Below are 288358 nucleotides of genomic sequence, written 5' to 3' on the forward strand. Positions count from 1 at the left end.
TTAAAAAAAAAAAAAAGGACAAGTGCTGGTGAGGATGTGGAGAAACTGGACCCCCACTGCTGATGGGGATATAAAATAGTACAACTGTTTGAAAAACAGATTGGAGATTCCTAAAGATATTACTGTATGATCCAGAAAGTTCACTCCTAGATACATTTAGAGAACATATGTCTGGGTGGCTGAGTCAGTTAAGCATTTGCCCTCAGCTTGGATCATGATCCTAAGCTCCTGGGATCAAGCCCCAGGTCAGGCTCCCTGCTTAATGAACAGCCTGCTTCTCCCTCTCCTGCTGCTCCCCCTGCTTGTGCTCTCCCTCTTGGTAAAATAAATAAATAAAATATTAAAAAAATAGAAAATATATGTCCACACAAAGACTTGTACATGAATCGTTATTCATAATAGCTAAAAGGTGGATACAATCCAAATGTTCATTAACTCCTGAATGGATTAATAAGATACAGTATATTCATACAATGCAATACAATTTAGCAATAAAAATGAATGGAGTGCCAATATCTGTTATAATATAGAAAGTCCTTGAAAACATTATGCTATGTGAGAGAAGCCAGTCACAAAACACCATATGTCATATGGTTCCTTTTATGTGAAATATCCAGAATAGGCAAATAAGAGAAACAGCAAGATGCTTAGCTGTTGTCTAAGGTTGAGTGTATGGAGGGGAATAGGGAGTGAGTGATTGTTAATGGGTATGGTGTTTGTTTTGGGATGAAAGAAAATATTCTAAAATTAGAATGTGATGATGATTGCATCACTCTTGTGAATATACCAAAAATCATTGAGATACATACTTTAAACAGGTGAGTTATATGGTATGTGAATTATATCTAAAAAGGTCATTGAAAGGAAGAACAGGGCAAGTGGAAGAACTGCAGTTCTGACTCAGAGGAAATGTTTTTAGGGACACAAACAAAGTATATCTTCTCAGTCCCAGAGAACATCACAAATAAGCCCTGATATATACAAATAAGAGAACACTTATTAAGCAAATGAAGATAGTTAGAGTGCTATAGGGGTACAAAAGGTACCCCTTAAATGTGTTGCACTTTATTTCTCTAGGACATTAGAACAATGGAGTTTGTTTTAGAAAACTAGTTTTGGCATATTGATAAAGTTGGTTATCTAGTTCCAAAATTTAGAGAGCTGAAACTGCACCTGTTAATCATCCTAGCATTCATTAAATAACTACTTACATTTTCAGCATGGTGAGACAATGAAAAGCTTAAACAATGGGTCCAAGTATATCTGATAAAACAAAGCAAAATACAAATGAAGTGGGGACATAGTTAAATATACTTTCATCTGTTCAACATATATTTAAATACAACCTGTCATGTATGAAGAACTGCTTTGAATAGGAGAAGGCTTGGGATAAAGATATAAATTCTTTCACCTCAAAATATTCAAAGCCTATTAGAAAATGGAAACATAAGACAAATAGATGTAATACAAGGCAATTACATGATACATGCCTAAAAGTGTTAAGCATTTTAAACATTTATTTATTTATTTATTTATTTATTTATTTACTTGACAGAGAGAGAGAGAGAGAGAGATCGATCACAAGTAGGCAGAGAGGCAAGCAGAGAGAGAGGAGGAAGCAGGTTCCCCACTGAGCAGAGAGCCTGATGTGGGGCTCGATCCTAGGACCCTGAGATCATGACCTGAGCTGAATGCAGAGGCTTTAACCCACTGAGCCACCTAGGCACCCAAGGGTTAAGCATTTTAATAGGAGGTCAGAGAAGCGTAAAATAATTTAGAGCTGATGAGTTTAGAGAGTTTCAAATCCTTCTAGCTATTGACCTATCTCTCATCTTCTCTCTTAAAACAAAAGAATATAAAAAAGTTAATATTTATGCATTTTTTATTTTATTTTAATTAGTATTATAAAAGATTCAAATAGTTCTTCAAGGTAAGACAACAGTATTCAGCCAGACATATTCTCACTTCTGCATTCCTCTCTCCCAAAGGCAATCATTTTTACCTCTTTAGTTGATTGTTTAGGTATCCTTGTCTCTAAACAACATACTTATATTGTTATTTCTTGATTTTTCCATTTTTAGGTATTATCTATTGACATCCCACTATGAAAGAAGAAAATTTAGCTTTAGTTCCTTCCCAGGCTTTTATCACACATTGCTTCTTTCCCCTTCCTTCATCCTCTTGTTACTTTAATAATTTTGCTGAGATTTATATTTGGCATTCACATTATTATGACTATGAAGTACTATTTACAACTGAAGCCATCTGATAAACCATGGTTAATCTTTCTTTTTCTGAACTACCTTCTGTTTTCCCTATCTTGTTTTACATTTGTTTGATCTCCCATCCTATACCTGCCGAGGACTACCAAATCTTTTTCTCCAGCCACATTTTCCCTAAGTCTCAAACATATAGATTTCTTCATCAATTCAACACATGATTAAAAACATCTACTGACCATCTACTATATTGTCTGACATTGTATTGAGACTAAACACTCTAGGTATATTATTATCTCAATTAATCCACATATTATTTTGAGTCGGGCACTATTATAGACACATCTTTTACAAATAAGGAAAATAAAGTTTAGAAAGTTTAACTTAATCAAGTACATTGCTAGTAAGTGAAGACACAAAGACAAGCAGTATGACTCTAGAAACTATGATTTTAACCATCTTTATTATATATTCTTTCAAGGACTATGTATCAACTGAAAGCCACCATAATTCTAGCATAGTCTCTACATGATAAAAAAAATCAGACTATTCTCCCTGCCTTCATGGAGCTCACAGCCTTTCAGCTATGGCATAGAAACAAGACCACATGGTAAGAACGCAATGGAGCACAAAGGATAAGTAAAATTAAGAACAAATAGAAGAATACATAGAACATAGAAATCTAGTTAGACTTTCATTTTTTATTTTTTAAAATATTTTATTTATTTATTTGAAAGACAGAGATCACAGTAGGCAGAGAGAGAGGCAGAAAGAGAGAGAGAGGGGAAAGCAGGCTCCCCACTGAGCAGAGAGCCTGATGCAGGGCTTGATCCCAGGACCCTGGGATAATGACCTGAGTGGAAGGCAGAGGCTTTAATCCACTGAGCCACCCAGGTACCCTAGACTTTCATTTTTTTAAAGGAAATATTCGTTGAGCACATACTATGTGCCAGGCACCATGAGAGGGGCTGAGGACACCGTGTTAAGCCAAACAAGAATTTTGCAGGCTGGGAGGGGAAATGGGAGAGGAAAAAATGAGTGACCCTGGCAGAAGAAAGAGAATGTGCAAAGGCCAAGAGATTAAAGAGCATAAGCTGTTCCAAATGCTGAAAGTAATTCAGAATAACTATAATATATAATTGTAATCTAGGTGGGATGAGTTATGATACTCAAGAGATGAAAAAAAGAAGCAGCAAATCAGAGAGGTCTGTGAGGACAATGTTAAAGAGCTTAGGCTTAGCATAATGCCAAATTTGGTACTCACAGGGTATGTGTGTGGGGAGAGATGTGATTGTACTTGTGTTTTAAAACTATTTCTTTGATTACAGTGTAAAGAATGGATTAAATGGAAGTATGACTGGAAGAAGAGAGAGCAAATAGGAGGCTGTTGCATTATTCTAGATTAAGAGGTTATTACAGTCTGGATTACAGTGAGAAGAGAAAAAAGTAGATTCATTCCAAAGATATTTATGAGATAGACTTGTCAGGAATTAGGGATAATTCATTTCTTTATTTGTTCCAGAAGAGTTTAGAATACCTAATATGTGTCAAGCACTGTGCTACACTCTAGTAGCAGATACAATGGTGAAGGTAGATATCATCCCCTGCCATGATATGTATTACAGTAAAGAAGGCAGATATGCAGCAAATGTGCAAATATTATATGTGCAAATATTACACAAATAATTAATTATAACTGTCCTCTAAAGGAGAAATACTGGGTGTTTTAGAATCTGACCCTATTAGATCAATGTTAGGAGTCAGAGAAAACTTGAGAAAATGACTTTTTTTATTGTGGTAAATATACATAATATTTACCACTTTAACCACTTACAATTGTACAATTCAGTGGCATTAAGTGTATTTGTAATGTTGTATAACCATTACCATTATCTTGTTCTAAAAGTTGTCTATCACCCTAAACAGAAACCCTGTTCCCACTAGGCAGTCTCTCTCCATTGCCCTCTGGCAGCCACTAATTGGCACTGTTTCTATGGATTTGCCTATTGTGGATATTGCATATGAATGGAATATTAAAATATGTGGTTTTATGTCTAGATTATTTTACTTCGTTTTCAAGGGCAATCCATGTAACAGTAACTCATTCCTATTTATGACTAATATTGGACTGTAGGGATATATCACATTCTGTTTATTCTTTCATCAGTTGTTGGACATTTGTTTCTATCTTTTGCTTATTTTGAATTAGAGCTGCTGTGAATATTCATGTACAAATATTTGTTGAATACTTTTGCCATTCTTTTGGATATATACTTAGGAGTCGAATTGCTGGGTCATATGATAGTTCTATGTTTAATTTATTGAAGCACTGACAGACTGTTTCCCACAGTGCCTGTACCATTTTATAGTTCCACCAGCAATGGGTTCCAATTTCTCCACATCCTCATCAATATTTGTAATTTTCTATCTTTCCTATGATAGCCATCTTAGTGCACGTGAAGTGATGTTATTGTAGTTTGATTCCCATTTTTCTAATAACTAACGAGAATTTAGTATTTTGTATTTATTGACTATTGGTATACATTCTTTGGAGAACTGCCTATTCAAGTCTTTTGTGCATTTTTTAAATTGGGTTGTTTTTTGTTGTCAGTTTGTAAAAATTCTTTTTTTTCTGGATATTAACACCCTTATTAGATACATGATTTAAAAATATTTTCTCCTATTATTTGGGTTATCTTTCACTTTCTTCATAGTGCCTTTTGATGCACAAAGATTTTAATTTTGCTAAAATCCACCTTATCTATTCAATTGCTTGTCATTTAAGTCATAATATGTAAGAAACCATTGTGAAATCCAAGGCTATGAAGATTTGCCTCTATGTTTTCTTCAAAGAGTTTTATAGTTTAGCACATAAATTTAGGCTATGATCCATTTTGAGTTGATTTTTGTATGTGGTGTGTAAGGGTCCAGCTAGACTCTTTTGCGTGTGGTTATCCAAGTGTCCCAGCATCACTGCTGAAGAGACTACTCTTTTCCCATTGCATGGTCTTGGCACCTTTGTCAAAAATCAAATGACCATAGATGTATGGGTTTATTTCTGGACTTTCAGTTCTATTCCTTTCATTCATATGTCTATCCTTATGCCAGTACCACACTATTTTGATTACTTCAGCTTTGTATTAACTTTTGAAATTGGGAAATATGGATCCTTCAACTTTGTTCTTCTATTTCAAGACTTTTTAGCCTATTCTGGGTCCCTTGCAATTCCACATAAATTTTCTGATTGGCTTTTCCATTTCTACAGCAAACAAACAAACAAACAAACAAAAAACACAAAACAACAACAACAAAACTCCACTGGTATTTTGATAAGGATTATATTTAAACTGGAGATGGTTTGGGGGAATACTGCCATCTTAACAATATTAAGCCTTGTAATCCATGAATGTGGGAAGCCTTTTCACTTAATTAGGTCTTTCAGCAATTAATTTCTTTCAGCAATATTGTGTAGTAAGAAATGACATTTAAAGTTGACTGAGTGTGTGGAGTGAGAGGGGAATGGAGTGACCTGAGATGGCATGTGGGCAAGGGCTCAGGCTTCTGACGTGGTAGCTGATGACACTCTACTGTGGGAAACAAAGGCAGAGAATGCAAGGGGGAGACATTGTTGAATTTAGTTGAGGTCTACTGAAACACAACACCCATGAGATATTTAACTTGGAGGGTTAACAATCTTTTTCTAAAACACCCTTACTTCAGTAAGAGTGGAAGCTTTGTATTGAACATGACATTTCAAAGCTGAGAGCTCTTTTTCAGATTTTTTTGTCATCAAGAAAAGAATATGTCTCATATAGTTTCTGCATTATGTATTTTACAGTCTCTACCATATCGATGGGCTATTACATATTTATCTGAAGTGATTAGAATCTTGTTTAAAATGATATGTGTTCTTAAATACTACCATAGAAAAAAATCCTTTCTTTGAGTTTTAACATAGAATACAGTTGCAGTTTCCCAACCTTTGGATAAATTGACCCCTTCATACTTAACATACAATTTTCCTTTAAATATTCTGTAATTAACAGCACAAATACAGTATACTTTGAATCAAATACGGAAATATTTTCTCATGTAGTTCATTCCTATTCTCTCACGCTCCTTTTCCCACATACTGCCCTCCACATATAATATATGTTAAATGCAAATGACAGGTGACACTCAGCTCCTTGTCAGCTCTTCTAGGAGGTAGATAGACTAAAATTAATGCTGTGGTGATCTAGTGCTTAGGCCACTGTATCACCTATCGAAGGTTAATTTTTCATATTTATCAGTATATTACTTAATATTAGCAAGAACAATTTTTTGTATATTATTCTCTAAAATGTTTATTAAAAGGATGTCTTATTTTAAATTATTCAATTTTTTAAAAGATTTTATTTATTATTTATTTGACAGACAAAAATCACAAGTAGGCGGAGAGGCAGGCAGAGAGAAAAAGAAGCAAGCTCCCCACTGAGCAGAGAGCCCAATGCGGGGCTCGATCCCCGGATCCTGGGATCATGAACTGAGTCGAAGGCAGAGGCTTTAACCCACTAAGCCACCCAGGTGCCCCTAAATTATTCAGTTTTTAAAACCAAGCTGTAATGACTGTCTTGAACTAGATGAGTAAAACTCAAGGTTTTTAAAACTCAAACTAAAGTCAATATATAGCATGAATTTATAGTAAAATATTAGAATGCTAGTGATTAAACAAGACCTAAATCATTGCACTGTTCTATTGTAGTGATACTGTATAGTAACTACATAAAATGAGAAATTGTCTACTTCATATGAATATTATTAATGACAGGACTTTTTTTTTATTAAAATGGAAAGAATACAAATAGCTCATATCAATCAGTAAAATACAGTAGTGTTCAGGCTTTAATATCAACATTAAATCAAAGCCTATGGATAGAAAAGGGAAGAGATTTAAGAAATTTTAGGAGAAATAAGAAAACATCACTAAACTTGTTACTCTAAGTTACAGACACCTGCCACAGGCAAAAAAGTTAAATGAATAAAATGGCAATTAAGTTGATTGCAGTACTTTAATATGGTAAAGAAAACTTATTAAAATACAGATTTTTAAAAAATCTTACATTCTTGACAATATAGCATCACCTACCTTTCTAAAAATAGTATGGGTAAACACAATTGCAGAAAATGTATGTTAATTAGTGGTACAATACTATGGATTTAAAAACTCTGAAACACTCCTACTATCTGCTGCTTTGAAATCAGATTATGGCCTGGAAATTATGTCAGGTTGGTTCCCAAATGGAATATTGGGTTCCAGGCCAGTATTAGTAAACTTTGCCTATTTTGACACAACTTCTCCATCAATGAAAGCACAAATCACAAAGAAAAAATTTAACCAGCCAATTATTTGAGATATCAAGAAAGGAAAGCAAATCAGTTTTGTAAAAACACTTTTCCCTCTTTTTATAAGCTTCTTTATTTACTCCGGATAGTTAACATAACAGTGTTCAATAGTGAAGTAAGCAGATTTTACACTCACTATTACTGCACGGATAGAAAGCCATATGCATTTTTGTTTTTATAAGTCATCTCAGATCACTGCAATATGGCACATGAGAACAGAGATTCAGAGGCACAAAGTTAATAAATACATTTAACATTGTCAAGCATTCAAAAGATAAATGCAATCATGTAGCAAAAAAAAAAAAAAATCAGTTTGTAACTTTGACCTTTCCCAAGGATGTGAAGAATCTTTTCCTGTGTCAGAAATCTCTATAGCAAAGATTCCTATGAGAGAGAAAAAAATTGCAGATTAATAAATTTAATAAATTTAAGATTTCACTGATGTACAACATGTATTCTGACATTACTTTATTAATACTTAAAAATATTTTCCCAGCCTCTGTGAAGGAAAACATAGACAATGTATTTTTTTATTCAGCTTTCATAAACTGTGATATATCCATAACATGGAATAATATTCAACAATAAAAAGAAATGAACTATCTTTTTCAAATTTAAATTCAATTTAGTTAACATATAGTATATTATTAGTTTCAGGGGTAGAGTTTAGTGATTGATCAGCTGCATATAGCATCCACTACTCATTGCATCAAGTGCCCTCCTTAATGTCCTTCATCCACTTAACCCATCCCCCTACCCAGAGCCCCTCCAGCGACCCTCAGTTTGTTCCCTATAGTTAAGAGTCTTTTATGGTTGTAAATACAACTTGGATGGATCTCATGGGCATTGTGCTAAATGAAAAAATCCAATCTCAAAATGTTATACACTGTGTGTGATTTCATTTATATCACATTCTCAAAATGACAGAATTAAAGATATGAAGAACATATTAGTGTTTTCCAGGGAGGAGGAGGGGAGGGCTGTGGCTTATAAAAAGGTTATCACAAGAGGGAGCAAATTCCTTGGTTCTGATGGACAATATAGTATGGTACTCCACTTGTAACTGTGGTAGATGAGTCTTATTTAAAAACAAACAAACAAACAAACAAACAAACAAAACAAAACCGGGACGCCTGGGTGGCTCAGTTGGTTAAGCCGCTGCCTTCAGCTCAGGTCATGATCCCAGGGTCCTGGGATCAAATCCCACATCAGGCTCCTTGCTCAGCAGGGAGCTTGCTTCTCTCACTGCCTCTGCCTGCCTCTCTGCCTGCTTGTGTGTACTCTCCCTCTGTCTCTGGCAAATAAATAAAAAATCTTAAAAAAAAAAAAAAACCAACTGCACCCACACACATACATATGAGTGTATGTAAAAATGAAATCTGAATAAGGCCTATGGCCTAGTTAATCATTTTGTACCAAAATCAATTTCCCAGTTTATAAGATATTGCCATTGGGGAAGTTGGGGTAAGGATATGTAAGATTATCTTTTTTTAAAAAATGTAGTTACATAAAATTTTATTATACATTTATCATATATATATATGTGGGATTATCTGTATTATTTTTGCAACTACTTGTGAGAATGTAGTCATTTCAAAATAAAAGTATAACAAAGCAAACAAAGCTGTGGTGTGGACATACAAGGAAATACTGCTCAGCAGTTAAAAGGAACATGCAACAAAATCTGATCCATTTAACAACCTGGATATATCTCAAATATATTATGCTGCATGAAAGTCAGCCACTAGAGGATATATATGTGATTCCATTTATCAGACAACTTTGAAGAGTTAAAAATATAGGGGTAGTTAACATATCAGCGGTTGGGGAAAGTAAATTAAATACATTGACTGTTGTCTAGGTAATAGGTGGCAGTCAAAATATACCATTTAAAACTAACAGCAAAAGGCTAAGTAATAAAAAGGAGAATTAATGGCATTCTTTAAATTATTAAGAGGAAGGTTGACTACTATAATAAAATACAAGCCTTGAATATCAAAAGAAATGACCAAAAGCAAAGAATAACCAAATTGAGAAATGCAGTAAATGTCACACAATAAACACAGTTATCATATGATAATATGACAGAGTTGAGACCAAATTTTAAAGTCATATCAATAATGTGAAGAAGCTTACCTCATCCGCTATTTTAAAATGGCTCATAAAGCAAAACTTAAATCCATACTATAAATAAGAGAGACTCTTAAAATTCAGTGACTCAGAAGAGCTAAAAATAAAGAGATGGACAAAGATTTGCAAGGCAGATGGAGACATTAAGTACCTGTAACTCTAATACTAGATAAGTAGACACCAAGCCCCTCCCAACTCCAAAAAATTAAATGTATTGGAAAGGCACACTTCATAAAATCCACATTCCACAATGAAGATACGGCAGTTCTGAATATCCATGCAGCAAACAAAACAGCAAACTTACATAAAACAAAATTTATAGGAGATAGATAAAGAAATAAAAACAATACTAACAGGAGATTTTAGAGCACCATTCTTAGTAAAACAGGTCAAGTGAATAAAAATTAAGAAATGACATAAAAGAACTAAATAAAATTAAAAAGGTAAATCTTTTATATGTATATACACACACTAGAAATATATATCTTGATAAGAAAGAATACATTTTTTCAGGGGCACATGAACTATCCACACAAATTCATCATGTAGTAAAGTACAAAGAAAACATCAGTAGTCTCCACAATAGAAACATTATAAACAAGACTCTCTAATCACAATGCAATAACACTAGAAATTTAAAAATGAAATGGGAACACAAAAAGCTCTTCTAACTGGAAATTATAAGATTTTCTATCAAATAACTCTTGGGTAAAATTGAAAACACAAACAGAAATTACAGAACTTCTAAAAAAATGATAATAAAAACAACATATCAGAATCTATGGGATACATTTAAAGCAATGATCACTGGAAAATTCATAGTATTTATATAAATAAGAATGAAAGAATGGTAATAAATGAATTAAATTCCTAACTTAAAATACTGAGGGAACAAAACCAACCAAGTAAATAAAAAGATAGCAGAGGAAAGAAATAAGATAAATGAAACCATAAATTAGTAAGATAAAATAAATCAATAAATCAAAAAGCTATTCTTTGAGGCAATAAACAAAGTAAACAAGTCACTGGCTAAGGTAACAAAGAAATAGAAGAGGAAAGCACATATCTATAATTAAGAAATGCCAATGGGATATAGCTATTTATAAAAAGGAAATTTAAAAATTCATAAGATAGAGCTTTGGTTTCGTCTGTGCAAATAAATTCAAAAACTGAGAGGCACATCATGGCTGAGTTGGTTAAGTATCTGCCTCCAGCTCAGGTCATGATCCCAGGGTCTCGGGATGAGTTCCATCTTGAGACTCCAGTGGGGAGTCTGCTTCTCCGTCTCCCTCTATCCCTCCCCCACTCATGTATACATTCATGCTCTCTTTCTTTCAGTCTCTCAAATAAATAAAATCTTTTTAAAAAATTGATCCTATGGGACGCCTGGGTGGCTCAGCTGGTTAAGCAGCTGCCTTCGGCTCAGGTCATGATCCCAGCGTCCTGGGATCGAGTCCCACATCGGGCTCCTTGCTCGGCAGGGGGCCTGCTTCTCCCTCTGCTTCTGCCTGCCATTCTGTCTGCCTGTGCTCGCTCTCTCTCTCCCTCTCTCTGACAAATAAATAAAATCTTAAAAAAAATTGTTTAATAAATAAATAAATAAATAAATAAATAAATAAATGATCCTAGAGAAAATAGATTATTTTTAGACAAAAAGAGATTAAAAGCTTAAAACAACCCCCCCAAACAGAAAAATTTATCAAGGAAATATCACAAAAAAGAAAGAACCAAGACTGTGTGGTTTCAAAGGTGAACCCAAACAAATCCTTAGAGATGATCACAAACTACATAAATTGTTTCAAAGCACAGTAAGTGAAAACTCGCAAATTCCTTTTTTGCAGCAAATATAACACTGATATCTAAACTTGCTAAGAGAGTAGAAAGAAAAAAATTATAGACCAATATCACAAATATTGATACACAAATCTACAATAAAATATGAGTGAACATTAAGAATAGAATACATTAAGACCAAGTAAGGTTTATACCATAAATTCAAAGATGGTTCAATATCTGAAAATCTTTTCAAATAATTCACAAAGTTATAGTTCTAAAGAGAAAAACCATATCTCTACAGATGCTGAAAAAGCCCTTGAAAAAATTAAATACCCATTCCTAATAAAATAGAAAATATTGAGAAAATAAAAATGGGCAGATATCATAAAACATTTACACCTCAGTCCTAAAGCCAGCATCTTACATTTACTTGACAAACCCTAGAGGCATTTCCACTTAAGGCCAGAATCAAAACAAGGGTGCCCATTTTCTCCACTACTGTTTATCACTATTCTGAGGATACTAGCTATTGCAATTAATTAGAGAATACAATTCAAGAGATAAAAATAGGGAAAGAAGAAATAAAATGATCTCTTTTTTGCAGATGACTTGCTAACATATCTGGACTCCTCTAATGAATCAATAATAAAACTCAATGAAACAATAAAAAAATCTAGCACAATAATGTGATGATAAATTAACATGCAAAAATAGCATTTTTTGAAGAGAAAATGAATGGGGAGAAAAAACTAAAGATAAACTATTTAGGAATAAACTTAAGAAATGTTCAAAACCTATATAAAGAAAACTGCAACTCATTTTTAATTAAAAAAAGCTTTTGATTTTATTTATTTATTTATTTAATTATTCTTTTTTTTATTAAGATTTTATTTATTTGACAGAGATCATAAGTAGACAGAGAGAGAGGAGGAAGCAGGCTCCCTGCTGAGCAGGGAGCCTGATGCGGGGCTTGATCCCAGGACCCTGAGATCGTGACCTGAGCTGAAGGCAGAGGCTTTAACCCACTGAGCCACCCAGGTGCCCCTATTTTTTATTATTCTTGAATGACACATGTGAGTTTGAAAAAATGGAAGGAAATCCTTATTTTTTGGTTAGGACAGCTCAACATTACCAAGATGTCAGTTCTCCCCAAGTTAATTTATAAATTTCATGTGATTCTAATAAAAATTCCAATGGGTTTTTTAAATTGGAGCTAGATAAGCTAATGCTACTTTCAGATGCAACATTCTAAGTTTTTGTTGTAGTGTTCAACGATTCATTAGTTGTGTAACATACCAAACAAACTCACATGAAAATATAGGCAAATACTTAAAAGGAAGTGCTCCTATAGGCGCTAGATTATCAGTATGCTGGAGCTGGCTCACAGCTGATTGTAAATATTCAGAAATTTTGTGAGCTGGTGGTTAAACTAGCTTGGTAGCTTGAAACTGTACAATATATTTATAGAATATGTAGAATTGTGTAATCACTATATTGTACACCTGAGACTAAGATAACACTGTATATCAACTACACATTAACATAAAGAAAGAGAAAGAAAAAAAGAGAAAACAAGAAAGAAAGAGGAAACAAACAAAGTGGCTTCCTGGCCACAGTGGACATATTTACACCACTGAAATTGGCAAATGCTACAAATCAGGACTTCTCCCTTCCCTTCTTTGGAGAGCCAGTTTACCAGCAAACCATCAAACTAGTCCTAAAAAATGAAAAATATTACAAAGGCTCTATAATTAAAATAGTGTGGGATTTGAACATACATAAACCCAAAGGAACAGAAGAGAAAGTCCAGAGAGAGACTTGAATCACTTGGACAAAATATTTTTACTAAATTATCTTTGAAAAACTGGTTAGTCATTTGGAAAAAAGTAAAATTAGACCCATTTTTCATACCATATACAAAATTAACTTTAAATGAAGCAGAAATCTAAATGTAATAAGTGTTATATATATATAATACTTATTTAAGTACTAAAACATTGACACTAAAAACACTGATTTTCTCTGTTATCTATCTGGGTATAAGAAAAGATTTTTCTAACTATAAACAGAAATTGGATGTTTAAAATATATTTAAAAATTTGACTACATAAAAACAGAAACTTTTCCATGTAAAAAATAGTTTAAGTAAATTCAAAAGAAAAGTGACAAAATGGAAGAAAATATTTGCAACATATATCAGTAATAAAAAGTTAATTTCCCATTATTCTTTTATAATGTGAAATAAATCTATTGTTGCTCATTAAATATGTTAGCAGAAAGCAATGTGATTCATTTCTCAGCAAAGTCAATGGGGGGTGGGGGTGGGAGGATAAAGATAATAGTTTACTTTTTGATAACATTGAAAAATTCATGTACTAAAAGTAAAAGTGAGAAATAAAAACTGCTTTGTAAATAAAAAAAGTTAATTTCCCACATTTGGAAAATGGACACATTTGGAAAGAGAACATTCCATTAGAAAAATGGGCAAAAGAAATGGCTAATTTTAAAAAAAGATATAAAACAGCCCTTAAACATATGAAAAGATATTAAAATTCACTCATAAAAAGAGAAATAAATGCAAATTACAACTACACTGAAATACCATTTCTTACCCACCATACTCACAAAAACTCAAGAACTTGACAGTATACTCTGCTGATGATGCTGTAGAGAAACAGGCACTTTAAACCATAGTTGGTGGGAATGAAAAATACTACAACCCTGGCAGAGGGGGATTTTGGCATTATTTAACCAAACTATATACATACACATTTACCCTTTGACCCAGAAACCCTGCTTCTAGGAATTTATCCTGAAGATACACCTCCACCAATATGAAAATACATTCATTGTAGTCTTATTTGTAATTGCAAATTGTTGAAAACTACCTAAATGTCCAAATATAGGAGGTCAGTTGCATAACTATGGTATGGAATACTATGCAACTATAAAAAGGAACAAGGGGAAACTGTATGAATATAAAGTGACTTTTAAAAGAAGTGAGAAAAGAAAAGTGTAAAGAAACATATATAGTATGCCACCTTTTGCATATGAAAAGAAAAATATACCTGAATGTCATTATATAAACCATAAAGCAATATGGGGGACACGGGATGGAGGGTATATAAGAGAAAGTAATACTTCTCTGGTTATTACTTTTTGCAGAGTTTTGACTTTTAAAAGCATATTAATCTACATATTCAAAAATAAAACTAAATCAAGGAAAAAACTAGAAAGGGGAAAAATGAAAAGTGAAAGCAAATTGAAGTAAATGAAACTAGTGTTATTTTAAATGCATATCATAATCACAACAAAAGGGGAAAAAAGGAATTAATCTCAGTAATTTATAAACTCAGTATTTGACTGTATGCCCTCAAGATTTGTGCAGAGTAGTATATGGAGACAGGAATTACAGATAGATCATAAACTTTAATGTTGGTCTATTTAATGTAGTGATATAGGTGAAGAAATTTCGAACCTATTTTAGATGCACTCTGGGATTGAGCAAAAGACTAACTACGTACATATTGTTGATAAACACAATGTTGAGCCAGGGTTCTCACTGTAGAAGAAAGGACATACAAATACAAAATGGAAAAAAGAAAGGAAGATACCTGGGGAGGTACTGGAACTGGAGGTATTTCAGGTTTTTAAAATGTGTGCGTGTGCATGTGCGTGTGTGCACCCATGCATGCATGGAAAGAAAACATGTAGAAGTGTGAGTAAATAAGACAACAAATGTGTTGTCTCAAACATAGAGAAAGCAAATGGAGTAAAATTTTAATGATGAGCATGGGTAAAAGGTATATAGCTGTTCTGTGCATTACTTTATTATTTTTTTTAATTTTTTATTTTTTTATAAACATATATTTTTATCCCCAGGAGTACAGGTCTGTGAATCACCAGTTTACACACTTCACAGCACTCACCAAAGCACATACCCTCCCCAATGAACATAATCCCACCCCCTTCTCCCAAACCCCCTCCCCCCAGCAACCCTCAGTTTGTTTTGTGAGATTAAGAGTCACTTATGGTTTGTCTCCCTCCCAATTCCATCTTGTTTCATTGATTCTTCTTCTACCCACTTAAGCCCCCATGTTGCATCACCACTTCCTCATATCAGGGAGATCATATGATAGTTGTCTTTCTCTGCTTGACTTATTTCGCTAAGCATGATACGCTCTAGTTCCATCCGTGTTGTCGCAAATGGCAAGATTTCATTTCTTTTGATGGCTGCATAGTATTCCATTGTGTATATATACCACATCTTCTTGATCCATTCATCTGTTGATGGACATCTAGGTTCTTTCCATAGTTTGGCTATTGTGGACATTGCTGCTATAAACATTCGGGTGCACGTGCCCCTTCGGATCACTACGTTTTTATCTTTAGGGTAAATACCCAATAGTGCAATTGCTGGGTCATAGGGCAGTTCTATTTTCAACATTTTGAGGAACCTCCATGCTGTTTTCCAGAGTGGCTGCACCAGCTTGCATTCCCACCAACAGTGGAGGAGGGTTCCCCTTTCTCCGCATCCTCGCCAGCATCTGTCATTTCCTGACTTGTTGATTTTAGCCATTCTGACTGGTGTGAGGTGATATCTCATTGTGGTTTTGATTTGTATTTCCCTGATGCCGAGTGATATGGAGCACTTTTTCATGTGTCTGTTGGCCATCTGGATGTCTTCTTTGCAGAAATGTCTGTTCATGTCCTCTGCCCATTTCTTGATTGGATTATTTGTTCTTTGGGTGTTGAGTTTGCTAAGTTCTTTATAGATTCTGGACACTAGTCCTTTATCTGATATGTCGTTTGCAAATACCTTCTCCCATTCTGTCAGTTGTCTTTTGATTTTGTTAACTGTTTCCTTTGCTGTGCAAAAGCTTTTGATCTTGATGAAATCCCAATAGTTCATTTTTGCCCTTGCTTCCCTTGCCTTTGGCGTTGTTCCTAGGAAGATGTTGCTGCGGCTGAGTCGAAGAGGTTGCTGCCTGTGTTCTCCTCAAGGATTTTGATGGATTCCTTTCGCACATTGAGGTCCTTCATCCATTTTGAGTCTATTTTCGTGTGTGGTGTAAGGAAATGGTCCAATTTCATTTTTCTGCATGTGGCTGTCCAATTTTCCCAGCACCATTTATTGAAGAGGCTGTCTTTTTTCCATTGGACATTCTTTCCTGCTTTGTCGAAGATTAGTTGACCGTAGAGTTGAGGGTCTATTTCTGGGCTCTCTATTCTGTTCCATTGATCTATGTCTGTTTTTGTGCCAGTACCATGCTGTCTTGATGATGACAGCTTTGTAATAGAGCTTGAAGTCCGGAATTGTGATGCCACCAACGTTGGCTTTCTTTTTCAATATCCCTTTGGCTATTCGAGGTCTTTTGTGGTGCCATATAAATTTTAGAATTATTTGTTCCATTTCTTTGAAAAAGATGGATGGTACTTTGATAGGAATTGCATTAAATGTGTAGATTGCTTTAGGTAGCATAGACATTTTCACAATATTTATTCTTCCAATCCAGGAGCATGGGACATTTTTATATTTCTTGTGTCTTCCTCATTTCTTTCATGAGTACTTTATAGTTTTCTGAGTATAGATTCTGTGCCTCTTTGGTTAGGTTTATTCCTAGGTATCTTATGGTTTGGGGTGCAATTGTAAATGGGATTGACTCCTTAATTTCTCTTTCTTCTGTCTTGTTGTTGGTGTAGAAAAATGCAACTGATTTCTGTGCATTGATTTTATATCCTGACACTTTACTGAATTCCTGTCTAAGTTCTAGCAGTTTTGGAGTGGAGTCTTTTGGGTTTTCCACATATAGTATCATATCATCTGCGAAGAGTGATAATTTGACTTCTTCTTTGCCGATTTGGATGCCTTTAATTTCCTTTTGTTGTCTGATTGCTGAGGCTAGGACTTCTAGTACTATGTTGAATAGCAGTGGTGATAATGGACATCCCTGCCATGTTCCTGATCTTAGCGGAAAAGCTTTCAGTTTTTCTCCATTGAGAATGATATTTGCGGTGGGTTTTTCATAGATGGCTTTGATGATATTGAGGTATGTGCCCTCTATCCCTACACTTTGAAGAGTCTGGATCAGGAAGGGGTGCTGTACTTTGTCAAATGCTTTTTCAGCATCTATTGAGAGTATCATATGGTTTTTGTTCTTTCTTTTATTGATTTGTTGTATCACATTGACTGATATGCAGATGTTGAACCAACCTTGCAGCCCTGGAATAAATCCCACTTGGTCGTGGTGAATAATCCTTTTAATGTACTGTTGAATCCTATTGGCTAGTATTTTGGTGAGAATTTTCGCATCTGTGTTCATCAAGGATATTGGTCTGTAGTTCTCTTTTTTGATGGGATCCTTGTCTGGTTTTGGGATCAAGGTGATGCTGGCCTCATAAAATGAGTTTGGAAGTTTTCCTTCCATTTCTATTTTTTGGAACAGTTTCAGGAGAATAGGAATTAGTTCTTCTTTAAATGTTTGGTAGAATTCCTCCGGGAAGCCGTCTGGCCCTGGGCTTTTGTTTGTTTGGAGATTTTTAATGACTGTTTCAATCTCCTTACTGGTTATGGGTCTGTTCAGGCTTTCTATTTCTTCCTGGTTCAGTTGTGGTAGTTTATATGTTTCTAGGAATGCATCCATTTCTTCCAGATTTTCAAATTTGTTGGCGTAGAGTTGCTCATAGTATGTTCTTATAATAGTTTGTAATTTTTTGGTGTTAGTTGTGATCTCTCCTCTTTCATTCATGATTTTATTTATTTGTGTCCTTTATCTTTTCTTTTTGATAAGTCTGGCCAGGGCTTTATCAATTTTATTAATTCTTTCAAAGAACCAGCTCCTAGTTTCGTTGATTTGCTCTATTGTATTTTTGGTTTCTATTTCATTGATTTCTGCTCTGATCTTTATGATTTCTCTTCTCCTGCTGGGCTTAGGGTTTCTTTCTTGTTCTTTCTCCAGCTCCTTTAGGTGTACGGTTAGGTTGTGTACCTGAGACCTTTCTTGTTTCTTGAGAAAGGCTTGTACCGCTATATATTTTCCTCTCAGGACTGCCTTTGTTGTGTCCCACAGATTTTGGACCGTTGTATTTTCATTATCATTTGTTTCCATGATTTTTTTCAATTCTTCTTTAATTTCCCGGTTGACCCATTCATTCTTTAGAACGATGCTGTTTAGTCTCCATGTATTTGGGTTCTTTCCAAACTTCCTTTTGTGGTTGAGTTCTAGCTTTAGAGCATTGTGGTCTGAAAATATGCAGGGAATGATCCCAATCTTTTGATACCGGTTGAGTCCTGATTTAGGACCGAGGATGTGATCTATTCTGGAGAATGTTCCATGTGCACTAGAGAAGAATGTGTATTCTGTTGCTTTGGGATGAAATGTTCTGAATATATCTGTGATGTCTATCTGGTCCAGTGTGTCGTTTAAGGCCTTTATTTCCTTGCTGATCTTTTGCTTGGATGATCTGTCCATTTCAGTGAGGGGAGTGTTAAAGTCCCCTACTATTATTGTATTATTGTTGATGTGTTTCTTTGTTTTGTTATTAATTGGTTTATATAGTTGGCTGCTCCCACGTTGGGGGCATAGATATTTTAAATTGTTAGGTCTTCTTGTTGGACAGACCCTTTGAGTATGATATAGTGTCCTTCCTCATCTCTTATTATAGTCTTTGGCTTAAAATCTAATTGATCTGATATAAGGATTGCCACTCCTGCTTTCTTCTGATGTCCATTAGCATGGTAAATTCTTTTCCACCCCCTCACTTTAAATCTGGAGGTGTCTTCGGGCTTAAAATGAGTTTCTTGGAGGCAACATATTGATGGGTTTTGTTTTTTTATCCATTCTGATACCCTGTGTCTTTTGATTGGGGCATTTAGCCCATTAACATTTAGGGTAACTATTGAGAGATATTAATTTAGTGCCATTGTATTGCCTGTAAGGTCACTGTTACTGTATATTGTCTCTGTTCCTTTCTGATCTACCACTTGTAGGCTCTCTCTTTGCTTAGAGGACCCCTTTCAATATTTCCTGTAGAGCTGGTTTGGTGTTTGCAAGTTCTTTCAGTTTTTGTTTGTCCTGGAAGCTTTTAATCTCTCCTTCTATTTTCAATGATAGCCTAGCTGGATATAGTATTCTTGGCTGCATGTTTTTCTCGTTTAGTGCTCTGAAAATATCATGCCAGCTCTTTCTGGCCTGCCAGGTCTCTGTGGATAAGTCAGCTGCCAATCTAATATTTTTACCATTGTATGTTACAGACTTCTTTTCCCGGGCTGCTTTCAGGATTTTCTCTTTGTCACTGTGACTTGTAAATTTTACTATTAGGTGACGGGGTGTGGGCCTATTCTTATTGATTTTGAGGGGCGTTCTCTGAACCTCCTGAATTTTGATGCTCGTTCCCTTTGCCATATTGGGGAAATTCTCCCCAATAATTCTCTCCAGTATACCTTCTGCTCCCCTCTCTCTTTCTTCTTCTTCTGGAATCCCAATTATTCTAATGTTGTTTCGTCTTATGGTGTCACTTATCTCTCGAATTCTCCCCTCGTGGTCCAGTAGCTGTTTGTCCTTCTTTTGCTCAGCTTCTTTATTCTCTGTCATTTGGTCTTCTAGATCACTAATTCTTTCTTCTGCCTCATTTATCCTAGCAGTGAGAGCCTCCATTTTTGATTGCACCTCATTAATAGCTTTTTTGATTTCAACTTGGTTAGATTTTAGTTCTTTTATTTCTCCAGAAAGGGCTTTTATATTTCCTGAGAGGGTTTCTCTAATATCTTCCATGCCTTTTTCGAGCCCGGCTAGAGCCTTGAGAATTGTCATTCTGAACTCTAGATCTGACATATTATCAATGTCTGTATTGATTAGATCCCTAGCCTTCGGTACTGCCTCTTGTTCTTTTTTTTTTTTTTTTTTTTTTTTTTTTTTTTTTTTTTTTAAAGATTTTATTTATTTATTTGAGAGAGAAACAGTGAGAGAGAACATGAGCGAGGAGAAGGTCAGAGAGCGAAGCAGACTCCCCATAGAGCTGGGAGCCTGATGCGGGACTCGATCCCGGGACTCCGGGATCATGACCTGAGCCGAAGGCAGTCGTCCAACCAACTGAGCCACCCAGGCGTCCCATCTTGTTCTTTTTTTTGTGTTGAATTTTTCCGTCTTGTCATTTTGTCCAGATAAGAGTATATGAAGGAGCAAGTAAAATACTAAAAGGGTGGCAACAACCCCAGGAAAATATGCCTTAACCAAATCAGAAGAGATCCCAAATCGTGAGGGGGGAGAAAGGGGATAAAAAGAGGTTCCAAAAGGAAGAAAGAAAAAAAAGAAAAAGAAAAGAAAAGAAAAGAATTAAAAAAAAACCGAATAAAGAAAAATATAAGAAAGAAAAAATATATATATTAGATAAACTAGTTTAAAAAACGTTAAAAAAGAAAAGGGTAAAAGTTAAAAAAAAATTTACCAGAAGGCGAGAAAAAAGAAATGAAAAAGAAAAAAATTAAATTAACTGCAAGATTAAAAATATTACAGGGAGAAAGCCATGAGTTCCGTGCTTTGTTTTCTCCTCCTCTGGAATTCTGCTGCTCTCCTTGGTATTGAAACCGCACTCCTTGGTAGGTCAACTTGGTCTTGGCTGGATTTCTTGTTGATCTTCTGGGGGAGGGGCCTGGTGTAGTGATTCTCAAGTGTCTTTGCCCCAGGCGGAATTGCACCGCCCTTATCAGGGGCCGGGCTGAGTAATCCGCTCAGGTTTGCTTTCAGGAGCTTTTGTTCCCTGAGCGCTTTCCGTAGAGTTCTGGAGGACGGGAATATAAATGGCGGCCTCCTGGTCTCCGGCCGGAGGAGCCGAGAGCCCCGGGCCCCACTCCTCAGTGCGCCCTCAGAGAACAGTGCCCAGTTACTCCCGTCTGCCTGACCTCCGGCCGCGCTCCGAGCTCACCGAGCCTGTGGCTGGTTCAAGGTAACACTGAGCTGAGCTTACTGTCGGCTCTGTCTCTGTAGCCAGTTTTCCCGTTCCAATACCCGCAAGCTTTGCAACACTCAGACACCCCCGATCCTTCTGTGACCCTGCGGGACCTGAGGCCACGCTGACCCCGCATGGGCCTCGCCCCGGTTTAGCCTCTGGAGTGATGTCCCTCAGTGGAACAGACTTTTAAATGTCCTGATTTTGTGCTCCATTGCTCCGCCGCTTGCCGGGAGCCAGCCCCTCCCCCCGGGGCCTATCTTCCCGTTGCTTTGGATTCACTCTTCCGCCAGTCCTACCTTTCAGAAAGTGGTTGTTTTTCTGTTTCCAGAATTGCTGTTCTTCTTCTCTCGATCTGCCGATGCATTTGCAGGTGTTTGCAATCTTTAGATAAGCTATCTAGCTGATCTCCTGCTAGCTGAAGTAGTCTCAGCCTGCTACTTCTCCGCCATCTTGACTCCTCCCCCACATTACTTTATTTTTATAACTTTTTATAAGTTTGAATTTATTTCGAAATTCAAGCATTTGTACAAAATTTGTGACACATCAGAATATATCTAAAATATTTTCCTCTGAAAAATAAACTGCTTTCCTAAAGCATAAGCATTTTATAGTGCTGTAATTAACTAATATTTTGTTAATGTGAGCATATGGAAAATTTTAAGTTTTAGAATAAGAAGAAAATTACATTTTAAATATATAACTTATATAAACATTAGATAAAGATCTTTTATTTTAGTAAATTTACATAAAACTAATCATCAAATTATTTCAGTTTTATGTCTATGTACTTAATGATGTAATTGTGTTTAAATAGCACTATTAATGATAGACTGATTTGAACTTCCTTACTTCCTCAAATTTTATATATGGTCTCCAGAGAATGGATCCTTGAACTACTTACTCTTCTAATGATCGATCTAGGCCTCGGTCAGGAGATCGATGGTGAGCACGTTCTGGTGAATGACATTTTGTATTTGGCTTTATTGTAGAACTCATATGATAAGCATTACTTGAGTAATTCTGGCGGCGAAGTTCTTGTACAGCCCTTTCCCTGAAGCAAAATAGTGAGGCTTTTAAATTTTATATCCAGTGATGTTACTAATACCATCATAAAACTGTAGTTCAGTTCATACTTTAACAGCTGTCATGAAATTATCAAAATCTGTTGTTATGTAAAAACAACAACAACAACAATGCTTTCCAGACTGAACACTGCATAGAGACGAACTTACCTTTCAAAGCGCTCCGTCCCTAGTTGTCGTTTGGTAATGTCTAAATCAGCTTCCAACTGTGTTACAACATTTCTGAACTGGGCCACATCTCTACTCTGGATGGCCCTGTGTTAAAAAAAAGTAAGAGTGACAGCTGATTAAATTTAAAATATGGCTAGGACTTACCACATTAAACCATGTTGGCAATGGTTGCTCAGTAGGAACCATGCCAGACTGTGATTTTTATGGATGTATTAGTACATCTAAAATATGCCAATTTTAGAAGTAGTGAATATGAATATAGCCTACTTGAAAAGGCTAAGCTCTCTCAGTCCCATTCAAATAGTTTTTTCAAATTTTTTATTTCTTTTCAGCATAACAGTATTCATTGTTTTTGCACCACATGCAGTGCTCTGTGCAATCCGTGCCCCCTCTAATAGTCACCACCTGGTTCCCCCAACCTCCCACCCCACGCCCCTTCAAAACCCTCAGATTGTCTTTCAGAGTCCATAGTCTCTCATTGTTCACCTCCCCTTCCAATTTCCCTCAACTCCCTTCTCCTCTCCATCTCTCCTTGTCCTCCATGTTATTTGTTATGCTCCACAAATAAGTGAAACCATATGATAATTGACTCTCTCTGCTTGACTTATTTCACTCAGCATATTCTCTTCCAGTCCCGTCCATGTTGCTACAAAAGTGGGTATTCATCCTTTCTGATGGAGGCATAATACTCCATAGTGTATATGGACCACATCTTCCTTACCCATTTGTCCGTTGAAGGGGATCTTGGTTCTTTCTACAGTTTAGCGACTGTGGCCATTGCTGCTATAAACATTGGGGTACAGATAGCCCTTCTTTTCACTACATCTGTATCTTTGGGGTAAATACCCAGGAGTGCAATTGCAGGGTCATAGGGAAGCTCTATTTTTAATTTCTTGAGGAATCTCCACACTTTTCTCTCAAGTGGCTGCACCAACTTGCATTCCCCCCAACAGTGTAAGAGGATTCCCCTTTCTCCACATCCTCTCCAACACATGTTGTTTCCTGTCTTGCTAATTTTAGCCATTCTAACTGGTGTAAGGTGGTATCTCAATGTGGTTAATTTGAATCTCCCTGATGGCTAGTGATGATGAAGAACATTTTTTCATGTGTCTGATAGCCATTTGTATGTCTTTATTGGAGAAGTGTCTGTTCATATCTTCTGCCCCCCCCCTTTTTTTTAAATATGATTGTCTCTTTTGTGTGTTTTGAGTTTTAGGAGTTCTTTATAGATTCTGGATATCAACCTTTTGTCTGTACTGTCATTTGCAAATATCTTCTCCCATTCCATGGGTTCCCTCTTTGTTTTGTTAACTGTTTCCTTGGCTGCGCAGAAGCTTTTGATCTTGATGAAGTCCCAAAAGTTCATTTTCGCTTTTCCTTTGCCTTTGGAGACATATCTTGAAAGAAGTTGCTGTGGCTGATATCGAAGAAGTTACTGCCTATGTTCTCCTCTAGGATTCTGATGGATTCCTATCTCACGTTGAGGTCTTTTATCCATTTTGAGTTTATCTATGTGTACGATGTAAGAAAATGGTCGAGTTTCATTCTTCTACATATAGCTGCCCAGTTTTCCCAGTACCATTTATTGAAGAGACTGTCTTTTTTCCACTGTATATTTTTTCCTGTTTTGTCAAGGATTATTTGCCCATAGAGTTGAGGGTTCATATCTGGGCTCTCTACTCTGTTCCACTGGTCTATGTGTCTGTTTTTACGCCAGTACCATGCTGTCTTGGTGATCACAGCTTTGTAGTAAAGCTTGAAATCAGGTAACATGATGTCCCCAGTTTTATTTTTGTTTTTCAACATTTCCTTAGCTATTCGTGGTCTCTTCTGATTCCATACAAATTTTAGGATTATTTGTTCCAGCTCTTTGAAAAATACTGGTGGAATTTTGATCAGAATGGCATTAAAAGTATAGACATTTTAACAATGTTTATTCTTCCGATCCAAGAGCATGGAATGGTCTTCCATCTTTTTGTGTCTTCTTCAATTTCTTTCATGAGTGTTCTGTAGTTCCTCGAGTACAGTTCCTTTACCTCTTTGGTAAGGTTTATTCCCAGGTATCTTATGGTTCTTGGTGCTATAGTAAATGGAATCGATTCTCTAATTTCCCTTTCTGTATTTTCATTGTTAGTGTATAAGAAAGCCACTGGTTTCTGTACATTGACTTTGTATCCTGCAACATTGCTGAATTTCTGTATGAGTTCTAGTAGTTTGGGGGTGGAGTCTTTTGGGTTTTCCATATAAAGAATCATGTCGGGCACCTGGGTGGCTCAGTGGGTTAAGCTGCTGCCTTCGGCTCAGGTCATGATCTCAGGGTCCTGGGATCGAGTCCCACATCGGGCTCTCTGCTCAGCGGGGAGCCTGCTTCCCTCTCTCACTCTCTGCCTGCCTCTCTGCCTACTTGTGATCTCTCTGTGTCAAATAAATAAATAAATAAATCTTTAAAAAAAAAGAAAGAATCATGTCATCTGCGAAGAAAGAGAGTTTGACTTCTTCATTGCCAATTTGGATACCTTTTATTTCTCTTTGTTGTCTGACTGCTGTTGCCAGGACTGCTAATACTATGTTGAACAAGAGTGGTGAGAGTGGGCATCATTGTCATGTTCCTGATCTCAACAGGAAGGCTGCAAGCTTTTTCCCATTGAGGATGATATTTGCTGTGAGTCTTTCATAGATAGATTTTATGAAATTCAGGAATGTTCCCTCTATCCCTATACTTTGAAGCGTTTTAATCAGGAATGGATGCTGGATTTTGTCAAATGCTTTTTCTGCATCAATTGAGAGGACTATGTGGTTCTTCTCTCTTCTCTTATTATTCACATCGATTGATTTGCAAAAGTTGAACCATCTTTGTAGCCTAGGGATGAATCCCACCTGGTCATGGTGGATAATCTTTTTGATGTGCTGTTGGATCCTGTTTGCTAGGATCTTGTTGAGAATCTTAGCATCCATATTCATCAGTGATATTGGTCTGAAATTCTCCATTTTGGTAGGGTCTTTGCCTGGTTTGGGGATCAGGGAAAAGCTGGCTTCATAGAAAGAGTCTGGAAGTTTTCCTTCTGCTTCAATTTTTTGAAACAGCTTCAGAAGAATAGGTGTTATTTCTTCTTCGAAAGTTTGGTAGAATTCCCCAGGGAATCCACCAGATTCTGGGCTCTAGTTTTTTGGAGGTTTTTGATCACTGCTTCAATCTCGTTACTAAATATTGGTCTATTCAGGTTTTCAATTTCTTCCTGCTTCAATTTTGGGAGTTTATAGTTTTTCAGGAATGCATCCATTTCATCTAGGTTGCTTAGCTTATTGGCATATAACTGTTGATAATAACTTCTGATGATTGTTTCTACTTCCTTGGTGTTAGTTGTGATCTCTCCCTTTTCATTTATAATTTTATGAATTTGGGCTTTCTCTCTTTTCTTTTGGATTAGTGTTGCCAATGGTTTATCGATCTTATTGATTCTTTCAAAAAAACCAGCTTTTAGTTTCATTGATACGTTCTACTGTATCTCTGGTTTCTACCTCATTGATCTCTGCTCTAATCTTGATTATTTCCCTTCTTATGTATGGAGTTGGTTTGATTTGTTGTTGATTCTCCAGTTCTTTAAGGTGTAGAGACAGCTGCTGTGTTCTGGATTTTTGAATGTTTTTGAGGGAGGCTTGGATGGCTATGTATTTCCCCCTTAGGACTGCCTTTGCTGTATCCCATAGGTTTTGGACTGAAGTGTCTTCATTGTCATTGGTTTCCATGAATTGTTTCAGTTCTTCTTTGATCTCCTGGTTGATCCAAGCATTCTTAAGCAAGGTGGTCTTTAGCTTCCAGGTGTTTGAGTTCCTTCTGAACTTTTCCTTGTAATTGAGCTCCAGTTTCAAAGCACTGTGATCTGAGAATATGCAGGGAATAATCTCAGTCTTTTGGTATCGGTTGAGTCCTGATTTGTGACCCAGTATGTGGTCTATTCTTGAGAAGGTTGCATGTGCACTTGAGAAGAATGAGTATTCTGTTCTTTTAGGGTGGAATGTTCTGTATATATGAGATCCATCTGGTCCAATGTGTCATTCAATGCTCTTGTTTCTTTATCCCATTCAATTAGTTAAACCTTCTCTCTCTGTTAACCCTATGTTTATATGGGTAATATTATTATTATCTATCTATATTATCTATTTTTTAAAGTACTTAAGGTATTATATACAAAGTAGTATTATAACCAAATAATCAATACCATTATTATTCCTACTATGTATATTTATTAAATCAAGTGTCTTGTATATACTTATAATGAAATTTGATTCATGCAATTTATATTTGCATATACAAACTGTATACATATACAAACTGTAAAAAACAAAATCTCTTCAATTTAACAGGATCCTCCTTAGAGCCAAACAATGCCTCAAAAACTCTGTGATAAGGCACACTATCATAAGGAAGATGGTGAAAGCAATGAATGCTGCTTGCACAGAACATTCTATCCTCTTTGCCTGCTGGACAGCACTGTTGACTGCTGAAATCTAAACTTTAGAGATTAATAACATAAGAGTTTATTATGCTTACCAGTTCTAAGTGATTATACATTCTAAAACAAAATGCATCCCTAAAGGTGAGGGGGTTGGGCATATTTCACCAAGGTGGATTTCCAAGTACCAGCTTGAGAAAGTGATCCTGCAGAACCAGTTGAACATATTACAAAAGCCCAGCTACTGTGACTGAAAAGAATGACTCACAGCTGCCATAACCTGAAAATAGTTTCTCAAGGAAACTGGCCCTGGCTTTGCAACCCTTCCTCAGTCAGGGGGTCCTAGGAGTGACTGATTCCTAAGACCATGATTCCTATCCTCCCCCCGGGTCCCATTCTAGGATGGGAGGACAGAGTTGAGGGGATGAAAAAGTGTTATAGATGGGACAGAAAACAATAGAGGCTAAGGGTCCCCATCGGTTTTTGTGAGAGGTCACCAGGTTTAATAATAAAACATTCACTGTCCAGGCAGGCATTTCTACTACCTCCTAGCCAAGGGTCTTGTAATAAGATGGTAATAGAGCTAGGGATGCTTAAAAAAACAAAAAACCCAAAGTCAGTGCTCTAAGGGAAGTCTTCAGTATTCTGTAAATATAAGAGTTCTTCCAGGTACCCAATACTAAGGAAATACCAAGTGACAAGTCTAAATACTCGGCAGCAATCCAGGTGCATCCATAAACAGAAAAATTCCTCTGGTTTCAGCAGTGCTCATTTTTTTTCCCTAAAAATTTGTTGTAATATTTCTAAAAGGTAATGTTTTAGGTCAGGCATTTTATTATATCCAAAGCTCTGTTGGAAATAATCAACAAAGATGGTTCAATTTAAATTTAGATAAACATATAATAGAAACAAGTACTAAATCTTAAGCAAATCACAGTATTTCTGATTCTCAGTTTAATTAATGGCAAAAGATGGGCACTAAATTGTCTAAATTCCAGCTTTTAAATTCTACCAACCTATAAAGTATAAAAAAATTTAAAATACGAATTCATGCTACTGTATTGCTAACCAACTCACATTTTATTTTCTGCCAAACAAAGGTGTTCTTTAAGAAGCTGAATTTCAGATTCTTTTTCTTGAAGCGCTATCTGAGACTGATATTCTTTGTCTCGATTGGCCACCAGCAAAGCTTCTAGATTCTGCATGGAGATTCTCTCATTTGTCATCTGACTCCTGAGGAGTTCTATTTCAGAGCGAGCAGAATCTAACTCATTCTCCATCTGTATGATAATAGGAAGATATCTATACTTATTCCCATTCATTTAACTGATCTATTATGAGACTCATAAAATTTCTATATAATGCTATAAATTGACAACTTCTTTTTATAAAGATTTTGTTTATTTATTTGACAGACAGAGGTCATAAGCAGGCAGAGATGCAGGCTGGGGGTAAAGGGAGCAGGCTTCCCGCTGAGCAGAGAGCCTGATGCGGGGCTCAGTCCTAGAACCCTGAGATCATGACCCAAGCAGAAGGCAGAGGTTTAACCCAACTGAGCCACCTGGGGGCCCCCTGAAAACTGCTTTTAATTTCTTAATTAGAAATTATGTCTTCCTTCCTACCAAACACACACACACACACACACACACACAGTATCATTTTCTTCAATTCTCTGATCATATAAAGAATTCATTAATTTAACACTTACTAATAATCCCAAACTGCAAAGGATTTCCATTCCCAGAATTTTTTTTTAAATATATTTCTGCAAGACTGACATGGTGCTATACATGACTACTGTTTTGTCCTAAGTTAGGTGAGTTACTAATGGCTAACTACCTTGTAGAATATTATTGTCCCTCATAGTTAAGGAAGATAAGGAGTTGCACATTCTCTCTCTTGCATAAAGCTGTGAAAAGCTTAGTTTTTTTTAAGATTTTCTTGAGTCTCAAAAATGCTCTGTAAGCCAAATGTTTCTTCAAAAGGAGGAAAACCAGATATTTTTTTTAGAAAAAAAAGTGTTCTTTATCTCATAATACACATTATAATAAATTATAGATGTATTTAAAAAGTTAAATGTGGAAAAAATAGAACCTTAAGAAAAAAGAATTTAATAAAGATGAAATTATGAGGGAGGAGTGAGCAGATAGGGGAAGGACTGTCTATACTAGATACAATTAAGAATGATGTATAACCATATAAAAAATAAACATAGCAATAGTCAATATAAACCTAACCAAAATTTGGAAGGAAACAACTGGAAGAATATAAACTCAGTTTGTATGGTGACAAATGGTAGCTGCAATTGTGGTAAGCACAGCATTTGTATAATCTTATTGAATCATTGCGTTGTACACCTGAAACTAATTAAAATTTTGTGTCATCTATACTCAAGGTTTTTTCATTATGTTCAATTAGCCAATATATAGTACATCATAAGTTTTTGCTGTAGTGTTCAATGATTCATGAGTTGCATATAACACCCAGTGCTCATCCCAACACATGTTCATATTTTAAAAAATTTATTTTAAAGAAACTCAATAAGTAAAATGGTTAAATCTTATACAAAAAGGAACTCATGTGAATTGATGAGAAATATGAACAAATCATACAAACAGAAGATTTACAAAATACAACTCATTAGAAAACATATGGGGAAAAACTACCCTTACTAATAATCTAATAAATACAAAATGAAACAAGATGCTATTTCTAGTCCACGGTTTCATAATCTTAACACTACTGACCTCTTGGGTTGGAAAATTATTTGGTGTAGGGAGGTGTCTTATGTGCTGTAGGATATTTAGCAGCATACCTGGTCTCAACTCATTAGAGGCCAATAGCATCCTCCTACCCCACTTGTGACAATCAAAACTAACTCCAGGGGCACCTTAGTAGCTCAGTCAGTTAAGTGCCTGAATTAGGATCTGGCCATGATCTTAGGTCTGGGATTGAGCTGTGTTGGGCTCGATGCTCAACAGGGAAACTGCTTCTCTCTCTCCCTCTTCCCTTTCTCCCACTTGTGCTCTCTCTCTCTCTCTTTATCTTTCTGTCTTTCTCTCAAATAAATAATAAAATATCTTTTAAAAAAACATCTCCAGACATTGTGGAATGGCCACAGGGGAGCAAAATCTCTTTCAGTTGAACCATTGTCCTAGTTTATCAAATTGGCAAATTTCTTAGTGTGTATCGATTAACATTAAAGTGGGCAATGGCAATTTCATACACTCTGCCAGGAGGAATACAAATTTTTTTTTTTAAAGATTTTATTTATTTATTTGACAGAGAGAGAAATCACAAGTAGGCGGAGAGTCAGGCAGAGAGAGAGAGAGAAGCAGGCTCCCGCTGAGCAAAGAGCCCGATGCGGGGCTCGATCCCAGGACACTGAGATCATGACCTGAGCCGAAGGCAGCGGCCTAATCCACTGAGCCACCCAGGCGCCCCACAAATTTTTTTTTTGAATCACTTCTTTTGGCAATAGCTTTATTGGATTATAATTCACATACAACTCATACAACTCACCCAATTTCCATTTACTTACAATTCAACTGTTTTTTTTTTTCATTTGTTTGTTTTTATTTAAATTCCAGTTAGTTAAGACATAGTGTAATATTAGTTTCAGGAATAGAATTTAGTGATTCATCACTTATATATAACACCCAGTGGTCATCACAACAAGTGCCCTCCTTTATGCCCATCACCCATTTATCCTATCCCCCACCTACCTGCCCCTTAGCAACCCTCAAGTTTGTTTTCTGTAATTAAGAGTCTCTTCTATGCTTTGCCTCTCTCTCTTTTTTTCTTTCCCCATATTAATCTGTTATGTTTCTTAAATTCTTCATATGAGTGAAATAATAACATATTTGTCTTTCTCTAACTGACTTACTTCATTTAGTATAATACATTCTAGCTCCACCCACGTCATTGCAAGTAGCAAGATTTCATTCTCTTTTATGGCTAAGTAATAACGATGCAGAAAAAAGCATTTGACAAAACACAGCATCCTTTCTTGATAAAAACCCTCCATAAAGTAGGGATAGAGGGAACATACATCAACATCATAAAGGCCATATATGAAAGACCCACAGCTAATACATCCTCCATGGGTAAAAACAGAGCTTTTCCTCTAAGGTCAGGAATATGACAGGGATGTCCACTCTCACCACTGTTATTCAACATGGTAGTAGAAGTCCTAGCCTCAGCTATCAGACAACAAAAAGAAATACAGTGCACCCAAATTGGCAAAGAAGAACTCAAACTTTCACTCTTTGCAGATGACATGATACCTGTAGAAAACCCAAAAGACTCCACCAAAAAATTGCTAGAACTGATGCAGGAGTTCATCGAAGTTGTAGGATATAAAATCAAAGCACAGAAATCTGCTGCATTTCTATACACCAACAATGAAGCAACAGAAAGAGAAATCAAGGAATTGGTCCCATTTACAATTGCACCAAACCCCGTAAGATACATAGGAATAAAACTAACCAAAGAAGTAAAAGATCTGCAATCTGAAAACTATGGAACACTTATGAGAGAAATTGAGGAAGACACAAATAGAACACTCTGCTCATGTATCAGAAGAGCAAACACTGTTATAATGCCTATAACTACCCAAAGCAATCTATACATTTAATGCAATCCCTATCAAAACACTACCAGCATTTTTCAGAGAGCTAGAACAAATAATCCTAAAATTTGTATGGAACCACAAAAGACCGCAAAGAGCCAAAGAAATCTTGAAAAAGAAAACCAAAGCTGGAGGCATCAAAATTCCAGACTTTAAGCTCTATTACAAAGCTGTCACTGGCACAAAGACAGACAGATCAATAGGATGGAATAGAAAACCCAGAAATGGACACTCAACTAATCTTTGACAAAGCAGGAAAGAATATACAATGGAAAAAAAGACAGTCTTTTCAACATATGATGCTGGGAAACTTGAGGAAATCCTTTTAATCTATTTTTTTCTGTTGTGGCTTGTGCTTTTGATGTGGATCTAAGAAAGCATTACCTAACCCAAGGTCACAAAGATTTACTTAATGTTTTCTCATTAAGAGTTTTATAATTTTAGCTCTTACATTCAGGCCTATAATCTATTTTAAGTTAATTTTTGCATATGGTATGTGGTAAGAATCCAGCATTATTCTTTTCCATGTGGATGTTCAATTGTCCCAGAACCATTCACTGAAGAGACTATTCTTCCCTCATTAAGTTGTATTGGCATCAATTTTCTGAAAATAATTTGAGCACAAACTTAACACTATTTCTGGATTCTCAATTCTGTTCCACTGGCCTGTATGTCTTTCTTCATGCTGGTATTACACTACCTCGATTACTGTACTTCCATAGCCAGTTTTGAAATTGGGAAGTGTTAGTTCTCTGATTTTATTCTTTTTCTTCTCACTCTACCTCTTTTTAAAAAGATTTTATTTGAGAAAGAGAGAATGAGCAAGGGGGAGGTGGAGAGGGAAAAGCAGACTCCCTGCTGAGCAGGGAGCCCAATGTGGGGCTTGATTCCAGGACCCTGAGATCATAACCTGAGCCAAAGGCAGATGCTCAACCAACTGAGCCACCCAGGTACCCCAGATTTGTTCTTTTTCAGGATTGTTTTGGCTACTCTGGGGCACTTGAACTTCATAGCACCTTGCCAATTTCTATAAAGAAACCAGCTGGGATTCTGATAGGCATTGTATTGAATCTATAGATCAATTTGGGGGTAGTACTGCCTTTTTAACAATGTTTAATCTTCTAATCCATGAATACAGAATGTCTTTCCATTTACTTAGGTCCTCTTTAAATTTTTTTTAGCAATGTTTTGTAAAGTACAAATTTTGCACTTCTTTTGTTAAAATTACACCTAAGCATTTTATCTCCTCTTGGTGCAATCCCTTTTGATGCAATCTCATCTGATGGAATTGTTTTATTTTCATTTTTTTGGATTGTACCTTGTATATAGAGATGTAATTGATTATTGTATATTGATATACAATATACTTGGCCTGCCAAGTTTCTGTTGACAGATCTGCTGTAAACCTAATTTGTCTTCCCTTATAGGCTAAGGACTTTTTTCCATTGCTGCTTTCAGGATTCTTTCCTTGTCTGTGTATTTGGTGAATTTGAATATGAAATGTCTTAGTGGAGGTCAGCTTTTGTTGAATTTGATCAGAGCTCTCTGTGCCTCTTAGATTTTGATGTCTGTTTTCTTCCCCCAATTAGAGAAGTTTTCAGCTCTAATTTTCTCAAATAATCTTCCTGCCCACTTTTCCCTCTCTTCTTCTTCTGAGACTCCCGATACAAATGTTATTATGCTTTAAGGAGTTACTGAGTTCCCTAAGGCTACATTCATGATTCAATACTTTTCCTTCCCTCTTCTTTTCAGCTTTATTATTTTCCATAATTTCATCTTTTATATCACTGATTTATTCCTCTGCTTCAGCCATTCTCATCCTCATTGCATCCAGTCAGTTTTGCATCTCAGTTATAGCACTTTTTTTTTTTATTTTGGACTGACCATTTTTTAGTTCTTTTATCTCCACAGTAAAGGATTCTCTCGTGGCTTTGACACTTTTCTCAAGCCCAGCTAGTATCCTTATGATTGTTGTTTTAAACTCTGGTTCAAGAATCTCACTTATATCTGTTTTGATTAAATCCCTGGCCATTACTTCTTATTCCTTCTTTTGGGGTGAATTCCTCAAACTTGTCATTTTGCTTAGGTCACTTTTTTGTGTGTGATTTTTAAGAAAGACTGTTACATTCCTGCTCCTGAGAGTAATGGCTATGTTAAGAAGAGGTCCTATATGTGCTGGGCCTGGTGCTTCAGGAAGTGTTTCAAAGTGTGCACTCTGCTGTTTTATATTGGCTGCTCTTTCCCTCAGGTCAGTCCTCTGCAGAGCTTCTTCTTGCCTGCACTGGGGGAGTGTCTGGACCTTGTCCACTCTGCCAAGTTTTAACTGGGTGTGTTTTGGTCTACTTGTTAAAAGAAGATGGATTCTATTTTCCTTAGACCTGAAGCTTTGCAACACTCTATGACTTGGTGTGTGCAAGGGGTTTGTGCTGGTCTTTTGGGGGAAAGGCCTGCTGTGCTGATTTTCAAGCAGACTTGCCCTATGGAGATGCACCTGCAGGGCACAAAGGGGTGGGTCTTATTTTAAGTAGGGCCAGCATCCACTGGGGGGGTGTTCTGTTGCTGTCAAGTTGGTCAGTGCTGATGGGTTTGGCAGGGGGTGATGCCACTCTCTCTTGACCCCAGACCAGGGAGTTTGCTCCCACCACTCTTCAAGAAGCCCTCACAGAAGAACAATCTCTCCCCTTGTGTCCCCAGCTTTCATCAGATTGCTGCCTGTCTGTGTCTGATCTGTCTGCCTGCCAGAGTACTCATGTGTTTTATCTCAGACATGCAGCTAGGTTCAAAACTCCAAATTTTAGGGACCCACACTGATCTGCTGGGGGAGGGTCTTGCCATGCTGTTGCTGGTGCTGGCTTGTCCCTGAAAAGCAGTTGCATGACCACGCAGTGGTTCAGAGTTTATGTTAAAGCACAGTAAAAAGCTAGCACCCAGGTTTGCTGCCCTTAACCAGTTTCTTTGTTCCTATGCCAGTAAGCAGGGCAGCACATTAGTGCCTGCCAGCTCTTTTGTTCCCAGAGAGGCCATGCCACCCTTCCCAAATGCACTCCAAGAAGGGCAAATGTTTCTCCCTGTGGGACCAAGGGGATCCTCAAACCATACTGTCTGCTCCTGATCTCTAGCCTCCTTCCTCACTGGAGCACTGCTAAGCCCACCAGTCATTACTGTGACAATGGCACAGGCTTCTAAAGCTTCAGACTTTGAGCACCACTACTTGTGTAGGCAGCCCCTCTCCTTTTCCCAATCAATAGTTTTGAGGAATAGTTTTTCTTGTGCAATCCCTTGTGTGTTGCTTTAACTCTTTCTCTCTCATCCTTCTCTCTGTGATCAGGGCTCCCACTTCCCTGCAGCACCTACAGTTCTTTTCTCCCTCAAATCAACTCTCTGTAACTCCTATTTTCTACCTCTACATGTGCAGTTTGTTTTACCAGTATTCAGGTCAATTTCTTGGGTATTTGGAGTGATTTGATAGTTATCTAGCTGTGTTCGAGAGATGAGACAAACTTATGGCTTCCCTATTCCTCTACCTTAACTCTACAGGAAACCATGTTTAAAGAAGTAAAGGAATGTATGATGACAATGTGTCAGCAGTAGAGATTAATAATAATGATATGGGAATTATGAACTGTTCTCAAAGGCAGTTTCTTTTGCTTGCTTTATTTACCTGTAGATGAGTCACACTTTCTTATTTCTTTGAAAGTCAAATTCTTGTCATTGATGAACACTGGGCATTTAAGATTCTATATTATAACAACTCTGAATACTGATCCTCTCCATGTCAGGACTTATTGTAGTCCTTCATTGCTTTCCTTCCTTCCCTATCTTCCTTTCCTTCCTTCTTTCCTTCTTTCCTTCCTTCCTCCCTGCCTCCTTCCCTCCCTTCCTTTCCCTGGACAGTTCCCATGAAGTCTATTTCCCTTGCAGTGTACAACTTCTGGTGTTATTCCTCAGGGTATATCCATAATCACTCTGACTCATTTACCATCAGCATGTTTACAGTCTCTCTAAAGCTTTCTATTGAGATGACAGTGGATTTAGTCAGGCTATCTTTGATTGTTTCTCTCCTTGATCTTCCTGTTAAGTTTCTAGCTGGTCTGTTTCTATTGCTATCATCTAAATGCTAGTCTCCATTAATTGTTGACTAACTGCTCTATTGATTTCACAATGGCCTATGGGTATAAATTGCTTTACAGTCTGATCCAATTAAATTTGGACTCCTTTGCCAGACGTTAGGGATAAGTCTTTAAGGCTTGCTCTAACTCTAAAGGGGGACTCTTAGCTATCACTTTCCATGGTTCTTTATTAAGCTTCTAAGTAGCATATTGTTTTGCTTCTTATTATCATGAAGTTACTAGTTTTCTTTAAAAAAAAAAGTTTTATTGCATGACTAATTGCTGAAATCCTTAGGATGAACTGGATAATGCAACAGCTGCCCTTCTGCGTTTAGGTGTTGCTTCTTCATGGAATCCATGGAATCCATGCCTGAATCTCTGATATACAACTTTTACATGCCTCATTGAACTGGTCCCAGTGGTATTTCACCTTTTAGACTTTGCACTCAAGTTATACTTTCTCTTCTACTTGGCAGGGCAACAATAATTTGCCACATTGACTTCTAAAAGTGGTAGGCCTTAGAGCCACAGCAGCAGCACATGTGCGTCCCCTTGCTATGATTTCCACATGATGACATTCACTTCATCATCTCAGTTCTATGGCTGATATCAAAGAGAAGACATTTCTGCTACATCATGCTCAGAACATCTGCCCATGAGAGCACCACTAGTTTCTTTTTAATTGTGTTTCATAACTTTCTGAGAGCTTTCTGACTATATATGCCCAAATTCCCACTTCTGGGAATGCATCTTAAGAATATAAAGCAAAATATCTGTGAATTGCCAAAATATCTGTGAATTACACACTTCACAGCACTCACCATAGCATATACCCTCCCCAATGTCACAGACCTGTACCCCGGGGGATAAAAATATATTACATGTTTATAAAAAATAAAAAATTTAAAAAAGAATATAATGCAAAATGTGATAAAAGTTTTATGTAGCAAAATAATACCATGTTGTTTTATACACACAAAAAATCTGAAAAACCCACCACAAATATCATTCTCAATGGAGAAAAACTGAAGGCTTTTCCGCTAAGGTCAGGAACACGGCAGGGATGTCCATTATCACCACTGCTATTCAACATAGTACTAGAGGTCCTAGCCTCAGCAATCAGACAACAAAAGGAAATTAAAGGCATCCAAATTGGCAAAGAAAAAGTCAAATTATCACTCTTCGCAGATGATATGATACTATATGTGGAAAAGACCCAAAAGACTCCACTCCAAAACTGCTAGAACTTAGACAGGAATTCAGTAAAGTGTCAGGATATAAAATCAATGCACAGAAATCAGTTGCATTTCTCTACACCAACAGCAAGACAGAAGAAAGAGAAATTAAGGAGTCAATCCCATTTACAATTGCACCCCAAACCATAAGATACCTAGGAATAAACCTAACCAAAGAGGCACAGAATCTATACTCAGAAAACTATAAAGTACTCATGAAAGAAATTGAGGAAGACACAAAGAAATGGGAAAATGTTCCATGCTCCTGGATTGGAAGAATAAATATTGTGAAAATGTCTATGCTACCTAAAGCAATCTACACATTTAATGCAATTCCTATCAAAGTACCATCCATCTTTTTCAAAGAAATGGAACAAATAATTCTAAAATTTATATGGCACCACAAAAGACCTCGAATAGCCAAAGGGATATTGAAAAAGAAAGCCAACGTTGGTGGCATCACAATTCCGGACTTCCAGCTCTATTACAAAGCTGTCATCATCAAGACAGCATGGTACTGGCACAAAAACAGACACATAGATCAATGGAACAGAATAGAGAGCCCAGAAATAGACCCTCAACTCTACGGTCAACTAATCTTCGACAAAGCAGGAAAGAATGTCCAATGGAAAAAAGACAGCCTCTTCAATAAATGGTGCTGGGAAAATTGGACAGCCACATGCAGAAAAATGAAATTGGACCATTTCCTTACACCACACACGAAAATAGACTCAAAATGGATGAAGGACCTCAATGTGCGAAAGGAATCCATCAAAATCCTTGAGGAGAACACAGGCAGCAACCTCTTCGACTCAGCCGCAGCAACATCTTCCTAGGAACAACGCCAAAGGCAAGGGAAGCAAGGGCAAAAATGAACTATTGGGAATTTCATCAAGATCAAAAGCTTTTGCACAGCAAAGGAAACAGTTAACAAAATCAAAAGACAACTGACAGAATGGGAGAAGATATTTGCAAACGACATATCAGATAAAGGACTAGTGTCCAGAATCTATAAAGAACTTAGCAAACTCAACACCCAAAGAACAAATAATCCAATCAAGAAATGGGCAGAGGACATGAACAGACATTTCTGCAAAGAAGACATCCAGATGGCCAGCAGACACATGAAAAAGTGCTCCATATCACTCGGCATCAGGGAAATACAAATCAAAACCACAATGAGGTATCACCTCACACCAGTCAGAATGGCTAAAATCAACAAGTCAGGAAATGACAGATGCTGGCGAGGATGTGGAGAAAGGGGAACCCTCCTCCACTGTTGGTGGGGATGTAAGCTGGTGCAGCCACTCTGGAAAATAGCATGGAGGTTCCTCAAAATATTGAAAATAGAACTGCCCTATGACCCAGCAATTGCACTATTGGGTATTTACCCTAAAGATAAAAACGTAGTGATCCGAAGGGGCACGTGCACCCGAATGTTTATAGCAGCAATGTCCACAATAGCCAAACTATGGAAAGAACCTAGATGTCCATCAACAGATGAATGGATCAAGAAGATGTGGTATATATACACAATGGAATACTATGCAGCCATCAAAAGAAATGAAATCTTGCCATTTGCGACAACACGGATGGAACTAGAGCGTATCATGCTTAGCAAAATAAGTCAAGCAGAGAAAGACAACTATCATATGATCTCCCTGATATGAGGAAGTGGTGATGCAACATGGGGGCTTAAGTGGGTAGAAGAAGAATCAATGAAACAAGATGGAATTGGGAGGGAGACAAACCATAAGTGACTCTTAATCTCACAAAACAAACTGAGGGTTGCTGGGGGGAGGGGGTTTGGGAGAAGGGGGTGGGATTATGGACATTGGGGAGGGTATGTGCTTTGGTGAGTGCTGTGAAGTTTGTAAACCTGGTGATTCACAGAGCTGTACCCCTGGGGATAAAAATATATGTTTATAAAAAAAAATTAAAAAAAATCTGAAAAATTCTTACTGCCCAGCAATAGGGAAGTAGTGAAAAGTAGAATACTAAATTTAATATGCTACTATTGCAAATATGTAAATGAACACAAAAATCTGGTTAGGAAAAGAAAAGAGCTTGAAGAAAATATAGCAAAACATTTATAATAAGAGAATAGTTCTCATTCTAGTTTTAGTTTCTGAGATTCACTGTAGTCTAAGAAGATTATTATACTTTTAAAAATCTTTTGTTTCATTAAAAATTATATGAGATTCTCCAAAGCACATTTCATATTATTCTTTTTTTTTAAGATTTTATTTATTTGGTAACAGACAGAGATCACAGACAGAGAGGCAGGCAGTGAGAGGAGGAAGCAGGCTCCCTGCTGAGCAGAGAGCCCGATGTGGGGCTCGATCCCAGGACCCTGGGATCATGACCTGAGCCAAAGGCAGACGCTTTAACCCACTGAGCCACCCAGGCGCCCCATATTATTCCTAAGAAAATCATCTACAATACAAGTATTAATTAAAGAGCATTAAAGGATGTAAATTTGGAATTCATATTCTTGACATTCCTCTTAAGAAGAGTTAGATAAGAGACAGATATACTGTATTTATTTGAAAAATAGAAAACCAAGACCTGGGTGAATTGGTATGGTTATACATATCTCAGTGTTGGGGAACATCCTCATAAATATGTGACTACCAATTGACCTATGAACTGGACCTAGATACTCAAAGACTCCCTACCCTCTCCCCTATACCTAAAATGTGGGTTCTATTTGTCTTTCCCATTCCCAGAGGCTGCTCCAAAGACACAGAGGTGGTATATTGATACAATGTTGAAAATACCCACACAGTATATGACTGAATTCAGTTAGGACCTCTTTATAAATGCTTAAGATTTGGTAGGTTAGTGCAAGGATCCATTCATCCTTCTTCTGTCCAAGACAAGCCTCATATGTAAGTTTCCTTTGCTTAATAAAACTGCCACCTATCAGTCTGGAGCAGCTTGTCTCTTTTTGTGATCTATCTATCTGCTCTGAGTACAGGGACTATTTTCAAATTACACCTAGAAAGCTTCTAGGTGGGTTACAAACCAAAATGATTTTTTTTTAAGAAGAAAAGTAAACTAAGACTGTAAAAGATTCTAAAACCCTTATTCTAGTGCTTTAAATAATTTCACTGGAGAATGAAGATAGATATATAGATCTTTTCCCCTTAACCTCTACTTCCTTGTTTAAAATCATCTGAGTGATTCCAGGAATGCAAGGCTGGCTCAATTTTCAAACATTAATCAGTATAATCTATCATAACAAGAGGCTAAAGAAAAAAATGAGTATATTAATTGATGTAGAAAAAGCATTTAACAAAAATTCAATACTCATTCATGATAAAAACTCTCAGAAATACAGACATAGACAGAAATATCCCCAACTTAATAAAAAGCATCTACAAAATTTGACAGGTAACAGTATGCTTAATGGTAAAAAACTGACTCCTTTTTTACCCTAAGACTGGAATAAAGCAAGAACTTTCACCTCTCTTATTCAACATAGCATTAAAGTACTAACCAGTATAATAAGGCAAGAAATAGCATAAAGATTGAACATGAAGAAATAAAATTCTTATCTTCAGATAACATGCTCATCTATATAGAAAATTGCAAAGAATCTACAGAAAAACCACTAGAACTAGTAAGTGAATTCAGTAAGGTCACAGAATATAAGATAAACATTCAAAAATCAATACTTACATATACTTGCAATGAACATATTCCTAGCAAAATTAAAACTACAATACCATTTATGGTAACTCAAATAAAAAAGAAGTATTCTACATTTTGTAGTTGTAAATCTCACAAAACAGATACAGAACTTACATGCTGACTACACCAATCTGATAAAAGAAATCAAAGAAGATCTAAATAAAACATGCCATATTCATGGATTGGAAGTCTCAATACAGTAAAGATGTCATTTCTTCCCCAGTTTAATGTGATTCCTATCAAAATCTCAACAAGATTTTTTATGAAAATATATACAATATCCTAATATTTATATGGAAAGGCAAGGAAACTAGAATAGTTAAGAAAATTTTGAAAAAGCAGAGTAAAGTGGACAAAATCAGTCTACTTGAAAAAAATATCAGTCTACTTGATTTAAAGACATTATATAGCTACAGTAATAAAAATTGTGTGGTATTAGGGAAGAGACAGACACATAGATAAATGTAAAAGAACAGAAAAACAAGAAATAGGCCCACTCTGTATGTCCAATGATTTTTCACAAATGTAAAGAATCAATTTAATGGAGGGAGTAATTTTTAGAAAAAATACTATGACAATAGTAAGCTACAAACAAATGGTACTGAAACAATTGGACACCCATAGGCAAAAAAGTGAAGCTTGATGTAAAACTCACACCCTTATGTAGAAACTGACTCAAAATGGATCATGGCATTAAATGTGAAACATAAAACTATAACATTTTTAGAATAAAACCTAGGAAAAACCTTTAGGATTGAGAGCTATGCAAAGAATTTTTAGACTTAAAACCAAAAGCACAACCCATAAAAGGAAACTGATAAACTGCACATTCCCCAAACTTAAACTTTGCTCTTAGAAAGATGCTGATAAGAAGATGAAAACACAAGCTACATACTGGGAGAAAATATCTAAAAACCACATATCTGATAAAGGACCAGTATCTAAGATGTATAAAGAATGCTTAATATTCAACATTAAAAAAGTAAATAATTCATTGAAAACATGGGCAAAAGATAGAGAGAGCTGTTTCACCAAAGAAGATATATAAATGGCAAATTATCATATAAAAATATGGTCTGCTTCATTAATTTAGGAAAATGCAACTGGACGATGTTATAGCACTATACCTATATCAGGATGGTCAAAATAAAAAATAGCGACACCACCAACTATGGACAAAGATGTGGAAAAACTGATCACTCACATATTGTTGGTGGGAATGCAAAACGGTATAGACTGGGGGAAAAAAGTTTGGCACTTTTTAAAAAAATGAATTATGCAACTACCATATAATCCAAAAGCTGCATTTCTGGGCATTTAATGAGAAATGAAGACAAGTTTCACACAAAAACATGTAGACAATGTTTACAATGGTTTTATTTGTATGATCTAAAAACTAGAAATAACCCAGGTATTCAATGCATGAATGGTTAAACAAACTGTGTTATACCCAAAGCACATAATACTGCTTAATAATGAAAAGGAATGAACTACTAATACATGCAATAACCTAGATGACTCTCCAGAGAATTATGCTGAGTGAAAAAATCCAAGCCCAAAAAGTTACATACCATATGATTCCATTTATGTAACATTCTTGAAGTGATAAAATTAGAGAAAGGAAGACTAGATTAGTGGTTGCTATGGGTTAAGGGGGTGGGTAGGGATAGAAGGGAAGAAGACAGGGCTACAAAAGTGCAACATGATATATCCTTGATGGAAATGTTCCATATCTTGCCTGATTCAATGTCAACATCCTGGTTGTGATATTATACAATAATTTTACAAGAGGTTATAATTGGGGAGACCAGGTAAATGATACTTTGTATCATTTCTTACAATTGCATGTGAATCTATAATTATCTCAAAATCAAAATTTAATTTACAAAATTATTTGATTATAGCCTATACACATAGCTGAGGAAATACAAATGTAAATAAGATGGTCCCTGCACTTGAAACTATAGCCTAAAATGGGGGTAAACATATATACATAAGTAACTAACTTTTAAGGCAAAAAATTTATGTCAGGAGTATTTTAAAATACAGTTAGACTTAGCCTGACCATTTCACAACCACTAGGATAGCTATTATCAAGAACAGGGGAAAAAAGATATAAAATAGGGGTAGGCAGGGGGAGACAAGATGGCGGGGAAATAGGAGGAGGCGCCTGTTCAACCTGCACCCTAAAGTGAGCTGATTACCTTCCAAAGATCTCCAATCACCCACAAAATCAGCCTGAGATCAGAATTATACATGTCTGGATCTCTACTGGAGCAGAAGACGCCAGTGGGCAGGTAAAGCAGAGTGGGAAAGTCGGGAAAGACTGATATCGGAAGATAAACAAAAGGGAGAGGGAGCCACCAGAGGTGACCCGTTGGAAAGTAATACCCCAATACGAGAGTGCCCTGCGCCTGGGGACTAGCATTAACTCGGGAGTCTGGTAGAAAGCACTCAAAAAGAGCAAAGGATCACCTGGGGGAAATTTCAGGAATAGGGTTGTTAGGGTTGGGGCTTAAGTCCCCAGACCCAGGACAGCCACCCCTGGTGCAGAGCCAGAGAGAGTGCGGCAGAGAAACCAGGTCTCGGTCCCTGAACCACCAGCGCACCTGAGAGTGCATGGCGCCCGGCTCCCCTGAGAGGCTGGGAGCCTCCCCAGCCAACAGAAGCACAGCCTTTTTGCAGTCCCCACGCAAGTGTCCTGCTGTGCCATCAGAGTCCAAGTCCTGCCCAGCGCCCTCCCCTGAGAGAGGTGCACACAAATGCCAGCCCGGTGCTCTCAGACCTGGAAAGACCAGGCACTCTTAGCCCGGGCCAGCGGGAAAATCTCAGTGTGTGATCCCTGCTTGGAACTTCTCTGGCAGTCTGGAGCTGCCCAGACAGGCGCCGCTGCTGTGGTTTTGGGTACAAGCAAAAAATCCTGAGTCCCCAGGGACCGTGACTGGGAACCTGCTCTGCCAGCGGCCAAGGGGGGATTTATATGGGCTCTGCAGCCAGACTGAGGCTTCTCTCTGAGAGGGAGGTCAGGTGCAGTTTGCTTTCCTCTAAACCTACAAAAACCATCAAAAGCGGTCAAGGTGAGAAAGAAAAACAAAAGTGAACAAATATAAAAACCTCCAGAGAACAAAAGCCTGAAAAAACCAGTTTCCTCAGAGCCCACCCCCTTGAGGGGGGCGGGAGGACTTAGCTGAGAGAACATCAGGGACTGAAAACCCACATGGCAGTCCCCTTCCCCAGAAAACCAATGAGGAAAGGAAAAAAAGAAAAAAAAAAAGACAACAAGAGAACAACCACCACTACTTCATAGGACAATTTTTATTATTAATTCGATCCCACTATTCTGGCTCATTTTTTTATATAGTTAATTTTTTATTATTATATAGATAATTTTTTAACCTATTTACCATCACAGTGAGATGTCTAGTACATCAAATTCCATAATAACCTTCTAACCTGAACTTTTTGATACATACACTGTGTTTTCCTTTTGCATTTCTATTTTTTAAATTTCTTTTTTTTTAATTTTAGTTTACTTTAGTTTATTCCTTTTTTAATTTTTATTTTCTAATATTCATATAGAGTTAAACTTCAAGGTAATCCCCTTTCCCCAATCATTGCCACCCCTATAGGTAAATCAATTCCTAATCCCCTCTTATCTTAGGAAAGTTGAGTCCTTTAACAAAGATACCAAGATACATCCAGGAAGAAGCAAAATAACCTTCCTCACCCACACTGAGAATTTACAAGCACTCTCCCATCTTTTTCTTCCACCAGTATTTCTGTGTTTTTGTGTTTGTCCTGATAGTATATAAATCTTACACTCAGGGTTCTTTTTGACGAGGTTCTTCCTTTATTTGCATATATATATATATATATGCAAATATATATATATATTTTTTTCTCTTGTCATACACTTTTATCAGTCTTTTTGTTTGTCTGTGTCTGTTTGTATACTTCATAAATCTTACCGTGGGGCCCATTTGGACACCTTTCTTTCCTGTCTCTCTCCCTCTATCTTTTTTTTTCTTTTTCCTCTCATTTGGGTGGGGAACCCTGATTGCTCAGAAGCATTCCAGGGTGCACCTTGACTGCACCACAGTCGATACACCCAGCTACACCCGTTAAGCCATCTCTCACCAAAATGACTAGGAGGAGGAATGCCTAACAGAAGAAAAATACAGAGGATGGACCTTCTGCACCAGAGCTAATGGCTATCAACATAGACAATATGTTGGAAAAAGAATTCAGGCTAACAATTATCCAAGCAATAGCTAGGTTGGAGAAAGCCATGGGTGACCAAACGGAATTGATTAGGGCCAAACTGAAAACGACCAGAGATCATGTTTTCAATATTACGGAAGAGCTGAAAGCTACCAGGGATGAGCTTCACAATGCTCTCAATGAGTTCCAAACTAATCTAAATTCTCTCAACGCTAGAGTAACTGAGACAGAAGATAGAATTAGTGATCTGGAGGACAAACAGATAGAGAGAAAGGATCAGGAAAAAGCCTGGAACAAACAGCTAAGAAGCCACGAAAACAGAATCAGGGAAATAAATGATGCCATGAAAGGTTCTAACGTCAGAATTATTGGAATCCCTGAAGGGGAGGAGAAAGAAAGAAATCTAGAAGATATAGTGGAACAAGTTCTTCATGAAAATTTTCCAAATCTCTTGAATGGAACCAGCGTTTATGTACTAGAGGCCGAAAGGTTCCCCCCCAGGATTACAGATTCTCGAAAGTCCTCGAGACACCTAATAGTAAGAATGAAGAATTATAATTGTAGGCAGAACCTCTTGAAAGCAGCTAGGACAAAGAAGATCCTTACGTACAGAGGAAAGCCCATCAGAATAACATCAGACCTGTCCACAGAGACCTGGCAAGCCAGAAAGGGCTGGCAAGATATATTCAGGACACTGAATGAGAAGAACATGCAGCCAAGAATACTTTATCCAGAAAGACTGACATTCAAAATGGAGGGAGAGATAAAGAGTTTCCAGGACTGGCAAGGCTTAAAAGACTATGCAACTACCAAGCCGATACTGCAGGAAATATTAAGGGGGCTTCTTTAAAGGAGGAAAAAGCCCAAGAATAGCATTGAACAAAAATATAGAGACAATCTACAGAAAGAAAGTCTTCAAAGGTAACACGATGTCAATAAAAACGTATCTATCAATAATCACCCTCAATGTGAATGGCCTAAATGTGCCCATAAAACGGCACAGGGTTGCAGACTGGATAAAACGACAGGACCCATCCATATGTTGTCTACAAGAGACCCATTTTGAACCTAAAGGTACACCCAGACTGAAACTGAAGGGATGGAGAAGCATCTTTCATGCCAATGGGCCTCAAAAAAAGGCTGGGGTAGCGATTCTCATATCAGACAAATTAGATTTTAAACTAAAGACTGTAGTCAGAGATCCAGAAGGACACTACATCATTCTTAAAGGGACTATCCACCAAGATGATCTAACAATTGTAAATATCTATGCCTCCAATATGGGAGCAGCCAATTACATAAGAAAACTGTTAATCAAGATAAAGAGTCATCTTGATATGAATACACTGATCGTTGGAGATCTTAACACGCCTCTCTCAAAAATAGACAGATCATCGAAGCAGAAAATCAATAAAGAAACAAGAGCATTGAATGACACATTGGACCAGATGGACCTCATAGATATATACAGAACATTCCACCCTAAAACAACAGAATACTCATTCTTCTCAAGTGCACATGGAACCTTCTCCAGAATAGATGACATACTGGGTCATAAATCAGGACTCAACCGATACCAAAAGACTGAGATTATTCCCTGCACATTCTCAGATCACAATGCTTTGAAACTGGAGCTCAATCACAAGGAAAAGTTCGGAAGGAACTCAAACACCTGGAAGCTAAAGACCACCTTGCTTAAGAATGCTTGGATCAACCAGGAGATCAAAGAAGAACTGACACATTTCATGGAAACCAATGACAATGAAAACACTTCATCCAAAACCTATGGGATACAGCAAAGGCGGTCCTAAGGGGGAAATACATAGCCATCCAAGCCTCCCTCAAAAACATTCAAAAATCCAGAACACAGCAGCTGTCTCTACACCTTAAAGAACTGGAGAATAAACAACAAATCAAACCAACTCCACACATAAGAAGGGAAATAATCAAGATTAGAGCAGAGATCAATGAGGTAGAAACCAGAGATACAGTAGAACGTATCAATGAAACTAGAAGCTGGTTTTTTGAAAGAATAAATAAGATCGATAAACCATTGGCAACACTAATCCAAAAGAAAAGAGAGAAAGCTCAAATACATAAAATTATGAATGAAAAAGGAGAGATCACAACAAACACCAAGGAAGTAGAAACAATCATCAGAAGTTATTATCAACAGTTATATGCCAATAAGCTAAGCAACCTAGATGAAATGGATGCATTCCTGGAAAACTATAAAATCCCAAAATTGAAGCAGGAAGAAATTGACAACCTGAATAGACCAATATCTAGTAATGAGATTGAAGCAGTGATCAAAAACCTCCCAAAAAACAAGAGCCCAGGACCTGATGGATTCCCCGGGGAATTCTACCAAACTTTCAAAGAAGAAATAACACCTATTCTCCTGAAGCTGTTTGAAAAAATTGAAGCAGAAGGAAAACTTCATGACTCTTTCTATGAAGCCAGCATTACCCTGATCCCCAAACCCAGCAAAGACCCTACCAAAAAGGAGAATTTCAGACCAATATCTCTGATGAATATGGATGCTAAGATTCTCAACAAGATCCTAGCAAACAGGATCCAACAGCACATTAAAAAGATTATCCACCATGACCAGGTGGGATTCATTCCTGGGCTACAAAGATGGTTCAACATTTGCAAATCAATCAATGTGATACAACAAATTAATAAGAGAAGAGAGAAGAACCACATGGTTCTCTCAATTGATGCAGAAAAAGCATTTGACAAAATCTAGCATCCGTTCCTGATTAAAACGCTTCAAAGTATAGGGATAGAGGGAACATTCCTGAACTTCATCAAATCTATCTATGAAAGACCTACAGCAAATATCATCCTCAATGGGAAAAAGCTTGCGTCCTTCCCGTGGAGATCAGGAACACGACAAGGATGCCCACTCTCACCACTTTTGTTCAACATAGTATTAGAAGTCCTGGCAACAGCAATCAGACAACAAAGGGAAATAAAATGTATCCAAGTTGGTAATGAAGAAGTCAAACTCTCTCTCTTTGCAGATGACATGATTCTTTATATGGAAAACCCAAAAGACTCCACCCCCAAACTACTAGAACTCATACAGCAATTCAATAACATGGCAGGAAACAAAGTCAATGTACAGAAATCAGTGGCTTTCTTAAACACTAACAATGAAAATACAGAAAGGGAAATTAGAGTATCGATTCCATTTACTATAGCACCAAGAACCATAAGATACCTGGGAATAAACCTAACCAAAGAGGTAAAGGATCTGTACTCAAGGAACTACAGAACACTCATGAAAGAAATTGAAGAAGACACAAAAAGATGGAAGACCATTCCATGCTCTTGGATCGGAAGAATAAACATTGTTAAAATGTCGATACTGCCTAGAGCAATCTATACTTTTAATGCTATTCCGATCAAAATTCCACCAGTATTCTGCAAAGAGCTGGAGCAAATAATCCTAAAATTTGTATGGAATCAGAAGAGACCCTGAATCGCTAAGGAAATGTTGAAAAACAAAAATAAAACGGCGGGGGGGGGGGTATTACGTTACCTGATTTCAAGCTTTACTACAAAGCTGTGATCACCAAGACAGCACGGTACTGGCATAAAAACAGACACATAGACCAGTGGAACAGAGTAGAGAGCCCAGATATGGACCCTCAACTCTATGGTCAAATAATCTTCGACAAAACGGGAAAAAATATCCAGTGGAAAAAAGACAGTCTCTTCAATAAATGGTGCTGGGAAAACTGGGCAGCTATATGTAGAAGAATGAAACTCGGCCATTCTCTTACACTGTACACATAGATAAACTCAAAATGGATAAAAGACCTCAACGTGAGACAGGAATCCATCAGAATCCTAGAGGAGAACATAGGCAGTAATCTCTTCGATATCAGCCACAGCAACTTCTTTCAAGATATGTCTCCAAAGGCAAAGGAAACAAAAGCGAAGATGAAATTTTGGGACTTCATCAAAATCAAAAGCTTTGGGGCACCTGGGTGGCTCAGTGGGTTAAGCCGCTGCCTTCGGTTCGGGTCATGATCTCGGGGTCCTGGGATCGAGTCCCGCATCAGGCTCTCTGCTCAGCGGGGAACCTGCTTCCCTCTCTCTCTCTCTCTCTGCCTGCCTCTCTGCCTACTTGTGATCTCTCTCTCTGTCAAATAAATAAATTAATTAATTAAAAAAAAAATCAAAAGCTTCTGCACAGCCAAGAAAACAAAGAGGCAACTCACAGAATGGGAGAAGATATTTGCAAATAACAGTACAGACAAAAGGTTGATATCCAGGATTTATAATAAACTCCTCAAACTCAACACACACAAAACAGACAATTATATCAAAAAATGGGCAGAAGATATGGACAGACACTTCTCCAATAAAGACATACAAATGGCTATCAGACACATGAAAAAATGTTCATCATCACTAGCCATCAGGGAGATTCAAATTAAAACCACATTGAGATATCACCTTACACCAGTTAGAATGGCCAAAATTAGCAAGACAGGAAACAACATGTGTTGGAGAGGATGTGGAGAAAGGGGAATCCTCTTACACTGTTGGTGGGAATGCAAGTGGTGCAGCCTCTTTGGAGAACAGTGTGGAGATTCCTCAAGAAATTAAAAATAGAACTTCCCTATGACCCTGCCATTGCACTCCTGGGTATTTACCCCAACGATACAGATGTAGTGAAAAGAAGGGCCATCTGTACCCCAATGTTTATAGCAGCAATGGCCACAGTCGCCAAACTGTGGAAAGAACCAAGATACGCTTCAACAGATGAATGGATAAGGAAGATGTGGTCCATATACACTATGGAGTATTATGCCTCCATCAGAGAGGATGAATACCCAAGTTTTGTAGCAACATGGACGGGACTGGAAGAGATTATGCTGAGTGAAATAAGTCAAGCAGAGAAAGTCAATTATCATATGGTTTCACTTATTTGTGGAGCATAACAAAAAGCATGGAGGACATGGGGAGTTAGAGGGAAGGAGGTTGGGGTAAATTGGAAGGGGAGGTGAATCATGAGAGCCTATGGACTCTGAAAAACAATCTGAGGGGTTTGAAGTGGTGGGGGGGTGGGAGGTCGGGGTACCAGGTGGTGGGTATTATAGAGGGCATGGATTGCATGGAGCACTGGGTGTGGTGAAAAAATAATGATACTGTTATGCTGAAAATAAATAAATTTTTTAAAAAAAGAACAGGGTAAAAAAACCTAAAATATAATAAATGTTGGCAAGGATATAGAGAAACAGGAACCTGTTTGTGCTGTTGTTGGGAATGTAAAATGATGCAGTCATTGTAGAAAACAGTACAAAATTCCCTCAAAAAATTAAAAATAGAATTGCCATATGATCCAGAAATCCAGCTTCTGAGTATAAATCCAAAAGAATTGAAAGTCTTGAAGAGCTATTTGTAAACGCATTCATAGCAGCATTATTCACAATAGCTAAAACATGGAATCAACCCAAGTGTCTATGATTAATAATTTTTTAAAAATGTAGTATATTGAGGAATTAACTGAGGATTTTGGAGGGGTGGGAGGTTGGGTGAGCTTGGTGATGAGTATTGTAGAGGGCACGTACAGCATGGAGCACTGGGTGTGGTGCACAAACAATGAATTCTGGAAAAATGAAAAGAAATTTAAAAAATAAATAAAAATTTTAAAAAAGAAAAAATGTAGTATATTCATACAATGGAATATTATTCGGCCTTAAAAAGAAATTCTGTAATACGTTACAACACTGATAAACCTTGAGGACATCACGCTAAGTGTAAAAAGTAGTCACAAAAAGACAAATACTATATAAATCCACTTACATGAGATACTTAGAGTAGTAAAAACCATAAAGAGAGACAGTATAATGATGGTTTCCAGGGGCTGGGGAAAGGGGAAAATAAGGATTTATTGTTTAATAGATACAGTTTCAGATTTACAAGATCAAATGAGTTATGATGGTGAAGGCTGCACAACAATGTGAATGTATGTAATACAAATGAACTGTACACTTAAAAATGGTTAAGATAGAAAAGGTTATATAATATGTATTTTAAAATAAAAGAAAAAATAGAAAAAATACTATGAGAATAGAAAGTTACAAAACTTGAAGTAAACATCCTTAATGGTTAAAAATTCATATAAATCACTTTCAAGTTTATATATTGTATTTCTACGGGTAATGAATTTAAGGCTTAAAGAAAATTACTGGTACCACTACTGGTATATACGCTACTTGGTCATGGTGTATTATTATCTTAATAAGCTTTGAGATAATATTTCTGGCATTTCATCTTAATATTGTTTCATTTGCAATAACATGTATTACTTTTCCAATTTGAAAACAGCAAGTAAAAAAATATTTTTAAAGAAAAAATTGATGTTTTTTGAATTTTTACAGTGAAAATATATTCATGAGTTACTTCCATCATTAAAAATTCTTGTTAAGCTGCTAAAAAAATTCTTGTTAAAATAAGAAAAATAATTTAAAGGAAGACTCAGAAAATCCTTACATATACCACTTCATTAATAAAATATTAACAGTGGATTCTTATAGAAATCAACAGACTCGTGATTCTTAAATGCATCATATCCTCCTAGCGAATAGTAGATTAACAAAATTTAAAAACTGGAAATGTAAAGACCAAAATTTATTGACTTTAAAAAGTTTTAAAATTCCAGTTAGTTAACATTCAGTGTAATATTAGTTTCAGGTGAATAGTATAGTGATTCAACACTTCCATACAACACCCAGGGCTCATCACAATAAGTGCACTCTTCAATCCCCATTATCTATTTAACCCATCCCCTCACTACCTCCCTTCTGGTAACCATCAGTCTGTTCTCTACAGTTAAGAGTCTTTTTCTTAGTTTGCCTTTTTCGGTTTTTTTTTTCCCTTTGCTCATCTGTTTTGTTTCTTAAATTCCACATATGAGTGAAATCATGTTGTATTTGTCTTTCTCTGACTTATTTTACTTAGCATAATGCTCTCTAGCTCTATACATGTCATTGCAAATGGCAAGATTTCATTCTTTTTTATGGCTGAGTAATATCCCATTGTGTATATATATTCCATATCTTTATCCATTCATCCATTGGTGGACACTTGGGCTGTTGCCATAATTTGGCTGAGACACATATGGGGGTGCATATATCCCTTTGATTTTTTTTTATTATTTTAGGTAAATTCAATTACCCTTTGCAACTTGTACACATATTCCTTTAGGATCCAGGCTCCAATGATCTCTCCAGATACAACTCTAGCCACTTTCACCTGTGCATGCCATTGTAAATCACTTACTATTCACTCGAGAATTCATTTATAACTCCATGCCATCGTCTATGTTGTTCTCTCTGAATAGGATGCCTCCTCTCTTTTGAGCTCAGTAGTACTTCCTTATGAAGTCCTCCCTGACACACATAGACTGATTAGGAATTCCCTCTCTCAAACCTTGAATATTTTTTATTAGTATAACATTCATACCACACAATTTGTATCTCAATACTGGGAGGTCCTCAAGAGCAAGGACCTGTCTTTTTCTTTTTCTCTTTCTTTCTTTTTCTTTTTTTCCCTTTCCTTTCCTTTATTCTTTCCCTTCCCTTTTCTTTCCCCTTCCTTTCTTTTCTTCCTTCTTTCTTCCTTTCTTTCTTCTTCTATTTTTTTGAGTATATATGACACATGATGTTACATTAGCTTCAAGTGTACAACATAGTGGCTCATCAACTCTATTATGTTAGACTATGCTGAGTAGCTACCACCTGTCATCATGCTATCCTATTACAATACCACTAACTACATTCCCTATGCTATAGTTTTTATCACCATGACTTATTTATTCCATTGCTGGAAGCCTGTATCTCTCACTCTCCTTCACCCATTTTGCCCACCCCCACTCCCACCCTTCCCTTCTGGCAACCATCATTTTGTTCTCTGTATTTATGGGTTGGATTATTCATTTGTTTTGTTTTATAGATTCTACATATAAGTGAAATCATTTGGTATTTGTCTTTCTCTGATATATTTCACTTAGCGTAATATCCACTAGGTCCAACCCTGTTTTGAAAATTATGTTCACAGTGGCAAGCACAATGTCAGTATATACAATCAAATGAATTATAGCTTAAAAGAACCCACCCAGTTAAATAAATTTAGGCTAAAAGAATATCATTAAAGTTATAGTTTAGCTGAATAAACCCTAACTTCACAGTTCTTTGCTGATTGCTATGTTAATGTGTTTTATAATTATTCTGGCTATAAGTAAACATTACATACTCAAAGAAAAAGTTTCTGTTACTTTCTTTAATTGTTGGAATACAGCTGTCATCAATTTATATTCTGGATTTTAGAAATAAAATCTAAAGTTTATAGACATGGTTTGATATAATATTTTATAAAAAAGAATTTGATTTTCTAAAATTGTAGTAACTTTATAGTAACAATAGTATTTTAAAAAACCATATAAAATGTATTACATACCATTTCTATTTCTTGATCTTTGGCAACTAGCTGTCGATTAAGAAGTTCTTTGCTTGAGTCAAGTTTAATACAAAGTTCCCTTGTGGAAGATAAATCTGCAAGGGCAGACACTTTTTCAAACTGAACCTTCTGAAGTTCCTCTTCCATCTTTACAACAGATTTGTGTAAGGTAGAAATCTGGGACTTATAAGACCTTTCTGCATTTAAGTGCTGCAAGGACAAAATTATTATTTTATATATCTGCATACATATATATACATTTTTTTAACTTGAAAAAACTAAAACATGGAAAAGTGGGGAAAATCTTTTGATGGTACTCTGAGATTATAAGGAACTTTATACAATATAGGTGGTAATAGTATATACAGAAACACCCTGGGAAAAACAAATTTGACTTTCAAACGTCTGTGTATAAAATCCATGAGTAAACTGGTCAACTGGTCATTATTTTAATGTGTTTAGTAAACAACTTCCCCCCCTCATAAAAGTTTCAACCTGAAAGTTAGTTGAGATACATACATGTTTGGTCTGTAGTTCTATTTTTACCACAGTTTCAATTATTCTAAAAGATAAACATTATTGTTGTTAAAGATAAAACATTAGCCACCACTGTTTCACTCACAATACCCACTTTCCAATTCTTAAATGGCATGTTCACCTAAATCATAATATCATAAAATGAGGACTGATATCTCTCTGGTACTTACTAATAACTCTAAGGGAAAAAGACTCTAGACTAGAATAAATTAAGGATTAATCCACATTATGGGAAATAAGAGCATTTTTAAAAAATTGTACAATGAGATTCAAGTTATATAAATGCTTTTAAAAGTTCAAGATAATACCACCCTATTTTTTTGTTTCAGAGAAATATCTTACATAAGTACACTGCCACCTACAGAAAAGTTTTTGCTATTATGTGAAGCTGACAGAACTGAGAGACAAAGAAATTTTTCTGCTTTTAAAAGTACAAAACACCAAAAAAATTGCTCCTAGAAGTTACTTGGCCACAATTCTGCCCCCCCCTTACTTCCTCAGTCATTCTTCAAACAACCTTCTATCCATCTACCCACCTATCCATCTATCCATCCATTTCATATTTTTTAGTATATTCTATGTTCCAGCCAATGTGCTTAGATGCATACCCAGTGATACCAAAATAGTCTCTGTTCTCATGACACTTCCATACTATGAGGGAGCCATACATCAGTCAAATAATCACACAAATGGCTATATAAGTACATATTAACCAAATACTTCTAGAGAAAAAAAGTATATAACAAAGTAAAGTGATCCAGACTAGGAGGGTCAGAGAAGTCAGGAAAGTCTTCTCCGAGTAAATGACACATGAGTTGAGATTTGAATGGTGTGTAGATAGATATACAGTGTGGGTTGGGGAAGGTGGTTTTTCAAACTGAAGGAATGCTAAATTCAAAGACCCCAGAGGGAATGTGTTGAGGGAGGGAAAATAACATGCTCCAACAACAAAGAGAAAACTTGTATGGCTAGAACTCAAGAGACCACAGAGAAGAGTGATAGCATATGTATTAAAAAACTCACAAGACAGAGCCTGATAAGCTGGGTTAAAATTTAAGTCTTTATCCATGGAAAAAAAGAGGGAGGTAATAGGATCAGTTTTGTGCCTTGAAAAGATTAATACTGGATATTTCAGGTTCTAGTAAGATAGCTGATTAAGCTAAGAGGAAAACCTTTTGGTAAAAGAGAAAAAAATTTTACAATTCACAGCTGAGCTTGCAGAAAATAAAAATAAATTTTCATATTTGCTGAAGACAAAGATAAAACAAATTCAGAGAAGGAAGAAATTTAGAAGGCCTGAAGCTAAAAGTTGGGGGTAGGAAGACCCAGTGACAGTGAAAGGCTTGTGCTTAAACACTGAATCAAGGACAGGAAAAAAGAAGTTAGTACTAATGGGTAATTGGAACTAGGTCCTCTTCATAATCCGGAACACTTGAAAAGAGGTTCCAGAGGAAAAATCCACTCACCCTCACAGAGATACAACTGAAAGTTTATCTTCTCCTACTCTCTAAGTAGGGGGAAAAATGTATTCTGTAAGAAACCTTAGGTCTAACTTTATTCAGTTTTGGAATCTGATGCACAGTACTGACTACCAATTCTAAACTTTAACATAAAGTTTGTCCCATTCCAATGATAACACAGAATCCCTTTGTAGAAGCAAACCCATATTCCTGACCATAAAAAATTCTGCAGGAAAATTCTCCTTTAAAGGAGTTTACAAACTTGGGGTGACTTAATCCACCATGAGTGAGAGTAGGAGCAACATAACACATAGCAGGAACAGAACTCTAGAACATCAAGTTGTTAAAATATTTTAGAAGACATGAAAAATATGCTTATAAGTATTAAAGACATTAAAGAAGAAACTTCAAAGAATGAGACTTAGGACAAAACAAGAAAATTTGAAGAAGAGCCAATAGAACTTCTGGAAAGAAGGGAAAAGCAATCAAGAAAATGAAAAACATAATGAATGCATCAACAGACTAGTACAGCTGAAGAGAGAAGAATGAACTAGAAGAGAGATATCAGCACAGAGAGATAAACACATGGAAACTATAATAAAAATATTAACAAGCATTTAGACTAGGAGATCCTACAAGCATATTATAAAAGTTGAGGGAAAGAGTAGAGTGAATTTAAAGGTGATAATATTCAAATAAGTAATATCTAAAAATTTCCAGACCTACTAAAAGTATTAATACTCTGACTGAAAAATGGCAAAACCCAAACCATTCCTTTTGATAAACCCCAAAACAATACCTAGACATATATAGTAAAACTACAAAGAGAAAAAGAAGACCGTAAAAGAAAACAATGGCAAAAGACTTACAAAGAAAAACAATTAGAATGAGAACAGACTTCTCAATAAACTATTTTTGAAAGTTATGAAAGGAAAATAACCCACAACCCAGAATTCTATACTCATCTAAACTAATACTCAAGAATAAGGGTAAAATAAATCTATTTTCAGGCAAAGACTGAGAAAATTAACTCATAAATCAAAGAAAGGAAGTAGTCTCAAGAAAGAAATTGAATGTAGAAGTAAGAAATAGAATGCAAGAAGCAATGTTGAAAAATTTTGTAGACATATAAGTGGATACAAATAAGCATTGACTGAAAGAATAAAAACAGGAGTAGTGATTTATTTTTAATGCTATAAACAGCCAATGTGAATATAAGAGTATGCAACTATATTATAACAGATTGGGGTTGTGTAAGGTGGGAGAGAGAGCATAAGAAGACACATTCATTAGTAAGCAGGATACTGTGTTCAATATTCAAATATTCTTAGGAGCACATATTTTTTAGGAGGAAAGTTGGAAATACTAATAATAGACTTTTAAAAAATATGCATATTACAGATTTAACTTCTAAAAGACTAGGTTGAAAATCTATAGCTTCCAAACCAATAAGTAGCTGGGGTAGAAAGTGGGTAAAGAAACAAATATATAAAAGATAAAGGATATGTTTGCCTGTTTTGTGTGTGTTGAGTTTGAGGAGTTCATTATAGATTCTGGATATCAACCTTTTGTCTGTACTGTCATTTGCAAATATCTTCTCCCATTCCGTGGGTTGCCTCTTTGTTTTTTTTTGACTGTTTCCTTTGCTGTGTAGAAGCTTTTGATTTTAATGAAGTCACAAAAGTTTATTTTCGCTTTTATTTCCTTTGCCTTTGGAGACATATCTTGAAAGAAGTTGCTGTGGCTGATATCGAAGAGATTACTGCCTATGTTCTCCTCTAGGAGTCTGATGGATTCCTGTCTCACATTGAGGTCTTTTATCCATTTTGAGTTTATCTTTGTGTAAGGTGTAAGAGAATGGTCAAGTTTCATTCTTCTACATATAGCTGTCCAGTTTTCCCAGCACCATTTATTGGATCTATACTGAACTCCTCAAACTCAACACACGTGAAACAGGCAAACATATCAAAAAATGGGAAGAAGATATGAACAGACACTTCTCCAATCAAGACATACAAATGGCCATCAGACACATGAAAAAATGTTCATCATCATTAGCCCTCAGGGAGATTCAAATTAAAACCACATTGAGATATCACCTTACACCAGTTAGAATGGCCAAAATTAACAAAACAGGAAACAATATGTGTTGGAGAGGATGTGGAGAAAGGGGAACCCTCTTACACGGTTGGTGGGAATGCAAGTTGGTGCAGCCTCTTTGGAGAACATTGTGGAGATTCCTCAAGAAATTAAAAATAGAACTTCCCTATGACCCTGCTGTTGCACTCCTGGGTATTTACCCCAAAGATACAGATGTCGTGAAAAAAAGGGCCATCTGTACCACAATGTTTATAGCAGCAATGGCCACGGTCGCCAAACTATGGAAAGAACCAAGATGACCTTCAACGGATGAATGGATAAGGAAGATGTGGTCCATATACACTGTGGAGTATTATGCCTCCATCAGAAAGGATGAATACCCAACTTTTGTAGCAACATGGACGGGACTGGAAGAGATTATGCTGAGTGAAATAAGTCAAGCAGAGAGAGTCAATTATCATATGGTTTCACTTCTTTGTGGAGCATAACAAATATCATGGAGGACAAGGGGTGTTAGAGAGGAGAAGGGATTTGGTGTAAATTGGAAGGGGAGGTGAATCATGAGAGACTATGGACTCTGAAAAATAATCTGAGGGGTTTGAAGTGGTGGGGGGGGTGGGAGGTTGGGGTACCAGGTGGTGGGTATTCTAGAGGGCACGGATTGCATGGAGCACTGGGTGTGGTGAAAAAATAATGAATACTGTTTTTCTGAAAATAAATAAATCAATTTAAAAATAAATAAATAAATAAATAAATAAAATTTTTAAAAAGATAAAGGAAAGAAAGATAAAAGAATCAGGAAAAGAATAAAGTATAGAGAGACTATGGACTCTGAAAAACAATCTGAGGGTTTTGAAGGGGCGGGGGGTGGGAGGTTGGGGGAACCAGGTGGTGGGTATTAGAGAGGGCACGGATTGCATGGAGCACTGGGTGTGGTGCAAAAACAATGAATACTGTGACACTGAAAAGACATGTAAAAAAAAATAGAGTATAAATACAAAAAATGGAAATAATAAATATAAATGAGTCAGCAATTCAAACACAAATGGTAAATTTTCTAGTTAATAAAAAGGTATTCTAATGGGGGAAGGGGGTGGGGTTATGGACATTGGGGAGGGTATGTGCTATGGTGAGTGCTGTGAAGTGTGTAAACCTGGTGATTCACATACCTGTACCCCAAGGGATAAAATATATTATATGCTTATAAAAAATAAAAATTTAAAAAAAGGTATTCTAAGATAGAATTTTTTAAAAAATTAGAATATATGATGTTTATTAGAGACAGTTGAAAAGGATTAAGAAAAGATAGATTATACTTCTGTTTCCAGCCTTGATAGAATAACTGGGACTGAACTTGTCCTCCCACTGTTAATAAGTGTAAAACTAGAAAGGAAGGGAAAGGAAAAGAAATAGGAAGAAAGAAGGAAGGAAGGGAGGGAGGGAAGAAGGAAAGGTGGGGGGATTGCGTCTAGATATTGAACAATAGGCACCACAGGGTTGTGATCTCTGAGAGAAGGAAAACAAACAAGATGAGCAATATGATCATTCCAGCTTTCTGTCAGGAGACGATTTTCCAGTCTTCAGGGAAAGAAACTTCAGTCAGAGCACAGCTGATTTGCAGAGGAGACAGAAATAAGCATCTGAAATATGTGGGATAGAGTTCTAGAAATGAAGGGTCTACACACACACAAAAAGACAACCAGAAATTTGCCTAGAAGTCTCCATGAGTCTGTTGCTGAATACTAAGCCTTGAATATATATTGTGAAATTCCAAAAGGCTAGGAAAGAAAACCAGAGAGCTCTAAAATAACCAAAACCACAGCTGATACACAGTTGGAAAAATCCTATGTTCGAACCTGCCAAAGTGGGGTCCTTAATGAACACCCCAGGTTGGGCATTTAATAGAGAACAAAGAAAGGTCCCACCATAGTGGTAGGATTAAACTAGTATTACAGAAGAGGCTACTTTAAGCCTGCGCCATCAAAGCTTAAAGACAATCACAAAAGTATCAGTTTATTTGCAAGTAATTTAACAACCTGCCAGAACAAATACAACACTCTTAAAAGGAAGGTACAAAGTCTGAAATTCAACAAAGTAAAAATCCCAGTCTCCAGAACCCAATTGAAAAAATACCAGACAGGGGCATCTGGGTGACTCAGTGGGTTAAGCGTCTGCCTTCGACTCAGGTTGTGAAATCTTGGTCCTGAGAAGGAGCCCTGCATTGGGCTCCCTGCTCAGCGGGCTGTCTGCTTCACACTCTCCCTTTGCCGCTCCCACCACTCCACCCTTGCTCATGGCTCATGCTCTCAAATAAATAAACAAAATATTTTTTAAAAAATACCAGATATGTAGGGGCACCTGCGTGGCTCAGTGGGTTAAAGCCTCTGTCTTCAGCTCAGGTCATAATCCCATGGTCCTGGGATCGAGCCCTGCATTAGGCTCTCTGCTCAGAAGGAGCCTGCTTCCCCATCTCTCTCTCTGCTTGCCTCTCTGCCTACTTGAGATCTGTCTGTTAAATAAATAAATAAAATCTTTAAAAAAATTACCAGATATGTAAAGATGTAGAAATGTAACCTATATCCCTATACTTTGAAGCGCTTTAATCAGGAACAGATCTTAGATTTTGTCAAATGCTTTTTATGCATCAATTGAGAGGATCATGTGGTTCTTCTCTCTACTCTTATTAATTTGCTCTATCACATTGATTGATTTGCGAATGTTGAACCATCTTTGTAGCCCAGGGATGAATCCCACCTGGTCATGGTGGATAATCTTTTTAATGTGCTGTTGGATCCTGTTTGCTAGGATCTTGTTGAGAATCTTAGCATCCATATTCATCAGAGATATTGGTCTGAAATTCTCCTTTTTGATAGGGTGTTTGCCTGGTTTGGGGATCAGGGTAATGCTGGCTTCATAGAAAGAGTCTGGTCCTGGGCTCTTGTTTTTTGGAGGTTTTTGATCACTGCTTGAATCTCGTTACTAAATATTGGTCTATTCAGGTTGTCAATTTCTTCCTGGTTCAATTTTGGGATTTTATAGTTTTCCAGGAATGCATCCATTTCATCTAGGTTGCTTAGCTTATTGGCATATAACTGTTGATAATAACTTCTGATGATTGTTTCTACTTCCTTGGTGTTTGTTGTGATCTCTCCTTTTTCATTCATAATTTTATGTATTTGAGCTTTCTCTCTTTTCTTTTGGATTAGTGTTGCCAATGGTTATCAATCTTATTGATTCTTTCAAAAAACCAGCTTCTAGTTTCATTGATACATTCTACTGTATCTCTGGTTTCTACCTCATCGATCTCAGCTTTAATCTTGATTATTTCCCTTCTTATGTGTGGAGTTGGTTTGATTTGTTGTTTATTCTCCAGTTCTTTAAGGTGTAGAGACAGCTGCTGTGTTCTGGATTTTTGAATGTTTTTGAGGGAGGCTTGGATGGCTATGTATTTCCCCCTTAGGACTTCCTTTGCTGTATCCCATAGGTTTTGGACTGAAGTGTCTTCATTGTCATTGGTTTCCATGAAATGTGTCAGTTCTTCCTTGATCTCCTGGTTGATCCAAGCATTCTTAAGCAAGGTGGTCTTTAGCTTCCAGGTGTTTGAGTTCCTTCCAAACTTTTCCTTGTGATTGAGCTCTAGTTTCAAAGCATTGTGATCTGAGAATGTGCAGGGAATAATCTCAGTCTTTTGGTATCGGCTGAGTCCTGTTTTATGACCCAGTATGTGGTCTATTCTGGAGAAGGTTCCATGTGCACTTGAGAAGAATGAGTATTCTGTTGTTTTAGGGTGGAATGTTCTGTATATATCTATGAGGTCCATCTGGTCCAATGTGTCATTCAATGCTCTTGTTTCTTTATTGATTTTCTGCTTCGATGATCTGTCTATTTTTGAGAGAGGCGTGTTAAGATCTCCAACGATCAGTGTATTCATATCAAGATGACTCTTTATCTTGATTAACAGTTTTCTTATGTAATTGGCTGCTCCCATATTGGAGGCATAGATATTTACAATTGTTAGATCATCTTGGTGGATAGTCCCTTTAAGAATGATGTAGTGTCCTTCTGGATCTCTGACTACAGTCTTTAGTTTAAAATCTAATTTGTCTGATATGAGAATCGCTACCCCAGCCTTTTTTTGAGGCCCATTGGCATGAAAGATGCTTCTCCATCCCTTCAGTTTCAGTCTGGGTGTACCTTTAGGTTCAAAATGGGTCTCTTGTAGACAACATATGGATGGGTCCTGTCGTTTTATCCAGTCTGCAACCCTGTGCCGTTTTATGGGCACATTTAGGCCATTCACATTGAGGGTGATTATTGATAGATACGTTTTTATTGACATCGTGTTACCTTTGAAGACTTTCTTTCTGTAGATTGTCTCTATATTTTTGTTCAATGCTATTCTTGGGCTTTTTCCTCCTTTAAAGAAGCCCCCTTAATATTTCCTGCAGTATCGGCTTGGTAGTTGCATAGTCTTTTAAGCCTTGCCAGTCCTGGAAACTCTTTATCTCTCCCTCCATTTTGAATGTCAGTCTTTCTGGATAAAGTATTCTTGGCTGCATGTTCTTCTCATTCAGTGTCCTGAATATATCTTGCCAGCCCTTTCTGGCTTGCCAGGTCTCTGTGGACAGGTCTGATGTTATTCTGATGGGCTTTCCTCTGTACGTAAGGATCTTCTTTGTCCTAGCTGCTTTCAAGAGGTTCTGCCTACAATTATAATTCTTCATTCTTACTATTAGGTGTCTCGAGGACTTTCGAGAAACTGTAATCCTGGGGGGGAACCTTTCGGCCTCTAGTACATAAACGCTGGTTCCATTCAAGAGATTTGGAAAATTTTCATGAAGAACTTGTTCCACTATATCTTCTAGATTTCTTTCTTTCTCCTCCCCTTCAGGGATTCCAATAATTCTGATGTTGGAACCTTTCATGGCATCATTTATTTCCCTGATTCTGTTTTTGTGGCTTCTAAGCTGTTTGTTCCAGGCTTCCTCCTGACCCTTTCTATCTGTTTGTCCTCCAGATCACTAATTCTATCTTCTGTCTCAGTTACTCTAGCGTTGAGAGAATTTAGATTAGATTGGAACTCATTGAGAGTTCTCATTGAGAGTTCCCTGGTAGCTTTCAGCTCTTCCCTAATATTGAAAACATGATCTCTGGTCGTTTTCAGTTTGGCCCTAATCAATTCCGTTTGGTCACCCATGGCTTTCTCCAACCTAGCTATTGCTTGGATAATTGTTAGCCTGAATTCTCTTTCCTACACATTGTCTATGTTGATAGCCATTAGCTCTGTTGCAGAAGGTCCATCCTCTGTTCATCAAATCTATCTATGAAAGACCCACAGCAAATATCATCCTCAATGGGAAAAAGCTTGTGTCCTTCCCGTTGAGATCAGGAACACGACAAGGATGCCCACTCTCACCACTCTTGTTCAACATAGTATTAGAAGTCCTGGCAACAGCAATCAGACAACAAAAGGAAATAAAATGTATCCAAGTTGGTAATGAAGAAGTCAAACTCTCTCTCTTTGCAGATGACATGATTCTTTATATGGAAAACCCAAAAGACTCCACTCCCAAACTACTAGAACTCATACAGCAATTCTGCAACATGGCAGGAAACAAAGTCAATGTACAGAAATCAGTGGCTTTCTTAAACACTAACAATGAAAATACAGAAAGGGAAATTAGAGAATCGATTCCATTTACTATAGCACCAAGAACCATAAGATACCTGGGAATAAACCTAACCAAAGAGGTAAAGGATCTGTACTCAAGGAACTACAGAACACTCATGAAAGAAATTGAAGAAGACACAAAAAGATGGAAGACCATTCCATGCTCTTGGATCGGAAGAATAAACATTGTTAAAATGTCGATACTGCCTAGAGCAATCTATACTTTTAATGCTATTCCGATCAAAATTCCACCGGTATTCTGCAAAGAGCTGGAGCAAATAATCCTAAAATTTGTATGGAATCAGAAGAGACCCTGAATCACTAAGGAAATGCTGAAAAACAAAAATAAAATTGGGGGGGGGGGGCATTACGTTACCTGATTTCAAGCTTTACTACAAAGCTGTGATCACCAAGACAGCATGGTACTGGCATAAAAACAGACACATAGACCAGTGGAACAGAGTAGAGAGCCCAGATATGGACCCTCAACTCTATGGTCAAATAATCTTCGACAAAACAGGAAAAAATATCCAGTGGAAAAAAGACAGTCTCTTCAATAAATGGTGCTGGGAAAACTGGGCAGCTATATGTAGAAGAATGAAACTCGGCCATTCTCTTACACCGTACACATAGATAAACTCAAAATGGATAAAAGACCTCAACGTGAGACAGGAATCCATCAGAATCCTAGAGGAGAACATAGGCAGTAATCTCTTCGATATCAGCCACAGCAACTTATTTCAAGATATGTCTCCAAAGGCAAAGGAAACAAAAGCGAAGATGAAATTTTGGGACTTCATCAAAATCAAAAGCTTCTGCACAGCAAAGGAAACAGTCAACAAAACAAAGAGGCAACCCACAGAATGGGAGTAGATATTTGTAAATAACAGTACAGACAAAAGGTTGATATCCAGGATCTATAATAAACTCCTCAAACTCAACACATACAAAACAGACAATTATATCAAAAAATGGGCATAAGATATGGACAGACACTTCTCCAATAAAGACATACAAATGGCTATCAGACACATGAAAAAATGTTCATCACTAGCCATCAGGGAGATTCAAATTAAAATCACATTGAGGGGCGCCTGGGTGGCTCAGTGGGTTAAGCCGCTGCCTTTGGCTCAGGTCATGATCTCAGGGTTCTGGGATCGAGTCCCGCATCGGGCTCTCTGCTCAGCAGGGAGCCTGTTTCCTCCTCTCTCTCTCTGCCTGCCTCTCTGCCTACTTGTAATCTCTCTGTCAAATAAATAAATAAAATTTAAAAAAAAATTAAAAAAAATAAAACCACATTGAGATATCACCGTATACCAGTTAGAATGGCCAAAATTAGCAAGATAAGAAACAACATGTGTTGGAGAGGATGTGGAGAAAGGGGAATCCTCTTACACTGTTGGTGGGAATGCAAGTGGTGCAGCCTCTTTGGCGAACAGTTTGGAGATTCCTCAAGAAATCAAAAATAGAACTTCTCTATGACCTGCCTTTGCACTCCTGGGTATTTACCCCAAAGATACAGATGTAGTGAAAAGAAGGGCCATCTGTACTTCAATGTTTATAGCAGCAATGGCCACGGTCGCCAAACTGTGGAAAGAACAAGGATGCCCTTCAACAGATGAATGGATAAGGAAGATGTGGTCTATATAAACTATGGAGTATTATACCTCCATCAGAAAGGACGAATACCCAACTTTTGTAGCAACATGTACGGGTCTGGAAGAGATTATGCTGAGTGAAATAAGTCAAGCAGAGAGAGTCAATTATCATATGGTTTCACTTATTCGTGGAGTATAACAAATAGCATGGAGGACATGGGGAGTTAGAGAGGAGAAGGGAGTTGGGGGAAATTGGAAGGGGAGGTGAACCATGAGAGCCTATGGACTCTGAAAAACAATCTGAGGGTTTTGAAGGGGCGTGGGGTAGAAGGTCAGGGTACCAGGTGGTGGGTATTCTAGAGGGCACGGATTGCATAGAGCACTGGGTGTGGTGCAAAAATAATGAATACTGTTATGCTGAAAATAAAAAATAAATTAAAAAAAAGAAATGTAACCTATAGCAGGATAAAAATTAGTCAATATAAGTGGATGCAAAATTCACAAAGACAATGGATATTGGAAACAGTCAACAAAACTAAAAGACAACTACAGAAGGGAGAGAGATATTTGCAAATGTCTTATCAGATAAAGGGCTAGTACACAAAATCTGTAAAGAACTTATTAAACTCAACATGCAAAATAATAATAATAATATGGAGTATAACAAATAACATGGAGGACATGGGGAGATGGAGAGGAGAAGGGAGTTGAGGGAAATTGGAAGGGGAAATGAACCATGAGAGACTATAGGCTATGAAAAACAATCTGAGGGTTTTGAAGGAGCGGGGGATGGGAGGTCAAGGGAGCCAGGTGGTGAGTATTATGGAGGGCACGTATTGCACAGAGCATTGGGTGTGTTGCATAAACAATGATACTGTTACATTGAAAAGAAAAAAAAAGTTAAAAAAAATAGTTGATATCCAGGTTATATGATGAACTCAACACACACGAAACAGGCAAACATATCAAAAAATGGGAAGAAGATATGAACAGACACTTCTCCCATCAAGACATACAAATGGCTATCAGACACATGAAAAAATGTTCATCATCATTAGCCCTCAGGGAGATTCAAATTAAAACCACATTGAGATATCACCTTACACCAGTTAGAATGGCCAAAATTAACAAAACAGGAAACAACATATGTTGGAGAGGATGTAGAGAAAGGGGAACCCTCTTACACTGTTGGTGGGAATGCAAGTTGGTGCAGCCTCTTTGGAGAGCAGTGTGGAGATTCCTCAAGAAATTAAAAATAGAACTTCCCTATGACCCTGCAATTGCACTCCTGGGTATTTACCCCAAAGATACAGATGTTGTGAAAAGAAGAGCCATCTGTACCCCAACGTTTATAGCAGCAATGGCCACGGTCGCCAAACTATGGAAAGAACCAAGATGCCCTTCAACGGATGAATGGATAAGGAAGATGTGGTCCATATACACTATGGAGTATTATGCCTCCATCAGAAAGGATGAATACCTAACTTTTGTAGCAACATGGACAGGACTGGAAGAGATTATGCTGAGTGAAATGAGTCAAGCAGAGAGAGTCAATTATCATATGGTTTCACTTATTTGTGGAGCATAACAAATATCATGGAGGACAAGGGGTGTTAGAGAGGAGAAGGGATTTGGTGTAAATTGGAAGGGGAGGTGAATCATGAGAAACTATGGACTCTGAAAAACAATCTGAGGGGTTTGAAATGGCGGGGGGGTGGGAGGTTGGGGTACCAGGTGGTGGGTATTCTAGAGGGCACAGATTGCATGGAGCACTGGGTGTGGTGAAAAAATAATGAATACTGTTTTTCTGAAAATAAATAAATTGAAAAAATTTAAAAACAAACAAACAAAAAAAAAAGTTAAAAAAAAAATAATCCCAGTCAAGTAATGGGCATACGCCATGTACAGACATTACACCAAAGAAGACATACAAATGGCCAACAGACACATGAAAAAATGCTCTACATCACTTGGCATCAGGGATATACAAATCAAAACTACAGTGAGATACCATCTCACACCAGACAGAATGGCTTAAATTAACAAGTCAGGAAACAACAGCTAGCTATTGGCAAGGATGTGGAAAAAGGCGAACTCTCTTACACTGTTGATGGGAATGCAAACTGGGGAATACAACTGCTCTGGAAAACAGTATGGAGTGTCCTCAAAAAGTTAAAAATATTGCTACCCTAAGACTCAGCAATTGCACTACTAGGTATTTACCCAAAGAATACAAACATAGTGATTCTAAGTGTCACAGGTATTGTAATGTTTATAGCAGTGATGTCCACAATAACCTAACTATGGCAAGAGCCCAGATGTCCCTCGGGAGATGAATGGATAAAGAAGATGTGGTGTGTATATACATACACAATGAAATATGACTCTGCCATCAAAAAGAATGAAATCTTGCTATTTTGCAATGACATGGATGGAACTAGAGGGCATTATGCTAAGTGAAATAAGTCAATCAGAGAAAGACAACTCATATGATTTCACTCATATGTGAAATTTAAGAAACAAAACAGATGAACATAGGTGAAGGGAGGGCAAAATAAAATAAAATGAAATCAGAGAGGAAGACAAACCATAAGAGAGTCTTAACTATAGGAAACAAACCGAAGTAGCGGGAAGGGATATGGGTAGGGGTATGGGGTAACTGGGTGATGGGCATTAAGGAGGGCACTTGATGTAATGAGCACTGAGTTTTATATGCAGTGCTAAACTCTACTTCTGAAACTAATAATAACACATTATATGTTAATGAACTGATTTTAAGTAAAATGTAAAAAACAGCTATTATCCATGATACAAGAGTCTGAATTACTTCGTTGCCACAAACAACTAGAAAATTTGACAAAATATAGGAAGGAAAACTTGTTTTCATACCATGGATAGCAGGTAGCAGAGAATTCTGATCTCTAAAGGAAAGAAAACAAAGTAAATACAGTTCCTGTAGCATCTTGCTTACATACAAATTCTGGACCATGAGGAAAAGGAACCAGTCTGGTTACTTCAATGAGTTCAAAAGACAATTATCAGCTTTCAGGAAGCTGAAGTGTTTAGAATTTGTGGAGCAGAGCACCAGAGAGAAGGGAGCTAAGCAAAGACAGAGTTCCAGAAATCTGCATATACATGGGTGAAACTGTAAAGCCAGGCAAAGAACAACTTCCTAGGAAAAAACAATAACCAAGAAAACTGGGCCAGGCAATTCCTACATCTGATATTGGACCAGGGAGTATATCATCATCCAGAGTGGAGACACTTTGATATGTCACTGACTATACAAGGTATTCAGCAGAAAACTAGGAACTCAATAGAAAACTCTATTGAGAATAGAAGATCACACCTTAGTGGTAGGGATAAGTTAGCCCTAGAATAAAGACTATTCTAGAGCTAACCTGAAGAACTTATAAATAATCCTTGAAAAGATAAAGTGAAAGTCAAGTAACTTAGTTTGACAAGGTAAGATATATCCAACAATTTCAAAATCCAGTTCTCAAGGATATGAAATTAACAATAGCCAGAATACAATCAAAATTTACTAAATGGGGCCAGAAGTAGGAAGATGAGATCTATAATAAAAGAAAAATCAGTCATGGTGTGCCTAGGTGGATCAGTCAGTTAGGCATCTGCCTTTAGCTCAGGTCATGATTCCAGGGTCCTGGGATCAAGCCCTGCGTTGACCCTGGGGTCAATCTCTGCTCAGCAGAAAGCCTACTTCTCCCTCTCCCTCTGCCTGCTGTTCCCCTTGCTTGTGCTTACTCTCTCTATATCTCTCTCTGATAAATAAAATCTTAAAAGAAGAAAGAGAGAAAAATCAATCAACACAGTCAAATGTGGAAGACATAATGAAATTAGCAAACAAGGACACTGAAATAGCTCTTATAAATGCACTCAATAGGCTCAAGGATTTAGAGGGAAAAATAATGAGGAAAAAATAGACTTCTTAAAGATGAAAATATAATCCACAAAGTAAAAATTTCACTAAATTGAATTAATAGCATATTATATATGTCAGAGGAAAAAAAATCACTAGATTTGAAGACACAAAAATGGCAACAATACAAAATGAAGCAAAAAGAAAAAAAGACCAGAAGAAAAATGTAATGTTAATGATTTGTGGAACAATATCAAGTATCTAATGTACTTTGAATTGGAGTTCCAGGAAAATATGAGAGAGAGAAAAAGTGAGAAGCCAAAAATATTTGAAGAAATAATGGCCATGGGGCACCTGGGTGGCTCAGTGGGTTAAAGCCTCTGCCTTCAGCTCAGGTCATGATCTCAGGGTCCTGGGATTGAGCCCCGCATCGGGCTCTCTGCTCAGCGGGGAGCCTGCTTCCCCCTTTCTCTCTGCCTGCCTCTCTGCCTACTTGGGATCTCTCTCTCTGTGTCAAATAAGTAAATAAAATCTTTAAAAAAAAATAATGGCCAAATATTTTCTGAATTTAATGAAATAATGGAGTATTACAAACACAAGGAAAACAACATAATTTCAACTGTGCAAAGTGCTATTGCTAAAAACCAGTGATAAATAGAAAAAAATTAAAAATAGCCAGAGTAACTCAGGTCATGATCTCAGGGTCGTGAGATCAAGCCCTGTGTTGGGCTGGATCCGACTCAGTGTGGAGTCTGCTTGAGATTCTTTCTACCTCCTTTTCCCTCTCCCTCTGCCTCTCCCCCTGCTAATGTGCTCTCTCTCTAAAATAATAAAATATTCAAACAATAAAAATAAAAATAGCCAGAGTAAACAAAAAGAAAGAAAAAAAAGGAACATTTTAGAGAACTAAAAATAAACTTGACTTCAGATTTCTCTCCAGAAACTACATAAGGCAGATAAGCAGAATATAAGGAAAAGAGAAAGAAAGGCAAACCAAGAAAGAGAGACACTTAACTATAGAGAACTGAAGGTTACCAAAAAGGAGGTGGGGGAGATGTGTTAAATAGGTGATGGGGATTAAGGAGTGTACTTGATCAGCACCAGGTGTCGTATAGAAGAATTGAATCTCTATATCAAATTGAATCTCTAAAACTAATATTACACAGTCTGTTAACTAACAGGAATTTAAATAAAAACTTTAAGAAAAAAGAAACAACAATGCTAAAATGCTAAAAAAAATTTCTACCAACTTAGAATTCTCAATTCTCTATCCAGCAAATATCTTCTTTAGGAATGAAGGTGAAACAAACACTTTTTAATGCAAATAAGATCCAAGTTTAATGTCAACAAACTGCAAGAAATGTTTAAAGGAAATTCTTCTAGCAAAAAGAAAATAATAATAGATGAAAACTTGGATCCAACCAAAGGAAGGAAAAACATAAAAAATAGTAAATATGTGGGTGAATTTTAAAAAGCTGTTCATTCATCACATATTTTAATTTCTTTAAAGTGAAATAATGAACTTAAAGTGAAAATAATAAAAACACTATGGAGTACACAAAAGATGAAGAAGTAGGATAGGTGAAGTAGGATAAATGATGGGAGGGAACAAATAGGGAAGAAATAAAAGTGTACTATGTAGTAATATGTTATTTGAAGACAAACTATGACAATCAAAAATGCATGGTATATACTCTTAGAGCAATAAATAAAACAAAAAATGATGTATAGTTTATACGAGCATAATAGAAATATAATGGAATATTTCAAGCTCCCTATAAATGAAGGCAGGCAAGATGATTCAGGAACAAAATACCTTGGAACACTCCAAGGCCATATCTGCATTGGCTCCAAAAACCTTGACAAGGTGCCCCAACTACGGAGCACCCAAGAACTCCCCAAATTGCACCCACTTCAGGTTGAGCCATCATATCATAAGGTCCTCTGTTTAGAGAGCTCTGGGTCTCCCTAAGACTTAAAGCCACTTCAGCTTCAGCTGTCCTGCCAGAGAGCCCTCTGTGTAGGGAACCCAGGACCTCTCAGGTTTCCACCCACCTCAGCTTCTGCTGTCCAACCAAGCTGCCCTCTGTGCAGAGAACCCAAGGACAGCCCCAACCCATGCCCACTTTAGCTCCATCCATTCCATCAGTCTCAGCACTGAGTGTCCCAGATCCCCTAGCCCATTCAGCCACAGCTCTAGCCAGCCAGAAAAATTCACTAGGCACATTCTACACAGAGAAAGATCACACACAAGAACATTGCATCAAGTTTATGAAAAGTAGCTGTTCTGCCTAATTCATAGAAACAAACACAGAAAGGCAAGGAAAATTAAGACAGAGGAATATGCTCCAGATAAAAGAAAGAGATAAAACCTTAAAAAAAGAACAAAATGAAATGGGAGAAAACCAATCCATCTGATAAAAAGATCAAAGTAATGATCATAAATATACTCACTGGACTAGAGAGAAGACTGGATGAACTCAGTAAGAACTTCAACAAAGAAACACAAAATATAAAAAAGAACCAATTAGTGTTGAAAAATACAATAACCAAAATGAAAAAATACACTAGAAGGAATTAACAATAGACTGGAGGGCACAGAAGAATGAATCAGCAATGTGGAAGACAGGGTAATGGAAAGCACCCAACCAAAACAGAAAAAAAAATTAAAAATGAAGATGGGGTGCCTGGCTGGCTCAGTGGTTTAAACCTCTGCCTTCGGCTCAGTTCATGATCTCAGGGTCCTGGGATTGAGCCCCGCATTGGGCTCTCTGCTCAGCAGGCAGCCTGCTTCACCGCCCCCCCCCCAACCTGCCTCTCTGCCTGCTTCTGATATCTGTCGAATAAATAAATAAAGTCTTTTTAAAAAAGGAAGATAGGTTAAAGTATCTCTTAGACAACATCAGGTGAACAAATAATCTCATTATAGGGATTGCAGAGGAAATGAGAGGAAGAAAAGGGTAGAAAGCTTTTTTAAAGAACTAATAGCTGAAAACTTCCCTAACTTTGGGAAGGAAATAGACATCCAAGTTCAGGAATCACAGAGAGTTCCAAACAACATGAACCCAAGGAGGTTCACATCACGACATAGTTAAAATGTCAAAGATAAAAGATAAAAAATTTTAAAAGCATCAAGAGAGAACCAATTAGTTATATACAAGGCAAACCCCATGGCATTACCAGCTGATTTTTCAGCAGAAACTTTGCAGAAGAGAACAGAATGATATATTCAAAGTGACAAAAGGAAAAAAAAAAAAAACCCTACAACAAAGAACTCTCTACCCAGCAAGGTTATCATTCAGAATTGAAGAAGGGATAAAGAGTTTCTGAGACATACAAAAGTTAAAGTAGTTCATCATCACTAAGCCAGCCTTACAAGAAAAGTTAAAGGGACTTTTAAGTAGAAAAGGCCATAATTATGTCCACTCTCCCACTCTTGTTCAACATAGTATTAGAAGTCCTAGCAACAGCAATCAGACAACAAAGAGAAATAAAAGGTATTCGGGGTGCCTGGGTGGCTCAGTGGGTTAAAATGTATTCAAATTGGCAATGAAGAAGTCAAACTCTCTCTCTTCACAGATGACATGATATTTTATATGGAAAACCCAAAAGACTCTACCCCCAAACTACTAGAACTCATACAGCAATTCAGTAATGTGGCAGGATATAAAATCAATGTACAGGAATCAGTTGCTTTCTTATACACTAACAATAAAAATACAGAAAGGGAAACTAGAAAATCAATTGCATTTGCTATAGCACCAAGAACCATATGATACCTGGGAATAAACCTAACCAAAGAGGTAAAGAATCTATATTCAAGGAACTACAGAACACTCTTGAAAGAAATTGAAGAAGACACAAAAATATGGAAGACAATTCCATGCTCATGGATCGGAAGAATAAACATTGTTAAAATGTCTATACTGCCTAGAGCAATCTATACTTTCAATGCCATTCCAATCAAAATTCCACCAGCATTTTTCAAAGAGCTGGAGCAAACAATCCTAAAATTTGTATGGAATCAGAAGAGACCCCGAATTGCTAAGGAAATGTTGAAAAACAAAAATAAAACTGGGGGTATCATGCTGCCTGATTTCAAGGGTTACTAAAAGCTGTGATCACCAAGACAGGATGGTACGGCACAAAAACAGACACATAGACCAGTGGAACAGAGTAGAGAGCCCAGATATGGACCCTCAACTCTATGGTCAAATAATCTTTGACAGAGGAGGAGAAAATATCCAGTGGAAAAAAGACAGTCTCTTCAATAAATGGTGCTGGGAAAATTGGACAGCTATGTGTAGAAGAATGAAACTCGACCATTCTCTTACACCATACACAAAGATAAACTTGAAATGGATATAAAAGACCTCAACGTGAGGCAGGAATCCATCAGAATCCTAGAGGAGAACATAGGCAGTAACCTCTTCGATATCAGCCACAGCAACTTATTTCAAGATATGTCTCCAAAGACAAAGGAAACAAAAGCAAAAATGAATTTTTAGGACTTCGCCAAGATCAAAAGCTTCTGCACAGCAAAGAAAATGTTTAAAACAAAGAGGCAACCCACAGAATGGGAGAAGATATTCACAAATGACAATACAGACAAAGGGCTGATATCCAGGATCTATAAAGAACTCCTCAAACTCAACACACACAAAACAGATAATCATGTCAAAAAATGGGCAAAAGTCCTGAACAGACACTTCTCCAATGAAGACATACAAATGGCTACTAGACACATGCCATCATGCCATCACAAGTCATCAGGGAGATTCAAATCAAAACCACACTGAGATACCACATTAAACCAGTTAGAATGGCCAAAAATAAGACAGTAAATGTGTGTTGGAGAGGATGTGGAGAAAGGGGAATCCTCTTACACTGTTGGTGGGAATGCAAGTTGGTGCAGCCACTTTGGAAAACAGTGTGGAGACTCCTTGAGAAATTAAAAATAGAGCTTCCCTATAACCCTGCAATTGCACTACTGGGTATTTACCCCAAAGATAGAGATGTAGAGAAAAGAAGGGCCATCTTTTCCCCCAATGTCCATAGCAGCAATGGCCACAGTCGCCAATCTGTGGGAAGAACCAAGATGCCCTTCAGTGGACGAATGGATAAGGAAAATGTGGTCCATATATACTATGGAGTATTATGCTTCCATCAGAAAGGATGAATACCCCACTTTTGTAGCAGCATGGACAGGACTGAAAGAGATTATGCTGAGTGAAATAAGTCAAGCAGAGAGATCCAGTTATCATATAGTTTTGCTTATTTGTGGAGCATAAGGAATAACACGGAGGACATGGGGAGCTAGAGGGGAGAAGGGGGAAATTGGAGGGGGAGACAAACTATGAGAGACTGTGGACTCAGAGACAATCTGAGGGTTTTGGAGGGGAAGGGAGTGGGAGGTTGGGTGAACCTGGTGGTGGGTATTATGGAGGGCACGTATTGCATGGAGCACAGGGTGTGTTGCATAAACAATGGAATTCTGGAGCACTGAAAAGAAATTTTAAAAAATAAAGGTAAAAAAAGGCCATAACTATAAGAAAATTATGAAAGGAAAAAATTTCATGAGTAAAAGCAAATATACAGTAAGGTTAATAGATCAGTCACTTATAAAGCTAGCATGAAGGTTAAAAGGCAAAAGTAGTAAAATCAATTATATCTTAAAATATTATTTAAGGAAACTCACAAAATAAAAATATGTAAAACATGACAACAAATTCATAATATATGAATATGGAAGAAGGAGAGAGTAAAAATAAAGTTCTTTTAGAATGCATTAGAAGTTAAGTGACCATCAATTTAATACAGACTATTATGTACTTACAGTGTTATACAGAACCCCATGGTAACCACAAACCAAAAACCTATAATAAATACACGAAAAAATAAAGAAAAGGAAAGACAAGCATAATACCAATCACAAGGAAAAGGAGCAAAAGAAGAAGAAACAGACAAGAACTACCAAACAACAAGAAAACAATGTATAAAATGGCAGTAAGTACATACCTATCAATAATTACTTTAAATGTAAATGGTCTGAGTGCTCCAATCAAAAGACAATATTAACAGTAATAACCTGGTTATTGAGGTTAATGAGGTACATACCTCATTAATCTGTAAGGCAGATAAACAAAATCTGACAATGATGTAATTGCAGACAAATCCCCATGAAACATATACAAAGACAAAATATTATAATTTAACAATTTCTTTAAAATGTTAGCAATCTAATCATTTATTTTAAAATTCTAGCAATATAAAAATTTACTTAAAAAGTAATATATCATGAACAACTGGTATTTATTCCAGGAATAGATTTTTAAAAATCAATCAATGTAGTAACCATTTTAACCGGCAAAAAAAAATTTTAAAAAGGTATGACTATCTCAATAATTATAGAAAAGGTATTTGATGAAGTTCCATACCCATTCATGGTAAGAAACTCTAAATAAATTTATAAGAGGTCTTCAACCTGATCAAATATTTCTACAAGAACATATAGCTAATATCATATTCACAAAAGAAACACTGAATCCTTTCCTCATAAGATGACAAATCAGGCAAAGATGTCCACTCTCACCACTTTTATTCTTACCAGACAGAAATAAAAAGCATTCAGATTGGGAAAGAAGTTAAACTGTATATGTGAAGGACATGATTGCTTATATAGAAAATCCTTTAAAAATCTACCAAAAATAACCCTACTAAAACTAAAAAAATTAAATTCAAGCAATACTACAGAATAAAAGACAACAAAATTCTCTCCTATTTCTGTGTACAGGCTACCAAACACTGCAATACAAAATTAAGAAATGACATATCATTTATAGTGGTACTTTAAAGACCCATGAGATGATAGGATAATAACAAAATATATATAATATCTATTCACTGAAAAGTATAAAACATGTGGATATACTATATGTATGTACTGGAAGACTCAGTATCATTAAGATCTCCACTCTCCCCATATTGATCTGTACATTCAATACCAGGCTATCAAACTCCAAGTAGGTAGGTTTTTTTTCTATAGAAAATGACTCATTCTAAGATGTATATGAAAATGAAGAGGCCCCATAGCAGCCAACATTCTGAAAAAGAACACATTTGGAAGACTCATACTAACTAATTTCAAGACTTACTATAAAGTTACATGAAAAAAGATTCTATGATACTGGCTAAGAATGGACATTGTATATCCATGAGACAGAAGAGTTCAGAAATAGATCTATACATATAGGATCATTTTGTTTTTGCTAAAAGTTCTAAAATAATTCAGTGGTGAAAGGACAGTTTTTGACAAATGGTGCTGGAAGACTTCAAATCCATGTGATGAAAGAAAATAAACCTTGACCATTATCTTCCATCATACATAACTATTAATTCAAAATGTATCATAGACCAAAACATAAAAGTGTAAGATTTCAAGAAGAAACATAAAAGAAAGCCTATGCATCTTGGTGTATGCAAAGATTCATTAGATAGGACACAGAATTATAAAGTATGGGGAAAAAATTGATAAACTATGGACTTCATAAAAAATTTTAAACTTTTATCTTGAAACACTATATCAAAACCTAATGATGTATTACATGGTGACTAATATAACACAATAAAAATTTTAAAATAGTTAAACTTTTGCTAAAGATCTAAAATAAAAAGGCAAGCCAATGACAGGGAGAAAATATTTAAAAATACATGTATCTGACAAAGGAACATCTAGAGTGTTAAAAAAAAATTCTTACAACTTTGGTAACAAGAACCCCAATAAAAAGATTAGCAACAGATTTGAACAGATACTTCACAGAAGATATTTTCATGATCAATAAGAATGTGGATAGATGCTCAACACAATTAGTCAAAAAGGAAATGCAAACTAAAACTACAGTGTGATAGCTGTACACATCTATTACCAACACATGTGTTTTGAAAGGTGTAGAACCACTGGAACTCTAATTCAAGTCAAGTGGGAGTGTAAAGTGATATAATTTGGAAAATAGTTTGTCAGTCCCATACAAAATTAAGCACACTTATCATATGATCCAGCAAGATCACTGCTAGTTGTTTATCCAAGAAAAATGAAAACCTACGTACAAAGACTCACATGTGATGTTCATAGCAATTTTATTCATAATGGCCCAAAACTACAACTTGTTATGGACTAAATTTTGCCCCCTCAAAATGCATCTGTTGAAGGCCTAAGCACCCAATGTGAATGTATTTGGAGATAGGGCCTTTAAGAAGGTAATTAAGACTATGATGTCATAAGAATGGGGCCATGATGACTGGTAAACTTACAAGAAGAGAGAGTCCTCACGGATGTACATGCACAAAAGAAAGGCACTGTGAGGACACAGTAATAAGGTGGCCATCTGCAGACCAAGTTGAGAGGCCTCAGAAGAAAGTTAAACTGCCAGCACCTTGATCTTGGACTTCCAGACTCCAGAAATAAGAGAATATAAATCTGTAATTTCTATTCTTTAAGCCACCCAATTTGTGATAGTTTGTTATGTCACACTGAGCAGACCAATGCACAAATTAAATGTCTGTCAAAAAGTGCATAAACAAATTGTGAGATAGCTCTACAATGGAATATTATACAACAATATGAATGAATAATGAAACTAACACACAACAACATGCATGAACTTCAAAATCATTATGTTGAGAGAGCAAAGTCAAGATTCAAATGAATACTTACTACCTGATTTCATATATATAAAATTCTAGAGAGAGCAAATCAGTAATAGGGACAGGAAGCAAATCAGTAGTTGCCTAGGGACTAGGATGGATGGACTGCAAAATGGCTTGAAGGAAGATTAGGGAGGTAATGGGATGTTCTAGGACTTGATTATAGTGATTGTGAAAATGTATTAATTTGTCAAAAACCATAATATCACACTTTAAATTGCTTTTTATTGCATGTAAATTATAGTTCAATATAGTTTTTTAAACAATTTTACTTATTTATTTATTTGAGAGAGAGAAAGCAAGCTAGAGCATGAGTGGTGGGGAGGCAGAGGGAGAGTGAGAAGCAGACTCCCTGCTGAGAAGGAAGTCCTGGGATCATGACCCGAGCTAAAGGCAGAAGCTTAACCAACTGAGCCACCCAGGCATCCCTACTTCAATACAGGTGATTAGAAATTAGATATCTAGGGGCACCTGGGTGGCTTAGTTGTTAAGCATCTGCCTTTGGGCTCAGGTCATGATCCCAGGGTCCTGGGGTCAAGCCTCACAACTGACTCCCTACTCAGCAGGATCCTACTTTTCCCTCTCCCACACCCCCTACTTCTGTTCTCTCTCTCTCTCTTTCTGACAAAAAAAAAAAATAAATAAAATCTTAAAAAAAAAGTTAGATATTCCGCAGTTTGTGAACAATAAACAAACCAGATAGCTTTATTAATATATAAAACACAATTTTAAGCAGAAAGTATTATTCAGGTAACTCGCTACACATTTACATTTTCATCATAAAGATATAAAATGCTGAACAAACAGAAGTCTTAAAAATACAGCAAAATCAGTTATCATTCAGAGAAAAATAGACAAATCCACAATTACAGGACAATCTTAACACATTTCTTTCAGTAACTGAAAGATAAAGTATACAAAAGTGTAAGGATTTGTAAGAAGTGAATGACACTATTAATAAGTAAGCACATGTATATATAAATCTATACAACATACATACATTCCCCCAAAATAAGTTCATACACATGCTTTTCAGGCTCATGCAGAGTATTACCAAATATTAATTGTGCACTCTACCACTAAGCAAATTTTAACAGATACCAAAAAATGAATATCATATAAGCCATTTTATTTCATCATAATGTACAACAAAACTAGAAATCAAACAAAATAACCTCAATTCCCCTATCACTGGAAATTTAAAAAATAACTTCAGTGATCATAATTATTTTGAATGTAAATGGATTAAATGCTCCAATCAAAAGATATGGGATGTTGGAATGGATAAAATATCAAGACCCATCTATATGCTGCCTACAAGAGACTCATTTTAGACCTAAGGACATCTGCAGAGAAAAAGTGAGGGAATGGGGAAATATTTATCATGCCAATGGATGTCAAAAGAAAGATGGAATAGTTATACTTATCTTAGACAAACTAGACTTTAAAACAAAAAGTATAAAAAGAAACATGAGGCATTATGTAACCATATAGGGGACAATCCAACAAGAAAATATAATAACATAAATATTTATACACCCAACATGGAAGCAAAATATATAAAACAATAACAAACACAAAGGATTTAATTTTTAATAACATAATAATAGTAGGGACTTTAACACCTCATTTACATCAATGGACAGATCATCTAAACAGAAAATAAACAAAGAAACAATGGCTTTGGATGACACAATGGACCACATGGACTTAATAGACATATTGAGAGCATTTCATTCTAAAGCAGCAGAATATACATTCTTTTCAAGTGCAAATGTAACACTCTCCAGAACAGATCACATATTAGGTCATAAAACAGGTCTCAACAAATACAAAAGATGAAAACCATACCATGCACCTTTTCTGACCAAAACACTATGAAACTAGATGTCAACTACAAGAAAAAATTTGGAAAAAGCACATATACATAGATGTTAAACAATATGCTACTAAACAACTAATGGGTTAACCAGGAAATCAAGGAAAATTTAAAAATACATGCAAACAAATGAAAATGAAAACACAATACTCCAAAACCTTTGGGATGCAGCAAAAGCCGTCCTATGAGGGAAGTATATAGCAATACAGGCCTACCTCAAGAAGCAAGAAAAATCTCAGATACACAACCTAACGTTATACCTAAATGAGCTAGAAAAAGAACAACAAATGAAGCAAAGACAGTAGAAGGAAGGAAATAATAAAAATTTGAGCAAAAATAAATCATATAGAAAAATTTTTAAAAACAATAGAACAGATTAATGTAATCAGGGGCCAGTTCTTTGAAAAAATTAATAAAATTGTAAAACTCTGGCCAGACTTATCACAAAGAAAAGATAAAGGACCCAAATGAATAAAATCACAAATGAGAGTGGAGAAATAACAATCAAGACCACAGAAATACAATTATAAGAAAATATAATGAAAAACTATATGCCAACAAATTGGACAACCTGGAAGAAACAGTAAATTCCTAGAAATATATAAACTACCAAAACTGAAACAGGAAAAAATAGAAAACTTGAACAGACCAAAAACAGCAAAGAAATTGGATCAGAAATAAAAAAAAACTCCCAAGAAACACAAGTGCAGGGCCAGACGACTTCACAGGTGAATTCTACCAAACATTTAAAGAAGAGTTAATATCTGTTCTTCTCAAACTATTTCCCCCTACCCCCCAAAAAAAAGGAAAGGAAAAAAAAGAAACTTCCAAATTCATCCTGTGAGGCCAGCAGTACCCTAATACAAAGTCAGATAAAGACTCCACTAAAAAAGAGAAGTATAGGAGTGACAGGAGTGTGTGGTTCAGTCAGTGGAGTGAGAGACTCTTGTTCTCAGGGTCATGAATTCAAGTCACACATAGCATAGAGATTACTAAAAAATAAATTAAAACTTTAATAAAAAGAGATAACTACAGGTCAATATCCCTGATGAGCCTGGATACAAAAATTCACAATAAAATACTGGCAAATACTGAATCCAATAACTTACTAAAAAAAAATCATTCACCATGATCAAGTCTGATTTACTCCTGGGTTGCCAGGGAGGTTCAATATTTGTAAATCAATCAGTGTGTTATACCACATTAATAATAAAAAGGATAAAAACCATATGATCACTTCAATAGATGCAGAAAAAGCATTTGACAAAGTATATCGACTCATGACAAAAAACCCTCAACAAAGTAGGTTTACACAGAACATACCTCAGCATAATAAAAGCCATATACAAAAAAACAAAAACAAAAACAAAAAAACAAAAACAGAAACAGAAAAAATCACAGCTAATATCCTCAATGGAGAAAACCTGAGAGCTTTTTCCTCTATGGTCAGGAAAAAAGATAAGGATGTCCACTCATACCACTGTTATTTAACATAATACTGGAAGTACTAGCCACAGCAAACAACAATAAATAAAAGGCATCCAAATTGGTAAGGAAGAAGTCAAACTTTCACAATCTGCAGATGACATGATACTCTATATAAAAAACCTGAAAGACTCCATCAAAAAACTGCTAGATGGGAATTAAAGAGGGCACGTGATATGATGAGCAACGGATGCTATACTGAACTAATGAATCACTGAACACTATATCAAAAACTAATGCTGTACTATACCTTGGCTAATTGAATTTAAATTCAAAAAGGGGAAAAAAACCACTAGAACTGATACACAAATTCAGTAAGGTCACAGGACACAAATATCAACATACAGAAATCTGTTGTATTTCTATACCAAGACAAAGAAGCCACAGAAAGAAAAATGAAGGAATCAATCCCATTTACAAATGCACCAAAACCTAGGAATAAACCTAACTAAAGAGGTGAAAGACCTGTACTCTGAAACTATGAAACACCAATGAAGGAAATTAAAGATGACAGAAAGAAATGGAAAGACATTCCATGCCCATGGATTAGAACAAATATTGTTAAAATGTCTATATTATCCAAAGTAATCTACACATTTAATGCAATCCCTATCAAAATACCACCAGCATTTTTCACAGAGCTAGAACAATCCCAAGTTTGTATGAAACCACAGAAGACCCTGAATAGCCAGAGGAATGTTGGAAAAGAAAACCAAAGCTGGAGGCATCACAATTCCAGATTTCAAGTTATACTACAAAGCTGTAGTGATCAAAACAGGATGGTAATAGCACAAAAATAGGCAAATCAATAGAACAGAATAGAAAACCTAGAAATTAACCACAGCTATGTGGTCAATAAATACTCAAAAAAGCAGGAAAGAATATCCAATTTAAAAAGAGAGTCTCTTCAACAAATAGTGTTGGGAAAAGTGGACAGCAACATGCTAGAAAATGAAACCAAGACATTCTCTTACACCAAACATAAAGATAAATTCAAAATGGATTTAAGACCTAAATATGAGACCTGAAACCATAAAAATCCTAGAGGAGAACACAGGCAGCAACTTCTCTGCCACATGCCATAGCAATTTTTTTCTAGATAGGTCTCAACGCAAGAGAAACAAAAGCAAAATAAACTATTGGAATTTCATCAAAATAAAAAGCACAGCAAAGGAAACAATCACAAAACTAAAAGGGCAACCTTGGAATGGAAGAGGATACTTGCAAATGACATTAACAATAAAGGATTAGTATCCAAAATACATAAAGAACTTATAAAACTCAACACCTCACAAATAAATAATCCAATTAAAAAGGAGCAGAAGACATGAATAGATATGTTTCCAAAGAAGACCCACAGACAGCCAACAGACACATGAATAGATGCTCAACATTACTCATCATCAGAGAAATACAAATCAAAATTACAATGAGATATCACCACGAACCTATCAGAATGTTTAGAAACAACACAAGAAACAACAAGTATAGGCAAAGATGTAGAGAAAGGGGAATGCAAGCTGGTAAAGCCACTCTGGAAAACAGTACAGAGTTTCCTCAAAAAGTTAAAAATAAAGCTACCCTAAGATCCAGTAATTGCACTACTAGGTATTTGCCCAAAGAATACAAAAATACTAATTCAAAGGGATACATACACTCCAATGTTTATAGCAGCCATTATCTACAATAGCCAAATTATGGAAATATCCCACATTTCCTCTGGCTGATGAATAGATAAAGATGTGGAACAGGGGTGCCTAGGTGGCTTAGTTGGTTAAGTGTCTGCCTTCAGCTCAGGTCATGATCTCAAGGACCAGGGAGGGAGCCCTGCTCCGGGCTCCCTGCTCAGTGGGGAGTCTGCTTCTCCCTCTGCCTCTCACCCACCCCCACTCATGCTTACACACACTCTCTCTCAAATAAATAAATAAAATTTTCAAAAACATTTCAGGGGAGAGGCGCCTGGGTGACTCGGATAGTTAAGCATCTGCCTTCAGCTCAGGTCATGATCCTGGGGTCCTGGGATCAAGTCCCACATTGGGCTCCCTGATTCTCCGGGAGCCTGCTTCTCCCTCTGCCTCTGCCTCTCTCCATTTCCCATGAATAAATAAATAAAATCTTTAAAATCTTTTTTTAAAAATGGGGGGAACATTAATCCCAGATATTAAGACTTAACATAAAACTATAGAAGCTCCAAGGATTTATTGTTAGAAAACAGATAAAATGGCCAATGGGGCAGAACAAATGGAAACAAAGTAGACAAAGTAGACTTATAATTCAGTGAAGAAAGGATGGTGGATATCCATCCACAAAGACAAAAATTACATCTCTATTTCAAACCATACACACATCAATCTCAAATGGATTAAAGGTCTAAATGTGAAGGGCAAAATTTCACATACTTTAAGAACTTTAGAAAAACTTTTAAAATATAAGAAAATATCTTTCTGGTCTTGGGATAGTAAAGGATTTCTTAGAGAAGACATAAAAAAAACCATATGGGAAAAGACTGATGATAATTCTGACAGCATCAGAATTTAAAGCTTCTGTTTATCTTGCAAGCACAGTGAAAAAACGTGCCACAGAGAGAGGATAACCATGGTGTCTTTAAAAGGAATATTATCAAGAATATATAGGTAATTCCTACACATCAATATGAAAAAGATAAGTAACCCAATAGAAAAATGGGCAAAAGTTTACAAAAATGCATTCAAGGGAGAATCAAGAGAAAATATATAGAGGAGGTATTCTGAATGGCCAAGAAAGATGAAAAGATCCCCAATTTCATTTTTAATCAAGGAAAAAGAAAACAGACTATATAGGAAAAAGAAAAAACAAGAACATGAACACATCAAGTATTGATAACAATTCCATGATTTCTATTGAAAGGGTAAAACTTTGGGAGAGCACTTTGACAATATACAGAAGAGTTAAAACTGTCCATATCTTGGATCCAGGTATTCCACTTCCAGGCATTAACCCAGAGAAATATACACCCAAGAAGAAATGTAAAAGAATGTATGCTGCAGCATTTTATTATAGAAAATGTGAAGACAATTAAATTTCCTTTAATATCAGAATGAATTTTAAAAATAAAATATTTATACAATGACTACAGATGCAACTGTTCGGATATATACTGTAGGTATCAAAATGGATAAATTTCAAAATTATAATATGGAACAAAAAAGGCAAAATGCAAATGGATATCTAGAGTATCACTTAAAAACTTAAATCACACAAAACAACATTATACATAACGTATGGGTAATAAATATGCAGAAAAAGTATAAACACATACCAAAGAGTTACACAACTGATGAAAGTTATCCATGCCAACCATTAGGGAGAGAGGTGGTGAAAGGATAAACTGTTGTATCCATAATATTTTGTTTTGTTTTGTTTTGTTTTTTTCACAGAGAGTCTTGAAGAAACTTGGAAAAATGTTAGTATCCTTCAACTAGGGAGATGGGTATATGTGTGCTATTTATATTACCTTTTTTTTTAAACTTTCTTAGTATGTTTGAAATAATTCCTAATTTTTTAAAATGCCAGATTATTCCAGTTGTAGGGCAGGTAATAGATTAAAGCAGAACAAGAGTGGATATAGGAGAATAGTTAGTCTACAATTCACAGTATATTTAAATAATTTAAATGTTTATTTATATATTTATAATGTCAAACAAAACTCTTTTAACAATGATGCAGAATGTCCTACAAGTATATTTTCCCAAACTTACCTGCTCAACCTCTCTGTTGAGAGAATCTACTTTTTCTTTTAATCTGTTACCCTCTGCCTCAGCAGTGATAAGTTCTAATTTGAGAGTATTGTTATCTGCTTCTGCTTGACGGGCCTTATTTTCCCAGTTTTCAGCATCTTCATTGGCTTTTCGGAGTTGGTCCATCATTTGCCGGTTCTCAGATTCCTAAAAAAGCAAATCTTAGGTATTACTTCAAAAGATGTAAAATGGTCAACATATGAGCAAATCAAACATTATTTGCCAGGTCATTGGAAATTTATTTGCTACAGGATGATTTATAACATAACCTCAAGGAATCCTATCCATACTCAATTTAGAACGTCAGACATCTTGTAATTAAGAAAAGGAAGTGGTACCAGGATCTGCCCTGGCTCCTGAGTCACACTCATCCATCTAGTAAAGTTAAGCTGTTTACTCTTATCTTTAGAACCTGGGGGAATATGTTCTTTATTTATATTTATTTGCTTTTGTTCAAACAAAATCCTTCATTGCCTCCTTTTCCTATATATCTGTTTACTTACTACTTGTTGGTCTGATTTTTGAGTCTCTGCCTTTTGTATCTGTGTATTCCCTTGTTCTTGCCTGCTTTTCTAGGCTGTACTGGTCACAGAACTTCTGACTGTTTACATATCTCAGGCATCAGCTTCTGATATTTTTGTTGGTTTGGCACATATCCTGTCAATGCCTGACACTCATTCATTACCCCAACCTCAATTTTCTCCATCATGGACTAAATTCAATGATTCACTTTTATTCACCACCCTATTAATTTGCCCAAAATTACTAAGAAGTAAAATACCAAACCTATGCCAATAAACACTGTTCATAAATATACAGTCACAGTGGTCATTTGATATAGAACCACATTTTTAAAACTTTAAAATGTCTATCATGACAGACTGACTACAGTGGAATCTTATTTCTCTCTCTCTTTTTTAAGATTTTATTTATTTGAGAGAGAGAGAGGAGTGTGTGGGGGGGGGGGGCAGAGGGAAAGGGAGAGACAGAATTTCAAGCCTGACTCAGAGCTTGATCTCAGAACCCTGAGCTCATGACCTGAGCAGAAACCAAGAGTTGGTCATCTAACCAAATTAAGCCACTGGGGTGCCCCCAGGGCATCTTCTTTCTTTCTTTCTTTCTTTTTTTTTTTTTTTTTTTTAAGATTTTATTTATTTATCAGAGAGAGAGAGAGAGCACAGGCAGACAGAATGGCAGGCAGAGGCAGAGGGAGAAGCAGGCTCCCTGACGAGCAAGGAGCCCGATGTGGGACTCAATCCCAGGACGCTGGGATCATGACCTGAGCTGAAGGCAGCTGCTTAACCAACTGAGCCACCCAGGTGTCCCGGGCATCTTATTTCTAAAGGAAAACAATCAGCTCCACAAATAATATACTATATTGAGTAATCATTATGAGGATAGTTTTAAAAACATATTTTAGTATTACGGTTTGGTCAACTCCTTCTTAAAATGTCATTTATAATTTTGGTAATTAATTAAAAAGGAACTACGTCTCTTTCTCTCCTAACCTGTTAATAAACACTGAATATCTCTATCAGAACTATAAAGTGACCAAATTGTAATAAGCAATGTCTCACTGTAGTAAGGCTTTCAAGTCAGATTTAAGTTTTTACCAATATGATTAATCACAAGCCTGGTTTAAATCAGTTAATATCTCCACCTTGTGGTTTGGTTACCTATAGCTAATGCAAAAGATCTTTGCCAATTCTGTTAGTAAATAAGTTAACATACTATACTACTGCATTGGCTTTCAAGATTCAGATATTCTGAAGGTGCCACTAAAAATCTGATGTGTTTTCCATCATTCTACTAAAAATAACAGTTGTGTACACAGTGTGTACCTTGGAGGTACAGAGTACAGTGTACATAAACTAAATGTTATCCCTATCAATCTCCACCCTCTTTAACTTTCTGTAGTACTCACTATCTCTTAACACTGCCTTATTGCTTTACACTATTAGGTGAGGATGTCCAGTCTCCCCACTAACATCTGAATTCCTTGAAGATAGAAACCATTTTTTAAACACTACATTTAGTTTTCTGACTAAAATATGAACCATCCTTTTTATTAAATGTAGTTTTGTGATTCCCAGGTCACATGGTTCAAAGTTTAAGTTTAAGCGGTAAAAATGATTGGTATTAAATGTCTCTTCTGGCCACCAAATACCGACTGCACCTCCCTCTGGGCAACCAGAGACCCTATTTTCTCTTTTTTGTACCCACTCAAAGCAGCCAGAGCAGTGGGGGGCCCAAGACAGGCAACATTTGAAAGAAAGTGAAACTATTCCTTGGTATTCTCCAATTCCCTCTTTCAGGATCTGTTTACCACTTTCTGGGGCTATCCCCATCCCTGTACCCCTCAGCTCCCTCTGATCTAAAACTGGGCTCATTGCAATACTCCCCCACAGCAAAGCTGGGGTTGTCTCAGCTGGAATTCTTTGTGCTACCTGACTGAATTATGGATATAGCCCCTGCTAAATGATCTCTCTCTTTGTGATTTTGTTACCCTTCTCATTTATTCTTGCCAACATTGCCAGAACTATCTCTCTAAAACGCCAATTCTTCAAATAACCTCTGTGCTCATGTTGCAACAAAAGGTTCCTAAAAACAAGAGTTCAAACAAGTGCTTCTCCCCCTGCATTATCACCCACTTACACACTCCCCTTGGGCTATAGAACCCACTTTTCCTGCCTTACACCTTTGCTCTTGTTGTTCCCACTGATTGGGGTGCCATTCTCTTTCCTGTTTGTCATGTCTGGCACCTACCTCAGCACCTAGCATACTGAATGAATGAGTGAATGAATCAAGTATTCAACAATTCTTAATGGACCTATGGTTTGTTCTCTTAAGGGACTGCTGGATCCACACAGTTTTGTGTGAAATGAATCTCTTTTAAAAACCTCATACTAGGGGTGCCTGGGTGGCTCAGTGGGTTAAAGCCTCTGCCTTCGGCTCAGGTCAGGATCCCAGGGTGCTGGAATCAAGCCCCACATCAGGCTCTCTGCTCAGTGGAAAGCCTGCTTCCCTTCCTCTCTCTCTGCCTGCCTCTCTGCCTGGTTGTGATCCCTGTCTGTCAAGTAAGTAAAATCTTAAAAACAAAAAACAAAAAACAAAACCAAAAAAACCCACCCCTCATACTAGCCTCAAGACATTAAAAAATAGAGCTACCCTATGACCCAGAAATTGCACTACTAGGTATTTATCCCAAAGATACAGATGTAGTGAAAGGAAGGGACACCTGTACCCCAATATTCACAGCAGCAATGCCCACAATAGCCAAACTGGAAGAAGACAAGATGTCCTTCAACAGATAAACAGGTAAAGAAGATATGGTTCAAATATACAATAGAGTATTACTCAGCCATCAGAAAGGATGAATACCTATCATTTGCTTCAACATGGATGGAACTGGAAGAGATTATGCTAAGTGAAATAAGTCAAGCAGAGAAAGACAATTATCATATGGTTTCATTTATATGTGGAACATAAGGAATAGCACAGAGGACCATAGGGGATGGGAGGGAAAACTGAATGGGAAGAAATCAGAGAGGGAGATAAAGCATGAGACTCTAGATTCTGGGAAACAAACTGAGGGTTTCAGAAAGGAGGAGGGTGAGGGGATGGGGTAGCCGGGTAATGGGTATTAAAGAGGGCATGTGTTATGATAAACACTGGGTGCTACATGCAACTAATGAATCGCTGAACACCACATCAAAAACTAATGGACTCTGGGCTGGCTAACTGAACATAATAATAAAAAAAGTATTAAAAAAACAAAACTAATGATGTACTATATTTGGACTAGCTGAACATAATATATATATATAAAAAAAAAGCATTCTTATCCTGAAAAAACAAAAACAAAAACCAAAAAACCCTCATACTAGGATGCCACCAGCTGAGAGCAGCCTTATGTGTGATGTCTGAAAATACAATTCCACAGCCTAAAAGACCCAGTACTTAATGGTGGAATTTTAGGTAATGTGACAGGCTAGGGAGAAAAGTCTAACACTGAATGTACTGAATGTACTGAAATGAATGTACTGAAAGCTTAGTACATTAAATGTTCAGATATTCATTTATTTATATTCTACCTTCTTCCAGAATATATTTAAATGGTTCACTATGTTAGGTCTACCTTTCTCACTTGGGCCTTCTTTCCAATTACAGATGGGCCACTGAGACTCAGAAGGGTTGAGCAGCCCATCTAAATCCATGTTATTAGTGAGAAGAGGGGTCAGACTTATCTGACACTGAAGCTTCCAACTGTTTATGGTATTACGTTGTTGACACCTTAAAATCAAGACTTGTAGGAAACCACCTGCTTTGCCAATGTAAGGCTGCTGCCTTACTGCCTTACTTGCAGTTTAGGTGTCCTCAGAATTTCTTCTCTCTCAAGGTTTTCGGTTTTTTGTTTTTTTAAAAAAATCTTTTTTTTTTTTTAAGATTATATTTCTTTATTTGTCAGAAAGAGAGGGGGAGAAAGCACACAAGCAGTCAGAGAGGCAGGCGAGGCGGAGAGAGAGGCAGGCGGAGAGAGAGGCAGGTGGAGAGAGAGGCAGGCTCCCTGCTGAGAAAGGAGCCCAATGCCGGGCTCAATCCCAGGACCCTGGGATCATTATCTGAGCTGAAGGCAGCGGCTTAACCCACTGAGCCACCCAGGAGCCACTCTCTCAAGGTTTTAAACAGTCTCATATACACCAAAAATGTTCAGGAAATGTTTGCAGACTGATAATAAATGAGATGTTATATAAAACAAGGAAAACAGTTTTGGGGTGCAAAGTTCCTATTAATAGTCTGAGTGATATGTAGGGAACACTATACCTATTATAGTCATCAATCCAATTACAGCATTTAATTTATTTTAAAAATTTAATTAGCCAACATATAGTATATAATTAGTTTCAGATGTAGAATTCAGTTTTTTTTATCAGTTGCATATAACACCCAGCGCTCATCACATCACATGCCCTCCTCAATGCCTACCACACAATTACCGTAAGTTTTTGTCCTATAGTTAAGAGTCTCTTGTGGTTCTCCCTCTCTGATGACTTCCCATTCAGTTTTCCCTCCCTTCCCTTCTGATCCTTTGTGCTATTTCTTATATTCTACATATGAGTGAAACCATATGATAATTGTCTTTCTCTGACTTATTTTGCTTAGCATAATACTTTCCAGTTCCATCCACATTGATGTAAATGAAACTATTCATCTTTTCTGATGGCTGAAAAATATTCCATTTATTCCATATATACTAATTTTCCAGATATACCATATCATCTTTATTTATTCACCTGTCAATGGACATCTTGTCCCCTTCCACAGTTTGGCTATTGCGGAAAATGCTGATATGAACACTGGGCTGCAGGTGTCCCTTCAGACTACTACATTTGTATCTTTGGGGTAAATGCCCCATAGTGTAATTGTGGGGCTACAGGGTAGCTCTATTTTTAACTTCATGAGGAACCTCCATACTGTTTTCCAGAGTGGCTGTATCAGTTTGCATTCCCACCAACACTGTAAGAGGGTTTCCCTTTCTCCACATCCTCACCAACATTTGTTGTTTCCTGTCTTGTTAATTTTAGCCATTCTGATTGGTGTGAGGTGGTATCTCACTGTGGTTCTGATTTGTATTTCCCTGACGCTGAGTGATGTTGAGCACTTTTTCATGTGTCTATTGGCCATTTGGATATCTTCTTTGCAGAAATGTCTGTTCATGTCTTCTGCCCATTTCTTGATTGGAATATTTTTCTCTGGGTGTTGAGTTTGATAAGTTCTTTACAGATTTTGGATACTAGCCCTTTATTTGAGATGTCATTTGCAAATATCTTCTCCCATTCGTTCGGCTGTCTTTTGGTTTTGTTGACTGTTTCCTTTGCTGTGCAAAAGCTTTTTTTCTTGATGAAGTCTTGATGAAGTTCATTTTTGCCCTTGCATCCCTTGCCTTTGGTGATGTTTCTAGGAAGAAGCTGCTGCGGCTGACGTCAAAGAGGTTGCTGTGCTATCTGTGTTCTCCTCAAGGATTTTGATGGATTCCTGTCTCACATTGAGGTTTTTCATCCATTTTGTGTCTATTTTTGTATGTGGTTTAAGGAAATGGTTCAGTTTCATTCTTCTGCACGTGGCTGTCCAATTTTCCCAACACCATTGTTGAAGAGACTTTTTCCATTGGTCATTCTTTACTATTAGTTGATTGTGGAGTTGAGGGTCCATTTCTGGGCTCTCTATTCTGTTCCATTCATCTGTGTCTGTTTTTGTGCCAGAACCATACAGTCTTGATGATTACAGCTTTGTAATAGAGGTGGAATTGTGATACCGCCAACTTTGGTTTTCTTTTTCAACATTCCTCAGGCTATTCAGGGTCTTTTCTGGTTCCACAAAAATTTTAGGATTATTTGTTCCATTTCATTGAAAAAAGTTAATGGTTTTTTGATAGGGATTGCATTAAATGTGTAGATTGCTCTAGGTAGCATAGACATTTTTACAATATTTATTCTTCCAATCCATGAGCATGGAATGTTTTTCCATTTTTTGTGTGTATTCCTCAATATCTTTCATGAGTATTCTATAGTTTTCAGAGTACAGATTTTAACTGTTTGGTTAGGTTTATTCTGAGGTATCTTGTGATTTTTTAGTGCAATTGTGAACAGGATCAATTCCTTGATTTCTCTTTCTGATGCTTTATTGTTAGGGCATAGAAATGCAACAGATTTCTGTGCATTGAAAAATAAAAATATATATATAGTCATAGGATTATGACTTTGCTGAATTCCTGTATCAGTTCTAGCAATTTTTTGGTGGAGTCTTTTGGGTTTTCCAAATAGAGTATCATGTCATCTGTGAAGAGTGAATGTTTGACTTCTTTGCCAGTTTGGATGCCTTTTATTTCTGATTGCTGAAGCTAAGATTTCCAATACTATATTGAACAATAGTGGTGAGAGTGGGCATCCATGTCACGTTCCTGACCTTAGGGGAAAATCGTTCAGTTTTTCCCCACTGAGAATATTTGCTGTGGGCTTTTCATATATGGCTTTTGTGATAATGAGGTATGTTCCCTCTATCCCTACATCATGGAAAGTTTATATCAAGAAAGCATGCTGTATTTTGTCAAATGCTTTTTCTGCATCAACTAAGTGGGTCATATTGCTCTTATCCCTTCTTTTATTAATGTGATGGATTCATGTTGATTGATTTGTGAATACTGAACCACCTTTGCATCCCAGGAATAAATCCCACTTGGTTATGGTGAATAATCCATTTAATGTACTCTTGGAGCCTACTCTTTAGTATCTTGGTGAGAATTTTTGCATCCATGTTCATCAGGGATATTGGTCTGTAATTCTCCTTTCTGGTGGGACCTTCCTCTGGTTTTGAGATCAAGGTAATGTTGGCCTCATAGAATGAGTATGAAAGTTTTTCTTCCAATTTGATTTTTTGAAACCACTTCAGAGGAATAGGTATTAGTTCTTTTTAAAATGTTTGGTAGAATTTCCCTGGGAAGCCCTGCAGCCCCGGACTCTTGTTTGCTAGGAGATTTTTGACTACTGCTTCAATATCTTTGCTGGTTATCAGTCTGTTCAGGTTTTCTATTTCTTTCTGTTTCAGTTTTGGTAGTTCATATGTTTCCAGGATTGTGTCCATTTCTTCCAGATTGCCTAATTTGTTGGCATATAGTTGCTCATATATTCTTTATATTTCCTTGGTGTTGGTCATGATCTCTCCTCTTTCATTCATGATTTTATTTGGGTCTTTTCTCTTTTCTTTTTGGTAGATCTGGCTCGGGGTTTATCGATCTTATTAATTCTTTCAAAAAACCAGCTTCTAGTTTCACTGATCTGTTCTACTAGTCTTTTGGTTTCTATTTCCTTGATTTCTGCTCTAATTCTTATTGTTTTTCTTCTCTGACTTGGTTTAGGTTCTATTTGCTGTTCTTTCATGAGCTCCTTTAGGTGTAAGGTTGGCTTGTGTACTTGAGACTTCTCTAATTTCTTGAGAAAAGCTTATATTGCTAGGTACTTCCTTCTTAGGACCACCTTTGCTAAATTCCAAAGGTTTTGAACAGTTGTAGTTTCATTTTAATTTGTTTCCATGAAATTTTTTAAGTACTCTTTAATTTTCTGGTTCACCCATTTATTCTTTAGTAGGATGCTCTTTAACCTCCAAGTGTTTGAGTTCCTTCCAAATTTCATCTTGTGATTAAGTTCAAGTTTCAAAGCATTGTGGTTGGAAAATATGCAAGGAATAATCCCAATCTTTTGGTACCTGCTGAGACCTGATTTGTGACCCAGTATGTGATCTATTCTGGAGAATGTTCCATGTGCACTTCAGAAGAATGTATATTCTGCAGCTTTAGGATGAAATGCTCTGTCCATTAAAAAAAAAATTCAAATTTCCTTGTTGATCTTCTGCTTAGATGATCTGTTTGTTGCTATGAGTGGGGTTTTGAAGTCTCCTAATAATATTGTATTATTATTAATGTGCTTCTTTAATTTGGTTATTAATTGGTTTATGGGATTGGCTGTTCCTAAATTAGAAGCATAAATATTTATATTTGTTAGATCTTCTTTTTGGATAGACCCTTTAGGTATGATGAAGTAGTCCTCTTCATTCCTTACTACAGTCTTTGATTTAAATCTAATTTGTCTAATGTGAGAATTGCTACCTCAGCTTTCTTTTGATGCCCACTGGCATGATCAATGCCACCCCCTCACTTTCAATCTGGAGATGTCTTTAAGTATTTGGATGTCTTTAAGTATACAGTATATGGATGGGTCTTCTTTTCTTATCCAATCTGATACCGTGTGTCTTTTGATTGGAGCATTTAGCCCATTTACATTCAGAGTAACTATTGAAAGATACGAATTTATTGCCATTGTATTACCTGTAAATCCTGTTTCTGTAGATTGTCTGTTTCTTTCTAGTCTATGTTACTTTTGGGCTCTCTCTTCACTTACAGGATCCCCTTTAATATTTCTTGCAAGACTGGTTTAGTGATCACAAATTTCTTTATTTTCTGTTTGTCCTTATAGCTCTTTATCTTTCCTTCCATTCTGAATGACAGCCTTGCTGGATAATATATTCTTTGCTGCATGTTTTTCTCATTTATTGCCCTGAATATATTACGCCAGCCCTTTCTGACCTGCCAGGTCTCTGTAGATAGGTCTGCTGCCAGTCTACTGTTTCTACTATTGTAGGTTAAGGAGTTCCTGCCTCAAGCTGCTTTCAGGATTTTCTCTGAAATCTGCAAGCTTCACTATTATATGTTGGGGTATTGATCTATTTTTATTGATTTTGGGGGGCATTCCCTCTACCTCTTGGACTTGAATGCCTATTTCCTTCTCCAGATTAGGGAAGTTCTCAGCTATGATTTGCTAAATATACCTTCTGTCCGTCTTTCTCTCTTTCTTCTTCCTCTGGGACCCCAATTATTCTAATATTGATTCACTTTATGGTATTGCTGATTTTTTGAAGTCTCCCCTCATGGTCCATTAGTTGTTTTTCTCTCTTTTCATCAGCTTCCTTCCTTTCCATTATTTTGTCTTCTATGTCACTGGCTCTCTCTTCTACCTCATTTACCCTAACTGTTAGAGCATCCAACTTAGTCTGCATCCCAGTTAGAGAATTTTTAACTTTGGCCTGATTAGATTTTATTTCTGCACAAAGAGATTCTCTAGTGTCTTTCATGCTTTTTTCAAACCCAGCTAATAACTTTATAATCATTATTCTGAATTTCAGATCTGACATTTTATTTATATCCATATCACTTAGATATGTGGCAGAAAGTATTACCTCTGGTTCTTTTCTTTGTTTTGAATTCTTACTAGTTATTTTGCCCACAGAAGAATGGACGAACAAGAGAACAAAACAAAACAAAAAAAAATCAACCACACTAGACATATCCAAAGAGGTCAGAATCCAAAAAAGGAAAGAAAAAGAAAAAGAAAAAAAGGGGGAAAAAAGAGAATATAAAATCCCAGGTGGACAAAACAGGGTGATCCACTTTGTCCTGGGTATATTGGGGTCTGTTTGTTAGAAGATACTAAATCTCAAAATTGTAAAGAAAGCAAAACTTATATATAAACAAAAATAAAATTTAATACAATGAAAGTAAGCCAGAAATGAATGTATCTATAAAATATAAATGTAAAAATGTTAAATATTAAAAATTCATGTTAAAAAATAACTTAGAAACAGAGTTGATAAAATAAGGAAATAGTTGAAAAGGGGAAATTTTTAAAATTGAAAGATAAAAGAATAATGAAAAAAAGCCCTCAAATTCTATATAATATTTTCCACTAGTGCTGGAGTTTTGCAATTCTGTGTGCTTGGTAAACTTGATATTCTCCTAATGCTACAGCTGGTCATCTTGTGGAGGGACTTGCTGTGCTGATTTTCAGGAGTCTTTGCCTGGGCAGAGTTGTACCACCCTTTGCCAAGGGGCCAGGCTCAGTGTAAGCTGCTTTGGGTTCTTCTATGTAGCTTTCATTCCCTGGAGGCTTTCTGTGCTACTTCAGAGGACGAAAATAAAAAATGGCAGTGTGCTGATCTCCAGCCCTGGAGCTGAAAGATGGTGGCCCCCTCTCTTTCTTAAAACCTCAGGGAAAAGCAATCTTCACTTTTCAGAGTGCCAAACTCTGCAGACTCCTGCTCTATGCACCCACAACAATCCTCCTGCCATAGGCCTGCAGGGCCCCTGCATAGACAGCAGGTTTGTGGTTTATGGCAAACCAAGCTGCAAGCCCACTCCCGGGCTCACTGACCATAGCCACCCTGCTCCAGTGCTTGGGAACTATGCTAGCTCAGGCATCCCTGTTCTTTCTGTGACCCCAGGGATCCCGAACCACACTATCCCATCTAGGATTCTGCCCCACTTTGCCACCTGAGCACCTTTCAGGCAGGGACATCTCTCAGTGGGGCAGACTTCTAAAACTCCTGATTTTGCACTCTGGGGCTATATCACTTTCCAGTAGCTGATTTATAGCAGCTCCCTCTCCCCACTGTTTATCATACTATATTACATCTCCTCAGATTCACTTCTCCACACCACTTCTTGCAAAAAATGGTTGTTTTTCTATTTGTAGAATTCCAGCAATTCTTTTCTTACATCTCAGGTTGAATTCATAGGTGTTCAGAATGCTTTGACAGTTATCTAGCTAAATTAAAGGGACTAGATGAAACCAGGTCCTTTATTCTTCCACCATCTTGCCCCCCCTCTCCCAACTACCGCATTTTAGATAATATTTTACCAAATGGGCTAACCTAATATCCTTGGTCAAGCTGTCTATTCCAGTGTTGCCACCCATATACCCAGATTTATTTGGTATTATCTGATGTATGCTACAAATGTTTGGTCAAATTATTACTAACAGAGAATTATAGAGCAGAGTCATATATTCTCAGGTCCTAAGAAATAGATGGCCCCATAACAGGGCGATCAATTCTGATCTGCTACCAAATCTGGTGGAGCCTCTTTTGTCAAAGGTTTATAAACTGAAAACTACCATTTTTCAAATATAAGTGAATTTTGTCTTTTTTCCTTCACCTATTTAGCAGGATTCTACTTATCTAGAATAGCTGAGTGGCAAACTAAAAGTGACATATTCTTGAGTTATCTTTCTGGACATTGGTGTCATTCTAAATATATGGTCACATTTACAATGACATTTACATATACAGTAAACATACAACCCATCATTGTCAACACAAAAATATGCTATGTATTAAGGAAAGACTTGACTCAGTTGGTTCCTATGATCAATAAGTTTAGCAAACTCTCTTAGGTGTCATGAGCAAAGAGGAAAAAACTATATACATACTTCAGATTTTAATATATTCTTCAGCTTGTTAACCTCCAAATTAGTATCCTGGACCTTCTGTTTTATGTCATTAAGTTCATTGTGCGTATCATTCAATTTTTTAGACAGGGCCTATAAGAAAAAGATAGCTAGATTTGACTATGGAAAAAGTAAAAAAAAACAACAACAAAAAAAAACCTCTGTGTCAAAAATCACCATAAATTTTAAATATTTTTAATAAATAATGATAAATAAAGTTAATATACCTAATATACAAAACTCATAAAAACCTAAAACACCCCAAATTCTCATGCCTTTTAATATCACACTCTTCACCTTAAGACCTTGCAACTCCTTCCAATGAGTCAAAGTCCATTTAACCACACCTCTTTCTAAACTTGCCTTCACAATTTGTTTGGCTAATGGAACAAAAAACAATAAAACACAAATACAGACTTGAAAATTATTTATTTATTTATTTATTTTCTGGGACTTTTGTTTGCTGCTTTTGAGAATACTGCAACTATTACCGTGTGAATAAATCTGGGTGAGTCTGTGGGATTATGGGAGACATGAGGCCCATTATCCTACTAGTGAAAAAACAAAACAGAAAACACAAGAATCAAAATAGTAAATAAGCGAAGAACCCAAGCAGAAAATTCACAAAAAGGATGCACAAGTAGATAATACTTGAAAAAAGTTAAAATTTACTAGTAATCAAAAATATGTTTTTAACTTTTTAAACTTTTGGATTTTTAAATTTTAATTTTAAAAATAATTTTTAAAATCAAATACTATGTTGCCTATCAAATTAGCAAAGAATTAAAGTTACTCTGTTATGGCAAGAAATAAGCATTTCCATGTATCTTGGTGTAAACATAAATTTGCATAAAGCAAATCTGTGATCTGCTACCTGTTATCTATCATCTATTTCAAGAAACATTTTTAAATGTTCATAAAAACAGGAAAGACAAATATGTTGTTTTGGAAAAAAATTTTTTGAAGGTGGGACATTGATACATAAGTATTCACTACCTTTGAAAATGTCCACTTAGAAAAGTTTTTTTTTTTAATTTATAAAACAAACTTCATAAACTCTGATTTGATTTAAAACTAAATCTAGAAAAATTTAACATAAAGAATGTTCACTAAGGCAGTATCTGTTATGGTGACAATATTCACATTAAGTGAATGATGTCATAAAAAATAGTATCTACATAGTCCATATACAAGATATCTATGAGAAATGTTTAGAGTAACTTTTTAAAAAGATTTTACTTATTTATTTGACAGAGAGAGAGAAAAGGCACAAGCAGGGAGAGTAGAAGGAGAAGCAGGCTCCCCACTGAGCAGGGAGCCCGATGCAGAACTTGATCTCAGGACCCCAAGATCATGACCTGAGCCAAATGGGGCAGTCGCTTAACCACGTGAGCCACCCAGGTGCCCCTAGAATAATTTTTAATAACAGAGGAAAATGTTCATCTATATTTTGTGAAAAAGTCAGGATAAAACACTAAAAATACTTTCTCCTAATTTTTTAAAAATTGTGATTGTGAGGACGATATTTTTTTAAAAGGCTTCTGCTTTCTAAATTTTCTATGATATGGTACTAAACTTGTGGTCCACAGAGTGATCCATCTTCTACCCCTTGGGCCTATAACTCAAACAAAGGGAAAAAACTATTCCTGAACAAATGTAAATTGTTTAAACAACAATTTTCTTATGATTATTAAAAAACATTTATGAAGGGGCGCCTGGGTGGCTCAGTGGTTTGGGCTGCTGCCTTCGGCTCGGGTCATGATCTCAGGGTCCTGGGATCGAGTCCCGCATCGGGCTCCCTGCTCCGCAGGAAGCCTGCTTCCCTCTCTCTCTCTCTCTCTCTCTCTGCCTGCCTCTCTGCCTACTTGTGATCTCTGTCTGTCAAATAAATAAATAAAATCTTTAAAAAACAAAACAAAACAAAACAAAAAAAAAACATTTATGAAGTTTTAACAAAGCAGAGGAGTGCATATGATGTCACAGTAAGCTAATAATAGCTACAAGAGATTTATCCAGTGATTACGTTAGATGCTCCAATGAGTGCTTTTCAGGAATATTTTCATTTGCTTTCCATTTCTACATATATAAACTGAGATTCAGAGAAGTTAAATGGTATAATCCCACAGCCAGGCAGGACATTCAAACTCATGAATCTTAAATACTCCACTCTACTGCCTTATCATGTAGAAAAAAGCTTGATATAAAATGGCATGTGGTTTTATCCCAGTTACATTAAAAATTCATGTAAATTAAAGTATAAAAAGTATTTAAACCACATGGAAAATCAGTAAAAAAAAAACATGTTAACATATTTTTACCATTTTTCCATTTACCATTAACATGGTAAAAAGTGTTCAATCTAGTTTTTCACAAATATAAGGTATATTTACTTTTAGTCTATTTGCTCTAGCTATAAGTAGAGTATATAAAAGTAGATCCTATTCATATGTTTTTTATTGCTATACATTAACTCAAAAAAAAGCTTTCAGAATAATTTTAGATTTACAGAAAAGTTGTAAAAATGGTACAAAGAGGGGTGCCTGGGTGGCTCAATGGGTTAAAGCCTCTGCCTTTGGCTCAGGTCATGATCCCAGCATCCTGGGACCAAGCCCTGGGATCGAGCCCCGAATCGGGCTCTCTGCTCAGCGAGGAGCCTGCTTCCTCCTCTCTTCTGCCTCCCTCTCTGCCTACTTCTGATCTCTGTCAGTCAAATAAATGAATAAAATCTTAAAAAAAAAAAAGAAAATGGTATAAAGAGTCCCCATCTACCCTATACTTGATGTCTTCTTACATCAGTGTGGTATAATTATCACGTATTAATGAAACAATATTGATATATTACTAACTAAAGTCCATATTTTATGCAAAATTACTTCGTTTTTATATAGTATGCTTTTTCTATCCCAGGGTCCCATTATTCATTAACTTTTTTTAAGAAAATATTTTATTTATTTATTTTCAGAGAGAGGATGTGTGAGCAGGGAGAGGGGCAGAAGGAGAGGGAGAGATAGAATCTCAAGAAGACTCCCTGCTGAGTGTGGAGCCTGATGTGGGCTTGATCTCACCTGGGCTCAATCTCCCCACTGTAAGACAATGACCTGAGCTGAAATAAAGAGTCAGAACCTTAACCAACTGAGCCACCCAAACATCCTTCATTAATTTTTGACCAAAGTATTTTAACAGCTCAGGCAATTTTTTTTTATAATTAACAAAGTATTGCAGTTTTATATCTGTTTATACAAATAAAAAATATTTAACAATTAAAACTACAGACTTTCATGATGCAAACTAAACACACTGAGAGTGACAGCAAGTGAGGGAACCATTTAGACGAAGTCATTTTAAGTGGGGTAAGAAAGCTTCCAAAAAGAGTTTTTTATGCTCAAATTAAAATAATGATATTGGAAATGAAAAGAGTGGATATACTGAAATATATTGGCTTAAAGAGGGAATAATTATAAAATTTCCCAAAGAATCACAGTGCTAAAGAGGACCAAAATATGTAGCGTAGTCCATACACTCATACTTAAAAAGAATAATAGTCCATCAAATAAATCTATCGGTCTCTCAAAAGTTTCTGAAGACTTTTATCATCCTTTGTTAATATGTTCAAATATTTACTGTCAAGGAAGTACTTTCTAAGGTTTAATATAAATCTATTATATCACCACTCCCTCTTTCCTTTAATACGTCATGTCTGAAAATTTCATTTAGAAATTATGTGGCATATTCTGTGTAATAAAGATTTAAAAAATGGCTGATTCCAAAGTCTGAGCTCTTCTACAAAATGAAATGAGGTCTGTGTATCAGAAAAAAACAAAAATTGTCTTGGAGAAAAAAAGATTCTAGGTGGAAATATACCTGGTTTTCTTGTTTAGCTTTAGAAAACTGTTCTTGGAGACCGTCATTCTCATGAGCCAAGAGATCTCTTTCCCTGGCAATCTGAGCCAGCTCATCATTTGTTTCATCCAATTGCCGACGCATTCTGGAAATGTCTTGTTCACACATAATTAGGGCTTCAGTAGACTGTCTATTCCACAGATCAGATAATACATAAGAAGAGACATTTTACCAAAAACAGAATAACAAATTCTCATAAGATAGAAGAGTGACAGTTAAGCAAGAAAACATTTGACATTTTAAACACATTTAAAATTTAAATATAGCTCACAGGAATTTCTCTCTGTTACCTACAGTTCACAATAAAAAGGGAGGTTAAATATACATAATAGTCAATGATTTGCTAAGTATTTCAAAACTTCTGATGTTCCAAGTATAAGAAAGCCTTCATTCTACCTCTAGCTGCTATAGCTTAGTCTTCTTTGCAGGTTCTTTGTCCTTTGTCCTCTTAAAAATTAATGGTTCTCAGGGCTTAACTCTCAGTCTCCTTCCTCTTCTCACTCCACCCCTTACTCAGAAAATCCATTCATAGCCATGGCTCCCAGCCCCATCTTCAGATGATTCTGAAATCTTATCTCTAGCCTCAGCCTCTTCCTTAATACTTCAAACTAATATTTAACTGATTACTAGACATATCTACAGAAAAGTCTCAAAGGCTCTTCAAATTCAGAGGAAAATCATGTGTTTCCGCATACTTTCTTAAAGCCCAGTTCATCCCTAGCCAGAAACCTGGCATTCTCCTAGATTCTCTCCCTCATAAGCCCCTCACACCTCTCTCCCAACTCATCTACCCCAATCTAGCATCATCTCTTCAGCCTGGGTAATTTTTCTAACACAAAAATCTTCCCAATTTTCTTTAATGATTTCTTATTGTCCAAAAGATAAAATCAAGACTCATTTATCTATACCACAGGCCTCCGCCTAGTTAGACTTTCCTTCTACTGCTTCTCGTATACTATGGGTTCCAACACACTTACCTACTTGTCATTCAAGAGGCTCTTGAATGTGATCTGTGGTTCTTTGCTATTCCTTTTACCTTTACATGGCTAACACCATGTTTTCTTTTACTTCCCTAGACAGACTTATGCCTCCTTTCAACATTAGAAAGTTATCACCTCATAGGTAACACTAAGCCCCTTGTCTCCTACTGTCTTTGTACCTAACATTGTACTTTGCCCCCAATAAGTGCTCAAATTTTGGTGGAGTGAACGATTTACCTTGATGCCTGTTCCATCTCAGCAATGATATTCTTCATGCCTGAAATGGTCTTTTCCTTGAAAAATAATACAAGTATTAAATAAAAAAATTATTTTAAACAATTTCTCTTAAAACTAAATGAACAAAAAGAAATCCTCCCTTTCTGATTCCCATTCAGTTTTAAACATTCACATCTATTCTTTTCTACACTTTAAAACTAAAGCATATATATCAGTGTACATGTACTGGATAAAAGCAAGATTATGCTTATAAAAGACCACACTTAGGTACATTGGTATGAGATCAATATAGCAAATACTTTGTTAAAATGTTTTGTGTAGTCACCTAGCAACAAAAAGACCCCATAATCACCCTGTTCTTGTTGGCAAACCAGTGGTTTGACATTGGAGTGTTGTATACTGGGAACAGAACTGATTTACCTCCTCACTTCTCCATGTTGTAAAACCCAGCAAAGTGAATTATGTAACACTAATTTTAATTCTGAGCAATAATAACTGTGATCAAGTAAATTATTTATATTAGTCATCAACATCATCTTCAAAAAGCTATTCCAAATGAATTACTTATAAAAGTATACTATTAATTTTAGATGTAAGCTAATAAAGAGATAAGCATTAGGCCTAGAGCAAAAATATAAAAATAAACTACTGACATTCTCCCTTTTTGAGGGTATAGTGAGGGAGAATTAATGGAATCAGTTAAGGCTTGGGGTGTGAATATCCTAATGCCATCAATACCATCCTTACACCTCATCTTTCTAAAACTCTCATTGATCCTGAACTAGTTATAGATAACTATACACAAATAATTAGGGCTACATTAGACCTTAAAAAAAAAAAGGAAGAAAATTATTCTTTCACTAAGGAACTACATTTCATTTTGCCCTTTGAATTTTCAAATCCTTAGTAACCAAGCAGTAAGATGAAAAACTAAATCTGTATTTCCCAACCAGTTCTGTTCCTGTTCTTTAGAGAGACAGTTGTGTGTATGTGAGTGTATGTTAGTTATCTTCCTTTATTCATGTGCTCCTCTTGAGGGTATTTTAACTCCAGTTTCCCATTCTGCTTTCTGGTAAAATGGTGCAGAGTCCACATCTGGCAGTAACGGATTGCAGGATATAGTTAAAATACGTATTAGCAAAACAGTTAAACCCCTTTAAGAAGCACAAACCAATAAAGAGAAAATACTGCCTAAAATGGAATATTTACACAAGGTTTTAAAATATAACAATACATTTCTAAATAAATTCTAAAAAACTAACTGAACTTCTAGTGTTTCTGAAAGCCATTAGTTGGTAAAACTTTAAATATGGGTTATAATGACATCCTTTATCAGCAGAAATTTATATTGGAAGTAAGATTCTCTGAGAACATTGTAAAGCATCCAGACAATAAAATCACTGGGTAAAATCTAATATCCTCTTACCCTATTTTTCTCTTAATATGACCCTAATATCATTATTTCCTAAATTGTTGAGATCTATGCCATCATTATCAATGTAATATTCCTTGTACAACCTCAATATGCTTATCCAGAGATACAGACTCAATTATTAAAAATTCAATGTGAAAAGGATGGTCATAAATCTACTTGGAAAAAAGAAATGAACTAAAATGTTTCATAAATAGTTCTGTTATTATTAAAAAACTGTGAACTTGCTATCGAGTTTTCTAACTTTAATTGGTAGCAACTAGTAAAATATGCTTTAAAACTATGATTACCAGAAAAAAACTTCTCCTTATTTACTATAATGTAGGCTTTTTCTATAGTAATCTATTTATGTAATCACCAGATTAGACTGTAAAATTACTGCTTTTTACTGAAGGGTATTTGCAAATTCAGTTCTGAAATACTATTGTAGAGAATATTTTCTCTTTTGAATGTCTAACACTGTTTTAAAAAGTTATTTTCCCTTCAGAGGATGGATGTGCTTACATTCATGATCTTTTTTTTTTTTTTTTTACATTCATGATCTTATATGAAGGTCTTGATTTTGAGATGGACTTGCAACTCAGTATTTCTCGTGAAGAAAAAAATAATGTTGGCAAGTTAGCAGAATCGAAGATACATGAAATATTAGATATAGCAGAGGAAAGCAATTTAAAAATTTCTAAATAATTTGTTTCTAAATGTAAGTGTTTTTAAAGAAAATCGTGCCAAACTATTCAAAAAGTGTTCTGAATAAAATGAGAAGTAAAACTCCACTTCCCCCAAACCCATAAAATATCAAAAATATTAAGGCATAACTATAAAGTAATGAGTCAGCCTTTTCAACAAATCAAAATTTACTATCTCACGAACTTAGATAGCAAGATCTCAATTGTGTTCATGATTCCCAAATCTATTAACTTCACTTCAACTTTCTCTCCAAACTTAAAAATCCAAGAGTCTATGACTATTTCAACTATGTGTTCCAAAGACATGTCAATAATCTTCCTAAACCTGTTTTATTTGTTTCTTAGTTCATGCACAAGAACTATCCATGTAGTTTCTAAGTCAGAAAGCACATCTTGTCAATCTTCCCTAAAAGATCTGTTTTCTTACAGATACTGCTACTATCCTAACAAAATTCTTATTGTTTTACTCATGGCTGGTATCCTTGTCACTACACTCATTTCCCTATAGTCCATTCTTTACATGGATTAACAAGCGCCAGAATATTTGTTTCAACAAAAATATCTAACTGTGACACATCTTTCACAGTATTTAAATGATCCTCTATATCCATGATGATAGAGTCTAAACTCAATATCACATGTATTTCTATGATTTGTTGCTTAACCGTCCCACCTCATCTTTTGCCACCCAGCCCTGCTCCCATACTGACTTCTCTTGAAATTCTTTTATGAAAGTCACTGGGCTTTCACAGAAGCTGCTTAACCTGTCTGGATCTCCCATTCTCTCACTGTCCCCTTTGTCTAAATCTTGTCCCGGCTATTCCTAGTCATCAGACAGCAGCCTAGGCACTTCCTGGAAGGCTCTCTAGATCTTTCTCCTCCCCTAATCCAACCCCCAGCCTGAATAAGATGTGTTTCTGCCTAACTCCATTTGCACATTGTGTACATATTGTTATTGCACTTAGCACATTCCATCATGATAACATCTTAATTTATCTTTCCCCCAATTATACTGCAGCCTTATGGAAGGCATACCCACTCAACCTCAGTTTCTAACATTATACCTGGTGCATGCCAATAAATGTTTGTTAAATGCATGGATGGGTGGATGGATGGACGGAGGGATAAATGAATAAATTAGATCCCTTAGAGAGGGAAAAGACCTTATCATAACGATGCTACCTTCACTTAAATCATTCGTGGGAAACAGTTTAGGAATTGTCTTCAGAATTGGTTTATGAAATAGAAAAGGGCATCAATATTTCTCTGCCTTTTTGGCAACACCTTTGTTAGCGTTCTTTGAACAACAAAAAATGTGGGATGGAGATTATCATCCATCTTTATTTACCAGCTATATATGATCTATTCTCAAAGGCTGAGGAGGATGCAAAAATATGCTTCTAGTTTTGAGCACAATCACAAAAGGCAGTTTTAATGGACATATTGCTTCCCAAAATGGCTGTCTGAAAATATAAGTTCTGGTGTTCTTTTAAAAACAAATCTGTCTCACCGTTTTATTACTATGCTTCACATTTTGATATTTGAATTAGTTATTACCAGTGAATGTTAATCACAAATTTATGAGAGAAAATCAATTTTAAAAAATTAGTGGACTTGAACACTCAGTTCCCAAGATTATCTTGAAATTATCTTTGAAATTTTCCAAATCAGATTCTATAGTTTCAAATCTCTAGAAAAAAAATTGAGAAAATTCTATTATTTTATTCAGATTCAAGTTCAAACATTTCTTTTAAAGCACAGTTCTCAGAACATACTTTCATTGCCAAACTCTCTCCAAGGGATGCAATATTCTCAGATTTTTTATCCAAACATGCTTGCAGGCATTCCTTTTCTTTAGCCAGATCGTTGAGGGTTGCACCAAGAATGCTGATTTCTTCTCTCTGGGCAATACTTTGCCTGGTAAAATTGTCTAAATATGTAATCATAAAGGCATTGCTTTAATCAAGATAATTTTTTTTTCTAGTTCAAGCAGATTAAAATGTTTTTTCAAAGTAAATTCGCCTATATTGTGTTCAATGACTAAAAATAAGTACTGTATCCCAAACAAAAAATAGCTTTTGTTGTTAGTGATTAAAAACTAAGATGAATCATGAAATTCTAAATGACTCATAAATGTAAAAGCACAATTAACACATTTAAATTAGAACAGCAAAGGAAAGCTCTATATCACAAGTTCTTAAAGTAGATTTACATGTGTGGTGGAGGAGGAGATGGTGCATGAGTAGTCAAAATGACCTCTCTCCCTCTAATTTCTCCACCATTGTACAGAACTTGGTAACTAAAATAATATAATATTTAATTAGTTCATCTTCAGAGTCAAATGTCTCCTGATATTTTGATTTTTCTAAAGTAGGGTGATAAAAATTCCCAGGGGGGAAAAATCCCATAAAGTCTGATTTGATTTGTGATAATAGTGTTAGTGTTGTGCCAACAGTGTCAGTGTTGAAGGCCTGATTGACTGGTATAGAATAGCAGTTTTCAAATTGCGGTTTTTCATCCAGCACCATCAGCATCATCTGGGAACTTATTAGAAATATAAATTCTGAGGTCCCATACCAGACATTCTGAATCAGAAATTCTGAGTGGGCAGAGCAATTTATATTTTCAGAAACACCCCACCCATGTGATTCTAATGCATGACAAAGTTTGAGAACCACTTGAGGATTAGTAAAGATACAAAAAGCCTTGGCCGTATCTTACTTCAAAGAGCCTAGCTCCAGTGATGTTTATTAGCTCTCCAAGTCATTCTGACACACACCAAAGTTTGAGAAACCCTGGTCCCAGCTCTACAAGGGAAGTTTGTTACACCATACCACAAGGTAAATCCTTGGGAACAGTCATCCAGAGCAGTGCTAACGGAGGTAAAACCATATGCCAAGAGGATGATCTATATAGTACTTAAAAATACATCATGTCCCTTTTCCAGAGAGCACTGTCTTTAAGGTAAATCACATGCTTTGGGTATTCTGTTATTCTCAATGGCATAAAATAGATACATTTTAAAACTCTAAAACACCTCTACATATCTCCTAGCTTAAAAAAAATTCTCGACCTCACATTCCACTCAAGCTACCATACTGTTTTTCTGCTTCTGTTAATAGCTAAGTTTAAGAAACTTCTATTCTCTCCTGTCACTACCTCCTCGCTTCCCAATCATTCCTCAACCTACTCCATCTTCCACATCCAACACTCCATTCACACTTTTTTTGGTCAATGTTACCAAAACCTCCAATGTGCCGAATACAATCAATATTTTTCATTCTTACCTTCTTTCTCAAAGATATCTGAATATTGATCATACCTTCCTTTTAAAAATATTTTGCTCTCTTGCCTCCCAAAATAACACTCACTTCTGGGTTCTCTTACTTCTTTTGCTGCTTCTTACTGAGTCCTGGATCCTCTTCTCTTTCTCTACATTTTCCCTAGGCAATTTCATGTTTTTAAAATATCATTTATATGCTGATGTGTCCCAGATGTTTATCTTTAGCTTAGATTTCTCTTCTGAGATAAAAACTTATCTCTTTAACTGCTTACCTTACATTTTTATTTAGACTTAAAATATCCAAAAATGTCTTCTTTAATATTCCCCTTCTACAGTTCTCTTGTAATATTTACTATTTTAATAAAAAGAATTTCTACTCACCTAATTGCTTATGCCAGACATTTTTTAACTACAAAACAGAAAATGTTTAAAAAAAAATACTCCCCATTTTAAGACGGGCTTTTTAATAGTCCTGACCAAAATTTTACTTTACAATTATAAGAAGATTAAGTTATGACCACATTTTCACAGAAATCACTGGTAAGAAACATAAATAGGGTATTTCATAAAGACAATTTTCTCTATGAACCCAAGTGATAGCATATAGTCAAACATATGTACATTTGCCACCAAAATAATATACAGATATGTATTATGTTTTATTACAACACTATGGACAAGCCATAACGTAGTATGAACAGTTGTAAACTTACAAGGGATCAGGACAAATTTACAAAATGTCACTGTTTTGTTCAGCAATTTCTTCACTGAAAAATATGAAGCCATGTCTAAATATTTACAGTCCTAAATATAGTAAAAAAAATTTTACTATCAAAGAAAAAACACATTTTTCCACAATTCTTAAGTGATAAATGTTTAATTTATGGGCTATTTCCAAGTTTATGTTATAACTGAAGAGAAGAAAACACGTTTTTCTACCAGATTGTAAAATATATATATTTATCATGGGAAAAAAACTCACCAATTTTCTCATCCAAGCACATAATTTTCTCCTGAGTTAGCTGTAGCTCATACTTTTTCTTAGCAAGATGTCGCTGAGTATCCGAAAGATCTTTTTCTGTGTTTTCATATAAAAGTCTGTAAACATTTTAATAATAAAACTAATTCTGAAATTTTTATGTTTTATCAACATTTTAGCGTATTTAAATATAAAAACTGGTAAGGACAGTAATACACATTTTTTTCTTTTTGATTTTTTTAAATAAAAGTACACTAAAGGAAGTTTGGAGAATAAAGAGTAAAAAGTTCTCCATCAAAATCTACTATTAGGAAAAAAAAAAGCTACTATAAAAAATCATTTTTGTGTTCAGTATTCAGTACTTTTTCACAATATATTTTTTAAAGTTATCATACTATATATTCAGAATTGAATCCTGTTTTTTTCACTTACACTTAATCTTTAATATTTTTTAGTCCTATAATACAGCCCTCCAAATCACCATTTTATGGCTGGAAAGTATTACATGAACAATAGCCTTTTTTTGGGTTTTTTTTGAGATTTTGTTTATTTATTTGTCAGAGAGAGAAAAAATGAACAAGCAGTGGGAGCAGCAGGCTCCCCACCAAGCAAAGAGCTGGATGTGGGACTCCATCCCAGGACTCTGGGATCATGACCTGAGCTGAAGGCAAATGCTTGGCCAAATGAGCCACCCGGATGTCCCAAACATAGAGTACTCTTTTTTTTTTTTTTTTTTTAAAGATTTTATTATTTATTTATTTGACAGAAAGAGAAAGCGTGCAAGCAGGGGGAGCAGCAGAGGGAGCAGGGGGAGCAGAGGGAGCAGCAGAGGGAGCAGAGGGAGAAGCAGGCTCTCCACTAAGCAGGGAGCCCAATGCAGGGCCTCAGTTCCAGGACCCTGGGATGATGACTCAAGCCAAAGGCAGACGCTTAACCAACTGAGCCACCCCAGGTGTCCCAGCATAGAGTACTCTTGACACAACACCCACAGAAAACCAGGTTATCAGAAATACCCCACCACAACCGAAATTATAAAAACAAACCCCCCTCCAGTATATACACACCAACAGAAGTTACCATAAAAAAAAAATAATAAAAATAAAACAAAAAACCACCCACTATCAAAAGCATAAAAAACTGGTCTTCACTTCAACAAAGAAAAACCAGAGGAAAGTACAAATGCAGTCTCCCACTACCACAAATTATGCTGTGGAATTCCCCACATTTGGGGGAAATCATGGGGGTTACCACATCTGGAGTGCAATGGATAAGCCTTGTCCTGGGAAAACCACCATTGTGAGTATAAAAAATTTTTGGAAAATATAGTGAAATTCCACTGTAGTCCAAATGAAGAATCTTTTCATATGCCTTGACAAAGTATTTTCTTAGCTTTTTTTCTTGTAAAGCAGCATTTAAAATTGCATGCTAAAGGGTCCCTCACTGGCTCATTCAGTGGAGTGCACAACTCTTGATCTCAGGGTTGTGGGTTCAAGCCCCACACTGGGTATAGATATTACTTTAAAAAAAATCTTTAAAAACTGCATGCTAAAATCAGAAGTATAAATGTAACAAGCCTATCAATTCACATAATGATGAGTCCTGAAAGAAGCATATACCTTCCAAGGCATAGTGTGGCTATTCTTATGCTATTAAATTGCATTGCAGCCATACACTTTCCAAAATAGCCATATTCCCCAGCACAACACAGGGATCCCTCTATTAAGAAAAACAAAATAGAAAATTACACACATAAGCAGAATTTCTCAAATCAGACCTTTAAATCACTGACCAACAAACCCACACCTAAAGCAGATATTTAATAGCAACTTTAGAAGTAAAGCTCTTAGCTTCTTTTGCAGACTATTTTAACACTGATGTCAGAAAAGACTCTTACAACTCCTCTAAGATATATTTAGAACTTTAAACAACAGACTTTTCTTTTCTCCAAGTGCTAAGAGTCATAGAGAAGATTTTTGGTTGCTTCCAAGCTTGGGCAATTATGATTAAAGCTGCTATAAAATTGTGTGCAGGTTTTTGTGTGCACATAAGATTTCAACTACTTTAAGTACAACAGAGCGCTATATGGTAAGAGTGTGTTTAGCTTTGTAGAAACTGCTGAACTGTCTAATAAAGTGGCTGTACCATTTTGAATTCCCACCAGCAATGAATAAGTGTTGCTGTTGAACCACATCCTCACCAGCTTTTATTTTCAGTGGTTGAGATTTTGTCCATTCTAATAGGTATGTAATGGTATCTCACTGTTGTTTTAATTTGTATTTCCCTGGTGACCTATGATGTAAAACACCTTTCATATGCTTTTTTTGCCACCTGTATATCTTCTTCGTGGAGATCTGCTAAGGTCTTGGCCCATTTTTTAATTGGGTTGTTTGTTTTCTTATTGTTGAGTTTTAAGAGTTTTTTGTATGTTTTAGATCCAGTTCTTTATCAGCTGTGTCCTTAGCAAATATTTTCTCCCAGTTTGTGGCTTGGCTTCTCATATTCTTGACATTGTCTTTTGCAGAGCATAAGTCTTTAATTTTAATGAAGTACAGTTAATCAGTTATTTCTTGCATGGACTGTGCCTTTGCTGTTATACCTAAAAAAGTCATCAACATACTAAAGTCATCTAGGTTTTCTCCTGTTATCTTGTAGAGGTTTTACAGTTTTGCATTTTACATTTAGGAATGTGATCCATTCAGAATTAATCTGAAGGTGTGATATCTGTGTTGCCACTATCTCTGCTCTATTGTATTGCTTTTGCTCCTTTGTCAAAGATCAGTTGACTATATTTATCTGGGTCTATTTCTGGCCTCTCTGTACTGTTCCACTGATCTATTTGTCTATTCTTTTACCAATACCACACTGTCTAAATTACTGTAACTTTATCTCAAGTCTTGATGTCAAGTATGACCAGTGCTCCAACTTAGTTTTTTTTCAGTGTTCTGTTGCCCACTCTTTTGCCTCCCCTTATAAACTTTAAAATCTGCTCACTGATACCCACAAATAATTTGCTGTGATTCCAATTAGAACTTACTGAATCTGTAGATCAAGTTGAGAAGAATGGACATCTTGAAAATATTATGTTTTCCCATCCATGAATATAGAATATTTTTCTTTCTTTTAGATTAATTTATTTGCAGGGGAGGAGAGGCAAAGGGAGAGGGAAAGAGAATCCTTAGGCAGACTCCCTGCTGAGCACAGAGCCCAATTCAGGGTCCGACCTCATGACTCTGAGATCATGACCCAAGCCAAAATCACGAGTAGGATACTTAAGCAACTGAGCTAACGCTGGCACCCCTAGAATATTTTTCAGTTTATTTAGTTCCACTTTGATCTCTTTTGTACTTTTTTTTTTCTTTTGTACCAGTCTTGTACTTTTTCTCATACAGATCTTATACATAATTTGTTAGATTTATACTTAAGTATTTCATTTTGGGGGAGGTACTAATATAAATGGTACTGTGTTTTCAATTTTAAATTCTATTTCTTCATTGCTAGTATTAAAAAAACAACTGATTTTTTATATTAACCACATATCCTGCAATGCTGTAGCAACTGCTTATTAGTTCTAGATTTTTTGTTAATTATTTTGTATTTTTGACATAGAATATCATGTCATCTACAATAGATTTTAATACTGAAATCTTTTTGGTCTCAAATACCCAGACTCAAACTGAACTGGTCTTGGAATCACTGGACACAAAGACCCAAACTAACTTTTTATTAACAGAAAGCTCTATCAATCATTCAACTATATGGAAAATTCTTCTTGGGCCTACAGATGTTTGATACACTGATGCAGACACACAGGTTTGGTTTTGTTTTGTTTGTTTTTTAATCTACTTCTAGGAAATGTTCTGAAAATACTCTAGCTTTTTACTATCATTGTCTGACACAGAAACCCAAAGAGAAGGACTTGTGCTACACTAAAATATACCTGTTTGAAAGAAAAGTTCACCTAAGCAGTATAGGAACACAGATAATGAGTATTGGTTTTGAAACACTGGGAAATTTCTTCTTCCACCAGCAGTGAAACCCAATCAGAAATGGATTAATTTCTTTTTGGCTGATTTGGCTTGGAATACTATGGAACTTCAGTTTAGAGATACAGGAATCCAGATATGTGTGTTGAATGGCGCTTATGACTCAATTTCTAGTGTATGTTCACACACGGGACAAAACATAATTTTCTTACCAACTGACAAAACAGAAAACAGGAACAACAATATTTTAATTATAATCAATGTAGTTGGATTATGTATCTTCCAATTAGATTATCTGTAATTCCTTGCCTTTTGTAAATGTATATAATATGAATATATTATAAGGTATAAGATATCAATTTATAAAAAATAAACTGACAGCTGACTTCTCAGCAGAAATAATGTACATCTAAGATAGTAGAAAGATATTATCAAAGTATTAAAATAAAAATAATTCCAAACTTTTAGAATTCTCTACCTAGCAAAAATATCATTCAATATCAGCAAGGTTACAACAGGAGTGGTGAGAAATGCTCAGCTTTTGAGTATATTTTGAAGACAAAACAAACTGCATTGGATATAGATATATGAAGCCACAGATTATTCAAGGTCTCAGGCCAAGAATTGCATGAACATACTTCCCAGACTAAGCTGGGAAGATTGAAAAAGCAAATTTATGTGTGTTGGAGGGTGAATGAAGGGTAGTGGGTAGCAGAACTCCAGGTTTGAAAAATGTTAAGTTTGAAATGTATGTTAGACGTTCCAGTGAAGATGAAAAGGAGGGGTTGGACATTCAAGTCCTGAGTTCAAGAAAAAAGTTCATGCTACAGATATACATTTGAGAGTCAAGAGTAAATAAACGAGACTGGATGAGGGATAAGTACACATACAAGAAAAGAAGCGGTCTAAGGACTGAGCTGAGGAACACTCCAACATTTGCAGATTATGGAGATGAGGAGGAACTAGCCTTAGAAGGACATCCAAAGAGATGAAAAGAAAATCAAATGAGCATGGTACCTCAGAAGACAAATAAGGAAAGTATTTAAAGGAACAGAGAAAAAAGCACAACAGAACATCTTTATCAAATGTTGCTGATAGGTCAAATAAAATGAAGACTGAGGACTGACTATTGAGTTGAGTAACATGAAAGTAAATATTACCTTGAAAAAAAAATATTGCCATGAAAAAAAGTTTTCATGACATGGTAGAAGAAAAAGGCAGATTACAGCAGGTTTAAAAGAGAACAAATGCAAGACACTGGAGCCAGAAGTTTAGACAACTCTTTCAATAAAATCCCTGTAAATAAGATAAAAAATTTAGTACAAATATGTAATTAGCAAAAAGTCAATCAAAAAGGTAAGTGAAAACTCATTATGTTTTTGGATACTTAAATCACACTAATAAATAACTAAAAGTTCAATTAAGAAGTAATGAAGAAAATTATAAAATATTTTATAAGAAGTACATAACAAAGCTTGTAAAACACATTCAAGTAAGTATTTTGAGGGAAACTTATGGCCTTAAATGTCTATATGAGAAAAAAAGCCTAAAAAGTAATAATATAAGCATTCATCTAAAGAAATTAGAAAAAAAATTTTTAAAAATCTAAAGAAAATATAAGGAAATAATAAAGAACAAAACTTAATGAGGATCACCAAGCAAAATGGTGGTTCTTTGAAAAGACTAATAACAACAGACTAAAAAGGAAGAAATCACTATAAATTCAATAGACATTAAAATGTTCATAGGATATTATAAACAACATCATCCTAAAAATGTTTTAAAATTTAAAGAAAATGAACAAATGCCTTAAGAATATATATTGAATGGCATAAGAAGAAATTTCTAATTGTTCTTTTACCCATTAAACAAATAAAAGAAAAACTTCCCTCAAAATAAATAAATAAATAAATAAATAAATAAAAGTCAGACCCAAATGGCTTCATTGGTTAATTTCTGCTCTGCAAAAGATACCATTAAGAGAATGAAAAGACAAGGCACAGATGGGGAGAATATATCTGCAAATGACCCAATAACAAGTATCCAAAATATTAAAAGAATTCTTAAAATTCAATAATAAGTAAAAAAGAAATTGAAAAATGGCAAAGTATCTAAACAGATACCTTGCCAAAGAAAACATAAAGATGGCAAGTAACAATATGAAAAGATGCTCCACATCCTTTGTCATTAGCAAACTGCAAATTAAAACAATGAAGTATTGCTACACACCTGTTATAATGGCTAAAATACAAAAATGTGACAATACCAAATAGTAACATGGATATGGAGCAAAAGAAATTCTCATTCATTGCTGGTGGAAAAGCAAAATGGTACAGTCACTTTGAAAGAGTTGGCCACTTTCTTATAAAGCTAAATATAGTTTCAATCTATGATTTAGCAATTGTGCTCCTAGGTATTTACTCACCTGATCTGAAAACCTATGTCCATACAAAAACCTGCACATAAAAGAGTATAGCAGCTTTATTTATAATTACCAAAAACTGGAAGCAACCAAGATGTCTTTCAATAGGTGCACGGATAAACACACTATAGTATATACAAATGATAAATTATTATTCAGTGACAAGAAATAAGCTATCCGGGTATGAAAGAAACGTAATGAACCTAAGATGCACATTGTTAAGTGAAAGAAGCTGGCCTGAAAAGGTTGTATACTGTGTGATTTCGATTATATGACATTCTGGAAAAGGCAAACATTTCCTCAGCCAGATGATAAAGGTCAAAATCAACAGTAATAAATCCAGTACATACCCATAATACCCTAGATAGATATGTATCCTAAAATGGCATTTTACCTCTATGACCTCTCTCTCAAAAACAAATTACCCAGTCTAATCATGACAAAAACAGCAGAAAAACCCCAACTGAGAGACATTCTACAAAATACCTGATCAGTATTCCTCCAAACTGTCAAGGTCATCAAAAACAAGGACAGTCTGAAACTGTCATAGCCAAGAAAAGCCTAAGGAAACATGACAACTAAATGTAATGTAGTGTTCTGGATGGGATCCTGGAACAGAAAAAGGACATCAGGGGAAAACTAAGGAAATCTGAATAAAGTACAGACTTCAGTTAATAATGTATCAAATAATTCATTAATTCTAACAAATGTATTAATGTAAGATGTTAATAAGAGAGTAAATTGGGTCTGAGATATGTAGGAGCTCTACCTTCTTCATAATTGCTCTGTTAATCTAAAACTGTTGTAAAATACAAAGTTTACTTTTAAAAACAACTATATTTTCATATATAAACAATAAGCAATCAGAAAGTGAAATTTTAAGATTCCATTTACAACAGCATCAAAAAACATAGGAAATACTCATATAAATCTGAAATAAGTAGTACAGGACCTATACACTAAACACAGCAAAACATTGTTAAAGATCTAAACAATGAAGAGATATACTGTTTATGAGGGGGAACACGTGAAATTCTTTAGATGTCATTTTCCCCAATTCTAATCAAATTCCCAAGCAGGTTTTTTTTTTTTTTATAAACTGTGAAAATGATTCTAAAATTAAAATAAAATACAAAGGAATTAGAATAGCCAAAACTATTTAGAGAAAGAACAATTTTGGAGGACTAACATTACCTAATTTGAAGAGTTAAAAAAAAAAACCCAAAAACAAAGTAATCAGGCAGGTTATACTGGGATTAAGACACATAAATAGATCCATCAAATAAAACTGATCATCAAGAAAAGAGCTATACATATATGGATAACTGACATTCTATAAAGCACAAAAACAAGAAAGGATAGTTTTTCAACAAATTACAGAACTGGATATCCCTATGCAAAAAAAGGTGAACTTTGACTTATACCTTGACTATATATGAAAACTTTGACATGAATAGCAGATTTAAATGTTGAGAACTAAAAAATTGCTAGAAGAAAACACAAAACAAAAGTCAGTGACCTTACGTTTGACAATGATATCTTTAAAAGGGTACATGAAGCTGGATATAATTTTTTAAAAATCAATAAATTTCACTTAATCAAAATGAAAAACATTTGCTCTTTAAAAGACAATTGCTATAAATGTAAGCCAGAGTGGGAGAAAATATTTGTAAAATAAAAAATAAAAAATAAATAAATAAATTTATGTACATAAGCACATGCTCAGATGCTCAAAAGCATCAGTTATTAGGGAAGGTGAATTAAAACCATAAAACATACCTATTAGAATGATTAAGATTAAAAAAACAATGTATACCAAGTGTTGATGAGGCTACACAACACCTATGACACTCATATACTACTGGTACAAATGTAAAATAAAATAACACAACCACTTTGGAAAAATTTAATAGTTTCTTCAAAATTAAACATATATCCATCACATAACTCAGTCACTCTACTCTTAGGCATTCACCCAAGAAAAATAAAAGCTTATGTCCATACAAAGACTCATATAAGAATGTACATAAATGTTTTGTTATAGGCCCAAACTGGAAACAATCAAAATGTTCATATATTCACATATGGAATACTACTCAGGAACAAAAAGGAATAAACTATTGATTATACAACAAGGATAAATTTCAAAATAATTATGCTGAGGGAAAGCAGCCCACTAAAAAATATATATACTATATGATTACATTTATAAAACATTTTAGAAAACCCAAACAAATCTCTAGGACAGAAAGCAAATCAGTGGTTGTCTAGGGATTGGCAGGATAGTTGAAAGGTTACAGAGGGGCACAAGGAAACTTTTGGGAACGATGGGTAGGGCCACTATCTTGATTGTGCCAGTATACTTACCAAACTGAACACTTTAAATATGTGCAGTTTACTGTATGTATGCCAACTAGATTCTAATAATACTGTTAAAAGAAAACAAATTATGCAAAAATCTTCCAAAATATTATACACCTATCAGATAGAATTTTTTAGTAAACTACTAAAATGCTTTCCAGGAATTTCTAATGGCATGGACAATGCTTATCATATACAATTAAGTGAAACTGGCCAAATATATAACCTAATAGAATGACATCAATTACATAGAAAGCTTACATAACACAGATGGAACTATTCCTGGTTAGAAAAAGATCTATATTAATAATAGCTTTCACTGAGTTATGGAATAATAGATGATTTACATTTTCTTTACACTTTTCTCTATTCTCCAAGGTTTTTGTTGTATTGTTGTCTTATTTTATTATTATTTTTATTTTACCTGAGCCTGTAATATCCTTTTAAACAGGAAGTTTTAAAAAAATTAATGAAGGGAAAAAATCTGAGTCATTATCTGTCCTGACAAATCATTTCAACATACATACCACAGACCCCTGAATGATCAAAGAGGGGAATCTGGGAACTCTTATGTGAACCAAGTATTATCTGTAGACTTAATATTTCACACTCATATGAACTACTATTTTTCAAAGGTTCACAGATGCACTGTAATTCAATATTACTAAATTTGTAGAGCTCTATCTTTTGTATCAACAGACAATAAAACTGCTAACATGGTCTTCAAAAACTTATTCCCTTATATTTATTGCCTGTAGGTTGCTTTAATTGGAATTTCTTCTGCTACCATTCCAGTATGTAGGAAGGGCTAAGAACCTACTTTGCATTCAATTAAAAGAAGTTCCATTACATTTTCCTATATATTCAAACGCCAAAGTCAAATATGCTCTGTGCCCAAAAGGACATTGTGAAAGGTACTTCAGTTAAACATTAGGCTTTCTGCAAATGTAAGATGATTACTAGAAGTCTGATTGCTAGTTTAGTATGCCATTACTAGTCTGTAAGTGATCTCTGGGATATCATTTAATGTATGCCGAGACTTCTACAACTCCTTCATAATAATACTCTCAGAAATTAAAGTCAACAAATAAATTATCATTATAAAATACTCTACAAAAAGCAGATCTAGTAGTTATAGTAAACTAAAAGTAATTTACCTCAAAGAATTATTCTCTGCCTTTTGCCTGCCAAGTTCACTTTCAGTATCCATTGCCTTTCTTGCTAGTGATTTCATTTCTTTTTCCACAGTGGTTATGGTTTCCTTCATCAAAGTCATATTTGACATTTGCTCCATACGTTCATCATCAAGCTATGCAAGTAGAATGACAAGGTTACTGCCACCACCAACAAAATCTTCCTAAAGAGACATCTTTTCTGTGCAAACTGTGGCATATGACAAGATTTACACCAGGAGATGATCAGATTAGACCTGAATGTTGTGGGAGGCTGTATGGGCAAGGTACTGTGGAATACGAATAAGAACAAACCACTGCTATAAACATTGGGGTACAGATGGCCCTTCTTTTCACTACATCTGTATCCACCAAACTGTGGAAAGAACCAAGATGCCCTTCAACAGACGAATGGATAAGGAAGATGTGGTCCACATACACTATGGAGTATTATGCCTCCATCAGAAAGGACGAATACCCAACTTTTGTAGCAACATGGATGGGACTGGAAGAGATTATGCTGAGTGAAATAGGTCAAGCAGAGAGAGTCAATTACCATATGGTTTCACTTATTTGTGGAGCATAACAAATAGCATGGAGGACATGGAGAGATAGAGAGGAGAAGGGAGTTGGGGGAAATTGGAAGGGGAGGTGAACCATGAGAGACTATGGACTCTGAAAAACAATCTGAGGGTTTTGAAGGGGTGGGGGGTGGGAGGTCGGGTACCAGGTGGTGGGTATTAAAGAGGGCACGGATTGCATGGAGCACTGGGTGTGGTGCAAAAATAATGAATACTGTTATGCTGAAAATAAATAAAAAATAAATTTTTAAAAAAAAGAACAAACCACTGCACAATCTGTGCATAGAGCCTATCACAGTACATGTATCTACATTTTCAATCTGGTTCATTTTGACTGTAGTATACATATCTTATTTGCAAAAGGATTTATTTATTGTTCAACATTAATAAGTTATACATATAAAGTGGAATTATGAAAAAAAATATTTTTTCTCTCCTAAACAATGCTTTTTATTCTCATTATGACAACACAGATGAATGTATAAATATATTCAATTAAATTTGATAACAAAACTCAAATTGTTTATATAGTCATAACATCTCAAATTCATAGCATCTAGAATTCTTGATTAGTGAAAATGTGATGCTTCACATTTAAATTCAGTTTAAATATAATCTTCTAATAACTTTTCGTGTCATAATAATTTCTTCTACCTTAGCTACACTTTAGATAGAATAAGCCAGTTTCTTTGTATCTGGCAACGTTATGTTTAATGAAAGACAGAGATGATAAATCTGCTAAAATCCCACAGATGTATTCCTAATGGATTTTTTTTTTAAAGAACACATTTTTCAACCTAAAAGAAAAAAGACTTTACTTACATTTTTTGGAAGGACATAAACAGTGAAAAAGTGATAATTTATACTACACATACTACTTAAATGTTTTAGGATTATTAACACTATCTCAGAAAAATAAAAGAACTTCTCTGAACATAGAAAAAAACAAAGAAAAGGGGGAAGCTATTGACAGTTTATAGCTGAAAACACAAAAGTGATTTTTCTTTACATTATGAACTGTACACTCCAGCTCTTCTATCCTTTGTTCCAAATGAGCCTTCTCATTAAATGCTGTCTCTTGGGCAATCTGTTTAAAAAACAAAAACAAAACAAAATGTTTTCAGTGTTGCTACACGGTGTTTCACAAATGGTCATACTGATAAAATTCATCCAAACCTTTAGCCTTTCCCTCAGGCTATCTCGTTCTGTGGTCATTCTTCGTAAATCAGTGAAGGCCACATCTCTTTCAGTCTCCACCCGCCGGAGGATGGCATGTGCTGTTGTTGATTTAGGAGACTTACAGTTTTTCATCATTTCTCTTCGAAGTCGGGCAATTTCTTCCTGTGCCTATTATTTAAATACACAGACTTCTATTTAACAAGTTTTAGACCAGACATAAATACAGCAATCTTCAATCCAGCTAGTTAAAATACAAACCATTTATAAAAATGCATGCAACAGGATGTTTTTTTAATGAGTTTATATAAAGGCAAATGATGTCCAAAAATGCATGTGATGAATAAAAATAAAAGTTTGGTTTATAATATCTTTGCCAAATTTTTTTAATTAATTTGGAGGAAGTCAATATAAGAGAGAATGTTTTACTAATATTTCATGATATAAATTTGAATTCAGCAAAATTCCAGTAAAATACTATTTTAATAAATATTACAGTGTTCCTATCTTTCTCTAATAAATGCCATTTCTCTAATATATGCCATTTCCATGTCCTAGCTACTTCTATGCTGACAGAAGGCTCATCAATCCTTACTGACAACCCAATATACTCTCTCATACTTGTTCAACCATCCTCAGGTCCTAAACCTATTCTACACCTACAGATGATTTCATATCCTACTAGGCTACTTAAAAGTCCCTAATCTTTCTTAATTTTGATCACTACCTATACACCTGGCCTCCAAGTCTCAGAGGAAGATATATTACTTCCTAATTTCCATAGCAAAACTTTGACCAGAATCCTGGACCTCATCTCCTAAAATGCCTAAAATGCTTTCTAAGATACTCCTGACTCAATTAGAGTTGACCCTTGAAAAACATGGGTTTGAACTTAAATACATACTTCTTCAACAATACAGTACAGTATTGTAAAAGTATTTTTTCCTCCTCATGATTTTCTTACCAACATTTTCTCTTCTCTAGCTTATTTTATTGGAAGAATAAGTGTATAATACATACATAAGGAATGTGTTAATTCACTATGTTATCAGCAAGCTTCTGGTCAACAGTAGGTTAGTTGCAATTAAATTTGGGGGAGTCAAAAGTTATACAAAGATTTTCAACCATGGGATGCCTGGGTGGCTCAGTTGGTTAAGCAGCTGCCTTTGGCTCAGGTCATGAGCCAAAGTGTCCTGTGTTCAAGTCCCACATAGGGCTCCTTGCTTGGCAGGGAGCCTGCTTCTCCCTCTGCCTTTGCCTGCCACTCTGCCTGCCTGTACACCCTCTCTCTCTCTCTCCCTCTGACAAATAAATACATAAAATATTAATTAAAAAAAGATTTTCAACTGTGCAGGAGGGTTGGCACCCCTAGTCCCACCTTGTTCAAGACTCAGCTGTATAATTATTTCCTCTCACTTTGAATACCACCCTCTCCACTGGCTCTTTCTCCCCTCCCTCTACCATAACACACGGCTCCCATATCTTAAAAAACTGCCATTTAATCTTGCTGCCCCATTTACCACCCCATATCTCTTTTGCATTAGACATTTTTTTTTTTTTGCCCTATGGTTTGTACCCATTTGCCTGTTCCTCAGCACCTACTATCCCACCCCAGTGTAAACTACTTGGCTCCTATACCTATCACTTTGCAGAATTTCAAATAATGACCTCACCAAATGGCCTTTTCTCAGTTCCCATTTTTAATATTTGGCAACATTTGACATTATCTTCAACACCCTGTTTTAGACTCATTCCTTCCTTGGGCTTAATATTTTTCCACCTTAGTTTCCTATCTTCTTATTCTTTCAAATATTCCCATACTAATTGGAAAAAAAAAATCCCAACATTTCATCTGTTCCTCTATAGCTTTCCCATTCAGAGACCTCATCTACTCTGAAGGTCACAAAGTCACCGCTAAGAAGATGAATTCCCCATCTACACATTCAGTTCTTACCTCTCTCCCCACTGTAGTCCCACATTCTCTTTTGCCTAAATGCAATTACCACCTGATTGTATGACCACCATCTTACTCCATCTGTCTGAAATTAATACATCTTTTCCCTCAAATCACAAATGGCTTCGCTATTACTTTTTCTACTACTAAAATTCTTCAGTCATTCAAAAAAGAACTTTAGGGACGCCTGGGTGGCTCAGTTGGTTAAGCAGCTGCCTTCGGCTCAGGTCATGATCCCAGCGTCCTGGGATCGAGTCCCACATCGGGCTCCTTGCTCCGCAGGGAGCCTGCTTCTCCCTCTGACTCTGCCTTCCACTCTGTCTGCCTGTGCTCACTCTCGCTCTCTCTCTCTCTGACAAATAAATAAATAAAATCTTTAAAAAAACAAAACAAAACAAAACAAAAAACCAAAAAAGAACTTTAGTGAGGTCCGTTTATCCCTCCTTTTTGCTAAAACCAAATCTTGTCAAGGCTTCTACTACAGTATCTATTGCATCTCTCCCTATCCTTATTTCCACTGATAGCATGCTAGTTTAGTTCTTAATGCCTCATGCATGGACTGCTTTCACAGCCTTCTAAAGAGTCCACAATTTCCCCTTCCTCCAATTCTCTTGAAAGAAAAATTGTTATAAAAAGTTAACACAAAAAGATTATGAAACAGATAATATAAAATTGTTAACAGGTTTAAATTGTAAAAATGTGGCATTCGTCATTTCTTCTGTCCTAAAAAAGCAAAACAAAACAAAACAAAAAACAGATTGCCCATTGCTTATAAAGCAAAGTATAAACCCCTTATAAAGCCCATTAAACAGCCTCTACATGTACTTCAGAAGTTGGCAAACTACATGTAGTTCACAGGCCAAATCCAGCCTACTTACTGTTTTTGTAAGTCTGTAAATTGAGAATGTTTTTTACACTTTTAAAAAAATGATAAAAAAAAAACCAAACAGATTTCATAATATTTATCATAAGTAAAAATAATGTGAAATTCAAACTTCCATGTCCAAAAGTAAAGTTATATTGTAACACAGCCAAACTCATTCATTTGGTAATTGTCTATAGCTACTTTCACACCACGACAGAGTTGAATAGCTGTGAAACTGTGTGGCCTGCAGAGCCCAAGATACTTATTTTCTGGCATTCACAGAAAAGGTTTGCAGACTCCTGCTCTAGGCTCTAGTTCAATTTACCTCTCAAGACTTAGCTCCCCCTTACTCCAATGGCATATAGATTTTAGTCTGGTCTTAACCTGACCCATTTATCTACTGATTTTCCTGCCTTTATCATTTGCCTCTCACTATTCCTTTGGTCTGGAATGTTCCTTTTCCCTTTCAGGATAATAGGAACTCCCTTCTTCCTTTAGGACTCAAATTCCATATCATCTAGCAAAGATTTCCTTAATCACAACAATTAAAAATACCCACTTCTTTTATTTGTTACAACATCTTCTAGACTACTTATACTTAAGTAATAAAAAATACATACAAGACTTTACTTTATACTATACTATACTATACTTTATCTCCCCAAGTAGACTGTGAACATAGAAAACAGTGTTGGTATTTTTCATTTTTTTCTATCTCTTAGAGTGGCAAGCTCAGAACCCTGCATACAGTAGTGATAATTCTTTTTTTTTTAATATTTTATTTATTTTTTAATATTTTATTTATTTGATAGAGAGAGACACAGTGAGAAGGAACACAAGCAGGAGGAGTGGGAGAAGGAGAAGCAGGCCTCCTGCAGAGCAGGGAGCCAGATGCTGGGCTCCATCTCAGGATTCTGGGATCATGACCTGAACCAAAGGCAGATGCTTAACCGACTGAGCCACCCAAGTACCCCTGATAGTGATAATTCTTAATAAAATGTGATATTTTTAAAAGAAATTGTTAGTGATTTATGAGGTTTAATATTTGTTGAATAAATAAGCTAAATGATTAATAAGGGATATATATATATTTTATATATATATAATATACATAAAATATATATATATATTTTATGTATATAATATATATATATAAAACTAAGCTAAAAATGGGTATAAACTACAAACTGATTTTACTCTCCTAAATTAAGAAAATTATAGGCATTTCCTAAAGTGATTGATATCAAAGTAATATTAGCATTCTCTAACCCCAAATCTCAAGTTTACCTTGAACTCACCATTTCCAGTCATTTAACAATTTCTTCATTTCTCATGCCAAAAATCAGAATATTTCTATACATGTATATGATCTTTTTTGGATATAAGGAAAAACATGTATATTTGTGTATGTACACATACACTTATTGTATTGGAAATACATTACATTTCATTAAGAATACCTTAAGAACAAAGTAATTCCCAAATGTTAGGTTAATTTGATTGGCAGATTTAAGCATTCTTATTCAACTTAAAAAATTACATATCTCAAAAATTGATTATTATTAGATATGTTATTTATAAATAAATTTACCTGTTCATAAAGAAGAAAGGTCTTGTCTCTCTCAGATGTAAGAACCTTGACATTACCCTGAATTTCTGCCAAATGACGCTCATATTTTTCCAGCATGCATTTTAGTTCTTCACGGTCTCTTGTTGTTTTCAAAAGCTCTACATCACAGTTTGTACCCTAAGATTATTATATAAGAAATCTGAAATTCTTCTTTGACACGTGGCTCTAAAAAAAAGCACTACACGACCTCTACTCAATCAAACATGACAATACAATGAAAAGAAATGATAAAAAAAAAAAAGTTTAAAAAAATCACTTCTCTTTTAAACAGCTTTGTCCCAAACTGGTCCACATTTATCTGATTACCTCCCAACTACTACCAATACTGGGGATACAGAACCAAATTCAATGGTCCACTGTGCCATCAAAGAGATCTCTGTCTCCCCAATTCTTGGATATATCAATTCATGCCAAATCAAAATGAATTGTTTGCATATTAGGTAAATCAAAGAATAAAAGTCAGTGTTTGAGCAACAAACTCTAAAATATTTGTAAGTTTCCAAAACCTACCCGGGAAGATGGAGATGGGCGTCTTGGACTTTTAGATCTACTTCTCATCATTTTTCTCAAATTTTGAGCTTCACTCTTGTAGTAATCTCTGTCTGCTTCTAAAGTCTTGACAAAGGAATCAAGTCTGGAAGGAGATTTATTTTGTGCTTTTTCAGTCTCTAAAATTATCTTGCCAGGGAGGAAAAAATTAGGTTATTATTTCAAGCTATACTATAGCATCATTTTCTATATAAAAATGAATAAACAGGATCCTTAAAAATAATTAACTTGGTATTTTAGAAGATAATTCATCAGTACTCTTTAAAAAACAGTTAGCTGCCTTCTTTTTCTAGCATTTGTGAATGTACTATATTTTTATTTAACTGAAAGAATCCTTAAATTTATTCAATGTGGGAAGCTGCAATAAGGCTTGAGTCGAGAACAAACCAGGCCCTGACTTGTGCCCCCTTTAAAGTCTGAATAACCTAACAAAAGGTTTAGGACGGGAAAAGTTGAGTAGCGCTGAGAAAGGGTATGTGCTATGTGTTGTGCGCTCGCCTATGTGACTTCCCACATGCTTGCTAAACAAATGAGAACAATTCAGTTGGGGTCAAAAGTTCATTGCTGGTCCTTGCTGCCCTGGTACTGCTCATAAATTATTTTCAGATTTGCCGTATCAATACAGAACAATTGTACTAGCATCAGCTGTTTGGCGTCACGAGGTCTGCTTATAGTTAAATGTGAAACTTATTATGGGAACTCATGGTTGTTTAACTGAACACAGGTGTATTGTTTCTCCTACACTATACATATGGCCTTAATGCTTTGAATAAACTTAGTACTGTTGGACATCATCCTCAGTGCTCCTCCTGCCCTCATCTCTTTGTCTCTTAATTTCTTTTCACCATCCTCTTACCCTCACGTTTCCTGGTCGATTTGTCGCACTAGTCACGACAATTCAATAATTTTAAGGAAAAATGGTAAAGAAATTTGGGGGACAGAAATGCACACAGATCTAGTTGTAAGTCCTAGAAATTGAATTAATTTCTATTAGGAAATTAATAAGAAATTTCCTGCTTAGGAAACTTGTATGCTAATATTAAAGCTTCTATTTACGGCATCTAAGTTTTGTTCAATAATTGTTCAATGAATGAATAAATTAAATGAATGCTGGATATTTTATACTTGTATACACTTTCAGGTACATTCCCATTTACCTTAATGTATTTAGAAGCAGTTTTTCTTTTATAATCTTTATTTTACCAATACTTTATTGGGAGAAAATTACAGATATGCTTTCAGAGAGGGTGTTCCAAATGATATTTTATTTTTTTTTTTATTTTTTTTTTTTAAAGATTTTATTTATTTATTTGACAGAGAGATCACAAGTAGATGGAGAGGCAGGCAGAGAGAGAGAGAGGGAAGCAGGCTCTCCGCTGAGCAGGGAGCCCGATGTGGGACTCGATCCCAGGACTCTGAGATCATGACCTGAGCCGAAGGCAGCGGCTTAACCCACTGAGCCACCCAGGCGCCCCCCAAATGATATTTTAGATGATAACATTAAACAGTCTAAAATGAGTTTTCATTTCACATTGTTAGAAAAAGAAAACTCACTACTCTGAATTAACTTACAACATCTGATTTAATATTTATTATTAAGAGGGATAAAGTTAATGTGTAAACAAATGTACCTTATATTTTGAGAAAGAAATTACTCATGGTCATCATTTTAAATCAAGTAACAGCTAAGGGTACTAATAAAACCAACCAAAGTTCTCTCCACCTCTGGGAAAGGAAGGCATAACGATGAAATGGAGCAGGAACAACAATGCTCTTACAGATGGGAAGCGCCCCTGTGCACCAAGCAGAGTGCTGATTTTAGAAAGCAGACATTTTTTAATGTTCACAAAATGCAGAAGAACTAAAACACATATACCATTTTTCACAGTCTAACAGAATAAAAATGACTCCGCAACTTAAATGTATAAAAAATGTACTTACAGATCTAAGCCTTTTTATTGTATCTTCCAATACTATTATATTATTTTGTTGGCAAATGAGTTCAATCTGAAAAATAAGCCAGAAAAAAAAGGTTATTTAGATTAAAAATATTTAAACAGATTAAAAAGAGAACATCAAAAAAGGAAGCCACTTGAAACAGGTACTGGCAAGGATGTGGACCAAAAGGAATCTTTATGTTGGTGGGAATGCAAACTGGTGCAGACATTGCAGAAACAGTATGGTGGTTTCCAAAAAATTAAAATTGGAATTACCTTATGATCTAATAATCACACTACTGGGTATTTACCCAAAAAATATAAAAACACTAATTCAAAGGGATATAAGAACCCGTCTGTTCACTGCAGTATTATTTACAATAGCCAAATTATGGAAACGGCTCAAGTGTCCATAGATAAATGAATGGATAAAAATGTGGTTACATATACATACATAAATACACACACACACACACACACACACACACACACACGGAATATTATTCAGCCATAAAAAGAATGAAGTCTTGCAATTTGCAATGACACAGACGGAGTTCTAGAGTATAATGCTAAGCAAAAAAAGTCAGAGAAAGACAAATACCATATGATCTCACTCATATGTGGAATTTAAGAAACAAAATAAATAAGCTAAGTGGAAAAAAAGAGAGAGAAAAAAACCAAGAAATAGACTCTTAACCATAGAGAGCAAACTGTTACCAGAGTGGGGGATGGATGAGGTAGGTGAAAGAGGGGATAGAGATTAAATAGTACACTTACTATGATGAAAAAATAAAATTAAAAACTAAAAAAGGGAAGCTACTTAAAAATAAAATCATGTAGTGAATAATTTACAAAAGAAATGATAATCTAGCCTTTCTGTTCACCTACCTTTGGATGATAAAAGAACACAGAATGTAATATAGCAGTTCCTTTCCATTAACCCAAGTTTGTTATGAAATAGTAATTGGTTATATTTTACCAAATCCCTACAAACTGCAACAAAATGTCAATACTAATTAAAATTCTGAAGACTAAAATAGGGAAGAGATAAAAGAATGAGTAGGATAAAAGTATTCCCAAATCACCAAAGTCAGAGTGACTGCTTTCTCTTCTGAACTCTTTTAATAGTTTAGTTCAAGCAAACCTATAAAATACTTTTTGTATCAGTTTTAGAACATTGAACATAGCCAGTCTTACAGTATAGCTACCCGTAGTCATGTAGTCAGTATATGACTAGATTGTATGTCTCTAGAAGACAGTGACTATGTTTTCATGCAAAGATTTGATATAATCTATGCTATAAATGGCAAATTAGTTTAATAAACTTATTTTTCAATTCATAAACCTTCCACTCATTATTCTAAACTGTTTCCTGCTATATTTTAAATTTAACTTTTCTGGAATTATTGCTCCTCATTTGTTATTTAGACCCAAATTCTTTTCTAAGATTTCTCTGAAAGTCATATCTTTTGTAATCCATGAAATACTAAGGGGCAATGGTATGAAACAAAACTTATGTATAGTTTGGATAAGCTTATACAGTTTTGGATAGGCAATTTTCAATGCTTTAACTTACACTATTATGTAGATGCCAAAAAAATGGATCTATATTAAATTATGTATAAAGATGCCCACATTGAATTAGGTATAAAAACTCACACTGCCAAAAATTTTATCTGACATATCGTTGTAAAAAGGAAATTTATACACACATATCACAGATACAGATGGAACATAACCAGTAATATGTACACTCAGCAAGATAAGATTACATCTAATTATAGTAAGATGTTATTTTCTTCATTATACTCCTCTATATGAAATTAAATTTTTATGATAAACATGTATTACTATTACAGACATAAAAAACATAATGCTGTGAATTCTAGAACACTGAAAAGAAATTTTAAAAATGAATAAAAATTAAAAAAACCAAAAACATAATGCTGATTCTAATCTGAAAAACAAAATTATAACTAGCCCAAATGAAAAGATGTTAACCCAGTGTTTTCATTTATCTGAAAAATGATTAATGAGGACCTACTATGCACCTGACATTGTGTTTCATACTGGGAATAGCAGGGAATAAAATAGACAAAAACCTCTGCCTTCCATCTGCATCCCAATGTTTACAGCAGCAATGTCCACAATAGGAAAATTATGGAAAGAGCCCAGATGTTCATCAACAGATGAATGGATAAAGATGTGGTATATATAAACAACGGAATATTACTCAGCCATCAAAAACTGAAATCTTGGGGCACCTGCGTGGCTCAGTGGGTTGAGCCTCTGTCTTCGGCTCAGGTCATGATCTCAGGGTCCTGGGATGGAGCCCCGCATCGGGCTCTCTGCTCAGCGGGGAGCCTGCTTTCTCCTCTCTCTCTCTGCTTGCCTCTCTGCCTACTTGTGATCTCTGTCTGTCAAATACATAAATAAAATCTTTAAAAAAAAAAAAACCTGAAATCTTGCCATTTGCAACAACATGGATGGAACTAGAGGGTACTATGCTAAGTGAAATAAGTCAGTAAGAGAATGACAGTTGTCTTTTGATTTCACTCATGTGTGGAATTTAAGAAACAAAACAGAGGAGCATAGAGGAAGTGAGGGAAAAATAAATTAAGATGCAATCAGAGAGGGAGACCAACCATAAGAGACTCTTAACCATATGAAACAAACTGAGGATTGCTGAAGGGGAGGAGTATCAGGGTGATGGGCATTAATGAGGGCATGTGATATAATGAGTACTGGGTTATATAACACTGTTGAGTCACTGAACTCTACCTCTGAAACTAATAATACACTCTATGTTATTAAGAGAATTTAAATTAAAAAAAAAAGAAAATCTCTGCCCTCATGGAAGTTATATTCTAGCTGAAAAGAGAAGAAAAAGATAACAGGTGAAATATATATGAGACAGTTACTGTCTTATTAAAAAAAATACATAATGAGCATTCACATCTATTCTAAGCAACTGAGATTTAAAAAAAAATAAATAAACAAAGATTCCTGCCTTTGTGGAGCTTACAGTCCATCTGGGCAGACAATGAAAAATAAACCTAACAAATAAATTATATAGTACATTAGGGTAAAAAAAAAATGAAGAGTTAAGGATATTGAGAGTGTTTATGAAGGAATAGGTTGGAATTTTAAATAGGGTTATCAATTAAGTCCTCTTTGAAAGGAGACCTGTGAACAAAGAGAAAGGGGGTCTTCCTGGTTCAGTTTTGGAAGTTTATAGTTCCAAGAACTGGAGCAAACAATCCTAAAATTTATATGGAATCAGAAGAGACCCAGAATTGCTAAGGAAATGTTGAAATAGAAAAACAAAACTTTGGGCATCACACTGCCTGATTTCAAGCTTTACTACAAAGCTGTGATCACCAAGACAGCATGGTACTGGCACAAAAACAGACACATAGACCAGTGGAACAGAGTAGAAAGCCCAGATATGGACCCTCAACTATATAGTCAAATTATCTTCGACAAAGCAGGAAAAAATATCCAGTGGAAAAAAGACAGTCTCTTTAATAAATGGTGCTGGGAAAACTGGACAGCTATATGTAGAAGAATGAAACTCAACCATTCTCTTATACCTTACACAAAGATAAACTTGAAATGGATATAAAAGACCTCAATGTGAGGCAGGAATCCATCAGAATCCTAGAGGAGAACATAGTAACCTCTTCAATATCAGCCACAGCAACTTATTTCAAGATATGTCTCCAAAGGCAAAAGAAAAAAAAAGCAAAAATGAATTTTGGGGACTTTGCCAAGATCAGAAGCTTCTGCACAGCAAAGGAAAGAGTCAGAAAACAAAGAGGCAACCCACAGAATGGGAGAAGATATTCGCAAAAACAGTACAGACAAAAGGCTGATATCCAGGATCTATAAAGAACTCCTCAAACTCAACACACACAAAACAGATAATCATGTCAAAAAATGGGCAGAAGACATGAACAGACATTTCTCCAATGAAGACATACAAATGGCTACCAGACACATGAAAAAATGTTCATCATCACTAGCCATCAGGGAGATTCAAATCAAAACCACATTGAGATACCACCTTACACCAGTTAGAATGGCCAAAAAAAACAAGACAGTAAATAATGTGTGTTGGAGAGGATGTGGAGAAAGGGGAACCCTCTTACACTGTTGGTGGGAATGCAAGTTGGTGCAGCCACTTCGGAAAACAGTGTGTAGATTCCTTAAGAAATTAAAAATAGAGCTTCCCTATGACCCTGCAATTGCGCTACTGGGTATTTACCCCAAAGATACAGATGTCGTGAAAAGAAGGGCCATCTGTATCCCAATGTTCATAGCAGCAATGGTCACAATCACCAATCTGTGGAAAGAACCAAGATGCCCTTCAACAGTCGAATGGATAAGGAAGATGTGGTCCATATACACTATGGAGTATTATGCCTCCATCAGAAAGGATGAATACCCAACTTTTGTATCAACACAGACGGGGCTGGAAGAGATTATGCTAAGTGAAATAAGTCAAGCAGAGAGAGCCAATTATATGGTTTCACTTATTTGGGGAGCATAAGAAATAACATGGAGGACACGGGGAGATGGAGAAGAGAAGGCAGTTGGGGGGAATTGGAAGGGGAGATGAGTCATGAGAGACTATGGACTCTGAAAAACAATCTGAGGGTTTTGAAGGGGCAGGGGGTGAGATGTTGGGTGAGCCTGGTGGTGGGTATTATGGAGGGGACGTATTGCATGGAACACTGGGTGTAGTACATAAACAATGAATTCTGGTACACTGAAAAGCAATTTAAAAAAATAAAGATTATTATATTTAAAAAAGAGAGAGAGAGGAAATCAACGATATAAAAATCTGAAAGAACATTCCAGGCAGAAGATAAAATAAAAGAAAATGTCCTAAGGTAAAAGAATGCCAGCTAAATTCCAAGGAATAGTAAGGAGCTAGTGTGGCTGGAGTAGAGTGTGCATAGGGAAAAGTAGTTGGAAAGTACTACAGAGTAAAATAAAGCAGGGAAGGAAGAGGGGGGAATCAGCATGAGGAGAGGAAGGACTTAAATAGCCTTTACACTTTATCTTTCAATGGTAAACTTTGAAATATTTTTGATTGATGAAACACATACCAATGTAACAATGACAAGAGCTATTGAAGATCCAGTCCAAGAATAGCCCTTATGTTAATTAAAATGTATATTGTATGAAGAAACTAGTAATGGTAAAATTGCAATTCTGCTTATTTCAAAAACTTATGTTGAATCAGCTGAGAAACACTGTATTATTAAAATATGAATGATAAAAAAACTTCAAAATAAGAAGATAAAAGGAGGCATATAATTCTGGTGGTTTTAAAATACATTAATAAATTTTGATATTCCTTACTTTAAATGATGGAGCTTAATTCCCTTCCCCTTAAATGTGGCATATACTTAGTAATTCACTTCTAGTGAACAGGATATGATGGTTTGTAACTTTTGAGACAATCATAACAGGCATTGCAGATTCCTCCTTTCTGCCTCTCTTGGATGACTGGCTCAGGTTAAGTAAGCAGATATAAAACTATCAAACAACCTTAAGGGAGGTGCACCTGTCAAGGAACTGAAGCTTCCCTCCAAAAGCCAACAGTCATCTGAGTATGTTATCTAAAAGCAAACCCTCCAGTACCCATCAAGCCATGACTACAGACTGGCAACCATTTGATTACAATTTCCTGAGAAATGGTAAACCAAAACTACCCAGCTAATAAGCTATACTTGATGAGAAACAAATGTTTGTCATCTGAGGCCACTAACATTTAGGAATAATTTGTTACACAGAAATAGAAAATAAAATAGTAAATATTCAATACATTTTAATGTAATAAATGATGGAAGAAGTCATTCTCTCGATCTTTAAAAATATGACTAAAAGTAAACTCTTGCAAATAAATACACTGGATATTATCTACCTCAATTCCAGATAAACTGACTTAACCTCAAACTCTACCTCTCTAGAGCATAAGCCCAAAGAGTACAGGAATACAAATATTCTTTCTCAACTCTCAAATCAGAAATTCTGTCTCAAGCTTCATCCCACAAATCAGACAAGGAATCTCTCCCCAGTAATTGGATACCTAAACTACAAACCCAATGACATAAGAATGATGACAACATGCACTGGTGTTCATATCCCCAACACTGGTCATGTACTTTCTACTGCCCATTCTACCTGTAACATTCACTTACTGAGGTTGGTGACTTCATTTCAGTACATTCAAACAACCCATTTTATCCCCTCTTATTTACTATTCAATGTCTTTCCTGCATCAGCAATGCTATCTCTACTCAAGCTTTCCAATTCTCAGATATACCAAATATTCCACATCATATGTGAATGTCTATTTCCTGGAAATGCTCTTTTTGAAGCTAGGCAGAATTTCCATCTATGGGCTTAACATTTTCAGTTTCAGGTAGATCCTAGCTCTTTTATTTTAAATCTTTCCCATTCCTTAAATTCTCTTTTTGATAGCAGAGGATTCACCCTGACAGAGTACTCACTCTCTAGCACAGATTTTAAGAATCCTTTAAAATTGATGACTTCGAAACTGGGTACTCTCTTCAGGGGAATTTAGCTAGCTAGGCCTCCTAGACTGGGAAGCAATATAATTTTTAATTTGAGGAAGAAAACAAGAAAATAAAACATTAACCCAATATTCTTTAATTTGATAATCTTTATTATTTTTAAAGATTTTATTTATTTATTTGTCAGAGAGAGAGAAAGAGGGCACAAGCAGGAGGAGTGGCATGCAGAGGGAGGAGTAGGCTCCCCTCCAAGGAAGAAGCCCAATGGGGACTCAATCACAGGACCCTAGGATCAAAACCTGAGCTGAAAGCAGATGCTTAACCAACTGAGCCATCTAAGCATCTCGATAATTTTTATTATTAAGACTAAACTTAATTTGACACTAAATTGTTAATGAAGGATAACTATTCTTAAAAGAAACAGTATAAACAAAAAGAATTTATTGAAAAATGTTTAAAATATTCAAGCTACCTTTTAATGTCCTTCAAATACTTTAGTAGCAATCATCTGCCTTCGGCTCAGGTCATGAAGCCAGGGTTCTGGGATCCAGTCCCATATCAGGCTTCTTGCTCAGCAGGGAGCCTGCTTCTCCCTCTGCATGTTACTCCCCCTGCTTGTACTCTCACTCTCTCTCTCCCACTCTCTCTCTCTGGCAGATAAATAAATAAAATCTTTTTTAAAAAATTCAATAGGTTCTGCCTGGGTGGCTCAGTGGGTTAAAACCTCTGCCTATGGCTCAAGTCATGATCCCAGAGTCCTGGGATGGAGTCCCGCATTGGGCTCTCTGCTCAGCAGGGAGCCTGCTTCCTCCTCTCTCTCTGCCTGCCTCTCTGCCTACTTGTGATCTGTCAGATAAATAAATAAAATCTTCGAGAGAAGAAAAAAAATTCAAAAGGTTCACTCTGGCTTTGAAATACATTGTATCTTGCTTATAAACTGTTAGGCAATAAAAATTATAATTGTGAGAAGTTATAATTTCCAACATTTTTTACATTAAAATATTTTCCCCCTTCCCATATGTTCATCTGTTTTATTTCCTAAATTCCACATATAAGTGAAATCATAAGATATTTGTTTTTCTGACTTAATTTGCTTAGTATAATACCCTCTAGTTCCATCCATGTTGTTGCAAATGTCAAGATTTCACCCTGTTTGATGGCTGAGCAATCTTCCATCATATATATATATATATATATATATATATATATATATATATATATATATATATATATATATATATATCCCATACAGAACATTTCTGTTGCCTGCCAGTTTTTATCATGACTACATATTACTTCGGAAATTTTTTGAGCAAAACTTTTTAAAAGAAATAAAACATGCAATATAATTTAATCCCTAAATATTTAAATGTAATGTCAAATCTAAAAAACTGTCAAATGATATAAATGTGAACGTCACTCTTTCTATTGTATTCAATAACTGCATGATGTTTAGAGTAGAATTAAAATCCTTATCCTAGGGTAGAAATAAAATCCTAACTAGAATTACTGCATTGATCATTTCGCAATATACAGAAATACTGAATCATTATTTTGTACAACTTGAGCTAATGCAAAACTATATATCAGTTAGAACGCAATAAAAAATCCTATTGTGGTAAATGTAATACCTTTGCTTCTTCAAGTTCTTTGTCAGCGGTATCCACCACAAAATTTTTCTCTTTTTCTAGTTGCTCTGCTAGTTGGTCAATTTTAATCAATTCTTTACAAAGATGCTCATTGTGGCTGGTTAAATCATCTACTTGACTGCTTACCACCTCTTTACTATCCAAGAGTTTCCTAACATATTCTTCCAAGCCATGATTTGTCTGTTTGAGATCTTCAATCTATTATAATTAGAAAGAAAATAAACATATTAAAATATTTCCTTTGTTTCCCTCTGAGGAGAACAAGCAGGCGACTGGAATCAGGAAAAGAGGTTTGCGTCCCTAGAAGGAGACCTACCTATATATATATTTTTCACTTTCTGAATTTTGTACCATGTGAATGTAATACCTATCTGAAAAAACATATTAAATGAAAATTCAAAGGTTTATAGCTACATCTTCCAAAAACAATTTACAATTAATAAACTTAATTACTATTTCTTTTTAGCCAAAACTATTAGAAAAATAGCCAAATATTTATATCTACACAAAAGAAACCAATCTTGAAATTACTTAATTTTAATACCAGTTAGATGTTCTTCAGAATTAAATTTCTAATTTTTGTTGCCAAAATATGTTAACTCAAAAAAAAAGTTCTTTTGAACATATCAATAACTTACTTGACTAAGCTAAATACCAAATCAATCAAGTATTTGCTGACTAATGTGGAGGACCACAGCTTTCCTTCCCAGCCCACTATCAAAACATCAACGGATGAAGAAAAGGGCCTTTTCTATCACGGAGGTATCCAAATGCCTTTAAAGGAAAAAAAATATATTAGACCCATTGAAAATGACTGTATGTCAGGACATATGGTGAATTATTTAAATAAAGTTTCCTTTTTTGCCCTGGCCTCAAGATATTTTAAAGCCTACCTGCAACCCACCTCTAGAACCCACAGAACCTGTGTGCAATGATCTCTTGTCTGCTATTCTTGTCTCGTGCTTTCGTTAAGTTTATTTTCCCCTATTCTTATTACCTAAGTTATTTTTATTTCTTGTATCTTTTTTAAAACTATAGGATATAGGATAAACACACATAAACTTCAATTTATCTATCCATATGTCTTTTTATCTTTGTTCATGGTTTCTACAGTGCTATATTTCTGAGCAATAAGGACACACTGAAAATGTTTGCTAACTTTCCGCTGCACCAGGAGAGGTTAAACGCTTTTCCTCTCTGTGCCACCATAAAGCCTCTTACACAATTTAATCTTGGTATCTGATAACATATATTATTGTTTACTTCCTTGTCCCTTCCACTAAATTCTAAGCAACTTTAAAGGGATTGTCTCTAACTTCAGTATTAACACACCTCTAACTTCTATATCATTTCCTATATACCTAACATATAATCTCAAATTTTTAAAATGAAATAAAACTAATAAATTATAAATTAAAAACCCAGTTTCCTCCCCTCTAGCATCAAGCCATACACTTTTACTAAATTCCAAGACACAACTATTTTAGAAGAGGCAGTTTCAAGTGGTAGAAAGGATGTAGGCTTTGGAATTAGGCAGACCAGTTCAAGTCCTATTGTAGTTCTTTAATCAGTTACTTAATCCTGACAATTTACCATATTTTCTTGATCCTAAGAGATTCATTTGACTTTAGGAAAAATAAATGGAAGCCTCTGGACTTTCATCTGCTAAATGGAGAGAATACCTACAATTTTCAGGATTGTAGTCAAGTATTATAACAAGTATAAAAGTTCACATAAAATTTCTGGAAGATGACAGGTACTCAAAAAATAGCTTTAGAAAAAAACCTTTTTATTTTGAAATAACAAAGGAGTCACAGGAAGTTACAAAGTGTACAAAAGGATTTCTTTGGCCCTCAACCCACTTTTCCCAATAGTTCTATCCTAAATAATTATAATGCAGTATCAAACTCAGAGATTTGACATTGGTACAATGCGATCCCATGTAGAGTCAGCATCTCGGTAAGATATACAATTATTCCATTATCACAAAGATTGCACTCCTGTTACCACTTTCAGTCACATCTTCTCCCCTCCTCATCCTTAACTCTTAGCAGCCACTAATCTCTATTATTTTGTCTTTTCAGGAATGTTATATAAGTAAAATCGTGATAAAGATCGTAGTATGTGATCTTTTGACACTGTCTTTTTCACTGAGCACAATGTCGTTGCGATCTATCCAAGTTACATGAATGCATTGTTCAATCTTTTTTGTTGCTAATATTCCATGGTATGGATTAACAGTTTGTTTAGACATTACTAATTAAGGGAAATTGTAGTTATTTCCAGTCTTTATGACAAATAAAGCAGCTATGAACAATCACATACAGGTATTTGAGTGGACATAAGTTTTCATTTCTCTGACATACCTAGGAGTGCAATTGCTGGGCTGTATGATAAATATATCTTTAGTTTATACAGAACAAACTATTTTCCAGAGTGGTTGTACCATTTCCCATTCCTACCAGGAATGTATGAGTGATCTCCTCATCCTTGCCAGCACTGGGTATTGTCACTATTTTCAATCCTAACTGTTCTTATAGGCATGCATTGTTGTTTCATCTTGGCCTAAATCTGCATTTCCCCATCCTGTTTAGAAAGGATGAACTTCTTTTTATGTGCTTATCAACATATATCCTTCTATGAAATATCTCTTCACATCTTTTGCTCATTTTCGAATCGGATTGTTCCTTTTTAGTGCTGATTTTAAGAATTCTTCATGTATCTTACATATGAGTCTTCTGGAAGAAATATGATTTGTAGCTTGTTTTGTCATCCTGTTAGAAGGATTTTTCAAAGCAAAAGATTTAAATTTTGATGAAGTCCAAATTATCAATTTTTCTTTTATCAGTCATGCTTTTGGTGTCATACTGAAGAACTATTCACCAAGCCCAAGGTCCTGAAGATTTTCTATATTATCCTAAAAAGTTTCCAGTTTTATGTTTTACATTTAAATTTATGATCCATTTGGAATTTTTTGTGTTAAGGTGTGAGTTTAGGTCTAGATTCATTTTCAATTGTTTTAGCACCGTTTGTTGAAAAGACTATCTTTCCTGCATTAAACTGCATTTGCACTTCTGTCAAAAGCCTTTTGGTTTTACTTGTGTAAGGGTATTTCTGGATTCTCTCTTCTGTATCATTGATCTGTCTATCTCTTTAGTGATACCAGTCTTAACTACTGTAGTTATATAATAAGCTTTGAAACCAAAGAGAATGACTCTTTCCACTTTATTATCCTTTTCAAAATTGTTTTTGTTGGGGTTTTGATGAGAACTGTATTAAATGTATACTGATTTGGAGAGAACTGACATCTTTACTATGTTGAGGCTTCCAATCCATAAACATGATGTCGCTCCATTTGTTTAGACCTTCTTTGGTTTTTCATTAGCATGTTGTGGTTTTCAGATTATAAGTTCGTACTTCAAATATCTAAGGATTCGATTTTCTATTTGAGTAATTGTAAATGATATTGCATTTTCTGATTTCCACATGTGAATTGCTAATATAAAGAAAATGAACATGTATTGTGACCTTGATGAACTCATTTGCTAGTTCTAGTTTTGTACTGCAGATTTCATGAAATTTTCTAGGTAGAGGATCACATCATCTACCATCAGGGACGACAGTTTTATTTCTTCATCTTCAGTGTGTATGCCTTTCAACCTTTCAACCTACATGTACAGTTATATTTGAAGTGAATTTCTTACAGATAGCATTAAGGCTAGATTAAGTTGTTTTTTTTTTTTCCTTTTTATTATTATTATTATTTTTTTTAATTTTTTATTTTTTATAAACATATGTTTTTATCCTCAGGGGTACAGGTCTGTGAATCACCAGGTTTACACACTTCACAGCACTCACCAAAGCACATACCCTCCCCAGTGTCCATAATCCCACCCCCTTCTCCCAAACCCCCTCCCCCCAGCAACCCTCAGTTTGTTTTGTGAGATTAAGAGTCACTTATGGTTTGTCTCCCTCCCAATCCCATCTTGTTTCATTTATTCTTCTCCTACCCACTTAAGCCCCCATGTTGCATCACCACTTCCTCATATCAGGGAGATCATATGATAGTTGTCTTTCTCTGCTTGACTTATTTCGCTAAGCATGATACGCTCTAGTTCCATCCGTGTTGTCGCAAATGGCAAGATTTCATTTCTTTTGATGGCTGCATAGTATTCCATTGTGTATATATACCATATCTTCTTGATCCATTCATCTGTTGATGGACATCTAGGTTCTTTCCATAGTTTGGCTATTGTGGACATTGCTGCTATAAACATTCGGGTGCACGTGCCCCTTTGGATCACTATGTTTGTATCTTTGGGGTAAATACCCAATAGTGCAATTGCTGGGTCATAGGGCAGTTCTATTTTCAACATTTTGAGGAACCTCCATACTGTTTTCCAGAGTGGCTGCACCCGCTTGCATTCCCACCAACAGTGTAGGAGGGTTCCCCTTTCTCCGCATCCTCGCCAGCATTTGTCATTTCCTGACTTGTTGATTTTAACCATTCTGACTGGTGTGAGGTGATATCTCATTGTGGTTTTGATTTGTATTTCCCTGATGCCGAGTGATATGGAGCACTTTTTCATGTGTCTGTTGGCCATCTGGATGTCTTCTTTGCAGAAATGTCTGTTCATGTCCTCTGCCCATTTCTTGATTGGATTATTTGTTCTTTGGGTGTTGAGTTTGCTAAGTTCTTTATAGATTCTGGACACTAGTCCTTTATCTGATATGTCGTTTGCAAATATCTTCTCCCATTCTGTCAGTTGTCTTTTGATTTTGTTAACTGTTTCCTTTGCTGTGCAAAAGCTTTTGATCTTGATGAAATCCCAATAGTTCATTTTTGCCCTTGCTTCCCTTGCCTTTGGCGTTGTTCCTAGGAAGATATTGCTGCGGCTGAGGTTGAAGAGGTTGCTGCCTGTGTTCTCCTCAAGGATTTTGATGGATTCCTTTCGCACATTTTTAATCCAGTCTACTAGTTTCTGTCTTTTAATTGTTATACTTAGACTGTTATATTAATATTCAAGTGTGAGTCAACTATACTTCAATTTAAAAAAACATTCAAGTGTGACTTCTTTTTGGTCATTTGTTTTGTTTTTTTGTTTTGTTTTGTTTTTCCTGCCTTCCTGGGGGTTACTTGAACTTTTTTAAAATTCCATTCTGAATTACTTATAGTGTTTTTGAGAAATCTCTTTGCACAGCTTTTTAGTGGCTGCTCAAAGCGTAATTTGTAACTTAGCACAGCATTTTACCAGTTCAAGTGTAGAAAACTTACTTACCTTTATACCCCTCATATCCCTTACCCTCTTCTACTAATAAAATAATTATCTTAGATATTTCATCTACATCCATTGAGAATTACATTTGACAAACACAATTTAGAAAACAAAAAAGGAAACTGTATTGCATTTAGCCATACCCTTCTTTGTCTTTCTTTCCTATTCTTTCAAGATTCTCTTATCACTTCCTTTCTAGTTAGAGAAATTCCTCTAGCTATTCTTGTAGGATAGTTCTGCTCGCAACCAATTATCTTAGTTTTCTTTATCTGAGAATGCCTTGATTTTCCATTAATTTCTGAAGGATACTTTCACTGAATACAGAATATTGTTTAAAATGTTTCACCTCTTTTCAACCTCCATGTTTTCAGATCTGCTGTTATTTGAATTGGTGCTCACCTATAAGTAATGAACTGTTATTTTCAGGATTACTTTTTTTTGTCTTTAGTTCTCACAAGTTTGAATACAAGGTGTCTTGGCATGGGTTTCTTTGAGAGATTCCTGGTAAGTGTTCACTTACCTTCTTTAATCCATATTAAGTCTTTTGCCAAATTTGGAGAATATTTAGCCTTCCCACTTTATTTTCAGCTTCCTACTTTATTTTCTTCTGCTTATGGCCTATTACACATCACCTATTGGTTTTGTTTTCATTCTGTCTGTTCCATGTCCTAATTTTGTTTCTGAAAATTCAGTCCAACTATTATTTTAGAATATACTGTATGCCAGGCAGTATTCCATTCCATTAATGCTCTGAATATTTTTTCAGTCTGATCCTCTCTTAACTTTCTTTCTGGGACTCCAGTGATCTAAATATTAGACCATTTGTTATAGTCCTACCTGTCCTGAGCCTCTCTTCACACTTTTTCAATCCATTTTCTCCCTATTCAAATTAGGTTATTTCCATTTTCTATTTTCATGTTCACCAACTCATTCCTATCTCCTTTCCATCCTGTTGTTTGAGAGCACTGAGTTTTTAATTTCAGTTACTGTATTTTTTAAAATTTTCATTGTGGTAAAACATACATAAAACTTACCATTTTAACCACTCCTAAGTGTGTGAATTGGTGGCAGTAAGTACATCCACAATATTTTGGAACCATCCCACATCCATTTCTAGAATTTTTTTTAATTATCCCAAAATCTGTACCCACTAAACAATAACTCTCTATGAATTTGCCTATTCTAGGTACTTCATATAAGTGGAATCACATACTTGTCCCTCTGTGCATGGCTTATTTCATTTAGCATAATGTTTTCAAGTCTCACCCATGTTGCAATATTGCATCACAATTTCAGTCTTTTTAAAGGCTGAATAATATTCCATTGTATGTACTCACCACATCTTGTTATGCATCTATTGACAGACAGCTAGGTTGCTTCCACCTTTTGGCCATTGAAAATCATGCTACTATGAATGTCAGTGTACAAGTATCTGAATTCCTATTTTCAATCTTTTGGGGCTATATCTAGGAGTGGAATAGCTGGATCATGTGGTAATTCTATATTTAACTTTTACAGGAACTGCTAAACTTCTTCCACCATGGCTGCACCATTTTATATTACCACTAACAATGCACAAGGACTTCAGCTGTTCCACAACATCACCTGCACTTGTTATTTTGTTTTGATAAGAGCAATCCTAAAAGGTATGAAGTGATACCACATTGTGGTTTTGATTTGCATTTTTTCAATGGATCATGATGTTGACCATCTTTTCATGTGCTTACTTGCCATTTGGAAAAATGTCTATTCAAGTCCTTTGCCCACTTTTGAATTGGGTTGTTTTGGTTTTTGATTATTGAGTTGTAAAGTTCTTTATATATTCTTGATATTAATCCCTTATCAGCTATATGATTTAGAAATATTTTCTCCTGTGCATTTTTAATACTTTATTTTTTTTTAAGTTTTATTTAATTATTTGAGACACACACACACACACACACACACACACACACACACGCAGGGGGAGGGGAAGGGAGAAGCAGACTCCAGTCTGAGCAGGGATCCAGATGCGTGGCTTGATCCCAGGTCCCCAGGATCATGACCTGAGCTGAAGGCAGATGCTTAACTGCATGAGCCACCAAGGTGCCCTTTCACATTTTTCTTCTGGAGTAGTTTTAGGCTTACAGAAAAGTTAATCAGGAAATACAGAGTTCCCACATACTCCTTCTCCCCATAGGACACAGTTTCCCATCTTATTTATGAATATTGACACATTAAATAAAGTCCAGAGTTTATATTAGGGTTTACTCTTTGCATTGTAGATTCTACAGCTTTTGACAAATGCTTAGTGACATGTATCTACCACCATTGTATCATACAGAATAGCTTCACTTCCCTAAAAAAACTTGTGCTCCATTCACCCTTCCCACCCTTTCTTCCTTCAAATTCCTGGCAATCAGTGATCTTTCTAATGTCTCTATGTTTTATCTTTTCCAGAAGGTCAAATAGTTGGAATCATGGAGTATGCAACCTTTTTGGTTAGCTTTTCTCACCTAGCAATTTGCTTTCAAGTTTCCTTCATGTCTTTTTGTGACTTGATAGTTCATTTCTTTTTATCAATGAATAATATTCTATTGTACAGATATACCACAATTTTTTAATCTATTTACCTACTGAAGAACATCTTGGTTGCTTCCAAAACTTTCACTTGGTTCTTCTTTATATCTTTTATTTCTTGGATGAGATTTTCTAGCTTTGTGCTTGTTTAAACATGGTCAGAACTGCTTGAAGCATGTATATGATAATGGATCTAAAATCCTTGTGAGATAGTCTCTAATTCACCTCTGTGTTGGCATCTTCTGGTTGTCTTTTCTCATTAAGGTTGAGATATTCCTGATTTTTGAGATAAGAAGTGATTTTTTTCATTGAGATCTGCTCTTGTGTTTTTAGTAGGCTTCTTCTCACACTTCTGTGACTTTAGTTCCAGCTAATAAATGGGGATGCTACCTCTTATTGCCAGGTGAAGGAAGTCCAATTTCTCTACTGTGCCTCTACTGATAACTGGGGAGGACTGGTGTTCTTGTTACTATTAGGCAGGGATGGGAGTTCAGGGTCCCCACCAGAACTCTGCTGATACCACCACAGTAAGGAAGAATACAGGTACCTTGTTATTATTCTCATGTGTCCTCCACCAACTCTGTGGGTGGGTGGACTTGTTACTGCTAGAAAAAAGTAAAAATCCTGAATCTGCCTGTGGTCCCCTCTGAAACCACGTCAACAAAAAGGAAAGGGGAAACCTGTTACTCTCAGTGAGGGTGGATATCTAGGCTCCTGATGTGGTCTTTGCTGACACTAGGTGGTTGTGGGGGATACTTACTACCTAGTAGACAATATAGTCTTGGCTCCGCAGCATGCCTTTTTGATATCACCTTGATGGGATGTGGGGGCTTGGAGGGTGAGCCATGAGGTATGGCTGGGACTCCTTGTCACAGCTTGACAAGGATGGAAGTCTAGGCTCTTTACTCAGATTTTTCCAGCAGGAATGAGGCTACGGTTTTTTTCATGGTGTTTGAACAGGTAGTTATTGCCCCCAAACAGTCTTCATTAGAAACAGATCCATAAATACAGAGAACAAAATGATGGTTGCTAGAGGGGAGGAAGATGAGAAAGTGGGTGAAGGGGCATGAGAGGTATAGGCTTCCAGTTATGGGATGAGTAAGTCATAAGGATGAAAAGTAAAATGTAGGGAATTTAGTCAATAGTATTATAATAGCACTGTATGGTGACAGATGGCAACTACACTTGTCGTGAGCAAAGCATGAAGTATAGAGTTGTCAAATCACTATGCTGTATATCTGAAACTAATGTAATACTATGTGTCAACTATACTTTAATTAAAAAATTAAAAATTAAAAAATAATTAGTAGAGCAAAAAGAGGAACTTCACCAGGGAATAGCCCAGAAGATAACACTTTAAGCAAGGGATCCAAATAAAGATCATTAGTAATGGGACAAATTGAAATTTTGTGCTATTTGATAGGAGGCAATGAAAAGAACCCACCATCACTTCTGTGGTATTCCTGTCTGTATTCATTTTGTATCTTAAGCCAACAATTATGTCACAGTTTCCTGGTATCAGGGATCTGAAGTGGCTTAATTTGGTAATTTTGGTTTAAGGTCTCTCACTAGGTCAAAAGGAGTCAGTCAGGGTGACTGTCACTATAGAAGGGTTTAAGTGGGGCTACAGAATCCCCTTCCAAACTCACCCAACATACTTGGTAGACCTCAGTTTCTCACTGGCTATTGGCTGTTTCAGTTCCTTTCCAGGTGGGCCTATCTACAGAGCTGCTCACAACATGGAAACTTGCTTCCTCTAGAGCACGTGATCCAAGAGATCACTTTATAACTTAAACACTTCTGCTCTATGCTCTTGGGCACAAAGATCAATTCTGGTACCATGTGCAAGAAGACTGTATTAGAGTGGGAATAAAGGAGGTGGGCCAATTTGAAGGCTGGTTTCCACACAGCCAAAGGTTCATAACATAAAGATGATCATAACAAACCCAAATCAATAGCCATTCTATAAAATAATTGGCCTGTATTCTTCAAAGTGTTGTGGTCATGAAAATCAAGGAAGAATGTTTCTGAATGAAGATAAAGGGCCACAATAGCTAATTGCAATGTGTGATGCTGGATCTCTTTGCTATTGCGGACATTATGGGACAACTGGAAAAAACTTGAATGGGGTCAGAGGATTAGCTGGCAGCAATGTATTCAAGTTCATTTCCTGATTTTTACTAGGTTGTATTGTGATCTTGTAGTAGAGAGTTCTTATTTATAGGAAAGACCCACTCAAACGTTAGGGATATCAGGACATCAGGCCTGCAACTTACTCTCAAATGGTTTGGGATTGTGGTGGGGGATATTCTTTGTTCTGTAATTGCAACTTTTAGAGAAGTTTGAGATTGTTTCCAAATTAAATATATATATATAAATTATAAAGACCCAGGACAGAAAAAAAAGTGGTCTACATTGCTAGACTGCCCCCTTCCTAGTTCTTTTTTGTCTGCATCCATTCTAGATGCCAGTTTTTCTAGCAATGAGATACATGGAGCAAAAGGAAAACCCAGAAATTCATTAACATGTCAATTATTGTATGCTGAGGTCCCTAGCCAGTCTTCCTGCTCCTGCCCACCTTTCAGAATGTCCTTATGTTTGTTTTATAACAAAATGTTCAGCATTTTTAGTTGTACTAAGTAGGACAAACAGGGTAAAGTAAGTCTACTCCATCTTCTTAAAAGAGGAAGTTTCTTTTAATAGCCTTCATTAGTAGGCTTACCACACAGATCAGGCACCAGGAAAACAAATATCAAACCTGGAACTGGGTTCCAGAGAACTGGGTTCAAATCCTAGCTAACTTGGGAGTCCAGACAAATGCTGCCTAGCTCTGTCACTTATTAGTCAAATATAATTCTATAGCTTCTTGGAATTTTAGCTTCCATGTCTGTAAAATGGAAATCACAGCACTATTTCACAAGGTTGGAATTAAATAAGATTATGTACATAAAAGCACTGGACACAACACTTCCACATAGTTTGCACTCATATATATCTGAATCTTCATGTATCAAAATGATTAGGATATAAATGGAATGATTTTAGACCCATAAAATTCCAAGGAGCACTGAATTAGTATTTATTCTCCATCTTCTTGTTTCAAAATTGGCCCTCATCTCAAATTAATTCAGGGAAATAAATGTAACCTGTAATTTCAGTGCAGAGATGAATTTATCTTGATTTCTCACTTCTTGTTCTAGCTGCAGAGTATTCTGGTATTTTTCAGCTTCAGAAACTGGAGCCCCTAGACCAAAATCATGTTCTTTGGTGGTAACCTAGTGGAAAAAAATGGGAATGATACAGAGGCATTCAGTTTAAAACAGTTTTGTGATTTTTCACAACTGTCAATGATACTTGGAAATTAACAATATTCTTAGATACACTATTTTTAACTCTGTCTTACCAGCTAAGAGGATTTTCATCAAACTTTACTTTCTTAAAATCCCATGTTATGAAACTTTTTCTGTTTTCCAAATATAAAAGTACAATATTCAACATGCTTTTCAAAAAAACAAAACAAAACAAAAAACCAAAAAACATATCCCATCCTATCCCATTTGTAACCACCGTTCTAAGGAAATATGGGTCATCAGTAAATAATGCAGGCTACTTCTAAGCCTGTGTTGACCAATATAATAGCTACTAGCTACCTATTTATTGCTGCTTTTGTATATTAACAAAAAGGTTTGCTACCCATACCACAAAGGGCTAACGTCCCTAATACAGAAATAATTCGTATAAATAAAAAAGGAGATGAAATACCCTAATAGAAAAAGTGGCAAAGAATATGGATATTTCATAGAAATGGCTTTTAAACAGATTTAAAGATATTCAATCTCACAAATTAAAACAACACTGAGATACCATTTTTTAACCTCACACTGGCAAAGATCAGGAAGTTGGATATATAATTTAACATTCTTATACATCACTGATGGCAGCATAAATTGATACAATATTTCTGGAGAACAGCTGTGCAAAATCTAGCAACATTACAAATGCACAAAGCTCCTGTACAAATAATTCCAATTTTAGGAAATTTTCCTAAATACATATTTGCACATGTGCAAAATAATAACATTAAAATATTTTTCACTTTAGGGCGCCTGGGTGGCTCAGTGGGTTAAGCTGCTGCCTTCGGCTCGGGTCATGATCTCAGGGTCCTGGGATCGAGTCCCGCATGGGGCTCTCTGCTCGGCAGGGGGCCTGCTTCCTCCTCTCTCTCTCTCTCTGCCTGCCTCTCCGACTACTTGTGATTTCTCTCTGTCAAATAAATAAATAAAATCTTTAAAAAAAAATTTTTTTTCACTTTAGAGTACTATATGTACTACCCCATACTGTGCTTTTTTAATATAACAATGTATTTCAGAAATTATATCATTTAGGGAAATAATTTGTTCTTTCCCTGAATGAAGGCTGCCTGCTGTTATGTTAAGGAAGAGAGAATTTGCTATAAGAATCCTAGATCTCTCCTGGCAACACAGATGCTATTCTACAAAAACTAGCATTTGGGAAATTATAGGATCAGGATGCCCCAGTCATTGACTTTCTATTACACCCTGTATGACCCACTACTTAGCAGTCTGACAGACTTATTTTCTTTTTCCCCTCCCTTAAACCAGACATAAACCTGCTTTTCAGTTCTTCATTTCAGCACTTATTGCCTCACCTGGAATTTCAGCACTAAGTCTCACAGAGTATTTCTAACTTATGAATCATTTAGGCCTATATAGCTTAGGCCAAAATCCAAAGTATCTTTTTTTTTACATAATTTCTGTTGAAAAATGTGTTCCTACATGCTAACTGAACATTAAAAAAAAAAAAACAAAAAGGTGTTCTTACTCATAAACATTTGACTTAGAATACCAGATTCAGACTATACACTATAATAGCACTTTTCAAATCTTACTGAACATATGAATCACTTATGAATTTTCTTATTTACAGTAGGCCTGAAATACTGCATTTCTAAAAATGCTGCTCAGTAATTCCTTATTTGGCTGGTACAGAGACCACTTTGAATAGCAAGGATCTCTTCAATTAAAGTTGTAACCTGCCATGCATTCAGAGCTCTTCATAATTTGGTCACCTCCCACTTCTCCAAACTTATCTCCTAGTTGGTACCTCCAAGAATACCTCTATAAAAGACAAACTATTCTCCATATTCTTTATACATACGTTCATATTATCATTACAAATATACAATAACTTTTGCTCATGAGCCTTGCTCTTTTCTCCGTTTAAAGACACTTTTGAGGCTCAGCTTGAATTCCATATTCTCTTAGGACGTGTTCTCAATATTCTCCATCAAATAGTGATCATTCTTCAATGAGACTTCTGTAGGTATTGGTTATAGAATAAACTGCATAGCTATATTTTTCTTCCAGATAGGTCTTCCTCACACAATTATTAGAATATATTTCTTGGGGTGCTTGGGTGGCTCAGTGGGTCAGGTCATGATCCCAGGGTCCTGGGATCGAGCCCCGCATCGGGCTCTCTGCTCAGCAGGGGAGCCTGCTTCCTCCTCTCTCTCTCTGACTGTCTCTCTGCCTACTTGTGATCTCTGTCAAATAAATAAATAAAATCTTTTAAAAAAAGAATATATTTCTTATTGTGTTATGTTAGTCACCATACAGTACTTCATTAGTTTTTGATGATGTGTTCCATGACTCATTGTTTGCATATAACACCCAGTGCTCATTGCAATACATACCCTCCTTAATACCCATCATCAGGCTAACACATCCCTCTGTCCACTTCCCCTCTGAAACCCTCAGTTTGTTTCCCAGAGTCTCTCATAGTTCATCTCCCCCTCTGATCTCTCCACCTTCATTTTCCCTTCCTTCTACTAATGTCCTCCATGTTATTCCTTATGTTCCACATGTAAGTGAAACCACATGATAATTATCTTTCTCCACTTGACTTATTTCACTCAGCATAATCCCTTCCAGTTCCATCCATGTTGAGGCAAATGGTGGGTATTCATCCTTTCTGATGACTGAGTAACATTCCAATGTACATAAGGACCGCATCTTCTTTATCCACTCACCTACTGAAGGGCAGCTCATCTCCTCCCAGTTTGGCTATTGTGGAAACTGCTGCTATGAACAATGGGGTGCATGTGCCCCTTCAGATCACTACATTTCTATCTGGGGTAAATACCCAGAAGCATGATGCTGGATCACAGGGTAACTCTATTTTAATGTTTTGAGGAACCTCCACACAGTTGTCCAAAGTGGTTGTACCAACTTGCATTTCTAACAACAGTGTAACAGGGTTACCCTTTCTCCACATCCTCATCAACATTTGTTGTTTCCTGCCTTGTTAATTTTTGCCATTCTAACTGGTATAAGATTTCAGTGTGATTTTGATTTGGATTTCCCTGGTGGCTAATGATGCTAAACATGTTTTCATGTGTCTTTTAGTCATGGGTATGTCTTCTTTGGAGAAGTGTCTGTTCATGTCTTTTGCCCCTTTTTTTTCACTTGATTATTTGTTTTTTGGATGTTGAATTTGAGAAGTTCTTTATAGATCTTGGATACCAGCCCTTTATCTGTAGTGTCATTTGGAAATATCTTCTCCTATTCCATGGGTTGCCTCTATATTGTTGACTATTTCCTTTGCTATGCAGAAGGTTTTTATCTTGCTCAAGACTCAAAAGTTCATTTTTGCTTTTGTTTACCTTGCCTTTAGAAACGTGTCTTGAAAGAAGTTGCTGTGGCTGATGTCAAAGAAGTTACTGCCTATGTTCTCCTCTAGGATTTTGATGGATTCCTGTCTCACATTGAGGTCTTTCATCCATTTAAAGTTTATCTTTGTGTATGGTGGAAGAGAACAGTCAAGTTTCATTCTTCTGTATATAGCTGTCCAATTTCCCCAGTACCATTTATTGAACAGACTGTCTTTTTTCCATTGGATATTCTTTCCTGCTTTGTCGAAGATTAGTTGACCATAGAGTTGAGGGTCCATATTTGGGCTCTCTATTCTGTTCCATTTATCTATGTGTCTTTTTGTGCCAGTACCATACTGTCTTGGTGATCACAGCTTTGTAATATAGCTTGAAATAAGGCAATGTGATGCAATCAGCTTTGTTTATCTTTTTCAACATTTTCTTGGTGATTTGGGGTCTTTTCTTTCTTTTTTTTTTTTTTTATTTCCAGCATAACAGTATTCATTATTTTTGCACCACACCCCGTGCTCCATGCAATCCGTGCCCTCTATAATACCCACCACCTGGTACCCCAACCTCCCACCCCCCGTCCCTTCAAAACCCTCAGATTGTTTTTCAGAGTCCATAGTCTCTCATGGTTCACCTCCCCTTCCAATTTCCCCCAATTCCCTTCTCCACTCTAAGTCCCCATGTCCTCCATGCTATTTGTTATGCTCCACAAATAAGTGAAACCATATGATAATTGACTCTCTCTGCTTGACTTATTTCACTCAGCATAATCTCTTCCAGTCCCGTCCTTGGTCTTTTCTGGTGCCATACAAATTTTAGAACTTTTTGTTCCAGCTCTTTGAAAAATGCCATTGGTATTTTGATCAGGATGGAGCTGAAAGTGTAGAATGCTCTGGGCAGCATAGACATTTTAACAATATTAGTTCTTCCAGTCCATGAGCATGGAATGTATCCCCATCTTTTTGTGTTTCCTTCAAATTCTTTCCTAAGTGTTCCATAGTTTCTAGATCCTTTACCTCTTTCGTTAGGTTTATTCCAAGGTATCTTATGGTTTTAGGTGCTATTGTAAATGGAATCAATTCCTGAATTTCTCTTTCTACAGTTACTTCATTAGTAAATAGAAAAGCAACTGATTTCTGTGCACTGATTTTGTATCCTGCCACATTACTGAATTGCCATATGAGTTCTAGTAATTTGGGTTGGAGTCTTTTTTGGGTTTTTCACGTAAAGTATCATGTCATCTCCAAAGAGAGAGAGTTTTATTTCTCTTTGCCAATCTGGATACCTTTATTTCTTTTTGTTGTCTGATTGCTAATGTTAGGACTTCTAGCACTATGTTGAACAATAGTGGTGAGAGTGGGCATCCTTGTCATGTTCCTGATCTTAAGGGAAAAGCTGATATTTGCTGTGGGCTTTTCATAGATGGCTTTTAAGAAACTGAGAACTGTTCCCTCTATCCCTACACTCTGAAGAGTTTTAATCAGGAAAGGATGCTATATTTTGTCAAATGTTTTTTTTCTGCATGAAATGAGAGGATCATATGGTTCTTGTCTTTTCTTTTATTAATGTGTTCTATCACACTGATTGATTTGTGACTATTGCACCACCCTTCCATCCCAGGAATAAATCCCACCTGGTCCTGATGGACAATCCTTTTAATATACTGTTGGATCCGATTGGTTAGGATCTTGTTGAGAATTCTGGCAGCCATATTCATCAGGACTATTGGTCTGTAATTCTCCTTTTTGATAAGGTCTTTGACTGGTTTTGGGGTTAAGGTAATGCTGGCCTCATAGACTGAGTTTGGAAGTTTTCCTTCTGTTTCTATTTTTTGAAACAATTTCAAGAGAATAGGTATTATTTCTTCTTTAAATGTTTGGTAGAATTCCCCTGGGAATTCATTAGGCCCTGGACTCGGGTATTTTTTTTGGGGGGCGGGGGTTGATCATTGCTTCAATTTCATTACTGGTTATTGGGCTATGCAGATTGCCAATTTCTTCCTGTTTCAGTCTTGATAGTTCTAGGTTTTCAGGAAGGCATCCATTTCTTCCATGTTGCTTAATTTACTGGCATATATTGTTGATAATAATTTCTAATAATTGTTTTTATTTCCTTGGTGTTAGTCATGATCTCTCCCCTTTCATTCATCATTTTATTAATTTGGGTCCTTTCTCATTTCTTTTGGATAAGTCTGGCCAGCAGTTTATCAGTCTTATTAATTCTTTCAAAGAACCAGCTTCTAGTTTCGTTGATCTGCTCTACCATATTTCTGTTCTCTAATTCATTGATCTCTTCTATAATCTTAATATTTATCTTCTCCTGCTTGGCTTAGGCTTTATTTGTTGTTCTTTCTCCGGTTCTTTAAGGTATAAAGTTAGCTTGTGTACTTGGGATTTTTCTATTTCTCTGAGTGAGGCTTGGATGGCTACCTATTTCCTTCATAGGGCTGCCTTTGCCATATCCCATAGGTTCTGGACTGGAGTGTTTTCAGTCTCATTGGTTTCTATGAATTGTTTAAGTTCTTCTTTAATTTCCTGGTTGACCCAAACATTGTTAAGCAGGATGGTCTTTAGCTGCCAAGTGTTTGAATTCCTTCCAAATTTTTTCTTGTGATTGAGTTCCAGTTTCAAAGTATCGTGGTCTAAGAATATGCAGGGAATAACCTCAACTTTTGGTATTGCTTCTGACCTGATTTGTGACCCAGTATGTGGTCTATTCTGGAGACAGTTCCATGTGTGTTTGAGAAGAATGAGTATTCTGTTGTTTTAGGGTGTATCTGTATATATCTATGAAGTCCATCTGGTCCGTTGTGTCATTCAAAGCTCTTGTTTCTTTGTTATCTTCTGCTTTGATGATCTGTGTATTGCTGAGAGTGGAGTGTTGAGGTCTCCTACTATTAAAGTATTATTACCAATGATTATTTTGGTTAACAGCTGTCTTATATAGTTGGCTGCTCCCATGTTGGGGACATAGATATTTACAATTGTTAGATCTTCTTGTTGGACAGATCATTTAAGAATTATAGTGTTCTTCTGCATCTCTTACTATAGTCTTTAGCTTAAAATCTAATTTGTCTGATATGAGAATTGCCACCCCAGCTTTCTTTTGAGGTCCCTTGGCATGTAACATGGTTCTCTATCCCTTCACTTTCAGTCTGGATGTATCTTTAGATTCAAAATGAGTCTCAGGTGCCTGGGTGGCTCAGTGGGTTAAGCTGCTGCCTTCGACTCAGGTCATGATCTCAGGGTCCTAGGATCAAGTCCCACATTGGGCTCTCTGCTCAGCAGGGAGCCTGCTTCCCCCTCTCTCTCTCTGCCTGCCTCTCTGCCTATTTGTGATTTCTCTGTCAAAAAATAAATAAAATCTTTAAAATAAGAAAAAAGAATATATCTTATAGATTCAAAATGAGTCTCTTGTAGACAGCCTATGGATGGTATATGTCTTTTTATCCAACCTACAACTCTGTGCCATTTCATGGGAGCATTTAGGCCATTCACAGTGAGAGTATTATTGACAGATAAGATTTTATTGCCATGATGTTGCCTGTGAAGTCCCTGTTTCTATAGACTGTCTCTGTAAATTTCTGGCCTATATTACTCTTCAGGTCTTTCTTCTTTTATAGAACTTCCCTTAATATTTCTTGCAGGGCTGGTTTGTGGTCACATATTCCTTCAGTTTCTGCCGGTCTTGGAAGTCCCTTGTCTTTCCATCCATTTCTGAATGACAGACTTGCTGGGTAAAGTATCCTTGCCTGCATGTTCTTCTCATTTAGTACCCTGAATATGTCTTGCCAGTCCTTTCTAGCTTTCCAGGTCTCTGTGGATAGGTCTGATGTTATTCTGATATTCCTTCCTCTATACATAAGAAATCTCTTTCCCCTAGCCACTTTCAAGATTGTTTCCTTGGATCTAAGATTTGTGACTTGTACTATTATATGTCAGGATACTTGTCTGTTCTCTTTGATCTTAGGAGGGGTCCTCTCTGCCCCCTTGAACATGAAAGCTTTTTTTCATCCCCAGATTAGGTAAATTCTCAGCTACAATTTTCTCAAATATATCTTCTACACCACTCTCTCTCCACCTCCCTCAGGGATCCCAATAATTCTGACACTGGAACATTTCATGGCATTATCAATCTCTCTCAGTGTAATCTCTTGGGCTTTAATCTGTTTTTCCCAGGCCTCCTCAGTTTTCTTCTTTTCTATCTTCTTATCTTCCAGCTCACTAATTCGTTCTCCTGCCTCGTTTAGCCTGGTAGTCAGAGTATCCAATTTAGACTGCATTTCATTCATAGCATTTTTAAGTTCCACCTGATTAGATCTCATTTCTGCCCTTAGAGATTCTATATCATCGCTTGTATTTTTCTCAAGCCTAGATATCGACTTCATAATTGTTACTCTGAAATCTATTTCTGACATCTTGCTTATATCCATATCCATTAGGTCTGTAGCAGAGGACATTTATTCTTTTCTTTGTTGGGGGTTCCTCCTCTTAGTCATTCTGTTGGGGGTGGTTGAGGGAATGTACAGAGTTCAAAGTATTAACCATGCCTCAATCAAGATGCACCTGTTTTATAGGGACCTTTGCATTGTCGTCCTCTTGTTCTTCCAGCCTCTCTTCTTGGGGAGGGGCCTGTCAGGCAACCCTGCTTGGGCAGAGTTGCCCTGTCCCCTGGGGAGGGAGTGGACTTAGTGAAAACCATGGGGCGGGGCACTTTTATTCTCTGGCAGCTTTCCTTGGTGGCTTTCCATGTCTCTTCCCAGAGTCAGAGCAGAAGTGACTGCATCTAAATCTGTCTCAGAACAAAGAAATTGCAGTCTGCTCTTCACTGAGCTCTCTTTGCCACACTGTCTCCATTTCTGTCTGCACTGCTAAAAACTGCAGGCTCCCTGGTCATGTGCCCCATAGCAACATTCCCAGTGGTAGAACCCAGCGCCAGGCATGTCTCTGCCCTTTGTGCTTCTAAAATTGAGAGCAGCCCCTGGTTCACTCATGTGCACCCACAGGTCCTAGATCCTATCTGGGGGCTGCACTGAAATCCTTTCACCTCTGCTACTGGTCTGTGAGTCTGTACATGATCCCCAGTGTGGGATGCTTTTCACACTCCAGTGTTATATCACCTTCCTGGCATCAGCTTTGGTGGCTCCCTCCCCTTTCTGTTTATCTTCTGATATCTGAGTGCAGAATCATGGCTCCCTGCTTCATACCTCAAGACCACTGGAGATTTTCTGTTTGTACAGATACAGATATATATTCTTACATCTCAGGCTGATTTCATGGATGTTCAGAATGGTTTGATAGACAACTGGCTAAATTCAGGGGACCAGTAGAATTAGGGTTCCCTACTCCTCTGCCATCTTTTCCCACAATCCCAATTATTAGAATCTTAAGAACAGGCAATGTCCTAGAGCTCTCCATACTCCTACAAATCTACATAAAATTCTTTGCATAATAAGTACCAATAAAATTTACATAGATTGATATTAAAGGAATCTACAAAAGCAGATAAAGTTGATCTTTCCTTCTTCTCCTTGGTAAACTGAACAGTCAGTTAGAGATTCTATAAAATTACCTATCAAGTTACACTAGAAATTAAAAGTAGGAAGAGAACAAAAGTCTACCTGACAAGTGTGAGCAATTGAGTAGCAATATTAGAGTTGCTACTTGCTCTGCTTTGGAGGTAAATGAAAAGGGAGAGAAATCAGTATATCTGAAATGCCCATGTCTCTTCTGCCACGTTCCCCACCTCAGGCCACCTGAATATCCTCCACATTTCCACAATCTCTATCAAAATGGAACTTGTATTCCTGTACAGATTTCAGAGAATCAAGTAAAAGTACTTTGGAAGCAGCAAATCATTACGATAAAAACCCAAGCTAGAAGCACAGTCTCAATGAGGAAGCAACATAGCATAGTAGTTAGGAACTTGTTCTTTAGCCTCAGAGTGCTTATGTTCATAATGCTAGCTTTGTTGCTTCTTAGCTGCATGACCATGAGCAAGTTACTTCTCTGGCCATGGCTTCATCTATAAAATAGGAATGATAATAGTACTTGCCTCCGAGATCTGTTGTGAGGATTAAATGAGTTACAGTAAAGCATTTTAGAACACCACCTGGCAAGAAGTGCTCTATATATATTATTGGCCATCAAGTTCTACTTATCTTTTCACTAAAATCACTCTTAAGTACATTTCTTCTGTATCCACTGTCCCTGTTTCAGTTTGTAGTTTCACATTTTAACACTCACAGTTATTCACATGTCAAACAAATTCATAAAAAGCTAGAATAAGAATGAACCAATATTAGATTCTATGGCAATCTAATATCGCCATAGAATATTGGGATGCCTGGGTGGCTCAGTCAGTTAAGCATCCACCTCTTGATTTCAGCTCAGGTCATGATCTCAGGGTTGTGTGATTGAGCCCCATGTCATGCTCTGCGCTGGGCATGGAGTCGGCTTGAGATCCTCTCTCCCTCCTCCTCTACCCTTTCCCCTCTTTCTCTTTCTCTCTCTCTTCCTCTCAAAAAAAAAAAAAAAAAGAAAGAAAAAAAGAATAAAGAAAAAGAAACATGAAAAACAAATAAAAACCTACAATCTCAACCCTCAATGGGCCTAGGGGAGTCCAGAAAAATAAATTAAAAATTACAGTACAACAGGATTGGTGCCATATCAGAGGAATACACATGAATGCTAAGGGAATATAGAGAAAAAGACCACAAAAAAAGTAGTTTTGACTTCAACTCCCCTCAAAAAAGACTTAGGATGTATTTTCCATATTTCCCCCAAACTATGAATATACTCCTACTGGAGCACTTAACACATTGTATTGTGTCTACTGAATGTCCAGAGCCATCACAACTTTAACACATCTAGAACAGACCTCTTAAGTTCCCCACTTGCACTTCTGCTCTCAACCCTGCTTCTACTATGTTCCTTACCAGTCTTTCCCATGTGAAATGTACCATCATTTGTGCAGTGCCCAAGGGATTGTCTTTGTTTCCTCTTTATCTAACCCCCCAAAATGAACCCTGTTAGATTGACCTCTAAAATATTTTCCAAATCCATCCACTTCTCAACATGCTTATTACCACCTCCATATTCCTCTCCTACAAGACTACTGGTACAGTTCCCTAAGTGGTCTTTATATTTATACTATTGCTCGCTACAACTTTTTTTCCAAATCAAAATCAAAACTATCACTTTAAAATCATAAGATCCTGCTCAAAAGACTCCAATGTCTTCCTACTGTAATTAGAATAAAAATCCAAACTTTTAAAGGTCCTACATAATTTGTCCCTTGGCTTTCAGTTCCCTAAGTAGATCTAGTACTCTCTTTTTCACCCATCAGCTTTATTGGTTTTCTTTCTGTTCCTCCACTGTGCCAATCTCATTCCACTTCAAGGAATGAAGTGGATTCTTGCTTTCCCTCTCTTCAGAACACTCTCTCTCCCAGCCCTGTGCATGACCAGCTCCTTCTCTGGCTCAAATGTCAGCAGGTCTTCCCTGACCTCTTCCCTAAAGTGGCCTCTTCCCTAAAGTAACCTCTCTCCTAGATATTCTCTCATCAGGTTATTTGCACTTAACACTATTTGAAATTACATCATTTATTTTTCACTTGTTTATGGTCTGTCTCCCCACTCCTAGAAGGTAAACTCCAAGAGATCTAGGCTTCTGTCTGGTCACTCTTATATCTCTAATGCCTACAGAAGTACCCAACACAAAGTTGGTGGCCAAAAGAACATTTTCAAAATAACAAAATTTTGATGATCCAAAGAAAGTAGTTTCAATAGTACAGAAGGAGTAGAAGCACATTCAAAGAGGACTAATAGATGAATAATGAACAAAAGGAAATAGAAAATGTAGACTTCTTTTAGGAAGCATGATCGTGAGACAAGAAGTAGAGCAAAAGGTAGAAGACCCTGTTGTTGAAGAGTTATTTACAAAGGAGAAAAACTTATTTCTTCATTCTCTTTATATCAAGGATCCCCTTCAGAATTAAATAAAAGCCCAAGTCCTCTCCTCAGTAAAATAAAAACACATACAAAACTTTACAAACAATTTCAGGGGGTTGAAGAACTCCCTAAAGTTTTTGTGCTCTCGGTTAAGTCCTACAGTATAAACACATAGAAGATTCCTAAGACAAGGGTTAATGTTAACTAATGGGAAAAGTCACAGAGCCAATTAAAGGAAACCCAAATAAATGGCAGATGCACTATCCTTGGAGACAAGAAAGAGGAAAGCAAGGTCAGGTGAAGATTTAGATAAGAAGGGGTAGAAATCTGAAGAGAGTCCTGCCTGATAGAATTTTCACTTTTCATGAAATAGGAGATAAGATCATACACTAAAAAGAAAAAAATACCAATCCTGAGCAAAATGTCACACATATAACACACACTCAACAAAAGTAGAATAATTAAAAATACTACAGTATTTTATATGGGCTTCTGAAATCTGGTTCCACAAAAAGTCAACTTGTTTTCTTTTTATAAAAAAAGTTTACAGATCCTTTGAAGTAGGAAGGAATAATATCAAAGAAAGAATAACATCAAAGAAAGATGTAGAAAACCACATAGTTTCATGAATAATTTTGAGATAGGTTTTTGTATTATAAAAATAAGTGAATAAAGGTTTTGAGAACTCACTTCAAACAAAACAATAACGACACAATGCTTAACCTTTCTTAAGAAAAAGAAATAATCTCTCCAGTAATCCATTCAAATTCAAGCTCTTTAGTTATCTTCAATGCAGACTATTCTGTAAAGAAATAACTTGTCTTTTTAAAGGAGCATAAAATAATGGCCCCAGGAGAAGTATCATTTACCAAGACTTCTAAGAAACATAGGGGGTTAAGGAGTTGTTTTCAAGAGGCTTTCCTGAACTAAAAAATATTAATAATAAACTGATGTTAATTCCCTAACTAAGACAAATACAATTACCTTACTAACTAGATCAATTCAAAAGATTATAATGGGGGTACATGTATAAGAAAGTCCACAGCAGTGGTTCATATTTACCAAAACTGTAAAAACCTTAATAGTAGAGTAGGTAAACACTAAACAACAAACTATAAGCAACAAGCATAAATCTTAAAAAACATAATGTTGATTAAAGAAGCAAACTAGAAAGGAATACTTAACTACAATTCCATTTATATGAAGTTCAAAAACAAGCCAAAGTAGAATGTGCGTGTTCCCATATACAAAAATGGTGAAATTCTAAGGAACAGCAAGGAAGTGGTTATCATAGAAATCAGGATGGTGGCTACATCTGGGCAGAAGAGGGAGCATGTGATGAGAATAGAGAATGAATAATAACACCTGCTCTGTCTCCATATATGGAATACTCTAAAAGTAAATTACCCTAAAACTGATCTAAACAACTAAAAAAGACAAAAAAGGAGCCAACAAAATCTCTACATCTGATTATATGCTGGACTACAAACAGTGATTTCCAGACAATAAACAAAATAAGATCTATTTTGCAAGCTGCCATTAAATAATGCCAAAGTTTGTTTACAATAAATATTTCATTCATATACCTTCCTAGTTATTTCTCACTAATTAAAATGGAATGGTTCAGTTCCTTGAGCAATTCAGATACAAACAAGAATCTGTTTTATCCTGAAGGCAGATTTGAATGTGCCACTTTCCATTTGTTTATAACTAACCTAGTTTCCTCTAGCTATAAACCAGTATTATTCCATTTATTTCCATATAGGTTTTTTAAAAAAGTGTACTTTAAATGCTGAAAACCAGTAAAGGAAATTTAAAACAACGAATATCCTGCGATATAAGGTCCTGGAATGTTAGAAGGAAAACACCGGGGCTGTGTCATCTGTGCAAACCGTTCTTGAAGCCCTGATTCTTGCCTTTAAAAAAATAATAACAATGTATTCCTATGCATATTTAATTGTCAGGTCCATAATCGCCGCTGTTACACTACTTTAGTCTCAAATATTTTTTCATACGAAACCCAGTTTATCCTGCCTTTCCTGTGTACAATTTCTACTGAAATTTTATGAAATATTCATGCAAATGCCTATGTAATCTCGGCTCTTCACCTCCCAAAGTCTATAAAGAGGCTTAGGAGTGAGCGGCTGGGAGTCAGAAAGGGCAGGTTGAACGACCAAATCTTTCACTTCCAAATCCCTCACTTCCACTCCAAGCGTTTCTAAACAAAACAGTCCCCGCAACAACCAAGCGGAGAGCTGCGGCAGGAAGCGAAGCGGTCACCATAGGAACTGGACTCAACCCTAAGCGCCCAAGAAACGACAACAGCGGCAAAGTGTGCTCCTGGAGGGCTTCCCTGGACTGCAGCTCAGCCCGCTACCGTCCCTCACAGCCGTCAAGCAGCGAATCCCCACTTCAGAGATCACCCTCAGCCCCTAATCCCCGTCATATCCTCCCTGTTGCAGGGCCTTCTGGTCCAGGAGCTGCTTTACTCCAACCCGGCGCATCCCTGCTGCCTCTACCTGGAGCTGCGAGTCCCTCCCCGGGTTTCTCCGCCCGTCATCCTCCCCGGAGCTCATGTTGACGACTGGCAAGTTTTGGCCTGTGCCAGGGATCCAGGTCCCTCCCCGTCTCCATCCTCCGCCCTTTTCCCCTCCCCTCCCACCCCCAAATCAACCTGGCCCCACCCCGCTGGAGGCAGAGGAAGGAGGGACCCGGAGGGAAGGAGGCGGGGGCGGTTAGCGTCGGTCGGCGCCGCCGTCGGCCCCGCCCTCACGCTCTGTACCTGAGGGGGGCTCGTCCTCCACCTCCCCGGCGCCTTCGCTCCGCTTCCGTCCCGCGCGCCCCCAGTTCCCGTGCGCACGCGTACCTGGCTCGACCTTCCTTCTCGCGGGGACTAGAAGCCGTGCGTGCGCAGACACGCACGTAGCGACGCGTACGTCCACCTGCCCGCCGTACAGGGTGCGTAGTAGAGGCCTCTTCCTGGTCCATCCGCGCCGCGCAGGCGTAGGCCCACGCTGCGCTTAGCCTTCCCACACGAGCGTCCCGTCTCCTAGTAACCAGCCGCTGCCCTCTTCTTCACCACTTAATTCCCTGCTTGCGGCTGCACCTGAATAGAATACGCATGCGCAGGGCTGCGTCTCCGCCAGCCTCCCTCCCTTGGCTCTAGAACACCTGCTGCTTCGCTTTTGCCGCTTTGTAGCATTTTTTTTTTCTAGGGATATATTACCGTTTTGGACCCTCTTTCAGTGAACTCGTTACTCCCCAGAGCTGCTTTTGGGCAGTGGGAGGTTGTTGAGCTCTCCTGCCGTGGCAAGGGGCCGGTTTTCAGGGAATCTCCTAGGTTGGGTTCTGCTGCTGCATCCTCTCGGAAGGGAGAAGTTCTTTCTGTTCGGGTAAGGAGCCAGCGAACCCACGACCCGGTCAACCCTGCACGATTCAGTCATGGTTGAATTAGGAAGTGGCAGAACTTCATTGCTATGCAAAAAGGCGCAGATTCCTGACTGGTATTCCTTCTCCACATGCCAGTTCTTCTCCAAGACCCCTTTCCAGAAAAACTGGTGATGATTAACAAAAGAGGAAAGGGTATACTCTCTCACTTGATATTTAATATTGTATTGATTGTTTGCCTGTTTAATACCATTTACATTTGTCTGCTCCCGAGTAGGAGCCTTCAGTCTTGGAACATTCCTTTAATTTAGCCAGGTGTAATATTTTTGGCCATCCATCTATGTTAAAATTAACCGTATTACCTAAAAGTGGAGAAATTAGCTTTTTAGTGAAAAAGAATGAGGACTGCATTACTCTGCCAAATTTTGGGAGCCCGGCTTGAAAATAAATAGTAGTTTTAACATTTCTTAATATGAAATAAACTGTCTTAACCCAAGGGCTTCTGAATTCTAATGGCTTTATCTGCTTGTCTCTTCCGACAGATGAAATAGGTAACTAGATTTTTATAGCTGTTCTCTGATGATCTTGATAAAGTTTGCACCTCTGTATTTCAAATAATTTCACATTTGAAGAGACTAACAATTCCTGTTTTTGCGAGGTGAGTACCCTCCCCATAATATATTGGCAGTCATAAACACGTTAGAACAAATTTCTTCGTAGAAGTACATTTAATTATAAGGGCCATATGTTTTCCCCATCTCTGCTCTTTCGCCATTACTTGTGCCATTACATCTCCTAGTTTTTTGCATTTATTTCAGCTATCATATACTTTGTAAGTATAGCTAGACACTAAAATTTACCTTGAGTGTCCTTGTTCTTTTAAACAAAGAAGTCACAGATTTCAAGAGGTACATATAATTATGCCTAACTGATAAAATAAGTTACAAAGAAACATGAACTGGAGCACGTGACTTGCTCAGTTGGTAGAGCATGTGACTCTTGCCTTTGAGGTGGTGAGTTCAAGCCCCATGTTTGGTGTAGAGCTTAAAATGTTTTTAATTAAAATTTCTTTTTTTAGATTTTAAAATTAGGGGTGCCTGTGTGGTTCAGTTGGTTGAGTGTCTGCCTTTGGCTCAGGTCATGATCCCACGATCCTAGGCCAGTGCAGGGAGCCTGCTTCTCCCTCCCCCTCTGACTTTTGCCCTGTTCATCTTCTCCCCATCTCTCACTGTCTCTCAATTAAATAAAATAAATAAAATCTTTTGAAAAGTACTTTCCTACCTCCCATGTTAGTACTTCTCTAAGGGAAAAATAAGAAAAGCTTTAGCATTTATGTGCACTATCTAGATGTTACTGAAGAGATTCTTTGGAAAGACTATAGGGAAAAGGACATTTTAAGGCCAAACCAGGGCATGAAGATTTTCCTTTCTTTTCTTATCAAGAACAGTTAACTTTGTCCCCTAACCCAAGACAGTGAATATTTTCTTCCCTCTCTAGAAGTCCAAAGAGTGGTTAGTGCTCCATCCTGCCTCAACTAATCCTTTTATATACCTAGTGCTCTCCAACTGTTACAGACACTCCTGTGTAATTCTAAGGCCTGTGTTTTCTGCTCCCTTAGTTTCCCTCCATCATTTCACATTCTTCACTATGAAAGACTCTATTTTGGGGTGCCTGGGTGGCTCAGTCCGTTAAGCTTCTCCCTTGGCTCAGGTCATGATCCCCGTCGGGCCCCACTGTGTCAGGCTCCCTGCTCAGTAGAGAGCCTGCTCCTCCCTCTGCCCCCACCCAACTTGTGAGTTCTCTCTGTCTGTTTTGTGTATATAAATATATTATATATAAAAATTATATATATTTATAAATATATATAAATAAATTATATATAAAAATTATATATAAATATATAAAAATATATATAAATATATTATATATAAAAATTATATATGTTTATATATAATTTTATAAATTTATATATAAATCTTATATATTATCTTAGATAAATCTAATATTTATCTAAGTTTTATCTACTTTTATTAATAAAAATTCAAAATGCCACATGTATATGTATTTATATATTTATAATATATATTTATATATAATTTATTTATAATTTATATATAAATATTAAAAATATATATTTATATTATTTATATTTAAATTTATAATTTATATATAAATATAAATTTATATATTATATAAATTTATATTTATATATAAATATGTAAGATTTATCTAAGATAAGATAGATTTATCTTAGATAAAACTTAAATATTAAATAAGGTTATATAATATTAAATATTTATATATAATATAAATAAGGTTATATAATATTAAATATTAAACAAAATTAGATAAAACTTAAACTTTCATCTGTACTATGTACATTTCAACTTCCAAAGCCACATGGGGCTAGTGGCTAGTATAGAGGACAATAGATAGAGAATATTTAAATAATTGAGGAAAGTTCTGTTGGAGAGCGATGCTTTAGAAAATTTTTTTTTTTTTAAGATTTTATTTATTTACTTGACAAGGACACAGTGAGAGAGGGAACACAGACGGGGGAGTGGGAGAGGGAGAAGCAGGCTTCCTGCTAAGCAGATGCAGGGCTTGATTCCAGGACCTTGGGATCATGACCTGAGCCGAAGGTAGACATTTAACGACTGAGCCACCCACACGTCCCTAGAAGCTTGCTTTTAAGCTTTGTTAGGTCCAAATACTCTTTAGGGCTAATCTGTTCCCTTTCTGAGGACTCTGATCAATGCCCGATATATTAGTTCTTTACATTCAGGCTGGTGGGAACTCCATTTCTTGGCCCTGTGCAAGCTCTACAGACTATTCAGCCTTCTCCTTTTTGGTGGTTCTTTCTCAGGCCTCATTAGTTTCCTTACACATGTGTTTCCTAATTAGTATTCAGCCAATCCTCTGCATATTTCTGGAGCTCTTCCTCTCACTGCCCCTCCTTCCACAAGTTCTAGTGACCTTGGCTTCTATAGACTGAATTTCTGTCTTCTCAACTCATTGAAATAACCGGGCATACTTTGGGTTCCCCCTCCTTGTGCAGAAGACTGAAATTTTCAGGCAGTAAGCACTTACAGGGCTCACCTCGTATATTTCCTTTCTGTCAGGGATTACTCTCCTGCACTGCCTTTTATACATTATCTAAAAACCATGTGTTTTGTCTGTTTTATAACAGTGGTTTGAAATTTAAAAATTGCTTCAGACTGAGGGAACTGTAAGCGTATGAGCCCTAAAGCAGAAGACGGGTTGGCACAGCATATACTTAGGAATGGCAATGAATTCGTGGGGCAGAATAAGTGAGAGAGGTAGGAGTCTGAGAGGACACAGTGTTAGCTGGCATATCAGTCTCCTATTGCTGCTGTAACAATTTACCACAAACTTGGTGGCTTTAAACAGCACAAATATATGATATTAAGTTCTGGAGGTTAGGAGTCCAAAATGGATCTCACTAGAGTAAAATCAAGATGTCAGCTGGAAGATTCCTTCTGGGAGTTCTCCGGGAATATCCATTTTCTTATCTTTCCAGTTTCTGCAGAATGCCTGCTTTGTTCGGCTCATGGTGTCCTTTTATCTTCAAAGCCAGCAATAGCCAGTCAGGTCCTTCCCACCTTGCATCATTCTAGCAGTGACATTCCCACCTCTCTTCACCTATGCAGACCTGTGATCACCAGTGATGAGTCCAGGATAATCTCGCCACCTTAAGGTTGGTTCAATGGGAACCTTAATTCAATCTGCAACCTGAATTTCCCCTTGCTATGTGACATATTCACAGGTTCTGGGAATTAGTATGTGGACATCTTTGGGGACCTTTTTTCTGCCTAACACAGCTGGTGACTCAACATGTAGACAATTTGGGTTTCACTCTGACATGGATGGTACCTAGAGCAGAGTGGTGAGCAGAGGATTGATGAGATCTGGTTCATGATTTAAAAGACTCATTCCAGATACAGTCTGAAGAACATACACTGGGAAAGTATAGAAACAGAAACAAGATTCACTGAAGGATTGGATGTGTGGAATGTCAATAGGAGCTAGAAATTACTCCACCAGCAATGCACAAGTTTTCCCATCATCCTATATTCTCCTTAAATCTCCATGTTATCCACCTTTCTAGTATGCCATTCTGATGGTAGTAAACTTGCATTTCTCTGATTCTTAGTAAGTTTGAACATTCTCTTTATGTACTTATTATCTATCTGGGATTCTCCAATCTGTGAATTATATCTTTATACCCTTTGCCCATTTTTCTATTGGATTTCCTTTTTTCTTGTTGGTTTGTAGTTATTTTCATATTCTAGCTGTAAATCCCGTGTCTGCTTTCTATAGCACAACTTCCAATCTCCATCATTTTAACTTTTTTTATACTTTATTGAAGTGCTTAATTATGAGTAGTCAGGTCCATCTGTTTTCTTCCTTATTCTTTAAGCCCTTCAGTTTTTATTCAATAAATCCTTCTCCACCCAAGGTGACAAACATATTGTCCTACACTTTAAAAATTTCATTTATAGTTCTATGATACCACATATAGGTCTTTACTGCATTTGGAGTCTACTTTTGTTTATATCTAAAATAGGGATCCTGCTTTATTTTAATCCCCATGATGAGTCGGTATTCACAGTATCATTCTACTAACTTGGTCTATTCTATCCCCCTTTGTTGTATGGTGCCACTTTTACCATATGTGAAGTTCTGGCACATAACTAGGTCCAGATTAGAACTCTGTCATGTTCTGTTGGTCCTTTATTTGTTCCTTCACCTGTACTAAACTGTACACTTTCTTTTTCACTTTCACTTTGTAGCATACCTTAATGATAAGGCAAGTCTCCTGTTGTGTATGTCCAAATTTATTTAGTTTTTAATGGAACTTTATTCTTCCTTATGCATTTAAGATTTTTTTCTTGAATAGCAACGTGAATGTCAGGCCAAAGAGGCCCCAAATACACTTGTTCTCCCTTCATGTCCACAAGATTCCAGACAAGTTAAGGTGAGACTCAAAGGGCCAAATCTACCTTATTGCTTTTGATCCCTCCTCAATCCCTCTATTAAACTGAAATTTAATGTGCTATTTGAGAATCTGTATGTTACCATTATTTTACCATTGTTGATTTCAAATGCAGTATGTTGTTGTTTTACAGAGTTTTGTTACTATTGTTGACTCAACAATGCAGGGGTGAGAGGCACCAACCCCCTGCCCATGCAGTAAAAAATCTGCATATATCTATCAAGCCCCCAAAACTGAACTAATAGCCTACTGCTGACTAGAAGCCTTACCAATAATATAAAAATTTAACACATATTTTGTATGTCATATGTATTACATACTGTATTCTTATGATAAGTAAACTACAGAGAAGAAAAGGTTATTAAAAAAGTCTAAGAGGAAATACATTTACATTACTATGCCGTATTTATTGAAAAAATTTGCATATAAGTGGATACATGTGGTTCAAACCTGTGTTGTTCAGGCGTCAATTGTATATTATTTTTAGCTTTTTTCAACTTTGTATTTTGAAGTTTTAAGCATACAGGAACTTAACAAGAATAATACACTGAACAATTTTTTATCCTTTCCTACCAAACTGAACAACTGTTAACATTTAACACATTTATTTTCTCTTCATATCTATCTATTGCTAGGTAATTTGAAAGCAAGTTGTAGATATGATCCTTTACTCCTATTTCAGCACGTATCTCCTAAGAACAAGAACATTCAGTAATATAACCACAGTACAGTTACCAGATTCAGGGCATTTCACATTAATGCAATATTATTATTTAATAAACTATCCATATTCAAAATTTCCAATTGTCCAAGAAATGGCCCTTATGATACATTTCTCCCCCACCTCCCCAAATAAGGATCATTCATTGCATTTGGAAATCGTGTCTCTTTAATCTTCTTTAATCTGTAACAATTCTTCAGTTTCTCTTTGTCTTTCATACATTGACATTTTTTAGTAGAGGCTGTTTTATATAATATCTCAATTTGGGTTTATCTGATTGTTTCCTCATAATTAGATTCAAGTTATACATTTTTAACAGAAGGACTTCCTTTTTAAGTAATCAAAGAGGACAGACCAAAGAATAGAAGAAATACAATTTTATTAATTTGAAGATAATATTAGATATATATTTGATGAGAAAAAAATTCACCTTCAGTTTCCAACTCTAAGAAAGAGGTATACCTACATTTTAGAATATCATCAGAGAGATCTGTCCATCTTTTAAAGCCCAACTCTTGACCTTTGGTTCCCTCCTTTCAGAACCTTTCCAAGTCCTCCCTCCATGTTGCACACTCATATCTCCTGACCGATTGGGTATCTATACTAAGAGGTACTGTATCTTTATTGGACTTTTTCTTTTTTTGTACCGTGGTAAAATATACATACAATTTACCATCTTAACCATTTTTAAGTATACAGTTCAGTGTATTAAGGACATTCAGCATGATGTTAAATCCTTTTAAGGGTAGTTTTCTCTTAGGGTGGGAGGGCCCCCTGTCCCTCCCGCCTGCCTTCCAGCTATCCTTCATCATTTCCCCCTCTGAAGAGGTAACCCTAACTGCTATTAGGGAAGAAGGGTGATGACCAATTGTAGCTATCCTGCTGGTCAGGGGCATTGGATGGGTTAGCAGTCAGGGTTCCTCTCATCTCATTCTATCAAGGGGTTCCCTGTAGGTGTCTAGTTTGACCTTTATGTGAGGCTCCACCTGAACCACCATTTGGAATGTGATGACCTTTATTCTGGAAGATATAAAGCCGGTTAGGGCACTTAGGAGGCAAAGCCCAAAGCACAATGCAAGACCGAGTATAGCCAGGGGTCTAGTGAGAGATAGGGGATGTTTTAGTGAACTCCCTCACACACTCTGAGGAGAGGGCAGGAAAAAGGAATCCCATAAGGACTATGATTTTGATGGGCTAAAGGGAAGGTAACATTTAAGAAGAGTTATCTGTGACTTGTATCTTCAAGTCTAGTTTGAGGTCCTTTCTGGGTTCATAAAGGGATTTCAGTTCCTTATTGTTAGTCCCCACTGGGGACCAGGGTTTGACTGAAAGAGTGGATACAGGCTTCAAATTTAGGCACTTACATTGCTATTGGAGTGGCTGAAATCACTGTATGCCTTCCCAGATAGGCTCTAGCAAGCAGTTGGTAAATATCCCACTTGCTATTAAGCTGGTCCCCAGGCCTGGGTTAGAACATCCAAGGTCATTCCCTTTAAAGCTGGGGCATGGAATAAGGTCTTCCTGAGATTTTAAAAAGTTTTTTCTGACTCTGGATCCCACATTAATAGATGGGTACCAGCTGTCTAGGTATCCAGTTTTATAGTTTTAGATCTTATATTTAGGTCTTTGATACATTTTGAATTAATTTTTGCATATAGTGTTGGGTAAATATCAATTCCTTTCTTTCTTTCTTTCTTTCTTTTCTTTTTGCACATGGATATACAGTTTCCCCAGCACCTTTTGTTGAAAATATTGTCCTTTTCTTCATCAAATTATCTAAGCACCTTTGTCAAAAATCATTTGACCATGTATCTGAGGGTTTATTTCTGGGCTCTCTATTCTGTTACATTGGTCTGTGTGTCTGCTTTTAGGCCAGTGTGAATCTTCCAGCTTTTCTTCTTTTTCAAGGTTATTTTGTTTATTCATGATTCCAAATGAATTTTTGGATGGATTTTTCTATTTCTGCAAAAAGTGTCACTGGGATGTTGATAGGGATTGCACTGAATGTGTAGATCACTTTGAGTAATATAGATATCTTGCAATATTAGGTCTTCTAATCCATGAACATGGGATATGTTTTATTTATGTCTTCTTTCATTTCTTTCAATAATGTTTTAGTTTTCATCATACAAGTCTTTTACCTTGGTTAATTCCTAAGTAATTTTTTTTGTTCTATTTACACTATTGTAGATGGATTTATTTTCTTAATTTCCTTTGCAGATTATGCATTGTTAGTGCATAGAAATGCAACTAAAAAATTTTTATTCAAATTCAATTTCGTTAACATGTAGTGTATTATTAGTTTCAATGCTAGAATGTAGCAATTCGTCAGTTCCATATAACACCCAGTGCTTATTATATCAAGTGCCCTCCTTAATGCCCATCACCTGATTACCACATCTCCTTCCCTCCCCTCTAGCCAAACTCAGTTTCTTTCGTATAGTTAAGAGCCTCTTATGGTTTGCCTCCCTGTTTTTATATTGTTTTATTTTTCCTTCTCTTCCCCTTTGTCTGTTTTGTTTCTTAAATTCCACATATGAGTGAAATCATATGGTATCTGTCTTTCTCTGACTGACTTATTTCACTTGGCATAATACTCCCTAGTTCTGTCCACATTGTTACAAATGATAAGATTTCATTTTTGATGACTAAGTAATAGTCCATTACATATATATACACATGACGTATTCTTTATCCATTCATCTGTTGATGGACACCTTGGCTTTTTGCATATTTTGGCTATTGTGGATATTGCTGCTATGAACGTTGGGGCGCAGGTGCCCTTTTGAATAACTATGTTTTTATCCTTTGGATAACTACCTAGTAGTGCAGTTGCTAGGTCATAGGATAGCTCTATTTTTAACTTTTTGAGGAACCTCTGTACTTTTTTCCAGAGTGGATGCATGAGTTTTCATTTCCACCAAGGGTAAAACGGTTCCCCTTTATTTGTATCCTTCCCAACATCTGTTGTTTCCTAAGTTGTTCAATTTAGCCATTCTGACAGGTGTGAAGTGTTATCTCATTGTGATTTTGGTTGTAGTTTCCTGATGTTGAGCATTTTTTTCATGTGTCTGTTGGCCATTTGTATGTCTTCTTGGGGAATTGTCTGTTCATGTCTTCTACCCATTTCTTGACAGGATTTTTTGGGGTTTTGCATGTTGAGTATGTAAGATTTTGGATACTGGTCCTTTATCTGATATGTCATTTGTGAATATCTTCTCCCATCCTGTAGGTTGCCTTTTAGTTTTGTTGATTGCTTCCTTTGCTGTGCAGAAGCTTTTTATCCTGATGAAGTCCCAGTAATTCATCGTTGCTTTTGTTTCCCTTGCCTCTGGAGAGGTGTCTAGCAAGAAGCTCCTGTGGCTGAGGTCAAAGAGATTGCTGGCTCTGTTCTCCTCTAGGATTTTGATGGATTCCTGTCTCACCTTGAGGTCTTTCAACTATTTTGAATTTATTTTTGTGTGTGGTGTAAGAAAGTGGTCCAATTTCATTCTGCATGTGGCTGTCCAATTTTTCCAACACCATTTGATGAAGAGTCTGTCATTTTTCCATTGGATATTCTTTACTGCTTTGTAGAAAATTACTTGACTGCAGAGCTAAGGGTCCATTTCTGGGTTCTCTATTCTGTTCCATTCATCTATGTATCTGTTTTTGTGCCAGTATCAACTGCCTTGGTGATTAGAGCTTTGTAATACAGCTTAAAGTCCAGAATTGTGATGCCCCCAGCTTTGGTTTCTTTTTTCTTTTCTTTTCTTTCCCTCCCTCCCTTCCACATCTCTCCCCCGACCCCGCCACCTTTCTTTCAGATTTATTTATTTACTTGAGAGAGAGAATACAGAGGGGAGAGAAAGAATCCTCCACAAGTGTGGAGCCTGACACAGGGCTTGATCCCAGGACCCTGAGATCATGGACCTGAGTTGAAATCAAGAGTCAGATAATTAACTGAGCCACAAAGGCAACCCGGTTTTCTCTTTCAATATTACTTTGGCTATTCGGGAGTCTTTTCTAGTTCCATACAAATTTTAGAATGGTTTATTCCAGCTCTGTGAGAAATGCTGGTAGTATTTTGATAGTAATTGCATTAAATGTGTAGATTGCTTTGGGTAGCATAGACATTTTTAACAATATTTGTTCTCCCAATCCATGAGCATGGAATGTTTTCCCATTGCTTTGCATCTTCCTCAGTATCTTTCATGAGTATTCTATAGCTTTCAGAGTATAGATCTTTTAACTCTTTGGTTAGGTTTATTCTGAGGTATCTTGTGATTTTTGGTACAACTGTGAACAGGATCAATTCCTTGATTTCTCTTTCTGCTGCTTTATTGTTAGGATTTAGAAATGTAACAGACTTCTGTGCATTGATTTTCTATCCTATCGCTTCTCTGCCTTTTGGCTAAGATCAAATGTGATTTTATATCCTATGACTTTGCTGAATTCCTGTATCAGTTCTAGCAATTTTTTGGTAGAGTCCTTTGGATTTTTCAAATAGAGTATGTGATCTGTGAAGAGTGAATGTTTGACTTCTTTGGTAGGATACCCTGGGAAGCCAACTAGCCCAAGACTCCTGTTTGTTGGGAGATTTGTTTTTTTAAAGAATTTATTTATTTATTTGACAAGAGAGAGATCACAAGCAGGCAGAGAGGCAGGCAGAGAGAGAAAGGAGGAAGCAGGCTCCCCGCTGAGCAGAGAGCCTGACTTGGGACTCGATCCCAGGACCCTGGGATCATGACCTGAGCCGAAGGCAGTGGCTTAATCCACTGAGCCACCCAGGTGCCCCGAGAGATTTTTGATTACTAATTCAGTTCTTTGCTGATCATGGGTATGTCCAGGTTTTCTATTTCTTCCTGTTTTAGTTTGGTAGTTCATAGGTTTCTAGGAATTTATCCATTTCGTCCAGGTTGCCTAATTTATTGGTATATAATTGCTAATACTATTCTAATTGTTTGTATTTCTTCAGTAATTATTTCTTTAATCCATTAATAATTTGTTAAAAGTTTTTGATAGCAAAAATGATATAATGGACTAAATAGAGAAGTTATTTTCTGAAAGGTGACAAAGCATAAAACCTGATAAATTCCTTTTTAAAAAGACTTTCAGAGAATCTATAGAGCCTGCAAACCCTTCCACAAAGAAAATGTGAACACAGAGATGGAAGGCAATTTTGCCTTATATTTTTGGCTTCATCCTCATGATGTTTCATGAAAACAAGCATTGCCATGAGGTTAGTTGAAATTCCCACTGTATTCACTTGTTGTTATTTCTTTTCCAAGCAATCAAGTTGAAGAAACGTTTCCACTACTTAAAGAGGTATCTGCAAACTGTATTTATTCAACCATCCCCATGGGATTTTCCCTTAGTAAATCTGCTACTCAGGTATCTGCTATGCACATGGATTCGAAAATGGATGATCATTTGATGCAAGGAACTGAGAAAAGCAAGTTGGAACCAGTGACTCGATTATTTCAAAACACCAAGAAAATCAGATTAGAAGACACAAACCAAGAAAACTTTACAAGAAGTAAAGAGATTGGCTCAGGATCTCTTTCAGAGAAAACCTCGGGTTCTGTGGTATATGTTAAAGAAAGTGATGGAATAGAAATGACAGATGTGGAATGAAGTTATTTGTACATACTACCAAAGAAACCAGAATTTGCTTTTGACTACGAGTGCGTGTTGAATGAGAACTTAACCTTACTAGGAAAACCTAATGAAGGAAGACAATTGCTTATTTTTCACTATTCACAAATCACATTAGGCTGCACTTTTTTGATACATATTTTAAAAAGTTAATTTTTTAGGGGAAAAAAAACTTTCCAAAGCTCAAGGCAAAATTCTCTGGTATTACATTCTATCCTTGTCAAAAATCAGAATTTTTTGAATAACAGTATTTAAATGGTACCAAAATATTTTAATTATAATGTATTTCTTTAACAAGTGATCAAAAAACACTGCCCAAACAATTTGACATCTGTATTTCACACTACGTATGGTGTACCAATTTTGTAAGAGTTCTAGTTTGTGATTTTGCTTTACATTACTTTATCTTCCTGCATTTTTGCATTTCTGTTCTATAAGTGACCACTTCAGGTAAACTCTGCAAAAAATCAGTAAATTACATACCTTGTGAAGCATTTCACATTTTAAATCAATCACCCTTTTAAAACTGTTTGCCTCCACATTGAATTCATTTCAAAATTACAAAATAGTTATTTTCAAGTGTAACAGTTTATCTTAGATACTACCATTTTATACTACCAATATTTAATATAAGAAAACAGCCTAGTGTTAAAAAAATCTTGTTTTATATATATATATGTACAGATATATATATATATATATATATATATATATATATATCAGTTTCTCATTCTTACTGAAATGTCTAGTAGTTTGAGACAGCAGTATTGTCCCAAGTATTATAAGATGAAATTAAAACCATTTTGTGTCTGGACGTATAGTGACCTGTAACTATATTATGTATGTTTTGAACATTTTCCTGTACTTTAATATTTACTGGCTATTTCTAATGCCCAATTGTGAGTTATCTCCATAATAGCCATAAAAACAAAGATGAAAAGGCATCTTCTCTTAGGGGAATCAATATTTTATGAATCAGAAAAACACAAATGTAGTATATTTATAGGGAATATTAAGCTTAGAGCTAAATAAAATTATTGAATGGGATATAAGCCAATAGGATGATGCTTTTATCATTTACAGAACATAATTCTTTGGGACAGAAAAAAAAAAAACTAAATTATTTCATTTGTTCACGTAACCTGGCACTGTGCTTGTTGCTAGAGATATAGTGGTGAATAAAATAGGCACTGCCATCATAATGTTTACTGTCTGTCTGCCAGAAGATAGAACATCAGACAGTAATTATATAAGATAAAAATTATGATGTGCCATGAAGAAAAAGTAAAATGTCTAGAGGGACAGGACACATAAACTTGATTTTTAATTGTGGGAACTAGGAAGTTTTCTCTAAGGTCATGTCATTTATAGCTTTTGCAGTGAGATAGTTGTCCAAGTAAGATGATGGTAATGGTCAAGGTCTTCAGAAGTAGAGAGAGTCCTGGTGAAGGTTAGCAGGACAGAATGATGGTTTGAAAGTGAGAAGTGAGGAAAAAGAAAGGAATTCCAGCTAAAAAGGCTATGCATGGAGGTTCTCTGGGGAAAAGATTGAGCTCAGGAATATGGTTTTGGGACATAACACAGTTTCCAAGGCAAGTAGACAGTTATATGTATGGAATTAAAAATATGAATTTTGAAGTTGTATGTAGAAATGGTATTGAAAGCCTTGGGAATGAATAAGATTGTTTTAGGAGCTGGTCAGCATGGGGTAGCTAGCAAAGAGAACTGAGGACTTGGCAGTGAGATGGTAGAAAACTAAGACAAGGTAATGTCAAGATTGCCCACAGTAGTTGTTACAGTGGAGGTAGTCAGCTGAAAGGTCAGGCAAGGATGGAAAGGTCCATTGGATCCAGCAGTATGAAATGTTGCAGTAACCTTAGCAAAAACTACTTTCCTCTTTTTTTTTTTTTTTTTAAACAGGGGCATGGCTCAGATATTTACAGCCTTGTTTTTCATCTCCATGAGTGTCAAAAAGAACATTTGATAGTCATGTTGGGTGCTGAATTTGGGATGATCTTTCATTGTGCTTGATGCCTCCTGCATTGCAGGATGTGAAATACAGTGTCACACTCCAGTCATTGAGACTATAAAAAATGCAAACATCAATTACTCTCATTGAGAACCACTGCTGCAAAGACAACAGAAAATTGGAATCCCCAAATCCAATCTAACCATAGTTTTAGCAGCCCGCTCAAGAAGGGAATTCCACTAAGACTTCCTTGAAGAGATAGAATGGACCAAGCTCAATAAGGACAATAACCTCACTTAGATGTTCTGGGAAAATTCTACAAGTGTTATCTTAAAGTGACTACTTTTCAGAGTTTTGTTGTTTCTACTAAGATAGCAAATTCTCCATATTAAAAAGTGTACTTCAGCAGAAATAAGGGTGTTAGGAGACTTTAAATCCAAAATATCCATAAAATAAGATATCTAAACCTATTATGCATGCATTGGTATTGCATCTATTGGTGCTGTCATGATGCTAATAATAAAAGCTTTCATTTTTTGAGCTAGTGTGACTGTCTTAATTGGGACTCCCAGAAGCTACCTGAGACAGGGATTTCAGGTACACATGATTTTTGAGAGTATGCTCTGTAGGAAAAGCATTTAAGGGAGTGAAGACAGCAAGATGGGGCAACATGAAGAGTCAACTAAGGATGAGAGCTTAGATAAATTCTTGGCCTGATCCACAGGGTGCTCTAGAAGGACCAGACAGCACAGTTGTCCCGTTACTCACTTTGAGGCAAAGGGTGGGATGATTGTACCCCCTACTGGTCTGGCCTTGGTTGTCACCACAAAGCTGAAGAGGGAAGCTGGAGGGGCAAGGAGGTGGCATGAATCACTCAGGTGTCTCTGGGCACAAAAGCTCCTACACTCATGGCAGCTGAAGAAGGAAAGCATGGATTAAGGGTAAAGGGGACATGGGCAGGGCACTAACAGTCTTTATTACAGTATAAGACACCTAACATATTATTTTCCTTTTATTTTGAAACAATGTCAAATTTACAGAAAAGTTGCTAGTTCAAAGACCTTTCCCTCTCCCACAACCATCTGAGAATAAGTAGCTGACCTCATTCTTCCTCAACCCTGAATAATTTCTATAATGATTTAAAGAATTTTATTTATTCTTTATTTCTACTTTTACTGAAAATGTAATTGACATGACATTGTATTAGTTTTAGGTGTATGACATAATGATATTTTGTATGTATACAATGCAAAACAATTAACATAATAAGTTAATATCCATCACCACGAGAACTTTTGAGATCTACCTTTTAAATATATAAGACAATATTGTATAGACACCACACTGTAAATTAGATCCCCAGGACCTATTTATCTTATACCTGGAAGTTTATACCTTTGACCACCTTGACCCATTTCACCCTCATCCATCCAAAAAGCACTATTGACGGAATAGGGACAGAAGAAATGTTGGAGGAGGCTGCTTATGAATGGGAAGGAAGGAAGGAAGTAGATACTGAATGTGCAGCAAGTCCTTGAAGAAGCTCTGCCCTAAAGGGAAGTAGATGGGATAAAAGGTAGAAAAAGAAGTGAGGTCACTGGAGGATTATGATGAGTCAGAGTTCACATCTGAGCATCAGTGGAGAAGGTGCAGTAGGAGAGGGGTTAAGAATAACCAAAGGACAAAAGTGGCGCCTGGGTAGCTCAGTGTGTTAAGCCTCTGCCTTCGGCTCAGAACATGATCTCAGGGTCCTGAGATCAAGTTCTGCATCCAGCTATCTGCTCTGCAGGGAGCCTGCTTCTCCATCTCTCTCTGCCTACTTGTGATCTCTCTCTGTCAAATAAATAAATAAAATCTTAAAAAAAAAAAAATAACCAAAAGACAAAAGTATCAAAGCAGAAAGGAGGGAATGGGATTCCTGAAAACCACCCCAGTAGAAAATACAGCGAAAAAACTACCATCTCAGATTTCAGAGAAATGAAATTTAGGGAAACAGTTCTGTGTGGCTATTTTTAATAACTAGGAAAATTCCTCCTGGGGCTCACTCTGTACCCATTTGTTCCATCTGCATAATACAAGGAAGGAGCTCAGAGTGACTTCAATCAAAAGGGTAATGGTAAATGAGGAGCCACTGTATCTTTATTGTTGCTTTTTAGGGAGACCCGCTCAGAGTCACCAAATTGTGAACCCTGGAAGCTTCTAATTCCAAGATACAAGTCTTGGTAGTTTCTATTCGAACTGAAAATTTTCACTTCTGTGGAAGATTGAAAAAGACTCCAAATTATTTGGGGTCGTCTCATTAAGAGGTGGAGTCCACTGCTCCACCCTTTATTTTCGGCCTGACTCTTGCTCTGGACAATAGAATTGTGGCTGCAGTGCCTCTTCCAAGGCTACACCTGATCTTAGATGTCCCAGCAGCCACTAAGTGTCAATTGCCAAGGGCATGAATATTCAGGACTATTCTGGACCTTCCAGTTCAGCCAACCCTGGTTGAATAAAGCTCGGGTGAAACCATATAAATGTTAGAAATAAGCCGTTTTAAGCTGCTGATGTTTGAGGCAGTTTGTTATGCGGCAATAGTTAACTGAAACTTTGGCTTGCTGGAGGAATTGCCCCCATCTGGCTGGGCAGAAAGTATTTTCTTGCCAGCCCCAGATGGGTAACATTCATTAGCCCCAAAGTGTGTGTTTTCTGACCCCCTCCTACCAGTTACCATCTCTCCACTGGGAATAGCAGCGTTTGTTCCTTTAAATGCAACCTATCTTTTCTTTTTTTTTTTTTTTTTTATTTATTTATTTGTCAGAGAGAGAGAGGCAGAGAGAGCGAGCACAGGCGGACAGAATGGCAGGCAGAGGCAGAGGGAGAAGCAGGCTCCCTGCCAAGCAAGGAGCCCGATGTGGGACTCGATCTCGGGACGCTGGGATCATGACCTGAGCCGAAGGCAGCGGCTTAACCCACTGAGCCACCCAGTGGAGTCCACTGCTCCACCCTTTATTTTCGGCCTGACTCTTGCTCTGGACAATAGAATTGTGGCAACCTATCTTTTAAAACGGATTTCAGTCTCCTCAGCTTCCAGCTGTTGTTACGTGATCTTTGCACCATGAGCAGATGCGTGAAGACCTGGTTCCAGGCCTCAAGTTCAGTAGGTGTTTGCTGGTCTGGAGCCTGGAGGGGCCAGTGAGCTGACGGCCCCGACTTCCTGGCGCCCTCCCCCTGGCCTCCTCTGCGAGCTCCCTCCCCGCCCCCCAGCTTGACCCAGCCAACCTCCTACCTTCGCCCCGGTGACTGTTAGCTCGGCGCCGTCACACGGGGACCTCCATCGGAACGGGGGGCGCTCTGACTTTCCATCCTACCATTGGAACGTGGCTTGCGTCCCCGCCTCTACTCTGGCTTGGCGCCGACCGGGCGGCTCCAAAGGCCCCTCGGGAGCCCCGCGGGCAGCGCCAGCCGGAGCGTGGAGCGCCCGAGAAGAGCGAGGCCGGAGGGGCGCAGCCCCGCCCCGGCTCCCGGCGCAGCCCCTCCTCCTCTCGGCGTTTCCGGCTGGCGGCGCTCGCTGCCTGCTGACCGCGGGGTCACACGCGTCCTTCTCCCGCACAACCCGCGCGTGGCCGTGGGCACCACCGGAAGCAGCAGGTGGGCGAAGCTGGAAGCGGGGCTCGCGGGGCGCTGGGGCAGGCAGCCTTTTGGGGATGGGGGACGGGGAACGGGGGATGTGGGGGGGCATGGGTCCCTAAGGCCGGGTCCTGCGCGCACACCGCCCCGGGCCGCGGCTGCCGGTGGTGTCCATGCCGTGCTTTTCGCGCAGCCCTTGAAAAGACCTAACTTCTCGGTTAGGTACGGCGTATCCCCAACATTAGAGGGTAAAAACCTAAAACGTATTGGGTGCCAGTTCTGTGCATTCCCACCGGGAGCCAAGAAGGCGAAATAAAACAAGCACATAACCGTCGTGAGACTCTGGATAAATTACATACTGTCAAAGATGGGAGAGAATAACTTAATAAGGTGTTTTGAAGTAGCCGGGCCTACCTAGGACGATATATAGGATTGTTATTTTTTGCTTTCTTTTCAGTATTGAAGAAGCATGTTTGACAATGCAAAGTGGTGATAGCAAAGTGTGCCCCTAGAACATGGATTGTTCTCTGGGGAAAAACGATAAAATCATTCATTAAATGGTGAGAGTTGACTTAGAGTTGATTTAAAGAAACAGCATTTCACCAGGCCTTCAAGGCTGGACTATATCCTAGCAATTAAAGAAAGACTATCATTCAGCTAGAGGTCTGATCTGTTACTGAAGGACTGAATAAAGGAGAGATGCATCTGTCCCAGATGAATCCAGGCCTCCTCTAGGAGAGAGAGGGTATCCTGGCTCTTAACAGGATCTTTCCAGAGCCCAGAAGTTGAGAAGGTGGCTTCTTCAAGGTTCACCCCATCAGACATTGAAGTCCTATAACTCAAGTCCTTTTGTTCAGTTTCTGTCTTCACCTACCAAACTTAGGATAAGTTGGCTTATCAGTAGTTCTACACAGAGTATTTGGACAGGCTGATCTGATCCAGCTGATAGCCTTCAGTTCTCTTGGTAAATTAATAAACTGGCACTTGGGGTTTTTTCCGATATCCTTTGGTTTCCCCATTCTTTGTGTGATTATCCTTCAGGGCTCAGTTGAAATGTTACATCCTCAGGGGAGCCTTTTCGTTTGTGTGTTCAGGTGTCTAGAACAGTTTCTAGCACATAGTAGGTTCTCAGCCTAACTCACTGAGCTCTCTTAGTCTTTACTCAAATGTCACCTTTTTTTTTTTTAAGATTTTATTAATTTATTTGACACAGAGAGATCACAAGTAGGCAGAGGGGCAGGCGGGGGGGAGGGGGGGCGGGGGGGGGGGGGCCAGAATCAGGCACCCTGCGGAGCAGAGAGCCTGATTCGGCAGGCAGGACGCTGAGATCATGACCAGACCCGAAGGCAGAGGCTTTAACCCACTGAGCCACCCAGGTGCCCCAACACCATCATATTTTGAGACTCAATTCAAGTATCATTTTATTAAACCTCTCCTGACCTTTCTAGACACAGAAAATATAAATTGAATTAACTTTTCTGTAGTGTAATTTATCAAAATGTATGAAGAGTGATGAAAATATGAAGACTCTCTTATTTGTGCTTGTCGGACACTACTGAACTACAGAAGATTTTGACCTAGTTTTGAACTTTAGTAACACATTTTATCCCAGTTCTTTATGATAAAGAAAAATTATGAGAATCCTAAGAAATAGAGTTGGAATAGAATGGTTTCTTTACAAACTTACTAGTCAAAATACTTATTATAGCTAGTATTTTCAGCCTGTTGCCATCAGCACTGCTAACAAAAATAACATGTAAAGTGTCCAAACATAATGAAATTGTCCATAGCCTTTCCATATAACCTGGATACACTAATGGCCTCTTCCCCTAAATTCGGGGAGGTCTATTCTAATTAAATATTAAACTAAATAAAAGAATTATATTGTAACTGAATTATACTGAGACTTAGTAAAGCAAGTCTCAAAGTCAAATAGGAATTTTTTTAAAGTATTTTAAGGACAAAATTAAAGCTTTCCACAGAGATGTTCATTAATATATCATTGATAACACCAGAAAACTATAAACAACCCAAAAATTACAAACTAAGAGACTGATCTGGTAGTAAACTGTGGTATATGTGACAATGAGATATTACACATTAAAACTGGTATAAAAATAGCTTTAACATTGAAATAACAGTATGGTTCCAATTTGGAGGTGTGTGTGTTTACACATGCACAGAAAAAAGGTACACACCAAAGTGTGAACTGTGGTTATCCACAGAGGGTGATATTATGGATTCTTTTATTTTGCTTTTTATATGTATTTTCTCAATGAACATGTATTACCTGTGAATTCAGGATAATTTGTTTCGCTTTGAGATATTAAATAATGAATTTGCAGATTTATTGTTTGAAAACTCTGTGCCCTTTGTTTCAACTGAAATTATTTGAGGTTTGTCTTTGTTTATTTTGAGTACTCTTATAGAGTTGCTAAAGACTAAGGATAAAGCTAAAAGACAAGAAAAGTGGCTGGATACTTGGAAAAGTTTACCTAAAATGACCAAGAATCAATAGCTAGAAAATAGTTTTTCTTTTTCCCAATCGATTAATTTGTCTTCCATTTTTATTATTATTTTTTTAAGATTTTATTTATTTATTCACAGAACAAGCAGGGGAGCGGCAGAAGAAGAGGGAGAACCAGGCTCCCCACGGATGAGGAAGCCCAATGTGGGACTCGATCCCAAGACCCTGGGATCATTACCTGAGCCAAAGGCAGATGCTTAACCAACTGAGCCACGCAGGTGCCGGAGTCTTCCATTTTTAAAAGCATGCTGATCCCATTTTCCATGAAGAACTGCTTCCAGTTACTTTGTAACTACAAGGTCCCAGCAGCTGGGTTTAAAAACAAAGTAAAAAGTGGGCTCATTTTCCAATCAGTTTCCAGTGATATTTATCAAAATCTGGCTGTAGAAGACTGGATCCATGACCATGTGAATCTAGAAGGCAAGCCGGTTCTTTTCTTGTGGAGAAATTCTCCTTCTGTTGTAATAGGCAGGCATCAGAATCCTTGGCAGGAGTGCAACCTGAATCTGATGAGAGAAGAAGGTGTGAAACTGGCTCGGAGAAGAAGTGGAGGAGGAACAGTCTACCATGATATGGGTAATATCAATTTGACTTTCTTTACAACCAAAAAAAAGTACGACAGAATGCAGAATCTAAAATTAGTTGTGAGGGCTCTGAATGCTGTCCAACCCCAGCTGGATATACAGGCCACCAAAAGATGTGACCTTTTGCTAGATGGGCAGTTTAAAATCTCAGGAACAGCTTCTAAGATTGGCCGGACTACTGCGTATCACCATTGCACTTTATTATGTAGTACCGATAGGACCTCATTGTCATCTTTGCTGAAGAGCCCTTACCAAGGGATCAGGAGCAATGCCACTGCAAGCATACCTTCCATAGTAAAAAATCTTTTGGAAAAAGATCCCACTCTGACCTGCGAAGTACTCATGAATGCTATTGCAGCAGAGTATGCTGCTTATCATCAAATTGATAACCATATCAATCTAATAAATCCAACAGATGAGACCCTGTTTCCTGGAATAAATAACAAAGCCAGAGAACTACAGACCTGGGAGTGGATATATGGCAAAACTCCGAAGTTTAGTATAAACACTTCCTTTAAAGTATTATATGAACAGTCACACTTGGAAATTAAAATATTTATAGACATAAAGGATGGAAGGATTGAAATCTGTAATATTGAAGCACCTGATCATTGGTTGCCACTGGAAATATGTGACAAATTAAATTCAAGTTTTATTGGCAGTAAGTTCTGCCCAAATGAAATTACTATGCTAACAAATATTTTACATAGAACATGTCCAGAAGATGATGAACTACACAATAGATGGAATATTCTCTGTGAAAAAATTAAGGGAATAATGTGATTCCAAATAAATTTCTTAGTATTAACTATTTTATGAGAAAATAAAATGTTTAAGGTACCTTGTATGTCTTTTTTTTAAAGTAATCTCTACATCCAATATGGGGCTTGAACTCACAACCCTGAGATCAAGAGATCAAGAGTCATATGCTCTACCAACTGAGCCAGCCAGGAACCCTCATCATAAGTCTCTTAAAAAAGACCTAGTCTCTTTCAGTGACTATTCACTGTTAGGAATTGTCACCTAGTCTGTGTTTTCTTAAGTCCCCTTTTTTCAATGATTTTTTTTTTCATCTAGCACACATATATCTGCTCCTTTATCTGTTACCATCATGGGGGTGTATATGATACTCAACCACTATGATCTCTGAGTTAGTTCTTTTTCTCACCCCTAAGGAATATAACCCAGGCTTCTTGTCACCTCTGATAATTTAAACTCTAAAATTCTTCCTTTTAATTATACGGTTGACCCTTGAATAGTGGGTTTGAACTGCATGGTTTCAATTACATGTAGATGTTTTACAATGCTATAAATGTATTTTCTCTTACAATTTTTTTTAAAAGATTTTATTTATTTGAGAGAGAGAGAGAGATCACAAGTAGGCAGAGAGAGGCGGGGAAACAGGCTCCCTGCGGAGCAGAGAGCCTGACACGGGGCTCAGTCCCAGGACCTGAGATCATGACCCAAGCTGAAGGCAGAGGCTCAACCCACTGAGCCACCCAGGTGTCCCCACTTATGATTTTTTAAAAAAATATTTTATTTATCTGAGAGAGAGAAAGAGAGAGCGAGCACATAAGCAGGGGGAGAGGCAGAGTGAGAGGGAGAAGCAGGGCAGGGAGCCCAATGTGGGACTCAATCCCAGGACCCTGAGATCATGACCTGAGCAAAAGGCAGACGCCCAACCAACTGAGCTATCCAGGGGCCCCTCTCTTGTGATTTTTAAGTAACATTTTTTCTAGCTTCATTGTAAGAATACAGTATATAATACATTCAGTAAGTAATGCTGCTGTTTAGTAGGCTACTAGTTACATTTTTTGGGGAGACAAAGTTTTATGTGGATTTTCAACTGCCATGGTCAGCACCTCTAACCCCCACATTATTCAAGTATCAGTTGTACTTTCTCATCCACTGTCCTCTCCTGTTAAATTAAACCCATTGCACTTTTCTAAGCCCTTAACCCTCAAAATCTCTTGCTTCATCTCCCTTCCTACCCAACCCTGAATTCTTTCAAGTATATTGTCTTATCTTACCAGCATTCTCATTTGCTTTTCTCTCTTGACCTACAATGGCCTTTGTTATATTATTATCCCATCAGCTGAATTTTTACTCCTGTCATAGGAGTAATGACAGGCAATGGTGGAAGAAAATTCACATAATCACACAAATTAAACCAATTTCATATTTATATTTATCCTTTATTGGTGTCAGATTCAGTTCCTCTCCATTGACTCCCTCATGCTTCAGAGGCCTTATTCATAAGTGTTTCCACTTTTCTTTAACTCAGAACTCTACTCCTCTTGTCACAAACCTTGACTCATAATTTGACAGTGGAAGCCTTCATAAATGAGCTCCTTCTGCACCTCACTTCCTCTCAACATTTCTCATTCGTTCTCAAATAACACCTTTCCCTTAAGGCTAGTTGTACCTGGATCTTTGTCCTTTCCAACCTTTTTGGGCCTTCTACTATTAAATGTTTATATTTTTTATCTTACGTTTTCTGTCTCCACTTACTGGATCCTCAGACATAGTGAATAAACATGCTCATGTCTCTTCTCTCCCCAGAATCCCTGCTTAAGGTTTTGTTGTATCTCTACATCTTCTCGTTGCCAAATTTCTTCAAGGAGTAATATCGCCGAAAACCACTTTGTGTTTTTATACTTCGCTCACATACTCCTCTGATTTCTACAGTACTTGGGGTGTGTTTTCTGAATGCTTACTATGTGCCAGGTACTTTGTAGTTGTTGGATGTTCATGGTGAGTGAAAGAGACTTACACTGAGCTCAGGAATTTATATATCAAACTCCTTAAAGACTAGAGTAAAAAAATACGTTTTATATAATGTACTAGCACAGATATTATCTATACCTAACAAGTTTTACAATGCAATGTTTATCCTATACTAGTTACTTACTTGACATTTTATATTTGGTTTTATTTCATCTTTTAAAAATGATTTTATCACCACTATTAGGTCAAGACTGGAGTTTAAAAAACATGAGCCTAACACAAACAAATCAGCATATAATATATAAGGCAAGAAAAGCCCTGGTAGTTAAAACGGACAATAATAGGGGCTACCTAGCTAGAGCTATAGGGAGAGGACATTGAAATGGAGACCTGAAGAATGAGAAGCAGCCAAGCCGAGTGGCATGGGGAGGAGAGCATTCCCAGTTTTGTCAGTTATTTATTGCCTCTTAACAAACCACTCCAAAACTTAGTGGCTTAAAACAACATTTATTTTATTCATAAATCTACAATTTGAGCTTTCATGGGGATAGTGCGTATGATCCAGTGGCATAGGCTAGGACAGCCAAAAGAGCTGGAAATACCTGTTTCAAGATGGCTCACATGGCTGGCAAGTTGGTGTTGGCAGTTGCCTGGGAGCTCAGCTGGACCTATGGGTTGAAGGCTTCAAGTCCTTTCCACTTGGGCCTAATCAAGGCTGCCTGAACTTCCTCACAGCATGGTAGCTGGATTCCCGGAACAAGTGACTCAAGAAAGCCTAACAGAAACTATTTCCTTTTATATCTTATCCTGGAAGCAACCTGTATAGTCTCACATGCACCCAAATCCAAGAGGAGAGAACATCGATAACCACCTCTTCATGGAAGGAATGTTAAAGTCATTATAAAAATTACTACTGGGTCTGAGAGATCTTATTGCAAACATTTTTCTAAAGTATACTCTACCACACAACAGCACTCAGAGAGCCCTAAAGCAGGTAAAAGGTTATTGCAAAGGAAGTATAAGCAACTGAAGTGTGAGAACAAGGGGGAGAATGGAGCAAGATGGGGATGGAGAGAAAAGAGACCGGATCATGTAGGGACAGATAGCCCAAGGTAGACATAGATCTTATTTTAAGTGCAATGATACTGCAGTTGTTATAGACTCTTCCGTCTGCTCTGTGGAGAATGGATTGGAGGAAGAGAAGACAGAAAGCAGAAAGTCTTTTAGGAGACTACTGCAGGAATCCTAGCAGAGGTAATGCTGGCAGTATCCGTGGAGAGATGCTGACATTGTGTTAAGCCTTTGTCAAAAATTAAGGATGACTTCCATTTTCAGGACAGGGTTTCATTCTGATTCCTTTTAAAGGGAAACAATAAAGCAGTCTATATTAGTTTTCTAGGGCTGCCAAAACAAAATACCACAGATTATGTGGCTTATATAATAAAAATATATTTTCTCACAGTTCTGGAGGCCAGGAAGTCCAAGATCAAAGTGCTGAATGGGTTTGGTGTCTCCTGTGGCCTCTCTCCTTGGCCTGCAGATAGCTGCCATCTTGCTGTATCCTCACATCGTCTTTCTGTTATCGGAGAGGGGGCCATTTCCAAACTCACCGCTCCAAAGGCAATACTCAAGAGGTAAGTCTTGGTGGAAAAGGAAAGGTTGCTTTATTGAAGAAGTTAGCAACGTGGAAAAATGGGAGATTAACGTCTCAGAGACCTTCTTTCCTGTCTAGGGGAAATACCTTTTTAAAAGGGAAGGTGCAGGAAATGGTGAGGGGTGCTATGTGCAGAAGTTGGTGCTCAGCAGTCAATCATCAGTCCTCTAAAAATCTTACAGAATCCTCTGCTCTACCAATAATCAAGGCTCCTAAGTGTCTCTCAGTAAAGGATGCCCCTGCAGCCCAATGAGCCATATCCTGCAAAGCAGTATGGACTCCTCCCCCTGTACCAGGAATCAAGGCTCCCATATGTCTCTTAATGAGGATGCCCCTGGTCAGTGGTGGCTATTTTTAAGTGTGGTCAAGCCTTATCTTCTGGAAAGTCTGGTTCTTTGTTCCTCAAGTTCCTCAGTGTGCAGGATCTTAAAGGAAGTAGGTTAGTACTGCTATAAACTTGGATTTAGGACAGCAAGCAAGAAGTGCATAAGTTTGAAGCACATTAACCTTTAATACCAACTGGGGTGCTGTTAGGTTTCCTCTGAGTGTGCATATCCATGTCAAAATTTCCACTTCTTATAAGGACACCAATCTTACTGGATTAGGGTCCACTCTAAAGACATCATTTTAACTCTATAACTCTTTGAAGACCTTATCTCCAAATACAGTTACATACTGAGGTACTGGGGGTTAGGATTTTAACACGTGAATTTAGCTCTTATGAGCTCTTGTAACTGAATGGATCCACATTTCACCCCTTTTTTTATGATGAAGGGGAGGGATAGGAGTGGACACACAGGGTTTTGCCTGTAGCTGGTTCTCTCAGTGTGGGAGTGGAATAAGTGAAGAGGATTTTACTTTTCAAGGGGCTCCTGGGACAAACATAATTGGCAGTCTAACCATTCTTCATCTGAGTCAGGTTTCATAGGCAGGTCCTTCTGTTCTTCTCCAGCAATATTAAATAGCAAATAAACAATTTTGAAGAAATTCCTCATGGGCATATTTTTTATGCATTATATTTGCTGCAATGTGTTAAAATTGCTTTCCAAGAAAGGTGTAAAAACCTGGCATGATGTGCTTTGGGACAATTACGAACTCAGGCTTTTCTGATACCACTTGTTTCTTAAAAGCAAGGATATCATCAGTTGAAAGGTGATTAAAGACTTCAAGGTCCAAAAGGGAAATTTAACAAACATCACCTGGAATAGAAAAGGTATGTTTTGCAGTGAGAGTCCACAGAATTTTCTGATTGCTTCCATATGAGGATAAAGGAGATGAGGAATCAAGAACGATTCCTAGGTTTCTTATTTGAGCAACTGGATGGATGCTCCCATCCCACTCCCAGTGGGGGAATGTGTTTCTAAAGTTCGGTTGCAGCATCCTGTATTTGAAATGACTGTGTGCTTCTGAAATGCCAGAAAAGTGCCAAATAGGCAGCTGAATTTATAGGATCACAGCTCCAAGGAAAGCTTTGGCTTAATTTATATATTTAGGAGGTGACAGCATATACATAGTATTTTAAGTCATGAAAATGGATACTTGTGAATCTTTATATTCATCTTAAAGCATAAGTGTTTAGCACCTGAGTCCCCTCACTCTTTGAGGAATTCTCCAACTTAAAAAACCTTACTGCAAGGCAGAACCCACCTGTTGGAGACGTCAAAAGGATGTGACTGCAGTTGACCCCTGAACTGGATATGGGCAATCAGTGGCTCTTTACACCCTCCCCACCCTTGGAATGTGTGTTCTGCCCAGTGCTCCCACACTAGAAGCCACTTCATGGACTCAGCTTTGAGAGAGTAATATGTTACTGAGACTATCCAGATTGTGTATGTGACTTGTATCCCATCAAGGCCTCCATGAATTCTTACCACCTCTCCACGGCATGTGTGGAGATTACTTATCTTGTAGCCACCCAAGACAAGCCTCATTTGTAAGTTCCATTGCTTATTAAACCCCACCTACCAATCTGGAGTGGTCTGCCTCTTTCTTCAGTCTCTCCTTTCCCTTAGTGTATGGACGCCAGTTTTTAATTTCACCTGGGGAACTCCAGAGGTTAAAAAACAACAGCACTCCCCTCTATGGACACTGAAATTTTCACTGTACTCTCTTCCTAAGCCTCTCTTGAATCTAGGGTGAGGGTACATGACTTAGACCAATCTGATGTGCTTGCTTCAGACTCTGAATGGAACATGATGAAGTGAACCTAGGGTGGGGAAAACCCTTCTCTGGCAATAGTACCAGGGCCTGAATTTCTGGGGTATAGGTGCTAAGCATGGCAGCGTTTAAGTGCCCAATAATTTAAGTGACAGAAGTGGTAATAAGGCTACTTAAAGTTCAGGCTGCCTTAGGGTCAGCAGTGGTACCACCAATTAGCTCTGTGATGTGATTCTAGATATGGGTTTTTTTCACTGCAGCACTTCCAAGGCCCAGCCTGTAACTCTTGGGGTGATGGTCAGAACTACCCACTATCTTTATAATCTCTTTTTTGCTTACATCAAGTAAGAGCAGTTTCTGTGGCTTTTCAATAAGAAATTACTGGTATAATCGATTACGTGAGGGAGAGTGTAGATTTTTTTTTTAAAAAGTGGTTCTACTTAATATCTAATTTAGGAGAATACCAATATTTAAAAAACAGGATGGAGGAGAAGGAAAGTATGTTTCATGGAATTTAAGAATTTTAAGAAGGGAGTGGCCAATTGGGTCAAATACTCCTGAAAGTTCAAGTAATATGAAGGTTAGGAAGTACCCACCAGATATGGTAATAATGGAAGTCACTGGTCACCTTGACAAGAGGAATTTCAGTGGAATGATGGGATAGCCTGGTGAAAGTGCACTGAAGTATTAATACGTGGTAAGGAAATGGGAAAAACTGTATAGAGAACTTTAGGGAGTTTGTTCACAAAGAACAAAGAAATAGGGTGGGTAGTATCTTGGCTGGGCAGGTCTGTACTGGCAGAAACAATGCAGCAGAGAGGAAAAGATCGCCCAAAGTCCTTGGTAAGGCTAAGGGAGGCAAGATTGAACTCACTTCTGGAAAATCTGGCTATCTTCCTTATATATTAGTACTATTAACCCTTTATATGCTATAAATTTGATGTCAACATAACTTTTTATGGTTCTCTCAAGTTTTCAATATTTACATGATCAAATCTTTTGCCTTTTCCTTTCCTTGATAATTCCTGGGTTTTGTGTTATCCTAGTATATTTAGTTGAGCGTTAACTTTTCAGGGCACCTGGATGGCTCAGTCAATTAAGCGTCTGCCTTAGAGAGGGGTACCCTCCTACACTATTGGTGGGAATACAAGCTGGTGCAACCACTCTGGAAAACCATGTGGAGGTTCCTCAAAAAACTGAAAATAGAGCTACCCTATGACCCAGCGATTGCACTACTGGGTATATATCCTAAAGATACAAACGTGGTGCTCCGAAGGGGCACGTGCACCCGAATGTTTATAGCACAATGTTTATGTCCACAATAGCCAAACTATGGAAAGAACCTAGATGTCCATCAACAGATGAATGGATAAAGAAGATGTGGTATATATACACAATGGAATACTATGCAGCCATCAAAAGAAATGAAATCTTGCCATTTGCGATGACGTGGATGGAACTAGAGGGTATCATGCTTAGCGAAATAAGTCAATCAGAGAAAGACAACTATCATATGATCTCCCTGATATGAAGAAGTGGAGATGTAATGTGGGGGGGTAGGGGGTAGGAAAAGAAAAAATGAAAGAAGGTGGGATTGGGAGGGAGACAAACCATAAAAGACTCAATCTCAAAAAACAGACTGAGGGTTGCTGGGGGGAGGGAGGACGGGAGAGGGTGGAGGGGATATGGACATTGGGGAGGGTATGTGCTATGATGAGTGCTATGAAATGTGTAAACCTGGCGATTCACAGACCTGTACCCCTGGGGATAAAAATACATTATATGTTTATTAAAAAAAATAAATAAATTTAATTAAAAAAAAAAAAAAGCATCTGCCTTGGGTCGGGTCATGATCCCAGAGTCCTGGGATGGAGTCCCACATCAGGCTCCCTGCTGAGCAGGGAGCATGCTTTTCCCTCTATATCTCTGCCCTTGCTCTCTGTCTCTCTCTCATGTTCTCTTTCTCCCAAATGGATAAAATCTTAGGGAAAAAAAATTTTTTTTTTCATTTTATTAGCTCTTTAACAGAATAACCTCTATGTGAGGTAGAGATCTAATGTTTTTTTCCAAACATTTATTGAATAGTCTACTCTTTCCCCACTAATATGAATCATACCTTTGTTGTGCATTAAGGACCCATATAAACATTTACTTTCTCTCTCAGGTGTTTCCAGACTCTTTACCCCACTGATTTGTCCATTCTTATGCCCATACTTTAAAAATATATATATTATAACTTTTTGTCTCTAGACTTATCAAGCAAGTCTCCTAGTGTTAGTCTCTTTGTCATTTAATTTACAAATTAGGGAGAAACAACATCTTATTAAGCCTTCCCATTCAAGAATATAATTGTCTTTCCTAGTTTTCTTTTACATTCTTCCATAAAGTTTACAGTTTTCTCACACAGTTCTTGCACATTTCTTGATGTATTTAATAAGTAACTTGCATATGGTAGTCTTCTAATGTTTTAATTGAATCTGGGGATAGATTTCAAATATCTAGAATAATGGATGCATTACTGCTTTATCCATTACTATAAATAATGAATAGGTGCTCTTCCTTAAATATCAGTACCTCTTAGGCAGTATCCCTATGTAGGTTGGTTAAACCAAAGTTAATTTCATAGGGTTGTGACTGCTGAATCTCTATAGTGATAGATTCACATGCTCTAGAAGAAATCAGAGTGGTTATTTTAACATAAAAAGGAGGAGGTCTAATACATGTTCTCACCTGAATGAAAAGCCCTTCTACTTCCACATCCTGATAGGCACCTGGCAAAATAAGCTACAATACTTTGTAGAAAGTAACTTCTGATTAAGTCCAACACTTGCTCTCCTGAGACCCTGAATTTCCATATGAAAAAGCTTGACAAACTGGCTTGAGACTTTTCAGATTCAGCATTACCAGCACCTGAACCTGAAAATATTAAACAAAAACATTAGGAACTTTTCTGGAATCCCTTGTTGGTCTTTTATGTCAACTCAGTCAGGTGACTGCTGGCTCCCAGAGGTAAAACATAAACCTGGTGTCCAAGTCACCCAGGACCACTCTGCCTGACCTTATTCCCATGGCTTCTACCTGGCTTTGGTCTTACACACTATTTAATCTTGAAGGTAATCTTCAGTCTTCTCCAGAGATGATATTTATATGCATGTATTCCCCAACACAAGTACTTCTATTTCCCTCCACAGACTGGCTTAGCTTATTCTTTAAGCTTCTGGACTGCCCGATACTTCTACCTTTATCCCCAATCCCAGCCTATCTCCATGGAACCTAGTCTTCATCCCCAACCAGTCAACTGGCATCTGGATGGATAAGCTGACCCGAACAGTTGATTATAAGCTGCAAAGCTTTACAAATGTGCCAACCAAGATTGAATAAGATGCAAAATGTATCTGCATAGCTAAGCAGGTTGCTTTGCTTTTATGGAGTAAAGTGATACTGGATAAATGAATGTTGGTGAATTTCTAACAGGGACACGTAATTGTAATAAAATTAACATTTTTTTCCTGGTTATTAGACCCACAAGCCCATCTGCCTCTTAACCCACTGAGCCACCCAGGCGCCCCAGCCCATCTGCCTCTTAAAAGAATACTCTAATCCATGATTTTTCCTCCCAGATGCTAAATTCCCGGGGCAAGATTAATATCCAATTCATTTTCATAATTGGTGCTCATTATTTATTGATTCATTCTCCAACAGTCAAATAAGAGAAAAGCTAGTAAAATGTTCAAATTAATCTTGTGACTGGAAATGCTGTAAATCTACTGAATAATGTATTTATAAAAATATTTAGGATTGGTTACATAACTGAAAAATGGATCCATAAATTAGTAGAAATGTAAAAATTTATTGTTAAATTCATAATTATAGGAATGATCTGTCCAAAGTAACAAAATCAATATTCACTTAAAATAGAAATATATAATGCAAATTAAGCTGCTACCCATCATATTTTTTTTGTGTGCTTATTATGAAAAATGTCCACTGTTGTTTCATGACATGGTCTTAAATCAAAATCACAATATCCAAGGGAAAAACGACTCTAAGAAGAGAAGAAAAGAGTTTTTTTTTAATTAAAAATACCCACAGCCATGTTGTTAAAATGATACAAAAAGAGTATAACATACTCATAAGACTATATCCTACCTGTGGTTTCTTAAAATAGTCAAGTCCCCTTCCAATCTTAATCATCCATCCATTATTAAACCTATTGAATACAGTATTATATTCCAGAAATTTAGGTCAGACAGTTATCAAAGGTGTAGTGTAGCAAGCACCAGCAACATTTCCTCCTAACAAAGAAAATCACTTTCTGCAGTGCCATGAGTTGAACAAAACCAGGGGTTACTCATGGGCTATGTCTACAATGAAATAAAAATATCCAAAGAAACCATGAATTGATTTGATTAGCCAGTAACAAGTGTGACAATTCAATTAAATCTTACTCTTGAATTTCAGATTTCTGACAAAACCTTCCTGTTTTGCTACGTGTATTCAGGCAGACTATAGTGTGTTACAGGGGTTCCCTACCTAGAGATGGAGGACATAAGCAAGAAGAGCTCTGGATCCTGACCTCTGCTTCAACCACAGCACTGCATTTTCACCTGCTCTGCATTTAGGTTGTGCTTAAGTTTTCATTAAAACTAAGGGTGCAGGGGCGCCTGGGTGGCTCAGTGGGTTAAGCCACTGCCTTTGGCTCGGGTCATGATCTCAGGGTCCTGGGATCGAGTCCTGCATCAGGCTCTCTGCTCAGCAGGCAGCCTGCTTCCCTCTCTCTCTCTCTGCCTGCCTCTCCGTCTACTTGTGGTTTCTCTCTGTCAAATAAAAAAAAAAAAAAAAAAAAAACTAAGGGTGCAGTTACTATAAATGTATGAAAGCCACTGTGCTAAATAGAGGAACACACTACTAAAATACCTGCATATACTGTTTCCTTCTGACACTGTCGCATACTATCACACTTATGAGATTATTTAATAAACTGTAAGAATACTAAAATCATCAGAATATTAAATATTATCACCAGAAAATTATTCCAATACCATAACACTACGTACTTGAATAGAAAAGTATTTCCTCTTCTAACATGAAATAGAACACGTAAACTTTATTCCATTATGAATTCCATTATGAACTCAGACATAATAAGCCAGATTTTTTTTCTCAAAAGTGAAAAGATACTAAAATTGAGCTTTACTTAAAATTTTAATAAACTGAATATTTATATACAATTATATAAATGTATTAAAAGAAATAAAAATAAATATTTTCAACAGCATAAAAATTAAAATATTGGTATACACTAACCTAATTTCTCGGTCATGAACTGAAGAAGAATATTCTATTTCCAACAGCACCCCATGATTCTGGAGTGACTCTTTTATTTCTTGCAGACCACTACTTTGCTGCTGTTTCCCACTACCCTGTTAATAGGAAAAATACAATTTTCTGCTCAGTTTCTAGTATTTCAAATTATTATTAAGCTGTGCAATGTGTATCATGGATGAATTAAAATGGGAAAGATTCTATATTGGTTTCAAAGTCTATTAATCAGAGTATGAAGCAGTTTAATAGCACTTGTTTTTGTGAAAATGTCTTTTTCTAATGTGTACATAACACCATTCTGTCCCTTCTCCTAAAATGTGTTTAGTTATTCATATGGGGCTGCTTTCTTTTCAAATTAATCCTAGGAATCTGGTTTATTTAGAAGCATTCTTATTTAAGTCAAAATCAAGATGGAAATGCTCACTATCATGCTATGATCCACCCAAAGGCCAATACAATAAATCAAGAAAAAGAGATATAATCACTGGTAAAGAAGAGACAAAACTACCTATAGTGCAGGCATGTGATCATCTCCTGGAACATATAAGAGACTAAACTGACGAGCTACTTGAATCTGAGAGTTTAGCAAAGTGGCCAAACCAAGGTAAAACAAAATCAGAAAAAAATCAACAATATTTCTTGGCAGGTATTTTAGGCCTATTGTTAGATAATTCCCAAAGAAATAGTTCTAGCTGAAATGTGTCCACATTTTCCTTACTCAAACTACATCTCGTAACTGAATAAAGTTAACGAAGAAAGAGTAAATGCTTCCAGATACCTACTTCATCCAGAGAGGTGAGAAGATGAATAGTTTTTACTTTACATGGTTTCTTAATAAGCATCTCACAAAATCGAAGAAAGTTATATAGCTGAAAGATATTGGGATAGGTTATTATTAACTCATACATTTTAAATAACATTTCACCATACTTTTGTACACTTCACTTACCTGATGAATCTGTCTAATATAAGGATCTTGTATCCAAACTTCTGTAACTGTTTCATTAAGGTATTTTTGAAAAAGCGACTCATAACTGAAACCTGTTGCATTCTCTTCTATTTTAATCTGCTCGTGATATTTTCCATCTACAAAACAATAATTGTTTCAATAATAATTTCAATAATAATAATAAAGATCGATAATAAAATAATAATAAAATCAGCGACCATTTATTTTCTTTTTACACATATTTACATACAGTGATTAATCAGGATCAGGTACAAGTTCATTTTCTTAACTTCTCCACTCAGCAAACATATCTAAATACCTACTATAGATATACAAGAGATAATAGAAGATGCTATACACAGAGATAAATAAGGCAAACAATTCCGTAAGTGACTTCTATCTTCATGGAGGCCAAGTAGGAAAGTTACAGAGATTTCCTGGAACGTGTTCTTGAGTCGAATCCTATAAACCAGGCAGTTGATTCAAGAGAAGCCTAGATGTATGATAGCTGACATTCTGTCACCATGAGTAGAACCGTAAGCTAGAACTCAGGGGCTACCTTGTCCTCTTCAGATTTAAGTATTTTATATCCTCAATTTAATAGCTAAAGTATGAAAGATGTAAATGCAGTATTATATGGAATTTAGAAATCTTTCTTAGAACTTACAGAGAATATTTTACGCAGAAATTTATAGCACTTCTTAACAACCCAAGCCAATGACTAGGATGCCACAGGATCAGTAAAATAGTTCCATTGTTTTTGTTTCTTCCAAATGAATAATTATTAATTCATTATCACAGACCCTTAAGATTTTTTAACAATATGATCCCTAATGGCAGTTCCTAATTTATATTATGGTTGCATATTTAAAGTTTATTTAAAAACCAGAAGTTTGGATTCTGTTCCTAATGTTTCCACAAATATAATATTAGCAACTATGCATCAGTTTTCAAGCCAATGTATTCAAAACACAATGCTGATGGTACTATATTTCACCCATGTTCTAAAAGGAAATTTCATTGTACATTTCAATTTAGGGTGAAGAAAACACCATTTTGTTCCAACCCAACAGAAGAGCTCGGGGAGGGAGATACCCATGGTATGGGCTCATACAGAATACTAGGAAGGTGGGCGGGGGGGGGTTGCTGTATAAACAGTAAGAAGAGCAGCTGAGGGCTGGAGCCACTGATGTGGGTTGGTTTGTTTTTAATGGATCTTTTGAAGATTTTACTTATTTATTTATTTATTTATTTAGAGCAGGGGGCGGGGAGGGGCAGAGGGAGAGAGAATCTTAAGCAGCCTCTATGCTGCCTGCACACAGAGCCCAACACAGAGCTCAATCTCACAACCCTGAGGTCAAGACCTGAGCAGAAACCAAGAATAAGACTACTAAGTAGAGATGGACACCTACGGCATCTCTAGTCATCAGGAATACTTAACTCCTGAAATGTTTTGATTCAAAGAAAAATCCTAAAGAAGTTCCAGGAGTTTCTTTAGCTACTTCAACATTTTGGTCCTTTTCTAAAGGGAAACACAAATAAAATACATGATTTACATTCCCTATTTCTGTGCAGTATTCTTTCAAGTGCAGTTCACACTAAGCTTCATGGGGGATCTGTGAATTCCTTAAAACAGCATGCAGAGTTTGCAGTATGTATAGCTCTCATCAGATTCTCAACAGGGTATGTGAAAACCACCTCCCCCCTGGATCCCACAAAAAAGGTTAAGAATAGATTATGTATAGGGAAGTGGAAGTGTAGAGTAAATCTCTAGGCTTAAACGGTCCAGACCACAAAGAGTTCCAAAAGGCAGAGCCAGAAACAAGGCACAAAATGGGCTTTGTTGCAACAGTTTATAGACACATTCTGTAAATCAGCCTTTACCTTCTTTTTCTTGATCCAAGTATTTCTTCACTATTTCTGCTCTATCCATGTAGCCAGTAATTTGCTTTCTGAGATTAGATTTCTTTGTGTCATCTTTGGTACCTACAAATTTAAAAATACATTCTCAAATTTCCAAAGAAGTTTTTCTAATTAGTACAGGAATTATTTCCAGTTTCTCAAGTCTTCTACAAATTTCCTATCCTTAGACATGGTTTGCCTCAGTCCTAAAATGCACAAATGGGCTCAAATTTGCCCTGATCACAAAAGACCTTCATTTTTTACACTAAGCCTCTGAAACAGCTTTATATAGGAGTTGAGATTCTGAAATTGTGACTCACTGGCAGGGACCCCAAATTTGGAGAGGTGACAAAGGGGGCTTATTACACGTCAAAGCTGAGTATGAGAACTATTTTGTCTAATCAACCACAAGCCTGAAATCTTAGCATAATCAAAACACACCAAACAATATCTATCTTTCTTCCACAAAACCAGCTTCTCTTTCAGACTTCCCCATTATAATTCATGTTCAATCATTTTCCCAGCCACCCCAAAAATGTAAGGTATTTTTAAAATATACATTATCAATAAAATCTTACCCCAAGCCCCACCCCCCAAAACTCAGTCATCAACTCACTTCTAGTTTCTTCATTCCATCCTTTTGATATTGCTTATATTTTCCATAATAATTTCATTTTTAAACTCCCATCAGTTTATTCTCTATAGTTATGAGTCTGTTTCTTGGTTTGCCTCCCTCTTTTTTTTTGTTTGTTTGTTTCTTAAATTCCACACAGAATCAGCAGAGCACACTGGAGCAAAACTGTGATTCTCCTGATTCAGATTCCCAGAGTGCCAGAACTTGAGCAGTGTTCCAACAAACAAATCCTAAAACACCAGAACTTTAGCAGAGCAACACCTGACCAACAGGGTATACTGTCTTTTGGGCAGTCAGTATACCTGAGTCTTTAAAACTCTGGGCTCCAATTGTGACCCAACTAATTGTGGTAGAACTGAAAAGCTTAATGTTATGCTGCAAATGAGGATGATATCACCTCCTATTTTATAGGGCAATTGTAGGGATGAAACAAGATCATGATTTTGATGTGCTCCGCACAGTGCCACCACTCAGCACTTATAAATGATAATTACTTTTATCATTACCATCACTATCATCATCAAATGGGCTTTCCCAAAGCAGCTTTTGAATTTTTATTTTAAGATTTTATTTATTTATTTGACAGACAGAGATTACAAGTAGGCAGAGAGGCAGGCAGAGAGAGAGGAGGAAGCAGGCTCCCTGCTGAGCAGAGAGCCAGATGTGGGGCTCCATCCCAGGACTCTGAGATCATGACCTGAGCCGAAGGCAGAGGCTTTAACCCACTGAGCCACCCAGGCGCCCCCCAAAGCAGATAGTTCTTTTTTTTGGTTGGATTTTGAGAGAGTATGGACACGCAGGAGTGGGGGGAGGGGCAAAAGGAGAAGCAGAGTCTCAGCTAGCTGAGTGTGGAACCCAGTGGGCTGTTCTATCTCAGAACTCCAGTATCATGACCTGAGCTGAAGTCAGAGGCTTAACCATCTGAGTCATCCAGATGCTCCTGTAGTTTCACAGATCTGACCAAAGCACCCCACTCTCTGCTGTCTTTTCAAAGCTTCTTTAACACTTACGCTAAAAGGCACAATGGGGAGATCTTAGGCCAGACTGGGAGCCCCAGAGGGTGTGGAGCAGGGACCAGTCTAAAATCAGTTTAATACCTAATTACTGGTGTCTACTACAGGCCAGGGATTGTACTAGCTGTTAATGGTTGTTTGGGTACTTCTCAAAATTGAATAACTACGGGACAGATAAATTCTCACTGCCCCACCCACAATTCTATGCATTTCTCCCACTGAAATTCAGTATACATGTTTCTTACAAATGTTTTTTCTTTTACCGCTACATGATTTTATTTTTGTTTACTTCTAACCAAAATGTCTAAACAGAAAAGTAATCATAGTGTAATGAACACCCTTATTACCCATCATGTAGATCTGCCACATTTGCTCCACCTGTTTTTTTGTTTGTTTGTTTTTTCTTAAAATTAAATTCATCCATCATGACAAATTCTTCCCAGGACACTTCAGTCTACATCTCTAAAAACCAGACAGTTTTCAAAAATACCATACTGCTTAACGAAGTCAGTAATTTGAGTGTTACCCAATCCATACTCAAACTTTCCAAACTGCTCCAAAAGTCTTTTACATTTTGCTCAAAACTAGTCCTATGAAAGTTTATATATTACATTTTATTCTGTCTCTTAAAAATCTAGAGTACTGTCCCTCTTTTTTGATGACATCTATTAAAGATATAAAAGAAACCAGTCCACTTGTTCTGTAGAATATCCACCTTCTGTATTTGCTTCCTTTCACAGAAAGGATCTTTAACTTTCACTCCGCCCCAGATACAAAGGGATCCAGTTCCTTTCTTCTCATCCTCTCTCCACGGCTCCCTGCTCACCTCTCAGAACCTGCATGAGCAGGTCTATCCCCTCTTGGTAACAAACCAGAGCCTGCTGGTACCGGGACTCCGAGTCTAGCTCCACCGCCCGCTTTAACACGGTGAACGCAGCCACGCTCTGGGTATCCACCTCCCTCCCGGACTTCGCCATAGCTCGGAAACTCTCCTTCGCTCCCAAACCCAACCAGAGCCGAGCCAGTCGGTCGCGCTTCCGGGGGCGAGCACGTGACACCAGTGCGCTTGCGCTCTTTTTTATAGCCCGTAGGTGGGCGGGACAAAGCCGGAACGAAAAGTGCGTGTTTTCGCCATCGGTGCGCGCTGTGACGGCTGGGCTTGAGTGTGGCGCTTCCTCTTCTTAACTCGGTTCACTTTTCACTCGGTGAGTAGGTTCGATTTGAACCAGATTGAGCGGTGGCTGGTGAGAGGGGAATGAGTGGCGGAAAGTTTTGCATTTTTTCTTGGAGTAGGTACGTGGGAACGCTATGGAGATGCCGGTTGGTTTTCCTGTTGGATTCTGAGTTTGCGGGTCGCAGGAGCCTAAATGGCCCTGGGCCCATGTACTGTCCCACGGCCTCGCGAAAAGCAAGTGGTCGACCGGATGCTGTTTCCCAGTTCGCGAGCCCCTCGGTTTGTTGAGCCCGACTCTTGGAGCCCGACGGCCGGGCCGCCTAGGCGCGAGAGCTAGTGAGGAAGGGGATTCAGGTTGGTTTGAGCAGTTTCTTTGCTTCTGTTTTACTATTTCGGTTTCCCACTGGGGGTCAGCGTAACTTGATTTTTGTTAACCAAGATAAAATCTTACTTAATTGCATTTTAGAAGGCAAAACTTCCAGGGTTGGCAGTTAAAAAAATCTACCGTTTTACCAAAAGCTGTAATTTTGCAACCATGTTTTGATCACCACCTAGCCACAGCGGCCAGTTCTGTGTCTTTTTGCCAGGAGGCGCGGATGAGGAGGAGGACTGCCCATTACTTGATAGGCATGAGGAATTACAAGAAGAGACATTTATTGCCTTCAGAGATCTCGGTTTATTGAAAGGGATATTCTGTGTTGTGCATTTTCAGTTGTGTTTCCCCTCCATTTGTTGTTAAATAGATTTTTTTTAATTAAAAAACTATTCAGACATTAACTGGGAGCGGAAAATCTCCTTGATAGCCTTCCCCGCAAGGGTATGTTAACATTTGCTTACTGATAGCCTTCCAGAGATTTTCTCTATATACACACATTCTTTTTTTTTCCCCTTTTTTAATGGAAAAGGGATCATATTCCTCATGACGTATGTATTCTTCTTTTGCATCGGTGCAACAGAAGTTATTGTACAGTAGAAGATGGTATAGTTACTTCAAGGTCCAAGAGTTGTGTGCCTTATTATTAACAATAGTCTTTACTTTTTATTAGAACTTACAACTTTTGACTGTTACTCCTTCTGAAGTCGGTGAATTAAACTTAGTTCAACAAAAACCGAGTGTGTGCCTAGTCCATGACATGTGCTGTTTTAGGTATATAGTTGGGATACCTCTGTGAAGAGACAGGGCAGACCAAAAACAAAATAAAATATAAAAATTATTGTCCTTGTGGAATTAACATGTTTCTGGGTGGAGACAGACAGTAAACAACAAACCTAATAAACTGTGTTAGAAGAAAAGTGCTATGGAAAGAAAATCAAGGGAAGTAAAAAGTCTGACAGTTTGGGGGTCCATCAGAATATTGAATAATGGAATAAGGGTAGGCCCCACTGAAAAAAGATTTGAGCCAAGAATTGAAGGAACTAAGAAAATTAAGTATGAATATCAGGAGCATTCCAGGAGAAAGAACAGTCTGTCCAAAGGAGCATGGCTGCCTGGCAACTTGGAGGACCTGTAAGGAGGCCAGTGTGTGTATTAATTAAGAGTGATTGGAGATGAAGTCCTAGAGGTGGGGGTTAAGGACTGGCTGTCACTCTCATGCATTAAAGCTTTTGGGTATTTAATAAATTAACTTTTTTATTTTAGAATAATTTTGGGTTTATGGGAAAGTTGTGAAGATAGTACAGAGTTCCTATATACCCCACACCTGATTTCCCCTTTTATTAGTATCTTACATTAGTATGGTACATATGTGTTATAATTGATGAGTCACTACTGATGCATCATTAACCAAAGTTCATACTTCGTTCAGATTTCTTAGTGTTTACTAGATGTCCTTTAACTGTTCCAGAATCCCATTTAGTTGTCATGGCTCCTTAGGCTCCTCTTGACTATGGTAGTATCTCACTTTCCTTGTTTTTGGTGACCTTGAGAGTTTTAAGGCACTCAGGTATTTGACGAGGTACTGGTCAAGTATTTTTCACAATGTCCTTCAAATGGAGTTTGATGTTTTTCTCTCAGCCTGGTGTTAGGGGTTTTGGGGAAGAAAACCACAGACAAGAAGTGCCATTCTCATTCCATCGTATCAAGTGTGCATGCTATCAACTTGACTTTTATAACAGTTGATATTAACCGTGATCACCTGGCAGACATAGTGTTTGTGAGGTTTCTCTAGTACAATGTTATTTTCCCCCTTTCTATACTGTACTCGGGGAGCAAGTTATTAAGCATAGCTTATACTTAAGAGATGAGTGGTTTTTCTCCACCTGTTTGAGAGGGAAGTATCTGCATAAGTTATTTGAAATTCTCTAAGGGAGATTTGTTCTCTCCCATTAATTTACTTCTTCATTTATATGAGTATGGAAATGGTTATTTTATAGTTTGGATTATAAGCCAATACTTTGTTACTTACTTTGTTGCTCATATTGGTCCAGCTTTAGCCACTGGAAGCTCTTTTCCTATGTCCCTTTGACATGCTCCGATCATTTTGATTTTCTGATTGGTTCCTTTCTAGTGCTACAAGATGCCCTTGTTTGTATATTTCCTGCTGTAGCCCTCCAATCAGCCATTTTATCTTTTATTAGAGAATGCCAAGATCAGGGTGCTGGGTATGCTCATTGCTACTGGGATGCCATTGCTTTTTGGTCTTTTTAGCTAACAGCTAACCCACATGTACATACGTGCCTGTGATTATTTCTTTATCTATCACTATATTTAGCTAAACATGAGCTCAAACTCTAATCTGTGTCATTGGATCACATGTATTTATTCTGGCTTTTTCCTCTTGTTTATATGTTACTTCTTAATCCAATGGTGAGAAAGGCTGGCTCACTGGAAGGTTTTGAGAAAAGGAGTTGACATGATCTGATTTAGGATTTTATTTTATTTTATTTTATTTTTTTTTAAAGACTTTATTTATTTATTTGACAGACAGAGATCACAAGTAGGCAGAGAGGCAGGCAGAGAAAGAGGAAGGGAAGCGGGCTCCCTCCTGAGCAGGGAGAGAGCCTGATGCGGGGCTCGATTCCAGGACCCTGGGATCATGACCTGAGCTGAAGGCAGAGGCTTTACCACTTAGCCACCCAGGTGCCCCTCTGATTTAGGATTTTAATTAGATGATTGCTGCCATGGAGAAGAGATCTTAGGGAAGTTAGAATGGAAGCCAGAAGGCCATTGAGGAGGCTTTTGTTGACATTTAAGTGATAAGAAAAAAAGTAACAAAGTGTGAAGCCGGATGAGTTGGATTAGTATATTGTTTAACTTGGGAGGAAGTATGTTAAAGTAAATACTTTTTCATAACCTATTTGATTGAAGGGTGGGAGGATTAAATAAGCATCGCTTCTAAGGAAAATTTAGCATCTCTTCTAAGAGCCTTGATACAAAATACATATATAAACAACCAGCCAAGCAGTGGCTGATGATTTGAACTAGATGCTGATTTGAACTAGAAATTGATATGCTGTGTGATAGTGTTTGAGGTCTGAAGTAGGAATGACAGTCAAGGTATTTTGATGTACTTCTGAATTCTGAGTTGAGCAGATCATAGCTCTAACCCATTATTTGATTCAGACATTCAGAAACAAACACTGGATGCTTACTGTTCATCAGATACTGTGCTAGATACTGAGAGTAGAAAGTGAACAAGACAAAATTCTGCTTTCATGGTTCTAAGGATTTGGTAGTTAACTCTTCTAAAACTGAATACGTAATTAATTTTGAGAGACTGGTTCAGTAGCTAAAAATTTTTCTGAAGTCTGGCTCTTAATGGGACAGCTTGCATTGATTCCCACAACTTCATTGCTTTGTCCACATCACAGGAAAGACTTGCAGAGCTTGAATGAGTCAGAATCTGGTGGATTCACTGAAATACAGCATTATATCCTATTTTGGTGTGTTAGAGTATTCTTATTACGGTTTTGTAATAATTTAATGTTTTTGTTATAGTAAAAGCTACCATTTATTGAGGGCTTCTTATGTGCTAGATACTGTTTTAGGAGTTTTAGAATAACTCATTTGCAAGTTAGGTATTATATTCTTTCTTTTGGGAAAAAATTGAAGCACACAAATTAAATAACCTATCCAAAATATACATGTACTTCATAAACCTAATCTTCTCTGTTTTCAGTATATATCAGTATAGTAGTTGTAACTATTTGTGTCTAAATTAACATAACTTCACATCATAGAAATTTAAGAATAGTTTAAAAATACAAATAAGCAAAAAAGGAAGTTATGGTTTGCTTTTTATCAGAAAGGGGTTATGATTTAGTGAAAATGCACTGGACTAGGAACTAGAATTGGGCTCCAGACCATATACTCCTTGGATTGCTGGATACCCTTGGGTAAATGATTGATATTTCATTTTCCACACAAGAAGATTGTTCATTCTAGTTGTAGGAGTCAGGATTTCTTCAGTCCCTTCTAGCCCTTCCATTTTCTGATTCTATAACAAAGCATTCTTTGTGCTCATTGTTGAAGAAGATTTTTAAATAATAATAACCTCCTTTACCCATTTTTATTGAGTCAGCTTAGGTTCTAACTCATCTGGCAAAAATGGGATGTGGTTAATGTATAGTTATTACCTATGGTTTTGCTGAACTCCAAGTAACATATTTGTTATAACTTAATTCTTACCTTTATTTTATTAAAATAATAAGATTTCACTGTGAAACTTAAATCAAGTTTATAATTAACTTGATTTCCAAGTTAATTAACTGTCAATTTCCAAGACACATTTGACCCATGGATCTATTTCTGCTTGTTGTAGCCTCAGAAGAAAACCGTCACCACACTCATGGCGGGGATTTTGTGCTCAATAGTTCAGAGGGCCCCAGGCAGACTCCAAGTAAGTATTCAAGTTTTCTCTCTCTCTCTCTCTTTTTTTTTTAATTCCTTAATAACTGTTTCTTTCTCTTTTGTAATTAACAAAACAGGCAAGTTAAACTGCACAAATTCATATATATATATATATATATATATATATATATATATATATAAAAAAATGTTGAGGGTCAGTTTTATTTATGATTTATCTGCTGTTTTATCACTAAGGAATTGACATCACAAAAGGTCTTTTCCTAGAGAACATGCTGGTAAAAAATGTCCAATGTTGATTTCCCCTTAATCTTTTTAAAAGTTTAAGAGTTTATTGTCTTCAGTTATGAAAACATTATGTTTTCAATCATAGAAAAATAAAAAACTATGGAAGAGCAGAAAGAAGAAATGTACTCTCCAGAAACCATTTATGCGTATATTTTCATGTATTTCCTTCTAGTCTTTCTTACAGAAATTAAGCAGCTCAGCCTAATCTGTTCATGAGGGCCAGAGTCTAGATACAGGTGTGCTGCTGGCTATAGATAATAATGTTAGGTGCTTTACATACATTACCTTAACCTTAGGTTAGTGTAAGGACCTATTTAGAAACTGTCCCTGCTCCCCTTCCCCCAAGGGATTTACTTGGAGACAAGTCCTGGAAACCAGCTTCAGGTAACAAAGCCCAGATACAAAGGGGGGTCAGGCCAGGTGGAGACATCCCATCAGTGGGGGTTGCATACTGTCTCCCTGGTTACCAAGGAGTATGGGCCGCGCCCTTTGGGCGCCAATCCCAGTCAAGGTGTAATAGGCTGGTTCAAATGTCTACTAGGGTAAATTGTAATTCATTTGGTCACCTAGCATCACTGTGGAGTTTCCTGTGTGTGTTACAATCTCATCGGCCACCTGTGCGTGGCCAGGCCCAACCGCATGGCCTTTGTCCTTAAAAGCTAGTCTGAAACAGAAGGGTCGCCCTCTCTTGTAAGAGGTACAGCCCCGAACGTTCGGTTAGATTCTTGATGCTTGGCTCGAAATAAAGCTTTGCTTGACCTTCGCTTTGTATCAGTCTCGCTCCTTTAATCGTGGACCCATTATTGGGGCATAACAATTAGTCCTGTGGTGTTAGTATTATTTCCTTTTGAAATAGCTGAGGCAGTTGATTCTCTGAGAGGATAAGTGTCTCATTTCTTACAGATGATAAGCGCAGAATCAGAATTAGAAGCCCATATTTTTCCTTTCCATCTCTCATTCACTCCTACTTACTCTTTAATTATGTATGGATCTCTGCAGGACAGAGAAGGCATGAAGAGAGTGAATATTGCCCATCCAGAGAGGAGTTTCCAGATATGAAGCATTGGCAGTGAATCCTTTCACTTTAGCCAATTGAAAGCAACAGGACTGAAGATTGCTGAAGGGGAAAAAGAGATAGGAACTAGGAGTGATGACATTATAGGGATTAGAAAGAAAACCATAAACTCATTTCTTTTTACAGAGTATTGTTGAAGATTATTATTCCACATTGTATAGAGCAGGAGTTGGAAACCACCGTCTGCAGATTGAATTCAGTCGACCACCTACTTCTGTAAATCAGGCTTTATTGGAAGTAGCCACGCCCACTTATTTACATACTGTTCGGTTTGCTTTTGTCCCCCATTAGCAGAGTTGAGACTTGGCAGTGGAAACCATGCAGCCCCAAAGCTGGAAATAACTTCCTGTTTGATCCTTTACAGAAAAATATTGCACCCCTGGTCAGGAAGTCTCTATTTCACTCATATGTGGAATTTAAGTTACAGAACAGAAGAACATAGAGGAAATGAGAAAAGAGGGGCAAACCAGAAAACAGACTCTTAACTCTAGAGAACAAACTGAGGGGTTACTGGAGGGGAGGGGTTGGGCTACATGGGTGATGGGAATTAAGGACACTTGCAGTGTGTACCAGCTGTTGTAAGTAAGTGAGGAATCACTAAATTCTACACCTGAAACTAAGAGTACACTATGTTAACGAACTGGAATTTAAATAAAATCTTGGAAAAAAACCAGAAAATCTGTATGTGCTTTTTGCTTTCTAATGTTAGTGGTAAGATGAATATATTCTTTCAGCTAAGGGGCTGAGATAAATGTTTGATAATTACAGGTTAGGTAAAAACAGACTTGTCACCTAAAAATTGGTAGGTATGGATTTCTGCACTAGACAGAGTTCTTTAAAGAAATGTTTTATATCATGTTTTAGATGATGACAAAAGGTATGGAGTCTCTTATTTACATGGATTGGATTCGTCACAAATTTACCAAGTCAAGAATTCCAGATAAAGTAAGAATAAGGGTTGGGAGAGGGGGGTGAACGTTACTATTTTTTTAAGCAGGTGATGTTTTAAAAGGTACCTGCTTTTGTAATATTGAAAACTTTTATGTTAAGTAATTTGTGGAGGTTGGTGGTAGGGTAGAGTTTAAACAAAACATGGTAGAATTTATCTAAATAAAGATTTTTTTTTATCTTTTTAAATGTACTACTGGCCTTTGTAGTAGTAGGTTTTTATCATTCTGGAATCTCTTTATTCCTGCTTATGGTTTTTTGCCTTAATATTTTGTGTTTTCGTATTACCATTGTCCTCAGAAAACAGTGAGTCTTCTTCCTGCTCAGACATATGGCTCTGTGTTCACTTCTATATCGAATATTGCAACTTGGGATCTTTGAGTTTTCTCTGCTAGATTTATCTGTACATACCATTCTTTCGGAAAATACAAGCTACATTGCTTTTCGTGTTTTTTTTCCCTACATTAGCCATACAGAACCACTTGATTTTCCCAAGTATTCCATGCTCTTTACACTGTTTCTTTCTTTCTTCTCTCCTTCTCTTTGCCTGCCCCATCCTCTGTCTTCCACCATTCTTCTCACCCTGGGTCTCTTCAAAACACCTAGAAAATCCAAACAAGCAATAACAACTGAAAAGCATACTTAATCCCACCTACCACAGCTACCACATCCTTTTCTGTTTTATATTTTTAAAGATATGAATCATCTCATGTATAATGTTTTTCTAGTTGCTTTCTTCATTTAGCAATATAGTGGGAACCTCTTAGCAGATAAGTTTCTGCAATATTATTTTCATGATTGAATTATATGCCCCTTTTTTTGACAGAGAGAGACATAGTGAGCGAGGAAACACAAGCAGGGGGAGTGGAAGGGAGAGAAGCAGGCTTCCTGCTGATCAGGGAACCCGATGCGGGGCTTAATCCCAGGACCCTGGGATTGTGGCCTGAGCCGAAGGCAGATGCTTAACGACTGAGCCACCCAGGTGCCCCTGAATTATACGCTTTTTGATTAAAGTGCCATCTTTTGTGCGTGTGATTCCCAGGAGGTATGATTCTTAATCTAGTATCTTTGAAACCTTTACAGGTACCTAAGAGTGTGTGTGTGTGTGTGTGTGTGTGTGTGTGTAACATGATTTCTTAGAATCAGTATTTATGTAATGTATCGTAAATACAAACCTGTGTATTTTGGTACAGATGAAACAAATCCAAGAGCCTACTACAGGGGTGCCCGGGTGGCTTAGTTAAGTGTCTGACTTCGGTTCAGGTCATGATCCTGGGGTCCTGGGGTTTCAGTCCTGTGTCATGCAGGGGGTCTGCATCTCTTTCCCTCTTCCCTTTCTTTCTGCTCATGCTCTCTATCTCTTCTTTTTCTCTCAAATAAAATCTTTTTTTAAAAAAATCCTATTACACATGGTTGTATGGATTTTATTTTTTATTATTATTTTTTTGTTTAAAAATGTTTTGTGGCCATTCTTCAAAGTTAGTAGCTGCTAAGATAGTAGACCTTATTTTAATGGCAGCATTGTATCCTATTGGATACATCATTATATAGTTGTATCATATTTTGTTCGGTTTTGTTATTGTTAGTTTTATTTAGAATGTATATATTGTAATTCATACAGTTATCCTATGAGGAACATGGATGTGACCTTTAAATTTTTCAGTATTACAAATAGTATTACCATATACGTCCTTATTCAGTACATTTTATGTACGTAGGGAAGTTTTCCATAGGATAGCTTACTGGAACTTTTTGATTCTTAGAGAATCAGTTCTGTGGACCCATTTCTAATCCTTCATAGGGAATCATTTGTACTCTCCTGGTGCTTTGTACATACTTTTTAATGATCCTCATGTGTTACTGTTATTGTAAGCTTATCTTTGTTCCCCTGCTTGAATAGGGTGGAGGATGCAGCTGTGCTGAGCTTTTTTAGTGCTAATACAGTCTCCAGGCATTTGAACTTTTTAGTGTCCTTTGATTGCTCCTGCTTCAATCTTAAAGCAATCTTTGTGCGATATTTTTTTCAGAGTATGAAATTATTAGACTTAGTCTATCTAAGTAATCAAATGGGTATAAATGTTCAGTTTGAGGCTAGGATTACAGAAAGATTTGGGATGAGATCATTATGTGGTCATTTTTTTTTTTTTAAGAAAAAAAGATACTTAGACACATAGATACATAGAAGTTGAAATACATACATACATACATAGAAGTTGAAAATTTACCATTTATAATTTTTCCTTCTTAGGTATTTCAGCCTTCACCTGCAGATCATGAAAAATATGGTGGGGATCCACAGCATCCTCATAAACTGCATATTGTTACCAGAATAAAAAGTACAAAAAGACGTCCATATTGGGAAAAAGATACAATAAAGATGCTTGGACTAGAAAAAGTATGCAACTATTTAAGTCATCTTATGAGAGGTTTAAATTTGCTTTAAAGTTTATAATTCTTAAACTTTAAGGTGTATTTTTACTATTTCTTTTGTTTAAATATATTATTTAGTGTAATTTATTTGAAACTTTGATTTAGACATAATAGGCCTTCATTTTCACATTTTGCTGAAATATGGGACCATCTGTTCTGAATCCAATCCATTACATGGTTTCCTTTCTCTGTAGGCACATACTCCTCAAGTTCACAAGAATATCCCTTCAGTGAATGCAAAACTGAAAGTGGTTAAACATTTGATAAGGTTTGTTGTTTGCTACTTCAGCATTTTTTTAAAAATGTGTTACCTGGTATAATTCTAAAAGCATTTCTTTATGTTATAGGATCAAGCCCCTGAAGTTACCCCAAGGACTTCCAGCAGAGGAGGACATGTCCAACACGTGCCTCAAGAGCACTGGGGAATTAGTGCGGTGGCATCTAAACCCCATAAACCAAGAAGCAGTTAAGTCCTAAGGCTGGAGCAGTTTCATATTAAGAAATGTAAATCATTGTGTTCTCATTAAAATATATTTTAAATACTAGTCCTTTTCACTGGCTAAACATGGTGTGATTCTTCCTTATATAGGCTTGAGATTCAGTGCAGAGGACTGTAGTGGAAGGGAGGGGAAACTGAAGGGAAAGAAATCAGGGAGACAACCCATGAGACTCTTAACTCTAAGAAACAAATGGAAGGTTGCTGGGAGGGAGCTGGGTAGGGAATGGGGTATCTGGGTGATGGGCATTAAGGGGGGGCATGTGATGTAATGAGCCACTGGTGTAATATGCAGCTGATGAAGAACTGAACTCTGCATCTGTACATCAATGACGTACTTTATGTTGGCTAATGGAATTTAAATTCTATTTTATTTTTTTTTAAAGATTTTATTTATTTATTTATTTGACAGAGAGAGATCACAAGTAGGCAGAGAGAGAGAGAGAGAGGAAAGCAGGCTCCCTGCTGAGCAGAGAGCCCGATGTGGGACTCGATCCTAGGACCCTGAGATCATAACCTGAGCCGAAGGCAGCAGCTTAACCAACTGAGCCAGGTGCCCTGGAATTTAAATTTTAAAAAAAGATTTATTTATCTATTAGAACAGGGAGGAAGGGCAGAGGGAGAGAGAATCTCAAGCAGACTCCCCATTGAGCATGGAACCCAACAAGGTACTCAATCCTTTGACCCTGAAATCATAACCTGAGCCAAAACCAAGAGTCAGATGCTCAACCAACTGCTTCACCCAGGCACCCCAGGTATCATTAATTACTTAGCTTGAACAGTTCTAATTCAACAGTTATTGAATATCCTATAAGTGTAAATCCTAGAGGGGCTATAAAGCCAAAGGACACTAAACAACTTCAGGGAGCTCATTCTCATTAGAGAGACCTCTGTGCTACAACAAAATGTGTCCTTGCTGCAGGCAGGTTGAGGATAGCTGTGTAAGTAAAAGCTCATCACTGCCAGGTTTTTGTTTTGTTTTGTTTTGTTTTTGCCATTTCTTTCACTGTACTAATATTAGTGTTGTTTAAAATGGGGAAAAGAACATTAGTTAATTTTTACCCAAAGAGTCTAATAAACTTTTTTTTTAAAAAAATGATTTATTTATTTGAGAGAATATGAGCCACAGGAGAGGGGCAGAGGAAAAGAGAGAATCCTTAAGAGAGAGAATCCCTAAGCAGTCTCCTTGCTGAGTGCAGAGCCCAATGTGGGGCTTGATCTTACGACACTGAGATCATGACCTGAGCTGAAATCAAGAGCTGGATGCTCAACAAGCTGAGTCACCCAGGCACCCCTGGCTCTAACGTTAAGGACCATACCAGTTCTCTCATTCTCCTCTAACCCTCAGCTTAGGCACAGAGATACCTGCTGAGGGCAGATCACCTGGCCACTGGCTCCTTAGTGCATTTTGCTCCAAAGCCATGCTCCTGCACTCTGATGCAGCTGCCCTTCAGGGTCAAACCTGCATCTTCCCCAGAGGATCAGTGCAGATCCCCACCATGCCAGATCCCTAAAGTTTAGAATTTTAAACTTAGCCATCCTGACTGGGATAGAGCCCGAAGTACACTATGCTGCTCAAGTGGGCAAGCAACCGAGACACAGTGAAAACAGCGACCTGAAAAACACCTACAACACACAATGATAAATTATTTGCTCAGGGACTGCTTCCCTGATAGCAGTGAGCATGTACTCTCTTTTCCAGGAATAAAGGAGCTAGCTTCCCCACACCTAAACATAAACCATCTTCGGTTAACAACACAATATTGGATGCTTAAATTGCTTACACAAAAACCTGCTGCCCTGGCCTCTGCTGTTACTGCTTTCCCCAGGCAAGTGTGTCTGAGAACCAGCACATTGGCCCCTCCCTCAGAAGACCAGCACAAACACCTGCGTATACCAAGTCTAGTGATCATAGGGTACTGTGAAAATTCAGCTCTAGTGGGAATAGCTTCATGTCTCTTTTAACAAGCAGACCAGAGTACACCTAGTTAATACTCTGGCCAAGGTCCAAACAAACCACTGCAGACAAAAGCCCTGCAGAGGACTGACCTGAGGGAGAGAGGAACTGTAACACAGCAGCAGAGTACACACAGCATACACACACAGAGACATTTCCTAAAGCACCAGATCCCTGAACATTATATGACCTCTTTATAAAGCTATTACTGTCAGGAGCAGGGAACATAATAGGCTTCCTAACACACAGTAGAAGACAGAGACCTATACAAAGTGGCAAGATGGGGGAATTTATCCCAAAAGAAAGAACGACCAGGGTTCTAAAGATACAAGTAATACGCCTGATCTAGAATTTAAAACATAAGGATACAAGCTGGACTTGAGAAAAGCATAGAAGACATGAGGGGGCCCCTTTAACACAGAGATAAAAGAGCTTAAGACCCATCAGACCAAAATGAAAAATGCAATAACTGAGATTCAAAACTGACTGGATATAATGACCACAAGGATGGAAGAAGCAGAGGGATGAATAAGTGATACAGAAGATAGAATTATGGAAAATAAACTGATCAAAAGAGAAAGGAAAATCTTGGATCAGAAAGTGGAATTGGGGAACTCAGTGATTCCATGAAACATAGTAACATTTCTATCATAGGAGTCCCAGAAGAAGAAAATAGAAAAAGGGAGCAGAATGTTTATTTGAGGAAATTATAGCTGGAAACTTCCCTAATCTGGGAGAGAAAGCAGGCTTCCAAATACAGGAAGCACAGAAAACTCACATCAGAATCAAAAGTAGGCCAATCCCAAGACATACAGATAAATTTGCAAAATATAAAGAAAAAATCCTAAAAGCTGCAAGACAAAAGAAGTCCCTAACTTACAAGGGAAGACAAAGGTAGCAGCAGATCTTTCCACAGAAACTTGGCAGGCCAGAGAAGACACATTTTAGACAAAGACACCTGCAAATTGAAAGTGAGGGAAGGGGGTAACAGTTTACGTGGCAATGGATGTCCAAAGAAAGCCAGAGTAACAATACTTCTATCAGACAAACTAGGCTTTAAACCAAAGACTGTAATAAGAGATGAAGAACAGCACTGTATCATAATAAAGGGGTCATTCCCGGGCACCTGGGTGGCTCAGTTGTTATGTGTCTGCCTTCAGCTCAGTCATGGTATCAGGGTCCTGGGATTGAGCCCCGTGTCAGGCTCCTTGCTCAGTGTGAAACCTCCTCCCACTCCCCCTGCTTCTGTTCGCTCTCTTGTTGTGTCTCTCTCTCTTAAATAAATAAAATCTTAAAAAAAAAAATAGAGGGGTCATTCCAACAAGAAGATCTAACAATTGTAAATATTTATGCCCCCAAATTGGGAGCACCCAAATATATAAAACAATAACATAAAGGAATTTATTGATGATACAATAATAGTAGGGGTCTTTAACACCCCAATTACATTAAAGAATGGGTCATCTAAGCAGAAAATCAACAAGGAAACAATGGCTCTGAATGACACACTGAACCAGATGGACTTAACAGTTTTATTCAGAACATTTCATCCTAAAGCAGTAGGATACACATTCTTTCCAAGTGCACATAGGACCTTCCTCAGAATAGATCACATATTAGGTCACAGGTCAGGCCTCAATTAATACAAAAGTATTAAGGACACACCATGCATATTCTCCAGCCACAATGCTATGAAACTTGGGTCAACCACAAGAAAAAAAATTGGAAAGACCACATATACACGGAGGCTAAAAAACATCTTACTGAAGAATGAATGAGTCAACTAGGAAATTAAGAAATTAAAAAAAAAAACATGGAAATAAATGAAAATGAAAACACAACAGTCCAAAACCTTTGGGCTGCAGCAGTCCTAATGCAGCAGAAGTAGTCATAAGAGAGTAATATAGGCCTACCTCAGAAAAGCAAGAAAAATCTCAAAAACAATCTAACCTCACATCTAGAGGAGCTAGAAAAAGAACAAATGAAGGCTAAAGCCAGCAGAAGAAAGGAAAAGCAGAGCTGCAGGCATCACAATTCTGGACTTCAAGTTATATTACAAAACTATATATAGTTATCAAGACAGTATGGTATTGGCACAAAAACAGACATAGATCAATGGAAGAGAAGAGAAAACCCAGAGATAAACACAACTATATGATTAAACAATCAAATGTTTTAAATGATTTTTTAATTTTTAAATTGAAGTATAATTGACATATAACATTGTGTAACTTTAAGGTGTACCATGTGTTCATTTGATACATTTATATATTGTCATACTGTTGCCTATTGTATAATGTCCTATGATTACCACTGTAACATTAGCTAACACCTATGTCATGTCTCATTAAGTATCATTTTGTGTGTGTGTGGTGGAAACAATAAAGATCTAGAACTCTAAGCAAGTTTGAAGTTTAAAATACAATCTTGTTGACTAATCCCTATGCCTTTGTTCTTCAGAATTTACTTATCTACCTATTCCCAGTTTGTACCCTTAAACAATGTGTCCCCAATTCCTCCACTCCCCAGTCTCTGGTAACCATCATGTTACACTCTATTTTTATGAGTTTGGTTTTTTTAGATTTCACATTTAAAAGACAGTATTTGTCTTTCTCTGCTGACTTATCTCATTTAGCATAACACCCTCAGGGTCCATCCTTGTTGTTGCAAATGGCAGGATTTCTTTTTTTTTCCCCTCATGGCTAAAGAATATTCCATTATATATATACACCACAACTTCTTGATCCATTCATCTGTCGATAAATATTTAGGTTGTTTCCATATCTTGACTATTGCAATTAATGCTGCATATTAACACAGGAGTGCATATATTTCTGGTATCCTGCTTTCAGTTCCTTTGGATATATACAGAAGTGGGATTTATAGTAGTTTTATTTTTAACATTTTAAGGAACCTCCATACTGTTTTCCATAGTAGCTGAACCAATTTGCATTCCCATTTCTTGAGGTTCATCGTCAATGAATAGTAATATTTTCTGGGATTTTTTTAAAAGATTTTATTTTTAAGTAATCGCTACAGCCAATGTGGGGCTCACACTCACAACCTCAAGAGTCACGTGCTCTGCCAACTGAGCCAGCCAGGATCCCCAGTAGTAATATTTTGAAAGGAATCTTTTTTTTTTTTTTTTTTCCTGACCAGTAGGTCTCAATCATGGGCCTAAAATATGCAGTGAACTATATTGTAAACAGATGCACTGTCATCCAGGCCTTGTCATTCCATTTATGGAGAATAGGGAGAGTAGATTTAGCATAATTCCTAAGGGCCCTAAGAATCTCAGTTTTCAGAATGATAAATGTTAGCAAGTGAAATCCAACAACATATAAAAAGAATTGTACACCATGACCAAGTGGGATTTACAGATACACAAGGCTGGTTCAACATTTGAAAAAAATTTTATTATTATTATTATTATTCTTTTATTATGTTAGTCACCATACAGTACATCATTAGTTTTTGATGTAATGTTCCAAGATTCATTGTTTGCATATAATATGTACCCTCCTTAATACCCATCACTGGGCCAACCCATTCCCCAACCTCCTCCCCTCTAAAACCCTCAGTTTGTTTCTTGGAGTCCATAGTCTGTCATGGTTCGTCTCTCCCTTCGATTCCCTCCTCTTCATTTTTACCTTCCTTTTCCTAATGTCCTCCATGCTATTCCTTATGGTCCACAAGTAAGTGAAACCATATGCTATTTGACTTTCTTTGCTTATTTCACTCAGCAAAATCTCCAGTCCCATCCATGTTGATGCAAAAGCTGCATTCGTCCTTTCTTATGTGTATATGGGCCATATCTTCTTATCCATTCATCTATTGAAGAACATCTCTGTTCTTTTCACAGTTTGGCTATTGTGGAGGTTGCTGCTATGAACATTGGGGAGCATATGGCCCTTCTTTTCACTACATCTGTATCTTTGGGCTAAATACCTAGTAATGCAATTGCTGGGTCATAGAGTAGTTCTATTTTTAATTTTTTGGGGAACCTTCACACTGTTTTCCAAAGTGGCTACACCAACTTGCATTCCCAACAGTGTAAGAGGGTTCTCCTTTTCAACATTTGAAAATTAATTAATGTAATTAATCACATCAACATGTTAAAGAAGAAAATCAATCATATTGATTGATGCAGAAAAATCATCCAAAAAATCCAATACACATCACAGGAAACACTCTTGGCAAACCAAGAATAGAGTGGAGCTTTCTCAACTTGATTAAAAAAACAGCCACAAAAAACATACATATTTGATGGTGAGAAACTCAAAACTTTCCCAGTAAGATCAGGAGCAGGCAAGGATATCCCCTTTCACTATTGCTTTTCAACATTGTACTGGAAGTCCTAGTTAATGCACTAAAAAGATAAAAGGTGTACAGAATGTGAAGGAAGAAATAAAGCTGTCTTTGTCTCAGATGACATGTTGTCTATGTAGAAAATCCTAAAGAATCAACTAAAATTTTCCTAAAATAAATTATCAATTATGGCAAGGTTTCAGCATACAAAATTAATATACCAAAGCCAATCGATTTCCTATATGCCAGCAATGAATAAAGTATAATTTGAAATTAAAAAGACATGGGGCACCTGGGTGGCTCAGTGGGTTAAGCCTCTGCTTTCGACTCAGGTCATGATCTTAGGGTCCTCAGATCAAGTCCCACATTGGGCTCTCTGTTCAGCAGGGAGCCTGCTTCCCCCTCTCTCTGCCTGCCTCTCTACTTGTGATCTCTCTTTCTCTGTCAAATAAATAAATAAATAAAATCTTATAAAAAAGACATTGCCATTTACATTGGCACTACACAAAAATGAAATACTTAGGTATAAATCTAATAAAATATGTATAATATCTTTATGAGAAAAACTACAAAACTCTTGTGAAAGAAAACAAAGAGAAGCTAAATCAGTAAAGAGATGTTTCACGTTTGTTAATGGGAAGACTCAATTTGTCAAGATGTCAGTTCTTCTCAACTTCATTTATAGATTCAAAGTAATCCCAATCAAAATCCCAGCAAGTTATTTGTTGAATATCAGCAAGCTGATTCTAAAGTTTATATGGACAGGCAAAGACCCAGGAATGGCCAACTCAACATTAAAGAACAAAGTTGGAGGGACTGATATTACCTGGCTTCAAGACTTACTACAAAACTACATTAATCAAAACAGTGTGGTATTTGAGAAAGAATGGACAAATAGATCAATGCAACAGGATAGAGACAGCTCAGAAATAGACACATAAATACAGTTAACCGGTCTTTGACAAAGAGGCAAAGGCAATACAAGGGAGCAAAAATCATGTACTCAAAAAATGGTGCTGGAACAATTGGACATCCACACCCAAAAAGAGAGAGAGAGAGAGATCTAGACACAGACTTTACACTCTTCACAAAAATTAAGTCCAAATGAATCTATACATCAATGCAAAGTGCAAAACTAAAACTCTTAGAAGATAACATAGGAGAAGATATCATGTGACCTCAGGTATATTGATGACTTTTTAGATACAACACCAAAGACATGATCCATGAAAGAAAACACTGATATGCTGGATTTCATTAAAACTAAAACCTTCTGTTCTGTCAAAGATAGTGTCGAGAGAATGACAAGACAAAACACAGACTGGGAGAAAATATTTGCAAAATACACATCTGATAAAGGACTATTATTCAAAACATACAAAGAATTCTTAAAAGCCAACAACAGGAAAATAAACAATGTAATTAAAAGATGTGTCAAAGACCTTAATAGCACTTCACCAAAAAAGATATGTGATGGGAAGTGAGCATCTGAAAAGATGTCCAACATCATATATCATTAGGGAATTGCAAGTTAAAATAAGATCTCTACATACCTACTAGAATGGCTGAAATCCAGAACACCAACAATATGAAATCCTGACAAAGATGTGGAGCAACAAAAGCTCTCACTCATTGTTAATGGGGAAAAATGGTACATCCAATTTAGAAGATAGTGTGGCAGTTTCTGAACAAAACATACTTTCCCAGGTGATCCAGCAATCATGGTCCTGGTATTTACCCAGATGAACCAAAAACTATGCCCACAGAAAAACCTGCATACAAATGTTTATAGCAGCTTTATTGATAATTACCAAAAATTGGGAGCCACCAAGATGTCTTCAGCAGGTAATGGAAAAATAAATTGTGGTATGTTTAGATAATGCAATATTATTCAGTGCTAAAAAGAAATGAGGTATAAAGCCTTGAAAAGATATGGAGGAAACTTGAATGCATATTACTAAATGAAGAAAGCCAGTCTAAAAAGACTACACACTGTATGTACACACTAAGACATTCAAGAAGAGGTAAAACTATTGAGACAATAAAATAATCAATGGCTGAGGGTAAGGCAGAGGGAAGGATGAATAGGAGTTTTAGGGGCAGTGAAACTATTTTGTATGATACTCTAATGATGGACACATGTCCTTATATATTTGTCAAAGTCCATTAAATGTACAACACCAAGAATGAACCCAATATAGACTATGGACTTCAGATGATAATGTGTCAGTTTAGGTTCTTTGATTATAACAAATATACCACTGTGGTGTTGGATATCGATATTGGGGGAAGCTGTGCACATGTGAGATTGGGGAGTAGATGGGAACTCTGGTACTTTTTCTGCTCAGTTTTTCTGTGAATCGAGAACTTCTCTAGAAACCAAAATTTATTAATTAAAAAATACTAACAGTTGTTTTTCTGGAAATTGACAAGCTAATTGTAAAATTTATATAAAAATTTAAGGAGAAAAACAAGGTTAGAAGACTTGTCTTACCAAGAACCAAGATCACAATTAAGCCTACTAACTCAGTTTCTTCTTAGTAGAAATAAGTAAACAATGAGCAGAAGAGAGAGATCAGAAATGGAGATGGTAATGCAGGACAGTGAGGGAAAGACGATCCTTTCAATAAGTGTTTTTGAAACAATTTTAGATATCTACAAAGAAAAATATTTAAATTGGATCTCTAAATCACACCACACCAAAAATCCAGTGTTTTATAAACCCACATGTGAAATACAAAGCAGGCATTCAGAAGTAAGGTAAGAGAATATCTTCATAATCTGATGATGGAAAATACTCCTTAAATGGGGCATGAGAAGTATTAAGAATAAGGAAATATTTATATAAGGTACTTAGAATAGTCAAAATCATGGAGACAGAAAGCAGAATGGTAATTGCCAGGTGCTGGGCAGGCTGGGGGTTATTGTTTAATGAGTATAGATTTTATAAGATGAATTAAGTTACAGAAATGGATGGTGATAATGATTGCACAACATTATGAATATATTTAATGCCTCTGAACTGTACACCTAAAAATGGTTACATGGTAAATTTTGTGTTATGTATTTTACCAAAATTTAAAAATTGAAAAAAATCAAGAAAAAAATTAAGCAGGACAATAAGTGCATAATTTAACATATGAATTGTAGGATTTGAATTTCCAGTGGGGTTTTTTTTTTTCCTTCATGAGACCTGGAATAAAATATTAATGAAACTTTATTTAAAAAAACTTTATAAAAACCAATTAAAATATCACTTTGGGTCCCATAAAAAGGGAATAGATTGATTCATTAGACTACAATAAAATATTTACTTACTTGTTGAAATACCTTCTTCTGTTCTGTGGCTAGTCTTTTTTTTAATAATTTATTGTGCTAAACAGGTTTGTTATTACACAAACTCTTCCATACGTATATTGATTCACAATTTTAAAAAGTTTTTTTTTTAAAGATTTTTATTTATTTATTTTGAGAGAGTGAGTGAGAGAGAGAGAGAAAGCACGAGAGGAGAGATGTCCGTGGGAGAAGCAGACTCCCTGGCCAGCAAGGAGCCCAATGTGGGACTCGATCCCGGAACTCCAGGACCATGACCTGAGCCGAATGCAGTTGCTTAACCAACTAAGCCACCCAGGTGCCCCTAAAACAGCTTTTTTTTTTTTAAAGAGAGGATTTTAGGGGTACCTGGGTGGTGCAGTTTGAGATTGAGCCCCGGTTGGGCTCCATGCTCAGCATGGAGTCTGCTTGAGATTTTTCTCTCCCTCTCCCTCTGCCCCTCCCACTTGTGTGCATGCATGCTCTCTCTCTCTAAAATAAATCTTTAAAAAAGTGGATTTTAAATTGAATACAAATAAACGTCCAGATGACAACTAAAAAGAAGTAACCGAGAGATAACTCCACTCTCTTTTGTATTCACTAGGCAGACAAACTAAGGGCTGCCTCACAGGCTATACCCACCCAGTGGGGCTGGCAAAGAAGAAAACTGCAGTCATTCATTTTACCTTTAGAGTCTTTGAACTTTCAGAGCTCCCTCTCTCCCAGGAATCCTGTGTCTTCATGACCCCCACCCTGCTTGCAAAGCTTTTCATTCTGGGGATGCTGCCACCATACCACCACCAATGACTGCTTAGTAATTTTTCAAATACTTTTTCCTTCAGTCTCCACAATACTCATAGTTAGTCTTATTAGGGCCATTAGTCATGTATGTCCCTTTAGCATAATGCAGAGGAAGTAAGGGAAGGAAGTTCCTCCATATCTGTGACCTCTAATAATGTTCTTAGCACTGATGCTTAAAGTCCTGTGAGGTATTGATTGCCAAGAAAGGAAAAGATGAGAATTTTTGTTGTTGTTGTTACTTTCAAAACTATTTATAAGACAATCTTTCTTCATTTTCCAGAGAGAGCTTAGTTTTTAGACAACAAAAAGAAGTGACATTGTACACACTGGAATGTAAATAGAGCCATTCATTATCACTGAAGAAGACATAGGCAAAAAAAAATTACAAAGAAAGTTGAGGATGACTGAAAGAATATTTAATGGAACCACATTTGAATCTAACATCTTTAATATTGTTCTTAGTATCAACTGGAAAAATAGACTGGGACAGTTCTATCATATTTAATTATTAATTCTAATAGATTATGGAAAAGCTTGGCATGGAAACCATGAGGCATAATGAGGCTTGTATTTATTTCCATATTGTTCTTACTACATTGTTAGGTCACAGAGGAAAGCAAGCAGTGTTGGAAGGTACCCCAGCCTCCAGCTATATCTAACCTTTGTGAAGCAGATGCTTTCAGTACCTTTCCCATATTCCTAAGAATTTCTGGATCCTCAGGTAATTTCCAACTGACATTATCTGCATTTCTGTGCTTACAATCTCTTTTCCTTGGAATCGCAGAAAAGTGTGCTGCCTATTTGCATGATGGAGCAGAGGAGCACAGAAGTAACGTGCCTTCCCCTAGCCCCCAAAAGGGAAATCCCCCAATCAATGACTCTTTAGAGTAGATGTATAAGTACCCCAGCTCCTTATCCCCTAGGTAAAATAATCCTGAACTCTATGTTTTGTACCATTTCTTGATGTTTGCTTGGAGGATTGAGCTCCAGTGCCCACCACAGTAGGTGGTTCGATGACCACATTTTACTGTCTTTCTTCCCTTCCCTGTATCACCAAGTCCCTGCAAATCTCAAATAAGCTTCCTGGACCTGACTCCCTGTCTCAGGGTCTGTTTCAGTAGTAATCAACCTTAGATACCTTAAATATGGACTCTGCTATAGAATATCTCTTGTTATCCAAGTCATAAAGAGAATACTGGGGGAATTGATTCAGAATCTAAGTCAGCATACTATTTCTTGTTTTTCAAGTTACTTGGAAATTTTCTCACCTAAATGTACTTTATTGCTTTAGTAGTGACATTGAAGGGGCTGGCAATTGAAGGGGAGTACATGCTTGTGGTGGAAAGCCCGGAGGAAATCAGTTTTAAGTAAAGTAAACATTCTGGATTGCGACATGCAGGGACAATGTCAAAATCTTTAACAACTGGTACAGTATGGTCTTCCACCAAGTATAAGAGATGTTGGACTGTATTCTGTAGGGCTGCCGTACTAGCTGACCATTGACTCTGCCCAGTGTAATACAGGGTTCCAGTTCTGCCTGAGTCAAATCTTCAGGCTAGGTTAAAAGGTTGTTGCACGGAGAAGGTTTACCGAGCTTTCTCCGTGGGCACTCGGAGGTAGGTGGGTTTAATTTTGATTCCTTCTTAGAAAGAAAAGTAATGTGTAGAAATTTTTATCAAATATTCCCCCCAAAAGCTAAAAGCCAAGCAGGAGCCATTGTCGGCAAGGATTTTGAGGGTTTTACGCTCCAACATTATTATTTGTGCCCTCTCCTGAGGATGGTAGTAAAGCCACAAACTGCACCAGGTTTTTCATTCTAGGGAACTTTTTTCCATTGTGAGTAGTCTGGACAAGACCCAAGAGCAGAGTAGCCAAGGTGTAGGTATGTATTTGACCCAAGATAAGCCCATCAGAGTCTCTCTCCTGGAACTACGAAAGTGAAGCAGAATGATGAAAGGATGGAAGAAAAACTCTCTGGAGTACATTTATGCAAGGAGAGTGCTTATTCATTCATGCATTGAGGATGCTATCAAGTATGGTCAGCTGGTTCCTGCTGCACACAGAGTTGCCTGGTTTCTCTTCATGTCTTTGACCTTGTTGTTTCTATGAGTCTTTTGATAGCCTTCTAATAATTGCCTTTTATTCCTTCAACTTTCCAGAACTAGTTACTTTTGCTTGCAGTTAAAGAACCATAAACTCATTCAGGTCCTATATGCTTATCTTCAGCCATGTTTTGTGGGGATGGACTCCTTGAACAAGTGTGTGGCAGAAATTCCTGAAAATAGAAGAAGCAATTCCCTGGATCTTCAGCAAACAAGAGGAAGATGACACAGAAGGTTGGTGTGAGCCAGGGACATGGCATTAACTTTTGGAAGATCAGTTTCACCACAGTCAGCTCTCAGTTACTTGTGAAGCTAGAATTCCATCTCTTGTTTCTTCATTGTCCCACAGGTTGACTAGCTTATGAGTTAATCATATCTCACAATCAAAGCCCTAGTGGCTTGGACAAATACTTGGAAAAGGACAAAGGCTCAGGTCAGACTCTCCTGTTAGCAATTTGGTAAAACAGAGTCAGCAGGCATTGAAATCATGGAATAAAATAGGGTCCATTGAAATATGTAGATGTCACATACCATGATATTCACATTTACTATAAAATAATTGTGCATATATGTCTGTGAACATTTTATGGAAATCATATTATGAACTGGGTAGATTTCCTTTTCTTTTTCTCTTTTTGATGCTTATTTGCACTAAGAAAACTGAATTTTGTCATAAGTGCAACCATTTCTTTGTGTTGACTACAACACATCCATATCAAACTCACAAAGAGGGGCCATCTGAACACCTGTCAACACGGCCCCCCGCAGAGCTTTTGCTTAGAAGCCATGTCTTTTATAGAATTTAGCTCGGGCAAGAAGATCATTGACCAAGTCATTGTCTATGTCCGTTGGGGTGACAATGGAATCAATTCCTGACTTAAAGGCTGAGAGACCACCTGAAATGAAATAGAGATTCAGATTGAAATATTAACTTTCAGCAGAAATAAGAAATGAGCATTCCCAGGATGTCAGCCCTCCAGGCAAGTTTTTTCAAAGCAGGCAGTCCCAAATTCTCCTTCCCCCTCCCTCCCTTCCTGAAAAGTTCAACCACCTCAAGAATCTCTGGGAAAATTCCAGATTGTTTTCCTTCTCTCTCCTTTTAAAAGACTTTTGTTTTTCTTCCTGAAAAATCCATATTTGCTTCTAATGTAGTCCAGGCCTGGCAAAACTTGATCCCCAGCAAATCTTCAGTCTGAGAATATTTATAGCATTCTCCCAGTCATTAAATAACTTACTCATTTTTTAAAAATTTACTCATTTATTCACTGCCTCATTCAGTCATTCAATAAATGTTTTTATGCACCTACTATGTGCCAGGATGGGTGCCACACGAGTGCGGGTACATAATGGTACCCAAGACATAATCATTTTTTTTGTAGGGATATGTGTGCGTATGCACGTGTGTATGTGATTTTACCTCAAAATTTTAATCTTCAATAGTTATTTATGTGTATACATGACTGTGCTTTGCTCTGGTATATAGAGAAAAAGACCCCTTATCCTGATCCCTGATTTCAAGGACCTTGAAACTAAAAACAGAAATTGTTTATTCTAAATTAAGGATGGTAAATGTGGGAGGAGAAAGTTATATGTACACCATGGGTCTGTAAGAGGTACACTTAATAGGACTTGATGTGGTTGGATATAAAAACAGAATGAACCAGAGAACCTAAAAAAACAATCTGGTTTTCTGGCTGGAATGACTAGACATATTATGGTGCAATTCACAGAGACAAAAAAAAAAAAAAAAGAGAAGAGACAGAAAAACAGAAAAAAGAGCAAGCTTATGGTGGGAAGCTAGTGACTTAATTCAATCTGGATGATGCGGAACTTGAGGTCTGTGATCAGCCAAGCAGAGATCTCCACTTAGATATGATACTGAAAGCCCTGGTATCACAGCTCAGAGTAAACATTTGTTCAAACAAAGAAAGTGGTTGATTTCTTGCATTAGGATAAAAACTATCAGAGGAAGGCAAACATTCTTTTTGCAATAGTTTTTGCATTAACTGATGTGAGATATGATATGAATACCAACATCTGGCAGGAGGGGAAATGGAAGTTGGGGAGGAAGACCCCTCAAAGTAACTCAGTTGTTCAGAGACCATTAGTGCAGCCTTTTGGCAGTTCTGTCCAGCCCCACTGCTGACCCCTTGGGAATACTCCCAGGGAGGCCCAGGGCACATCTGGCCTTCAGGGGTCTCGCGCACTGCTCTTTTAAACAAAGCTCCACAAACATGACCTACCTTTCAGGTGTTGAGCCACACTCCACGTGGGGAATTTTTTCTGGATTGCCTTAATTTTGTCTGCTAGAATTCCAACACCCTGCAAAAGGTGTTCTTTGCTGTCCCAGGTACCAACAGGGTGATGAATTTTTTTATCAAGCTAGAAAAATCAGATAATAATGTCAGCATCTGGATGAAGCTGCACATTTTTCTACTATTCCTGATTTCTATTCCTTGTGTTCAAGTACAGAGCCACTGGCCTCGGCCCCCTTACTTTATCTCCACAGAATCAATTCTACCTTCTCTTACAGAAAAGAGAGTCAGATAAACAAAGTATGATTTGGTAGATGTGGGTGTGGCATAATTTTCATTAAACTCTCATATACATATATGAAAATTTTTCAAAACAAATAATTAGCATTCAATGACTAGACATTTGCAATCAAAAATAAAAATTCATTTCTAATTAGATAGTTCAAAGCTAGGTCTCCACAGACAATTTAAAATAAAAATTCAAACATCCAGATAATTTGGATCCCCTTCCTCCAATTTGCCTAACCGTTTGATTCAAGTAGAGCTTAATTACAGTGTTTTGATCCATAGATAAAATTCACTACTTTATGAACCCCAAATGTACACCTCTAATCAGTGCCCTTTGTAAGATTTTCTCAATTTAAGTGCTTTGCATATTATTAATTGCAAACTGTAGTTTTAAAACTGATAAAATACTTTTCCTGAAGATACTCAAAAACTGCTAAATCTGGAATTAAATACCAAAGACATGTTACAGAGATACAGAAGTACAAATTATCTGAAATACCAGGGTGTTCTGAAGCCTGAAAGTACTACCAATAGACATCTAGTTTGGTTTGAGCTTGCGTAAGGAAGGATAAAGTGGGGCTGACTGAAATTTTCTGGCCAAGTACCTGCATCAAGCCAAATTTAAGTCCCCTGTGGTCCCAGCCATCTTGTAGGACAGCTCCACCATGGCTTTCTCTGGAGATTATGGCTGCGATGAGAGCAGGGTCCACACAGTACCTCAGCCCAACTTCTTTGATCAGAATCTGGTAAGGTTTTAAGGCCCTCAAATCCATCTCAGCAAACATTTCAGAACCACGGATCCCTAAGTCAATAGAAAATAAACTGTTTACTCCAGAAGAGAACCCTTTTTCAAAGTTTAGTAAGTCAATCACAGTCCCCGACCACAGCCCACAGCTTGGGACAACTATTCTAGGACATTTTTTTAAATCTCTAATTGCATAAACCCAGAAAGGTCCACAACCCCAGGCAGTACCATTTCTGCTCTCTTTCTTGTTCTTCTGTTACCTGCCACATTGGTGCCTTGGGAAGACTCTTGAACTAGAAGTCAGCCAACCTAAATTTGAGTCTGGTTCTGCTACTACCTAGCTCCAGGCCCATGAGAAGTCTCTTCTTGCTGAGCCTCAGTTTTCAGATCTATAAATTGGGGAGGTAGGATTAGATTGACTTTGTAGTTGCTTCCAGCGCTGATGTTCTAATACTGGGATAACATGAAGAAGACTTTGGAACAGGATTACAAAAGAGAGGATGTACAAAGAGCAAGAGACTCTCTTAAAAAGCTCATGCTATAACATGAAGTAAATACAACAAACAAAAAATAAAGGCAGAATTTAACATTTTATGTAAGCAATCATTTAATTATGTAGAAATAAACAAATTTAGGTAAGGTTTGGAAAGACTGAGGGAAAATGAGTAGAAGTAGTTTGCTAGGTTTGTCAAGATTCTGCTTACTTCTAATTTTATTTTATTTTTTTTAAAAAGATTTTATTTATTTATTTGACAGACAGAGATCACAAGTAGGCAGAGAGGCAGGCAGAGAGAGAGAGGGAAGTGAGCTCTCTGCTGAGCAGAGAGCTCAATGCGGGGCTTGATCCCAGGACCCTGGGATCATGACCTGAGCTGAAGGCAGAGGCTTTAACCCACTGAGCCACCCAGGCACCACTTACTTCTAATTTTTAACTTTGAACTTTTGCTATAACAGCAATTATACCTTTTCAAAATTAAGCTACCTCCTAAAAAAGAATATGAAAATGATGAAAGGGAGAATATGAAAATGATGAAAGGGGGAAAGCCAAATATTTGCTTTGCTTTTCACTTACCACAGTTCATCAACCTGGTTATATCACAGGTGGCACCAGAGGTCTCCATGGTCATGATATCACCATAGCAGCCATGGTACAAGCGGGGATGCAGGTGAGGGTTCATTGAGTGAGTGAAGGGGTATGAGCCCCTAGAAGTGCCTGGGGGGAGAGAATGATAATTCTCAGGAAACTTGTGAGAAATACTGCTCGAGTTGCTATAACAAGCATTATTAAACCAAGGTGAAGGCTCACCAAGGTGAAGCTATACTTACTCTTTCCTAACATGCTCTCGAAGACCCCTAGGATAGCTCATCAGAGAACACAAAACAGAAGATTCCCCCCAACCCGTTTTCTCCAACCTTAAAAAAAAATTTTTTTTAAGCATTGTGGGGCTCAAACTCATGACCTGGAGATCAAGTGTCACCTGCTCGGGATGCCTGGGTGGCTCAGTCAGTTAAGCTGCTGCCTTCAGCTTGGGTCATGATCCCAGCTTCCTGGGATGAGTCCCACATCGGGCTCCTTGCTCGACAGGGAGCCTTCTTCTCCCTCTGCCTGCCACTCTGTCTGCCTATGCTCTCTCTCTCTCTCTCTCTGACAAATAAATAAATAAATAAATAAATGTATGTTAAAAAAGACACTAAAAAATCAGGTATCAGTAAAAAAAAAAAAAAAAAGACTCACATGCTCTACTGACTGAACCAGCCAGGAACCCCCCAAAATTTTTAAAGAAGTATTTAATTCTAAACATTGTAAAAAGTATTATGAAAACCAATTTTTATAGGTCTCAAAAACATTTTCTGCAATCTTGATCAGAATTAAAATCGCCACTAGAGTTTTAAGCAGGAACTCTGAGAGAAATTTTAAGACACTTCTACCACTTCTACATCTGGGGATGTAAACATCTGTATTAACAATTGCCTTTGCTTAAGAAAATACGAAAGAAGGGTACTAATACCACTTACGTTAAAAAAGAAGGGTACCATTACCTTAAAATGTCCATTTTGTATCATGTTTCTGTGAAGTTGACCTTCTAAGTATAATTAGTAAAATTGAAAATAAAATTCAACCTACCATAAAAACTTAAGTTAAATCCTCTTCTTCTTTTTTTATTTTGTCCTTATGAAGTGACTTACTGTCCCAGTCTATTTACTAAAGGAGATAAAGATCTTTTCTGTAAATTGGAAAATTTGTTCTAATAGCTCCTGGAACTGTTGACTTATATCTTAAGACTACAAATACTTGTTATAAGAAATATATTTGTTAAAATATTTGATGTAAAATACAACATTGTTTCACTTAGTGTTGTAAATGTGTTTTTTAATAGAGAGATGGATTTTATCCATTCACTGTAGGTCTAGTTCTGATTAACTTGACAGTATAAAGAAACTATCTTAGAATTAGGCACACAATCATTGGAACTACTCCATATAAATATGGATTTTAGAAGGAAAACAAAGCAACTCTAAAGATTAACTTTTTAAAAAACAAAGCTTATCAAAACAAATGAAAATACAGATACAATCTACTTTCTCCCAACTACAAACAGGCAAAAAAAATAAATAAATAAAAGCTATTATAAATGCATCAGAAAGTCAGATGGTGAAACTCAGAATACTTAGAAATACAAGTAACTCAGAATACTTAGAAAGCCTATTTAGATAACAAAACCAGTAGAAATCAGCAAAGCCATTAAATTTCTCTAAGTAGTGTGGATTTCCATGTGATGCAAAGAGCAAGCATTGGCAGTCTCCATGGCCCTCAGCATAGAACTTTGCGCATCCAGTGTGTGTAGGAAATACACATGAGTGAATGAATAGATAGATTTCCATGACATAGATCATATGTAAGATAGAGGTGTAGAAGCTGTGAGTGAGGGTGCAGACTGACAACATATAACCAAAATATGACCACTTTTCACCACGCCTGCTACCACCAGGGTCCAAACTACAACCATTGCTCATCTTGATTATTATAAAAGCTCCCTAATCGATCTTCCTCCCCAACCTTTGCAGTCTGTTCCCCAGCACCCAGACTGGTTTCTGGAAACATGCATGGGATCATATCATTCCTCTCTCTGACCCTTCCAGTGGTTTTCCGATCATTCATTTGTGGACTTCAATCCCTGACTGATCTGGTCCCTGCTCACTTTCTGACTTTTCCTTCCCTTTCCTCACTCTTCTCCAGTCACATTTTTCTTGATTCTCCTTCAGCATCCCAGGCAGGTTTCTGCCTCAAGGCCTTTATATTTATAGACCCTTTTGCCTAGAATGCTATTTCTCCAGGTATGTACATGATTTGCTGCCTCACTGCCTTCAGGATTCTGTTCAAGTACCACCTATCAGTGAAAGATATGAATAAACAGTTCATAGCCAAAAAAGAAAGGAATCCTTAAGTGTATAAAAAGGTGCTCAACCACACTCAAAAGAGAATACTATAATAAAACATCACCAAGACACTACATTTTGCCTATTTAATTGGCAAGAATCCAAAAATTTGACAATGTATTGTGACAATGAGGCTGTGGGGGAAGTGTCAGTCTTACACATTCCTGTGGAAGGAGATTTTGCAATAGGCTGTTGTTTCAGCACTATTTATAGCAGGAAATGTCTGGGAACAATGCACGTGTCATCCATATAGGGACTGAGGAAGCTAAGCCACTTCCACACACAGATTACTATGCAGTTGCAGAAAGGAAAGAGGAAGAACTGTATAGATATATGATTCTATAACATTCTATAGCATTATTTCCAGGTACAGAATAATATTTCTAGAATTATATTCTTTGTTTGAAAAAAGGAAAAAATATGATTGTATGTGTTTGTGTATGTGTGTGTGTGAGAGAGAGAGAGATTTCCCTATATATTCAAAAGAAACAATACAAAGATGAACCAAAAATTAGTAAATATTGTTAGTTGTGGGGCAAGATAAGAAGAGGTAAAAGGGACAGGGATAGAGGCGAGACTTCTCTAAATGTACCTTTTTTATAGTTTTTATTTTGGAGCCATGTAAATATTTCTATAATTTAAAATTTTAAATTGAATAGAAAAAATCCTAAAAAGTAAACGACAAATCTAACATTATATCAAATTGAAAATTTAATTAACACATAGAGGAGGATCATTTCTGGCTACTTAAAAACAAGTCAGTGTAAATATATACCACTAGTGGAATACATCCTATAAACATGAAGAATCATAAGTAAATCTTAAACTATATGCACAGGATCATCGTTGGTTGGTAATACTGCCATAGTTATTTTGAAACTAATATATGTAAATAACTAATCATGTTAATGTTATTAGGAGCCAGGATTTTAGTATATCCTTTGTATTCATAAATATTAATATGGAATATCAGTATGAATGCATAATTATTTTTCTCTTTAAAAAAAAAATATATATATATACTGTCTAAGTTCTCCCCACTGAAAAGACCTGGAAGGAATTACACCCCATAGCAATGGAGCACCCCTGGGACTTATACTGTGGTCTCTAAATACTATTTCCCACTCAGAGGAACCAGTGCACTTCAGAAAAAGTCTAATTTCTGGTCTGGGGCAGGCAATGGTTCAGGTGAGCCAGGAACATCTTCTTGTACCAGAGCTGGTCCTTACACATTTTAGACACATACAAAAACATTTGTAGATAAAATTTTTTGATCTTTTGGGTTGTCTTACAATATTCTAACCTCCTCCCCTCCCAAAAAATGCAGAGATGAGGGATAGATAAAATAAGAAAGCAAAGTGTTGAAAACCATAGATGTTTGATGATGGTACATGGGAGTTATACTGTTGCCTCCCCCATTTTATGTGTTTGAAACATTCTACAACAAATATTTACTTACCTTATTAAAGAGTCTTTTTTTCTACCTACATTAAAAAGGCAACACACTCATGCCTCATTCCTTATCATCCATTACCTTACATTATTTTATTTACATCACCTGTCACCACCTGACATGTCTTCCTTCCTTCCTTCTTATATTTCTTTCTTTCTTTTTTTTCTATCTATTCCTCTCACTAGGATACTTTTTTCCCTATCCTATCTCCTCCTCAGCACCTAGAATAGTGTCTGGGACAAAGTGGACATTCTTTTTTTAAAAAAAAGATTTTATTTATTTATTAGAGAGAGAGAGAGAGAGAGAGAGCAGGGACAGAGGGAGAGGGAGAAGCAGACTCCCCACCAAGTGAGGAGCCTGTTGTGGGACTCGATCCCAGGACCCCAGGATCATGACCCAAGCTGAAGGCAGACATTCAACCGACTGGGCCACCGAGGCGCCCCACAAAGTGGACATTCAATAAATATTTGTGAATGGATATTGGATGGATGGATGGATAGATTGATGAATGAATGAGAAGTAAAGGAATTATCTAAGTTATCTGGATCAAGCCCATATGTCAAAAGTTTACATTTGAGAGACCTGGTGGCTCAGTCAGTTAAGCATCTACCTTTGGCTCAGGTCTGGGATCAAGTGCCACATCGGGCTCCTTGCTTGGCGAGGACCCTGCTTCTCCCTCTGTCTGCTCCCCCTGCTTGTGCTCTCTCTCTCTCTCTCTCTGACAAATAAATAAATAAAATCTTGAAAAAAAAGTTTCAATTTCTTTTTACTGGAGAGCTGGCCTTTGCTACACTCCATGTGTAGCCCACAGACCACAGTTATCAATGTGATCTGGATGCCTATTAAAAAATGCATATATATGGACTCCTCATACCAGGTCTATTGAACCAGAGTCTTTAGGTATAAGGCGTAGGTTAACCGGGATTCCCAGCTTACATACCTAAGTTTGCTTTAAGGGGATTAGAATATGACCATGGACTTTACACTACTTGTGTTGACATCATAAACACACAGGTCTTTCTTAATTATAGTCCCCTTTCTGTTAAACATAGGTAGTAGAGTAGCTCATAATTAGCCTACTTGATATATAACTCTGCTCCTACCTGGAAATTAAAGAAGGAATAAAAATTTAAAACTATGTTCCTCTGCCTTTGACCATATAAATAGTCGGAAATAATCAGTTTTCTGTAACCTCACTTTTTCAAATTTAGAATTAAACATTATAGAAACACTTTCTTCTCAATCTTCACTCTATTCATAAAGACAACTTGAACATTGTTTACAATGGCTTTTCATTTTTCCTAAGCCAAATTTTCAATCTTTTCTTATTCAAAGTCCCTCAGCATCTCACCAGCCTACTTTTCTAGCCTTATCCTCAGAAGTCTCACTTCTGTATTGTTGCACTGATCTATTTAATGTACTCCCAATACTCTTTTTTTAAAAGATTTTATTTCTTTATCTGACACAGAGAGAGAGAGCACAAGCAGGCAGAGAGGCAGGCAGAGAGAGAGAGAGGAGGAAGCAGGCTCCCCACTGAGCAGAGAGCCCGATATGGGACTTGATCCCAGGACCCTGAGATCATGACCTGAGCCGAAGGCAGAGGCTTAACCTAACACTGTGCCACCCAGGTTCCCCCTCCCAATACTCTTCATGCATTTCTGCCTCTCTATACAAAAGGCATTCTACCCATCCAGCAGACTCTTTTCTTCTCTTATCAAATAATACCAAACATTCTTCAAGTATTACATCCTCCACTTTTTGGTCTCAACATCCTGACTAGATGTGAACTCTTTATCCTAAACTCTTCCCAGACTAGAGTCTTTTTCTGTCTATACTCATTTAACTCTTATTTACTGCCTGGTATTAATAATTTTATCTTCATATGTCTTGCCTCCGAAGGCACTGTTCCATAAATTCCCACTAACAGTGCCTTTACCTGCTTGGCAAGCAGAATACACTGTTAATTATAGATGTCAGCAGCTGATTGATGGCCAGGCTGATTAGGAGAGCACTCATGATTACATGTAATCATTGCTCTTTCTGATTCATGACTATGCTACACGTTTTTGTAGACACCCTGCAAAAGATGCTAAATGTCAATCAATGACTTACCAATGAGGGCAATAAGTCCCCAAAACAGGATAAAGGACAGCATGGTTGTGAATCTTATCCTACAGCTCCTATTATAATTTGAAAGAGAAACTGGTTAATTTTAAAACTTAAAAGTTTCCTGAAGGAAATGTGTTTTAACTAAAAGAAAGTATAGAATCATTTCCAGTATAATACCTTTTTGCCAGTTCCAAGATATTAGTCTCATATGCTCGGTATTATGATTCATTGGATCACTCTTTCCTAAGTATAATCTTCCAACTCATTTTAATCCAATTTCATGTTGACATGAGCCTACAAATATCTTAAATATGTTAGGCTAACACATATGCCCATCCTTTCTCCAGTCTTGCTCATATCACAATTTTGTTCCCATTCTTCTATTGTAGTCTCCTTAGAAAACCAAGGTAAGCCACTGAGAGGAGCATCAGAGATCATGACTCAGAAGAGGTTTGCTGTGCTCCCCTGTGCTTCCTCCATCAACTCTATCTTTGTTTTCATTCAAAAAACAACTTAATTGTTCTACATAATACAAGAAGGTGAGCACTAACCTGGTTTGTGACCTTGCAGAGAAAGTCTCTCCCCTCCGTTTAGGAAAGTCCCCTGTCTTCAGCACTACCCTGCACACCAGGCTTTAACAAAGCAGTGGCTTTTGCCCTAAAAGACGAGTTAAACAATTTGAGAACCGATTAGTTGGTAGCTTTATGATTACCTTTCTTTGATCCAAGTAAACTTCAATGTGGCTCTGCCCCTATGGAGGAGATTCTAAATGCCAGTACGTAGACTTACCTGCCTCTTCTTACCTTCATCCTGTACCACTGATGGTTGGAGGAGCTTTATATATGGTTTTAAAACCCTCTCTTTAAACCACTGACCTCATTAGACCTGATCATAATGACACTTTGTACTTAGGTGGCCCTTTTAATAAAAATATTTCAAAGCATTTATTAACCACTATTAATTAATTAATCTAATGAACCCCCAAGTTATATTGGAGGCATATGTTTGGCGGATAGTTTCTGGGTATCTAAAATTGAGCTGGGTCAACAGCTTCTAAATTTGAGAACAAGAAACAGATAATTAGCATTAAAAAGATAAACAGAAAATATGAGCAGCTCTCATTCCCAGATTGGTTGTTCGCCTGAAGGCTGAGCCTCCTGCTCTTTGTTCCTCATTCCATTGTCACATGATCTGCATACCAATATGTCACATGGCTCCTTGTTCCAATTATACTCTGACAAATAGAGCCAAGAGTGCCCACCTGCTCTGGGAGATCAGTACAAAGCCAGAGAGTAGCACTAGTTTCCCAAACTATCTGAGGAAATGGGAAAAAAAGATTTGGCCATGGATGAACATTTTTTCAAGGATGGAGTGTCTCTCTCTTCACACTTATGTCTGAAAGAAGAGATAAAGCACATTGTGCAGTCCTGGGAATAAGAAATGGAAAGGACATTCTTGAAATAGGCAAGCACATTTTCCAAAGGGCAAGAAATCTAACACAGATCCTACTACAAGTGTCAGAAGTTTCTAAGACTGTACACAATCCTTCCATAAACCCACCAGGTGAACACAGGTATGAGAGAGACTGAGCAGGAGGTGATGAAGATGAAGGCCCTAACTAAACAACTTACTAGGCTCCCTGACCATGAATAAACCACAGCTTCTAGGAGATCATGCCCTCATGAAGCTGATCTCTGCACTACCTCATTGTATTCACTTCTGCCCTGCCTGCCTTCCTGTTTGTAGAATAGATTTCCCTTTAAGTGTCCTCCAGCCTTCCGTTCCATGGAAGAAGGGTGGGGATATTCTGAACCAATGTTGATTCCTTGAAATTCCATGAAAATGATTCATGGCAGGGGTTGGCTCTACCACCATCAATGCTTACAGTCAGGGCTACTCTTTAATAGGGGTTTTGCATGAGTCCAGCTTCTCCAGCATGGTCCTCAGGAACACATGGGCCATCACTAGTTACAGTAGCAACATTACACTGACATTGTGCTCATGACCCTCCCCACCCACCCTCCCCCCCACTCCCCTGCTCCCCTGCAGGACAAGGTGGGAGAAAGAAGAAAGGAAGAAGAAGGAATAAAGGAAGAATGAAAAGTATCTAAAAGATTCTAGGTAGATGCTCCTATAGAACAAAAGTAAAAACAAAACATTGGAAATACTGTTAAAACATTGGAAGCCTATTTTATTCCTCTCCCTGTTTTCACATAGTGGGACTGCAAGTCCTTCTAGGTATGAAGTTCTTAATGTCCAGGCCCTCTGTAATTTAAGTAAATGCCTTCAAACTGATGTGGATCTTATTAAGTTTTCTTCAAATTGTGAGAATACAAATAAACATTTATTTGACACCCATCATACATCAGGTTCCTATGTACATATATCATTAAATCCTCCAACAACTCTGTAAGATAGGTATTATACCTATTTTAGAGATGAGGAAACTGAGACTCAGAGAAATTAAGCAACTTGTCAAAGATGGCACAGTCAGGACGTGGCAAAGCTGGGATTTGAGCCCAGGTCTATAAGATTCCAAAATCCATGCTTTCCTACTATGTCCAAGATACTAGTGCTATGGACTGATGACCCTGCAGAGTAATTATTACAACAGGTTCAAATCAATCAATTTTCACACAAAACATTGTCTGTGATCTGAATAAATCACTCCGGTTGCAGATATTTAGCAGTCATTTGTCTGTAGATGTTGTAGTAATTTTTTTTTTTTTTTTTTTTTTTTTTGCGAGGGGAGAGAGAAAGAGTGAAGGCTAAGGAAAGCAGATGGAGAGAGAAAGAGAATCTTAAGTAGGTTCCGTGCTCAGCACACAGCCCCAACATGGGGCTCTATCTCACAACCCTGAGATCATGACCTAAGCTGAAAACAGATGCTTCACCAACTGAGCCACCCAGGCACCCTGATGCTGTTGTAATTTTTAAATACAAATATGAATCAACTGCATTTACAGGCTGTCACTTTATATCTTCACCAATAACATGCATTGAGTTTCTATAGTAGGCCTGGCAAAACAGTAGTAAGGGATATAGCCTAGGTCTGCACCCAGGTTTGTTGCATTCCAAAGCTTAACTTTTAATTAATAACCTAAAACCCAATGAATGGCTAAGTGTGGATGCTATCATATAAGGGTCTGAGGCAAATTTTGACATTGAAAAGTAATTTACAGAATGAATGATTCCCCCATCTCCTCCCAAGTGTGCTAACAGTGACTGTACATGTGGGTTGTACTGATGGTGCCAGGAGGAACTTGGATGGATGAGTCATTTGTTATAATCTCCATCAGACCCTCTGTTTTCCCAAAGTAACAATATAATCTCTATGCAAAAAAACATCCTTTCTCGTGGCATCTGGGTGACTCAGTCTGTTGAGCATCCGACTCTTGATTTTGGCTCTGCTCATGATCTCAGGGTCATGGGATCAAGCCTGGCATCAGACTGTGCACTTGGCATGGAGTCTGCTTGTCATTCTCTCTCTCCCTCTCCCTCAGCCACCCACCCCCCACCTCCCGCTCATGCTCTCTCAATCTCTCTCTAGTTTAAAAAAAATTATTATTATTTTTATTACTCCTCCTCCTACTACTACTACTATCTTAAGATTTTATTTATTTGAGAGAGAGAGAGAGAGAGCATGAGAAGCGGGGAGGGGCAACAGAAGAAGCAGACTTTATGTTGATTAGGAATCCTGATGTAGGACTTGATCCCAGGATCCTGGGATCATGACCTCAGCCAAAGGCAGATGTTTAACCAACTGAGCCGCCCAGGCACACATCTCTGTCTCTCTAAATGAAGAAATAAAATCTCTTTTAAAAATGTCCTTGAGGCACCTGGTTGAAGTCAGTTAAGCATCTGAATCTTGGTTTCAGCTCAGGTTGAGATCTTGGGGTCATGGGATAGAGCCCCATATCAGCAGCCTCTGAACTCAGGTCCCACACTTAGCCTGGAGTCTGCTTGAGATTCTCTCTTCCTCTCCCTCTGTCCTTCCTGCTCTCTCTCTCTCTCAAAAATAAATAAATAAATCTTTTTAAAAGAAAGTATTCTTGCTATACAAATGAAGCACTGCGACCAGTCCCTTGAGTTCCATCAACCTCCCAAACAGTTGTTTACCTTTAAGACTTTTCAAGATAACAGTTCTCTAGTTGTGGTTCCTGGTCCTAGGGGTGAGGACTCCAATCATCCCTAATCTGAATGACACCAAGAGACCTTAAGCCAAAATGTATGTAGCGTCCACAAAAACAGCTTGCTTTCCCTCAGTGTCACCAAAGCAGGGTGTGGCAGGAAGACCCCTGGCCCAGAAGTCTAGGGATCCAGCTTGTAGTCTTAGCTCTGTCCCTAAACCAGCTGAGGGAACTTGGGTAGATCACCAGTCTAGACATCATTTCCCCATTTATAGGGTAAAAAACCTGGATGACAATAGATGATCTTTTACCCTTTTCTGGCTCTAGCAATCTATTGGATCCAGAAGAGGAAATAAATATGGGAGGTCAAACAGAGAGGTTTAAATATGGATTAAGTCTATACTACAATTTTTCAGGGTAACTTGTACTGCATTTTAGTTCTCATCAAAATCACAAATGCCATGCAATTCTTCCTATGTTTTAGGGTGGATTCAAAGTAAATTTTCCTCTCTATCTTGTAACTGGCAAGTAGTAGAACTTTGAGTTCAGGATCCTGATCATCAATCATTTTCCTATTGACAAGGGCAGTAAGAAAGGGATGTTATTTGTTTGCTTGCTTCCTTACTTGTTGGTCTCAGCCATAGTTACAGATTTCCCTGTCATGCTGGGTGAGCTGCAGAAGCTATGAGCAAGACCCATGAAAGTTTTAACTTTGCAATTGTCAAAAGTAGTCCCAGAATTGCTAAAAATAATATAAATGACTGAAAAATACAGTACATTGAAAAACCAAGATTCTTTTTGTCATAATAGTCAGGAGACTTTTAGATCCAAGTTCAGATTGCTGTAGCTCATAGACTGGGGCTAGATGGGGATCACAGTCTGGGGAATCGTTATTCCTGTCACAATGCCTATCACTGTGATTCTGAAGCCCAAGACAAGGCTCAAATCCTCCGGCAAATCCATAGAATTTTTAACTTTTCTTTCTGTTGCCTCTCTGCTTCCTAAACCAGTGTCCTGCTCCCCCTTAGGTTAATCTGATAACAGAATTATATTAATTAATTAATTAATTAATGACAGAAACTTAAAGTGATATCATTTGCAGGTAAAATTTAATTTTAAATTTTAACTGGTGTCTTCAATACCTGAAGTCTTGTTTTTTCAAAGTGAGAAATGAGTCTGTTTGCCAAGGGAATGCAGAAACTAGAGGACAACCATCACACAGGCGCTTGCGCGCACACACACACACAGACCTCTTTGCCAAAAAAATTATTATTTTTATAATAAAATACATGCATTTTGAAAATACACACCTTTATTGTGGGGAAAAAAGTTAAATCTGCTTTAATTTTTAAGATAAAAAACCAGATTCAGAAAATTCTCTCTTTCAGCTCCCACTTGGAACTCTATTCCAAACCACCATCTACCCAGGATAGCCTTTATATGCCTATGCCATTGAGAGAGTTTCAGTGGAAAAGTTTTAGAAGTACTGTCCTATTTAATAGAAGCAAAGGAATGATGATGGAATCTAAGGCAGTGTGCATGCCCCTGGAAATAGATTTTGGTGGGAGTTCCTTGAAGGACTCCTCAGAACACATCACAGAGAGAGCTGCACTTGTGCCATGTGCTTGCCTAGGTCAGCACTCTTGGGAGTTAAAAGAGCCCAGTATCTCAAGCTGGGTTGGTCCTCTTTTCTTCCTCATCCCCGTTTACCTTCCTCCTAATACTGGTCTATGGTTTTAGAGCCTGGGTTGCCCCAGCATGTCACCATTTGGGAATCCCAGTCTCACCTCTCCTTTCTCAAGAACAACCAGGGATGATTACCATGGGCAACTCATTTAACCTCTCTGAGCCTTAGTTTGCTTCCTCTGTAAAATGGAGATGATAATGATGCCCCATGACTGTTTTGAAGATAAAAATAAATTATATGTGTGAAAACATGTTATAAACTGCAATGCTTCATATATATGCCGGTTATTACTATGATGGTGTTGCACACAAATCCTGATGGTTTAGCTTCTTGTTGATTTATTCATTTGTTTGTTTATTTGTCCATGGGACACCAGGAAACATAATGAAGAGTTGACTTATAGGACAGGAAGTAACAAGTAAAGCTTCACTTCAACCAGGAAGGACATTTGGCAAGACAAGCAAAAGCTGTTGCTGCAACTCTGCACCCTGCCTGGTGGTATTGGAGGAATGACGATATCAGAAACAGTCACATGTAGTCTAAATGTCCACTGCACAACTTAGAAACTGCAGAATGAAGGGGCTGCCAAAGAATACATGGCAAAGGTACGATAGGAATAATGGCTTGTGGGAAGGCAGAAGGGGAGCCCTTTCACAAAATTTCACTAAAAAAGCTGAATTTAACCTCAAGATATTTTAGTGCCTGGCTTAAACTGCTGTATTCTTTTCTTTTCTTGTCTTAAGTTTAATCTGTTCTATGGTAAATAGAATACTGTACCCTGCTGAAAGTACAATGTCTTCCAGTGTCAAACATTTGACCAACAGTTCGGAAGAGAAGATATACAAGTCATCAAAAAGCTCATGAAAAGGTGCTCAACATCATTAGGCATCAAGAAAATACAAAGTAAAACCACAATGAGATAGCATTCCACACTTTTTAAAAAGGCTAACATCAAAGAGTGCTTATATCAAATATGGTGGAAATATAAATGAAATGGAACACTTGTACATTACTGTTTAGAATGTGAAATGGTATAATTGCTTTGGAGAACTGTTTAGCAGTTTTGTAAAGTTAAACATATGTTGGAGAGGAAAATTTTTTCTCCAACCTTCAGAGTTCTTCTAACAAGTCTAAGAATTAAATTGACATGAGACAGATTAACAGAAGAAAAAAATAAAGCTTAATTATATGCACAAAGAGGCCCAATAATGAAATTGAGACCTAAAGAATGACCAAGGCAGGCAGTTTTTTATAGTTTTTAGACAGAGACAATAACTATGTGAGGAATTGACAGGACAAAGATAAATTATGTTTGGGAGGTTTAGTTAATAAGGAATTTTGAATAGAATTTGGGCTGGGGTAGTAAATTACAAAAAAGTACAAGGTTTGTTGGTATATAGCCTTCTTGGCCTGAATTCCCTGTCTCTGTTAAGAAGGATGTCTCTTTACTTCTTGGTACAGGGAGGGTACTTTTCACATGGGAAATTTCTGCTTTCTGGAGACAAAGGGAGATCAGAATGTTCTTGCACTAGCTCCTTTTAACTAACTTTAATTTTAAATAATTAATTTGCCAAAGTGGCACATTTTGGAGTGGTCTACTCTTGGCTCTTATGCATCGAATATTTGCATACATCTAACATATTACCCAGCAATTCCAATCCTGGGTATTTATCTAAGAGAAATGGAAACAAATACAAAGACTTGCACAAGAATGTTCATAGTAACTTTATTTACAATAGCCCAAATACTGGAAACATTCCAAAACTTCTCCAACAGGGGAATGGATTAACAATCATGATATAGCTGCATAATAGAATAATACCAAGATTAATAAACAAATTAGGGAGGAACTCCAAATAACCTAGGTTGGGTTAAGTGCCCACATCTGGACTATTCAACTGTGTCTAGGAATACATTTGCTTGAAAAGGAGAAGTCTGATTCTTTTTAAAATGTGCCACAGTTGTTCTCTATACCTTGTTAGAGAGACGAGGTAGGGCAGTATCTGGAGGAAGGCTTGGATCCAGTCACTTTGTTATGGTTTATCATGGGAGTGACTTAATAGTTAAGTGTTGTAGAAGATAATGAGGATATGGAAATGGAAGCATTATGTGATCCAATAAGGCTAAAGGCATGAGATCAAATGCCTAGGAATAGAGATTGGCCTGAGGCATGCATGGTAATGTTTCTCCCATTGTAATTGAACGAAAAGAGGACAAAATCAGAGAGTAATGCAGTTCAATTTATAGAGTCAATTGGGGAAAACAGAGTTATCTATGATTTGTAATTGCCATGTGAAACAGAAGGTTGGATCATGTGCTGAGAGTAAAAATTATGTCAAATTAGAGGTTTAGGCAAATGGAGAAAATGTGGGAAAGCAGCTGTGGAGAAAAAGAGACCTCACAAGAGAGTCAAAAAGATTAATAGGGTCCAGATATGGACTGGTTGAAATCAGAGTCCATAAATGTTTTGGAAGCACCAAAATGCTAGGCCCCTCAAAGTGTAGAGAGGGGAAGCATGGGTTAGGAGCATTTGCTGGAGGCTTTTTAATAATAAGTTTTCTTGTTTAGCAACAGAAAAATGTTCATGATGTGTCTTTAAGCTCTTTACTTAAGTAGGATATAAATTGTATTAATGAATGGTTCCAATTTTATTTTAAGTGTATGTGTATGCAGTCATGGAAAATAAGCTGAACTGCATCTTCACCCGTACCAGATGTTATAGAATTTTCTTCAAAGAAGCTACACCACACTTACTCTCTAAAGTAGGGTATGAGTGTTCCCATTCCTCCACGTCTCCCCCAAACTTTACTATTATCAGACTTTTAAACTGAGTGGGAAAGTCTCATTTTCTTGATTGAGGTTGGGTGTCTTTTCTTTTATGCATATTCACCATTCCACTTACAGCTTCTCTAAACTACCTGCTTATATCTTTTGATAATCTTTTACTGGATCATTTGCTTTTTTCTCATTTTTAAAAAGTGGGAATCCTAAGTACATTGCAGTCTGGATCCTAGTCTTTTGTTGTTGTTTTTGTTCTGGGATAGGGTGGGGTTTTTTTTGCCTTTTATTAATTATATGAAATATTAAAAAAAGGAATTACAGAACATAAAACAAAATAATGAATAATTTATGCAGGTGTAATCATAGTACCTTTCCGTAACTTTCAAGTATTCTACAAAGAATATGTATGAATTTAGTTATCAGAAAGAAGCACTATTTTAAAATTCCCTAGAGTTTTAAAGAACTCTATGTGTTCTCCAGCATGTAGCTAAGCCTTATCCAACAGATGAATACTGTATAGGGATTTCCTTTAGATGGCCCTGGGCCCCTGGAGTTTTGTGAAGACTTCAAGGTCACCTCCTAGAATTCCAACTCCTGGAGCCTTACCTCAGAAAGTGACTGGGAATGTGGGATCATCAGAGGCCGTTTACATTTGTCCATCCTCTTTGTATCAAATTGAGGGCTAAGGGAATAGAGCCTGAGTTTAATTCCAGATATGTACAGCAACATAGAGACCCAGGAGAACGTTGGCCTCCCTGAGGGTACAGTCCAGAACAAGTAATGGAGAGATGTAGGAGGAGTCATAGCTGTCAGCAGTCACCCTTCAGGTTGATCCAACCTCAGCCAGTATTCCTGAGGCTGACAGAGGGGTAAGAATGCCTCAGGCACCCCTGGCTTCTCCTGGCTCCTTTGTAGGAACTTCTGACAGGCCTGGGAAACTGACTGTTAAAGAAAAATGGGGAAATGGCCCCAGCTGGTCATGCCACACTGTTAACAACACAGAGAAGCATTGTTCTGCCTTTGCCTCTGAAAAGAGCCAACCCAGGAAGATGCCAGCTTGGGTGGAGTGAGTAGCTCAGCCCGAAACATCATCCTACAGCAACTCTTGTTCTATTCATTATCTCAGCCTGATTTACTTGATTTTGCTAAGTTCCAGAATTCTCATCCAAAGCTCCTTAGGGAGTTATAACTATGATAGAAAAAAAGAAGAAGAAAATGGAAGCTATTGGCTTTCTTCATCTTCATTTCTTTTTGCTCTCCTGCATAAACAGAAGCATAAACACACCAATATATTCAATGCCAAATTGTCTTTAAAGTAATTATCCACTTTGAAAATAATCAACCTCTCTCTGTACAGCCAGACTGAGCCAGTATTATAACATAAGCAGTGTTTTTTAAATATCTTATATTTGCACAGTGCTTCAGAAATTTAAATGAGCTTTTGAGTAGTATTCATTCCCATTGGAAAATAGGCCTTTGGGAGTTCTATGTTCAGGGATTTTCCAGACCAGCACTGTCTAATAGGTATGTAATATGAGCCATGAATTTGATTTTAAATTTTCTAGTAGCCACACTAAAAAGGGGGAAAAATGATAAGATTAATTTTAAAGTATATTTAACCCAATATATCTAAATTATAATTTCAGTATAAGGATTGAGATATTTTATAATCTTTTTCATATTAAATTTGTGTATTTTAGAATCACAGCACAGCTCTGTTCAACCTAACCACATTTCAAGTACTCAGTAGTCACATATGGCTATACTTAGGTTACCATGTTGGATGACACAGTTCTGAATGGTGACTGTTTACATGAACTTTTGATGCCTTAAGACAAATGAGTCACCTAACACAGATATAAAAAAGAAATTTTTTATATCTATAGAGGAGATGTTTTTAGGTATTTCAGGTTGCACTATACCAGGTCATGTCAACCCCAATCTCCCTTAAAGTATTTGTAGTGCTGAAACCTTAGACCTTAGATCAAACCCTGATCTGCCCTTAACTGGCCATTTGACCTTGAGAAACTAACTTAACCTCCTTGATTAACTAACTTAACCAAAATACTATTATTTAGTTATGGTGTTGTAAGAATTATATTTAATTCTATATAAAGCACCTATTATGATGCCTATCATACATAGCAATCATTCAACAAATGGTAACTCTTTTTTTTAATTTTAAATTTTTAATTTTTTTATAAACGTATAATGTATTTTTATCCTCAGGGGTACAGGTCTGTGAATTGCCAGGTTTATACACTTCATAACACTCACCATAGCACATACCCTCCCCAATGTCCCTACCCCCACCCCCCTCTCCCAAATCCCTTCCCCCAGCAGCCCTCAGTTTGTTTTGTGAGATTAAGAGTCACTTATGGTTTGTTTCCCTTCCAATCCCATCTTGTTCCATTTATTCTTTTCCTACCCCCTAAACCCTCCACATTGCATCTCCACTTCCTCATATCAGGGAGATCATATGATATAGATGTCTTTCTCCGATTGACTTATTTCGCTAAGCACGATACCCTCTAGTTCCATCCATGTTGTCACAAATGGCAAGATTTCATTTCTTTCTATGGCTGCATAGTATTCCATTGTGTATATATACCACATCTTCTTTATCCATTCATCTGTTGATGGACATCTAGGTTCTTTCCATAGTTTGGCTATTGTGGACATTGCTGCTATAAACATTCGAGTGCATGTGCCCCTTTGGATCACTATGTTTGTATCTTTAGGGTAAATACCCAGTAGTGCAATTGCTGGGTAGTTCTATTTTCAACATTTTGAGGAACCTCCATGCTGTTTTCCAGAGTGGCTGTACCAGCTTGCATTCCCACCAACAGTGTAGGAGGGTTCCCCTTTCTCTGCATTCTCGCCAGCATCTGTCATTTCCTGACTTGTTCATTTTAGCCATTCTGACTGGTGTGAGGTGATATCTCATTGTGGTTTTGATTTGTATTTCCCTGATGCCGAGTGATGTGGAGTACTTTTTCATGTGTCTGTTGGCCATCGGGATGTCTTCTTTGCAGAAATGTCTGTTCATGTCCTCTGTGCATTTCTTGATTGGATTATTTGTTCTTTGGGTGTTGAGTTTGATAAGTTCTTTAAAGATTTTGGACACTAACCCTTTATCTGATATGTCATTTGCAAATATCTTCTCTCATTCTTTCAGTTGTCTTTTGGTTTTCTTAACCACTTTCTTTGCTGTGCAAAAGCTTTTGATCTTGATGAAGTCCCAATAGTTCATTTTTGCCCCAGAGGTTGCTGTCTGTGTTCTCCTCAAGGATTTTGATGGATTCCTTTCTCACATTGAGGTCCTTCATCCATTTTGAGTCTATTTTCATGTGTGGTGTAAGGAAATGGTCCAGTTTCATTTTTCTGCATGTGGTTGTCCAATTTTCCCAACACCATTTGTTGAAGAGGCTGTCTTTTTTCTATTGGACATTCTTTCCTGCTAACAAATGGTAACTCTTTACCATTATTACCATTATTGCTTCTCCTATGCTGCTCAGTTGTGCTGGACTTTCTATGACTAGATCAGGCCAGTGGACGGCTGTTATTCAGGGAGGAAGTGTCCTTCTGGGTTGTCTCTCTCATAGTCTGTTGATTCATGTTCTGTCATCTTGCTATCCCCAGTACTTGGCATAGTATTCAGCGTATCACAGGCCCTAGGAGTGAAGTGAGAAAGCACATGGGGAAAAGCAAGTCTGATAAACATGTAAAGGTGTCATTCTACTTTTGATAAATCTCTAAGATGAGCCAGGAGAAAAAGTAAGTTTGAAAAAAATCTGTGGGTAATTGTACTTGAGAACAATCAATGAAGCTCTGATTGGAGAGGTTTTGGTTTTGGTTTGGTTTTCCTGATTAGAGAGTTTTGTTGTAAGGTACAGAGAGTAGAGTAGCAAGAAGCAGAAAAATCCACAGAAAGAAGGCAGGAAGCAAAAGCCACGAGGCAGGAAAAGACTTGAGTGAGCAGACAGGAGACCAGAGATTAGTCAGAAAAATCATTTTGGCTGTCAGAAGTAGTAGCTTTTGAATCAAAGATGAAAGGAATCCCAAGAACAGACCACCAAGAGCTGCTCCTGGGCCACTAGGGGGCTGTAGTCTTCTGGAGAACATTCTAGTTCTCCATGCCACCTATTCATCCTCTGCTGAACCAGCTTCCTCTGCTTTCTCACTTACTTCCTTATGAATCTTGACAACAGAGAACCATCATCTGAAGTAACCTGAGCATTTTCCTCAACTGCAGGCAGATATACATATATATATATATATATAATTTTTAAAAAGATTTATTTATTTATTTGAGACAGAAAGTGAGCATGAGTGGGGTGGCAGGGGAGGAGTAGAAGGAGAGGGAAAGAATTTCTAGCCGACTCCCTGCTGAGCACAGAGCCCAACACAGGGCTTAATTCCAGGACCCTGAGATCAAATTAAGAGTCAGACATTTAACCGGCTGAGCCTTCCAGGTGCCCCAGTCCTAAATATATTTTAATTCAGTTTGACTATTTCTAGTGTTATTTTTGCTTTATAGATGAGGAAATTGCAACTTATATTAGCACATTGGTGGGTTTAAATCTTCCTCTTTCTCTCCCCTTCTCTCTCTCTCTCTCTCTCACTATCTTTCCTACTCTCTTTTAGTTAGAAAGCAGAGAGCAAGATATAGAGAAGAGAGGGAACAGGAGAGGTGCATTTTGATGGAACAAGGTAGATATTCATATGAGAAATCATTATTAGGAGGCTAATTGGTCCTTGGATGAAGGCAGCAGGGCAGCAAGTCCCCCACAGGAAAGAAATGCTTGAGGATAACTTCCCAGTTTGCTTAGGAATACTTTTTTTTTTTTTTTTTATTCTGGGACCCCAGGCAGGCTCTGCAAACTATTTCCCACAGAAGTCAAGGAGAATATCAGAGTAACAAAGCCCTTTAAAAAATGTTTTAGTTTAAATGTTTAAATGTTTCATCATTGTATTTTCACTCTGCTGAGTTTTGAAGGTCATATTATAGAAGCAACTCTGAGAGTCCTGTTTCCCTGCCATGCTATAATCAGTGTTGCTACCTTAACCTATAAGGGAATTTATAACCAGTTTCCTATCCTGGGATGTTTCAAATAAGGTGTCCCCATGCAGCTTCATCAAATAAGGCAGCAGCAGACTCTGAGACCATATAAACACTGTTTTTTTGAAAGATGCAATGGCTAAGATCAAGTGTGAAAGATTCAACTGCATAATTCCAGAGACCTGGATATCTGTGGTCTCAGGCAGATGAAAGAACAAAAGATGAAGTTATATGGGGTATGGCAGAGACAGCCTTTCATCTAAGAAGCAAAGAAAGGGCTTCCCTTCAGGACTGACAAATAACACACCCTGTTCTCCAGGAAATTGAAACCACAGCTGCAGCTCTGAATGCTAATGTTGGACTGGGAGCCTAGAGATCTCCCTGAAAACAGGCTTCCCAAGGGCAGGGCAGGCATTTTGTTCTTTACTATATACAATTTTAGTTTTTGTTTTGTTTTGTTTTTGTTTTTGTTTTATCTTCTCTCAGAACATGGAAATGGAATCATACCAGTGCTAGCAAGAACAATTGTTCTTTATTTTTCTAAGTTGATTTCCCCTCCCTAAACTCTTAATCCATAAACAATGCCATCTCAAGCCCCTCTTTAATTTTCTGCTAGGTAATGATATTTGTGTGACAGCATTCAACCCAAGAAGAGAGGCTGTCTGGGGTCCCAGTGTCATAATTGATCAATGCAGCCTTGGGGTTTCATGAAGATTTCATTCAAATGAGAGCCTAAGAATATCCTATTTCTCCCAAGAGTCCTGCTATGCCTTCCTCAGACAAGCTTCTCTGTGAGTACGTGTGAACTCCATCACATGCAATCTTGACCCCTTGTTACCAGGGGGTTAATGGATTACACATCTATCTCATATAATAATAGTTATTTTTGTCATTTATTGAGTCCCTACCCATTTCAGGGACTGTAATCAGCATTTTACACACATTATGTCCTTTAATTCTCATTCCACAGATGAGGAAATTCAAGCAGAGACATGGAGTGACTTCCCAAAGGTCTTTTGTGAAGATACATCTCTCTTTCTCTCTCTCTTTTTTAAGATGTATATATTTATTTTAGAAAGACAGAGAGAGTTGGGGGGAGGGGCATAGGGAGAGAGAATCTCAAATAAACTCCTCACTGAGCACAGAGCCCAACATAGAACTCAATCTCACAACCTTGAGATCATGACCTGAGCCAAAATGAAAAGTCAGACACTTAACCGACCGAGCCACCTAGGCATCCTATATTTCTGTTGTTGCTTAAGGGCAGCTGCCTTTGTTAAACTGGCATCCAAAAGAATTTCCCAATATAGATTAAGTTTAGTAGAGGTGGTTATGCCATATGAGCAAATATTTAGCATAACAGGTACTCAAAACAATTACCTAGCAGCAGGATAATTATATTAAGTGAAATTTACACCTGGTAGGAAGTTCAGAGTATCAACCTGTCCAACTATTTAATTTTTAAGTAAGAAAACTGTGGCTCAGAAAGCTTAAGTTACCATAAAAGTGTACACAATAAATAGAAGCAGTCTAGACTTCTGACCAAAGGTGTGTCGTGACCATATGCCTTCTTCCCTTAGGACAAAATACACCTTTCTCTACTCCCCAGCTAAGAGCTCAGGGCCGGTAGGAGGCAGGAAACCTTGGTACTAAGAATCCATTGCTGCTTTGCACCCACAAGCTGTGTGACACCATGTCAGTCACTGAGTTTTCTGAGTCTCAGGTTTCTGTCTTATAAGATGGGAATAACAGGATTCTACCTATCTCACAGAGCTTCTATGGAAACACAGTCCAGTAATAGATATGACGGCAGTCGAAAAGGGAAAATGCACTATTGGATATATGACATAATTATCATCAGTGATTCAACAAAGTAAAAATTTACTTCTCTCTGATGAATCATCCTTCTTCTATGTTACTGCTCCACCATCCCTAAGTGTTTTTTTTTTTCCCCTCATGGTCCAAGTTGGGCCATCTCCATGCTATCAGAAAAATGAAAAGACAATAGACAGAATGGGAGAAAATACTTACAAATCATAAACCTGATCAAAGGTTTATATCTAGAATATGTAAAGAACACTTAAAACCAAAATTGAGACAAGAAAGTCAATTGAAAATAAACAAGGTATCTGAATAGGTATATCCAAAGAAGATATACAAAAAGCCAATAAAAGGATGTTCAACATTATTAGTCATCAGGAAAATCAAATCAAAACCACAATGAGCTTCCACTTGACCCTCCTTAGATGGCTAAAATCACAAGATGGACAATCATGACTGCCAGGGATGTGGGGATAGGAACTCTCATTCATTGCTGGTAGGATTATAAAATGGTACAGCCCTTTTGGAAAACAGTTTGGCATTGCCTCCAAAAGTTATCCATAGAGTAACCACATGACCCAGCACCTCTTCTCCCAGGTTTATAACAAGGAGAACTGAAAACGTATATGTCCACACAAAAAAACCTGTGAACAAATTTTCTTTTCTTTTTTTTTTTTAAAGATTTTTTATTTATTTATTTGACAGACAGATTACAAGTAGAGAGGCAGACAAAGAGAGGAAGGGAAGCAGGCTCCCCGCTGAGCAGAGAGCCTGATGTGGGGCTCAATCCCAGGACCCTGGGATCATGACCTGAGCCGAAAGCAGAGGCTTTAACCCACTGAGCCAGCCAGGCACTCCTGTGAACAAATTTTCATAACGCTATTATTCACAGTAGCCAAAAGTAGGAAACAATCAAAATGTGTATCAACTAATGAATACATTAAATGCATATATCTATACAGTGGACTATTATCCATCTATAAAAAGAAATTAATTGCTTATACATAGTACAACAGGAATGTACCGAAAAACATTATGCAGGGTGAAAAAATCCAGACACTGAAACCACATATTATTTTTAAAAGATTTTATTTTTACTCATTTATTTTAGAGAGAGACAAGAGAATGTGTGCACAATCTGGGGGGTGGGGGTGGTTCAGAGTAGGGGGGGGCGTGAGAGAATCTTAAGCAGACTCCAGGCTGAGCAGGGACCCCAATGCAGGGCTCAATCCCATGACCCGACACCATGACCCAAGCCCAAAACCAAGAGTCAGATGCCCAATCAACTGAGCCACCCAAGCACAGCACAAAAAACACATATTATTTTATTTCTTTTATGTGAAATGTACATTAGACAAATCCATAGAAAAAAAGTAGATTAGTGGCAGCTGGGGGATGGGGTATTTGGGGGGAATGGGGAGTGACTGATTTATAAATATAGGGTTTATTTGGGGGATGATGAAGATGTTCTGAAATTCATGGTGATGGTCACACAACAGCATGAATATGTAAAAATCACTAATTCTATACTTTAAAAGAGTAAATTGTATGATATGTGAATTGTATCTCAATAAAGCTGCTATTAAAAAGGTAAGACTGAGGGAGCTGAACAAGATTGCAGAGGAGTAGGAGACCTAAATTCTTTCTGGTTCCAGGAGTTCAGCTAGATAGTTATCAAACCATTCTGAATACCTACGAACTCAACAGGAGATTGAAGAAAAGAATAGCAGCAACTCTATGAACAGAAAAACGACCACTTTCTGGAAGGTAAGACCTGAGGAGATGTGAATCCGAGGTGATATATGGAAGATAAACTGCAGGGGGAGGGAGCTTCTGTCAGCCGGCTACCAGTAAGTGACAGAGCAGTGGAGCACAAAATTGGAGCTTTTAAAAGTCTGCCCCACTTAGGGACATCACTCCAGTGGCTAAGGGGGGTGGGGTGGGACGGTGGAACCCTCACTGGGACAGTGTGGTCTCCAGACCCTAAGGGTCACAGAAAGACTGGGGGTGCCTGAATGTGACAGAGCTCCTGAGTATCAGAGCAGGGAAGCCAGCTGCAGAGATGGAGCCAAGGAGTGGGCTCTTAGCTCCTGGTTACCTTAAACCATGATTTGAGGCAGAGTTGGGCCACTGCTCTTCAATCAAGGAGATCTGAGGAGACTCCCTTTCCTCCCCTGGGAGAAGCAGCATGGGAGGGTACCACAGGAATCTTCTGGGTTTGGAGACTACAGGGCCATGTGCCAGAGATAGAAGTGCTTGGTCACAGGCCCAGCGAGCACAGAGCACAGCCGGAGACCAGGGCGACAGGGGTGATTGACTGCTTTTCTCTGAGGGCACACTGAGGAGTGGGACCCCAAGCTCTCAGCATCTCTGGGACCAGAGATTGGGAGGTTGCCATTTTCATTTTCCTCCTTCAAAGTGGTATGGAAAGATTTCAGGGAACAAAAGCTACTGGGAACAAACCTGGCAGAATACTTAGCCTGGCCCCTGGCAAGGGCAGTGCAATTCCATCTTTGGCAAAGAAATTTGAGAATCACTGCAACAGGCGCCTCTCCCAGATCAGCAAGAACATCCAGCCAAGACCAAGTTTACCGATCAATGAAAACTGCAAAATGCCAGAACTAGGGGAATATAGTACATAGAATTCATAGCTTTTTTCCAATGATTCTTTAGTCTTTCAAAGTTAATTCTTTAATTTTTAAATTTTTTTCCTTTTCTATTTTCTTTAAAATTTTCTTCTTTCTTTTTCAACCAACATCTTATCAATTCCTTTTTAAAAATCTTTTCTTCTTCTTCTTCTTTTCAATAAACATATAATGTATTATTTGTTTCAGGGGTACAGGTTTGTGATTCATCAGTCTTACACAATTCACAGCACTCACCATAGCACATACACTCCCCAGTGTCCATCACCGAGCCACTCCATCATACCCATCCCTTTCTCCAGCAACCCTCAGTTTGTTTCCTAAGTTTAAGAATCTCTTATGGTTTGTTTCCCTCTCTGGTTTCATCTTGTTTCATTTTTCCCTCCCTTCCCCTATTATCTTCTGTCTTGTTTCTCAAATTGCTCATATCAGTGAGATCATATGATAATTGTCTTTCTCTGATTGACTTATTTCACTTGGCATAACACCCTCTAGTTCCGTCCACTCATTGCAAATGGCAAGATTTGGGAGGTTTTTGATGGTTGCATAATATTCTATTGTGTATATATACTACATCTTTATCCATTTATCTGTCGATGGACATCTAGGGTCTTTCCATAGTTTGGCAATTGTGGACATTGCTGCTATAAACATCAGGGTGCAGGTGCCCCTTTGGATCACTATGTTTATAACTTTGGGAGGTACATACCCAGTAGTGCAATTCCTGGGTCTTAGGGTAGCTCTATTTTCAACTTTTTGAGGACCCTCTGTACTGTTTTCCAGAATGGCTATACAAGCTTGCATTCCCACCGACAATGTAGGAGCATTCCCATTTCTCTTCATCCTCACCAACACCTGTCATTTCCTGAAATGTTAACTTTAGCCATTGTGACTGGTGTGAGGTGGTATCTAACTGTGGTTTTGATTTGTATTTCCCTGATGCTGAGTGATGTTGAGCACTTTTTCATGTGTCTGTTGGCCATTTGGATGTCTTCTTTGCTGAAATGTCTGTTCATGTCTTCTGCTCATTTCTTGATTGGATTATTTGTTCTTTGGGTGTTGAGTCTGATAAGTTCTTTATAAATTTTGGATACTAGCCCTTTATCTGATATGTCATTTGTAAATATCTTCTCCTATTCTTTCAGTTGTCTTCTGGTTTTATGGACTGTTTCCTTTGCTGTACAAAGGCTTTTTATCTTGGTGAAATTCCAATAGTTCATTTTTACCCTTGTATCCCTTGCCTTTGGTGATGTTTCTAGGAAGAAGTTGCTGTGGCTGAAGTTGAAGAGGTTGCTGCCTCTGTTCTCCTCTAGGATTTTGATGAATTCCTCTCTCAAATTCAGGTCTTTTTTTTGTCCATTTGGAGTCTATTTTTATTTGTTGCGAGGAAATGGTTCAGTTTCATTCTTCTGCATATGACTGTCCAATTTTCCCAGCACCTTTTGTTGAAGAGACTGACTTTTTTCCTTTGGACATTCTTTTCTTCTTTGTCTAAGATTAATTGACCATAGTGTTGAGGGTTCATTTCTGGGCTCTCTATTCTGTTCCTTTGGTTTATGTGTCTGTTTTTGTGCCAGTACCATATTGTCTTGATGGTGACAGCTTTGTGTTGGGGTCTGTTATCAAAGGAATGAGACTGAGACAAAGTGAAAGTTATGCAAAGTTTTATTCTATGCCAAGCATTGGAAGTTAGACTGACTGGCCAGGGGAACGAGACTGAGACAAAGTGAAAGTTATGCAAAGCTTTATTCTATGCTAAGCATTAGAAGTCAGACTGAGAGGCCAGGGCTGCCTCCGAAGAAAGCCATCCCCTCCCAATCTCACAGTCTGGTTTTATAGGGCATAACTGCAGACCCAAGGTACGTGGCTTCTATTAAGGTGTTTACTCCCAGAATCGATACCCAGAACTGATACCAGGAGCTACTGGGGCGTTTATTCCTGGAATGAAGTCCATGGTTGTAAACAACAATTTGGCTACCTAGGCAATATGGAGTCACTCTGGCTAAGCAGGCCCTAATAGTTAAACAGGTTTTATAATTAAACTGGCCCTAACACTTTGTAATAGAGCTTGAAGTCTGGAATTGTGATGCCACCAGCTTTGGTTTTCCTTTTCAACATTCCTCTGGGTACTCAGGGTCTCTTCTGGTTCCATATAAACTTTAGGATTATTTGTTCCCTTTCTTTAAAAAACGTTGATGGTATTTTGATAGGGATTGCATTAAATGTATAGATTGCTTTAGGTAGCATAGACATTTTCACAATATTTGTTCTTCCAATCCATGAGCATGGAAGATTTTTCTATTTCTTTGTATCTTCCCCAATTTCTTTTCTTTTTTCAATATTTTATTTATTTATTTGACAGAGAAAGAGAGAGATCACAAGTAGGCAGAGAGGCAGGCAGAGAGAGGGGGAAGCAGGCTTCAAGTCTGCTGGGGTGCAGCTGCACACCAGAAGTAATGTGTTCTGTGTGAGTAGTAAGTGTCTTCCAGGGGGAAACACAATAGGGAAGAATTCAGGTTTTCCTTAGTAGGAGAGAAAAAGAAAGAGTTCTTCCCTTACAGGTATCCATCAGGAAAGCTATAAAAAATAAGGGATTAAAGTGTTTGCTCCCAGGGAGTGTGACTAGGAAGGAGGTGGGATAGAGCGGGAGGCCCATGCTTTTTATTATAAACTCTAATCTCTCTCTTTTTTAAAACCACACAAGTAGGGGCACTTGGGTGGCTCAGATGGTTAAATGTCTGCTTTCAGCTCAGGTCATAATCTCCAGGTCCTGGGATCAAGCCGCAGGTAGGGCTCCTGGCTTAGCAGGGAGTCTGTTTCTCCCTCTCCCTATGCCTCTCCCCCTGCCCATGCTCTCTCTATCTCTCTGTCTCAAATGAATAAATAAAATCTTTAAAAAATATATTGAGTTATAAATTATAAACTATAGAATTCATTATTTTAAAATGTAAAATTAAAAAAAATATATGTGTATTTGATTTTTTTTAAAGGGTGGGGCTACAAGAAATATAACAGAGAGGCTGGTGCATCCCCCTCCAGGGTCAAGTTTGATCCCCCAAGGTGGGGTGGGACTGTTTTTTAAATGTTATGTGTTCAGATGAGGCCTGTACTGCAGGCAGCCAGGCTGACTGGAGAGTAAAATAGGAGGGAACTGTTTAAGTTTTAATCTTGCTTCCAGACCATTCTGTGTTACCTTGGGAAAAACAGGGCCTGCTAACACCTGCAGCCTGGTTCAGTTGTTCCCCAGTGTCAAATTAAGCCAGACAGAATCCCTGGGCTTTGGAGGAATAGAAGCAGGTAATGACCAACTAACCTTCCCCTACCCTCTTCCTCCTGGAACAAATGATTGGCTGGGACCCAAGACTCTCTCTCCTGGGGCCCTTCCCACCCCACCCCTTCCCAAACCTCAGCACCCATGGGGGCCAACTCTGTTAGGTCTCTGATTTCTGAAGCTGCCTGCAGAGACAATACCCTGAGGCAAATGGATTCACAAGCTAGGATTATTAGAATTTTGAGGAAGCATTTCAAAAGGAAAATAACATAGATTCCATCAAAAGCAAAAATATTAGCAGAGATCAATAAATAATTTTAAATTAGCTTAATTTTAAATTTAGGGAAAAATTAAAGGTATGATAGCTAGAAACAGAAGTATTATTCAGATATTAATCTATATAGCAGATGTCCCAGAAAGAGAAAAAAATTAAAATGAAAAGAGGACTTATTTGAAGAAATACTGGATATTAGTTACCTAGAATTTTAGAAAGGTGGTAAGCCTCAGATTGAAAGGACTCAGAGAGTGCAAAGAGGAAGGATAATAACAAATTCACATGTAGATACACTATAGGATAATTCAAGAATATTATTAATGGGATAATAGTAAAGAGTAGTGATAGAAACTAATTTAGGACATATAACTTTATACCTAGCCAAATAGAAGAACACGATAAAAAAATAAATCCTCATGCAGATATGGCCTCTAAAGAGATGCTGCACTAAAAGTCTACATTGGAGAGCTTTGGATGACATACTTAAAAAGAAGAAGGGTAATATATCCAGGAGAGACCACAAAATAAATAAATAAAATATATTATTTTAGATAAATAAAATATTAATTAAAAAACAAATGAAGGCAAGATAATGAAATACTTTTGTAGTGGAACCAGAGGATATGAAATAGAGGATCTTACAAATGCACCTTCAAAAAAATGGAACTTAAGAACTGAGGGACTGATTTCCTGTAAATGCCTGATTTATAGAAGATGGAGACTATCTCCTCACCAATGATATTATATCCACCAAGAATCTCTCCCCATCCCCAAGCCAATAAACTCACTGCTTGGACTATTTAGTGGGCTTTCCCCTCTACACTTTTTGCCCATCAAAACAACCTGCAAACAAAATCAAACCCTCAACGGACTTGCCTTGTAGCTTGCTATACTGTGTTTTCCGAGTTGTAATTTCTCTACCATTCCTGAATAAACTTGGTTTCTGCTAATTTGAACTTCCCCCGGTTTACTTCATTATTTAGGTTAACAGTTCTTGTCTTAAAAAACAAAAGACAAAAAACAAAGGAGTAAAAATAAATCCATAATAACTCAAAATGGAAAATCTAGAAAGTACCAACCTGATAGGGTTGCAATAGGGAGAGACCTATGAATGTGAGAGCCTGCTAGTTTCTTGTGTTATTTAGGGAGAGATATCAATATCTATTTTTTTAAAAAAAAATTATAAGAAAGAATTAAAAAGAAATGTAGGGTGCCTGGGTGGCTCAGTCAGTTAAGTGTTTGTCTTCAGTTCAGGCAATGATCTCAGGGTCCTCGATCCAGCCCCACATTGGGCTTCCTGCTCACTGGGAGTCTGCTTCTCCCTTTACCTCTGCCTCTCCCCCAGCTTGTACTTTCTCAAATAAATAAAAGCTTTTTTTAAAAACAAAAAAACAAAACAAACAAAAAAAAATGTAAATTGAGTAGGCAAATCAAAATAATACATTAAGATGGTAAAAGTAGATCCAATTTCATGATTAATTATACTAAATGTAAATAGAATAAATTCACTATTCATTGAGTTTGTTGACAAATCAGACTTAAAAAATCTAGGTATAATCTGCTTATAAGAGATTATACATTAAGATCAAAAGTTTCTGCACAGCAAAGGAAACAGTCAACAAAACAAAGAGACAACCCATGGAATGGGAGAAGATATTTGCAAATGACAATACAGACAAAGGGCTGATATCCAGGATCTATAAAGAACTCCTCAAACTCAACAAACACAAAACAGATGATCATGTGAAAAAATGGGCAGAAGACATGAACAGACACTTCTCCAATGAAGACATACAAATGACTAACAGACACATGAAAAAATGTTCATCATCACTGCCCATCAGAGAGATCCAAATCAAAACGACATTGAGATACCACCTTATACCATTTAGAATGGCCACAATTAACAAGAGAGTAAACAACGTGTGTTGGAGAGGATGTGGAGAAAGGGGAACCCTCTTACACTGTTATTGGTGGGAATATAAGAGATATCTAAAATATAAGGATATACAATAATTGAAGTTAGACATTCATGGCAAATACTAGCTAAGTAAGACTGGTGTGGCAACACTGCATCAAATAAAATAGGCCTTAAGATAAAAAACACATTATTAAAGATAGAAATACTACATGAATGACAGATTTAATTCATTAATAAGATATATCAATGTTAAACATGCAAAGGCTCGGGGGAGGAGTCAAGATGGCGGAGAAGTAGCAGGCTGAGACTACTTCAGCTAGCCGGAGATCAGATAGATAGCTTATCTAAAGATTGCAAACACCTGAAAATCCATTGGCAGATCGAAGAGAAGAACAGCAATTCTGGAAACAGAAAAACAACCACTTTCTGAAAGGTAGGACCGGCAGAGAAGTGAATCCAAAGCGAAGGGAAGATAGACCCCGGGGGGAGGGGCCAGCTCCCGGCAAGCAGCGGAGCAACGGCACACAAAATCAGGACTTTTAAAAGTCTGTTCCGCTGAGGGACATCGCTCCAGAGGCTAAACCTGGGTGAAGCCCACACGGGGTCAGCGTGGCCTCAGGTCCCGCAGGAGCACAGAAGGATCGGGGGTGTCTGAGTGTCGCAGAGCTTGCGGGTATTGGAACGGGAAAGCCGGCTACAGAGACAGAGCTGACAGTAAGCTCACAGCTCGGTGTTACCTTGAACCGGTCGCAGGCTCGGTGAGCTCGGAGTGCGCCGGAGGTCAGGCAGATGGGAGTAACTGGGCGCTGTTCTCTGAGGGCCCACTGAGGAGTGGGGCCCTGGGCTCTCGGCTCCTCCGGGCCGGAGACCAGGAGGCCGCCATTTGTATTCCCGTCCTCCGGAACTCCACGGAAAGCGCTCAGGGAACAAAAGCTCCTGAAAGCAAACCCGAGCGGATGACTCACCCCGGCCCCTGATAAGGGCGGTGCAATTCCGCCTGGGGCAAAGAAACTTGAGAATCACTACAACAGGCCCCTCCCCCCAGAAGATCAACAAGAAATCCAGCCGAGACCAAGTTCACCTACCAAGGAGGGCAGTTTCAATACCAAGGAGAGCAGCAGAATTCCAGAGGAGGAGAAAACAAAGCACGGAACTCATGGCTTTTTCCCTGTGATTTTTTTTTTAGTCTTGCAGTTAATTTAATTTTTTTCTTTTTCATTTTTTGTTTTTTTTTCTCACCTTCTGGTTAATTTTTTTTTAACTTTTACCTTTTTCTTTTTTAACGTTTTTTAACTAGTTTATCTAATATATATATTTTTTCTTTTTTATATTTTTCATATTTGTTTTCTTTTTTTTAATTCTTTTCTTTTTTTTTCCTTTCTTCCTTTTTGAACCTCTTTTTATCCCCTTTCTCCCCCCTCACGATTTGGGATCTCTTCTAATTTGGTTAAAGCATATTTTACTGGGGTTGTTGCCACCCTTTTAGTATTTTACTTGCTCCTTCATATACTCTTATCTGGACAAAATGACAAGACGGAAAAATTCAACACAAAAAAAAGAACAAGAGGCAGTACCGAAGGCTAGGGACCTAATCAATACAGACATTGGTAATATGTCAGATCTAGAGTTCAGAATGACAATTCTAAAGGTTCTAGCTGGGCTCGAAAAAGGCATGGAAGATATTAGAGAAACGCTCTCGAGAGATAAAAAAGCCCTTTCTGGAGAAATAAAAGAACTAAAATCTAACCAACTTGAAATCAAAAAAGCTATTAATGAGGTGCAATCAAAAATGGAGGCTCTCACTGCTAGGATAAATGAGGCAGAAGAAAGAATTAGTGATATAGAAGACCAAGTGACAGAGAATAAAGAAGCTGAGCAAAAGAGGGACAAACAACTACTGGACCACGAGGGGAGAATTCGAGAGATAAGTGACACCATAAGACGAAACAACATTAGAATAATTGGGATTCCAGAAGAAGAAGAAAGAGAGAGGGGAGCAGAAGGTATACTGGAGAGAATTATTGGGGAGAATTTCCCCAATATGGCAAAGGGAACGAGCATCAAAATTCAGGAGGTTCAGAGAACGCCCCTCAAAATCAATAAGAATAGGCCCACACCCCGTCACCTAATAGTAAAATTTACAAGTCTCAGTGACAAAGAGAAAATCCTGAAAGCAGCCCGGGAAAAGAAGTCTGTAACATACAATGGTAAAAATATTAGATTGGCAGCTGACTTATCCACAGAGACCTGGCAGGCCAGAAAGAGCTGGCATGATATTTTCAGAGCACTAAACGAGAAAAACATGCAGCCAAGAATACTATATCCAGCTAGGCTATCATTGAAAATAGAAGGAGAGATTAAAAGCTTCCAGGACAAACAAAAACTGAAAGAACTTGCAAACACCAAACCAGCTCTACAGGAAATATTGAAAGGGGTCCTCTAAGCAAAGAGAGAGCCTACAAGTGGTAGATCAGAAAGGAACAGAGACCATATACAGTAACAGTCAACTTACAGGCAATACAATGGCACTAAATTCATATCTCTCAATAGTTACCCTGAATGTTAATGGGCTAAATGCCCCTGTCAAAAGACACAGGGTATCAGAATGGATAAAAAAACAAAACCCATCTATATGTTGCCTTCAAGAAACTCATTTTAAGCCCGAAGACACCTCCAGATTGAAAGTGAGGGGGTGGAAAAGAATTTACCATGCTAATGGACATCAGAAGAAAGCAGGAGTGGCAATCCTTATATCAGATCAATTATATTTTAAGCCAAAGACTATAATAAGAGATGAAGAAGGACACTATATCATACTCAAAGGGTCTGTCCAACAAGAATATTTAACAATTTTAAATATCTATGCCCCCAACATGGGAGCAGCCAACTATATAAACCAATTAATAACAAAATCAAAGAAACACATCAACAATAATACAATGATAGTAGGGGACTTTAACACTCCCCTCACTGAATGGACAGATCATCCAAGCAAAAGATCAGCAAGGAAATAAAGGCCTTAAACGACATACTGGACCAGATGGACATCACAGATATATGCAGAAAATTTCATCCCAAAGCAACAGAATACACATTCTTCTCTAGTGCACATGGAACATTCTCCAGAATAGATCACATCCTCGGTCCTAAATCAGGACTCAACCGGTATCAAAAGATTGGGATCATTCCCTGCATATTTTCAGAACACAATGCTCTAAAGCTAGAACTCAACCACAAAAGGAAGTTTGGAAAGAACCCAAATACATGGAGACTAAACAGCATCCTTCTAAAGAATGAATAGGTCAACCGGGAAATTAAAGAAGAATTGAAAAAAATCATGGAAACAAATGATAATGAAAATACAACGGTTCAAAATCTGTGGGACACAACAAAGGCAGTCCTGAGAGGAAGATATATAGCGGTACAAGCCTTTCTCAAGAAACAAGAAAGGTCTCAGGTACACAACCTAACCCTACACCTAAAGGAGCTGGAGAAAGAACAAGAAAGAAACCCTAAGCCCAGCAGGAGAAGAGAAATCATAAAGATCAGAGCAGAAATCAATGAAATAGAAACCAAAAAAAACAATAGAACAAATCAACGAAACTAGGAGCTGGTTCTTTGAAAGAATTAATAAAATTGATAAACCCCTGGCCCGACTTATCAAAAAGAAAAGAGAAAGGACCCAAATAAATAAAATCATGAATGAAAGAGGAGAGATCACAACTAATACCAAAGAAATACAAACTATTATAAGAACATACTATGAACAACTCTACGCAAATAAATTTGACAATCTGGAAGAAATGGATGCATTCCTAGAAACATATAAACTACCACAACTGAACCAGGAAGAAATAGAAAGCCTGAACAGACCCATAACCAGTAAGGAGATTGAAACAGTCATTAAAAATCTCCAAACAAACAAAAGCCCAGGGCCAGACGGCTTCCCGGGGGAATTCTACCAAACATTTAAAGAAGAACTAATTCCTATTCTCCTGAAACTGTTCCAAAAAATAGAAATGGAAGGAAAACTTCCAAACTCATTTTATGAGGCCAGCATCACCTTGATCCCAAAACCAGACAAGGATCCCATCAAAAAAGAGAGCTCTAGACCAATATCCTTGATGAACCCAGATGCGAAAATACTCACCAAAATACTAGCCAATAGGATTCAACAGTACATTAAAAGGATTATTCACCACGACCAAGTGGGATTTATTCCAGGGCTGCAAGGTTGGTTCAACATCCGCAAATCAATCAATGTGATACAACACATCAATAAAAGAAAGAACAAGAACCATATGATACTCTCCATAGATGCTGAAAAAGCATTTGACAAAGTACAGCATCCCTTCCTGATCAAAACTCTTCAAAGTGTAGGGATAGAGGGCACATACCTCAATATCATCAAAGCCATCTATGAAAAACCCACCGCAAATATCATTCTCAATGGAGAAAAACTGAAAGCTTTTCCGCTAAGGTCAGGAACACGGCAGGGATGTCCATTATCACCACTGCTCTTCAACATAGTACTAGAGGTCCTAGCCTCAGCAATCAGACAACAAAAGGAAATTAAAGGCATCCAAATCGGCAAAGAAGAAGTCAAATTATCACTCTTCGCAGATGATATGATACTATATGTGGAAAACCCAAAAGACTCCACTCCAAAACTGCTAGAACTTAGACAGGAATTCAGTAAAGTGTCAGGATATAAAATCAATGCACAGAAATCAGTTGCATTTCTCTACACCAACAGCATACTGAAGAAAGAGAAATTAAGGAGTCAATCCCATTTACAATTGCACCCAAAACCATAAGATACCTAGGAATAAACCTAACCAAAGAGGCACAGAATCTATACTCAGAAAACTATAAAGTACTCATGAAAGAAATTGAGGAAGACACAAAGAAATGGAAAAATGTTCCATGCTCCTGGATTGGAAGAATAAATATTGTGAAAATGTCTATGCTACCTAAAGCAATCTACACATTTAATGCAATTCCTATCAAAGTACCATCCATCTTTTTCAAAGAAATGGAACAAATAATTCTAAAATTTATATGGCACCACAAAAGACCTCAAATAGCCAAAGGGATATTGAAAAAGAAAGCCAACGTTGGTGGCATCACAATTCCGGACTTCAAGCTCTATTACAAAGCTGTCATCATCAAGACAGCATGGTACTGGCACAAAAACAGACACATAGATCAATGGAACAGAATAGAGAGCCCAGAAATAGAGCCTCAACTCTACAGTCAACTAATCTTCGACAAAGCAGGAAAGAATGTCCAATGGAAAAAAGACAGCCTCTTCAATAAATGGTGCTGGGAAAATTGGACAGCCACATGCAGAAAAATGAAATTGGACCATTTCCTTACACCACACACAAAAATAGACTCAAAATGGATGAAGGACCTCAATGTGCGAAAGGAATCCATCAAAATCCTTGAGGAGAACACAGGCAGCAACCTCTTCGACCTCAGCCGCAGCAACATCTTCCTAGGAACAACGCCAAAGGCAAGGGAAGCAAGGGCAAAAATGAACTATTGGGATTTCATCAAGATCAAAAGCTTTTGCACAGCAAAGGAAACAGTTAACAAAATCAAAAGACAACTGACAGAATGGGAGAAGATATTTGCAAACGACATATCAGATAAAGGACTAGTGTCCAGAATCTATAAAGAACTTAGCAAACTCAACACCCAAAGAACAAATAATCCAATCAAGAAATGGGCAGAGGACATGAACAGACATTTCTGCAAAGAAGACATCCAGATGGCCAACAGACACATGAAAAAGTGCTCCATATCACTCGGCATCAGGGAAATACAAATCAAAACCACAATGAGATATCACCTCACACCAGTCAGAATGGCTAAAATCAACAAGTCAGGAAATGACAGATGCTGGCGAGGATGCGGAGAAAGGGGAACCCTCCTACACTGTTGGTAGGAATGCAAGCTGGTGCAGCCACTCTGGAAAACAGCATGGAGGTCTCAAAATGTTGAAAATAGAACTGCCCTATGACCCAGCAATTGCACTATTGGGTATTTACCCTAAAGATACAAACGTAGTAATCCAAAGGGGCACGTGCACCCGAATGTTTATAGCAGCAATGTCCACAATAGCCAAACTATGGAAAGAACCTAGATGTCCATCAACAGATGATGGATCAAGAAGATGTGGTATATATACACAATGGAATACTATGCAGCCATCAAAAGAAATGAAATCTTGCCATTTGCGACAACATGGATGGAACTAGAGTGTATCATGCTTAGCGAAATAAGTCAAGCAGAGAAAAACAACTATCATATGATCTCCCTGATATGAGGAAGTGGTGATGCAACATGGGGGCTTAAGTGGGTAGGAGAAGAATAAATGAAACAAGATGGGATTGGGAGGGAGACAAACCATAAGTGACTCTTAATCTCAGAAAACAAACTGAGGGTTGCTGTGGGGAGGGGGTTTGGGAGAAGGGGGTGGGTTTATGGACATTGGGGAGGGTATGTGCTTTGGTGAGTGCTGTGAAGTGTGTAAACCTGGTGATTCACAGACCTGTACCCCTGGGGATAAAAATATATGTTTATAAAAAATAAAATTCATAAAAAAAAACATGCAAAGGCTCATAAAATAACCTCAGAATATATTAAATGAAATGTGATCTACAAAGAGAAACTAATAGGTTTACCATCATAGTAAACAAATTTCAATTTTCTTCCCTTTGTTATTGATAGACTATTGTTAAGAAACAAAATCCAGGGGCACCTGGGTGTTTCAGGCATTAAGCGTTTGCCTTCAGCTCAGGTCATGATCCCAGGGTCCTGGGTTCAAGCCCTGCATTGGGCTCATTTCTCAGCAGGGAATCTGTTTCTCCCTCTTCCCTCTGCCTGCTGCTCTGCCTACTTTTGCACTCTCTCTCTCTCTCTCTCTGTGTCAAATAAATAAAATCTTTTAAAAAAGGTAACAAAATTCGAACAAGTAAAATTGAAGATCTAATTGTTTATTAAACAGTTCATGATTTGGGCAGCTTCCCATCTAGGAAGTAGAGAAGAACTCCACTAGTTAAACAAAAGAAAAGTTTTTAAAGGCAAAAAAAAAAGGGCATTTAAAAAAAAAAAAAAGGAAGAAGAGAGGAATTTATTAGTAAAGAATGTAATATCTGGGCAAGTTTGCCCTACTAAGGGGACGCAAAAAGTGTCTATCAGTAAATTTCCCAGGATTGACCAGGAAATTCTATGTTGACTGGGTAAAGGTGACATTCCCAAGGGTGTTGAAACTGCAGTTAGGTTAGGTATTATGTCTTGCATTACTGACTCGGGGTTCTAACATATGTGATGCCAATTTTGGCCTGTGGTTTTGTGTTGTCTTTTTAAAAAGATTTCATTTATTTATTTACTTCTTTGAGAGAAGGAGAGACAGAGAGAGAGAGAGAGAGAGTGAGCGAGAAGAGGGGCAGAGGGACAAGCGGACTCCCAGCTGAGCACAGAGCCCAAGGCAGGGAGGTCTCAATCCCAGGACCCTGAGATCATGAACAGAGTTGAAGTCAGATGCATAACCAACTGAGCCACCCAGGTGCCCCTGTGTTTCTCTTTTTAACAATGACTTTTAAGCCATGTATAAAACTCCTTAGGAGAAGTGTTTATACAGGTCCTTGGTCCTTTTTTTTTTTTTTAAGATTTTTTATTTTATTTATGAGAGAGAAAGCAAGAGAGAGAGGACAAGTGGGTGAGGAGCAGAGGGAGAAGCAAGCTCTGGGCTGAGCAGGGATCCTAATGTGGTTCTCCATCCTGGGAATCTGGGATCATGACCTTAGCAGAAGGCAGATGTTTAACCGATTGAGCCTCCCAGATGCACCCCCTTGGCCCATTAAAAATTTTTTTTTTTTAAATTCTTGTTGATTTTAAGAGTTATTGCAACGAGTATGAGGTGGTGTCTCATTGTGATTTTGCTTTTCATTTCCCTAATGACTAGTGAAGATGAATATCTTTTCATATACTTAGTGGTGTTATTTGGTTGTTGTTGTTGTTGTTGAGTTTGGGAGTTCTCTAAATATTCTGGATATTAATTTCTTACCAGATATGTGATTTGCAAATATTTTCTTCCATTCCATGAATTGCCTTTCTTCTCTGGGACAGTGTCTTTTGATGGACAATCTAAAAAATTTTGATGTTTTGATGATTTTTTGTTGTTGTTGGCTATGCTTTTCATTGGCTGGATTTTGATAAGAAATCATTGCCAAATCCAATTATCATAAATATTTCTCCCTATCTTCTGAGATATTTATAGTTTTATCTCTTATGTTTAGGTTTTGGATCCATTTTAAGTTCGTTTTTGTATATGGTGTAAGGTAAGGGTCTAACTGCTGCTGCTGCTTCTTCTTCATCTTCATCTTTGTCTTCATCTTCATCTTTGTCTTTTTTTAATTCATGTGATTGTTCAGTTTTCCCAGCAACATTTGTTGGAAAGACTATCCTTACTCCCATTGAATGGTTTTGGCACCCTTGTCAAAAATCATTTGACTATATATGCAAGACTTTATTTTCAAGCTTTCTATTCTATCCCATTGGTCTATAAGTCTGCCTTTATGCCAGTAGCACACTGATTTAATTACTGTAGCTTTGTAGTAAGTTTTGAAATCAAGAAATGGGAGACCTTCAACTTTGTTCTTTTTCAATAATATTTTGGCTATCCAGGGTCCCTTGAGATTCCATTTGATTTTTTAAATGGGTTTTTCAGGCACCTAGGTGGCTCAGTTGGTTAAACGACTGCCTTCTGCTCAGGTCATGATCCTGGAGTCCTGGGATCGAGTCGAGCATTGGGGTCCCAGTTCCATGGAGAATCTGCTTCTCCTTCTGACCTTCTCCCCACTCATGCTCTCTCTCAAATAAATAAATAAATAAATAAAATCCTTAAAAAAATAAATAAAATCGGTTTTTCAATTTTGAAAATAACAAAAACAAAACCAAAACAAACAATCTTGGGATTTTAATAAAGATTGCATTGAATCTGTAGATCACTTTGGGTAGTGTTCATATCCCAACAGTACTAAGTTTGCTGATCTCAGAACATGGGATGTCACTCCACTTATTTGTGCTTTGTTTAATTTCAGCAATATTTTATAGTTTTCAGCATATAGCTCTTTTTCCTGCTTAATTAAGTTCTTTAGTATTTTACTCTTTTTGATGATACTATAAATGGAATTGTTTTGTTAATTTCTTTTTTGGATCATTCATTATTGGTGCATAGAAATAAAACCAATCAGAAGATACTGATTTTGTACCCTGTAGCTTTACTGAATTCATTTATTAGTCCTAACAAGTTTTGTGTATATGTATTTATATGTGTGCATGTGTAATCTTTAGGGTTTCCCACATATAAGATCTTATCATCTGCAAACAGACGTAATTTTACTTCTTCCTTTACATTTTGAACGTCTTTCCTTTCTTTTTCTTGTCTGATTGTTGTTAAATAGGGCTTCCAATACTATGTTGAACATATTGCCGAAAGCAGGCAACCTTGTCTTGTTCCTGATATTAGAGAGAAAGCTTTGGGTTTTATCACTGAATGTATTGATAGCTGTAGGGTTTTTTTTTTTTTTTCATATATGGCCTTAATTATGTTGAGCTAATTTTCTTTTGTTTCTAGTTTGTTGAGTGTTTTTATCGTAAAAGGGTGTTGAATTTTGTTACACTATTTTCCTGTATCAGTTAAGAAGATCATGTGGCTTTTTCCCCCATCATCTTTTTTATAATGCTGAAAACTAAAATAAGAATGAAAAACTATATGTAAAGGAAAGCAAGCGAATGATGAACACAAGATTCATGTTGATAGTTATCCTGGGTGGAGAGCTGCAAGGAGGTACAATGGTGAAAGAAAAGAAACAATACATGTAACAGTATCTTATTTATTGTTAGAACCCTAGCTTTTATTTTGGTGTCAGAGTGAGCCTGTGTGATTATTAAATTGCTAAAAACACCCAATTGTATAATTGACTATATCTAACTATAACAAAAAAATAAGACCACATTTGAATTATTTGATAAGAGATAGTCTTTAGCCAGTATTTATGAATTAATACTGATTACTGAGGTCTGGGAAAAATTGTAATATAAAAGTGATAGATAATGGGAAAATTACTTATTACTTATTATTACTTATCATTACGAAGTTTACCATAAGGACTACAAAGGAAATAATTAAAAGTGATTGCTTTGACTCGAAAATTCCTCTCCTGGGGTTGGCTCAGAGAGTTAAGCATCCTACTCTTGATTTCAGCTCAGGTCATGATCTTAGGGTTGTGAGATCAAGCCCTGCATTGGGCTCTTTGCTGGGCATGAAGCCTGGTTAAGATTCTCTCTGTCCCTTTCTTTCTCACTTGCTTCTAAAAAAAAAAAAAAAAATCATCATCAACAAATACCGAACTCCTGTTAATCTTATACTGACTAAAGCATCTGGAAGGAAGTAAAAATAATCTCTCTAAATTAGTCTGAAATGCATAAAAAAAAAGATGGATTGATGGATGAGTAGAAGATGGATAGTTGAGTAGATATGTAATAAAGCAAGTATAGTAATACATTAAGGGGTAGAATCTAGGTGGTGGTAATGTGGGTGCTCACTATAAAAGTTTTCAACCTTCCTATTTGTTTGAAAATTTCCACAATAATATTCAGGCATAGAGAAGGATGTCGATGATCCAAAAATCCATTAAGAAATTTATTAAATAATGGTATATCCACATAATGGAATGAAATAAACATTAATTAAAAGAATTTTGTTGCCTTAAAGCTGCGTGAGGAGGGGTGGAGTAAGGCTATTTCTGTTTTTGGTTTTTTTTTAAGATTTTATTGATTTATTTGACAGAGAGAGACACAGTGAGAGAGGGAACACGAGCAGTCGGAATGAGAGAAGGAAAACCAGGCTCCCTGGGGCTCAAACCCAGGACCCTGGCATCATGACCTGAGCCAAAGGCAGACACTCGATTACTGAGTTACCCAGGCACCCCTCTGCTTTTTATTATTTGCACAATTCTATTTTTTGTATGTTTTTATATTACACTGATAAAAAGGGAGCAATACAAAAAATTTTTAAAATAAAAGATAATTTTTTTTTTGTTTGGGAAACAACTATACTTCCCTAATATTTATCTAATTACGTAATCTTCTTGATTCTGCACTGATTACCCTTCAAAAATATAACTGATTTTGTTTGGCAGTAGGGCAGACCAGCCATTATTTTGATAGTGGTGGTATTAGTTGCTACATAACATATTACCACAAACTTAGTGACTTTAAAAATGCGTTTATTATCTCAGTTTCTGTGGAATCCAGGCACAGCTCAGCTAGATCCTCTGCTTCAGTGTCTTTGATAAGGCTGCAAACAACCAGGGCTAGAGTCTCATCTGAAAGCTTATGTTATGGAAGGACCTGCTGCAAAGCTCACTCATATGGTTTGCTGGTAGGATTCAGTTCTTTTGGGTTGTTGAAACAAGGTCCTCAGTACCTTGCTGACTGTTAGCCAGAGGCCACCCTCTATTCTTTGCCACATAGGCTTCCCAAACATAGCAACTTGTTTCATCAAACCCAGCTAAAGAGAGAGTTGGCTAACAAGATGGAAGTTACAGTCTTTTGTAATGTAATCACAGAAGTAATATTCTATCATCTTTGCCATATTCTCTTTGTTGAAAGCAAGACCCAGTTACCACCCAGAGTGAAAGGGAGGGAATTCCACAAGAGCATGAACACCAGGAGGAGAGGACCATAGACAGCACCTTAGAGCCTGTCTGCCACAGTGATCTACTAGGATCTACCAGAACATAAATCCACAGCATGAGAAATCTACAAACTTTGCTCAAAGTATGACATACAAAAAGCAGAAAAATTCTGGTTGAAAACGCCTAGTCCTTGGAGACATTTCTAGACTCTGATAGATAAAAGCAGCAAAATTGTTAAAGCTGGAAAACACTTGGACAAGTGGACACTGATAAAACAGGCTTAGGAAGTAAAATCCTTACTTGGCAGTGAGAAAGCAAAGAACCAACTTGATTCATGTTGTAAAATCCTCAGAAGACTCAGACTTGATGGCATTGGCCACCTCCAGAAGTGAGGGAAACTGGAGGTAAGAAAAGATATTTACATTTCAAAGATGATTTAGAAGCAGCTGAAACCCTGGATCTCTTCCCCAATCCCAGCAGAGATTTTGTCTGTGGAGAGGATAATAAAGAAGGTCTCTGGGCAGGAAAATGCATGGCATATTTGGCACAGGGGCCATATAGAAAAGAGGAAGACCCAGTGAAATGCATATTGATGCTGAGTTTCTTGGCCTGTTACTTCCACTTGGATTCCAGAACACAGGCAGCCAGGTCTTTACGCTCTAGAAAAGCCTAAAAACTATGTTTCCCCCCCTAGGCATATGAACAGCCAAAAGAAAATATGTAAAGATACATAAACGTAGGGGGTTTCCAAACAGCCCAGCAGGATCACTTTATGGGGTTGTTCATACAAGCTCCACCCACGTGCTCAGAGTTTCTGATGAACTCTCTAGTTCCCGCACTTTTAAATATGTCCAGATAACAAAAAATTCCTGACATTTGACTAAAGCCTCCAACAGGAAATAGATGTCAGAACAAACAGAAAAATGCACCCAGGAAGAAACAGAGGTTGTTCAAGAAGAAGACTTTGGGCAGTGGGGAGGACTCTCAATAATACACTCAGAGAAGTAAGAGAACCAAAACAAGATGCTCTGAAGAGAAACATTCAGAGAACAGCAAAAAACCAAAGCAAAACAAAAAACCTCCTGGAAAATAAAACATGATAGCAGAAATGAAAAGCTTATTGGAAACATTAAGAGATAAATAAATTTTCTAGGAAGCAAAAGAGATAGAAGTGAAAATTAGGAAAGAAAAAAAAAACTCAGAAATCTAGAGGACCAGTCCAGAAGGTCCAAGCTTAATAACACAAGAGAGGACAGAGAAAAATGGAGGGAAGGAATTTATCAGCAAAATTTAAAAAAATTTTAAATTAAATTTGAAAGCACTGACTGACTGAATGCCTACCTTAATGGATAAAACCAGAATCCTACTAAAGCACATCATTGTGAAATATCAAACGTGTGACAAGAAAAGATTCTGCAGTCTTCTAGAAGGGAGGAGGGGATGTATTATATATAAAGGATTAAAACTGATATGACCTCAGGCTTCTCAAGAGTAACCCTGGAAACCAGAAGGACAAGGGGTAATGCTTTCAGAATTTTAAAGAATTTTAGAATTTTTTCCACACTACAGTTTTGTACCAGGTCAAATCACCAATTCACCTGACAGTTGAAAAAATGACATTTTGCATATGAGAGGTCTCAAAACAATTTACCTTCCACTTACTTTTCTCAGGAAGCTGCTGGAGGATGTCCTCCATCAAAAGGGTAAGCTAAGAAGGATGCAAAAAATGGAGGGAGCAACACAGGACAGCCGCAAAGGGCTAATGGTGGCAGGGATCCCAGGATGCTCTCAGAGCCTTCTAATTTACCTCCGATGCGAGGTAATCAGGTCAGAAGGCTTCAGAAAAGACTTCCTGAGAGGTGGCTCATTCGGCTGGGTGTCTGCCTTGAGCTCAGGGTATGGTTCCAGGGTCCTGGGATGGAGCACACACCCTACCCACCATGAGGAATCCCTTTAGAATTCAATTCTAGATAAATACAAAGAAAACTAAGGCAGTAAGCAAGTAAAAGACGATTATTAACTTCATGGAAAACCAAAATTATTCAAGAAAGTAATCTTAGGATACTACACAGCTTGACCGTGAACTGTGATTGCATAGTGTCTGCTCTGGGACAAAACCATTTTGTGTGACAAGATTCACAATCTCTATGAGGAAATCTCTGGTATCTTGATGACAATCTTGTACTGGGAAAAGAGAAAAACCAAAGAACTGTGATGTGATTAAGACATTTTGGGACGCCAGTTCCTCACACAGCTAGCTGACTGTCAGCCCAGGATTGAGTGATCTTTAACCAAACATTCTTTTCTTTTTGTGTTGTTAGGGAATGAAAAATCTACACAAAACATCAAAATGAAAGAAAGAAGTTTTATTATTGAATAGGCATAAACTGGAACATGGACATGGTTGATCACCTGCAAAGAGATTATAAAGAAAGAAATTCTATCCTATGTAAGCAGCCAAGAAGTTATGATGCTTTTTGTTGCTCTCTTTTTAGCCATTACATACATACAAGAAAACTTAACAGCACCGTTTCCTGTATATTCTTTAGTAGTTTACCCTAAATTCACCCTTTTCAGAAGAAGTAATAAAATTTTCTTATTTCTATGACAAGTAGATGCCTAGAGGTTAAACTACTACAGTGACAGGTGCATAGGTAAGCTATCTTCCTGGATGTTTACATTTCAAAGGGATGGCTCCCAGACCTCTTAAAAAAATCCTGAGATGGGATTGGGAGGGAGACAAACCATAAGTGACTCTTAATCTCACAAAACAAACTGAGGGTTGCTGGGGGGAGGGGGTTTGGGAGAAGGGGGTGGGATTATGGACATTGGGGAGGGTATGTGCTTTGGTGAGTGCTGTGAAGTGTGTAAACCTGGTGATTCACAGACCTGTACCCCTGGGGATAAAAATATATGTTTATAAAAAATAAAAAATAAAAATAAAATAAATAAAGGGAATAATGTCAAAAAAAAAAAAATCCTGAGTTATAAAGTTGATAAAAAGCTAACTCAGGAGGAGGTTTTAAAAAGGTGTACACAGGGCTGTCTGGGTGGCTCAGTCACTTAAGTGTCTGACTCTTGATTTCGGCTCAGGTCATGATGTCAGGATTGTGGGATGGAGCCCCACGTAGGGCTCCAAACTGAGGGAAGAGTCTCCTTGATATTCTCTCACTCCCACTGCTCCTACTCCCCTACTTGTTCTCGCTATCTCAAATAAATAAATAATCTTTAAAAAATATAATCATCTAATTATGTGCATGTGTCACCTAAGGAAATAAAAAGGTTTTAAATGGAAGAAACCTGGGCTTGGATTCTGGTTCTATGACTAAGGCAAGGGCCATAACAGTTCTGGTCACAGTTCTTTCTATTCAGTTGAATAAAAATAGTGTATCCTGTCAGGGCCAGTGTGAGAATTCAGCACCTAATGAACAGCCTAACCACTTGTTTGAATTCGGGCCTCAGTTCTTCACTGAAGTTCCAAGTCAATTTTTACTTATCTCTTCTTTAGAGAAATTCTTATTTGTCCCAAGTGTTAGTGTATCTGTATCCCAACCAGAACAGGAGCTTTTGTGAGCGTGGATTTCCCCTTCACAGTTTACAGTTTTTAGGGGTTGGTAGGTAGAAGGTTTTGTTCTACAAATAAGGATTTATTAATGGCTATATAATTAATACCCTGTACTTTTGCCAACCTCTCACACAGTTGTGTCTTCTCCAGGGCTCCTTTTGTCACATCATGGTGTTCCCATGGGCTTCTTGGGCTGGATATTTCCTCATAGAGTCTCTGTCAGCATGTACACAAGTTATCCACATTACTGGGCCTGTGTGTCTATAGTGGGGGCTGCATGAGGCTGTCCATGTGGGTCTGACTTTAGGAAGATTTTATTCACCCAGATGTCTCCCCTGTGGGCTCATGATCAGTGCCTTACAATCTCTTTTCCTTATGCCAGTGAAATATGAATCCCCAAAGAGAGTGTATTCACAAGGTTTCTCATCACGTTTTTGTGGTGGGAATCTCTTAACTGCATTCAGCCTTGAGAGGAGGTCTTGGAAAGCAGTGGGTGGGGAGACGAGGAAGGAAGTCAAGGGCACCAAAGATCATGAGCATGTAGGTTCCACGAGCCCCTGACACAGAAGAACAGCACTTCACTGTTCTCCCTGAGGCAGGCACTGAGTCTGTAACTTTTGCACTCATGTGGTTGGCTATGATCCCCAACTAAACTGTGCGACTTAATTGTTTCTGAGGCCACAGACTCTGGTATAGTCTTCAAGTAGTGCTGAGCACACAGTAGTTTCTTAAAGGCACTTCTGCTTCAAATGATGACAGTGATCCTAAAATGACACTCTGCAGGGTGTTGACATCCTATACTTGGTAGAACAGGACACTCATTACATTGACAGAACACACAACCCCTTGAATTAAATAATTTACCAGCATAGTGCTGGGCAGCATCCTTGAGGGCAATTCTGACTGATGAAGCACTGTCTTATGCCTTGGCTCTGTTAGTCTTAACTGCCCCAAACCAGGGAATAGTTTAGCTGAGTTGAGGGAAGATGGGTGCGGGAGAAGATTCTGTGGCCCAGGGTCCAAGAAAGGAGGTAAAATGAGATGACAGAGAGGCTCTTGTAGGGCTAAGCTAATGCTGTGGAGTTAACAAGTGACTCTCCGGGGCAACTGGGTGGCTCAGTAGGTTAAGCATCTGCCTTCAGTTCAAGTCATGATTTTGGGGGTCCTGGGATTGAACTCTGTGTGGGGCTCCCTGCTCAGTGGGAAGCCTGCTTCTCCCTCTGCTGCTCCCCTTGCTTATGTTTTTTCTCTCTCAAATAAATAAAACCTTAAAAAACAACAACAACAACAACAACAAAAAACCAAGTGACTCTTCTGAAACTTTTCCACCCAGCAGATGGAGCTAGCCACCATCTCACCTTTTTCTCATCAGAAGTTTTCAGTGAGGGGTGCATGGGTGGCTCATTCGGTTGGGTGTCTGCCTTGAGCTCAGGGTATGATTCCAGGGTCCTGGGATGGAGCACACACCCTACCCACCATGAGGAATCCCTGTTCAACTGGAAATCTGCTGCTCCCTCTCCTTCTACCCCTTCCCTCACTCTCTCTTTTAGCTCACTCTCTGTCTCAAATGAATAAATACAATCTTAAAAAAAAGTTTTTAATTAAAATTTGCAACTATGATTTTTATCAAAGAAATCAGTGATGGAGTTTGCCAGATAAAGTATCAGGTACCCAGATAAATTTAAATTTCAGATAAACTGTGAATAATTTTTTAGGATAAATGTGTTCTAAATATTGCATTGGTACTTACACAAAAAAATCATTCATTATTTACCTGGAATACAAATTTAACTGGGCTTCCTGTATTTTTATTTGCTAAATCTGGCAATGCCAGTCAATGAGGAAGAGGATTCATTTCATGGAAATCCACATTGCAGCTAACTTCCAAGGGAGTAACTTTAATTAGAGACACAGTCCTTCATTTACACACTCACCACACCACAAAATGCAGACAATTCCTCCTTTAATGTGCTTCATGTTATTTTGATGACCTTCAGGTCAAATTCAGATTCACAGGTACAAGCCCCATTGGCTAGTTTTATCTGTGTAACAGCTGAGGTCTTCTATGTGATAATGACCTTGGATTTGCTCTGAAGCATTAGAAGCCATGTCTCTTGAAGTATTTGGCTCGGGCAAGGACATCATTGCAGAAATCACAGCTCAGGTCCTGGCTGCTTCTGATGTACTCAGGAGCTCCAGCATAAGCACAGAGTCCACCTGGAATTTTGTGAGATCGGTTAATGCTGACCTTGTAGCCCCTCATTGCTCCAAGGTCTCAGCGGTTAACTTAGATTCTCTTTCCTAACTGGTCATCAGAAGGCAACTGAAGTTTTGGGGAATCTTGTGCAAGGTCTTATATTTGTTCTGATTAATTCCATGCTGTGAAATCACCAAGTCCTGTGTTACACTTACCTCTTAGATACTGATCAGAGTTCCAGGTTGGAAACCTCCTCTGGATTTCTTTGATCCTAACAGTTAAGACCTCGGTTATCTGAGAAACCCGGGACTCGCTGATCCAGGATGTTGGAGCATAAAGACCAGGGTCCTAGAGGGAGAGAGGCAGAGGAAAAACGATGTAAGCCATGTGGGAGGGTGACAGGACTTAATGGGACCAGTACTGCATTCTCATTTCCCTCCTTTTTTCTCTCCTTCTTCTTTAGCCAAACTAATGCCACCTCTAATCTCCCTGCGGATAAACAGTAAAGCTACAAGGTTTGGGCAAAGGAAGGATGAGCAGACATTTCACAGCTGCTTCATTATAATGGTGAGCGGAAGAGTTGGAAGTCAAAGGTGATAGAAGTAGTGGACATACCAGTCTGATGCCCTCCTTCAATGCTGCAAGCACAAGCCTTCCATATAGGTCAGAAAGGGGGTTTTCTATCTGTACTTGTAATTCTTCTTCCAGATCTTCTGCATGTCTAAAAGTACTTCTAATTTTTCTTATACACCTTTGTTTCAACATATTTAGAAGAAATGTCTGACTCTGGAGAATTCTTTCAACTTCAAAGTAGATGGAGGCATCATTTTCCCAAAAACAAGATTTTACAAAGAAGGCAGAGTGCTAAGTGATGCTGACCCTAACATCGCCCAAGTTGCTCTTGGTCCTGGTTTGGCATTTTCCAGCTGCCATGTGACTTTGCAGGAACGACCCTCTCCTTGTAAATAAGTGGTTACTTCCTCACTTGGAAATGATGGATTGCATGCCTTCCCCCTCATCCCATCCTCATCAGATTATTGGATGCGGCCCCAAATAAAAAAGATAGAGTATTTGAAAGTACTTTTAAATTGGCAAGTGTCATTCCAAGTACTAATGGGAAGCCAGTTTAAAGATCACTGAGGAATATATTTTCCTAAAAGCTTAAGAAATGACTGTACTACATAAAGGCTTCTCAACTGCTGCAACAATGATGTGAAATGCAATAGAAAAAAATCACTGTGCCACTGTCTCCTTGCTATCACCGATTCCCCCAGTACACAATTAATTCAACTGTGGGGTTAATGCCCAGTTCCTTGGGAGATTTTCTGGGACAAGTGAAACCAGGCAGAATTTGTGCAAAAATAAAGCTGGATCTTCAGAACTAAGGATGAAGACAGGAGGAAGAAGGAGAAGACAAAGGAAGGAAGAAGACAAAGGAGAATGAATTCAGTATTTGCTAAAAATCTGCCAGATACTAAACATGTTTTCATAACATTGCATTGAGTCTCCATTAACAGTTCCAGGAGGCTGGTGTTTCATAGGTGAGGAAATTGAATCCTAGGGAGATTAAATGAGGTCACATGGTAGCAAAATAACAGAGCAAGTATTCAAGATAGGGTACCATGGATAAGATCCTGGAAACACAGCACAGTTGATTCTGAAAAGAAACCATGGCTCACGAAGCCATGATGTTGCTACTGGTATGGAGTACCTTTCACTCTGTATCCCATGGCACTGTGCTCCAGAGTGTCAACAACAACAAATGTGAAGATGTCCCCTTAGCATTGCGCCATGCAGCATGACGGCCATATGCCATAACTGACAGGGGTTTACCTGCACAGCCCCGATGTCATTGCCCATGTTGCCCACATTGACCATAACGTTGCCGCCATGAGACTCCCTGGACAAGACACCAGCAATCACTGCAGGATCCACACAGTACTTTTGGCCAGCAGTACGAATCACAGGCTGGTATCTCAAGAGGTATGGCATGTCTATTTCAGCCAGCCTTTCAGAAGCACGAACTCCTAATGCAAACACAGAAGGAAGGATGTGGCTGTGTGACTTATGCTGACGTGGAGCTCAAGAGAAGAGAAATCACACTGCAGGTATCTGGGTAGTGGTCTAGGACCAAGAAGTCCTTGCCTCAGTCTGAAATCCCTTGTGGCCATTCCTAGACCTGAGAGTATGATTCTCCTCCTTTAAGCTTGAGTTGGCATCCACACAGGCAATGTTCTTTATGACTGCCAGTGCCCCTTGCTGGTCTCTCAGAGGCTGCTCTGGCCCATGCAGGACAATTCCCTGGGCACAAGCACAATGACTCCATCCTAAGCACCCCAAAGAGAGTTACCCAGTAAAAAGTACTTGTCCATTAGCTACAATGAGCACCATATATAAAAGAGAGATTCTTCCAACGCCTTCAAGAAGTTGTTGGAGAGTTTCCCTGACAGATTTGCTCACTCTTGCCCACCTTTCCACCCTAAAATGACACTCAGAAATTGCATGAGCTTAAATCTTCATAAAATAACAAGGGTACTGGGCAAAATGAAAACCAATGCTAATTTACCTGGCTAGCCCACTCACCTTGTAAGCATTTTTTTTGTTTGTTTCAAAATACTCTCATCCACATTCTATCAACCTGAGTTTACAACAAAATTGTAAAGTGAGTATTTTTAACCCCTTTCTGTGGAGGCAGAGGAGAACTAAGTGACTTGTTGAAGAACCAGAGCCCACACTCAGACAAGTTCTTTGGATTCGATGTTTAGTGCTCTTCCTGCCACTTGGTAGTGTAGGGTTGTGGGAAATAGTGGGAAATGAAGGAGAAAGAGAGGGACACATGGGTGTGGGATATCAAGGGAAGGGGCAAAATCCTGTTAAAGCCACCCTTGCCAAAAGGAGGCATCTTCTGAGAGAAAGAAGAGGAGGGGAGGTGGACAATGAGATTATAACCTACCACAGTAGTTCAGGCCATGACGCTTTCCAATCCCGCAAGAAGCCCCAGGGGTCTCAAAGTTTCGGATATTTCCATAGCATCCCCAGTTGCTGCTTTCAGATAAATCTACAAATTGAGAAATTTTCGGCCTAAGGCATTGAACGGCTTTGATCATCTTCTGTCCACAAATGAAATGCCATTAATAAAAAGAATTTTACCAAAATCAGTAACAACAAGAACTTCACTCTGAACTGAAACATTTTTGAAATTTACAGTACAGTGACTAGGAAATTATCACAGAAACTTCCTCAATACTAAGTTGTCACCTCCTATCCTACAGGCATGAGCAACTGTTGGAGCAGCTATATTCCTCGCAAAAAGCCCTGAACTATCCAGTACTGTTGAGTTGGTGTCTTAGAATCAAACCAGAGGATCTGTTCCCTGTAAGTAGTCTTCATCCTATATCTTAGGTAAACCCTCAGTACTTCTTCTCCTTCAAATATTCCTGTCTGGCTGGTCTGGTGAGATATTTATGGTTGCTCTAGAGAAACATGTACAAAGCCTGGTCTTCCCCAGGGTCTCAAACCAGACCCAAAGTAAAGGCACAGGGACTTGGAGCTGGCTTTCCCTGGATGTGTGTTCTTCTAGATGGGGGTGCCTAAGACAGCAAAGAGGGGAGGACATCTAAGGGAGCACAGGACCAGGTCTCCACAGGGGGCTCCCTCTTTCCACTTCTTCCTTTTCAGTCTTTGCCTTTCCATCTCTCTCTCTCTACCTGCTGCTATCCTTCCAGGGAGGAGAGATTTTTCACAAAGGCCACTGAAAAAAGGACATTCCCTAGTATTCATAATTCAAACTAGAAGTACACATGAGAGTAATGAACAGTAATGAGATACCTACAGGGGGGCAGGAAGGTGCCCATTGAGAAAATCATCTCACTGTGATAAACCTGTAAGGACTCCTCATTAGATTACTCTTTTTTATTTGCTTTATTCTTTGCTCATATCATCAGATCTTAATGGTTTGCAAGTCTTTGGCAACAAATCCATTGCACATCATCATGTGTGTATTGTATGTTCATGTAAATGCCTCTTAAGTTTCTATTTTCTTATTAAGAGCTTCTTGGAGTTGACATCTGAAGATATTAATATTTTGGAGTAAATGCTTCTACTTCACAAACTTTTGATAAGAAATCTGAAAGAAATGTGGAGATTGAATGACCTGGTCTTTTAAAAGTGTACCAAAAATTATACAACCCAATGTGTTCTTTCATATTTTTTAATTTGTTTGTCTTTATAACTGGTGACAAATACCCTTAATATTGTAATGGGTTGTGTCATTCATTGCTCTCTGCCCCATAGCCACTCCATAGTCACATTAGATACTCCTTGAAGTTCCATATTCCCAGAATATATTTTAGAAATTTAAAAATACTTGTCAAATAAATGGATCACTCAATGAATGAATGAATGTAAGACCCTGTCAGAGAAATCATCAGAATTTAGAGCCAGGAAAAATTTTGCTTCTCCAGAGGAACTTTTTTTTTTTAAATCAAAAGACATGTACTTTTCCATTTTGGTCGCAAGGAACCTTAAGACCAAATCGGAAATGCAAGCATAGCAATTATGTCAGCTTCAGTGGTTAGCATAGTCACATGTCCTCGATCCCCTTTGTGATAGTTTACTATTTGAAATTACATTAGTCTTATTATTGTGAACCATCTCAATCCTCTTATGGAAATACGTGGTCTATGAATAATTTCAGTAACTACTTTTGGTGAGATGGTTTTTATAGAGGGACAATGAGTACTTAACAATGATGTATATTTAAAGTCTAGTCTCCAGCAATGCTGGTTTAAACCTACTCCACATTCTGGAGAGCCCCCTCCTTTTGCAGGGCACCTGGAAAGAGGCCATTCATCAGTGGCTGTTAGTAAGTCCAGTATTTATCGGACAACTTAAAAGAAAAACAACATTTTCAGCACAGTTGCAAGTTGCAAGTATCAGAAATACCATTCTGTTCCTATGCTTATCCTTCCCATCTCCCAGGTCAAATGGGAAACATTAAATACACTCACCAGTAAGGGCAAGAAGACCCAGAAGTAGCCACAGCACAGACATTTTGATGAGCTGGCTCTACAGGTCCTAAAATGATTTTATAATAGAAATTAGTTCAAAGATGTGATAACATCCATTATCATCAGAACAATATGTAATGTTTCTATGGAAAGAGGTAAAAAAAGAAAAGGAAAGAATAAGTTTCCCCATGTCTGAACTAAGAAAAGTACCCCTGGGGATAAAAACATATGTTAAAATAAATAAATAAATAAATAAATAAATAAATAAATAAATAACTGAAAAAAAAATAAAAAAAATAACAAGTGAATGTTAAAGCATTTTAAATTAAATTTTCAGGAAATAAGTGGTTGTATTAATGTTACAACAATCTTGTTGATGTATTTTGCTGGGTACATTTATTTCTAGTAGGTGAAAGATTTCCATCTATTAAAAAAAAAACCTGGAAGGAATTTTATTGTTACTTAATATTTTGATTCAATAAAGAAAAAGTGAAAAAAAAAAAAAAGAAAAGTAATGATCTGAATCATAATGAAAAAAGCAAAAGTAAGACTTGTGCTCCATCCATCCTTTGAATTAACAAATATGACGAGACTCCTGCTTGGCTCACAGAGACTCACCAGACCATTGAGCTACTGGAGAGAATTATTTCAGAATTATTTCAAGATACTTTGATTCCCAACACTGAGAAACATAGTGACTTGAGTCCAGATCCTGAAAAGCAATTTTTTGGTGCATGTGCCTTATCTCAGTAGTAGAATTTTCCTTATCAAAAGATAATGTGAAAAGGAGAATTTTATATTAGTGTTTCTTTTCGTTTGGGTTCTTTTTCTTTCAGTGTAGAGAAAAGGTTACACATTCCTCAGTATCTTGGAACATACTCTGCTTTGGTTGGAGGAAGGAATTGGTAGACCTTTCCCGTTGCTCTAATCCCCGAGCCTGGGAGTCTCAGACCCTTTTGGCCACCTTGAGCCATTCTCCACATTCCTCTTCTGCAAAACTGCTGTGCAGGAGAAAACCTAGTCAAATCCCCAAAAGTCAGGTCATGGGCAGGATTAAACTCATATGGTGCTAGCTAGATGGAAGAAGTGGAGACTGGTCATTGGCATGCATTTGCACTCACTCATTTTTCTCTCTTTCTCATCCAACCATTTCTTTAACCACCCTCCATGGGTACAAAGAGCTTTGGTTCTCCCACTAGCTACCAAATGAATACACAAATGTCAAACAGAACACGTTGTAGTTGACCCCAGGCAATGCTGGAGGATCTGGCCTCCTACCCCCAAAACCTCCACCTCCCCACAACCCCCCACTGCAGAGTGTTCCCAACCTCTCCCTGGGTCTGGAGAGCCTGGCTACCTATCATTTTGAATTATTACTGTCATTATAAGTAAGAGTAGGCATATAAAGTCGGTACTTGGTACTTTCTCACCTCCTTTGCTTTAAGGTTATTCTTATGAGTATTTCCTTCCAAACATCCAGAAGGAGATTTTGTCTCAAGATAAAGCAAAGGTGTCAAGGAATTCATTTAAATTACATCTTATGCCAAGCATTTGTGTGCTTCTTAGATATGGTCATTTGTTGTTGTTGTTGTTTTTTGTTTTGTTTTTCTTCCCTACAATGTTGAAATGGTCTACCTGATTTCCCTTAGCTGAACAGAAGATGCCATGCTCAGTCCCAACACCAGAAAGATACAGGAACATGGAATTTTAGCTGGGTCTGCAGAAATTCTCATGCTCAGTCACTAGACAAGAACCATTTATTCGACATCCACTGAGCCACCATCCCCAGCCCTGCCATACTGACTGAGAGAAAACACTCAATCCCAGGAAAGATAATGGAGAAAGATTCACTTAGGCACAGAAAAAGCTCATATAGTCAGGAAATTTGATCGTTCCAGAGGCTTCTTCCTGGCTTTATGGAAAGAACCCTGCAGAAGAGAGTGCGGCTGGCACCCAGACACTAAACCCAGAGTCTTTTCCTTGTTGCTGCTTTCCCAGGGAAAAGACATACTTCCTCTTGGAAACCCAAGTGGAAAAGTACTTCAACTTCATGATGAAAGCTACCTCATGTTCCAAGCATTGAACTAAAAGCTCTGTTGAAAAGAGTCTATGTAATCCCACGTGTCAATTACTTAGAAACACAGAGTTCCTTTTTGTCACGTTTTAATTACATCAGAAAAAAGCAAGAAATGGCAATGGAAAAATAAAACACAGCATGTTGAAGCAACTCAAGCTTTGTGGGCCAACTTTACAGATGTCACAAAACTCTGTGTTTGGAAGAGACTGTTGAGGCATGGGGGGAACGTGCTCAGGGAGTGTCCATTGGTTACCTGTGACTAAACTCTTAATGTCCCTGTGGCTCCATGCACTTGAAACTATTATTAGAAAGTCAGACCAAGACAGCACAGTGTTCATAATGCCAAGCACAGTGTCTCTGATGGCATCCCTCTTCTCCCTTCCTGGAGAGTGAAACAGTGACAAGCAGCACAGGGATGTCAACAGGCTGGAGCCGTAGCCTGCTGAGCACAGGGAAAACAAACAACCCAAGCATCCCTTGGGGCCAGTTCAAGTCCCTGGTGGCCTCTACCCACTTTCCCTCCACCGAGGACTTTGTCATTCCCAAAGCATCATTTAGATTTGTAAGGCGTAATAGACCATTTACTCCTCCCTTAAACTATTTTCCTGGAAGAGATGAAAATAAAGATCCTTGGTCTTTAATCTCACCACAGAACTCCTGTGAAAATGTCTTTTTCAGGAATGCTCTCCTAGGTCTTCACCAGAACCCTTAAACCATAGTCACTCCACATCCTTAGGACCCTCCAACCAGCCTGGAAAATGTGCTGCATTAGCACCCTCAGGTGTTAATGTGTCCCTGTCCCATCATGGTCTCCCATTTGATCCTGAAAGAACTGAGGACTGCTCTACACATGCACATAGGTCTTCCACTCCACACTCTCTGCTCACCCTACTTTTACTGCTAACTGGTCTCTCCATCTGCTTGCTCCTTGTGAGCTGATAGGCCTTTCTAGCAGCAGCTCATCTTAATCGTCCACCCTCTTGCTACCCCATCCTTACCCTCCCTCCTCACACACAGCAACACCCCAGCCCATTGCCCTGTGGATGGCTATACACCAAAATGTCCTAAATTAAAATGGTAGCAGTGACAGTCACAAATAATAAATGTTTCTGCCACTGTGATCATGTTTTCTTGAGAAAAATCCAAAGGCTCCTTCTGAACTCACTCTTTGGCAGAGTTATGTGGTTTGTGAAAATAGACATTTCCTGAATTTGGATTGGGAGCAGATTATAAGCCCCAAAGTGCTTGGAGATGTGATAGCTTCTCTTCACTCCCTGCAGGCAAATCCTTTCCTTCTTTCCATAAGGCCTCTGTGCTTGTTCTCCTCACTTTGTCCATCTGGGATTCCCAGAGTTGAGAATTCCAGGAATTCTCCCCTGTGCTAGGACCTGTCCCAGGAATATCCCTTTCTGAACAAAATAAAATCGAAGAAACCATGGCTTCTCTGTTTCATCCAAGACTCCTGAAGTTTGTCTATCCTTTTACTCTGCCAGGCCTCAGCTATTAGACATGTGGGCCTTGGTCCTTTCAGAGCTTCCAGAGAAAATACCATATCACGCAAGGAATATGAGGTTAATGTACTGTTGGCAGGAGAGTGAGGGTGGTGGAGAGATTGCTATCTGGCAAAATGCCAATACCTCAATCCTTTGGCTTTGAATTCACAGCAAAGACATCCCATTCAGCCTATTACAGCTTCCGTTAAAAGCACATATATTTCTCTTCTTTTGCATATGTTCACAAATCCAAAAGTAACCATATACTTGCATTAACAGAAATCTAGGTTTTTATAGGTATAATGAACAGGAAAAAAAAATCGTCCCATCGTCTGCATAATCTTTTATAACTTGGGCTTTCCTTGCAAGGTCCTTAAGTTTTATCCTACTCCAAATTGTCTTGTTTACTTGGCAGCAAAGACACAATCATTACCAACTGATCACCACAGACTGGATCTTTCATTCTCAATAAGCCTGAATGTAAGTCACCAGTCTGTCTTACACTCACCCGTCTTCTGTTACCTCTTGTCCTCAGAGGCTGTCAGTCTGCAACGCTTTATATAGAGTCCCTGTCCTGCTTCCTCTTTTTAAAAGTGTTGACTTCATCCTTTTATGAAAAGATTTATGGCCAAGTCTTACAAGTTATAGTAATAATCACAGTAATTACAAATACTTTGAACTTATATAGGGCTTTTTATTCAAGAATGTCCTGGCATTTTGCAAACATTAACCAACTAGTTCCCTAACAGAACCTTGGAAGGCAGATCATTGTTTGTAGATTCATGTTGGTGATTTCAATCCAGCATTCACTTTTATTCACACCAGTTTCTAAGAATAAAGACAGGTAAGAAAAGAAGGAAGAAAGGAAAGAAGGAGGAAAGGAAGGAGGAAAAAAGGAAGAAGGAAAAGAGGGAGGGAAGGAGGAAGGGAGGGAGGGAGATCGTGGGGGAGGAAGGAAGGAAGGAGAAAGGGAGAAGAAGGGAGGGAAGAGGGGAGAAATGGAATTTGGAATGTCAAAAACATACTCTTGATCTGTATTTCAGGCAAGCAGAACCACACCTAGGGCTGAATGATCTTCTTTTATATATGGCTAGTACATACAGTTTGTCCCTAAATGTCTACCTCAATAAATACTTGGAGAGGTTTTATATGACGTTTCCAGGAAGGACTCATTGCCCTAGATTGCCCAAGAAATGAGTTTCAAAACTAAGAGAGGGAACCCTTTCTATCACTAATCACACCCTTTGCCCATCTCTACCAAATGACTTGATTTTTCCCCCAACACAGCCTGAATGTTTGCTTTAGGTCTTCTTTCTATAGGCTCTTACCCTGCCTGAAATACCCTTAAGGACAGGGACAGGGACTTCGTCTCATTTGTCCTTATAACCCCACCACCTAACACCCTACCTGACACATAGGAAATACTCAATAAAACCCATGGAATAAATGGCTTGCTCATTGCTAATTTGTTTATAATCTGTTTCCTATAAACCCTTGTCTTCTCCCCCTGCCGCCACCCTGCCACAATTAGAATGTAAGCCCTGAGCAGTGACCTTGGCTGCTTCATTATGACTGGGTGTTCAGAGCCCAAATAAGAGCCTGGCACATTATAGTGCTCAGTAAATATCTGTTGAATCAATCAAGGCATGCAGAACTCCTACAACCCCACACAAGATTCAGATTGGGTCCCCAGCGCCAGGTCCCAGGGTAAGCTAGCATTGATCATGTCCCATGCAGCTCTGTGGATACTTCTATCACTGTATCTGTGACAAAAAAAATTTTTTTTTCAGTCTGTTCAGCCTGAAAACAACATGAGAACAAAGACTGGGTCTCTTTTCCTGTATCCCCTAAATGGCACATAGGAGATATTCAATAAATGTTTATGGAAATAATAAACAAGTGAATTAAAGAATACTTAGGACATAGGAAATCACTGACTGGTCATTTGCAGCTCAGACTTTGGGGATTAGGATTTTGTTGCTATCAATGGCTGAGATGATGAAGTAAGGAAGCAGGGCACTGTGAGCGAGGATCCAGAACTGGACACCCAGGGAGTACCTAACCTTTGAATCCGGGAAGGAGGATATGAGAATGCAGGTCTCCTCTCTCTTGTTGGCAGAGTTAGAGTAAAAAGCAGAGCAGTAATGTGCTCCATTAAAAACCATATCCCTACACTAAACTGGAATCCTCTCCCTTTATTTTGTCTAGCACACACTGGCGACTAAAATGCATTACAGCGTGAGGAAATGTGGGAACACCCTGACCCCCTCTGCCAAAGCACCATGTCACCAGGTCTGATCTAACCCAGTGCCCATGTTCATGTCCTCAAAGGTTCTCCCTGGAGGACAGCCAGCATGTTGCCAAGCAACAGCTCCACAGAGATGATGCCTATCTAAGCCTCAGGCTTATTCAGTCCTCAGCCAGTGCCCATATGGACACTTCCTTCCATAAACCTGGTGTACATCAGTAGGGGAGGTGATGGGAGTATCAGAAAAAAGCTTGCTGCACTTAGACTTGAGTGAGACTAAACAAACAACTCAAGATATTCCCTGTCCTGCCCCCACAGCCAGGCGAGAAATGAGTGCCCTTATAATTCTGATGCCAATTCTGACCTGTGTTTTGTTTTGTTTTATTTCCCATAGCAGGCAATTCTGTGACACCAGCTGGGTGTCCTACAATTCAGCTCAATTCCTACACTGTCTACCTGGAGACAACATCAGATTGCAGTTAACGGCTCAGTCCTCAGAGACTGCCCTCACCCCATGTCAGACACCAATCACAAGACCTGGTTGTCACCTGTGCCTCTGACCAATAGGCTATAAATCTGAGGTTCTGAAGAACTCTCCTTAGGGTTAATTAATTGGCTAATGGCGTACAGATCTCAGAGAAACATTTTATAGTGCCTACTTACTGGTTTATTGTAAAAAGATGTAACCAGATGGAGGGGTTTCGTAGGGCAAGGTTTAGGGACAGGGTATGGACCTTCTGTGCTCTCTCCATACACACTACTGGCCCTGAATCTCCATGTTCACCAATCTCTTCCTCTTGGGTTGTTCTTATGGAGGCATTACTTAGCCATGACTGATTAAATCACTGGTCATGGAGCTTGAACTCAATCTCGAGTCCCTCTCCCTTACCCAGAGTTTGGGGTGGAGGGGTATTGAAAATTCTAACCCTTTAATCACAAGTTAGTGTCTACCACCCCACAACCCAGGCCCCATCCTCTGGAGCTTTCCAAAATCCACCTCGTTAACATAATAAAAAGCACCTTTATTTTTCTTAGCCCTTGGGAAATTCCAAGCATTTTAGGAGCTGTGTACCAGGAATAGGGATTAAGACCAAATATATATTTGTTATTGTTTTTGTTTTAATAATCCAGTCGTGTCTTTATAAGAATTGGAAGAGATACCAAGATGCATGCATGCAGACAAAAGGCCATTTGAAACACATCAAGAGGGTAGCCATCTGCAAGCCAGGAAGCAACGAGGGCTCAGGGCAATCCCAGTTAGCCAACATCTCAATTTTGGACCCTCCAAAATGTGACAAAATAAATGTATGTTGTTGGAGTCCAAATATATATTTCTCATTACAAATCACAATAGCATACTCCCTCACCTCACTCCCACCACAGCCTTACTTCACAGACACAGGACCTTCTCAGCTTGAGTATGTGCCTTAAATGAATTTAGCTTTCTTACTCTTACCTTAAGGCTGTGTTCTGCATAGTATCTCTCCAAAGGAACACAAATCAATTGACAAAAGCCCCGAAAACAAATAGATAGCTTACAGGAAATTACACTGAGAGGTACCAAAATAGAATCATTCTGCACAACACCAAACTTCTTAAAAATCTTCTTTGCCCATCCATCTCTCCAAAGTTCCAGAAAGTGTCTGTTCTCAACCATATTTTTTCTCTAAAGTCTCCTAAATAATATTCTTTTCCCCATCCTTCTTTGCTCCTGGTGCCTCTTGGCATTTTCTAATAATCTAGTAAAATAATAAATATTACAAGATTCTGCTGCATATAGGTTTAAAGCGTTTACTGAGCAAATTGTAGAGTGTCCTGATTAGATGGGGGCCCAGCAGTATGGGTCGTAAAAGAATTCACCCAAGGCAGAACAAAGAAGATAGAAGTTAATTGAATACACTGCAAGGGAGCAGCAGGCAGGACAACAAAGGAGAGATTGTCTGCCAGGAAGAGGTAGTAAAGGGCCAGTTTTAGGATGGGGTAAGGGAGTATGGGGGCTATGGAATTTTTCCTTTTCAGGTAATCTTAGCAACTGAGCCTGGCTGTAATTGGCCAGTAGGGCCTCTGGCTATTTCAGGGTGAGTTGCTCAATGAGCCTGTTTGCATCAGTTCTGTCACTGTGGGCCCTTTTGCCTTGATCATGTCTGTTACCTAAAAGTGGCCTTTACATAACTCAGAACCTATTGCAAATGTCATCTCTTTTACTCCTTACTTAAATATCTGAGTTGACAGATGAGGAAAATACCTTGTTTGGGAATGAAGGGACTGAGTTAAGAACCCAGCTTATCTCTTCCCCTAGATGCTGACTGACTAAAGCAGCATTCAGCTCATATATTCTGGGCCATCTCTTTTAGGCAGGTATTTCCTGGACTCCTGTTTCTTCAGCCTCCTGCCCTGCTCAGTGTTTAACCTTTCAACCACCTTCAGTCCTGAGTGGAGCTACTGTCTTTGGTTGCTATTCATGTCTCTGAGAAATGGCTTCTCATGGACCCTGCCAATTCTGTGATGACTTCCAACTCCTCTCCACTGTACCTGTGTCTTCCTAAGATTCCTAGTGATCTAGGGAAGCATTGTCTATAAACTCTCCTCGACACTGCAGAAAAATGACAGATTTATGTTTTAAAAGTATCCTGGCTGCCAATTAGATTGGAGTTGAACAAGAGTTGAGAGATATTGCAGAAGACCACGGGAGAGATGGTGGTTGCACTAAGATGCATAAGGAAAGGACTAGACACAGAAGATGAGAGAAAGAAAGAGAGCATAAGCAACTAGCAGAATGGTGCTGAGTCTGGAATGTTAGAGATGGAGCAGCTTTATGAAAGAAGACTAAGAATTGAGTTTTAGACATTAGAATTTTGCAGCATGATCTTTCTCAGGAACTGCCCGCATCTTCAATTCTCCTATAAAACAGGTGGGTACCATGAGAGTAGCTATTTGTAACTTGACCCTGCCTCTTAGCCATACTCTCTTGGACCAGGCATGGGAAAATAACCTGAGCTGGACCAGGAGGCAACTGAATCAAGAGAGAGGTGATAATTTCTCTCCAAATTGCTGAAACCAAGGACATGTAGATTTGATATCTGCTGGTAGTTTAGAACAGGGGTGGGAAAACTGCAGCCCAGGGGCCACTATTTGTTTTATAAATAAAATTTAATTGGAATACAGCCCATGGGCATTCATTTACATATTGCCTATGACTGTTTTTGTGTTATAATGGTGGAAGAGAGTATTTGCGACAGAGACCACCTGGCCCACAAGTCTGCCTGAGCCTTTAAGAAAAAGCTTGCCAGGGTGCCTAGGTGGCTCAGTTGGTTAAACAACTGCTTCCAGCTCAGGTCATGATCCTGAAGTACTGGGATCTAGTCCCCTGTCAGGGTCCCTGCTCAGCGGAAGTCTGGTTCTCCTCTGACCCTCCCCCATCTCATGCTCTCTTTCTCTCTCGCTCATTCTCTCTTTTTCAAATAAATAAATAAAATCTTTAAAAAAAAAAAAAAAAAGCTTGCCAACCCCTGGTCTACAATTTCCATTTGGTCTGAGGAACTAAAACAAAAAATCTAGCTAGAGAGAAAAAATCAAGTAGCTGGGCGCCTGGGTGGCTCAGTGGGTTAAGCCGCTGCCTTCGGCTCAGGTCATGATCTCAGGGTCCTCGGATCGAGTCCCGAGTCGGGCTCTGTGCTCAGCAGGGAGCCTGCTTCTTCCTCTCTCTCTCTGCCTGCCTCTCTGCCTACTTGTGATCTCTCTCTGTCGAATAAATAAAATATTAAAAAAAAAAATCAAGTAGCTGCACAGGAGGAATGAAAAAAGAATAATTGAAGATGTAAGGTTTTATAGGCAAGATAAACACACCAGGTGAGGTAGGCAGAAGGCAAGATTTATTAAAGATTTATTAAACTCTCTGGCGAAGTTTCAGGGCTCAGGAGAAGGGGAGCCAGGAAAGTCGCTCCAGGAGGAGGTGGGCACCCTCCAGCGAGGTTCCGAGACTCTGGAAAGCGGAGTCTGGGAAGTCGCACTAGGACGGAGTTGGCGGGGGTCTTTTATCTGGCCAAGGCAGGGCATGGCTCACATCTACATATGGTAGGGTATTTGGTGATCAGAGGGTATGGTGTGGGGGGCGGGGGGAGGTCCTGATACTTCTATTTCCTGCATAGGTATGGGGTTACCTATGGAGATGTGACCTGGGCATACATCCTTTTCCCGGTAGAGTCAAGGGTTGAGGAAGGCGGGGGAAGGGGCTGGAAGATGGCAGCCCCGCGGTCATTTCTACTGTCACTCCTGCATTCCCAGAGCCACCGACCCAACAGAAGAGAGTCTTGACAACATCCTAAACCAAAGTTCCAAATGACCTTGAGGTCCAACCACATTCCTGTTCTCAAGTTCAGCTGAGACACCTCAATTGAATTATGTTATATTAAATTCCTCTTGTTATTTAAATTAGTTTGAGTTAAGATAATGATATCTGCAACTAAACGGTACTACTATTTAATTTACACACTTATTCAGCTCTCATTCATTCATTCAAAAATTTTATAAAGAGCTTATTTTGTGTCAGGCACAATGCTGGGAATGGGCCACACAGTGATGAACAGCCAGCTATGGCCCCTGCCCTTTAAAAAGCTTATATTATAATATAATTAGTTAGGTTTCAGATGCCTGTGAGATATCAAAGTAAAGATATCACAGTGGCATTTGGAGCTCATCTGGGAGTCATTGCCACACAGAGGAAGTAAAGACAGGGAAATAGAAGACATTGCCTAGGAAGAAAGTGTCCAGTGAGAATTGAAGTATGCCCTTTAGCAGTCCCTGAGGAACCCCAATATTTAGGAACTGAGGAAAAGAAAAACAGCCGGAAAAGAAGCCCCCCCCCCAAAAAAAGAGAGACCATAGGGGAAGGGAAAACAAGTAGAGTATTGTTAAAAAGAAAAAAGAGGTCCAAAATGGAATCACTTCTGTTAAGCCCCATCAATACTTAATACCTAACATAACTGCAGTTTCATCCTCTCCCAGGAGTGGAATTTTAAACCAATGGGTCTGGAGTTTCCCAGATCAGCACTAATAGGGTCATCTGCATGATAATATCCCCTGTTTTTTTCACTCAGGGAAGGTGATCCAACATTTTTTTTTCCTAATTATTTTCTTGTCTCACCTTCCTCCCTATAAATGTCTTCCATTTTATGCAACTCCTCAGAGCACCTTTCGATTTGTCAGAGGAAATGCTGCCAGATTCATGAACTGTTGAATAAAGCTAGTTAGATCTTTAAATTTACTCAAGAATTTTTGTTCTTTAACTATATGGTATCATGGAAGCCAAGGAGTTAATGGTATCTTTGTCAAATGCTGTTGAGAAGACAAGACTGAAATGAGATAATTGCATTTAGCTACATGGAGGTCTCTCAATATCAGGCAAGAGTAA

The 288358-nt window shown here is 37.5% G+C and overlaps 7 protein-coding genes and 1 pseudogene across 15 annotated transcripts; 3 read left to right on the top strand and 5 right to left on the bottom strand.

Moving 5' to 3' along the window:
• Window positions 1-7017: 7017 nt before the first annotated feature.
• On the bottom strand, window positions 7018-160127 carry TSGA10 (testis specific 10). Of its 3 annotated transcripts, none has more exons than XM_032352025.1 (20): window positions 160035-160127; window positions 145769-145897; window positions 134770-134985; window positions 126595-126660; window positions 124615-124782; window positions 124066-124221; window positions 119656-119826; window positions 119489-119566; window positions 117884-118035; window positions 107964-108079; window positions 105474-105628; window positions 101581-101636; window positions 100325-100493; window positions 96446-96556; window positions 84591-84776; window positions 53541-53750; window positions 28246-28448; window positions 22694-22798; window positions 22363-22512; window positions 7018-7988 (listed from the first exon to the last, which is right to left on the bottom strand). In XM_032352025.1, exons 5-20 carry the CDS (start codon window positions 124663-124665, stop codon window positions 7964-7966), a joined length of 2094 nt encoding a protein of 697 aa, XP_032207916.1. In that variant the 5' UTR covers window positions 124666-124782; window positions 126595-126660; window positions 134770-134985; window positions 145769-145897; window positions 160035-160127; the 3' UTR covers window positions 7018-7963. The 3 variants fall into 3 exon arrangements, with proteins under 3 accessions (XP_032207916.1, XP_032207914.1, XP_032207915.1); XM_032352023.1 differs by lacking the exon at window positions 160035-160127 and adding an exon at window positions 159772-159901; XM_032352024.1 differs by lacking the exon at window positions 160035-160127 and adding an exon at window positions 159772-159900 and having other exon boundaries at window positions 145811-145897.
• On the bottom strand, window positions 109127-109264 carry LOC116596700 (annotated as a pseudogene).
• Window positions 160128-160373: 246 nt separating the features above from the next.
• C7H2orf15 (chromosome 7 C2orf15 homolog) lies at window positions 160374-173505 on the top strand. The gene is made up of 5 exons (XM_032353685.1): window positions 160374-160382; window positions 160468-160644; window positions 161209-161297; window positions 165561-165638; window positions 171648-173505. The coding sequence occupies exons 1-5, from the start codon at window positions 160374-160376 to the stop codon at window positions 171991-171993; spliced, it is 699 nt and encodes a 232-aa protein (XP_032209576.1). The 3' UTR covers window positions 171994-173505.
• Window positions 173506-180292: 6787 nt separating this feature from the next.
• LIPT1 (lipoyltransferase 1) lies at window positions 180293-181567 on the top strand. Its single transcript, XM_032352026.1, has one exon. It carries the CDS (start codon window positions 180368-180370, stop codon window positions 181487-181489), a length of 1122 nt encoding a protein of 373 aa, XP_032207917.1. The 5' UTR covers window positions 180293-180367; the 3' UTR covers window positions 181490-181567.
• MITD1 (microtubule interacting and trafficking domain containing 1) lies at window positions 180536-198130 on the bottom strand. Of its 5 annotated transcripts, none has more exons than XM_032352031.1 (8): window positions 197415-197707; window positions 195403-195504; window positions 193519-193655; window positions 193352-193438; window positions 192552-192667; window positions 191394-191454; window positions 189975-190160; window positions 180536-180628 (listed from the first exon to the last, which is right to left on the bottom strand). In XM_032352031.1, exons 1-7 carry the CDS (start codon window positions 197485-197487, stop codon window positions 190059-190061), a joined length of 678 nt encoding a protein of 225 aa, XP_032207922.1. In that variant the 5' UTR covers window positions 197488-197707; the 3' UTR covers window positions 180536-180628; window positions 189975-190058. The 5 variants fall into 5 exon arrangements, with proteins under 5 accessions (XP_032207922.1, XP_032207918.1, XP_032207919.1 ...); XM_032352027.1 differs by lacking the exon at window positions 197415-197707 and adding an exon at window positions 197894-198130 and having other exon boundaries at window positions 180544-180628; XM_032352028.1 differs by lacking the exons at window positions 180536-180628; window positions 197415-197707 and adding exons at window positions 184986-185073; window positions 197894-198130.
• Window positions 198131-198160: 30 nt separating this feature from the next.
• Window positions 198161-208334, top strand: MRPL30 (mitochondrial ribosomal protein L30). 3 transcript variants are annotated; one of them, XM_032352033.1, is made up of 6 exons: window positions 198161-198272; window positions 203002-203079; window positions 205276-205356; window positions 207608-207754; window positions 207984-208057; window positions 208137-208334. In XM_032352033.1, exons 2-6 carry the CDS (start codon window positions 203029-203031, stop codon window positions 208264-208266), a joined length of 483 nt encoding a protein of 160 aa, XP_032207924.1. In that variant the 5' UTR covers window positions 198161-198272; window positions 203002-203028; the 3' UTR covers window positions 208267-208334. The 3 variants fall into 3 exon arrangements, with proteins under 3 accessions (XP_032207924.1, XP_032207926.1, XP_032207925.1); XM_032352034.1 differs by lacking the exon at window positions 198161-198272 and adding an exon at window positions 198284-198595; XM_032352035.1 differs by lacking the exon at window positions 205276-205356.
• Window positions 208335-221542: 13208 nt separating this feature from the next.
• LYG2 (lysozyme g2) lies at window positions 221543-231099 on the bottom strand. Its single transcript, XM_032350059.1, has 5 exons — window positions 231057-231099; window positions 225126-225266; window positions 223914-224110; window positions 223009-223147; window positions 221543-221661 (listed from the first exon to the last, which is right to left on the bottom strand). The coding sequence occupies exons 1-5, from the start codon at window positions 231097-231099 to the stop codon at window positions 221543-221545; spliced, it is 639 nt and encodes a 212-aa protein (XP_032205950.1).
• A 40787-nt stretch (window positions 231100-271886) lies between these two features.
• LYG1 (lysozyme g1) lies at window positions 271887-277202 on the bottom strand. The gene is made up of 5 exons (XM_032353769.1): window positions 277131-277202; window positions 275075-275179; window positions 273955-274148; window positions 272337-272469; window positions 271887-272141 (listed from the first exon to the last, which is right to left on the bottom strand). The coding sequence occupies exons 1-5, from the start codon at window positions 277171-277173 to the stop codon at window positions 272023-272025; spliced, it is 594 nt and encodes a 197-aa protein (XP_032209660.1). The 5' UTR covers window positions 277174-277202; the 3' UTR covers window positions 271887-272022.
• Between the last annotated feature and the right edge of the window lie 11156 nt (window positions 277203-288358).

The sequence above is a fragment of the Mustela erminea genome, chromosome 7 (assembly GCF_009829155.1).
Source record: "Mustela erminea isolate mMusErm1 chromosome 7, mMusErm1.Pri, whole genome shotgun sequence".
Taxonomy (NCBI): domain Eukaryota; kingdom Metazoa; phylum Chordata; class Mammalia; order Carnivora; family Mustelidae; genus Mustela; species Mustela erminea.

Excerpts from the sequence above, each read along its gene's own strand:
- TSGA10 (XM_032352023.1), bottom strand. The coding sequence starts at position 159,828 with ATGAGCTCCGGGGAGGATGACGGGCGGAGAAACCCGGGGAGGGACTCG. Across the intron at positions 134,986-145,768 it reads TCTCTGCACTGAAATTACAG|ATTGAAGATCTCAAACAGAC; the intron begins GTTACATTTATT and ends TAATTATAATAG. Across the intron at positions 119,567-119,655 it reads GCCTGAGGGAAAGGCTAAAG|ATTGCCCAAGAGACAGCATT; the intron begins GTTTGGATGAAT and ends TTTTTTAAACAG.
- MRPL30 (XM_032352033.1), top strand. The coding sequence starts at position 203,029 with ATGGCGGGGATTTTGTGCTCAATAGTTCAGAGGGCCCCAGGCAGACTC. Across the intron at positions 205,357-207,607 it reads AGTCAAGAATTCCAGATAAA|GTATTTCAGCCTTCACCTGC; the intron begins GTAAGAATAAGG and ends TTTCCTTCTTAG. Across the intron at positions 208,058-208,136 it reads GTGGTTAAACATTTGATAAG|GATCAAGCCCCTGAAGTTAC; the intron begins GTTTGTTGTTTG and ends TTTATGTTATAG.
- LIPT1 (XM_032352026.1), top strand. The coding sequence starts at position 180,368 with ATGCTGATCCCATTTTCCATGAAGAACTGCTTCCAGTTACTTTGTAAC.
- C7H2orf15 (XM_032353685.1), top strand. Across the intron at positions 160,645-161,208 it reads GAGAAGTTCTTTCTGTTCGG|CTGTTCTCTGATGATCTTGA; the intron begins GTAAGGAGCCAG and ends AGATTTTTATAG. Across the intron at positions 165,639-171,647 it reads AAGATTCCAGACAAGTTAAG|CAATCAAGTTGAAGAAACGT; the intron begins GTGAGACTCAAA and ends TTCTTTTCCAAG.
- LYG2 (XM_032350059.1), bottom strand. The coding sequence starts at position 231,099 with ATGCTGTCCTTTATCCTGTTTTGGGGACTTATTGCCCTCATTG. Across the intron at positions 224,111-225,125 it reads AACCAGGTTGATGAACTGTG|GGATCCGTGGTTCTGAAATG; the intron begins GTAAGTGAAAAG and ends CTATTGACTTAG. Across the intron at positions 223,148-223,913 it reads TTAAATTTGGCTTGATGCAG|CTTGATAAAAAAATTCATCA; the intron begins GTACTTGGCCAG and ends TGATTTTTCTAG.
- LYG1 (XM_032353769.1), bottom strand. The coding sequence starts at position 277,173 with ATGTCTGTGCTGTGGCTACTTCTGGGTCTTCTTGCCCTTACTG. Across the intron at positions 275,180-277,130 it reads GGGTCTTCTTGCCCTTACTG|ATTTATCTGAAAGCAGCAAC; the intron begins GTGAGTGTATTT and ends CTCAATTTGTAG. Across the intron at positions 274,149-275,074 it reads TCATGGCCTGAACTACTGTG|GAGTTCGTGCTTCTGAAAGG; the intron begins GTAGGTTATAAT and ends TGTTTGCATTAG.
- MITD1 (XM_032352027.1), bottom strand. The coding sequence starts at position 198,044 with ATGGCGAAGTCCGGGAGGGAGGTGGATACCCAGAGCGTGGCTGCGTTC. Across the intron at positions 192,668-193,351 it reads TTCTCACCTCTCTGGATGAA|GGTAGTGGGAAACAGCAGCA; the intron begins GTAGGTATCTGG and ends TCCTATTAACAG. Across the intron at positions 190,161-191,393 it reads ACTATTTTAAGAAACCACAG|GTTCAGGTGCTGGTAATGCT; the intron begins GTAGGATATAGT and ends TAATATTTTCAG.